The sequence below is a fragment of the Pipistrellus kuhlii genome, unplaced genomic scaffold (assembly GCF_014108245.1).
Source record: "Pipistrellus kuhlii isolate mPipKuh1 unplaced genomic scaffold, mPipKuh1.p scaffold_m20_p_29, whole genome shotgun sequence".
In the NCBI taxonomy this organism is placed as follows: domain Eukaryota; kingdom Metazoa; phylum Chordata; class Mammalia; order Chiroptera; family Vespertilionidae; genus Pipistrellus; species Pipistrellus kuhlii.
In genome coordinates, this window is record NW_023425528.1 from 11,986 (window position 1) to 300,343 (window position 288,358).

The window sequence follows — 288,358 nt, forward strand, 5'->3', positions numbered from 1 at the left end:
CACCAACCCCCCCCCCCCCCCCCCCCCCCCCCCCGCATTCAACTGGCGAGCCCATGCTAGGAATGACCTCCTGAAATACCGGGTGGCAGGGAGGGGCCTGGGAGAGTGAGCCCTGGAACCTGACCCAGGGGGGCCTGAGGAGAGCAGAAGAGAAGCCAGGTTCCAGGAGAAGAGGGGAAGTGTAGGTCTCGTGTGCAGGGCCAGCTGGGAACACATGTCCTGTGTGTCCGGAGTACTCATACCAGGTCTGGCCTGTCAGTAGAAGACGACGACTCCATGGAGATATGGGAGGGGAGTGGACTCACTGTTCTCAGGGGAAAGGGAGGGAGCAAGAGACTGAACATAAACTGTGCACCTATGGATGAGGACAATGGGGGGTGGGGAGGGGGCAGAGGGTGGGGTGGGAACCTGGTGGAGGGGGGAAGAAATGAGGAACCTTTGAAATAATATGAACAATAAAGATTGATTTAAAAAAAAAAAAAGACGACGACTCCATAGGATAGCCTTGTGCCAGTGGGCATAGAGGACAGGTCCCACGCACTGGGGGGTGGGGGGGGTGGTGGTGCAGGGGCAGACACGGATGCCCAGGGAGATGTGGAGAGGGATCCCAGATGCCAGAACTGCTTTGGTGGCCTTTCCAGGCCCCTTCCTCCTGACAACAAGTACCCCAAAGACAGAAATATGGGTCCCCCAACACCCCAGGACAGGCAATGGGGCCGGTTGGCTTTGTAAGGGTGGTGGAGCCTCCCTGGGCCTTTTTTGATCCACAAAGGGCGGAGGGAGAAGCCAAGATCCCGGACAGTGAGGGATCTGTGGAGCCACAGTGCCACCCAGCGGAATCCTTTTAGACCAGGGCCTGCAGCACAGGGCGCCTGCGCCTGGGGATCCGCTGGGAAAGACCTGCTGGCATTGAGGCTGGCAGGCAGGCTGGGGACCACAGAGCATTGTGGAGCGGGTCTGGGTGGCCCGCACACCTTTACAGTGGCTAAGGAAGAGACAGGGGGGCCCTGGAAGCAGCAGAGCTTCCTCAGCTGGGCGCTCTGGTTCTCCAGGGCTGAGGGGCGTGGCCTCGGCGGCAGCCATGTTCTCAGCTCTGCAGCCGCAGCTCCTACAGGGGCCTGTGTCCTAGAGGCTGGTGCTGCTGGGGGAGCCAGGTCCACCCGTGGGCTCCCTGCTGGGGGCGCCCTGTGGAAGCCTGGGACCTGACCACCAAGAAGATTGGGAAAGGGGAGCAGGCTGCAGCCATGTGAGGGACAGCTTCTTCCTGGCCCCCTGGAGCATTTCCCCCTGGCCCTTGTGCAGGCACTGGCGCTCCTGCCTTCAGGGTTGCTGGTCCCAGACCAGGCAGAGGGCAGCAGGGGCATGGCAGCTTAGAGTGAAGTTATGTCTGTGGCATTTTTGGGCTTGTGCCTAAAAGAGATCCTGTGTCTCTGGACACACAGCGTCCCACATGGGCCCTTCCTGTTCCCAGGGACAGAGAGTGCCCCTGTCTCCTGGGCACTGCGAGTCCCCTGGGATCTGGTCACAGCGGGCTAGAATCCCTATGGACAGGGAACTCATTCTGTGGATAGAGGTTTTAGAAGTCCGTTTCCCTCACTTCTCCTCCAGAAGGCCCAGTGCCTAGGGGCGCACCAACACACACATATATATAGGCATGCGCACACACGCACACACACACAACCACACACACAGACTTGGGAGGAACGGGTGCTTTCCTTTCTGCCAACCCAACTGCTTTGAGCTGGAGGCAGCACCTTCACTCTTGGTCTTGCTTCGGTGGAGACCTGGAGAGTCAGGGGTGAGTGCAAGCCAGGGCCGATCCTTTTCCTCGTTCAAGTGCTGCTCAGGGGCTCTTGATGGCAGGTGGCCAAGAATGCCTAAGTCTGCCAAGTAAGGCCGGCCATCTTTCCACTAAGCTCGGTTCTGTTCCCTGGTTTACCAAAGGTCCACTCCCTTCAGGGATGTGCATCCGGTATCCTTGGGGGCGAGCCTGGGTTGGAATCCTGGAGAACCCTAGAGATGGCCCAATGCCTGCCACACTTGGATTCACGGTTAAGGATTCCCTCTGCCGTGCCTCCTTCATCTGGGTGAGGGCCTCCATGGGTCTCATGGCTCCAGTAAGGCGGGGTTCCATGTGTGCTTCCTGAGAATGGCACTGTCCCGCCACTAAGGTGGCCAACTTCCAAGGAACTCCTGTGCCCGCTCTGTAGGGGCTGGAGGGTGGGAAAGTGGCCCTGGCCAGGGCCGCTCCTTTGTTCCCTCCTTCCCAATAACAAGGGCCACCTGGCCAAATGCCCATAGGCCTTTAGACAAGGGCTCTGTCCCAACAGCAGTAACAGCTTCCTTTGTCCCGCCCAGTCATGGCGGCCGCCTTGGTCCCTAGGGCGCATTGGCTTCCTGTGAGCAAGGGTCAGGGGCACTGGGATTGGGCACCTTGTCCTCGGGAATCCCACCTCGACAGCTTCCTGGGGAAGCCACAGTGCCTGGTCAAGCTCTCGACCTCCCAGGATCCCGATTGTTGCCCCCCTGTGCCAGGCTTCACTCTCCTTCTAGGGCAGGGACAGCAAGGCGCTTGCGGGAGCAGAAACATTTCCGCTTGATGGCAGTATTGCACCACAAATGCTAATCTGTGCTCTTCCCTCCGCCCTTTGCAAAGGAAAAAACTGTCAACCTGTGTCCCAACTGCACAATAGGCCAGGCTGTCTCAGGCTGCTCTGGCACAACAAGGCAATGACTGACTGACCTCAAGAATGAATTGGGGGGTAAGGAGGGTCAGGTGGGTGTGTGTATGTGATCCAGGTAGTTCAAGGTGACGTCAGGCTCTGTACTGGATCCCCAGAGCCAGACAGGACACCATGGATCCCACCTCCACCTAAGTTGCCAATCGCTTGTGGCTGGCCAGCATGGAATTCAAAAGAGGCTTCCAGAGCCCAAAGCCTGCCTGGTGCCGAGTGTCCTCTTACTCTGAGTACAAGGGACCAAATGCCCACAGCCCCTGGGTGTAGCTTCTGGGCTCCTAACAGTGCTGTCTCTGCCAGTGCAGCCCAGACATGGCGACCAGCAGGTTCCCAAGGCTCAGCTTCTTGTGCTGGGCCTGCCAGTTACCAGACCCTTGCAACTCAGCCACATATTGACCAAGGCTTGCAGAGCTTTGGAGCTTGGGGAGGAGGTGTGGAGTGAAGGAGGGTCAAAAGTCTTATCTGCTCCTCTGAACCAAAATAAGCATTCAAAACTCATGGGATCAGAAACAAGTTCCGCTTGATGGCAGTATTGCACCAGAAACACTAACCTGCCCTCCTCCAATCCTTTCCCTCTACCTTCACTGAAAAAAAAGAATGCCAACCCTTAACCAATCTCTCTCCAATGTGGCAGCTCAACTTGTTGGCCAGTTTGAGGGGCTCCATGGAGCAGAAACTCATTCCTGGTAGGTCCATTTAACCTGCCTTGGTGACCAAAAACCAATAGCTCTTCATGGAGGCACCTAGAAGTGGACCTGATCTTATGGGTGGCTAGATTTTTTTTATTTTTTATTTTTTAACAAACCCTTGTGTGGAGGGCTGACTTTCAATAGATCGCAGCAAGGGAGCTGCTCTATGTAGAAACCCTGACCCAGAAGCAGGTCATCTACTGAATGGCTTAGTACCAGGTTCCTCAGGAAGGAAGGTTGCCTTAAGGGCGAGGGGGCAGCTCCTTTCCAGTCTCAACACACTAGTTTCCAGGAAGAAGGGCTCTCTGCTCCCCATACCCGGAATCAGAACAGTGGGGGACCAACTATCCAAGGCCAATGCAGGCCAACTGAGGTCAATAGGGTCAAGCGAGGCTCCAAGGCGCTGCCTTATCATTCTGCTGGGGTGGGGGTGGGGGTGGGGGTGGGGGAGTATCAGGGATGGATTCTGACTTGGAGGCATTCAGCCATAATCCCACAGGTGGTAGCTTTGTCCCATTGGCTCCTCAGCCAAGGGTGGCTATATCTTTAAAAGAAGAGGTTTATATGAGACTTCAGGAAACACACTGGCTTGGGCAGAGTCCAAGCTACTCCCAGCCAGTGCTGGGGGGCTACATTCTCAAGGAGGCATGCTCAAAAGTCACTGAGAGGCCATAATGAAGGTTTTCCAGATGGCTTAGGTGAAGGAGTTTGGGTTCCCTACGGGAATCACAGAAAGGAACTATAGAATTGGAGAAGGTTCACGATTTCTTCCACTTTTAACACAAGTATAAACAAGTATAAAAAGCCCTACCCTTAATGCAATGTTAGAACAAGCTTTTTTCTTTTAAAAACATTTTACGTTTGTATCATTTTTTATTTTTTATTGCCAGTGAAAGGTTAGTCAGTGTATCATAAGAGCACCAATAATATCAATGGAAGGCTTTCAAGAAGAAAATGATCAATGATCAACCAAAGGACTTGTGCGCATGCATATGGGCCTAGCCAGTGGCCATGGACAACAGGGGGGTGGGGGCATATGTGGGGAAGGGTTTGGGATGGAAATGGGGGGATGAGGACAATTATGTGATATCATAATCAATAAAAAAAAATTTAAAAGAAGAAAATGATCAGCATTTGGCAACCTTTTGTTTCAGCAGAGATGTTTATCAATTTTAGCAGCCCATGAAAAGGAAGGATAATGCAAGTGTATTTTAGTTTCTTCTCTTTTAATCCTCTTTAATATCTGGGTTATAAGTTCCACAGTTGTTTTTTAAATATATTTTTAAAATTAATTTCAGAGAAGAAGTGAGAGGGAGAGAGAGATAGAAACAACAATGATGAGAGAGAATCATTGATCAGCTGCCTTCTGCACACCCCACACTGGGGATCGAGCCTGCAACCTGGACATACGCCCTGATCTGGAATCAAACTGTCACCTCCTGGTACACAGGTTGAAGCTCAACCACTGAGCCACGCCAGCTGGGCCTAATTCTACTTACATATAAATAAGTGTGTCTATACCTTTCATTATGAATTTATTGAGATATCCATTATCTTTTGGAGTCACTGCATCAAAGTATATTGTCAAAATTTCTTGTCCACAATGCTCAATTGATCCCCTACTTCCCTGGCTTCCAGTTGACATCAAGTTTTTCCTGTTTGGAAAGACACGTGGGAACTCAAGCAGGTGGTTTGTATTTTTTATCTTCATTATGGACCAGCGTTAGCTTCAGGCAAAAGAACACATTGAGACCACCTGGCTCACAGCCATGGGTAGGGACCATGTGTTTGTGTGGATCAGGACCTACTTTCTGGCTTAATAAAGTCACAGACAGACTCTTTCCCCTTTAATATTAACTTTTAAAAGTTTACAATCTTATAAGTTTGTTTTTTTAGCCCTGGCTGGTTTGGCTCAATGGATAGAGTATTGGCCTGCGGACTGAAGGGTCCCAGGTTCGATTCTGGTCAAGGGCACGTGCCTGGGTTCCGGGCTCGATCCCCAGTAGGGAATGTGCTGGAGGCAGCCAATCAATGATTCTCTCTCATCATTGATGTTTCTATCTCCTTCTCCCCTCCTCTTTGAAATCAATAACAGGAAAAAAAAGTTTTGTTTTTTTTTTAAAGGGCAATTTAAGGGTTTCACTATCATTCCAACAAGGCATTAAAATAATCAGTGACATTTCAACTATGCTTGCAACAGTGCACATAAGGGGGGAAAACATTTCTGAGATATATAACTTTTTTTATCCACTTAGTTCTCAAAAATCCAACACTTGGAGTGGTATGCTTCAAAATGCTTTAACCTTTCCTAGGGTTGACTATAATATGGAAAATATAACATGGACTGATACTGAGAAATTCTTGACAATCAAGGACTTTAACAATATTTTTACAAGCTAATTCCACAAATAAATATCCTGTTAAAAATAAAAATACACAGGATTTTTTTAATCACTAATCATAGATTATATACTCAGAGGAGTAATGTGGAAAAAAAAAAAACCATGAAAAATGTCATGAGGAAAACTTTTAAATTCCCGAAGGACAGAAAAGTAGATTTAAACAAGAGTAAAGATGTGCCCTTTTTGCAAACTATGGCTAGTTTCCTGTTTAAGCTACAGTAACTTTTTCCGATTATGAATCATTGTTCCTTCTGTGGCAGAGTTTTACAGTTCCTCCAATGCATTTGGGATAACTGCCTCAAAAGTAACCTGCAGCTCTCCTGCTAAGAACTGTAGCTCTTTTCTGCTGAGTTTTTAGAACCTTCTGCTACTATATCTATCACTTCCACCACCAGATCCATAACCACCACCACAGGGGATGCCAGAGCTTCCTCCACCAAAACTGCCCCCTTATGGGTTCATAATTTGATTGCTGTTGTCCACTGTAATTTCCAAAATCATTAGAGCTCCCAACACCACCATAGTTACCACCAAAATTTCCCCCTTTGTTGTAACCATCATATCCTCCACCACCGCCACCATATCCAGCACTTTGATTTCCATATCTTGGTTCACCAACACTTCCATAGCTTTCTCTCCTAGCATAATCAGCAACACTGCCATAGTCTCCACCATCACCTCCAAATCTATTATATCCGCCATCATCTCCTCCATAACTACCTTTGCTGCCACCTCCTCCACCATAGCCTCCTCTTCCACCAAAGTTTCCACCACTGCCAAAGTTATCTCCACCATCTCCAAAGTTTCCTCCACCACCATGAAGTAGCTAGATCCACCTCCACGGCCTGTGCGATCAAGCAGACTGCATTTCTTGTTTAGAAAGGGCCTTTTTGCCTGGCTGGCATGGCTCAGTGGTTGTGCGTCGACCTGTGAACCAGACAGTCATGGTTCAATTCCTGGTCAGGGCACTTGTTCCGGTTGCAGGCTTGATCCTCTGTGGGGGGTGCAGGAGTGAGCCAATCCATGATTCTCTCTCATCATTCATGTTTCTCTCTCTCTCTCCCTCTCCCTTCCTCTCTGTAATTAATATAAACATTTTTTAAAAGGCCCTTTTCACTTCACAATTATGCCCATTAACACTGGGGTTATTCTGAACAACAATTTTATTAACTATATCATGATTGTCAAAAATTACAAAAGCAAATCCTCTCCCCACCACTCTGCCTGTCTTCCATAACTTCAATGGTTTCAATCTTGCCGTACTTTTCAAAGTAGTCTCTCAAATTATATTCTTGTGTATCTTCTTTAATACCACCAACAATTTTCTTCACTGTTAGATGGGCATCAGGCTTTACAGAATCCCCTCTAGAAACAGCTCTCTTTGGTTCCACTACAAGCCCATCAACCTCGTGTGGTCAGGCACACATTGTTGCATCCACCTCTTCAACACAAGAGTAAGTTACAAAACAAAAGTCCAGGTAACATTTTGTTTGTTACCCTGTAGTTAGTGGGTGTGCCCCATTTCTCAAATTGTTCTCTTATACTGTCGTGTGTAGTTTCAAGGCTCAGACCACCAATAAACAGTTTTCTCAACTGCTCTGGTTCCTTAGGCTCCATCATGGCCTTACTTCCCTGCCCACCTCCCCAGAACCCCAGCGGTTGGAGTCAGGCTGGGGGCAACCAGGAAGTGGTTTTACCTCCATTTTGACACTGGACTTGCCTCTTGCAACCTGAGTTCAATATGGGACCCTATTTTCCATTGTTCATAGGGAAAAACAAACAGGCAGGAATATACAGAATTATCACAATGAATAAATAGCTATGTTGTGAGAGAACCAGTCTTACTACATGAAAATACGGTGTGTGGGGGCAAAAGTAGGTTTACATGCCGGTTATGATTATTAATAATAAATTAATAACAGAAGACTAAACTCAAAACTGTAAACCTACTTTTGCTCACCCCAGTATACAGCAAATCACAAAGTCCAAGAATAGATCTGAATATCTACAAAAATTTTCTATACAATGTGGCACACTCCTGTAACAGTGAGAGTAAATATGCCCTTGCGACAAAGGGGTAGCCATCGACATTATGTTCTTAGTTTAAGGTGACCAGATGTCCCGATTTCTAACAATTTGTTCGGCATCCTGCGGCGTTTTAAAAATGTCCCGATTTTTGGAAAGAATGCACGACAAGCTAGGGAAGGGCTGGAGAACGGGAAGGGAATATACAGTTTTTGGCGGCCATGTGGCTATTTAGCCAGGATATGAGTTTTATATTATTTTTGTTAATTTTATATTGTTAAACTTTAATAATAACAAGTAATTGTTGAGAACTGATTATCGAGAACTGCTTATCAAAGTTCACATTGTTGATCAGTTGTTAGAATTCGACCACCATTGTTTGGACTTAATGAACAATGGCATTTTTTAGGATTGGCAACGACAAAAATATTTTGTAACTCTCTCAGATGATACACATCATACTGCGTGCTAGTAAGTTAGTTAAACAAGTGATGTCATTACAAATCAGCTATTCAGATAATTTAGGTAAGTTATTTATTTATTTCATAAATACATAAATTTTCTTGGGTTTAGCAGACAGTACTCGTATTACGTATATTTTATAGTGGCGGCAAAAAGTCTAGCGCCGGCCTTGAAAGTGGCATGACTTACGACGTTACGGCAAATTCAGAGGAAAAATAATACAAGTTAGTATTGTTAATATTTAGAAAGAAATATAGGATTAAAATTTAAATAATTTAAAAAATATAGTTACTTTATAACAATCAAATTAATTTAATTTATAAACTAACAATAAAATATGTTCATGTAATTATGTACCTACTTACTGTGTTTTTAAGCAATATGTATATAATTTATAATATAATTTTACATTATTTTTTTAGATTTTTAACATAAGAGGATGCAAATTCAACGATGATCTAAGAAGTGAATTTTCTTTTATTAAAAAAAACAAAAGCAATTACATGGTAAAATGTGAGAAATATAATGGTGAATTTTCTATTTCACATGGCGGGAAGAATGATATTTTAAAGCACTTGGAGACACAGAAACATGAAAGATATTTAAATACTGCTGCATCTTCCTCCAAAATACAGGAATTTTTTTCAGAAAACAACTTAAGTGGACAAAGAAAAGAAATTAGCATTAGCAGAAGGACTTATGTCTTTTCATGCTATTAACATAAAGACCAAATTTTTAATCAAGAACACTCCCTCCCCACCCTCAGTCAATGGTGTCCCGCTTTACCAATGTTAAAATCTGGTCACCTTACCTTAGTTCTACACCTCTCACAATAAAATAAACGGGGAGAAGTAAGTATAGATAGAAGTAAATGTACAATGAACATCCCCATCAGCACTAGGAACCAACTGCCTGCACTGTTCTTTGCTCTGCTGCCGCCCAGCTCCCACATCAATGGCAGCCATGGGTTTTGGAGACCTGAAAAGACCCATCGGCCTCCAAATGCCCAGCGACTACCAGGTGCTACATGGAGGGGTATGTGCATCACCAAAAGATGTGGCAGATATTTGAAGCACCACTTGCCGAATCGTACCATCCCCCACGTTGGTATAAACATCACATCAAGTCTTATGAAAAGGAAAGGTCAGCCTGCCAGGAGTGAGGAAAGCTTTGGGCAAGTGTGGCCCTTGCTCATGTGGAAGATGCCACAGGAAGTGCAGCTACATATAGTAAAGACGCAGATGACTTTGATCTCTTTGGAGATGAGGAGGAGGAAAGCAGAGGCCTAGAGACGAATGCCTTGCACAGCATGAGTCAAAGAATCCAAAAAAACCTGCACTTGTTACCAAGTCTTCCATCTTATTAGATGTGTAACCTTGGGATAAGACACAGATTTGGCAAAATTAGGGGAGCTCCACGGGACCATTTAAGCAAATAGCTTGGTCTGGGGCTCTTCTAAATAGGATCGGGTGTGATACAGAATTAAATCCAGATACAGTGTGTAATAGAAGACAATAAAATTGGAACAGATATGCTAGAGGTGCAGATCACTGCTTTGGAGGACTTCCTGCAGTCCATGCATGTGGCTGCTTTCAACAAGGTTTAAAATCCATCAGAGATTATTGCAATTAAATAAAAGCTTGAAAGAGTAAAAAAATGTACAGTGATAGAAACCATTTAATTACTAGGATAAATACTAGGCAGATCCATGGTTATAAAGTCTTTTGCATATTTGACTCAAAAAGCCATTAAAAATGGATAGACCCTATATAATAAAAAGCTAATTTGCAAATTGCCTCCTCAGAAGTTCCACAGGAAGGCCAGTTTGATCGCTTATGATGGGCACTGACCACCAGAGGGCAGCGCGGAACATGGCGGGCAACCAGCAATGGAGGTAGGGCCTGAGGGAGCCAGGGAAGGAGGGAAGGAGGCGAGGAGGCGGGGAGGCGGGGAACCTGATCAGCCCTGATGGCCGGCCAGGCCTAGGGACCCTACTAGTATGAACATAAAATTCACCATGTTGAAAAAAACAATCAGACTTAGAAAAAACGATAAATGGAAAAAAAAAATTTTCAATTCACATCACTAGTCTTCCTCATATATAGCAAGGTTCTTGATATCATTTAAAGGAAAGAGTAACGACCAAAAAGAAATTAACAATTCACAGAAAACACACACACACACACACACACACACACACACACACTCTTAAATATAGGAAAAGATTCCCCAGCCAAGGGAAATAAAAACTCACACTCTTGTATAATTTCTTACATATTATGAGTTCCCAACCAAAACCTGCTTATCTGAGGGCCTGAATTACCTGCCTGCCATTTCCTGACCTCTCTTGGATCTGGCTTGTGCCAAGTTGTCCCAGATTGTTTTACCCATGAAATGATTATAATCCCACTGTAAACCAAATGCGGCCCTTTATATGAAAATCCCCGACCCTTAGATCTTGGTTGCCCTCTCACGCCATCAAATCTCTGCAGAAGTTGAGTTTCTAAATTTTGGAAATAAGGCCAAACTTCTGTCTCGCTATTAGTAACTGGAAACAAGAGGGCACGTTTGTGCCCTCCCTCCCCTCACACCTTTAACGCCTTCTGATAAATACCACAATTGTTTTCTTCCGAACTTTTGGGGTTTCCCTTATACATATTTTTTGTATTATTACCACCACATTTTACTGTCTTCGATAACTAGAAATTATTTCTTTAAAAAGCTTCATAATTTCTTTCATTAATAATCAACCTTCTTTCAGATCCCTCCTGTTGCACCGAACTGTAAATAGATGAAAGGTTAATCCACCAGTACTCCAATCACGTGGGGAAGCCCCTGAAGATTTGGGGGCTAGTTCTTCCACGTGGTTAAATGCAAGGAAATGGAGCTATGATGTTTCAGTTAAAAAATTTATTAAAGAAAGGTTCCTTCTCTAGGGATATATTCCAAGGAGCCCAGTCCCTGTGGGTAACGCTTTCCATCGAACATACTAGGGAGACCCTCGGTCAGCCCCTTAAATGGGGCAGGGGGGGGGGATGGGATTCGCAGGCCAACCGGATCCTCCCGCCTGCCGCGCTGCGCCGAGAACTGGGCCCACAGGGAGCTGCTTCCAGGCCCAGGGCGCGGGACGGGACTTCCGAGGGGATCTACTTGGAGGCTCTGGCAACAGCCCCAGAACTCAGCCTGCCTCACCGAACCTACAGACTCCCACTGGGCCCCGAGCCATCACAGGCCCAGATCAATGGCCTGCCCACTCGCTGCAGGACCAGCAAAGTCTCGTCCATCCCCAGCCCCCGCGTCCACTCCACGTCCACCCCGCGTGCAACCCGCATCACAGAAAGGCTGGGAAAGGCAAAAGGGAAGAAGGCGGAGCGGACCCACCTGGCTAAGGCCACGAAGCAAGAAAAGACCTGGCCAGCTCTGCTCCTCGCCCGGGCCGCCGGGCCTCCACTGCGACCCCCACTCAGCACCGCCCTAAAGCGGATGCCGCCACCCCTCCCCCCAAGACCTCCAGTTCCTGGGGGGAGGGACTACAGATACGGGGAGGGGGGTCCGGTTCCCGCGGCGTTGGCCCCGCCCCCGAGAGGGGTGGGAGGTCCTCAGACTGTTCACAGTGCAAGAAGGGGCGGGGAGAGGTGGGCTTGGGAAAGTCGGAGGGGAAACTTCTAGTCCTCTGCCATTTCCTCAGGAGAACCTATTTGTCTCCTTGTAGGTTCCCTGCGGGCAAGAGGGCAAAATGTGAATGTGATAGAAGGAACAATGAGACGGAAAGTTTGTCATTCAACAGTCGCAAAGCTGGAGGGAAAATTGTTTAAACACGTAATGCTTTGTGACGATGTGGATGTTGCAAATTTGCACCTTTCATTGTCCCAGGTCATCAGACTCACTGTTCCCGCCTCAGGTGAGAGGCAGGTAGGTTCTCAAGAGCAGCACTCCCTGCACTCCTGCTCTTTCCCAAGGACCTGTTGGGGAGGCCCCTCCCAGTCCTCGGTTTTCCCGGGCCTGCAGCCTGGTGGGGGGAGGGGAGGTGCTGAGCCCAAAGTCAGGGCCACTGCCAGGTTTCTCCCGCCTGACTGGTGCCTTGATTTACTTCTTCCTTCCTATTGAAAAAAGAGCACGCTCCTCTTGCAAAATCATGTTCACGCGAGGAAGCCGCGTGTAGTACAGAGAGGAAGAGAAAGACAACAGCACCATGGGCCTGCTGACCCCCGACTTTGGAATTTCCTGCTGCTGCTCCACTGGCCACAAAGGACCTGCACGAGCCCAGACTTCCCCAGACCACTGCTGTTGGCTGCTTCCAGCCTTAGGTTCGGGCTCTTTTGCCACTCATTCCCTTGCAATTTGGGCAGCAGTGGGTGGGACTTTTCAGGGTAGGAGGGAGGACCCTGAGGTGCTTTGTCCCGGTCAGGCTCCTGGACAGACTGCTGCCTTTTTGCATTTCAGGTCAACACAAGAAATCGCACAAAACCCAGCTGCCTTCAACTCCCAGGGGGTGAAGGGAAGGAAGGCTTAATGCTCTGCCACAACTTCCCTCCCCTTAAAGTGGAGCCTGAAAGAGCCTCCACCTCCTTCCAGGTGGAATTACCTGACCAGTCCCTGGCCCTGGATCTCAACTGCCCTGCTGGATTCCTCCCAGTGTTTCTTATCCTTCACTTTAGGGTAGGGGTGTCGAACTCAATCAGAGAAAGGGCCAAAATCTAAAATCCAGCCTAAATCTCGGGCCGAATGTTTTACTGAACAGTCATAAACTGTCATTGTGATGGAAACGCAGCGGAGTGCAGTGATGACAGCGCGGTGCAGGCCACATTGCAAGGCCTGGCGGGACGGATTTGGCCCGAGGGCCTTGTGTTTGACACATGTGCTTTAGGGAGTAGTGGCCACTTCCCCATGCAGAGATTCAAGTCAAAGCCCTTTTTCTGTCCCCATTCCCTGGACTGACACAGATGTAATAACTACTCATTGTGCCAGGACACCGAGGTCTAAATGGCTTAGGCATTGTGAAGCAGGGTGGCACAGGATAGAGTGCTCGTGCTACAAATCCATTGCTCTCTCCTTGCAACTAGCCAATAAGCTCGTCAAAAAGATGCTCAAATCCGTAGTCATTGGGAAATCAAAATCACGGGACTGCTAATATTAAAAAATGAAATGCAAAATAAAAGTGTGATAAGAATATGGAGAAATTGGAACCCTGCTGGCAAGGATATTTTATGGTGCGTGGACAATGTGAAAAGCAGTTTGGCATTTTCACAAAAAGTTAAACATAATGTGATCACATGATCAGCAATTCCACTCCTAGGCATGTAGCACAGAGAGCTGAAAATATTCAAACAAAAACTTGTACATGAATGTTTATGGCAACATTATTCAAAAGCCAAAAGGGAAAAACAACCCCAATGCCCATCAACTGATGAATGTGTAAGCAAAATGTGCTATGTCCATACCATGGACTTTTATTTAGGTAAAATATGGAATAAAGTACTAACACATACTAAAACATGGATGAACCTTGAAAACACGATGGTACATGAACATTGATATGAAATGTCTGGAGCAGTGAAATCTACAGGAGTAGATTTCTACAGGAGAGAAAGTCAGTTCGTGTTTGCCAGGGGCTAGTGAGAGGAGAATGCTGGGAGGAAAATGTTACCTCTTTCTCAGGTTCAAGGGGCTAGGGTCCTGCAAATTAATTAAAGTGAATTTGGAGGAGAAAGTTTATTATATGGGAGCTTTCAGATAGAGAGGATTCCTAAATAGCTAGATATAGTGGTTCATATCCCAGCTTCACAAGGGGGTTGGTGGATTAGGACTTCAAAGGATGGAAGGATCCAATGGCCCTGTTTACGCATTCTTTTGGAATGTTGTAATGTCCAAGCTCAAGCCCTCCTAATCATGCCTCCCAGATTTGGGAGGTGGGTTGGCAGCTGTCTCTTATAAAGCTCTGCTTTAGTCAGTTAAGGGGAGCTCAGTAAAGGCTCATTATTGCCCCTGTTGTAGCTCAGAGGTGTTCACTTTGAAGTGTCTTTATACTCTTCAGGTGTGTGAGCAGTCTCATTAGGAGATTGGGGAATGACTAATGACAAGTATGGACTTTCTTTTGGGGTTGAAAATGTCCTACAATTTCCTGTGGTAATGGGCCCACATTTTTGTGGATTTACAAGAATAGTAACTTATACATTTCATTTTAAAATTTTATTTTTTTTCTAATACAGTTTACATTCCATATTATTTTGCACTGTGACTTGTATACTTTAATATGGTGAATTACAGGACAAGTGAGAAGCATATCAATAATAAAAACATAAACCAGCAATGACTTCAATACAATTCAGGTAAAAGACAAGTGGGAAATTTTATAGGGTGGGTGAATCGAGGTAAAAATTTTGTAACCATTTGTTCAATATTTACATCATGAAAAATGTGAGCAACAGATATCATGTGCTTTTGATATGACGCAATAAAAGTACAAACCATCAACTATGACATGTTGTCACTAAAGCAATTGAGCCTATATCTACCCACATCCATAGAGCTCACTATAGGACATTCTGTTTCTAATGGCACATGGTCAGCACAAGGATGCCTATGGGGCCATCCAGTATGTGAATGATTCTACAGAGGAAATAATCCAGTCTTTTCGTCAAAGGAATGGCTCAGAAAAATAGGGTAGGAAGAGTTATAGATTAAAAGAGGATTGAAAGATCAGTCAGGAGCCAAAAAAACAGGTATTACAGGCTTTATTAGGAGAAAGACCTGCCAGGCTGTCTCGCAAGGGGAAAGCAGTGGCCCCAGCAGAGGTGAGCGCTCCTTTTGAAGGGAGGAATGAGAAAAGAACGGGGGCTTAGGGTATTCGGCTGGCGCTGATAGGTGATTCAATGTATAGTCCATATAAGGTACAGAATTGGGCCTCCTGGTATTTCCAGGCTGAAGGCCGAGTCATGATTACCCACCACTTCAGGGAAGGGGTGATCTATCAAGGATGAAGTAATATTTCAGCCAATTCTGTGTATGGTATATGTTTGGATCCTAATAAGAACAAGTCAAATTTAAGCGACATCTGTAGATGAAGCACATTCATTGGACATGGATATTTTCATGGGGCACTAGGGAATAATTGTAATTCCTGTTAGATATAATGATGGTACTTTGGTGATGTTTTTTTCAAAGCCTCATTTGTTAGCATTTCTGGTACAGTAGAGCATGCAGAGGAAATAACTTCTGTGGGTTTATTTATGCATGAAGTTATATGATATCTGGCATATGCTATGAAATATGCCAGCAAAAAATACAAAGATAAATCATTGGGAAAATGTTGACTATTATTGAAGAAGACAATTGATACTTACTTAGATTTATATATTGTTTTATCTGCTTTGTTTAAAATTATCTATTTTAAAGAGCTAAAAAGATGAACAAAAACAACTATGACAACCAAAACTGATAAAGTAAATCTATTTTGATGGATACAGGACTTAAACATCAGACGGGAAACCATAAAAATACTAGAAGCATCCACAGGCAGCAAAATCTCAGACATATGCCAAAAGTACTTCTTCACTGATACTGCCCCTAGGGCAATGGAAGCTAAAGAGAAAATAAACAAATGGGACTACATCAAAATAAAAAGCTTTTTTACAGCAAAAGAAACCATCAACAAAACAACAAGAAAGCCCACGGTGTGGGAGAACATATTTGCAAATAACACCACTGATAAAGGTTTAATCTCCAACATCTACAGACAGCTGATACAACTAAATAAAAGGAAGATGAATGATCCAATTAAGAAATGGGCACTGGACCTGAAAAGAATCATTTCAAAAGAAGACAGAAGGAAGGCCAGGAGAAACATGAAAACATGTTCAAAGTCACTAATTATCTGAGAGATGCAAATCAAAACAATACAGTGCCATCTCACACCTGTCAGAATGGCCAATATCAACAAATCAACAAACAACAAGTGTTGGCTAGGTTGCGGAGAAAAAGGAACCCTCCTGCACTGCTGGTGGGAATGCAGACTGGTGCAACCACTGTGGAGAACAGTGTGGAGTTTCCTCAAAAAACTGAAAATGGAACTCCCATTTGACCCAGTAATCCCACTCCTAGGAATATATCCCAAGAAACTAGAAACACCAATCAGAAAGGATATATGCACCCCTATGTTCATAGTAGCACAATCTACAATAGCCAGAATTTGGAAACAGCCTAGGTGCCCGTCAGCAGATGATTGGATCCCAAAACTATGGTACATCTACACAATGGAATACTATGCTGCCATAAAAAAGAAGGATTTCTCATCATTTGCAGCAACCTGGATGGAATTGGAGAACATCATGCTGAGTGAAATAAGCCAATCAATGAAAGAGAAACACCACATGACCCCACTCATTTTTGGATAATAAAGAACATTATAAACTGATGAACCAAAAGATAGATATAGAGACAGTAAAGCAACAAGCAGACTGTCAAATTACAGCGGGGAGGGGAGGAGGATCTGGGGGAGATAATAGATCAACCGAAGGACTTGTATACATGCATATAAATACAACCAATAGACATAAAACTCTGGGGAGGGAGGGGATGTGTGGGAGGGAGGGAGGGGGGAAAATCAATAAGATATGTAAAAAAAAAAAAGTAAATTTATTTTGAGTATGTTACTGAGATTGTGGGTGAAAATACCACCTAAGAGAGTTGATTAGAATTACATTTATAGAGCTGTATTTGGTTGTGTCTCCATTTACGGCTGGAGTCAGGCGATATTTGTTTGAAGTATTGTAAAAATATTTAACTGCTCAATTAAAGTGCAGAGTATCTATTTTTAGCGACCCCTTTTTAAAAAATGTTAATATGTGGTATAAAATTCTGAAAGATTTAGGGCAGGGGTGCCAGGGTCCTGGAAGCCATGAGGCCTGAGCTTGGATCTGGGAGGGATGGAGCGCTGAGCCCTTAACGTCTGCCAGGCTGCCGGCCTCCCACAACCTGTTCCTGCTGCCACTTCCTCGTTGGACACCTGCCTGGGACAGTGAGTGATGGCCACCCGGGAATCTCTGTTGACTTTGGAAGCAATACCTGGTAACAAACATGACTGAGTTCTGGCTTATTTCAGCTCTTGGGGAGAAAACATGTCAACAAACGTGGGAGAAATTGCATGCGGCAACTACAAAGAACAATAATCTTGCTGTTAGTTCAAAGTTCAACATTCCAAGGATCCAAGATGGCTGCTTGGGTAGACACCTAACCGCAGCAGCACACAACAATTTCAATGGAATACAACTAAAATGTAGAGTGGACATCGCCCAGAGCTACAGGTAGTCGACTGACTGAAAATTCTACAACAAGAAGGAAAGAGAAAACCAGAAGGAAAATCAGAGGAGCTGAAAAAAAGCCTAAGGTACGGAGACATGCTGTGCGCTCGCATGCACACACGCACGCACGCGCGGAGAGGTCACAGCTGGAGAGGAGGAGAGGGCTGGGTGCTGCCTGGCATTCCCTAGCAGGAAGAAAATAAAACCCCTAGCCTGGGCTAAACCCCTGAACTGGCAGCGCTGACCCCCAGTTATGAGCCAGACCCTGGGGACCCAGGCTCTGGCAGGGGGAGATGGGGCTGTGAGGCAGAATCCCGGGGAGCAGCGAAAAGCAGGGCCCCCGGAGTCGGGCGCACATTGCGAGCAGAGGACTGAATGTTGACTCTGTTGCTGGATTACCCTATCCTGAAGAAACAAAGCCTCCGGTGGCGCTGAGCCTCAGTCCGGACTGCTCTGAACCCCAGTCCTGGACCAGACCCTGGGGACCCAGGCTCGGGCAGGGGGAGACGGGGCTGTGAGGCGGAATCCCAGGGGAGTGGCGAAAAGCGGAGCCCCCAGAGTAGCGCGCACTGCGCACAGAGGACAGTCTGTTGACTCTGATCCTAGACTCCCCTAGCGGGAAGGAGAAAAAAAAGCTCCAGACTGGAGAAATGCGACAGGGAGCAGGAGCCCCTGCTGGATACCAGCCAGCCGGGCGCCAGCAGGGAGCCCGGCGATGGGGCCCCCAGGGGGGGGGGATGCCCCTGAGCCATCGACCTCTGAGCGCGGGCAACGGAGCCAAGGCCGGGGGCTGCATCCTGGGCGGCGCTGACCCCGGCAACAGGCTGGAGCAGCACGGGAGCCCGCGGAGAACAAAGGGGTGCCACAGGCCAACCTGCTGAGCTCCCAGGACAAGGAGGAAGAAACCAAAGTTCTCAATGTGAAGGAATCAAGTGAGAGCAAAAGATAGTAAAATTACTTAAGAAAGAATACAAAGAAGATCTTGAAAAAATCAAAGACTAAGTCAGAACTCAACTCAACAGCCAACATTGCAACATAAATGTGTTTAAAAAAAAAAAAAGAACAGAATGTTTTAACAGCGGCGGCCAGGCCTAGAGTGCCCAGGCACAAAGCAATGGCAACCGGGCCCGGAGCAGCAACGGCCAGGCCCCAGAGCAGCAGCAGCCAGAACCAGAGCAACAACAGCCAGCACTGGAGCAGCCAGACCTGGGGCAGTGGCAGCCAGGCCTGAGGCGGAGGCAGCCAAGCCCAGGGTGGCCAGTCCAGGAACACCCAGACCCGGAGTGGCCGGGCCCGGAGAAGCCGGGCCCAGAGCAGCCGGGTTGGGAGCAGCCAGGTCCAGAACAGCAGTAGCCAAGCCCGGAGCATGCAGGCTGGGAGCGGCCAGACTCGGAGTGGCCGGGCCCGGGGCAGCCGGGCCCAGAGCAGCCGGGTCCAGAACAGCAGTAGCCAAGCCCGGAGCATCCAGGCTGGGAGCGGCCAGACTCGGAGTGGCCGGGCCCGGGGCAGCCGGGCCCAGAGCAGCCGAGTCTGGTGCGGCCAGGCCCGGAGCAGCAGCTGCCAGGCTGGGAGCGGCCAGGCCTGGAGCAGCCGGGTCTGGTGCGGCCAGGCCCGGAGCAGCAGCAGCCAGGTCCAGAGCAACTAGGTCAGGAGCGGCGGTGACCAGACCCGGAGCAGCTGGTTGTGGAACGAACCAGAGCAACAGAGGCCAGGCCCGGAGCAGCCAGGCCCAGAACAGCTTGCTCCTCGCCTGCCCCTGCCCCAGGGCTGCCTCTCAGACATGGCTGGAAACTTTTGTGGGAACTTGAGGGTCTGCTGAATCAAGTGATGAAGGCTTAGATCTGGATGTGTTGAGTTAGTATAGGGCTGGGGTGTTGATCTGTGAGTGCCTTGGGTGGGGCCTGGATTAGGCTGGTTGACCTATTTGGAAATGTCTTTTGTGTGAATTGTATCATTGGGCATGTGGTGGTATTATTGATATGAGAAAATGCTAAGTAACTGATTTACTATCTGAAAAGGGATTTACTATCGGGGAAAGGGAGGGAGGAAGAGACTGAACATAAACTGCACCTATGGATGAGGACAATGGGGGATGGGGATGGGGCGGAGGGTGGGGTGGAAACCTGGTGGAGGGGGGAAGAAATGAGGAACCTTTGTAACAATATGAACAATATAGATTGATTAAAAAAAATTAAAAAAAAACATACAAAGTTCAACATTCCAGACTTAAAGGTTGGCACACTGGATGTCTTGGTTGGTTTGTCAGATGAACTGGCTAAACTGGATGCATTTGTAGAAGGGGTGGTTAAGAAAGTGGCCCAACAACAACAACAACAAATCAATAAAATATATTAAAAAAAAAAGAAAAAGAAATGAATCTTGCCAAAAACTGTGAGAGTGAGCTAGGAGCATATCCTTTTGAATCAAGCCTTGAAATGACTAGAGTCTTGTTAGAGAACCCAGCTAAGCATAACCAAATTTCTGACCCAGAGACTCTAATAGATAACAAATGTGTATTGTTTTAGTCTGCTAAATTGGAGCAATTTGTTACATAGCAATAGATAACAAATACAGCTCCCAGCCTTCCTCAAGAATATGCTGGCCAACACCCGGTTTGGCTCAGTGAATAGAGAATTATTCTGGTCAAGGTCACATCCCCAGTGGGGGATGTGCAAGAGGCAGCTGATCAATGATTCTCTCTCCTTGATGTTTTAACTCTCTATCCCTCTCTCTTCCTCTCTTAAAAAAAAATCAATAAAATATATTAAAAAGAAAAAAGAAAAAAAAAAAAAAAAAGAAAGTGGCCCAATATATGGCTGACATATTGGAGGACAGTAAAGATAAAGTTCAGGAGAACCTGCTGGCAAATGGAGTTGATTTGGCTACTTATATAACAAGATTTCAGTGGGACATGGCTAAATATCCAATCAAGCAGTCTCTGAAAAATATTTCTGAAATAATTGCCAAGGGAGTGACTCAGATAGACAATGACCTGAAATCTCGAGCATCTGCATATAATAACCTGAAAGGGAATTTTCAGAATTTGGAACAAAAGAATGCAGGAAGTTTGCTAACTTGAACTCTCTCAGAAATTGTGAAGAAGGATGACTTTGTTCTTGATTCAGAGTATCTTGTCACTTTACTACCGTGTTTCCCCAAAATAAAACATCCTCCAAAAATAAGACCTACTTACAGGTTTCCTTCTGAGTGAAATATAAGGCATCCCCTCGAAAATAAGGCCCCCCCCCCCCCCGGCTCTGTCTCAGAATGAAATTTAATTTACCGTAAACTGGTCGCAACTGACAGCTGCATTGCAAATGCACTGCGAGCTGGCTACCTTGACAAGAAGTACTCATTTAAAGACAGTGCTATTGCTCAACATGAGAGATTTGGTCCACTGATTCTGAAAGAAATGGAGTCACAAGAAATTCACCAGGAAATTCAGGAATTGGATTGTTATGATGATGTTCCAGAAGATGATGACATGATTGTCATTGAGTAAATGAGTAAATTCTTGATACTGTAGGATTCACAGTTTGTCTGGTTTGTGTTAACAACTACCATACTACTGTACCGTATACAGGTAATAAATTTCCTTTATTTTCATTTAACAATAAATGTGTACCGTATTCTTCTTCATGGAAAAATAAGACATCCCCTGAAAATAAGACCTAGTGCATCTTTGGGAGCAAAAATTAATAAGACACTGTCTTATTTTTGGGGAAACAGGGTAGTTGTAGTTCCCAAGTTAAACCACAACGACTGGATGAAGCAGTATGAAACGCTCACGAGATGGTCGTTCCCAGGTCTAGCAACGTGCTCTCAGAGGACCAAGACAGTTACCTTTGTAATGTCACCTTGTTTAGGAAGGCAGTTGATGACTTCAGACACAAAGCCAGAGGAAAACAAATTCATTGTTTGTGATTTCCAGTATAATGAAAAGGAGATGAAAGCAGATAAAGAAGAAATTAACAGGCTTTCTACTGACAAGAAGAAGCAATTTGGACCACTTGTGCGGTGGCTGAAAGTGAATTTCAGTCAAGTATTTATTGCATGGATTCATGTGAAAGCATTGAGGGTTTTTGTAGAGTCTGTTTTAAGGTATGGCTTGCCAGTGAACTTCCAAGCAATGCTACTTCAGCCCAATAAGAAAACAATGAAGAAACTAAGAGAAGTATTATATGAACTGTATAAACATCTAGATAGCACTGCAGCAGCTATCATTGATGCGCCTATGGACATCCCCGGCTTAAACCTGAGCCAGCAGGAATACTACCCCTATGTATATTACAAGATCGACTGCAACTTGCTGGAATTCAAGTGAAAAGTGCTCCCCCCACAGCCCCGTCTTTGTGTGGGCGTCTGCTCACCGAAATAGGCTGAAGTATGGCAGTGTTTTTAACTCTATCACCCTTGCTTGCTTCTGACCCCTCTTCCTAGATGAATTCTCCCATGGTGGTCCATTTTCTTTCTTTCTTTTCTTTTTCTTTAAAAAAAAAAATATTTTATTGATTTTTTACAGAGAGGAAGGGAGAGAGAGATAGAGAGCCAGAAACGTCGATGAGAGAGAAACATCGACCAGCCGCCTCCTGCACATACTGGGGATGTGCCCGCAGCCAATGTACATGCTTTTGACCGGAATCGAACCCGGGACCCTTCAGTCCGCAGACCGACGCTCTACCGCTGAGCCAAACTGGTTTCGGCGGTGGTCCATTTTCAAACATTTTCTTTGAAAAGAAAAAATGTCTTGTTTCTTTTTATTGATCATGTCTGTAATTGTGTACTAAAAAAATCAGAGTCTATTTATAAATAGGATAGTTTATTTAAAGAGGTCCTTCCTCATCCATGTTGTGATATTCGTAATTCCATTTGTTACTGTTGTGCACAAAAGCCTTGTTTACAAGGGAATGGTGTAAACATTTATGCCATTTTGCTCACTATATTTAGTAGACATAACTGTTTAGTATTTACTGAATCGTGATGAAAAGAAATGTGACAATATTCAGGTATGTGCTTTCTCAATGTTTCCAATGAAATCTCTGAGCTTTGTTGACATTCACAGGAGAGAATAAAGTGACCTGTGCAAAGGCAAAAAAAAAAAAAAAAAAGATGTAGGGCAATGAGAACTAAAGAGAAAATAAACAAATGGGACTACATCAAAATAAAAAGCTTTTTCACAGCAAAATAAACCATCAACAATAAAAAATGGGCAACAGACCTAAATAGAATCTTTTCAAAAGAAGACAGAAGGAAGGCCAAGAGACACATGAAAACATGCTCAAAGTCACTAATTATCAGAGAGATGCAAATCAAAACAACAATGCAGTACCATCTCATATCCTGTGCCCTGTTCCGCCCCCCAATTTTTAATTTGCTGCATAGCATGTGTCATTACCTATCATGATGTTTGTATCTTTTTTTTAGATGTTTTAATTTTATTTTTAGGGAGACAGGAAGGGAGAGGGATGGAAACATCTGTGAGAGAGAAACAACTGGCTGTCTCCTGCATGCCCCCACCAGGTATCGAGGCCATAACCTGGGCATGTGCCTCGGAATCAAACTGGTAACCTCTTGGTCCATGGGTTGACGTTCAACCTCTGAAGCTCACCAGCTGGGCAATGTTTGTGTCATATTTGCTTATATTTCAGCCTCCCCCACTGGAATGTGAGCCCATGTGAGCAGGTACTTTTTTTTTTTTGTCTCTTTCATGGCTCTATTTCCAGCATTAAGGACAGTGTCTGACACATATTTGGTAATCAGCAAATTAATGGAATAACCTTTTTCTACCAGCCATAATGTTCATGCCATTTCCAGAGGTCACCAAGTTAAGTGTACAGTGTACATCTTTCAGATTTTTTTTAACATTTTTATTAAGGTATTATATGTGTACATATCTTACCATTGGCCCTCCAGCCCCACTCCCATACATGCCCTCGCCCCCCAGTATTTTGCATCCATTGGTTATGCTTATGTGCATAATAAGTCCGTCAGTTGATCTCTTATCGCCCCCACCACTCCCTAATCTAACCCCTGTAATTTGACAGTCTGTTTGATGCTTTACTGTCTCTGTATCTATCTTTTTGTTCATCAGTTTATAATGTTCTTTATTATCCACAAATGAATGAGATCATGTGGTATTTTTCTTTTATTTACTGGCTTATATGACTTAGCATAATGTTCTCCAGTTCCATCCAAGTTCAGGAGGCACAGAGAACCCCAAACAAGAAGAACCCAAACAGACGCAAGCCCAGACACATCATAATTAAAATGCCAAAAATTAAAGACAAAGAGAATCTTAAAGGCAGCAAGAGAAAAGAAAACTGTTACCTACAAAAGAGTTCCCATAGGGCTGACACCTGATTTCTCATCAGAAACTCTATAGGCCAGAAGGGAATGGCATGAAGTACTCAAGATAATGGAAAGCAAGGATCTGAAACCAAGATTAGTATATCCAGCAAGACTATCTTCAAAATAGACAGTCAAATAAAGAGCTTCCCAGACAAAAAAAAAAAAAAAAAAAAAAAAAAAAAAAAAAAAAAAAAAAAAAAAAAAGGCTAAAGGAGTTTATCACCACCAAGCCAGCATTATAAGAAATGCTAAAGGTATTGTGAAGGGATTGCTGAGAAGAAAAACAGAGAGAAACCTAGCCATACAGAATTAAAATGGCTATAAATAAGTACCTCTCAATAATAACCCTAAATATAAATGGCTTAGATGCTCCAATCAAAAGGTGGAGGGAAGCTGAATAGATACAAAAACTATATGCTGTCTACAAGAGACCCACATCAAAACAAAAGACACACCCAGGATGACAGTGAAGGGATGGAAAAAATTTTTCCAAGCAAATGGAAAAGAAAAAAAAAAAAAAAAAAAAAAGAAGCTGAAGTAGCAATACTCATATCTGATGAAATATACTTTAAAAGCATCATGCTAAATGAAATAACCCAGTCAGAGAAAGATAAATATCATATGATCTCACTCATTTGTGGAATATAATGAACAACATAAACTGATGAACAAAAACAGATCCAGAGTGGAAAAAATATACTAGAATATAATAGAAGTAATCCTGTTACTTGCAGATTTTTAATATTTTCTACAACTTTTGTCGTATCACACTATGTTAGTACAGTTTTGGTAGTATTATTATACTTAAAATCCTTTTATTCTTGAAATATTAATGTTTATTGCATGTTATATTATTATATGTAAGATCATTTTTCTTGAATATTTGGTGTTTATTGCATGTAACATCATATTTAAAGTCATTTTTCTTGAGATAGTAATGTTTATTCATGTAACATTATTATATTTAAGATAATTTTTCTTGAAATATTAAGGTTAATTGCATATAACATTATACTTAAAATCACTTTTCTTGGAATAAAAAAAAGAAAAAAGAAAAAAAGAAATGCTATTTATCTTTACAAAATCTGGTTTCAACAAACTGTATGTAATAGATATTAAATAAATAAGAATTTTACTATATCTAGATTTTCTTTTCTGGAAGCTTAAGTGCAATTACATTAGGTTCTACTAACTGTTTTGTTCCTATGAAACTTTAGTACAATAATTCTCTTCTGGTGGTGGAAGAGGGAAGCACAAGTCTGAAAGCTCTTGTTTTCAGCCTCTGATACCAATTTAAAGTGCTTGCATACTTTGTCTCTTTAGAGTAGGGGTGTCGAACTCAATCAGAGAAGGGGCCAAAATCTAAAATCCAGCCTAAATCTCGGGCCGAATGGTTTACTGAACAGTCATAAACTGTCATTGTGATGGAAACGCAGCGGAGTGCAGTGATGACAGCGTGGTGCGGGCCACATTGCAAGGCCTGGCGGGACGGATTTGGCCCGCGGGCCTTGTGTTTGACACATGTGCTTTAGAGTATGACTTATCTTGGAGGTAATCAAGGTTTCTATCATTCCAGAAATTATAGACTACCATTGAAGTTGCTTCAGGATTTCCTTACTTTTTCCATTGCTAGAATAAATTATTATATTTTGAGTATAAAATGTTTGCATGAAGTTGTTGGTGAAATAAATTACACTCTTTTTGATTAATAGATTTTTATGCATTTAGTATTCTTTTTCTAAGGAGCACATTAAAATTTTCCTTTGAGAATCTTCGAATTCACTTAATCTGGGGCTGTCCCAGTCACCAGATACAAGAATGGAGCAAATGATGACTATCCTTCACATACCTGTAAACATACCTTTTCTGAATAGAAACACTGAAAAATAATCACAAAGAAATTTTTGTGTGTGATGATTTTTTTCCTCATCACAAATTAAAATTAAAACAAAAGGATATATGTTTTCCAGTGGCTCTCTGCCAATATAAAGTAGTTAAAAATAAGTCATAAAAAAGAAGTCTAAGCTTTGTCAGTAATTGGCTGTGGCTTTAAGGAAGTTACTTGCACTTCCTGGATCTCAGTCTCTTCATCTTTAATAGGATAAGATAAGATTAGTGGTCTTCTAAGGGGAGAAACCAAGATGGCGGCATAGGGTAGACACCCAAATGCAGCCTACCACAACAAATTTGAATTTAGAACTGAAAAACAGGGGAAACATTGCCCTGAAGCACCGTAAGGCTGGCTGAGAGGAGGCTCTACCATCCGGGAAGGACAGAGAACCTCAGGAATTGTGAAGGTACAGAGAACTGTGTGTGTAAAAAGGCGGTCGCTTGACTTCGCTGCTGGCTTGCTTGCGGAGTGCTGAGAGGGCGGGCTGAGTTCGCTACTGGCTTACTCCCGGCGGAGAGGGTGGACAGCTAATGCTCGGCTGGCTTTCTTGTTCGGGAAGAAAACAGAACCACCCTATTGCACTGATAGAGGGCCCCAGACAGGGAGAGGCCAGACTGTCAGGCACTGGGCAGAGATCTCTTGGAGGTGTGTGAAGCCAGCCCTCAGAAACCAGAATCTCGTAGGGAGGGGCTGACCAAAGCTTGTTTGCACCACCCCGAGAATCTGCCCCATCCAAGCGGACCACAGAAGCCCTTCCAGTGGCTAGCTTTCTTGTTTGCAGTTAATGGGACTCTTCTAGGGAGTGACAAGAATCTAAAGCTTGTCTACGCCTAGACCAAAGAGGTGCGCACGCCTGCAACCAATTGTGCGGGATTCAACAAAGCTTGTCTGTGCCCCATTCAAGAGGAATACAGAAACCCTTCTAGCTGAGACACTTCTGATTCTCATAGCCAATTGGCTTAGAGAATCAACACTTCTCCGTGATACCAACAACAAGCAAGGCTTAACAACAAGACTGCACACACAGCCCACAAAGGGCTACACCAAGACTGTCCACCTCAGGTAACTGGGAGGCTGACCCACTGAACCATATAGGACATCATAGCACACAAAGCCACCCTACCAATTCAGGGAAGCTGTGAAAATGCCGAGACAAGGAAACAGATCACAAACAAAAGAAATGGAGGAAAAGAAGCGACTGGATATAGAGTTCAAAACCATGCTTATAAGGTTTTTCAAGAATTTCCTAGAAAAGGCCGATAAAATAAATGAGACCTATGAGGATATGAAAAGGGATCAACTAGAAATAAAGAATACATTGTCTAAAATAAAAAATGTTATACAGAGTCCTAAAAACAGAATGGAAGATTGCAAGAATCAAGTCAAAGATTTGGAACACAAAGAGCCAGAGGACACTCCTCCACAGAAGCAAGAAGATAAGAGAATTCAGGAAGTTGAAGATAATGTAAGAAACCTCTGGGACAATTTCAAACGAACCAACATTAGAATTATGGGGGTTCCAAAAGAAGAGAGAGAGCAAGATACTGAAAGAATACTGGAAGAAATAGTGACAGAAAACTTCCCCCACCTGGGGAAAGTAATAGACTTACAAGTCCAGGAAGTGGACAGAACCCCAAACAAAAGGAATCCAAAGAGGACCACACCAAGACACATCATAATTAAAATTCCAAGAGCAAAAGACAAAGAGAGAATATTAAAAGAAGCAAGAGAAAAGCAGGTAGTTATCTATAAAGGAGCACCCATATGATTGTCAGCTGATTTCTCAACAGAAACCATGCAGGCCAGAAGGGAATGGCAAGAAATAGTCAAGGTGATGAATAGTAAGAACCTACAGCCAAAAATACTCTACCCAGCAAAGCTATCACTCAGAATCGAAGGCCACATAAAGAGCTTCACAAATAAAAAAAAAACTAAAGGAGTTCATCACTGCCAAACCAGAATTATATGAAGTGCTGAAAGGGGTTCTTTAGGAAGAGGAAGAAGATATAGATAAAAATTATGATCAACAAATACGTAACTATCAACAAGTGAAACTAAAAGCCAAGGGAATTAAAAAACCTGATGAACAATATTAACTGGTGAATATAAGAGAATCAGAGGTATAGAAGGGGAGTGGACTGACTATTCTCAGGGTAAAGGGGAGTGGGGGGCGTGTGCGGGTAGAGCCTCAACAAAAACTGTGCACCTATGGATGAGAACAATGGGGGGTTGGGAAAAGGCAGAGTCTGGGGTGGGAACCTGGTGGAGGGGAGCAATGGAGGGGAAAAAAATGAGGAACATTTGTAATAATATGAACAATAAAGATTTATTTAAAAAAAAAAGATTAGTGGTCTTCTGAGTTAGCCTCTTCTAGTTCACAGATTTCAGATTTGGGTCATTCTGATTCTATATGTGGTTATAGATTATTTCACTAATTTAAATGACAGGTAGAAAGTTTAAGTGCCTCTCTGCAAATGTACCAATGAACCATTTTCAGAGGGAAACCATGGAGAGTGAGCTTGAATGGTCACTAAGTTAAAAAATTAAAAACAAACACATGGAGATCACTTTAGGAAGTGAGGTAAGAGTATGGAGTAGAGAAATCTTTGTGTAGATAACAATCAGAAGAAGCTCACATTGGAGGATATCTATCTTCTCAGTGAGCTAGTAACTGAAAGCTCTTGGTTGTGTTGGACACTTAAATAGACTAGAAAAGTTTTGGATCAGCGGCTGTAGAATATTTTCCAGGACTCAAGTAGGGATGAATAAACGAATAAGAAAGTAGTATTTCAGGTTTGATCCCAGACACTATCATATCCAGATGGTTCACATGTCTTTTCCTCAAACTTGGATATGAATGACATTTTAAAATTCTAAAGGTTAAATCTACCTTGTGGATTAATATACACTGAGTGGCCAGATTATTTTGATCTCTGAATGCATAATAATCTGTCTACTCAGTGTATATCCTGTATAATAAAAGGCTAATATGCAAATTGTCCCCTCAACCAGGAGTTCGACCAGCAGGCAGGCTGGCCAACCACCCATGTCCCCTCCCCCTGACCAGGCTGGCCAGACTCCATCCATGCAAAAACTCATACACTGGGCCTCTAATACACACACACACACACACACACACACACACACACACACTGAGTGGCCAGATTATTATGCTTTCAGAGATCATAATAATCTGGCCACTAAGTGTATATTGACAGTGAAAGTAGATTTGGTTGTTCTGAAAACTCTAAGACAATTCTAGCCCAGCTGGCTCATGGGTTGAGCATTATCTATGAACCAGGCAGGGCACATGTCCGGGTTGCGTGCTTGATCTCTAGTGTGGGGCATGCAGGAGGCAGACAATCAATGATTCTATCTCATTGATGTTTCTATCTCTCTCTACATCTCCCTTTCTTCTATAAAAATAAAATAAAATAAAATAAAATAAAATAAAATAAAATATAAAATATAAAATAAAATAAAACAAATACAATTCTAGGTAGGAACAGAATTAGCATCATCCAGATGGGTGTATAACGTTCTAAAATGTCTTGAAAAGACTGATAACAAAGGTCAAATAATATATAAATGTCATCTTTCTGTGGCTGGACTGGATAGTGTTCATTCCAAGATGCCTTTTGGACTTGTTTAAAGTCCTGCCTGCTTGAATGAAGTTGAAATTAAGCAGGCCATAACAGAAGAATGTCTACCATCCAAATGTTCCCTTAACATTGCAACTTAACTGCTCACAGTCCCACTTTTAACATTTTATTTGAGTGTTTTGGTTATCCATCTCAAGGACAATGCATTTATGACAAATATGTCATTTTTATTTCTGATTTTGTAGAACACCTATTTTTTTATGGCAGACAATTCATAGTGCAGTAGAAAGACTCTCATTTGTGTTAATGTGCATCACTTTGAGTAGTCTAGAAGTGCAGTCTTTTATCAAGGTTAAGTATAGTGAAGTTGAACTGCTTGACAGCTTTTTAAAAAATTAGTAGACTTTTTGAAATAAGTACAGAAATTTCTGATATACTCCTCACCCCACACCCAGTTTCTCTTACCATTAACATATTGAATTAGTATGATTAATGAGCTCATTTAATATATTATAATGAACTAAAGTTCTAGTTCACATTAGCATTCTTTGCGTTGTAAATTCTGTATTTAGCAAATATATAATGACATGTGCCTACCATTATAGTATCATATACAGTAGTTTTACTTTCCTAAAAATCCTCTGTGCCCTACTGACTTATTTATTTCCCTTACCTCAAATCCATCACAATCACTGACTTTTGAACTATCTGTATAGGTTTGCCTTTTCCAGAATATTATATAGTTTCTTATACTGGGCAATATGCATTTAAGGTTTCCCTAAGTCTTGACATTTCATTTCATTTAATACTGATTTCTTTTAATCCATTGTGTGGATATACTAGTACCAGTTTATTTACATGTGCACTTACTGGAGGACATCTTATTTTAGGTCTAATTTTCTAATTCATTAAACTTTAATATATAGCTTGAAACATTAAAACTTATACAAAATTTTAAGTTCTATATTTCAACAGAAAAACAATAAAGATGTCTATGATAGACCAAGAAAAACTGCTTGGTTCACCTATTTTTTTTTTTCCTTCTTTTTCAGGAGTAAAAAATGGGTTTGTTTGCCTTTGGCTGGGGACATATTTCTTCTTTACAACCATTATCACCACCACCACTAACTTCATTCACACATAAATACTTAATTGTCATGAAAATAATAATGACTGAGGGGCTGAGATTTATATATATATATAATACTGTTTGAAGCTTTTGTAAAACTATATTTTTAGGTATACATTAATGGTGGTGATCATTGCAGGAAAAGGAAAAATTCAGAACTTGATACTATGCTCAAGCCAAAATGCACAAAAAGGAGAAAAGATCAAAGAGCTTGGAACAGAATTCCAGAAATGTTGAGTTCAGGTAATAAACTAGGTATATATTGTCTTATCACAGCCAGTTCTATAATAGAAAATTATTTCATTAGATGGAAGGAAAATGTGAACAGAAATAGACTTCCTGGTAAATTGTCATTTTCATTTAAATGGCTCTGCAGATTTGATTTTCTAAGACAATAAACCATTTTCATGTCTGGAAAAGACTCAGGCATTAGTTTCTTAAACTTTCCTGAAAGTTTTGTGACAAGCAGCCAGGCCCTGAGCAGCCAGGCCTGGAGCATCCAGGCCCAGAGCAGCAGCCGCCAGACCCAGAGTTGCCAGGCCCAGAGATGCCAGGCCCGGAGCAGTAGCCAGGCCCAGAGCAGCAGCAGCCAGACCCAGAGTAGCTGGGCCTGAAACAGCAAGGCTCAGAGCAGCCAGGCCCAGAGCAGCAGCAGCCAGGCCCGGAGCATCCAGGCCCGGAGCAGCCAGGCCTGGAGCAGCCAGGCCTGGAGCAGCAGCAGCCAGACCCAGAGTAGCTGGGCCTGAAGCAGGAAGGCCCAGAGCAGCCAGGCCCAGAGCAGCAGCAGCCAGGCACGAAGCATCCAGGCCCGGAGCAGCCCGGCCTGGAGTATCCAGGCCCAGAGAGCCAGGCCCAGAGCAGCCAGGCTTTGAGCAGCCAGGCCTGGAGCAGCCAGGCCCGGAGTAGCAGCAGCCAGGCTCAGAGCAGCCAGGCCTGGAGCAGCATCCAGGCCCGGAGCATCCAGGCCCGGAGCAGCAGCATCCAGGCCCGGAGTGTTGTGGGGTCGAACCCTGGGTTCAGAATGAAAGGAAAGAAGGAGCAATGCAGCCAACTTGGGTACCAGAGTGTTATGTCTCATCACAATGGACTCAGAGAAGCTCCTGTGTCCCTTCACCCAAAAGGACTGAGAGTTTCCCAGATGACAGCAAAGTGGGAGAAGAAAACTGAAGGCTATGCAAGGGACTGAGGTGCCAACATGGAGTCATCTGAAGAAATTAAAGACTAAAGTGGAAGCTACTTCTTTAATCATGTTCCTGCTCATTATAGCATCTGTTAGCTTACAGTCTTCTGCAAAGTCTTGTGCAGCAAGTCCAAGGACTCTGAGTAAATCTACACCAGCAACAAAAGAGACTCATTTAGTAGCTAAATATATTAATATGTCCATAATTCTGATTTCTCATTTTGTTGTTTTGCATTGGCATTGTTGTTGTTATTTAATAGCCAGAGTTTTGCTCTTGACATTCAAGTTTTGAAAATAACATGTATGTGGTTTAGTTTTTGCATTGGCATTGTTTGCAATTGTTTTTAATTTTAGAGCCCTATTATTGATGTTTAAATTTTATTTTAATTAGTAAAAAAGGGTGAGATGTAGAGAGCCTCCTGAGAAGGCACATGGACATTCTTTTAATTCTTATCAGCTGAGCCTGAGTGCACTGGCAGAATCCTCTTATCAGTACTGATTTCTTAATGCATTTGCTTGGAATGAGAAACAAATAGGACCTTGACTCACCCAGGTCTCGATATGCTAAATCTTGTACCAAAAAATAAGGAGCTTATCCAGATTTTGATGAATAGGATCTGGGCACACCCAAAACTCCTTTTGACCTTAAACTCCCCTTTGGAGGCCAAAACAAACAAACAAACAAACAAAAAAACACCAAGGGAATTAAAAAACCTAATGAACAATATTAACTGTTGAATATAATAGAATCAGAGGTATGGAAGGGGAGTGGACTGATGATTCTCAGGGAAAAGAGGAGTGGGGGGTGCGGGAAGAGACTGAACATAAACTGTGCACCTATGGATGAGGACAATGGGGGGTGGGGAAAGGGTAGAGAGTCGGGTAGGAACCTGGTGGAGGGGGGAAAAATGAGAAACTTTTGTAATAATATGAACAATAAAGGTTTATTAATTAATTAAAAAAAAGAAGAGGAGGAAAAAGAAAAAAGTAAAGATAAAAATTATGAGCAACAAATACATATATATCAACAAGTGAATCTAAAAATCAAGTGAATTAGAAATCTGAGGAACAGAATAAACTGGTGAATATAATAGAATCAGGGGCATAGAATAGGAGGGAATTGATAATTCTCAGGGGGAAAGGAGTGTGGGGGATAGGAGAGGAGACTGTATGAGGACAGTGAGGGGGGGAGGTAAGGGCAGAGGGTGGGGTGGGATCCGGGTGAAGGGGAGCTATGGGGGGAAAAAGGAGAAACAATTGTAATAATAATAATAAAGATTTATTGAATTAAAAATGTTTTAATAAAAATTTCGTAGAAAACATTTTGTAACTTAATTTTTACAAAATCCTGATATATATAATTATTAATAACGAACTACAACTTTTGGTAATGACTGATTACTATAATTGTGTTGCATTCATTTCCCTTATGTGCATTATACACAGGTGCACCATTTCTCTCCACTAATACTAGCAGCGAATATTTTAGCAGTTGATTGCCACGTCATTAGTACTGGACTGACTTGTTTGGTGTGAGCAACAGGAAATATTTCGCTTTCAGAGAACAAGGAAAATAGGTTTATTTGTGTTATGTTTTTTAATTTGTGCAGTTATTCAATGTCTGGTAAGTTAATTTTCAAGAAAAATATTAATTTGTATTAAAATGTTCTATTATTTTATGTTAATGATGACTCATTTATTTCAGCCCTTTGTATTCAGCATGTATCTATAGAAATAAACCTCAGTTTCTATTAAAAATGGGAGCTTTTGTTTTTTTGTGGCCCACATAAATGTAAACCTTTATTTGGCCCATGTTAGCCTTTGAGTTTGACATGCTTGGTTTAAGGCCTTCTGATAAAATGGATCTTTAGTAGTTGTGGGAGAAAGTGATGGCATCTTTTAAGTAAAAAACTTTATAAGTATTAATAAATCTAAGTATCAATATCTTGGAGTTTTACTGATATGTCACTTTTTAAAGGCATCAAGTAACAAGATATTTATCAAGTCTCTAGGGAAGGTTTACTTCTGTTGCCTGTTCCAGAAGACCAGAGGTGGCAGGTCCTGGACTGGATCTTTAAAAATGTACTTCGTTTCTGATTGTCATGTAAGTGGAGATATTTTATGAGTCTTTTGGAATATTCAGTCACATTAGCTTGTAATTGAGTAGAATCTTGGATTGGAAGTGAAATTTCCAAATGCATGAAGCTACCTTTTATTAACATTTGTGTCCTTGAAAGGTTTAATGTTATTGTCATCAGGGCTAATGTCAGTACTTTGGGCCTAGGAAGTTTGAGGGTTTTTGAGAGCTTTGATAATCATAATTTTAGAATTCTATTATTTTTTTCTGATAATATGACATAATTAAAAGTTAGAAAAAATTATTCTTATTGTCCTTTCTTTTGTAGGATTGAAGAGCAAATATTTGTATTCCCTAATGGCCATTTTAGGAAACCTAAAGATAGTTTAGGCATGAAAGACATTTTAATAGTTTTATTATTCTGGATTTGGGATAGGCAATATGGAGAATAGTTATTAGAGGAGACAAGGTATAAGTCATAGGTATCTAAGACAAGTTATATTTACAATCAACATTGCAAAACTGTACTAGATTATAACCTGGCTAAAGCTGTACTGGGGGTGGAGCAGCAGCCATACCTCATATTAGCCAGGAGAGGGGGATATTTGTTCATTTCTGAGACTTGGACAACATTCACATTTTGTCTTTCATACAAGATAACGCAATGGGCTTATTTTTGTCTCCCTTTATCACTATCAGAGGAGCCTTGTTGGATGTCGTTCTGTGAATTTGTTTATGATCACAGGAGAACTGCGATAGGACTAGCTGTGTGGGCAAGGCCAGCTCCCATGTCAGGGACTATTTTCTTTTTCCTTAAAAAAAATTTTTTTTTATTGATTAAAGGTGTTACATATGTGTCCTTATTACTCCCCCACTCCCCTCTCACTCATGCAGGGGCTATTTTTTTTTCACCAGTAATATTGGACAGCGAGAGGGGAAATTGGGGATGCTGTTTAGATGTCTTACACATATTTTAAGTCTAAGCTGTTAAGCATTACAAAGAGCCCCTCCCATGAAATCCAATGAGTGTAGCACAGTTTTGAAATAGGATTTTGAAATCAGAGAGCAAGTATAGATCAAATCTGTACCTCAGGAAAGATATCAGCAGGATTAAAAAAAAATCTACCTGGGCCCTTTTATCTCCACTCAAACTCAAAACTAATCACCAGCTAAAGCATCACCTCATGTTGGGGGATTTATTGACCACCGCCCTCCTTCCCCAAACCAAATATATCCTGTCTACTATTGCTCAATTTATCCTTTCTGACTTGGTGCCACTACCTGATATAAATTCCATTGTTACACATGATTTTATGAGTGTTTGTGTCCCAGATGCACAACCACAGAATTCAAGGAAAAGGATTTCTCATTCATCTTATTCAGACCTTTGACAAAAGCCTGGGACAAAGCAGGTACTTAATTTGGTTTAATTGATTAATTAATAATTAATGAACAGAAAACATACTTTGAAAATTTCTCCACAGGGAGTATGCTGAATAAAAAGTGACAAAGGAGGAAGACTAAAGCCTTAAGTTCTTCAGGAGGGACATTTCACAGTAAATAAATCTGATACATTCCTCATCATGAGTTGCTGTAAGTCCCTATACCTGCTATTCAATGATTTTATATAAAAAGTAATGACCTGGTGCGTGAAATTTGTGCACAGGGGGCGAGGGAGGTGGCTCGTTTAGCCCAGCCTGCACCCTCTCCAATTGGGGTGGGCAGGGCCTCCCTTGGGCTGGGATTAATGGCAGAGCCAGGCTCGGTGGGCAGGGCCTCCCTGTGGGTGGGATGAATGGTGGAACAGAGGTAGGCCCTCCACACCCAGCCTGGGTTCCACCATTAACCCCCACTCACAGGGAGGCCTTGCCTATCTGGCCTGAGCTCCGCCATTAATCATCTTCTGGGGCTCTGGGATCAATGATAGAGCAGAGAGAAGCCCTGCTCACCTGGCTGGGGCTCTGGATGTGCCCCATCACCATCCATAGGAAGGCCCTGTCTACCCTGCCCACCCTGCCAGGGCTTTGTGGTCAATGCTGCACAGAGGGAGGCCCTACAAACCTGGCCAGGGCTCTGCGATGAGCCCTCCCAGTCTTGGTGGCTTGCCTTGGCTCTTGCAGCCATGGCTTTGTCCAAAAGGATGTCTAGAGGGTCATCCAGAATACTACTGGTCAATTAGCATATTGCCCTTTTATTAGTATAGACTAGAGGCTGGCGCACGAAATTCATGCACTGAGGGGTGGGGGCAGGTGTCCATCAGCTCAAACTGCACCCTCTCCAATCTGGGACCCATCGGGGGGATGTCTGACTGCCTGCTTAGGTCCTAGAGATCAGGCCTAAACAGGTAGTTGGACAACCCTTTCACAGTCTGGGACTGCTGGCTTTCAACTGCTTGCTTGCCTGCCTGATTGCCACTAACCACTTCTGCCTGCCAGCCTGATCACTCCCTAACCACTCCCCTGCCAGCCTGATAGATGCCTAACTGTTCCCTTGTTGGCCCAATAGTCCCCAACTGCCCTCCCCTGAATATTCATTAGATAGGGGTTTTTCTTTAACATATTGAACAGTGTACCTTCCGTGGTCTTGACAAACCAGTAAAAATGTAAACCCAAACTAAAAGTGTTATAAAATAAACTCCTTAAACAGGAATTTCATGAGACATTGGAAAGGTGATATGTGGTTGTTCCTTCCTTTTTTCCTTCTCTTTCTTTTTCTTTATTTTTCATCTTTTGTCCTTTCTTTCTTTTCTCCTTTTATTCCTTTTCTGTCTCTAATCACTCTGCTGGGAGCAAGGGAAATTCCAAGGCTATAGGTGTGTGTGTGTGTGTGTGTGTGTGTGTGTGTGTGTGTGTGTGTGTATCACTCCATGGGGGCGCAGGCCCTTTGGAGGCTGACACCCTAGGCTGCCCCAGAGAAGGGATAGCTCTTGGGGGCACAGCTGCATCCCAGGCCTACACCCCCCGGCTGTGGATGGGAGCTGATCACTAGGGGGGCGGGAAGGGAGGAGATAGGCGGTTGAGGGCTTCCTAGGCCCACAGCCCAGGCGGATGCTAGGAGCAGATTGCACGTAGGGGTGGGGGATAGAGTGTGAGGGTGATGGGGGGAGGGCGTGGCCTATGGCCCAGGTTGCAGCTGGGAGCTGATCATGTCAGGGGTGCACAGCCGCCTCCCAGGCCATTGCCCAGGTAGCCACTGGGACCTGATCTTGCCAGGGTGTGTGCCACCTCCCAGGCCTATGGCTCAGATTGGGGCTGAGAGCAGATCTCACGGGGGGGGGGGGGGGGGGGGGAAGAGAATGCACTGCCTTCCAGGCCACTGCCTGGGTTGTTGCTGAGAGCCGATGGGGGGTGGGTGCATGCTGCCTCCCAGGCCTATGGCCCAGGTTACAGCTCACTGATTGCACTGGGGGTGCGTGGCTGCCTCCCAGGCCACTGTCCAGGTCTCAGCTGGGAGCTGATCAAGCAGGGGGTGTGAAGGCGCCTCCCAGGCCAACAGCCGGGTCCTCATGCTGTCTGCTCTCAGCGGCAGCCCTCCCTGGGCCTGAGAAACTGGGTGCTGCCATCTTGTGTCTATGGGCTCTGCCATTTTTGTGGCAGAGTGATGGTTAATTTGCATATTACTCTTTTATTAGATAGGATGTTTCCCAGTAAGTGGTTGTCATGTCCATTTTGTTGGTCTTTTAAGTATTGTGTCCCATGCAGTGTTCCTAGGAAGGTATATATACAGATACATAAACACACACACACACACACACACACACACACACACACACACAAAACACACCAACTTGTGAAAAATGAATAAGCATTGTGGCTTGTATCAATGTCAATTTCCTGGGGTTTTTTTCAAAGTAATTTTTTTTAAACAGATCATTTTAAAATTTTCTTTTTCATTTTTTGTTAATCCTCACCTGAGAATATTTTTTCCATTACTCTTCAGAGAAGAGTGAAAGGGAGGTAGAGGGAAACATTGATGTGTGAGAGACACATCTACTGGTTGCCTCTCGCATGCAACCTGACTGAAAGCAACCCCACAACCCAGGTACTTCCCTTTGACTGGGAATCAAAACCAGGACTCTTTGGTGCATGGATCAACACTCTAATCTAGGGGTGTCGAACTCAATCAGAGAAGGGGCCAAAATCTAAAATCCAGCCTAAATCGAGGGCCGAATGGTTTACTGAACAGTCATAAACTGTCATTGTGATGGAAACGCAGTGGAGTGCAGTGATGACAGCGCGGTGCGGGCCACATTGCAAGGCCTGGCGGAACGGATTTGGCCCGCGGGCCTTGTGTTTGATACATGTGCTCTAATCTCTGAGCAACCAGCCAGTGAAAAAATTTTTTTTTCAATTACAGTTTACATTCAATATTATTTTGTGTTACAATATATTTGTTAGACAATCACATACTTTATAATGTGTTTCCCACAATATTTCTAGTACCCTCCTGGTACTATACATAGTTATTATAGTATTAGAGGCCTGGTGCACAGATTCAGCCTGGCCTGTGGGTATAGGGCCAAAATTGGCTGATATCCCTTGAGGTGTCCTGGATTGCCAGAGGGTGCAGGCTAGGCTGAGGGACCCCACCGGTGCACGATTGGGGCTGGGGAGGGACCCCAGGAGGGCTCCAGGGCATGTCTGGCCCATCTTGCTTAATCCTGATAAGTCAGACCCCAGCAGCAAGCTAAGCTACGGGTTGAAGCATCTGACCCCTGTTGGTCAGTGTACATCATAACAACTGGTCAAATGGTCCAATGAATGGTCAGACACTTAGCATATTAGGCTTTTATTATATAGGGTTATTGACTATATTCCCTATGTTGTACTTTACATACTCACGACTATTTTATAACTACCAATGTGTACTTCTCCCATCCAAGTACTAACCAGGCCCAACCCTGCTTAGCTTCTGAGATCAGACGAGATCAGGCGCGTTCAGGGTGGTATGGCCGTAGACCAATGTGTACTTCTCAATCCCTTCATCTTTTTACTCAGTCCCTCAACTCTCCTCTCCTCTGGCAACCGTCAGTCTATTCTATGTTTCTATGAGTCTGTTTCTGTTTTGTTTGTTCATTTATAGTGTTCTTTAGATTCCACCTATAAGTGAAATCATATGGTATTTGTCTCTCTCTGACTTACTTATTTCACTTAACATAATACTAGGTGCATCCATGTTGTTTCAAGTGGTGAGATTTCATTCCTTCTTATGGCCGAATAATATTCCATTGATTATGTACCACCGTTCTTTATCCACTTGTTTATTGATGGGCACTTGGGTTGCCTCTATAGCTTGACTATTGCAAATATGGTGCATATGTTCTTTCGAATTAGTGTTTTGGATGTCTTTGGATATATACCCAGAAGTGGAATCACTGGGTCATAAGACTGTTTCATTTTCATTTTTGGAGGCTTCTCCATACTGTTTCCCACCATGGCTGCACCAGTCTGCATTCCCAATAATACATGAGGGTTCCCTTTTCACCACACCCTTGCCAGCACTTGTCGTTTGTAATTTCCTGTTTTTTTTTTTTTTAAGGTTACACGTACTCTTTTCTACCTCCTGTTTTTTTTTAAAATTGAAGTATAATTGACATATAACATTAGTTTCAGCTATTTGATAATCAGTACATTGTGAAATGATCACCACAATAAGTCTAGTTTACATCTGTCACCATAGTTACAAATTTTTTTTTGTGATGAAAATTTTTAAGATTTACTCTCTTAGCAACTTTTAAATATACTATAGAGGATATTATCTGGAAAAGGCAAAACTATGGAGACAGTAGAAAGATCAGTGGTGTCCAGGTGTTAGGAGATAAGAAGGGATTAATAGGCTGAGCACAGAGGATTTTCAGGGCAGTGAAACTATTCTAATGAATACATTTGTCAAAACTCATAGAAAGTACAATACCAAGCATGAACCTTAATATAATTATGGACTTTGGGTAATAATGATGAATCAATATAGGACCATCAATTGTAAAAAATGTACCATTCTGGAGCCAGTGTTGATAGTGAGAGAGGCTATGTATGGGTGGGGGCAGGAAGTATGTGGGAATCTCTATACCTCAATTTTTCTGTGAACCCAAAACTGCTCTAAAAATAAAGTCTACTAAAAAAAGACTTTATTGGTTGGTTTAAATTCATAATCTTCATTACTTTTGATAATCAGCATTCCAATTTTATGTTCATTGGTTAACTTCAGTGTTTTGCACTGAATATTCATCTTCTTTGCCCATTTGGAACTTTCTCTTTTATAGATTTGCTAGACCTCTTAATCTATTAGCAATTTTAGCCCATTATTAGAGGAAGGGGGAAATGGTGTGTTCAGGTGCACTGCTTTATATGAACACTTAACTATCTTTTATACAAACATTTAGGGTACAGTTCTATATATTGTAGGCTTTGTACAGTGAACTACCCAAGAAATCAGCTCCTTTTTTGAAGAAAGGGCAAGATGGAATAAACCTTTTCTATCTTGCTTCCAATCTTTAAGCTGAGAGCAACAAATGAGCAAACAAGGGAAACTTATAGACAGACAATAGTATGATGGCTACCAGAGGAAAAGGGGGGTAGGGAAGAGGTAGTAAAGGGCAAAGAGGGTCAAATATATGGTGATGGAAAAAGAATTGATTTTGGGTGGTATGCACAATGCAATACAGAGATGATATAATATAAAACTACATACTTAAAAACCTATATAATTTTATTAACCGATGTCACCCCAACAAATCTAATTAAAAATTAAAAAAAAGGCATTAGGGTCCTAATTAGTTGTAGAGAGATGGGTAAGCATAGACAATACAAGGTAGAAAACAGGTCATAATATGTGATTGGCCTTACCTCATTAGTTACCCTGGTAAGTGTATGTTTGCAGAAGACTTGTCTTTTATTTATTCACTATAGGCCCGGTGCATGGAAATTCATGCACTGCAGGGGGGAGGGCGTCCCTCAGTCCAGCCTGCGCCCTCTCACAGTCTGGGAGCCTTCAGGGGTGAGAGACGACCTGGTGATCAGGGGAAGGTGACACCCTATCACACCTCTGCTGCTGCCACTGCTGGCAGTGCAAGCCTCAACCGGCCCTGGTTACCTGAGCCTCAGGTGGCCCTGGGTGGCTGGGTAGCCACCATCAGAGGTTTTCCTGCACCTTGGGCTGGCCCTGAGTGCCACCATCTTTGAGGGTGCAGCAGTCAATTAGTATATTGCCTCCTTATTGGCTGTGGGCACCACCATCTTTGCAATAGCATGAGGGCCAATTAGCATACTCCTTCTTTATTAGATAGGATAAACTGTTTTTATATTAAGAAAACCAATCCATTATAGGGGTACCATAGACTAAATGTCACCTTCCCCATTCCTATGTTGAAACCTCATTTCCCATGTGATGGTATTTGGAGGTGGGATCTTTAGAGGTAATTAGGTCACAAGGATGGAGCCCTCATGAATTGGGCTAGTGACCTTATTCAAGAGACTCCAGATGGCTCCCTTGCTTCTTCTGCCATGTTGGGTTACAGCTAAAAGACAGCCATTTATGAACCAGGAAGTAGGCCCTCACCAGACACTGAACCTGCCAGCACCTTAATCTTAGACTTCCTAGACTGCACAACTGTGAGAAATAAATTTATCTTGTTTACAAGTTTAGTTTATGATATTCTGTTACAACAGCCCAAATAGACTAAGACAATGGTTTGTTTATCTCTAGTTTGACTTTTTAAATTGTATTTCTTTAGATATCTTTGCTAAAGCAGAATTGTCAAATGTATCATTCTCTTATTTTATGTCTTTGGGGTTAGTATCATACTTAGAAAGGTTTGTCTTACTCTTAGACTATAAATACAAAATACTTTATAACATCACCATATAGTCCCTCAGAGGACTGCATTTCATAGTACTCATTCACACAAAGCCTTAAAATGGTACCATAAACCACTGGTTGTCAACTAGGGATGCTTTTACCCCACATGGGACATTTGACTATTTCTAGACACTTACTTGGTTTACACTCTGGGGTGTGCTACTGACATCCTAAAATGCACAGAATAAAGCCCCCCCCCCCAATAAAAAGTTATCCAACTAAAAATGTCAATAGTGATGAGGTTGAAAAAATCTCTATAAACCACCTCTCTATTTCCTGGTTGTTCAGGTCCCCATTGTTTTGGTCTTCTGAATATCATAGAATATTGAAAAAATTGAGTGAGATGGGAAAAAAAGAAAAATGGTGGATCTGAATAAGGAAATTTTTGTAAGCTGGAGAAAACCATCTTTTCTCATTGGTTTTTATCCTTAATTCAGTCCCTGCAATTCACCAACAAATCCCCTGGTCATTCCCTCACCCCCCTGGTGCCTGTGTCCATTGGTCATGCCAAAAATTTAAATTTAACAAACATTATTTTATACAGTACAACAGAAAAAGGGTCAAAATATTGGAGGAAAAACTGATGAACATCATTAGCATACTACTAAGGGACAGAAACATGAACAGACTAATTATTATGTAAATGCCTTTATTTGAACTAATACATTGCTATCAGATTACATAATTTTTCAGAGTTAGAGTAACATTATAATCTTGGAAACTATAGCAAACAGCCTGACAAGCAAGAGTACATTAAGTCCTACATATATTTTTATGTTTTAGTGACCACATCTCCTTGTCTTAGGTGTAAAATTAGAAAATCTATTGTACACTTAGCATACCTGGCCTTCTGCATCCTACCTAAGTTCTGAGCATACTCTCTCCTCAAATGTGTCATATTCAACAGCATTTTAAATCTAAAGAGAGAGTTTGATGATACAGGTTTTAAAACAAATAAGCCAAAATTGAACCAAGTGTTTTAAGACAAAATATATGTCAACTGTTTACAGCTTGGGTGTGAAGGAGAAGATGCAAATTTAAGGTACATTTTCCTCTACCTATAGTGTATGTTTTTTACTTACTTGAAGACCCCTTTAAAAAAGTAGCAAAATCAGCAGTCTTATTTAATGTAATCAAAATATTCTTAAATGTACAAAAAAAGGATCGTGTAGAAAGAATACTGTAAAAAGATACTAATTTTAAGAATAAAAGAATATGAAAAGCTTCTATTACATTCTGCACAGCCAGTTACTTCCACAAAGTTTCAGTACTATCAAGATAAGCAAAGGATACTCACAACTAAATACCCTCTGACCACAGTTCTTGATTAAGAACTAGCATACCGGATGGAAAGCAAAATTATTGTCTAATAATAGTCATATCCAATCATCTAAGCAAGTTTCAAGAGGTGGACATTCTAAGAGGGAAAAAGATATACAGAAAGAAATAACATATAACAAGGGGAAATGTCAAAGGCAGCAATCTAGAAGGAGAGTAAATGATTTGGCTATGAGCACATTTCAGGTGTGCCGATCAATCCAACTAGGACTATGGGAAAGAGGACTTGTTTTTATGAAAACTCGTTCCCTTGAGGGCTCTCATGAGGAGCTAGTCTTCTTAATCAAAATGAAAAGTCCTTTAAATGACCAACAGTTCCTTAAGCCATGAGCACTTCACCTGGAAATAGCTGACTTGCTAATCATGCACCTGGGAGCAAGGCTGTTTTTATTCAAATAGGTTATTTTACACTCTCTTCATCCCTCTGCCCATCAAGCATGCAAACACGGTCATGACCATCTTGGGCTTTACTTCCACAAGGTCTTCAGGAAGAGCGTACACCCTGGCTCCAATTCTTCTAGCCATTGACACGGCATACCTATTTTTTGAGGAAACAAAAATTAAGATGAAAATCTTGTTCAAGCACACAATATGAGACATCTGTTTTCTATGATCATTTGGCTGGGGTGTAAAGCTTCCACATTTAAAGTTCAAATCAGAACCATTTCACTTTTTGATGTTTTATTTTGTTTACGAGGTTACTCTTAAGTGACACCAGGTCTGCTATTTAGGACTGATAACATTTATTCACGCATTTTCTCCAATATAAAATTATAATTAATTTTGGAGCACTGACTTGATATGAAAATGAAAATACACACACACACACACACACACACACACACACACAATCACCCAGGTTGGCTGCACAATCAATGCTTTTTTTTTTTTTTAAAGGTCATGTGGTTAAAAACATTTTTTTTTTACACTCTCAGGTGATCTTGGAGATACGGGGTGGAAAATTATACCAGATGTAAAATTCAAGTTACTTTGGTAGATGCAGTGAATACTTCCGAATTTCTACATGGCACATGACCAGTTACTAGAGCAAGGAACAGAAAAGGTAGACAAAGGAAGGAAGGAAAGAACTGACATATCCAGAGAGGGAAACTTGCAGAGTATACCTCAATTAATACATGTGGCATTTCTAGGTGTTTATTAACAGGATTTTTTTTTTTTTGCAGTAATGCTCCTTAGCTATATCCTATGAAGCCCTGTGCTGGGTGATTTTCAATGTACTAGTAAAGCTCCCATGGGTTGCCCATAAATCCAGGTCACAGTCAAGGTCTTTGGTGAAGAAGGGAAGAGATGGGTAGAAAAGATCTCAATGCTATTGAAATGCAAGAAACTTCCAAAGCATATAAGCATCCTGCCCATTTAGGGACCAAGATAATGAGCTTAGCATACATAGCCAGAGTGATCTATGCACAGTAAAAAGGGTATTGGAGGATAAGGCATGATTATCCTTAGCTCATTTTCCCCTTGTAAATTTGTAGCTGAATTGCATTAAAGCATACACTACATTATTTCTATAATTCCATGAAGCAACAACTGATTGAGCACCTGGTAGGTCAGGCACAATGCTAAGCACTTATATACAGTATTTTCAAAATCTCTAAGGTAATTACTATTGTTTCCAGTTTACTAATGAGGACTCTCAGGCTCAAAGAGGTTTCCCCTAGGTGACACAGTTCCTAAGTGGTAGAACTTGACTAAGAATGAAGATCTCTGGCTCTTGCCAGGATATTAGGCAGCATTACTTACTTGGCATTATTGTGCTTGTCATCTTCTGTTAGATTGCCACTCTTAACAAGGTCATAATTTATGCAGCCTGGCTGGATGGCATCAATTAAATCCACAACTGCCAAACTGGAGCTGATTGTCTTGTCCTAGTGTAAAAGGAGAACAAATCTGAGAATTTTAATATGTACAAATTTCAATATGTAAAACATGGGATTACTTATATAAAGTTCCCAAAACAAAAGGCCAGAGAATTCAAAGAGAATCTTGCCATTAGCCCAATGATAATTCTCACTCACAATGAACCAAAGGTTGTCCTTCCAAAATTACGGAGACTTTCTAGCAAACATGTTTAATAGTCACACATGGAAATTCTTACCTTAAAACTCTGAATGGAAGTTGATTTGCCAGCTTCACGCAATGTTTTGTTGACCCAGCTTACAATGATATCGTCATTAGCTTTCTGACCATCTCCAAGATCTTCCAGGACATTGAGGGTATATCTAAAAGAAGAAGCCAAAGAAAAGGTCCTAATCTACTTTATAAGTGAAAATGTAAACATTAGGAAGATGCTTTAGCTTCCATTTCTTTTATTCCTTAGGTTTGAGATACTAAAGATTTCATGGAAAGAGTCATCTTATATGAAAAACATATTTCAAGTAGAAGTGGGTTGCTAGTGATTTACCCTCTGCAGTAGTGAAGGTGACAGTGGGGTTTAAGATTTTCAGTGTTTAATGAGCAAGCTCAACTGTCTACAGCAGGCACATTTGGTACTAGTCCAACTGTGGTAATATCTTAAAATAAGCTCTGCTTTGGCTGGCACCCAGTCATAATAAATGTTTTTTAGCATTATAATTAAAAGATATTTTTCAAATGGATACATGGGATGTTCACAATTTTTGCTGGTTATTTCTTTATTTGCTGACTTTAGGTGAGACTCAAGTGTATGCCTCAGGCTCTTATGAGAAAAGGAAATGTTCACAGTTTTGTTGCGCAACTCTCAAGGAGGCATCATCTCCCATGAAACATCAAATATATACTCATTACTTAAGCTCATTTCAGAGTCTAAATACAAACATTTCAAAGGTGTAGTCACTAGTATGTTTACTTAAAAATAACAACTAGATCACAGACTTGTATTGGAGTGAAGCTTCAACAGCCAAAACTGTGTATCATACCTTCTCATCAGCTGCCAGACCAAAGCTAAAGTCAAGGTTTGGTTTCCATCATTCAGGTCTTGCCCTCCAATGCCAACCAGGGAGAATTTGGCAGGATGCTTCCCTAATTCAACAGCATAGTTACAGTTTTCTAGCTGCAAACACACAAAAGTAAATGGTTAAAGATTTTCATTTGTTTAATCTGTACACATGTGTGATGCCAGATGCTTACTAAATAACAGTAAATAAGCCACAGTTTCTGTCCACAAGAAGTTTTGAGTTAAGAGATTTCCAAACAAAAGAAACAAAGTTAGAAGAAAAATAGTTGGTAGCAAAGATATGTGGCAATGTAATTTTCTACCTTTTTCATGTTGGCTCCGAGTTTCGGGTATGGAGGTTTATTAACCTTACTCCAGTCAACAGGAACTTTAATTCGCTCATACAACTGTAAGATTACCAGGGCATCTTGCAGGTCTCTAACAATTTAAAAATAATTTAATTAGTGTTTTAAAACACTTGGCTTTTGTTCCTTAAAAAGAATAACACGACACTGTCAAACAAGATATATAAAACGAGAGATAATACCCAAGACATATATTCTATCAATCTATGCTGAAAACAGAGCTAAGGCCATCTGATTCACTTAAAAGTATTTGATGAGAGCTTGCTGTTTTCAAGGTACTGCTCTAGAGGCTGGGCACATAGGAGAAAAATCCCTGGCTTTTCATTAGAGTCAGAAAGAGAGAGAGAGAGAGAGAGAGAGAGAGAGAGAGAGAGAGAGAGAGAGAGAGAGAGAGAGAGAGAGAGAGTACAGGGATAAATAGATACGATTTGGGAGTAAGTCTTATGAAGAAAAAGAGAGGTAGGGTTAGGGGTTAGACTCCCGTAGGGGTGTCGAACTCAATCAGAGAAGGGGCCAAAATCTAAAATCCAGCCTAAATCGCGGGCCGAATGGTTTACTGAACAGTCATAAACTGTCATTGTGATGGAAACGCAGCGGAGTGCAGTGATGACAGCGAGGTGCGGGCCACATTGCAAGGCCTGGCGGAACGGATTTGGCCCGAGGGCCTTGTGTTTGACACATGTGGTTAGAGAATGGCCAGTGGTGGTCAACACCTGAATCTGTTGATCTGAACCAATGGTGTGAATATAGTAAGGAAGTGAGGCATTAGATATAGAAAAGAACAGTGAGCACAAAGGCCTCCAAGCATCATGGATGGTCTACTTAAAGGGTTCCTTGATGATCTTTGTCTCAAATTAGGGTATCTTTTCCCCAGAAAGCCATTAATGCATTCTATCATTTATAGTTGATATCACGACTCAACATTTCCCAATATAAATAACCACTATAAATTAATATTCAGAAAATGTGTAGAGCGGTAATTATTTGTGTAGCAGCCATTCATGATGTTCATTACTATTTATAACAGCAGTAGGAAGGCTTACGCGTAGAGATGGTTTACATGGGGATTAACGCCAAGAGAGTTCATCCAGTTACGGAAGGTTCTTTCTTCACGAGTTTCTCCTATTAAGAATATTAACAAAGTTTATATTCATTAAACTACTTGTATATGTGTATATAATGTCAACCAATACATAAGACTATTTCCTCTCCAGATCTAAAGGTTTTCTCCTTATGAATTTCTAAGCATTCTCTCTAAATACATCCTCTAGACACATGCTTAATTTTAAAATTTGCTTATTTACTTTAAAGTGAAAGAATAGAACCTTATTATAACCAGTTAAGCAATTTAGACATCTAGGAACTTTAAAAAAATATATATTTTATTGATTTCTTTACAGAGAGGAAGGGAGAGAGATAGAGAGCTAGAAATGTCGATGAGAGAGAAACATCGACCAGCTGCCTCTTGCACACTCCTTACTGGGGATGTGCCGCAAACATCGTACATGCCCCTGACCGGAATCGAACCCGGGACCTTTCAGTCCACAGACCGACGTTCTACCACTGAGCTAAACCGGTTTTGGCCATCTAGGAACTTTTTATAAACTCCACTCTCCTTTAATTCTTCTCCAATGTCGCTCAAGTCTCCATACTTCAAAGTAACTGATGTTATCAAGTATAGTTTGTATCTTAAAAAATTTGCTCTGGACATATGAATCTATACTCATATTAATTTATACCTTTCCTCTACCCATTTTTATTTTTTAACTTTTAAAAAACTTTAATGAATTTATTAGGGTGATATTGGTTAATACAAATATAAGTTTCAGGTACATAATTCTTTTTTTTAACATATATTTTATTGATTTTTTACAGAGAGGAAGAGAGAGGGATAGAGAGTTAGAAACATTGATGAGAGAGAATCATCAATCAGCTGCCTCTTGCACAACCCCTACTGGGGATGTGCCCGCAACCAAGGAACATGCCCTTGACCAGAATTGAACCCGGGACCCTTCAGTCCACAGGCCAACGCTCTATCCGGTGAGCCAAACCGGTTTGGCAGGTTTCAGGTACATAATTCTATAATACATCATTGGTATATTGTATTTTATGTTCACTAAACTACAGAAGTGCTTCTTTTTACACAGCTATCTATATTAAAGCAACAAATTACTTGAAATGTCAAAAGCATAAAATTCATTTTATAGTAATGCTAATGGAAATTCAACAACTACTATTTATATTTGTTAATTTTTCATATATATATATATAAAACCTGGGAAAGGTAAACTACCTTCTCCAAAGTTAAACAAATAATTATTAGACATTATTACTAATTTTTGAGTAGGTACATGTGAAAGAAATGGGGGCTAGTTCCAGTTAGTCTGATTGTGGAAGAATAAAACATAAATACTCTAAATTTATAGATCAAATTTTATGAAGATGTGCATTTGTCTTGTGAGATATTAAAAAAGTGATCTAATTTTAAAATATTAAAATAAAACACTGGTTTACTAAGGGGACTTAAACTGAGTTGCCCTAGACTACTTTAAAGTTCTCTCATATCGTTCAACAGGTGTGGCTCAGTAGTTGAATGTGGACCCATGAACCAAGAGGTTTGATTCCAGTCAGGGCACATGCCTGGGTTGAGGCCTCAATCCCCAGTGGGGAATGTGCAGGAGGCATCTGATCAATGATTCTCTCTCATCATTGAGGTTTCTTTTCCCCCCTCTTCCTTCCTCTCTCTCTCTAAAAAGAAATAAAAGAAAACATAACAAATAAATAAAAGTTCTTTCATATATCCCTTTCTGTCAACTGCCATTTTTTACTCAGTCTTTGAGTCTACTTCTAGTAGACATTTGCTAAAGGAAAGTAGATAAGGAAATGTATTAAGTTAAGATTATAAAATCATTGTGGCCTGTATATTTCTGCTCTATAGTCCCAGCCATTTGAATTTTACCTTCTAATAGAGTCCAGTCAATATCCTGGTTCTCTGGCTTAGTTAGTGCTGGATACTTATTAAACAGGTTAGCCACAAAGGCTAAGTTCAGTTTGGGATTTCCACTGACAACATCAGCAGGGGTAACAAACTGTCTGCAACCTAATTTGTCTGCTTGTTGAAGCATACTCTCAGCTCTCTTCAAATCATCAGTTTCCTGTTGAAGTAAAAGAAGACATTTTTAAGAGGCCATACTCAAAATACAAAAAATGTTTACTTACAATGATAGGGTGTATATAATATTCTACATTTGAGAAACTAAGATGGCAGCATAGGTAAACACCTGAACTTGCTGCCTGGCACAACCACTTCAAAACTACAACTAAAAGTCAAAATAGTTATCATCCAGAATCATGGGAAGGCTGGCTGAGTGGAAATTCTACAACTAGAAGGAAAGAGAAAAGCACACTGAGACTTGGAGAAGTGGAGGTGCAGAAGTGAAGTGCAGAGGTACGGATGTGCGAGAATGGAAAGGGCTGGCAACTGAGTATGTTGTTGTCTTTTTAAATCGGTAGGGACACATAAGCTCTCAACTGCTCTGAACTCCAATTCCAGGCAGGACTCTGGGGACCCAGACTCATACAGGGAGAAACTTGACTGTCTGGCATCGGGTAGAACTCGAGGGCGGCTTTCTCTCAGAGGTGCTTGCAGTGATCATTGTTCCTGCAGGGTTCCATGGGACAGAGACACAGGACCTCTTCCAGGTACGGCTGATGGTCAGCCATTGTTGTTTGCCCCACCCTGTTGATTCCCTGAGACCCCGCCCCACCAAATTTGTGCACAGATACTTTTGCATATGAGTAGCCTGGGCATTTGCAATCTGAAACCTAACATACTGCAGCTGGGTCAAAGCACTCCAGAGCCTCCAAAAGATGACCCAATGCTCATAGCAGCTTACATTGCTTCACAGCTGGGCCTCACCTGGGCACCTCCAAACCCCAAACAAAGAGAAGGAATCTGCAGGTCTCTCTGTGGCTCCTGCTGGCTTCTCTCCTTGGGAATCCAAGAGCCAATGTACCCAATCGTCAGAGTGAGACCATCCAGATTACAACTTTTCACATCCATAAGAGACACACTCAGGGGGCAGACTTGAGTGCCAAAGCCCCACTGAAGCAACTCCTGTCCCATAAGGGTGTCTCCAGCACAGAAGTTTTCCCTTTGTAGATACAACTGGTCCTCACAGCCAATTGGCCTGGAGGTCAATTCCTCCGAGTGATACCAACACAATCAAGGCTTAACTACAACAAGACTGTGCACACAGCCTACAAAAGGGTGTATCAAGAGTGTCTATCTCAGGTAATTAGGGAAGATGAGCCACTGGGCCCTATAGGACACCTAGCACACAAAACCACTCTATCAACACAGGGAAGCAGCCAAAATGTGGAGACAAAGAAAAAGGTCACAAATGGAGGAAAGGAAATGACTGGATATAGAGTTCAAAACCATGGTTATAAGGTTACTCAAGAATCTTCTAGAAACAGCCGATAAATTTAGCGAGACCCTCAAGGATATGAAAAAGGACCAACTAGAAATTAAGCATACACTGACTGAAATAAAGAATAATATATGAAGATCCAACAGGAGACTAGAGGAATGCAAGAATCAAGTCCAAGATTTGAAATAAGAAGAAGCAAAAAAATGCCCAACCAAAAAAGCAAAAAGAATCCAAAAATATAAAGATAGTGTAAGGAGCCTCTGGGACAACTTCAAGCATACCAACATCAGAATTATGGGGGTGCCAGAAGAAGAGAGAGAGAGCAAGATATTGAAAACCTATTTGAAGAAATAATGACAGAAAACTTCTCCTACCTGGTCCAATAAATAGACTTACAAGTCCAGGAAGCACAGAGAACCTCAAACAAAAGGAATCCAAAGAGGACTACACCAAGTCAAATAATAATTAAAATGCCAAGAGCAAAAGACAAAGAGAGAATATTAAAAGCAGCAAGAGCAAAACAGTTATTGGGCCGGCAACTAAGTAATTGCTGGTTTCACACATATATGGCTTCAGTTGAATTTTTAGGTTTGCAGACGTAGTACAAATGTAAAACACATTTTGTTATTTGATAGTTGGCTATTCAGCTGTTAATCGGTAAAAAAATTTTTTTGATCTGTTTTGTAGTTTTCGTTTGGTGTTCGTTGAAAAATGGAAAATCAAAAGGAACATTTTCGTCATATTTTGCTTTTTTATTTCCGCAAAGGGAAAAACGCATCGCAAGCTCATAAAAAGTTATGTGCTGTTTATGGTGACGAAGCCTTAAAAGAACGGCAGTGTCAAAATTGGTTTGCCAAATTTCGTTCTGGTGATTTTTCACTCAAAGATGAAAAACGCTCTGGTCGTCCAGTTGAAGTTGATGACGCCCTAATCAAAGCAATAATCAATTCGGACTGTCACAGTACAACACGTGAGATTGCAGAGAAGCTTCATGTATCTGATACATGCATTGAAAATCACTTAAAACAACTTGGCTATGTTCAAAAACTCGATACATGGGTTCCTCACAAACTGAAAGAATCACAGTTAATGCAACGCATTAGCAGCTGCGATTTGCTAAAGAAACGTAATGAAAATGATCCATTTTTAAAACGACTGATAACTGGCGATGAAAAATGGGTTGTTTACAACAATATCAAGCGGAAAAGATCGTGGAGCAGGCCAGGTGAACCAACTCAAACAACATCAAAAGCTGATATTCATCAAAAGAAGGTTTTGTTATCAGTTTGGTGGGATTACAAAGGAATTGTCTACTTTGAACTCTTACCACCCAACCGAACGATCAATTCTGATGTCTACATTGAACAACTAATGAAATTAAACAATGCAGTTGAAGAAAAGTGGCCCGAATTGACAAATCGAAAAGGTGTTGTATTCCATCATGACAATGCAAGGCCACACACATCTTTGGTCACTCGGCAAAAATTAATGGAGCTTGGTTGGGATGTTTTGCCACATCCACCATATAGTCCTGACCTTGCACCATCTGATTACTTTTGTTTCGATCTTTACAAAACTCCTTGAATGGTAAAAATTTCAATAATGATGATGATGTCAAATCGTACCTGATTCAGTTTTTTGCTAATAAAAACCAGAAGTTTTTTGAACGTGGGATTATGATGCTGCCTGAAAGATGGCAAAAGGTCATTGATCAAAATGGGCAATACATTACAGAATAAAGTTATTTAGTTCCATGAAAAAATTGTCTTTGATTTTCTTTAAAAAATCCGCAATTACTTCGTTGCCGACCCAATAGATACCTATTAGGAAGCACCCATACGACTGTCAGCTGATTTCTTAACAGAAACCATGCAGGCCAGACGGGAGTTTCAGGAAATAATCAAAGTGATGAATAGCAAGAATCTACAACCACGATTACTGTACCCAGCAAAGCTATCATTCAGTATTGAAGGTCAGATAAAGAGCTTCACAGATAGGAAAAAACTAAAGGAATTAATCACCACCAAACCAGTATTATATGGAATGCTGAAAGGTATTAAAAATATATATATATATTTATTGTTTTTTTACAAAGAGGAAGGGAGAGGGATAGAGAGCTACAAACATCGATGAGAGAGAAACATCGACCAGCTGCCTCCTGCACATTCCCTCCTGGGGATGTGCCTGCAACCAATGTACATGCCCTTGATCAGAATCAAACCTGCGACCCTCTATCCACTGAGCCAAACCCGTTTCGGCCTGAAAGGTATTCTTTAAGAAGAGGAAGAAGAAAAAGTAAAGACAAAAACTATGAACAACAAAGTGACAACAAATACATATCTATCAACAAGTGAATCTAAAAATCAAGTGAATAAAAAGTCTGATGAACAGAATAAACTTGTGAATATAATATGATCAGGGGCATAGAAAGGGAGTAGACTGACAATTGTCAATTCTCGGCTGGACAAAAATCGTACACCTATGCATGAGGACAATGGGGGGCGGGTAAGGGCAGAGGGTGGGGTGGGAACTGAGTGGAGGGGAGTTATGGGGGGAAAAAAAGGAAAAACTGTAATAATCTGAACAATGAAGATCTATTAGTAAAAAAATTTCTACTTTCTCTTACCCAACATATGGTACTTATAAAATTGTTTTGAATGAAAAAAAAAAAAAAAAAAAATTGGCCTTGTTGGATTTGCAGTACCTTGAAAATACTCTAGATGGCACCAGAGCATAGATTGAAGGACGGAATACATTAAACTCAATTAAAATAACATTTCCTGCTAAACCCCATCAAGAAAAAGCTAAAACTTTTCAGATTTTTTAATTAGCTTCTAAAGAATATGTAAGACTAAAAGATGAATGACCTTGCAAAAAAGGGAAAAGCAAAGGCTATGAGAAAAATAAAATGAGTGTTTGGGGAGTACAGATTAGTGGGAAATAACACTGAGTAGGAGAGATGGGGTGGCCTTAAAATGCTATGCAGAACATTACAGACTGAATTATAGAGTCAATGGGAATCCTAGAAGGATTCTGGGGAGGGAAGAGACAAAGAAAGGAGTGTTTTTGGAAGATCACTTAGGGAGGACTGGCTGAGGAGTTTATCAGAATCAGTTTATATACTGGTGTCATTTACCCAGGCACCTGGCTTCCTCAGTGTACAGGATGGTGCCTCATTTATATCAAAAGTGGCCTGAAATGGAGTTTCATATTTAACATACCGACAGAAATATAAGCAAACAAGTCAGATATAAATTCATTTCTAATAAAGATAGTGTAAATGGGTTAGCCAGTGTAATCCACTCAATCCTATTGCATAATAGGCTAGAAATGTGAATTTTTAAGATTAGTACATGCATTCCATATCTAATGGGTATAAAGAATGACAGGATCCTAGAAACTTGACATTAAACAGGCTGGTCTAGCTTCTTACTTTGTGGATGAACAAAATGATATCCAATTTTGGGAAGTAAGTAGTCTCAGATCATTGAACAAATTAATGGTGTAACCAGGTAACAAGGTTCATGTCAGTAATCTCCCAAATTGTATTTCATGGATCAGGAGTTTGTAAACATATTCATATTATTCTCAACACAGGATAACAGATGTATATATAAATATTGTATGTAGTCATTACATCTGTCACTGTGGTTATAATCCAAATATTTGGGAAAGGTCAGTCTCTAGTACTTATTTCCTCATGCTTGCTTTGAATATTTTATGCCATCCATTATAAACCATTACACCATAATTATGGAACTCATTAATGAACTCTCAAAATAAAGTCTTTCTGCCTCTAAATCATAAGTATAGCAATTAAAATTAACTTTAAAATAATACTTAAAACTGTCAATACCACTACACATATAATTATAAATACTCTTGTATTTATAAAAAATTGACAATAATTTTATAAGAAAGATTGTAAAGTTGAAAGAAATACCTATACTTACGTTGAAACCTGACATGTTAATATCTATCCGTGGTTCACCTTCCTTTTGTCCTTTTGGTGCAATTTGATTGAGAAGATGGAAATAGGCTTTGGAATCCTATGGATGAATTGAAAATGTCAGTGATATCACATTCACAAAGAATGAATGCATCCTATTGTCCCATGTTTGGAAGGATTTTTGGACTGAAGTTGTAAAGAATATATGGCACAAACAACTGCCTTCTAATTTAACAGACCTTTTCCCCCGAAAAGTTAATCTATTTGGTCTTATGTCTGCCTTGAAAATAGATGAACTGGATTTTGTCATAATTTTACAATTTTTTGCAGTAATCAACACAATAATGTTAGTAAACACAAACTAGTTCTGTACCTTCACTGAATTACTGAAGTCAATAAGCTTGGTAGATAAAATAAGCAAGAAAAATCAGTGGGAGAGTAGAAATCCAGGAAGCATAGGGAAAGATAAAATAAACAGGTTATATCATTACAAAGCACAATACATACCATACCTTATGGAAAAGAGATTAGCTGGTTAAAGATGTATTTAATTGTAAATTTAAATGAAATTTTAACAAAATGAGCAACACTTCAAGTGAAATAACATTTAACCCTTTATGATCCAATATACTTAACCCCAAAAAGCCTCTCTTTTTGTTCGGCACTTGAACTTTTCCCCTTGAAATCCCAGTTCCTAAAACAAAGTGCATTGCTCATATTGGGGGGATGGGCCCGGTGAATTCAGGCTATGTTGACATTCCACAGAACACAGCTCGAAAACCATTAGATTAGCACAAACACTTACTAGGGGCCTTCAACACACATATCAAGTAAAATTCTGCCTCTCTGGAATACCAGAAGACAGGAACTGGAGTCAAGAAGCCTTAATCCTGCTATATCTGAAGACTACCTTCCCGGGTATGATAGTTTGCTATTACTGGGCCTTGACAGTCCAAATAGGCTCTGAAAGAATGTTTCTTACAGTAAGCTCTGAAGATTATGTGCATCATGATCCCCTGCAATGTTGTTCAAAATACTGATTACTGGATCCAACCCCATTCCCACCAAATATGATGACTCTCTGGGAGCTGCCCAGAAAGCTGCATGGTAAACAAGCTGCCCAAGAGAGTTTGATACCCAGTACCCTAAATTATTCTAAGCATAGGGAAAATTGGATGAGTGAAAGTCATTTCAAAGCAATTTATGAAATGCAAACCCAGATCCTACCATTAGTGGACACAGGACATTCCTCCTTCAAATAGTGCATGGCAGTTGTGTTAGTGCTTTCGTTTACAATTACCCATGAAAGATGCAAAGAGGATATATAATTTAATCCTATGCATTTGAGAGCAACAGGTAAAGAACAGACCCAGCAGAGTGAATTCAGACTATGTGGAATATCTACATAGCCTGTATTCACTATACTGAAAAGTGCTTTGCAGGTGAAAAATTTAACTTGAATAAAGATAAATTGGAAATTCCTTTTCACATTACTGAACAATTCTTTGCTTTTAAAAATATTTTAAAAACAGGCTTCATTTAAAAATATTTCCTTTTGTGCATTTAAAATAAGTCTTAAAACATAAAATGTACTTATGAATGGTTTTTGGGAACACATCGAATACATAAGTAAAATATACTGGGTCAAACATGTGTACGTGAAAAGAAGGGATGGGGTCAAGTGCTCTAATTTGGGGGCTAGCCACAATTTTCACTGATGAAATCAGTAGTGCAATAGCCCATTACTTCCTCTCACCACTGAACAAATTGATATGATCACAGCATATTGATTTCATAGCCCTGTTTGTCAGTGACATCTGGTAAAGATCCTCGAGTTTGTTCCCTGTGTCCCAACATCTGGACTTGAGAGACAGTCCAGGGAGTTAATGAGAACTTCATGATATTTGCTATGATAATTTTGGTTCTCTCTCCTTGAATAGCCTTGGGCACCATGTTGTAAATGAGTGCTACCAGTGTCTTCTTTCCCTTGATAGTTTTCCCTACTGTTCCTGGTGAGCAGTGAGCTCTAGAATTTGATTCAATGCAAGGAATTTTTGCGGGCCTTTTATATGCCAGGTGTTGTGTCAGAGGTGGACTTAGTAGGAGGGCACTGGGGCAGGAGCTGAAGTAGGAGCAAGACATATACAAGAGCTTATCAATACTCTAAATAACTCAATGTCTAAAGGTAAGAGCACATGATAGGAAAGGAGGCACATAAGAAAGGGGAAGGGGAATCTTGAGGTTCTCTCTCTCATCTAGGTCTTTACTAACAGGTACACTGAAGCCTGGGAAAGGCAGTTAGGAATAGAATAGTCATGGCCCATCCTTTTATATTCCATGTTTAACACTAAGCAGAATATAAAATGCTAGAACTATAATTTTACTTTTTTCCACAAAATGAAAACTAAACTTGGTGCTCATGCTCCTCACTCAGCTCCACCTCTCTACAGAAATCTATCATTGGGGTCAAGAGGCAACAAGGCTTGGTGATAAACTGGTAGGATTTCCCCTCTGTTAAGCTGGGGTGAAATCTCTCAAGTCATTATAGCCCCCCAAAGTGTTATGGTTCTTTGCACAGTTACAGTTACCTTGATGTCAGCACTAAAGTTGTTGATTTTCTGCCAGCCTGAGTTTTCCAAATGAAAGTTTGCCCATCTAAGCAGAAGCTCTTCTGGAGACAATTTCATAAGCTCCTCCAAAGTCTCACCATCTCGAAGTAAAGCAGCCAAGGCTACAAGAAAAAATATACAAAGCCATGACCCATATATTATAATAATAATGGTCATTACAAGTTCATTTAGTCTTTTGATACTATTAAAAAATAGAGATGAAAAAACCAGCATGACCTGGTTTCCAGGTACTCTGAGTCTAATAAAAGATAAATATATAAGTAGATAATTATAAGATGAGACAGATAAAGACATTGTCTTATGAGAATACACAAAACTAACCAACTAAATAAATAATAAATAAATAGGCATTTTCACTTTATATCACATATTTACATAAATTGTGCTTGTTTAATAATATTAAAATTACAGATTTGGGGTATGATGTTTAAAACATGGAGCCTTTCACCTAACTTTTTATTTAAAGGGACATAAAAACATTATGGTATATTAATTAACTCTTGAAGGGTTAAACCTATTTTTAATGGAATACAATTCAACTTTCCATTTTTCATAGCACCTAACATGTAAAGGCTACTCAATAGTTTTTGTTGTTAAATTGAATGTGTGGAAGAAGCAGAGGGTTTTGTGTGTATGTGTGTAAATATTTCTACAGAAAATAAGTAGAGGTTGGGTGTTTGTACAGAGCAGCAATTTTCAACCTTTTTCATCTCCTGGCACACATAAACTAATTACTAAAATTCAGCAGCACACCAAAAAATATATTTTTGCTGACCTGACAAAAAAAGGTATAATTTTGATCCATTCTCACCAGATGGGTATTGTTACGTTGGCCATTGTCATTTTATTTGACCATCTAAGGGAAAAGAGGCCAGTGCCCCTGACTAAATAGTCAGGTACTACATGTTTTAAAAATTCTTATGGCACACCTGTGTGCCTCTTGCAGCATACTGGTAGAAAATCGCTGGCATAGTGAACTGTTTAAATTCAAGCATTGTTTTATGAAGAAGTTCTGTAATCCTTATGCAATAACTAATTCCCATAAAATAAAAGAGATTTATATTAAACAAAGCCCAAAGTGCCTGATTACGGAAATAATCTAAGCAATACCTATATAAGGCAAATTTCATTTTTCATGGACTTCGCTTTATGCCATGTCATTTTGGCACTGAGACATTTAAGCAAGGAGGCTGCATGATCATTTGTACGGAACCCTTCCTGTTGCTCCCCATCTCTGCAAAGTCAGAGGCTAGAAAGGATCAAACAGCCTGACATCTATGCACCTTGTCAAAGATAAATCACTTGATTTATTACACAAGCCAATATAATTTATTTTGTTGTCTCCTTTTCCTTTTTCAATGGACCTTGACTCCTTTAACCAGACAAACACCACTGTGAAAATGGCAAGTAGAGAAACTGTATTTGTTCAAATATAGGTACATGTGAGTAGATTGAAAGTACAATAAATTCTTAAAGTGCAAGTCTTATAACGGATAAATGGATAAAAATGTGCAAAATATGATTCTTATAGACATTATGAGACCTTGAAATAATGAGAACCCCAAATATATATTTTTCCCCCAAAGTAACTGAGGATTGAAATGGAGATTTCTGGAATAAAATATGAATATTTGTAGTGGTACTTACTATTTTAAACTTTATAGGGAGAGAATAATGTAGTACTTCCTTAGACCCCATCATAATTGTATTGCACACGCTTATATATTCTACAAATGCATGATGTGATTTAAAAACCTATGCTGTAAGGACAATGCTTCTGCTGGTTCGGGAAATAGGAGACCATCAAGGGCAGGTCAGAATATTTTTAAGAGGTCTAAGCCTATGATACAATATAAAAAGAATTAAAAATAATAGGAGATGGAGCACAGTGGTAGAGCTGAGTGTGGTGAAAGATTGGGGTTTGTCTGGACAAAGCAGAAAAGAACAGATATCAAGTTTGGGGATCCTGGGAAAGTTCCTTAAACTCTTATGTGTTTTTGTGTCTTTATTGCAAAACAAATTCTAAAGTGCCAGGCAAATGTTAATTACTACTAAAGAAGAAAGTTATAAGTAGGCTGTTTTCCTGAATAACTTTATAGCATTACCTTGTTAATCCTATCATCTAATCACCTTAAGAAAGTATGACAGTCTGCATGGCTAGAAAAAAAATAACCAATAAACAAGTTTCAAAATAACAATTGTGTTCCATTACCTTCATTCCTGCTTAATTCAATGTCAGCGAACAAACCAATCTTAATGATTTGCCAAAGCAGTCCCAAAACGAGATGAGGTTTCCCAGCCCGCAAATCCTCTGCACCAATGTTCACAACATGACACCCAATGGCAGAAGCAGAGTTCAGTGCCAAGTTCAAGTTTTCCTGCAAGAAAGCCAATTTACACATTGGATTTTGACCTTAGCATTTTTTAAGAGTCTATTTCTCCACTCACTGAAAACAACACCCAACTAGGATATTAAAACCCTGTATTAGTTTCAGCCACACATGATCCACAGGAAACAAATTCCAGACATTAGTATTAAAAGCATAGCTAAAACAAATCTCAGCCTTATTGCTATTGCCTTCTCCAGAATTCCATGGGAAGTTAACTTGGTATTTTTATTTGATCCCTTTGGAAATACTAAAGGAAAAGGCTGAGTTACTAAAGTAAGTATATCTACGTAGGTTAAGTGTCGTATTTCTAAAAATGTCTAATGAGAGGTCTATTACATATAGCTGAAAGAGTTCTAGAAGTTCTCAATACCCATATCTGAAGAGGTATTCTTGCCTAAGGAAATTTTGCTATCTAACCGTCTACTCAATGGAAGAGAAAAATGCTCCATTCCTTAAATATGCCAATTTTAAGAGCTTAAATACAGGGTGTGGCAAAAGTAAGTTTACAGTTGTGAGTACCTAAATAGAGTTTATTCTTGTATTATTTTTAAACTAGACTTAACTAGAGGCCCAGTGCATAAAATTCATGCAGGGTGGGGGGTGTCCCTCAGCTCAGCCTGCACCCTCTTTAATCTGGATCCCTCGAGGGATGTCCAACTGCCCATTTAGGCCCGATCCTGGTAGGATCCAGGATCGGGCCTAAATGGGCAGTCGAGCATGCCTCTCACAATCCAGGACTGCTGACTCTCAACTACCGTGTTTCCCCAAAAATAAGACATCCTCCGAAAATAAGACCTAGCGCAACATTGGGAAAAAAATTAATATAAGACACCATCTTATTTTCGGGGAAACAGGGTACTTGCCTGCCTGCCTGATTGCCCCTAACCACTTCTGCCTGCCAGCCTGATCACCCCCTAACCACTCCCTTGCCAGCCTGATCAACGCCTAACTGCTCCTCTGCCGGCCCAATTGCCCCTAACTGCCCTCCCCTGCAGGCCTGGTCACTCCTAACTGCCCTCCCTTGCCAGCCTGGTCACCCCAATTGCCCTCCTCTGCCAGCCCTGTCACCACTAACTGTCCTCCCCTACAGGCCTGGTCCCTCCCAACTACCCACCCCTGCTGGACATCTGTGGTGGCCATCTTGTGTCCACATGGGTGCAGCCATATTTGACCGCATGAGGGTGGCCATCTTGTGTGTTGGGGAAATGGTCAATTTGCAAATTACAATTTTATTAAATAGGAAACCTAGAGGCCCAGTGCATGAAATTTGTGCACTGGGGGGGGGGGGGGCGCACACCTCAGCCCAGCCTGTGCCCTCTCTCAGTCTGGGACCCCTTGCTCCTTTCCACTCGCCTGCTCACTGCTCCTTACCACTCAGCTTGGTGCTCCTTAACGCTGCTGCAGAGGTGGGAGAGGCTCCTGCCATTGCCTCTGTGCTCACCAGCCATGAGCCCAGCTTCTGGCTGAGTGGCACTCCTCCTTGTGGGAATGCACTGATCATCAGGGGGCAGCTCCTGCATTGAGCATCTGCCCCCTAGTGGTCAGTGACTGGTTGTTCTGGTCGTTCCATCGTAATGGTCGCTTAGGCTTTTATTATATAGACTGTACTATTTTCCATATGAACAACTGTAAACCTACTTTTGCCCTACCCTGTGTGTTTGCTTATTTCTGCATATTTGTACCACAATATGTAAAGAAAAAAGACATAGGGCTTGGAATTAGAGCTGGGTTGGAACTTCACTTCCAACATTAATCTCGGTAAAGCTCAGAAACCCTTCTTCTGAGTTCCAGGTCTCTTCTCTGTAAAATCTGGATAATAATCCTAAACTCAGAGTTGTAAGAATTAAACGAGAAGATAAAGTACAGAACATATGATCTATAGAACAAATCCTTAAATTGTAGTTTCATAGAAGACAGAGGGGAGAATAATGCATACCTGAATGATAAAGGGTGTAAGTTTCTTCTTGTTGATTGCTCTTTCATCAATTGTATCAGGAACTGAAAGGTTGATCATTTTACTGAAACAAAATTCAAAAATGAATTGACTTATATTTTCTTTCCTTTATTGAATGTATTGGGGTGACACTGGTTAACAAAATAATATAGGTTTCAAGTGTACAATTCTATGATACAGAGTTTATTTATTTTAAAGAGTTTGTAAATATTCAGAAATATTTAAAGGCTTATCTGTAATACTATCAACAATAAAAAATGTATTTATAAAAATAAATATTTTAAGGCTCATTATAGCTCTCATGTATTCTGATATGACTTTTATCATGTTTATCACCAAAAAACTATATATATATATATATATATATATATATATATATGTATGTATGCAAATTTAAAAAAGACCAAAATGTTTATAGTAGTTGAGTACTTCTGAGTTGGGGATTGGGGCCTATTTTCTCATTTTCTTTTCTTTTTGTATTTTCCACATTCTTTTATAAAAATAAATAACTTGGATATTGAAAAAAACTTTATTGAATAAATGTTAAAAACCGATAAAATTCCGCATAGAAACTGAGTCTCTTCTAAATTATATAATTCACAATTAAAAATGCCATTTTTCACAAAGAGGTAAAATTAGTTGAGCGTGCGAGTTTTTCATTCGCCAAATATTAATGAGTGCCTAATTGATGAGCTAGGCATACTATATTTGATGCATATAATACAGTGGTGAGAGAAAGAAAGGCTATGTTAATTAGGCTAGAATCTATAACTTATTAGGAAGACTCTCATTTGGTAAAATTTGGAGTTAGACTCTAAAACTTTAGATATTTATAATAATGCTCTAAAACATGTTTTTCTGCATAGAAAAACTGATGTTGCTTTCCATTTAAAATTTAAATATTGACTAAATAGTACCATATTTATTTCTCTCTATTAAAGCATATGGCGAGCTATTTCTTTAGTATCCATAAGTGACAAAATAGAGGATATCTTACATTTTATTTATTTATTTGTTTATTTTAAAAAATCATTCCCAAGGACATTTTCCCAATGATTTTCAGAGAGAGTGAAAAGGAGGGTGGAAGGGAAAGAGAGAGAGAGAGAGAGAGAGAGAGAGAGAGAGAGAGAGAGAGAAGAGAGAAGAGGAGAGAAGAGATAAGCTTCAATGTGAGAGACACACATTGTAAGAGAGACACATTGATTGGTTGCCTCTGGCTCACAGCCAGATTGGGGGCTGGGGATTGAACCTGCAACCCAGGTACTTTGCCCTTGCCTGGGAATTAACCCCAAGACCTTTCAGTGTGAAGGGCAGATACTCTAACTTCTTGAGCCATGCCGGCCAGGGCAGGGAATATCTTATATTTTTAAAATCAGTTTTTCAAACAAAATGACTTTATTGCAAAAAAGGATTTCATTATTGTATACTATCATAGAAAATATATCCACTGCACTATTCTAAGCACTCTATATGTAAGTAGTCATTTACTTAATGCTCACAACAGCCCTGCGAGGAAAGTATAATATAGAAATCATAACAGATGGAAAGTGAAATGCAAATGGGCTGAAATCTTGATTACAGTCACATAACTACTGAATGGCAGAGACTGAATATGAACATAGGCAGGCTGATTATAGGGTATGCTTTTAACTCTTGTGCTACACTGCCTTTATAAATAGGCCCATCAACGGACAAAGTGTTGATAATCTTATGTCATTTCTGCCAAGATACTGTTGGCTCTGGGGTAGCAGCAGTGAGAAATGAATTTTTCAGAAATAAGTAATTGGAGAGTGAGAATTGAATTGTAGCTTTTTATTTTTTAAATTTTATTGAATTCAGAGAGAAAGAGAGAGGGAAAGAGATATAGAAACATCAATAATGAGAGAGAATCATTGATGGGCTGCTCCTGCACGCCCCCTACTGGGGATTGAGCCCACAACCCAGGCATGTGCCCTTGGCTGGAATCCAATATGGGACCCTTCAGTCTGCAGGCCAGTGCTCTATCCTCTGAGACAAATGGGCTAGGGCTGAAGTGTAGCTTCTTTGTTTCTTTTGGAAGCAATGTTATTTTAGAATTAAAAATTAAGTTCAACAAAGTTATAATGCTCTACTTGCTCAATGATGACAAGAAATCTAAAACTGAGAGCTTCCCTATAAAGAGGATCCCAGGCTAAATGGCTGAGTTTTAGATTCATGTTTTGGTGGTACTTTTATGGAAAGACTTAGAGATGAAATGGAATGGGCAGAACTGAAACAGTTTTCAATTCTAAGTCTTTCCCAAGATGAAGCTGGGACACTATCTTTGGAAACTTGAGTGTAAAATAAGCCAACATCTCACCAAAGCACAATGCCGTCACCAACAGCTTTGAACAGGTCATCGGTGTTTGGGTTCATTGGTATAACATGTCGGCAATCAGGATCATTTTCCAAAGCTTTGTTTATCCAGTTAACAAAAGCATATTTTTCTTCCTCTAAAATTATGTTGAATAACAAGAAGTTAGTTCATACTCTGGGTTAAATATGACTTTAAAGCCTAAAAGAGTTATTCAGTAATGAGGAACTTTAATGTGTCACAAACATGTGGTCATTGTCTTTGTAAACCCAGACATGTGAATACAACCCAGTGGCTATTAGGAATGATAAAATTAACAACAAAAACCAGAGCGGAGTTAACTGATTCTTAGAGAATTTAGTTACAAAAATTTTGTACATTTTTTTATATTACTATAGAACTCTACCATAATGAAGCTTGTCATTATACATATTGTATCATGTCTTGCAAGCGAACAAAGCCATACAATACATGTAATGCCTTTACAGCAAGTATTAGTCACAAGTTCAAATATATGTTGCAAAGGACTCTTGTATTCTTAACTAAGAGGCAATGTTGTTCTAGAGCAGTGGTCGGCAAACTCATTAGTCAACAGAGCCAAATATCAATGTACAACGATTGGAATTTCTTTTGAGAGCCAAAATTTTTAAACTGAAACTTCTTCTAACGCCACTTCTTTAAAATAGACTTGCCCAGGCCATGGTATTTTGTGGAAGAGCCACACTCAAGGGGCCAAAGAGCCACATGTGGCTCATGAGCTGCAGTTTCTCGACCAGGGACATAAGATATCAGTGGTGTCTGTGGTAATACAATAGGATTTGAGTGGTATCCCTCCTTGACCTTGTAGCATGCACCCTACTGAGCTCACTGTGTTAACTTGATGCACGTGATACCGTTACCTGAGTAGGAATGCTGTGTTCCTTCGCTAGAGAGCTCTGATGTTCCTCCCAGAGCGCAAATCCCTTCTTTCCGGTTGATGGCTTTGCGGAAGGTTTTAGCAATATCACTGCTTTTCACCTCTTGGAAAATCTATTAATTGAAATATGTTGTCAATTCACAACTAATTTTATATCAGGCAGAATAATAAGCATATTTAACTTCTATATGCTGATCACTTAGATTTTTCCCCGTAGGTGATGAGCGTTAAAAAATATGGAGAACTGGGCTTGAATAATAATAAAAAAAGGTTTTAGAGAGAGGAAGGGAGGCAGAGATAGAAAGTGAGAGAGAGAGATACAGAGAGAAAGAGAGATACAGAAAGAGAGAGATACAGAGAGAGAGAGAGATACAGAGAGACAGAGAAACATTGATTGGTTGCCTCCCATATGTGCCCCAAATCAGGATTGAACCAGAAACCCAGGTATGTGCACAATTCTGCCACCTTTCAGTGTACAGGCCCGGAACAATGCTTGAACCAACTTAGCCACACTGGCCAGGGCTAGGCTTGGTTTTTTTTTTTTAAATGGTAAACGAGTACTACAACACTGCTACTGAAAATGAAGCGCCAGAAAGGAAACAGCATACACTTGTCAAAAACACTAAGTGCCACATGCAGTGAATCCACTTTAAGCCGAAAACTAGTGTGCAACAAAGGCATAGGGAAACCTGTTCATTTTCTATGAACGAGGGAGGCTTTGCCTTTTTCCTGGGGAGAAGTTGAAGGATCCCCGCTTCTTTAACCACAATTCTTAGTGTGAGGAAAGATAAAGATTCATGACTCAACCAAAAAATAAACAACAAACAAACAAACAAACAAACAATAATTATTGATGTAAACAAGGTAGCTCAGTAGGAGTGTATTCAATCAAAATGTATAGAATAATAAGGTGAAAAATGTGTTTAGTTGGCAGCATATATGACTATTGTGAATAAACACAGAAAAGATGCTTTTCAGTGATTGTCTTGTTTGTACATTTAGGAAGTCCAGAGTCTCTGCACAACAAGAGACAGGCTAACTAAATTAACTTGCAAATTCTAATTGCCCAAGAGCAGGCTGTAGCAAAGCAAAAGTCACAGCCTACTTGGTTGAATGAATGGACAATTTAAAGTACTGACTATATAATTCTTAAATACTGGAATTTACCTAACTCTAAATTTGTTCCCGATCTACCAATGTGCATGGCTAAATTAGTCACTGCCAGTAAAACAAGAGCAAGATGTGGCATCTCCATAAAAATTTCTTTAAAATGTGTTTAGAACACATAAGTGCACTTATCAAAAGAAACATGCGGTCCTAATGAAAAGGTTGCTGAACAAATAGAAAATAACTCAAAGGCCTTTAGCATTATGGACAAGTACATCCTCTCTCTCTCTCTCTCTCTCTCTCTCTCTCTCTCTCTCTCTCTCTCTCTCATCTCATCTCACGAAGTGCAGCCTATGTTTGAAATTCATAGAACAGGGTCAATCCAGGTTGTATCTGGGAGAGCGAGCATGAGTAGTAGCTGAAATCCAGCCCATGCTCCACTAGCCAGGCTTACCTTACATCCTGCACTAGACTGCAAATGGCAGAAAAGCAGGAGTACCTTTTCACATTTAGTCTTTTGGTGGGGTGGCACCTTTTTGTAATTAATCCACCTAGAGAGTGACTTTTTATAACTGGTAGAAAAGTTGCTGCTGCTGTTGTCAGCAGCTCTCTCACAAAGTCATCTTTTCCTATTACCTTTCTTTTTCTTTATTTGTTTTTAAAGAGTTTTAGATGTTTTTTTTTTTAATGACTTCTTATTGATTTTTAGAGAGAGAGGGAGGAGAAACATCAATGTGAGAATAGAACATCAATCAATTGCCTCCTATTGGGGATTGAGCCTGCAACCTGGACATGTGTTCTTTCAGTGCCTGGGATGATGCCCAACCAACTGAGCTGCCCAGCCAGGGACTGTTACCTTTTTTAAATCCTGACTTTCCTTGGATTTATAAGCCCAATTTTATACAGGAAAATAGTAAGCAGTAAATTTTATAATATCAAGCTTACTCAATTTCTATAGCTGGGATTTTGTGCTATACCTGTAATTTCAGAGGTAGAATTTTAGAATAGAAGCATGTGTGTGTGTATGTATGGGTGTCTATACACACACACACACACACACACACACACACACACACACACATACACTAACTACTCTAAATACTGCACATAGCCAGCAAAATCACTCTCCTTTCTCTCTGGATTCCTTAACTCTTTAATTCCTGTAGTGTGAACCTAACTCATGCATTCTGGGTAATTTTCAAATTATTAAAATTGTTTTTACTTATACTCTGATTTTTTACATCTAACTTTAATTTGATCCAATTTACCTTTAACTTCTAAGTCTAGATTATACAACAAAATGGTTACTTGGGAATGTAGCAGTCTTAACTGTGATGCATTTTGTTCCCATAACTCCTGCTTAAATAATTATATATCAGCTTAGTGAAAAAACAATAATCACTATTCTACCTCATTCTGAACTCTACTTCATTTAGAAAAACATTGTCCAGTAAATTAAAATCTAAAATGTGTAAGTTTCCTCATGACTGACATAATATCAATCACTGGAATGACAAAAAAATGTCTAAAATGTTACTGCTGCAGAATGATTTATGAAAAATTATTTTTCTTATTACAAATCTTTTTGTTTCAAGGATCATTTTCTTCTAAAAATTTGGTTGTTGCCATGATCACAATTTCAGCTGAAAAAAATCTAAATTTATATATATCATGGAAAAGAGAAATGATACAAATAGTAATAATAATAAAAAGGGTGTACAATATTGTGATGCAATTACTGAATAGTTCTAAACTCCTGATGCTCAGGAATGAAATTCAAACTTACAATTAAATTAGTTAATTTTTAATTGTCTTAGAAAAGTTACATGACCTTTATTTTCTAAATATGTTTTTTAAAAATTATTACAGCCAAGTTCAAATTTTCAGTTTTATATTATTTTTCTCTGTTCTTTACATTTAAAAAAAATTAAAGATAAAAGATAATTAAGATTTATGCATCTGTTAAACTGATTCACTACTTGAGAATTTGCATTTTGTTTGTGACTTTAGAAAAGAAATTGCTCCAGTGGATGACAAAACTATTTGAGTATAAGCCTTGGTTTAACAAGAATCTCTGAAATCAGAGATAACACAAGGCCAACTACTGTGCTGGAGACTTCTCAATGAATATTTTCAAAGCTGCCCATTGTGATACTAATGAGCTCACTGTTTTCCCTCAAAGAGGAAAGACTTGCTTTAAGGGGTGTGAACAAACCCCTGGTGTGCACAGCTCACTCTTGATCTATACATCTTTTCCAGTCTCTTTTATGGAATATATATGTTTCTTATTCCTTTCAAAAGTTCCACCTCCTTTTTAGTTAAACACAGAATTAGTGGCCACCCTCCCCCCCCAAAAAAAATTCAGAAGCATAGAATATAAAAAGGAAATATTTCAGAAAGAATTATCATACATACACACACACACACACACACACACACACACACACACACACAGACTGGCTTCCAGTGTTAGAGGTTTGTTTTCAAAGTAGCAAAGTAGCAGGTTTACATTTTTGGGATGGAATCTGTTGTAGGCCTAAACCTAGTAACAGCAGCAATTTAAATAAAAAACAAAATGCTAACATGCATCAACAAGTTTATTTCTATTTCCTTGTTAATACCTGATGGGTATAACTTCCTCTTTCTCAGACAACTAAGATCTACCCATAAGACAGTTTGTAAGCTATTTCATTGATGACAAAGCACATGGGAGTGAACAGACATCTGGTTAGACACCCATCACTTTCCAGTAGTCATGGTGTTGTCATTCTGAAACTTCAGGGAGGTTATTTTTACTGTCCTTCATATTTCAAATTTCTTGAATAGGGAGGAAGATAACTTAAAAGAGTTACTAATCCCCTTTGTAAAGTTGGGTAAGTCACTTCCTTTTTTTCAGGAACCCAGGTTTGTTTGTTTTTTACTTTGTAATTTCAGTATAAACATATAGATTCTTTTCTATTCTAAAATGTACATTTTAAACAAATATGTCCTTCTTAATATTTTACTTTAAAAATTCCCTAGTGATGCCAAAATTATTAGGCATGTAACTTCTAAAGAATACACTAGGCCAAAAACAGCTGTGCAAAATCTGGACCATTTCAAAATGTACAAAATTGTTTCCCTAAGACAATTTTTCTCAAAGACACAGTCACAATTTTATCTTTAACAACATCGGCACACTGCAAATCTTAATGATTTAAGTCTGTTCTTTCTAGATTCAAAAATTCTGAAGAGCAAGTTATATTTAAAAAACCCTAATCACAGTTAACTACTGCTCTAAGATGCTTTAAATTCACAATAAAACATGCAGTTACAAGGTGAGCAAGTTATTCAGCAGAGGACATGCAAGTGCTCATATTGCAAGTCAACTGCAACTTACTATTGGACACAGAATTCAAAACAAAAGGCTTTGGCAATAACTGGAGACAAAAACTGTGGGGAGGAAATCAGTATTTAAAAAAAGTGGCAAGAACTATATCACTTTAATTATGAAACATGTTTGCACTTTTAAAACAGTAACAGCCCTCCTCCCCAAAATGCCATCAGCTGAGTAGACATCATTCCTTAGTCAACTTGCTTCTTAAACTCTTTCAGTGCTTTTAAAGGGGGTTAATTCTATTTGGAACGAACTTATCAGAATTTTAGTTGCTGTAGTTACTGATGGGATAGATCTTGTCATTTCAGGTGTCTTGAGGCAAAAAAAGAGGCTAAGAGTGCTATGAAGTTTGTGATAAATATTAGGCACTGCTTAGCTATTTGCCAATACTGCAAGGAATGCCTATTTAGATCTAGTCAAACTTGGTCTTAAATTAATAATAAATAAAAACAAAATATTAAGGGTGTTCTTTTTTTAGTCATTCAATATTATTTTATATTATAGTTTCAGATGTACAGTATAGTGGTCAGACAATTATACAATTTACAAAGTGATCCCCTGATAATTCATGTACCCATCTGGCACCAGACATAATTATTACAATATTATTGACTATATTCTTAAGGGTGTTCTTAATTGAGGGAAGAGGTAACATTTATTCTTTAATATATATCTCAAATACTTTGTCAATGAATACGGACTGAAAAATGGCCCATGTCCAGAAAATCTAGACCTCACTCACTAGCAGCTAAAATCAACAGTGAGTGCTACACACACACACTCTCCAAGCACTGAGTACAGAACAATAAACCAGTTGCTTGGGGATCAAAAAAATTAAGAAACCAGGTCTTAACACTGAAGAATATTATTTTTTGAAACTAGAAAAAAACACAAGAATCTTAAATGCCTCTTCCAATGAACTGAAAAGACATGCTTCTAACTTTTAATTGTCAAAATTATCATCCTAGAGAAAATGGTACAGCTAAATACTACCGCAAGAGTAGCAAACATCTTTTTAATCAGAATGTTCAACTCAGGAAACTTCCAAGACTGTGAGTCAGGGTGTATTATTAAAATTTGGGAGTTTACTGTTCACTGAGGGAGAGAGAAAGAGGACTTCAAGGATGTCAGTTAGCACCTTCGAAAATGCCTTTTAATGAAGCCCTAAAAGAGACTGTTCACCTCCAAAGTGAGCAGTAAGTTACATCTTTGTCAGTGCCCATTTTCTCAATTCTTTTGTTAAGATATTTAATGGCTAAAAGAGCTAACTAAATTTAGTGGCTAGGATGAGAGAAATTTCATTAGTTACACCAGCACTAATACAATATATTTAGGAACTTAACAAGATGGTACTTGCAACTCCATAATCCCACTAGACAAAGGAACAATCAGTTGTAAAAAATGGTGGATTTTCATTTCATACTTACATAAACAAATTCGTCAAAACTTATCTTCCCATCTTTATTTCTGTCACCATCCAGCATGAGTTTTTGAATAATTTCTCTCACTTTATATCCCGGTAATGGCATATTAGCTTCCTTGAAAAGCTCATGAAGTTCATAGTCACAAATAAATCCATTGCTGTTGAGATCTTTATGAAAAGGAAGAGCAAACAAAATAGGAAAAAAGTTTTAGAAGAAAGAAGTTAATCTATTATTTTTCTCCATTTAAGGCTCAGTTTATGAGCTTGCCTAAATACAGTTTTCTTTCTTAATGTTTAGTACCTAAGGTTGTTTGAAAGGGAAAAGCAAATTTTAACAAAAAGTGTAGGGTTTTACATCATTCATCCTGTATATTAAAGAGTGTATAAGTAGCTTTGCTTAAAACAGCAACCCAAATATTAAGAAAGCACAGTTGCTTAATAAAATCAGAATTAAATCCTGAAGCTAATAGAACTTTTTAAAAGAATACATTATACACCAATAAAATACTGACATGGTATAAAATAATTTCTACTGTAGCTCTTTGGGTATTTTCCGTCTTCTTCCATTAATCTAATAGAATAGTTTTATGAGTTAATGCTGATTATATTACAAAGCACACCTAAAATTAAGTTACCATTTTCAGTGCCAATTTCTTAAATTAATGTAAATAAACATAAGTCCAGCTCAAAGTTCATAAAAATAATTGCAGCTCTGAGTGATGCAGGTGTCTAACATGATTCTATAAGTAACCTTTTTTATGTGTGCTACTAAAGTTTTAGCAGAGTATGTAGCTCAGTACTGAGGATACTGAAACTGTTAAATGAAAAAAAAAAACACAAAAACCCACAAAAACTGATCAATGACCAAAATTTTATTTAAAAGGAGAGTGCTAATGTACTGAGGTTTGTGATCACTTGAGCATATTTTTTTTTTTTTAGTAAAGAAAGTTGGACTTTCACCAGCAATTTCAAATACCTACTGTTCAACAATGCTTTTTATTCCTTATGTCCCCAGTCATTTTCATGTATGTTGAATTACTATAATAAAAGAAAGCAATCTGAATAGAGAAATGACCCTAGATGATCATGGCACCTTTCAAGACAATGTTTTCTGAATAGTTAATCTAGTGATCCATTACTTAAAAACTCTGTACCGGATACTGTTCTTGGGATTGCAGATACTGCAACCAATGAAAGAAATTCTTGCTGTCAAAGAGCTCACATTCCAATGACAACTTATAAGCAAATATAACATGAGATATGACTATAAAATATAATGTTATATAAGTGCTTCGAAGAAAAATAAAGCAAGGGGTTAGACTGGGTGCTAATTTACTCCCTCCTCCCAGGGGACATTCAGAAACTTCTAGAGACATTTTTGTTTGACATCGTGAGGAAGTTGTATTTGAATGATGACATAGGTGAAGTAAGGGAGAAAATCATGTGGGAATCTGAGGAAAAAGACTGCAGGTAGAAGAAACAGCAAATGTGAAGTCTGATATGGAAGAGTGTCTAGTGTATTTAGGGAACAGAAAAGATCCAGTATGACTTGAGCAGAGTAAGCAAAGAAGAAAGTGAGAGATAAAATTAGGTAGCTGATCATAAATCTTAAAGGCCATGAAACATACTTTGGACTTTATCCTAAGTACTGGAGGCCCAGTGCATGAAATTCATGCACAGGGTCCCTTTGCCCCGCCTGCACCTTTTCCAAACTGACAACCCTCACACAATCTGGGACTGCTGGCTCCCAACCGATCACCTGCCTGCCTGCCTGATTGTCCCTAACCGCTTCTGCCTGCCAGCCTGATCACCCCCTGACCACTCCCCTGCCAGCCTGATCGATGCCTAACTGTTCCCCTGCTGGTCAAATTGCCCCTAACTGCCCTCCCCTGACAGCCTGTCACCTGTAACTGACCTCCCCAGCAGGCCTGGTTGTCCCTAACTGCCCTTCCCTGCTGTCCATCTTGTGTCCACATGGGAGTGGCCATCTTGTGTGTTGGAGTGGTGGTTAATTTGCATATTACTTCTTTATTATATAGGATTATCTAAGTGTAAGTCATATTGGCCATTTTTGGCCAATTAAAATATTAAATATCCTATATGAAACCATTTCCCCTGAAATTCTATGTTTAGTTTATATATATATATATATATATATATATATATATATATATATATATATATTGATTTCAGAGATGGAGAGGGAGAGAGAGAAAGAAACATCAATAATGAGAGAGAAGCATTGATTGGCTGCTTCTTGCATGCCTACTCTGGGGTTTGAGCCCACAACCCAAGACATGTGCCACAACCAGGAATCGAACGGTGTCCTCCTGGTTCATAGTCAACACTCAACCACTGAACCATGCTAGCCAGGACTATGTTTAGTTTTTATGAAGTATACTCCAGAGTCAAACAAATGTTCATAAAAATAGATGTTAAAAATTTAAGTTTATCAGTTAAAATCTCTATGCTTGTAAAACATCATTCCTGGGCAGGGGGCAGGGGGCGGGCTGGAGAGGGGGGGTCAATGGGGGAAAAAAGGGACATATATAATATTTTCAACAATAAAGATTTTTTAAAAAACCAAATAAACAACAACAACAACAAAAAAACAACACCATCATTCCCAAGCCACTCAACACTTCTGAAAATCATTTATTTCCTTCAAGGTAATGCTAGGGCACATCTTCACTCTCTTTGATTTGAATTTATAAAGGTCATATATAAAACACTTTATTAGTAAAGTGTTTATATATAGAAATCAATCCAGCAACATCTGCAGTCACTAAAAAGAACAAAGTAATCCACAGGGCACTGTGACAGGATTTTAGCAACTTTGCAGACCCCCTGTTTCTCCTGGTGTTCGCCTGTCTCTTGGCTTGCTAATAATCACTCCCAGCGCGGCCCTCAGCTGCTCTCTCTTTCTGCTTCCTGACAAGGCTCAGAACCCGCCCATCTAATCTTCCGCCATTTTCTCTATATCATAGCAACTTTGGATGAATGAAATTCTTGGGTTTCAATACACCTTTCTCCTATGCATATTCTGATGTGTTTCCTCCCATTTAAAAAGTTAGAACTGAGCTCACTGCTATTGAGGCCCAGTGAAAGATACATTGGATAGCTGAAAGGACACAGCAGAGGGAGTAATGTGATACAGGATCAAATTTCACCTTGGCTACTAATTTACACAATTTCTCTCTCCAGGTCTTAGTTTTCTCATCTGTAAAAGGAATGCATTGGATAAAATGAGTTCTCTCTAAGGTTCCTTTTAGATCTAACATACCCTGACTCTAAATTCAATATATACAGGGCTTCACAAATTACACTCACACCATGCCAAATACCCTTTTTAATGAGATACAATCATAATACATATTAAAAACAAACATAGAGCAATAGTCTGACCATTGCTATACCTCATTATATAAATAAATTTCCTTCATTTTTCTGATACCTTTATTAAGGAAGTAGCTTATTCTGTGCAACTATCAAAAGTTGGTCCACTTTAGCAATTTCTGATAGAAAATATTTTAAAATGTATTCTATTTTCCTCTGAATTTTGAAATGACATAATCGGAGTCCACTTTAATCTCCAGTTTATACCTAGTATATAATAGGTACTTAATTGTACTTGTATTCTCAGAGATATGATAAAAGTAGAAGGTAGCGATGCTTTAAAATAAATATTGGAGAACTATAATGAATTCAAAGTTACCTAAGAGTCTAGTCTATCTGGCATTTTATTCGCAATAGAGTTGTAGGCAAAGGGGAGAACTATCATTTGCGTGAGCCCCCTCTGAAATAACCTTTCATGAGCATTAATTAGAAGATCACTGATGTGATTAAAAGATGCCAGGAAGTAGCCACCTTAAAATATAACTAACATAAAATAACCACATGTGGAAACTCCATTTCAAAATAAGAGTGGTAATAACAGATGCTTTAGTAACTGACAGGAACTTTTTAAATGGGGAGGGTTGGAGGAACAAGAATTGTCATTTCAGGACAATCCTATTAGGTTGCAAATCCCTTGATATTCTTCTTATCTTTTTTTTTACCTCCCACCCAGATATGTAGCACAGTACTTTGCCTATAATAAGCAATGGGGAAAAATTATTTCTGTAGAATCATTGATTCCTTAGTAATTAATCAGGAAAAGAATGTTCTAATCTAATGAGCATTTTAAAATAAAAATTAAACAACAATGGCAAAAAACAAAGAAAGAGCACTACAAGACTGAATGGCAATTCTATCAGGAAACCATAACGACAGAAATATCCCTTAAGTAACATTCAATCTCATTTACTTTGTTCTAATCCTGTCCCCACCCAGAAGCCTTTAGATCTGTAATTTGGTTTTCTAAGTGAACACACCCACTGAGGAGTACCCAAGTAGACAACCAGTGATGGTTGTCAGGTTCAGGACCTCTCTCATTCTAAATGTAGAAACCTGCTTTACTGTATTAAGAAAGACAATGTACACTTGTTTAGGATGAGTGAACCTCCAGAGCAAATTGAGTACCTACTCTGTGGCAGGCACTGGGCTACATACCAGATTCAGAAACTAATCAGACAGAACATCCTGGATTGTACTTGGAAACCGTGGCTTTAAAATCCTTATAAAACCTTTGATTCACTTGGAATATCTACCCTATATCTTTGCTGAGCTGGGAAAAGAATCATTGAACATGTGCCATTTAGTTTTACATATTTTAAATGTTTCACCTATTTTATCAGTATATCTAGCTTTTACTATTTCCTGTGATCAAATGCATTTTTTATGTTTATATTTTATTCTTTTTAAGATTGAATTTATTTCTGTAACATTGGTTAATAAAATCATATAGGTTTCAAGTGTGCATTTCTATTATCTATATATTGCACTGTGTGCCTAGAATTCTTAAATCACATCTTTTGAAGAAAACAACTTCAATTTCACTAAGAAGGCAGAGGAAGCCTAAAAAGGCAGCTTGCAATTAATTTTACAACATATCACAGCTGCTAAAGTACTTGAAAGACAAAATTGGGTGCAATTATTTTAAAAGAGTTTTATGCTAATTTATGCTAATCCCAAGCTAACACACACGCGCGCACACACACACACATACACACACACACACACACACACACACACACACACACACACCCTTAAACAATATCAGAGATGTAACATGCTGTACTTTGAAAGGGCAGGAAATGAGATAGAGCAATGGCATTTTAGAAAGCTCCCATCATCAGTGACATTATTAAGCAGGAGCTTAGAACTAAGTTTGATGGTGAACTTTTCCTTTTCTGGGTTTGACATAGACTAAGATTTAATAACACAGACCTAGACTGAAAACAGTTTTAAAACTAAAGCTAAAATCACAACCTCCTGGCATAATGGCATCCTTGATGTTCTCATTAAAGGTGCTAGTACTCTGGCCCTGACCGGTTTGGCTCAATGGATAGAACATCAGCCTGTGGACTGAAGAGTCCCAGGTTTGATTCCAGTCAAGAGCATGTACCTTGGTTACGGGCACATTCCCAGTAAGGGCTGTGCAGGAGGCAGCTGATCAATGTTTCTCTATCATAGATGTTTCTAACTCTGTATCCCTCTCTCTTCCTCTCTGTAAAAAATCAATGAAATGTATTTATAAAAAAATTAAATAAAATATATTTTAAAGGTGCCAGTACGCTGGAACCCTTTTCTGACACATTTGCCACTTCTTCACTAACTATACATTGGCATGGGGTCGGACAGGTTCTGCATTTTGAAGACTTCTGTTTCAGGAACATATAGTCAACCAGCAGACAAAGTAGATACTATCATATGACCTATATTGCCTAGAGCATTCTCAATGTTTCTGTAGTTGGTCCAGAAAATTTGGACAGTATGGGTACACGTTAATGGGAGACAGGAAAGAAGAAACTCCACCTATCCACTGACCAAAGTTCCCACAGAGAGTAGAGCTAAATTTCAATAAATTGACCAAGTGTTCTGATTTTTAAAGAAAAAAATCACTAAACTTACAAAATAATCCCTAAGAGGCTCCCATGCGGCACCAGAAAGGCTCATCTTTCAGGCAGGCTACTGAATTATCAGGAAGGAACCAACTGTCTATAACAACAGATTCTCTCTGTGTGCCTCCTCTCTCTCTCTTGTGACACAAGTAGGTTCACATCTGCATTTTGTATGAAAAGAAACCTCATTATGCTCTTCTACCAAGTATTATTTTCAATGCCAGCTAACTCTTCCAACACCCTCCCCCAAGTAGCCTTAAAGTAAATAAACTTATTATGAAGCCATGTTCCTGCAGAAGTTTGAATCACACAAGAATGCATATCCTTAAAAGGAAATGTTTTCCCTCCCCTTGCATCCTGTTATTTAAGCTATTTTAAGTACTTGTCTGGAGAAAGCTGAGCCAGAATTCAAGTGGTTTTGATTTTAGCTGCTGTTTTACACTGCCCATGTTCAGGTGCTATGTGGAGTAATTTATCACTTCAGACGCATCTTTTGGGGTGCTACGTGGTCTTATAAACCTGACAGTAAGGAAGACTGGGATTTCCTTTGACCCCAGGTTATGAGTGTGTGTGTGTGTGTGTGTGTGTGTGTGTGTGTGTGTGTGTGTGTTGCTTTAACCATTCTTGACTCTGTCTAAATCTAGCATCTTTCTTTGTAAAGAGGATGCATATGTGGGTCCTCATCTGCAACACAGATGCAACCTCTTTACTAACCCACTCTGGACAGTACTCATTAGGACGTAAAGAAGAAAACCAATCAAGTGCAGATGCACTTCCTTTCAGAAAAGCTGGGTTTAAAAGTTCCATTTAGTTTAACCAATATATTCCACAAAATTTTTGCACTGAAAAAAGAGAAAAGGAATCTAACAATAATGGATTTACTCACATACACACGTGACCTTGAATGTCCATGAAAGCACACAATATATTAATTTAAAAATACTCAGCTAAAAGACTTGTGCAGAAAAATTTAGATTATATTCCACCCTAAAATCTAAGCCGTAAAGTCAAGCTTTCATTGGCATTAAAACTTTAGAAAAGGCAGCTGCTAAACATCTCCAGATGCTTAGTTGAACATGAGTTTTGCCTCTCCCAGCTTACACCTTTTGAGGTAGCTTGGTTTAGCAAATATATGAGGCACTTTAATGTGTCCCAGCTAAAGGTAGAATGAAGGTTGCTACCTAAGAGTTCATACTACCTAATAGTGGATGCCCTAAGGTGGGGGTCAAGTACAGCTGAAGGCTGAACAAGGTTAGAGAGCTGAGACCAGGCAATCAAAAGTGTTGCATAGCAATTATTTTCCAACTAAGAATTTCCAGCAGGACCATCATTTTCCACTTGCTGCCATTCTCCAACCTTAAAAACACATATACAGCTACACACATGCTCTCATGAGCACATTCTCACACACATGTGCTCCTGCCCCCCCATGATCACACTTTTTTTTTTAGCATTTGCAAAATTTTTGTCTTTGCTGACTTTTTTTTTTTACACACTTTAATTCCATCTTCCATACCATCAAAACATGGTTTTTCAAACTATTCCAAGACCTCCATTTCTAATATTGCATCAGTAATAAACCAGATGGCACAGTGCAAGAATACTGGTCAGTTTGTTTATTTTTTTGGTTAGGCTATATTTCTATTTTTAAGTCATAATTAAACAAATATGCACTGATGTAGTTTTATTGAATACTAAAAGTAAATCAAACTAAACAACTATGTTTTTTGTGGCATCACCCTGATGTGGTTTTTATATACTAAAGAATATCAAGTAATTTGAAACAACCCAACTTCCTGAGATGAGAAAATCTGCTATAGCTACAATCACCATAACCAACATTTTTGGGCTTAGTTTGGTGGGCAACCTCAAAGGAATATACCCATCCCATTCCTAGTCATTTAAGAAACCCCATTATTCGTTTATTTCAAAACTGCTGAATTCATGCGTGTGTTTTTTTTTTGTGTGTGTGTTTTTTTTAAAGCACAGTAGTTACTGATTGCTTAGGAGAGAAAAAAGTCAGATGTAAGTGTTTGCAGTATTAAAGGCCAATCCGAAAAGATTTACATTCCATAAATTGATCTTTATTACAAGTAATCACCAAAATGATCTAGCGAGATCAGAATGTAAAAGACATTCTAGTTGGTAAATATTAACTTCTTAAGTGTTCTGCAAGTTTAAATTATTCTTTTTTGGGAAGAACTTGTGCAGCATTGCAACATTTCAATTCAAACAGAAACATTATGAAGTAGGAACAAAGTGAGAGCCAAGGCTTCTGCCATCCCAGTGGGAAATACTGTAAACAAATGTTGAGAAAATTAAAATAATGAAATGAAAATATACTGCTCGGAGCTTAACTCTAAGCAGGTGCAGAAAGTGAGTGAAAGGAGAACTTTAAACCCTAATATTCTATTTATTGCTAGTAAAGAATTTCAAAGCACTGTTAGTTGATTGAACGAAACATATGACTAGTGGTAATAATTACAGAGATTTTCCCCACACACTACAATTTTGCTGAATTTCTAAAGAGGAAAATCAAAGCTATTTTTGTTAATAGATGGGAAAAATTGTATAATGATTTCCATATTTTGTCACAAGTGAACTGAGATCAAGTAGTCCTCACTACTCCCAAAATAATAATGGTCCTAGACAGAAATATAAGTTATGGAGCTTGTTTTTCACATCAGGTTTCCCTGGCCAGAATGGCTCAGCTGGTTGAGCACTGTCCTGGGCTCCAAGCAAACCAGGTCGGAGCACACACCCAGCTGCTTGCAGGTGGCGACCAAAGGATGTTTCTCTCTCACACTGTTATTTCTCTCTCTCCCTCTCCCTTCCTCTAAAGGGGAGAAAATAGGGGACATCTGTAATACTCTTAACAATAAAATAAATGAAAAAATAAAGTGCTTAAAAGTAAATATAAAAAAAAGAGAACTCAAAGTGTGAGATGAAATAGAGCAAACATCCTCTCAACTATGCAACAGAACTCACAAAAAATAATAGAAATCCGCAGTTCCAAAGCCCACAGAGGCTGAAAACAGAGGGTGAAGCAGCTGCTGAAGGTCTGGCCTCGAAGTATCTGCCCATATGAGATGGAGTTGTTAATGACCTTGAGATTGTGGTACTGAGACATGCACCTAAACCTGCCTTAAGTGTGATTTATGAAAACATTTGCTTTCTAGAAAGCAAGATGACAGGAAAACTTGTCAAACTTGACCTGGGATCTTGATTAAAAATCAAACAACAACAGCCTAACTGGTTTGGCTCAGTGGATGGAGGGTCGGCATGCGGACTGGAGGGTCCTGGGTTCAATACCGGTCAAGGGCATGTACCTTGGTTTCGGGCACATTCCTAATGGCAGGTGTGCAGGAGGCAGCTGATCAATGTTTCTCTCTCATCGATGTTTTTAACTCTATCTCTCTCCCTTCCTCTCCGTAAAAAAAAAGAAAAAAAATCAATAAAATACATTAAAAAAAAGTCAAACAACAACAAAAAAACTCCTAGAAAATTTTGACTAGCTCTGTTCACAGAGATTGGGATTTGAATTCACACTATCTGCCCAGGGCAGCAAATTCCAAAAAAGAAATTAGTAAAAATGATCCTAGTCCACACCAACCCAGGATGCTGGAATGGGACAAAGAAAATCGCATCTGGGCCCTGGCTGGGCAGCTCAGTTGCCAAAGTTGTGAGTTTGATCCCTGGTCAGGACACATATAAGAATCAAACAATGAATGCATAAATAACTGGAGCAACAACAACAACAAAAGAGAATAAAAACATATTTTAAAAAATCAAGTTTCCCTGAATGAAGAATAAAATAAAAGGATTTCCATAACACTTTGACAATTGCCGAGAGCTCTGTAACTAACAACAACTAAAAACTACAAAGATTTTAAAAGAAAATTAAAAGATTCAGCTGGGTCTTTAAACAATTTTCTCAAAGACTACACATAAGCCTTTATTACGCTGAAAAAATATGTAAATTTTATGTGCTATAATGTAGTGGCCAAAACCTTTAGTAATAAACTCCACCATGATGAAAATCTTCATAATAAAGGGCCCCTTTGGGTTTATAGTTAGTTGATAATGACAAAGTCCCAGTACATGAGAAGACGATATACAATTCCTTGGGATTCAGTCAATTAAATATTTACTGAGAACCTAATACGTGTGTAACAATGAGCTAGATACTGAGGGGTGGAATACAAAATAATAAAATGCAAAACAGGAAGAAATTTTGGACTCCAGAATTCCTAAATACAGCATATAAGAGTAATAAGAGTCTGCATACATTAAGAATATGTACATGCCTGGTTAGGGACTCCAATAAGCCATAGGTACAGTCTCTTGCCTTTGGGAAGCTGTTTGCCAATTCTAAATCCTCCAAAATGTATCATTAAGACAGCAGTTTCAACAATGAGCCTTTTCTGTAGTCCAAACACTAATCGATCCCTCACTTAATACAATTAACCCTGTTTTTTCCATGGAGGTAATTGGTCAACCCTTTTTATATCATTAAACTTTAAAGGAACAATTAAGCTCTTTTACTGATAAAAAGTGTTCCAGTTATATCAGGTAAACATATTTGATTTATCTTTAAGTTTTAAAAATATTGTTCACAGAAATATTTCTGTACATGAGAACAAGGCCTGTATTCAACAGAAAACATTTATTTGAGGCAGCAAGGCCTTGAAGAATAAAAAATTGCAATAATAAGTCATGGTCTCTATCCCAAAATTCTATTCATAAAGAAACAAATTAGGCTGTCCCCAACACTGAAAGATGAATTTGAATAAGATAAAATTCAAAGGAAATATAATCCTAAAATAATTATAAGGTGATTTCTATAGAATAATGAGATTTAAAAAATATTGCAGCCAATAATTACCTGTTGGTTTTTCATAACCAGTCTAATATCAGATTGGGTAGTAATCTTACACTAAATGGTACCTATGGCTGATTTTGTTTTCACACACACATCATGTTAGATTTTGGACAATTTAATATTTTCTAGTTAGAATTCCAATGGGATTATGAATAGCCACTCTGGCTGGTGCTCATTATTCTTACCAAGGCAAGCCATCCTATATAATAAAATACTAATATGCACGTTGTCTCCTCGGGAGTTCGACAGACCAGGAATTTGACTACTTGTTATGAGGGGCACCAACCACCAGGAGGGCAGCATGGAACAAAGGAAGGCCCCGGCTCACAGCCAGAAGGCCTGGATAGGCCCCAATTGCCGGTCAGGCCTAGGGATCCTATCCGTGCCTGAATTTTGTGCACTGGTCCTCTAGTTCTAATAAATGCCTTCGTAGAAAATGATCAAAAATATACTTTTCACTAATGGGATTTTCAGGATAGGTCAAAGACTAGATTATGATTTTAAATAACAAATCACTATAAACTAACTTTATAGCCTTTAATCAAGGAGATACCAAATAGTAATAGTTTACTTCTCTAAGCACATGTTCACTCATCAATAATCAGCTCTTACCTTTTTTTCTCATTATCTCTACTGACTTGACCTGAGAACTGAAATTTGGATGTAAATACTATAAACTGCTTCCATAGCTGCAAAATTCTAAGACTTGCTATATGATGTTAAAGTATAATAAACCAAATGGCATGCTATGCCTTCCCATCCTATACTGATGCTATAATTTAATGTGAAGGTCTGCATTATGCAAAGGCACTGAAGATACATGAAAAAAGCAAGAAAGCCAAGCTAATTAGGGAAAAAGGAAGCAGCATCTGATGATTCTATAACATTTTCTGGGGTCACACATCCCTTTGAGAATATGGTGAAATTTATAAATCTTCTCCTCAGAAAAATGATTCACCAATATGATAATACCACAGAATCTGTTTAAAAATTTCAGGAACCATGGCAGCCCTAATTAAGGACTGGGACCCTGAACCAAAAACCTTTGGCCATCCTATCTAATAAAAGAGTAATATGCAAATTGACTGTACCTCTGCTATATCCACAAGCCATGCTCACCAGCCAATCAGGAGCAAATATGCAAATAAACCCAACCAAGAGGGCTGCAGCCACGGAGAGCAAGAGGAAGGCTTGCATTGCCTCAGGAGATGGAGGGAGCCAAGCTTTCCACCTGACCTGGCCAGCCCAGGCCTCCACTCCAGGCTACAAAGTTTCAATTATAGAAGATAAATATTGATAAATCCCAGATACCAGGGCCTCCATTTGGGTCACCGGAGGGAATGGCTGGCCTGCAAACCACCACAGGCCCCTCACCCAGATGACCCCATGCTCCAAGGGAACCCCCACCCTTAACCAGGACACCCTTCAGGGAAAACCAGCTGGCTCCCACCCATGCACTAGGCCTCTATCGTATCTAATCAAAGAATATGCAAATTGACTGTCACTCCAACACACAATAGCTGCCCCCATGTGGTCAAAGATGATTGCCTCCATGTGGACACAAGATGCCCACCACAAGATGGCCAGCGGGGGAGGGCAGTTGGGAGGGACCAGGCCTGCAGGGGAGGGTAGTTAGGGGCAAACATACTGGGTGGGAACAGTTAGGCATCAATCAGGCTGGCAGGGGAGTGGTTAGGACATGATCAGGCTGGAAGGCAGAAGCGGTTACAGGCAATCAGGAAGTTAGGCAGGTGAGCCGTTGGGAGCCAGCAGTCCTGAATTGTGAGATGGATGTTCCAGATTGGAAAAGGTGCAAGCTGGGCTGAGGGACCCCTCCTCCCCCATCCCCTGTGCACAAATTTCATGCACTGGGCCTCTAGTATTAGATATAATTAGAAATAACAAAATTTAAGTGTGGCTTTTAAAACTTTATCCCATTGATTTTAACTATCTTGCCCTATGGTTCATACTAGTAATTAACCACTCATATAATTTTTTAGAGACATAACTTTAATTAAGGCCAATAAAGACTGCTTTACTATAGTTGTACTATAAAAAATACTTACCAACTTTTGCAAAGGCTTCTTTGAGTTCGTCAAGCTCATCTTTGGAAATCTGAGTGGTAGCCATCTCATCTACTTAAAGATATCCTAAATAGAAACACAAAAGTTTCAGACTTTAAAAATTTGTGATAAATATATTATAAGTACTCTTGTGAAATTCTCATCTTTGGAATAATTTAAACAGAAAACCAATACCATCTGAATAGATTTCCACATTAGTAGCTATAGCTAAGCTGAAGAAAACAAACAAATGAGAAGTCATCATTTATCAAAAGTTACTAAAAAATATTTCCAAGTCTCATTTTCAAGGAAAAAAAAATCTTACATTACATTCAGAGTATAAGGAAGAGTGTAGGTGCCTGGCAATGGCAGGAAAGTGATACATAATAAAAATTCTTAGTTATATGTGCCAAAACTAACAGTCAAAATTACATGATCAAAGATTCATGGAAAATATAACTTTTCCAATAATCCATTTATTTTTAAATTTATCTTACTGTTTATTTCCATTTTTCAGCTTTATTGATATATAATTGGCATATAGTGAAATTCAAGGTATAGAACTTGGTAATTTGATATATGTATACATTGTGCAATGATTAGCACAGTAGGATTAGTTATTATGTCCTTCACCTTATATTACCATTTTTCCATCAATCTACTTTAACACTGATGTTTAAATAGCACAAAATTACATTTGGTCTTGATATAGAAATACACAAGTATGTGCTAATAAACATATCTTTATGCACATATCATTTGAGTTTATACCCTTTCCAATTTGGCTTTATTTTGCATATTTCACCAATAGAGCAGGGGTTGGCAAACAGTGGACTTTGGGCAAAATCTGGGCTGAGTATAGATAAACAAATATTTGCAGTCAATTTTGATGATAAGGCCCACTAACTTTGAACCCCAGTTAAGTGAAATGTTATCTCTCACAAATTCCATTCTTTTAATCAGAAAAAAAAAATTAAAAATGTATTTTATTGATTTTAGAGAGGACAGGAGAGGGGGCGAGAGATAGAAACATCAATGATGAGAAAGAATCATTGATTGGCTGCCTCCTACTGGGGGGTAGAGCCAGAAACCCAGGTATGTGCCCTTAGCCAGAATGGAACCTGGAACCTTTCAGTCCACAGGCCAACACTCTATCCATTGAGCTAAACCAGCTAGGGCCTGAATTACTTTAAAAAAGTACTCAATTATTAATATTATTATTATTATTATTATTTTAAAAAATATATTTTATTGATTTTGTAAAGAGAGGAAGGGAGAGAGATAGAGAGTTAGAAACATTGATGAGAGACAGTCATCGATCAGCTGCCTCTTGCACAGCCCCTACTGGGGATATGCCCGCAACCAAGGTACATGCCCTTGACCGGAATCGAACCTGGGACCCTTCAGTCCCCAAGCCGACGCTCTATCCATTGGGCCAAACCGGTTTCGGTTATACTCAATTATTATTATATTTTAGATTTCACCAGTAAAATTTTGTGTAAACAATGTTATATCCTTGATATCAAATAATATAATATTCTTGATTTTGCCTCTTGGCTCACAATATGTATGATCTGAACTTTTGCAGAAAAATTACAATACATAAAAGAGGTGTGTACCACAAGGTTAATCCCCAAATACAAACATATTAATAATTTTTAGAGACAAGGCAATGAAAAAAATTGTGTGTTGCTTTTTTGCCTGTTTTTCCCCCTCTTTAATCTTTTTAAGAACTTTACTTTTCAGAATAGCTTTAAGTTCACCGCAAAATTGAACAGTAACTAGAGTTTGATTCTTATGTAGCCCTTTGCCCTCACAAACAAGTCTCTCCCATTATCAACAACCTGTACCAGACTGGTACATTTGTTACAATCTACATTAACGCATCATAATCACCCAAAGTCCATAGTTTATATTAGGCTCACTCTTGATGTTGTACAGTCTATGGGTTTTGACAAACACGACCTAATGATATACAGTATATCCACCAGTAAAATATCAAGTTTCATTGCCCTTTTCAAAAAAGTTATTCTATGTGTTATATTTTACAAACTCTATAGTACAAAATACAAATTTGAGAACTTATATTTATCCATGTTAGTCATTTTTATTGAAAGTTTAAAAACTGAAACACAAAGTGGAGAAACCAAGATGGTGGCATAAACTAAACTGCTGCCTTGCACAACAATTTCAAAACTACAACTAAAAGACAAAATGGACATCATTCAGAACCACAGGAAGGGTAGCTGAGTGGAAATTCTATATTAGAAGGAAAGAGAAAAGCACACTGAGACTCAGAGGAGCTGTAGGAGGCAGAGGTACTGAAATGTGTATGTGGAAAGGCAACTGAATGCATGGCTGGCTTTCTCAAGAGGAAGGGAGACAAAAGCTCCCAACTGCGCTGAACTCCAGTTCCAGGTGAGACTCTGGGGACCCAGACTCACTCAGGGAGAAACTGGACTGTCTGGCAGCAAGTGGAACTCAAGGGTGGCTTTCTGTCAGAGGTGCTTGCAGCGATTACCAAAGAACACTGAGACACAGGAGCCTATTAGGGCAGGGCTGATGGGAAACCAATGCTGTCTGCTCCACTCTGAGACTCCGCTCCATCCAAGCTCAGCACAGAGGTCTTTGCAAGTCTTGTCTCATAAGGGTGTCCCCAGCACAGAAGTTGTCTAGCGTAGGCACAGCTGATCCTCACAGCCAATTGGCCTGGAGGTCAACTCCTCCCAGTGATACCAACAACAATCAAGGTTTAACTACAACAAGTCTGTGCACACAGCACACAAAGAGGTGTATCAAGAGTGTCTACCTCAGGTAACTGGGGAGGCTGAGCCACTAGGCCCTATAAGACACCTAGCACACAAAGCCACTCTATCATCCCAGGGAAGCAGCCAAAATGTGGAGACAAAGAAACAGATCACAAATGAAAGAAATGGAGGAAAGCAAACAACTGGATATAGAGTTCACAACCATGGTTATAAGGTTTTTCAAGAATTTTCTAGAAAAAGCCAATAGATTTAGCAAAACCCTTCAGGATATGAGAAAGGACCAACTAGAAATTAAGCATACACTGACTGAAATAAAAAATAATATACAGAAATGTAACAGCAGACTAGAGGACTGCAAGAATCAAGTCAAAGATTTGAAATGCAAAGAAGCAAAAAACACCCAAGAGGAAAAGCAAAAAGCAAAAAGAATCCAAAATATGAAGATAGTGTAAGGAGACTCTGGAATAACTTCAAGCATACCAACATCAGAATTATGAGGGTGCCAGAAGAAGAGAGAGAACAAGATACTGAAAACCTATTTGAAGAAATAATGACAGAAAACTTCCCCCACCTGATGAAAGAAACAGACTTACAAGTCCAGAAAGTGCACAGAACCCCAAACTAAAGGAATCAAAAGAGGACCACACCAAGACACATCATAATTAAGATGCCAAGGGCAAAAGACAAAGAGAATATTAAAAGCAGCAAGAGCAAAACAGTTAGTTACCTACTAGGGAGAACCCATATGACTTCCAGCTGATTTCTCAACAGAAACTATGAAGGCCAGAAGGAAGTGGCAATAAATATTCAAAGTGATGAATACCAAGAACCTACAACCAAGATTACTCTACCCAGCATAGTTATCATTCAGAATTGAAGATCAGATAAAGAGCTTCACAGATAAGAAAAAGCTAAAGGAGTTTGTCACTGCCAAACCAGTATTATATGAAATGCTGAAAGGTATTCTTTAAGAAGAGGAGGAAGAAGAAAAAAGTAAAAGTAAAGATAAAAATTATGAACAACAAATGCATATCTATCAACAAGTGAATCTAAAAATCAAGTGAAAAAAAAATCTGAGGAACAGAATAAACTGGTGAATATAATATATAGAATCAGGGGCATAGAAAGGGAGTGGACTGACAATTCTCAGGGGGAAAAGGGTGTGGGGGGTGTTGAGAGACTGGACAAAAATCGTACACCTATGGATGAGGACAGTGGGGAGTAAAGGCAGAGGGTGGGGTGGGAATAGGGTGGAGGGGAGCTATGGGGGGAAAAACGAACAGTCATAATAATCTGAACAATAAAGATTTATTAAATTAAAAAAATAAACACAAAGTGTGAGCATCGTCCAAGCCACAGAATATCAAAAGGCACTAATAATAAGAAGGACTACTGCTGCCTTCCCCACTGCAGTGGGAGCTTTGCTGCCCTCCCTGTGGATAAGACTCGCTGAGCTATTTGATCACAGAGTTGTCATTGACTTCAGATAGCACCCAATCCAGAATAAACCCTGCTGCCTTTGGTTCTCCCCAAATCACCCAACCAAACTCAAGTCCTATAAGTCATTTCTAACACTCTCTTATGGAAGCATGCTCTGGGCCCTGTGGTTCTTCTTCACTGGCTGAGCAATAAACATACTTGTTTAAAAAAAAGTTTAAAATCTACTCACAATTAATCTTTTTTACATTAAGCCTGATACTCAGTAGAGAGAAGCTCTCAAGAGAGAGCTGGGCCGGATCTGTCTTTTTCACAGCCACAGTTGTCATTTCTGGAATTCATCACAGTCTCAGGCACATGGTAAGGTACCAATAAAATAATACAGTAATAAATTCACCCGTTAAACAACTATGTACCAAGAACTACATTAGATAACTTCATATTCATTCCCTGAACCCTCACAACAGCATTATGAGGTGAATATATTTACTCCCTTTTCCCCTTATTACATAACTTTGGCTCGGAGGGACCACAGAACTGGAATTCAAAGACAGGTTCTCAAGTTCCTGGGAAATTTTAAAATGACCATATTATACAGTTTCCACCATAATGCAATACACCCTTATAGTGACTGATTAAAATAATTAAATAAAAACAGAATTTTAGAGAACCTAAAACAGAACTTGCCTGTTCACAAACTTTCCTTACCTGTGATGTTAAGATGTCACAACTTCTCAGTAGATAAGTTGGATAAAAACACTTTTCTGAGTGGTCTCAGGATCTACAAGATAAAGATCTTCACTTAGCTATGAAGTCAAGTATTTTACAGATTAAGCATTAAAAGTATCTTTTCATAAGTTAAGCTGCAACCCAATGATAGCACTTTTATTTTTTTAATGATAGCACTTTTAAAAAGTATTATATACTTTATTAATATGAGGTTCAACACTTGTGATTACAAAAATACTATGAAGGATTTATTCCAATTTTCTTTATGCATATTTAAGCAATCATGCTTTCCATACAGAATTATTACCCATCTCCATGGATTATAACATAGAGAACAAGGGCAGAGAAAGTCTGAAAGAGAGACTGCCTCTGAAAATCCAAAACATGTGTCCTCTTCTTTATCTCTAAAAGTCCTTTCTAGTTTGGGTTGTTTGAGAGTCAGGAATAATCTAAAGTATGTGAATTTAAAAAAAAAAAAGACTTTTGATTTTATTTTCATACTACCACATCACTTCCACGCAGAAGAAAATTAAACAAAGACGTTTCTGGACAAAACCCCGCCTGCCCCACCCTTCATTCCTGCTGACCAGTGGCTTCTGACTAAATCCTTCCACTTCTCCCCTTTGCAGACAGCAGGGTTGAACAACAGGCCAGAAGTCTCTTTCCCTCTTCATGTGCTCTAGCACACTTAGACCTCTATCTTCAAACAATTTTTACCAATATTTTAGGCATCTGTTAGCTGCCTAGTTCCTACCCTCAAGGTATTTACAATCTAGGGAAGTCAAACATATAAACAACTACATTTCAACACAAAATAAATTAGTGGCGGCAATAAAAGATCCAGAAAGTGCCCTGGCAGGGTAGCTCCGTAGATTTGACAGGCAAGGTTGCGGTTTAATCTGTGGCCAGTTATGGCACATGTAGGAATCAATCAATGAGTGTCTGATGGGTAAAACATCAAATTGATGTCGATGTCTATCTGTCTGTCTCTTCCTCCCTCTCCATCCCCTCCCCTCTCAAAATAAAATAAATTAAAAAAACCCTATTCTGTCAAAAAACAAAAGATACAGAAGAAGAAGGCTCTGGAAACTGTAAAGGTTAATTCCTTTTCACATAGGCCCTAGAAAATAGTACTTTTGTTCCTCTTTACACAAGTAGGAAATACTTATATTTCATGCAAGTGATTTGAAGGCACGCATATGCTTAAAAATGTATTAATACAACACAGTGTTAAAAACCCCAAACTATACTTGCAAGTTTCCTAATTTCTTAGTCCTGTCTAATTGCCTCAATGAAAGCTTAAAGTGACTTCTTTACACCTATAACTCAGACTTTTCATCCACTGGAGACATTAAGAGGCATACTGAAGTAAGAATAAAAAGGAGAACTGGAACTGTATATACGCACATTTCCAGGCAAGTTTGGTCCAGAATAACATAATAGTTTACGTTAGGAGACTTTCATTTAAATATATTCAATTGCCTTTATAATTATTTGAAAGTAAAGAACTAAATGCTATTCTGAAGAACGTGAGCTAAAACTAGAAAATACAAATGAAAGAAAATGGGGAGTAAATGGATGGCTAAGTAATTGTGAGCGGTTACATATACACAGTACAGAGCAGGTCAAAAGTAGGTTTACAATTGTATGTGAAACCGAGTTTATTCTTGCATTACTATTTATTAATTATTGTGTTATTTTCCATATGAGCAATGGTAAGCTTATCTTTGCCCCACCCTGTATAAGGCATAAGTTCTACTAAGAACCCTTTAAATGGTATTTATGAAAAGTTATTTCATTTGCCCTATAATTATTGACTAGAGTATAATAGATCTCCTTCATATATAAAAATTAGAAGCCTTTATTCAAAATAATTTAAGGAAGATGGGTCTAAAGAAAACCTGTCAGCTACTTTTTACTCATGAATCATTTGGCTCCTTCATTAGGCATTTCTAAATACAACTTAAAGAGAGGCCAGGAGATAATAAAAAGTAAACAAAAACAAATTTTACTCTAAATATTTCAGGACCACTTGTAAAAATAGCTAACAGCTTGTCAATGCCGTCCCATTCCTCACAATTTGCACATTTTTTCATAAGTAATGAAACATATGTAATACCTTAATCAATAAAGAAATTAATAAAAAATAAGATAAATAAGAAAAATTAAAGTTGAAGAGATAAACAGTAAATATTACTTGCTGAATAAAAAAGTTCAGCCTGAAATTCACAGTATGTGATTTACACGCAAAAAGAAAGTCACTTTCTCACAAAAGTCAACTTTATTTACATGGAGAGAGAGACGCACACAGAGATAGAGCTAATATATTTTTTAAATAAATAGAAATATATTTTCCTTCCATTTAAACTTACCAAATGAAATACTAATCAACAGTAAAATCTCCCAGGTTCTCTACATGTTTCTCAATTCTCTCGTCTGCAAAGTACTTTGATGGGTCTCTAGTTCCTAAGCCTGCCTCCTCTATAAAGGGAAAAAGCAAACCCTCTCTCTCCCTAAACATCTGAGGCACAGGAAAAGAGATTTTCAAATAAGGCAATAAAACAAAAGCAAACAAAACCTTGTTTGTTTGTTTTTTTCATAAAAGGATATGGTGTAGAACAGAGTCTGAATTTAGGGCGTCACCCATAGAGGAATCTTATGCCTATGAAGTCATCCCTAATTACAGAGTTTGACTAACAATACGGCAATTATGAAACCACTCCACTGGCTCATTTAACTATACTTAACCCTGAACACAAATCTTTGTTGAGAGAGGTGTACCTGCAAATAACTACCAGAAATGATTACTCAAATTCTGAAAGGTATTTGCTGGGGATGAGGAGGGGGTGCCTGTTTTCCCCTAAGGTGTCTCACTTTAGGAATGCAGCTGACTGAGTAATCTATTTACTAATCTGTGTCATTCAGTATCACATGGGCCAGGAGGCTGGGCACACATGTTGGGAAACTCATCCCTGGATAATCAAGAGTTGATCATGAAGTTTATTTTTTTGTCTTGAAATTGAAAGGCACCTAAAAGAAAATAGCAGGGCATGGATTCACCATGGACTATCCCAGCCACTAGTATGCCAGGTAAATAGAATTGGGAAAGCAAGACTGATTCCTTAAATCAGAGATCTGGCAACACATACTTAAGCTAGTATCATGAAGAGAGCAACAGAGTAAATAAAACATGGAAGAATACAATATTTTACTATAAACGAAAAGAAAAACCACCACAGTCACTGCTATGTGTGAATATTCAACAAAAAAGGTGTGTATGTATCCCCTTCCTCCATCCAAAAAAAACAGAGCTTTAGAACACCCACACTTCACATACCTACCTATACCAACAGAAACTGCCACCCTGCCTCCTCCCTAGTTAGGCAAGTCAACAGCACTAGTCTCCATGTCAGATGGGCGTGTAACACTCTGAGCTACAGCTCACCTACTCCAGACCCGTGTTTCCAAATGACTTTAGATTTCAACTTGAGTGTCTACCATATTCACCCACTTATTTATTTACTAGAGGCCAGGTGTCTGAGATTCGTGTTCTGCGGGGCGGGGTCCCCTCAGCCTGGCTGCTCCCTCTTGCAGTCCCAGACCCCTTGGGGAATGTCTGCCTGCTGGCTCAGGCCCGCTCCCCCTAGGGATTGGGCCTAGGCCCACAGGCAGACATCCCTCTTGCAGTCTGGGGCTCTTCCAGTCCAGAACCTCTTGCTCCTTACCACCTGCCTGTGGCAGAGGAAGAAGAGGCTCCCATCACCACTGCTATGCTCGCCAGCTGTGAGCCTGGCTTCTGGCTGAGCAGTACTCCCCCTGTGGGAGTGCACTGACCACCCTGGGGCAGCTCCTGAATTGAGTGTCTGCCCCCTGGTGGTCAGTGTATGTCATAGCAATCAGTAGTTGTGCTGTTCAGTTGATTTGCATATTATGCTTTTATTATATAGAATAGTCAAGTGGTAATTGAAGGCTTGGTAGGTACCAGGCAGTGTTGGGTGCTGCAGATATAGAGAACTAGGATCCAAAGCCATTCTCTTGGGGAGCTGTCTAGTGGGGAAAACAAATAGAAAAACAAAGGCATAATATTAGTGCTATCATGCTATTACAGTCATATTTACTAAGTGGTGGGCCTCAGGAAAGGTTTTCCAGAGCAAGTAACTTTTGGACTTTATCTTAGAACATAAGTAGGCATACCTGAGACAGATATCACTGGTAAAGACATTCTAGGCATAGAGACAGAGAGGAGAAGCCATTTTGGAGCTGGAGAAAGACAGTATGGTTGGAGCTCTGTGCCTAGGGTTTGTGACAGACAACTGGAGCAGAAAGTCAGGTCCAACTTGGGCTACAGCAAAAACTGGACTTGACCCTCTGACCAAGGGAGAAGCAAACTCAGTGAGGAGGATTCCAGTCAGAAAGATACAGTTGAACTTATTGCTACATTATTTCCCCACTTTCAATAATCTCTCTTGCTAAATCAGGTCTCCTTTTCAAATTGCCTACTTTCCTCAGTCTCCAGGTCTACAAATTTGGGACTGAAATTTGGCCACAAGAAACAGAGGAGGGGTGAAATAAATCGCTAAGCATTCTGGATTCTTCCATCATACAATTTTATCATTTCATGTCTGGCCTACTCCAAAAGCCTTTTTAGCTAATCTATATAGTCTTGTCTCCCTCCAATGTAATCTTTACACGGCTAACTTTCTTAAGAGCAGATCTATGATATATTCCATATAAAAAAAGCCACAACTTTAAAGCACAACATTCAAGGCCCTACACTTTTCTATATTGATACCTGCCTATCTTCCCAATGTTATTTCCCATTACATGCACTGCACTCTTGATTCACACTCTATAAAGATACGCCATTCCCCAAGCAGACCATGTATTTCCTCATCTTCAGTCCTTTTCTGTGGAATGCTATACACCATTTTCTATCTATTCTTCAAGAGCATCTTTAAGGAAGTCTCATCAGACTGTCCCATCTGAGACAAAAATTCTCTCTTCCCAGTACTCTCACAGAATTGTGTTTTCTTCTATTATAGCTAGTGCTGGATTCTTTTAGAGAGTTCTAATTTTAAATATCGTCTTACTCTCAGACCATATGTATCAATTTTTGAATGGGAAAATATAGTTACCACAATGATAGCATTTAATTCTACTACACGAAGTTCTTTGATGGATGGTACTATAACCCATTCATCCTCATATTCCCAGCCTCTATCACAGTGTCTCCAGAGTAGGTAGTAATAATAATTTAGACAATATAATAACATATCATTGTAAGTTTATATTATATAAGCTAACATTTATGGAGTACTTATTATTTACATGGACTGTAATAAATGCTTTATATACATTATCCAAATTACTTCTCAGAAAACCTCTATGAACCAGGTGATATTGTTATTCCTGTTTTACAGAAGAGCAAACTGGATTAGAGAATTTGAATAACTTGCATAAAGAAAGTCACATAGAGGCAGAACCAGATTTCAAATCCAGGTCTGCCTGATACCAGAGTCAGTATTCTCAACCATTAATGCTATTTAGCCTCCTCAACAAAGACTGAATGAACATGTTTCGCCAACAAGAGTATAAACTTTATTAGAGATACAAGTGTATTCATCTCTGTATTCACCAGAGCACTTGATGTAATGTATGGACACAATGCATTCTCAATAACATCATTTGAATAAAAAATAACCCACAACTAGTGCTTACAACCATTTTGATCATGTCAGCCCCCCATTTTAGGAAGCTTTAACTGCTTCTGTCTAAACAGATCATCTAATCTCTGCCTGATGATATTCCAAGGTCCTCTAGAATGGTCCTACTAGTAACATCTAACCCATTTTACCTTTCAACAACACTCAGTACCTTTTATTTTTATCCTGCCCCTCCTTTCCCTCTCTCCTAGTAAGAATCCCTCTCTGTGTATCTGCCTCTCACATTTATCATGCTCTCCCGTTCCTTTTCTCTCCTGATCCAAATTCTGCTCAAACTTCAAGGTTCAGCAGAAGCCTCACCCTCTCCCAAATCATGTTTCCCAATGACTCCAGCTCTGCTTTTTTTCTTCAACTCCCACAGCATTTAAAAATCTCACCACAAAATTTAGCAATTTAATTATAGACTCCTACCTATAGTTATATAAGTAGATGTGAGGACAGTGGGGCTGAGACATCCACCATCCTATCTGATTCAGTTCACCTGCCTCCTCCACACAGATCCTCAGCCTTGGTCGAAGAAAAGAATCTTCCCCAGGAAAACAGAGATTATTCTTTTATGAACAGCTTACAAATATTTGTCTAACCACTTGATCTGCAAGTCTTATTTCAAGGTTTTCAACAACAGAGTCTAAACTTCATCTTCCTCTCTTGTACACCCACAATAATCCATTGCTGGATGCTGAGTACAGAGGCATGGCTCAAAAAATATTCCAACTGCCTGCCAAGCTTCGAGGGTCAAATAATTTCCAGCAAGCCCAATATCCAATGATTATTAAAATTGTAATTGGGCCGAAACCGGTTTGGCTCAGTGGATAGAGCATTGGCCTGTGGACTGAAGGGTCCTGGGTTCTATTCCAGTCGGGGGCGTGTGCCTTGGTTGCGGGCACATCCCCGGTGGGGGGTGTGCAGGAGGCAGCTGATTGATGATTCTCTCTCATCGATGTTTCTAGCTCTCTATCCCTCTCCCTTCCTCTCTGTAAAATCAATAAAATATATGAAAATAAAATAAAATTGTAATTGGGTTGAAACATGAGCATAGGGTAGTTAAGGGACTTTGCCCAGGATGGGGTTGTGCAGCAAATGTAAAATTAAAGAGTATGTGTGAGATAAGGTAATTTAACTACCCTTACCATAAAAACATTAACAAAGAGGTTACATACCCACTGCTTTGTGGAAAGAAGGCCCATGCCTATTACAGCCTATGGAAGATAATTTGAAAGTTCCTAACAAACATGACCATGATATTTAGAAGTATGAATGGTTACCAGGAAATGTAGATAGTGACACCTCCCTAGCTAATACTAAATTGTTTTCATTAAAGGATAAGGGATTCACTTAATACTTGAACTGAAATCACCAAAACTGTAATTGTGCAAAGCATATAAGATATAGGCAATGGGTTCAGTAAAGAGTATATACAGGGTGGGGCAAAAGTAGGTTTTACAGTAGTATCTATTATACAACAATTAATAAATAAAAACACAAAAATAATTGTTTTGTGTACTCACAATTGTAAACCTACTTTTGCCCCACCCTGTATACAGTCTAAAAGTTCTTTCTTCAAAAACAGTGGTGTTAAATGGCTACTAACAATAAAACAGTACCATAAAAATTAAAAAAAAGGGCACAGATGTTTAATTTCTTTTATGGCACATTTATTCCTACATATGACGTGCTCGTGCTGCACTCTCCTTAATATTGCTTAATTTCAGCCTCTTAAATGTTAAGTGCCGTGAATAGCCACTCCCATTGTATCAGTGCTAATAACTTAGTGTTACTGTAAACATAACCAAACACTCAAGTATCTATGTGATTTACCTTTTATTTTAAGATTTTTTTTTTCATGTATAAGCCATCACTAAGGTACCCAAAACTTTTCAATTGTAACCAACTGATTTTTCCCAAGGAGCTTGTGGTTTGAAGTTTTATTTGTTTCCATCTAGAAAACTTTAACAGACTTTTGAAAAGGAGTAACTGCAACAGTTTAAGAGGTTATATGTCTCTTTCTCAATTGAATGATTTGTTACTCTTCAAGTCAAAACAAATGAGTCAGACTCTAAATGTCCTCACACGTGTGTGATGGGTTTCTAGTTCTGAAAGTTTAGAAAAGGTTAAAGTAGAAGGAAGAAGTGGTAAAGAATTTCACTGTTCATTATTCCAGCACCTCAGCATTATTAGAAATTGCTTATTGTTATCAACACGATAAGCAAACTTCTACTAAAGTAATATTCAACATGTACAGCACACTTTCCTCTGCAAGGTTGCTTTTCAAGCCTAGATCTGATAGTTCTACGGTACTTGACACTTCAACTGAAAATTGGTAAAACTATACAGGGAACACTGCTACATAATCTTATATAAAACTAGCTGTATTTTCCCACGAGGCATTGTTATATATGCTGTTAGGCTATATAGTATTCGTGACTAAAGATTAAAGCATCTGGCTGATGGAACATAAGTCTGGAAATATAGTAACTATGCTTCTACAACTCATTTAGATGAAAATAATAAACACACAAAAACCTAACATTTTAGGTTAACATAGAATACAATTTGGGAGACATTTGTGAAGTGATCTAAAATACTTTAGCTACTATTTCCATGATAAAATATGTTTCAAATTCTAAATCAATTGAGAAACAAACTTGGGAAGGCTCCATCAGGGACTAAAGGCTAACTCTACCCGTTATCCAATCATAAATAGCAGCCTACTCATAACTGCAATTTTTGCCCTGGGTTCATCCAAGAACTTTAAGGAGAATTAAACATTAGCTTATTATTTAATGTGAAGGAGAGATTGCTATCTCCTGCATGTATGCTGCTCCAACAACCCCCGAGGATGCATGAAAAGTATGAAGGGTTATTAAGAATGGTAGGGGAGCCTGGCTGGCTCAGTGGTTGAGCATCAACTATGAACAGAAGGTCACAGTTCGATTCCTGGTCAGGGCACATGCCTGGGTCGTGGGCTCGATTCCCAGTGTGGGATGTGCAGGAAGCAGCCTATCGATTCTCTCTCATCATTGATGTGTCTATCTCTCCCCCTTCCTCTCTCTGAAAAAAAAAAAAAAAAATATATATATATATATATATATATATATATATATATATATATATATATATATATATATTTTAAGGGCAGGGAGCAGAGATGAGTGTTATTTGCAAAGTCATGCGTGGGGGAGTGTATAGAGTTAAACCCAAACTGTCTTAGCCCCCTTCCTAACTCTCTAATATCTACAACTAAGCCACTAAAGAAAAAAAAGGTGTGAGCTCCTTGACTTTGCTTCTTGGCTCACAATAAGCACCTACGAAATGTTTGTTGAATAAACTGTGATAGAGACAATAGGAAAAGTGAGCGTAACTTAAACATTACGCAGGTGAAATAATTATCCATGTGGTTTTAAAAATTCATACTCTATTAGAGAAAGCTGTGAACAAGATAGTCAAGGCATAATAATGTTCCCCCATTCTTCCCACGCAATTGGCCTGTTAGTATGTGTTAACTATATACTCTTGATTAATATTTCAAGCTACTGCAAAACTCTTCAAGATGACTGCAACCTGTCCTTAAAATTTAGCTGTAAGTCAAACAGAAAGAATTTTTTCAGAAATAGTTTTTATTTGCAACAATTCTGGCAATCCAGAAGCACATTTCACCATTACAATACACATCATGGCCAAATTATATTTTGACAAGCTTGCAAGTTATAGACAAAAGTAACATTTAGGAATACATATAAATTATCCTAAACTAAAGCTATATTTAAAATCTTAATTATGAAAATTTTCAATATATACAAAGGCAAGAGAAAATAATTAAATACCCATAAACCCATCATCCAAAGTCTACATTTATCAGGAATTTCCCACAACTGCTTAAACTATACTTCCCTTCCTGTCCCTTGTCTTCTTTTACCCCCTTCCCTTCCTCCCTTTTCCCTATCCTGAATTATTTTAAAGCAAATCCCAGACATCCCAGTATTTAATTTTCTAGAAATACTGATACCTCTATTTTATTCTAAAATCTATCATATTCTGGATTCTGATTTTTTTTTCCAAGCACAGATACCTATGAGTCACTTAAATCCCAAAGGGCACCCAAGCCTGTGTCATTTCCTGGAGGAATATCCAATACCCATTTTAAGGAAAGTTTCCTTTCCTTTATTTTGTATTTTTTTTAAATATAAAAGGATACAATCTTAAAGCAATAGCTATCTAAAAATAAGTTAGTAACTTTTCCAATAAAAGAAACATTCAACTCAATTTAGTCAGGTTGAAAACATTCTTTAAATTCTTGCCAGACAAGAATTTTGTAGATATTTAATGTACATTTTAATGACATCCTAAAAGCCCCTTTGCTTGTGATGAAGAAAACCATGTCAAACTCAAAGATAACAAATACTACTACTCCTTATCCCAACTTTACAAATCTAAGGTATATTAATTGCTTGGCTTGAAATAGTGCACTCTCCTTTTAAAAAGGTCCAATCCTTTCCATATTTCCTAAATAAATCTTGACACTTTCCAAAAATATCCAAACGTATCTGCTGCTGCTGCTGAAATTAATTAATCTTCACACCTGAGGGGTATTTCCATTCTCCTTTCCTTAGAAAATTAACATTGAAGCGAAGGGCACCACACACACACACACACACACACACCACAAAGCAGGATCAGACTAGTTAACATGCTCAAGTCAAATATTATGATATACAACTCAGAAATAGCTAGAGATACAATTTCAGCTTAGACTTTGAGCTAAGTTGAGAACTTATCTATTAGTCACAGAAAGTACCTTCTGCAGTGTTACGTATGCTGCTTATATGGTTCTCAAATACAGCACTTGGTAATTGAAAACTAGATTATTTTACTTCATATTCCACTTTTTACTTCATACAGGTATACTAAGTACAACCACTCTGAAACATTATGCGTAACTCAGACTCAGGATTTATATAACTAGCTATATTGAAATTAAAAGAAATAAAACTTATAGGATCACCATGTAATGGAAAACCCTGGTGATTCTGTGAACATGAAAATCACTTATCACTACTATGTTATAAAATAATACTACCAAATGTCATCATCAATGGTTTTCATTTTTTTGGTAAAGTATAAATAAAGATTAGGACAACTGTTTATCAGAAGTCATTTTGTAAAAGTAGATAGAATACCAGTCTAATCAGGACATGTTGTCATGATAGCCACCTCATCTTCTATTGCATAGAATACAGAAAAACCATTTAACAGGTACCAGCAGCATTTAAACCCCCTCCCCCCCGCCAGCCCCTAATATAGAGTAATAGGTTCTGTCACTTAAACCTTTTGGTCATTTAACTTGATAGATATGGTTATAAGATTAGGATATCAAAACCAATTTTTAAAAATTATTAAGTTGCTAAAATGGTTCCCCAAATAAAGCAAAGACAACATATATAGAGAACAGGTTAGATTCTAAACTTCAAAATTTTTCTTATATTTGATTCAACTTTAATAAATAAGATTCAGAAAGTGTCTCCAAATGTTTAACTACCAAAACACATAAGAATTTTTCAAAGTTTGTGAAGTAAATTTCTGCTTAAATATTCAGTAATCTAAAAGTTAGAGCCCAACGAAGTGATTTTAAAATAGTTACCCTTCTGGGAAGACGAGAGCAAACCTGTTTCTTTCTCGCAGCACTAAGAGAAGGAACCTCCCACGCTCAGAACGCCAATCTGGAAACCCAACATTCTTCTTACAATTGCAAGTCATAACACTTCCTGCTTGGAAAAGAGAACACCCTGACAAAAGAATGATATAATACTTACGAATCCCCTTCCTGTTAGCCTCACAAGTATTTTTTTTTTTTTTTTGCCAAGTATTAATGAAGTCTAACTTCACAGCATTTGCAGAAAGGCTAATTTTTTCACTCTAGCACCACTGAAATCATGCAAGATCACCAGGGAATTTAAAGTTGGTTCAGGTCAAATAGCTACAACCCACATACCTATTTAGAGTCTGAACGTTAGCCAAGTGACCTGCTTATTTTAGAAGACATGGAAGGAACCAGCTTCTCCCCAGTGCCCAAGTCACTACACCTTAGTAAAGTACATGACTTAGAAAGGCAAACTAACTCTCTCAGACCACTTATGTTCTCTATTATTAATTTTGATCCAAACTTATTCCTATCTTCATGCAACATTTACCTTCCATGAGCTAGGTGTGGTAGCATTTATTGTGAGAATCTATTAGACCTCTTTTCTGTTGAAATGTAAGCTGTTAAGTTTAGGAACCCTATTTTCTTTTTTAAAAATATATTTTTATTGACCAGAGAGGAAGGGAGAGGGAGAGAGAAACATAGATGAAAGAGTATCATTGATTGACTGCCTCCTGCACACCCCACCACTGGGGACTGAGCCAGCAACCTAGGCATGGGTCCTGATAGGGAATCAACCATGACCTCCTGCTTCAGAGGTCCACGCTCAGCCACTGAGCCACTCTGGCCAGGCAGGAACTCTATTTTCTACCAGCATTGCATATAGGAACTAAGCTCTAGAGCTAGATTGGGTTCAAGTCCTGGCTCCACAATTTTGTAGTTGGGCATGAAAAAATTAGCTGAGTTGCTAAAGCTCTTGTGCCTGTTTTCTCATCCAAAAACAACAGTAACTACTACACAAATAGTAACTACTTTGTACATTATTGCAATGCTTAAGTGATTTAACATGTGTTAACATTTAGATCACTAGAAGCCCGGTACATGACATTCATGCACGGGGGAGGAGGGGTGCCCCTCAGCCAGGCCTGCACCCTCTCCAATCTGGGACCCCTTAAGGGATATCTCACTGTCCGTTTAGGCCCGATCCCACCAGGCAGTTGGACATCCCTCTTACAATCCAGGACTGCTGGCTCCTAACTGCTCACCTGCCTGCCTGCCTGATTGCCCCTAACTGTTTCTGCCTGCCAGCCTGATCACCTCCTAACTACTCCCCTGCCAGCCTGACTGCCCCTAACTGTCTGGTCTGGTCACCCCCAACTGCCCTCCCCCACTTGCCTAGCTCCCCCCCCCAACTGCCCTCCCCTGAAGGCTTGGTCCCTTCCAACTGCCCTCCCCTGCTGGCCTGTCCACATGGGGTTGGCCATCGTGGGTGTTGGAGTGATGGTCAATTTGCATATTACCTCTTTATTATATAGGCTAGCCTGCCAAGTGATAAGCATTTGATATATGAACACTGCTATTCTTATTGAAATTAGCTTTTTTAACTTATCTACTCAGTTAATTGCAAAATTAAGCAACTGGTTTGTGGGGAGTGCCCTTTATTGGAGAGAACAGAAAAATCAACAGAAGTGATGCACAAGGCTCAGGAGATGATGTCTAATACTGAAAATCATTCAAAAAGAAATGTAGCTAAATGGGAGTGTCGGGATCTTAGCAGTCTGACAAATTTGAAATCTCTGTGATTCTGAACAAATTATTTAGCATCTCTGAGTCCTATGTTCATATCCATAAGCATTGAGCAAATTTACAGGTTTGCTCTGATGATTATATGAGACGATAAAAGTATATAAGAGCATCTGGCTCCAGAAAGATGCTCAATAAGTGGCAGCCATGATTATAATCTACTTGTATATAACACGTGTAATAACATCTGCTCTGTCTTCCTAATAGGAATGAAAGTGGGATAATAGCTACTCCAGTCCTTTATAAATAATATAAAATAAACATAGGGAAGCATTTTATGATAATATATTGAATTTCCAGAATAAGGACTCACACTGCATTCCCTTGTAAAAAGGCTCAAGACAGTTCAGGTCAGGTGGCACTCATAACTAACTGCCATTAGCAGACACCGGGCTACATTTTATCCCCTTAATAGGAGCACTTTAATTTATTTCATCCATCACACAAACCCCATAAAATATTAAAAGGCAGCACAATTCAGAACGGAAGGAATATAGTGGCAAGAACCAGAGGACGTGTTTTTCCATGTTGTTGTTGCTGACTCACTCACTATGTGAAGCCCCCACTTTCTCAAGCCTCACTTTCACCATTTGTAAAACAAGCCTAGCACTGATTGTGGCCTGTTAGGGGATATAGCAGACAGTAAGTGACTCCCAAGCACTTTGAGCTACCTGGAAGGATGTATATGTATGCACCATCATATATTTTCCAGAGATATCTGGGGCACAGGCAATTGATATCACCGTTAGAAGAGAGATGTTGGTTTTTCCCCTAGCCTTACTTTTTCTTTAGCCACATTTCTCATTTCAAACCACTTAGATGGGTCAGTCCCAAGTGCTACTAACTTCTTCAATGATAAGGCTACCTATAAACGGCTTCCTTGACTTACTCTTTCCTGATCATCTGGAATGTACAGGCTTTCTAGCTTTTGAACTTGAAGGCTAATCTTTGATCACAGTGAAATCTGTCAACAAGTGGCTAATTTTAAAAGCTGTTTACCATAACATAAGAGATTTCATTTAAACTACAAAATATTGTGGTCAGAGTTCTAGGAATGGCTACTCCCTTCACAAATGCATAGCTTCTAATTATAATATTAACCACTACAACATTTCCTAAAATACTGTTCTATCCATCAGTAGTTCAACCAGTTTTTGTCTGTGGCCCATTTTGCAACCTTCTAAATGTTTCACTCATCATCTAAGGTACGTGTAGTGTGGGGGGTGAGGGTAGTATTTGTGTATGTGCATGCGTGTGACTCTCTGTATTGAACAGAATTGCTATTTTTACTATGAGTAATTAAAATTGGTTTGGGAAGAAAAGATGGTGGCAAGGGTTGTGTGATACATTTCAATTTTTAAAAAAATATATTTTATTGATTTCTTACAGAGAGGAAGAGAGAGGGACAGAGAGTTAGAAACATCGATGAGAGAGAATCATTGACCAGCTGCCTCCTGCACACCCCCTACTGGTGATGTGCCCGCAACCAATGTACATGCCCTTGTCCGGAATCGAACCTGGGACCCCTCAGTCCGCAGACCGACGCTCCACCACTGAGCCAAACCGGTTTCGGCACATTTCAATTTTTATACCCAGGCCACAAAATGAAAATAACTTTTACATTGCACTTCAAATTCCTCATGATGAATGCTAAGGAATGCCAATGGAAGCAAACCCATGTTTTATCTGTACACTTCTCTCTCTCTCTCTCTCTCTCTCTCTCTCTCTCTCTCTCTCTCTCTCTCTCTCCCCTCACACACACAAGCACCTGTGGACACACACACCCCTTAGGGTGGGGAGAGAGAGGCACACCCTGTGCTTCATGAGTTTCATAGACACATAAGTGTAATATACATTTAGAACACAAGATCTAGATATAGTATTTTTAATGACTCTTCCAACTTTCATTCAACGTCATGCTCCCCACCACACCCAGTACCGGGTACAGTCTTCCCATGTGTGATATGTACAGGGGAGGCCTCGCCCACGTGCTTAATGACACACCTCAACAACACTGATCTATTGTCCTTTAATGAAACAGGATTTTACCCATCTTCATGATTTATACAGCAAACAAATGAGTAACACCCTCAGTGAGTAAAGCACTGAAGCAAGGGGTTCTAACTTGTAAGTGAATTAACATGTGGGAAATTACTACTGTAATTCTGGACTATCCTGAAAAGTTTAGGAAATTTATAGCAGGAATGGTATTGGAAACACAAGACTCTCTGTTGCATGGATGTGGCAGTTTTAACAATCAAGCAGATTTGGTTTATGTGATTTTCCCCCCATTTTTTTTTGGGGGGGGGGATACAAGCCACATACTATACTAATTTCAATATTCCAAGGGATGTCTCCCCAGTAAGTCTCTATTAGCTCTGTATTTGTGTAATAAATAATCAAATCTGTCAAATTTTTAGAATAAGATGCCTTATTATATATTAAGTTATACATTGTCCTAATCACTAAAATAAAAGACTGAAATAGATGGTAGGTTGAAGTAAGAGTTCTTCAAAAATTATCAAGTAAACTATACATGCGGCAAGGAGCTTAGCTTAAGACATCTGCAGTGATTATAGCTGACAATACTAAATTGTGTATTTGAAAGTTGCTCAGAGAGTAGATCTTAAAGTTCTCATCACAAGGAAAAAAATTCTAACTACGTGAGGTGGTGGATGTTAACTATATTTGTGCTGATCACTTAACAATATATAAAAATATCAAATAATGTTGTATACTTTAAACTAATACACGGTTGGTTATATGTCAATTATATCTCAGTGAGGCATCTGTGTTCTGTTCATAGCTAATAAAATAATACAAAGGAATAACTTATATGCTCTATATCATTTTTAGAAAAGGAAAGAAAATAGGAAAGGACAAAATGCAAAAATAAAACATCCAACTAACTTAGCACTTCCTAAACTTTTTGACCTCAGGACCTGAACACTCCAGAGTTTTCTGATATGTGTATTAGATATATCAATGTAATATCATAACAGAAATGACAACTAGGAAATTGTAAATATATTTATTTTAAAACAAAAATAAACCCATTACACGCTAATATAAATAACATTTACATATAAAACATATAACGATATTTTTAAAAATTTAGTGACAAGAGTATAATGTAGTATATTTTTTATTTTTGCAGTTGCTTTATTGTTTAGCTTAATACAATAACAGCTGGACTTTAATATATATTTCTGCATTCAATCTGCTACAATATGTTGCTTGGTTCAATTTTATGAAGAAATTATGGTCCCCCACTGGTATGTTGTTGAAAAGGAAACTATTTTAAAAGTCTTTTCAGATAATTATGGGTATTCTTTTTAATACTATGCCAAAGCCTGATAAGTGGAAGTTTATTTAATGTTAGTTACAATGTGGAACTGGGTACCAAATAATAAAATTTTCAGTCTCTGTTACATAAACCTCCATTAGTCTACCTTGCACTCTAAAGGGACCTTTTCCTCCTGCTTGATTTTGTAACATCACCCATTGGGCATTTGGAACAATACTGCCTGATTAATGCAGATCTTCCAAATGTCGTCACACTTTTTAAAAAGTATGTATTTTATTGAGTTTTTTACAGAGAGGAAGGGAGAAGGATAGAGAGTAAGAAGCATCAATGAGAGAGAAACATCGATCAGCTGCCTCCTGCACACCTCCTACTGGGGATGTGCCTGCATCCAAGGTACATGCCCTTGACTGGAATCGAACCTGGGACCTTTCATTCCGCAGGCCGACGCTCTATCCACTAAGCCAAACTGGTTAGGGCGTCACACTTCTTTTTACAGTATCAAATAAGTTGCTTTAATTAAAAAACACCATGGATCTCATTAGAAAAGCATAAATATTGACACCTGGTGGCTGACGCAAGTTGCAAAAATTTGAAATTTTCCTTGAAAGCTCTAACTTTACACTGGCAACAAATACTGTTATTTATTTTAATTTTTATTTTTTTGCAGTGACAGGCACTTGGTTCATTTTTGATAAAATATCTGTCACATATTCAGGTCTGAATAATCAGTTAATGTGTCATTTAATCTGTTAAGTAAAAAAGGCTTTCTATTTTTTTTAAATGAAGCTAGTTGTGGAAGTGCTTTTCCTCAAGTCAGCCATTGTACATCCATATGTAGCAGAAATGTTTTAATGTACTTCCCATTTCATCACACAGAACCCTCAAAAGATGTATATCCAAGAGTTGAGATTTAATAAAATTAAATTTTCCTGCTTCATCAAGAACATTCGTAAATGAAACCCATTTTGTAAGTTCTTTTTCTAAAAGGGAGGGTAAGGTGTTGAATACAATAACTACTAATACAGTGTGGTGCCACTCCCTTGCATGGTAAGGCACCAGCAGTTTTAATCACCAGTGCAAATGCCAACACAGTGAAAAATCAAGTAACATTTGAGTAATATTATGCAAGTAATTTTGACTGCCAAGGGCCCATATGCCACACTCTTTTTGAGACATGATGGTGCTTAGAATAGTTATATATAAGATGGAGTCATTCGCTTTTAGAGAGACAAAAAACATTAAGGCTGTAGGGTTTAACAAATTTCAAAATTGAGAATACAATTACCAGAATAAGTTTTCAAGGGGCTGAGTGTGTCTGTGTCCGTATATGTAACCGATTCCTTAAAATGGGTATAATGCCTCCACTATGAACATCCTAAGGGGTCTTATAGTATTGCAAAGTACAGCTTGAGCCAACTGAATTCCAAATCATTGCAATGCAATTTTAAGAAAAAAGAAAGGAGATTGGTATGAAAAGAAAATACAAAAAAAAAAAAACAAACAAAACACCCTTAAAAATAAGAATTGAGACTGGTCTTCCTCTATAAAAGGAAACGAATAAGAGATGTGAGCAAATATGGGCATGACCACATCATTTTTCCACCACAGCCCATCGTCTCATTTCACTAGAGGACAGGAACCATCATGTCATCTCCTTTGAGTCAGCTCTTATACTACTCACACAGGCAAAAATAACTGAGCAGAACATTCATTTTCCACAGTGAACATTAAATACATTAAGTATTCTATAATTCTTTAAATGACAGCAGATTTACAAATGCCATACTTTAACATTATTTCCAGAGCTAGTACACCCTTTCACCATCATCCCCACCCCAAATTAAGCCCGGCTAAAGACTAAACCCACAAGTTAAACTTGTAACTTTCCTCGGTTACTTAAGGACTCTAATGATAACAATGATCACTGATAAAAAAATAAAAGTGAGAATCAACATCAAACTTTAAGATAAAAAAATCAAATGTTTACATTAATTATCAGCTTCTAGCTTATTGCCATTTATTTCAAAGAAATTGTCAAATTTTCTCTATTCAAACTTCAGGTAAAATGTGCAACAGTTCTCAAAACTCATTTAACTATCACTCGTTAAAAGCTGAGTGATAACATTAAATGATTTTAAATTGCTCTGTCTTATTATTTATATTTTTTAAGCTCTACAAAGGCAGTGATTTGTGTGCTTTGTTCACCAATCTATCTGAAGCATCTAGAACAGTGCCTGGCACAGAGCAGACAGTATCTGTTAAATGAATACATAGTTAATGACATTGCATCCTAAAGGAATTAAACTCACTGTTGTTTGCTATAGTAGTTACATAATCAAGAGCAAACTTTTAGCACTTTTAATGCAAATAAAATAAACAGAAAAGGCATATACTCTAGTCCCACCGAATAACTTACAAAATAGGATGATTTCTGAGAGCTAACCTGACCAAATGATAGGTTACATCTTTCTAGAGGCACCAAATTCATAATATTTGGCAGTGAAAATGATTTTTAAAACATCTTCACTTTTAGAAAACAAAAGAAGTGGGGTGGAAAGCATAAAGAACTTTGAAATTTATTGAGTTTTCTCTCAAACTTGCCACACACAAAAAGAAAGTCTCACTTAGTTGTCAAGATATCACTGCTTTACCTTTCTAAACTTTAAAAGGACTGCTTTTTGACCTCATAAGGAATAACCAAATCTTCAAAAGAAAGAGCCGCTGTAGCATTTCCTGCCTGCCTGCCCTAGTCCAAAATTAACCTTGTCAGTTCCTAAGAAGACATATAAAACCACTTAAATGACTAATTCAGATGAAGTAGTAACATGAAGCCATAGTTTATAAGACGCTGGTTTCTACTTGTTACCAGATGTTGCCATCACTTCAAAGTGTTAAATGCATTCATGAAGAGGTTCAGATATGTTTGCATGTGAAATATATATTTTTTTACTTTCGCTATTACTGTGGTGACGTGACATGTTTCCAGAAAAAAAAAATTGTTGCCTCATTGTCTAATAAGTTGCCAATATTGACTTTTAAAACCACCAAGTACTCTGTTAGTCTAATTCTTCCATGTAACTCTTATACACACATATATACACTTTCAAAACACAACACAAATTAATTCCATTTCTTTTCATGGGGAGTTTGTCAAGAACAGTCCACTTGAAGTTCTAGCTGAAAAATTCAAATTTGTGTGTGAATGCTTTTTGAATTTTTTTTTTAAGACAAGTAAACAGTAACTACCTTTACATGTTTTAGGGTTCCTTTGCCAGTATAATTCAACAATTGCAATGTTTTCTACTTCTCCCATTCTTCTCTGGTGTTTGGTTATGTTGCTATTAGGGTTTTATTAGTTTGATTTAAATGTCTTAATCTCGGGAGAGTTTAACTCAACAATGGTTGCTATTTTCTACACATAATGGTCATTGTTAAGTTTGGCCCAACACAGAATCCTGAATACAATGTAGATTTATCCTTAAGACTTGCAGCAAGAAAAAAAAAAAAAGTAGCCTCATAAAGTGTTGTATCCCCTTTCTATTCAAACAACAATGTCCACGTGGTGAGATATGATGCCTATGTGATCAGATGAAGTGAGGTGAATGACATAGGCTTTGTGACACAGTGTTTGGCTACCTACTATAAAGGTTACTTGAACACAAGCACTGTGATACTGTGACAGTTGATCTGATAACTGAGATGGCTAAGTGACTGGCAGGTGGGGAGCATATACGGCATGGATATGTTGGACAAAGGGATGATTCACGTCCCCCAGTGGGATGGAGTGGGATAGTGTGAGATTTTATCATGCTACTCAGAATGGTGCACAATTTAAAACTTGTGAATTCTTTCTTTATGAAAATTTCCACTTAATATTTCCACAATGCAATTGAGCATGGGTAACTGAAACCATGGAAAGTGAAACCACAGATGGAGGGGGGTACTGTGCAGCTAATAGGGGGTACTGTGTAGCTAATAAAGTCTCATTATAATTAATCCTCCCACAAGTCAAATGGCTTTTGTGGCCTTCACTTACTAAGAATCATACTATTAGCAAAAAGTCATTCGTGCAAGAGTAACTTCTTACCTTTCCCAGTTTATCCCTCTCTCTGGTACTATGATATCTCAGAAATTGGCTAAAGCCACTAGCAGGGTTCTTTTGGTGAGGTAGGCTATCCTAGACACACCGGCTCTAAGACTTCACTGCTTTAAAGAATGAGCTTTCAAAAGTTTCTCAGAGAGCAAATAGAAATATAAAATACAGATAATTTGCACGTGAAGAAAGAAATGGAGATGTTTAGTCCAGGTTGATAGTTGTGAGGACAAGAGATAGAGTTTATTCTTGTATTATTTTCCATGTGAGACAGAGTCTATTCTTGTACTATTATTTATTATTGTTTTATTTTCCATATGAACAACTGTAAACCTACTTTTGCCCACACCTGTACTGCTTTCCTTCTTAAATTACTCTTTTTTCCAGTCACAGAATACATACCTGTACACTTGCTGCAGCTGTTATTATTACCTAAACAAAGTTAGGAGTAGATGGAGATGAAACACATTGCTGTTATTAGTGGTAGTGAATTTCACTGTAATGATTATACTAAAACTATGAACCATATGCTACAACTTTAGGAAGTTTTCATTATTGAGAAGTAATTCTACTAATTGTATTTAATGTAGTACAACTGCACTGTGATTTTCAAATCCCTGTTTCCTAAGTCTAACCAGTTAATATCATATTCCCAATGTTATAGAGCACCAGTGATATACAAGGTGGGGCAAAAGTAGGCTGACAGTTGTGAGTACTTGAAAGACTATTCTTATGTTATTATTTATTATATTATTTTCCATACAAACAAGTGTAAACATACTTTTGCCTTACCCTATACTTTATTAAATAAGTAAAAGCCAATGTATAATATAAACAGGATAGAAAAAAGGGCTAAAACATATTTCTTGGTCTCTTTACCCTGAATCATTAAACAGTTCCTTTTGCCTGTTTTTTTTTTATTATTACAGTTAAATATTTTCCAAGAGTACTTTTGAAATTAAGAACTTCATCAGATTATTTTTTTAAAATATCTTTATATTAATTTCAGAAAGGAAGCGAGAGGGGCAGATAGAAACATCAATGATAAGAAAAAAATCATTGATTGGTTGCTTCCTGCACATGCCCCACACTGGGGATTGAGCCTGTAACCTTGTCACGTGCACTGATCAGGAATCAAACCGTCACTGGACCAGATTCTTTTTGTATAATCAAAGCATGAGAATATACAAAAGTTTTAATTTAAAAACTTTGATCTACTGTTTACTAATAACAAATACATCCCAAACACCGGTGTCCTAAATCCCAATGCTAGTGGCATATTGTATTTTGCTATTTGGGAAAATGTATGTGTTTGAGACAACAGAAGAGGTAAACCATACTTTCCTTAAGACAGGACAATAGGTTTAGGATTCTTGTAAATAGAAATCTAATGGGTGGTCTTAGAAACATTCTGGAAGACTTCCAGAAATATCAAAATTTTAAAGACAAATGAATAATTTAGAACTTGAAAGTTATATACTTAAGTCAAGAATGTGTCATTCTTTTTTTGGGGAAGAGCTTCAAGTTTGGCAATTGAAAAAGACATCCAAGTTGTATCTGAAGAGAAACAGCCTGTTAATATTTGTTCAATTTAAAAATCATAAAAAATAGGCATGACTTTAGAGAATATGACCTACCATGAAGCAATAGAAGAAATGAAATTGTCTTCCTTAATGGAATTACCATATTAACGTAATAAATATTATATATGCAATCTAAAAATTCTTATTATTACAATTCCTATCAACATCTTGGCACAATTTTTAGTACTCATAGATTATTTTATGTGGGGAAAAAAACAGATCCTAGGACAGGTAAAATATATTGAAAAATAAATTGGGTGGAATTACTTGTCGCTACAGCAATCAAGAAAGCATGGGCCCAGCTGGTTTGGCTCAATGGTTGAGCTTCCACCCATGGACCAAGTGGTTACCAATTTGATTCCCAGTCAGGGCACATGCGGGGTTGTGAATTCCATTCCCATTAGGGGGTGGGCTCATCAATGTTTTTATCTATCCCTCTCTATTTTTCTCTCTCTAAAAATCAATAAAAACATATTCTATATTAAAAAAGACAGTGTGGTATTGGCAGAGCAATAGACACAGAACAATGGAACAAATCAAAGAAGCCAGAAATAGACCTACACGTTTATGCTCAATTGCTTTTTGACAAAGATGTAAAAGCACAGTAGTGGAGCAATGGTGCTGAAACAATTGGACAACTGTAAGGAAAAAAATAACATTGACCTAAACCTCATACATTTACACAAAAATAAACTCAAAAATAGGTCACAATGTGAAACGTTAACACCATAAAACTTGAGAAGAATTTTTTGAGAAATTCTTTAGGAACCAGGTTTGGTAAAAAAGTGTTAGACACATCACCAAAAAGACAATCCATAAAAGGAAACATTAATAAATTTAGCCTCATCAAAATAAATGATTTTGTTCTCTGAAAGAGCTTGTTCAGAGGATCAAAAGACAAGCTACAGAGTAGAAGAAAATAACTGTATACCACATATCTAACAAAAAGATTATCTAGAATAAAGGATGTTCAACATCATTAGGCATTGGAAATGCAAAATGAAATCAAAATGACATATCACTACACATCTACCAGAATAGTGAAAAAGACAAAAGAATAACAATATAAAATGCTGACAAGGATGGGGAAAAGACTATTACTCCTACATTGCTGGTGGGAGATGAAACGGTACAGTCGGTGTGGAAGAACAGCTTGACAATTTCTTATAAAATTAAATATGAAACTTGCATGCACCAAGCAACTGCACTCTTCTGGCATTAATCCCAGAGAAACAAAAGCTAACATTCACACAAAAACTTGTACACAAATGTTTATAGCAGCTTTATTTTTAATAGCTTAAACTGGAAATGGCCCAGATATCCTTCAATGGGTGAATGGTTAAATAAATTGTGGTACAATATGGAATACTGCTCAGCATTAAAGTGGAAAAATGTATTGATATAAACCAAGCATGTCAAACTCAAAGGTTAACAATGGCCAAATATATGATTTAAGATTATGTGGGCTGCAAAAAAACAAAAGCTTCAATTTTCATAGAAATGTAGGTTTATTTTGATAGAGACTGCTGAAGACAAAAGGCTGAAATAAATGAGTCATCGCTAGCGTAAAATAATAGAACATTTTAATGAAAATTAATATTTTTTCTTGAACATTAACTTACCAGACACTGAATAACTATGCAATTTAATAAGCATAACACAAATAAACCTATTTTTCTTGTTCTCTGCAGCAATATATTTCCCATTGCATACACCAAACAAGTCAGTCCAAAACTAATGAGGTGGTAATTGGCTGCTAAAATATTCGCTGCTAGTATTAGTGGAGAGAAATGGTGCACCTGCATGTAAGGTGCATAAGGGAAATGAATGTAACATGATTATAGCAATCAGTCATTAGCAAATGTTGTAGTTTGTTGTTAATTATAACAGGATATTGTAAAAATTAAGTTATAAAGTTTTTATTAAAACGTTTCTTACATAATGTTATATTGGCTGGGCCACAAAAATATTCTTATTCCTTGTGGTGAGCCTTGAGTTTGACATGCTTGACATACACAATTTAGATGAATCTCCAGAAAATTATGCTGAGTAAAAAAAAGCCAATCCCCAAAAGTTACATATTCAAAAATATACAAATGGTGAACAGTGGTTTCCAGGAGGAAGAGAAAGCAGGTGTTTGCTGTCATAAAAGGGTAACAAAAGGGATTCTAGTGGTGATGGAACCTTTCTGAATTTTGACTGTATCAATCTCTTGACTTTGATATTGTTTTATAATTTTGCAAAAGGTTACCATTACAAGAAACTGGGTAAAAGGTACACAAGATCTCTCTTTGTCATTTCTGATAAGTAATGTGTTTATGATTATAGCAAAGTAAAAAGTTTTAACTAAAAATATAATTTGGAATTACAAAATATACTACAATTAAATTCATAGGTAAAAGGGAAGAAAATCTACTTGCATTAACTCCATATTCTGTTTTAAACATGATTCCAATTAATCTTTCCAAAACATTATTTTTTAAACTTTTATTTTTATTCCATTATTGACATAACTATTGACCTGACTCTACTAGAGTATTTGATCTGGCTAAAACATATTTCTTTCTGTTCAATCTATATATACAGTATAAAAGGCTAATATGCTAAGTGTCCCTCCAATAGGTCGCTATGACACGTACTGACCACCAGGGGGCAGACACTCAACACCGGAGCTGCCATGACATTTACAAAGAAATGGCACTGTGGACCTGGCGCCAAGAAAGCAACACTGAGCTTCCCCCAAGTGGGACACAGGCCCTGCCACCACCCTGGAGTGACACCCCACCAAATTGCAGCCAACATTGCCAAGACACCATGGTGCAAAATGCAGCCCACAGCCCAGCCCAACCCAGCCCAGGTGGGTGCTGGGTAATGACATCATGTAGCAACGCCTGGCTTCCTCTCCCTAGCAACTAGCCTCCCTGCAATTTCTTTAGCCTAGGAACACGACTTGCTTTATAGCCAGGTGCAAACATTTTACAAGTTAACCAAATGTCTGTGAAGCATTTTCCCATGCTTCATCTCATTTGATCCTCATAGAAGTCCTGGAGTAGGTAGATTGGAGACTTGGTAGAATCCTATTTTCTGTTCATTAGCCAGAAAACAGAGATTTAGAAAGTTTAGAAACTTGACCCAACTGAAAAGAAGTAAGAAATGGTGGACCTTGAAAATGACTTCAGGTTTTCTCACTGCACAGAATATAGTAAAATACTGCTGCAGTTAAATATTTTACCCTTTGTTCTCCCTGCATGATCTACAATAATAATCTTCTCCATGTTGATATTTACTGCTATGTTGCTGACAATTACCAGAAGGAGAAGTTGGGGTGCTTCACTGGGCTGGAAAAAGTTTAGCTAAATCAGAAAGCAGGTCTAATTAAGCAAGTTTATTCTATACTAGAGGCCAGATGCACGAAATTCGTGCATGGGGGTGCGTGTCTCTCTCAGCCCAGCTTGTACCCTCTCCAATTTTTGAATCCCTCAAGGGATATATGACTGCCTGTTTAGGCTAAGGTGACCAGACATCCAGCTTTTGGCAGGACAGTCCTGATTTTTAACAATTTGTCCCCCGTCCTGCAGCATTTTAAAAAAAGTCCCAATTTTTGGAAAGAATCTTTTAAATCTTTTGGACTTTTTAAAAACGCTGCAGGATTTGGGACAAATTGTTAAATATCGGGACTGTCCTGCCAAAAGTGGGACATCTGGTCACCTTAGTTTAGGCCCAATCCAAGTAGGATCAGGCTTAAATGGGCAGTCAGACACCCCTTTCACAATACAGGACTGCTTGCTTCCAACTGCTTGCCTGCCTGCCTTCCTGATTGCCCCTAACTGTTTCTGCCTGCCAGCCTGATCACCCCCTAACCACTCCCCTGCCAACCTGATCGCCCACAACTGCCCTTCCCCACTGGCTATCTTGTGTCCACATGGGGGCTGCCAGATTTGACCACATGGGGACAGCCATCTTATGTGTTGGAGTAATGGTTAATTTGCATATTACTTTTATTAGGTAGGATATATAAAAGGCTAAGTTGACTTGCCCAAGCATGATTCATATAAAGCTCTCATTGGCACCAATTGCACGCATGTGCTTCTATCTGTCATTGTTGATTGTGAATTTGGTTGACGCTTCTATTATAGAGAAAGGGTGAATAGCGATATTAAAATATTTCTTCTAATTCATTTCCTTTTAGTGTGCATGAATCTGTGCACTGGGCCACTAGTATCAAAATAAAAAAGCTGATATAATGGAGCACTTCAGGTCTAAAACCCATCAGTACATGACAATTTAGATATCTGGTTTTAGAAACATATTTTGCTTGTTTAAGTGATACTTCTCCCTAGTTATTCCCATGGCTCACTCCTTGATCTCCTTCATGTCGTGCCTCATATACTTCCCTCTCAGTGAAATCTTCTGTGACATGATTTGAAATGACATGCCCTCCTTCCCATTCCCTATTCATTCAATCCTGTTTTAATATTCTCCATAATACATTACCATAGAACATATTATATCATTGTTTACTTCTTATCTCCCTTTAATAGGATGTAAATTTCATGAGGGTGATTATTTTTGTTTGTTTCAGTCACAGGTATAATCCCCAGGGCCTGACCTATAGTAGGCACTCAGTATATATCTGAGTAAGTGAATGAAATGAAAATTTTTTTCTTCGTAATAAGTAATACAAAACTTACTCTATGAGAGTGATATAAAATCCAGTTTATAAGAATTCAGAAGTGGTAAATCCTAAAATGTATACCCAATATACTGTATTGGAATTCGAGTTTTATATATCTTTTGGATGCATTACAATATACAAAACTTTAAGATGAATAATTAAGGCTGCAGTTTTGTCAGCATAAGGAATACTTTGGATTAAAGATATGACCTGCCAAAAGAATCTGCCACTTCAAAACTATTACTAATGAATTTCCATTAGCTAAGGAAGAACTGGAAGCTGCTTAAGTACAGATGAAATGAATTTCAGAGAGTTCATGTCAACTTTAATAACATGGCATCTGCCATTTTTGTTAACATCTGAAAGAAAACACTAATCAGTATCAGTTGATTCAGGGAAGAAGAGGCATTCCTATTAAACAAAATTGAAACCTTGATGTGGTTTTTAAGTTTATGCGAGAAGATTGATGAATCAGGTATCAGGAGACCCCATCCTCTATCACTCACTGTCTTAGGCATTGTGTGCTGAGGCAAATCAAAATCAATTAGAACTCAGTTGCCTGATCTGTAAAACATTAGTGGATAGAATAGACTCCGAGCTCTTCAGATGTTGACATTGTCTCATTTATCTTAGTGATACCAGTGCCTAGCATACTGTTGATAACTAATATAGGCCTATTAAATGAATTAAGGAAGTTCTATTTGGGTCTCTCAGAAATTGTATCTTTTCTTTCTTTCTTTTTTTTTTTTCACTAGGCTTTGAGAAATGGTGATATTCCGAAACTATCATTTCTTATTTTTTATTTATTTGTTTGTTTTATTCTCTAAAGTTCTACATATGTCTCCTTTTCCCCCAATTGACCCCCCCCCCTCAGCCATTTCCACCCCAGGCAAGCCCCCACTGTATCTTTTATTGACTGAACTACAGCCCTCCTCTCTCAGAGAAGCTTATTCTTTCCTAATGGGCCTGCAAGGTACCGACTGCCCATAAGAGCAAGAAGGCTGAGGCCAGGAATTTCTCTGTACATGAATTCAGAAAATAGTGGCAGAGTTGGGTTCTAGGTGTCTTTAGCTATTTTGGTCTATGCTATGCAGGTGAATCTGGGGTCAGGGGTACTTGAAAGAAAAGCCATGATCTAAAACTAACAAACTGACATATACATCGAGTGGCCAGATTATTATATTCTTTGAATGCATAATAATTTGGTCACTCAGTGTATATCCTATATAATAAAAGGCTAATATGCAAATTTCCCCCTCTACCTGCAGGCAGGCTGGACCCCACCCATGCACAAATTCATACACTGGGATATATATATATATCCTCACACACACGCGCGCGCACACACACACACACACACACACACACACACACGCACACGCACACTGAGTGGCCTGATTATTATGCATTCAGATATCATAATAATCTGGTCACTCAGTGTATACTATTTTTTATCACTTGATGGTATGTTTTTATTGATTTTAAAGAGAGAGGAAAGGGAGGGAGAGGCGAGAGAGAGAAACATCAGTCAGTTTCCTCCTGACTCGGATCAAACTGCAACCTGGGTATGTGCCCAGACCAGAAATTGAACCTGAGACACTTTAGTGCACAGGATAATACTCCAACCAAGTGAGCCACATAGGCCAGAGCTGAAGTTGCTTTTTACTATCCTTTGATAATCCCTAAAAAGTAAAAAGGTAAAGAGTCTTTCAAATTTAATGCCACACTTTCTAAATGTAAAACACCAACCTCTTCTGAAAATGTAAAGTGTTGAATGAATTCAATATCATTTTTGAATGGGTACATAAGAAACTAGTACTAATGGTCACCGCTTGAGAAGGGAAGTGGAGGATTGGGGTCAGGAGGCTTATTTTTATTTTAAAATGTTTTTTATTGATTTCAGAGAGAAAGGGAGAGGGGGACAGAACCATCAATGAGAGAGAATTATTGACCAGCTGCCTCCTTCCCCCTTCTGGAGATCAAGCCCACAAACTGGGCATATGCCCTGACTAGGAATCAAACTATGACCTCCTGATTCATAGGTCGATGCTGAACCACTGAGCCACACCAGCCAGCCTTATTTTCTTTATGTCTTTATACTGTTTTAATTTTGTTCTGTGCATATATTTTATATTTCTAAAGTAAAATTTAAAAATAAATATATTAGATGTTTTCAATAATGCTTTAGATGGACCAAAACCATTGTGTTTAAAAAACATTTGTCATTTACTTCTGCACTTAATCCTGCTTACCTTTGCTTCTTCTTAGAGTAGGTGTTCAGTAGATGTGTTTAAGCAAGAAGTTTGCAAATATCTATATACAATAAATTTTACAAAAGGTGATTATAAAATGTTTATAGGCTTTCCACTATTCATATAAAAAGACTAGTAGGGACAACAGTACTGGGAACAAGTTGAAGATAATAAGCTAGTAAGCATGAAGAAACAATAAAAAACAGCTACATTAAATGTAGAAATCAATATTGCTCAGTCAAGCAAAAACAATGATTTATATCAATAGCAGAGTAGTGATAAATAAACCGTTGTCTTGTTAGTACCACCTTTAACTCATTAGCTGACCTACAGTTAGACATTTAATATTAACATCTCCCATTAATCATAATAACCAAAAAGTGGAACAACCCAAATGTCTATCAATGGTTAAATGGATAAACAAACATGTTATATCCAGACCATGAAATATTATTCAGCTACAAAAATAAAGTATTGATACATGCCATAATGTGAATATGCACCTTGAAATCGTTATGTGCTAAGTGAAAGAAGCCAGACACAAAAGACCACATACTATATGGTACATTCATATGAAAGCCCAGAATCATGAAACCTATAGAAATAAAAAGTAAATTAGTAGTTATTTAGAGCTGAGGAGGTAGAGGGCTGGAAAGAGTGATAAGTCAGGAGTATAGGGATTCTTTTTGAGGTGATGAAAATGTTTGAAAATTGACTATGGGGATAGTTGACCATATTTGTAAATATGCTAAAATCCACTGAACTGTACGTTTTACATGAGTGGTATGGAATGTATTGTAGATTACATCTTAATAAAAATGCTTGAAAAAGGGCTTCTGGTCAAGATGGCAAAGTAGGTGTAAACACTGTCTTCCTGCTCACCTCCTCCCACCACTACAGCAAAATTACAGCTAAATTATAGAACAACTACCCTGGAGAATCACCTGAAGAATAGAACTATAACTAAAGATACAAAGAAAAAGCCATGTCAAGACTAGTAGGAGGAATGGGAAGGTGAACTAGGCTGGTCTCATACCCATGTGTGGTAATTAAAAATCAGGAGGGATATCTCAGCTGCAGAGGTTCCCCTCTGAAGAGTGAGGGGTCCCAGCCCCACACTGGGCACCCAAGCCCAGACCACCATTGGGGAAAAAGGAGTCTCCACAACAGCTGGCTGTGAAAATACACAAGGACACAATCTGGATGAGTTGGAGAGCTGCTGCAAACACAGGCATCTTCTAAAAGGTTCCATGCACAGACTCTTTTGCTCACAAACACTCATTCTGAGCTCCAGTGAAGGGACAGTAGTTTGAAAGGCTTCAGGAACATAGAGGGAAGAACTGAATCATCTGGATTCAAGTCCGGCATCAAGGCGAAGGCTGGAGGAGCAGCTCTCCTGTGCTCTGAATGCCATTTGTTCTTTTGTTGAATTCCCCCATCCCACCCAAGCTACTATCACACCCTTCAGGCCCAGGCAGGCACTAAATCTGAGTCTCCACTAACCCAGTTAACATAGCTCTCACCCCATCCTAGTGATCTCTGAGACCCAGACCCACCCTATTACACACATGAGATCAAAACCCTTTTTTGATGGTTAACCCACAAAAGGGGCCAGCCTGGGCCCATGCTGTGGACATTCCTAAAATCTCTTAAACCCCAAACAAGCAGCTGCTGGCTGCAGCATACCCCGTACCTCTTGCTAAGAGATCCCAAGACTGGCATTAGTGGCAGCTGGCCTTGGTTCATAGCATAACCACTCTCAAGTGCCCCCAAACCCTGCACAAGGAGCTACCAACCAAAGCCACATTCAAGCTCCTACCAGGTGGCCTCAGGCTGGACACAGGCAGGGGCTGATCTTGGCCTGCAAGGCAGCCCCATCCCAAGAGGCCACAGAACCAATACACCAGGTGGCTGGCTTCAGACCACAACAGGGCACCATCAGATTAGCACCATAAATGTCATACCCAAAGGGTCAACTGAGCAAGCACCTGAGCCTCACTAAAGCAAATCTCCCTTTGTGGGGCCAACCCCCATGAAACAGCTTTTCTGCCAAAGGTGAACTATTCAGTTCTCACAGACAGTCAGCCTTAGGGTCAATACCACCCATCGACATGCCAACAGCAATCAAAGCTCAACTACAACAGGAGAGCACACACAATGCACAAGGTAGCAAAAACACCCAATTGGAACAGCAAAAACAAACAAAAAAAGATTTAAAAATATAAGGATAGTTTAAGGGACCTCTGGGACAATATCAAACATAATACCATTTGCATTATGGGGTGTCCAAAAAAGAAGATGCAAGAAATTGAAAACTTATTTGAAGAAATAATGACTGAAAAACTTCCCTAACCTGGGGAAGGAAAAACACATCAAGACCAGGAAGTGCAGAGTCCCAAAAAACAAGAACCTGAAGAGGCCCACACCAAAACATATAATTAACATGCCAAAGGTTAAAGACAAAGGGAGATTCTTAAAAGCAGCAAGAGAAAACCAGTTGGTTATCTATAAGGGAGCTTCCATTAGACTGTCAGCTGATTTCTCAACAGAAACTTCCTATGCCAGAAATACTCAAAGTGAAAAAAAAAACCCCAAGGACTTATAACCAAGACAACTCTACCCAGCAGCAAGGCTATGGTTTCGAATCAAAGGAGAGATAAAGAGCTTCCCTGATAAGAAAAAGCTGATGTAGTTCTTTACCACTAAACCAGTATTACAAGAAATGCTAAGGGACTTCTATAAGAAAAAATATGAATAAAAATATTACAGAAAAAATATTCTCACTGACAGGCAAATACATAATGAAAGCAGTGGATCAACCAACATTAAAACTAGTACAAAGGTTAAAATGCAAAAGTAGGAAGATCATGTATAATTACAACAGGAAATTAAAGCAGCGTTTTTCAACCGCTGTTCTGCGGCACACTAGATGTTGCCTGGTGTGCCGTAGGTGCAGACAAGACAAGAATTTTATAATTTTTCACTATTTTGTTTACTTAATATTTCATAATAAAATAATTATAAAATACTTTCTTTGTGTTTATTTGATTCCTATTCAAGAGAATTACTTTATATATAGTCAATATAGGCACAGAGTTAAATTTTTTAACATTTTCTAATGGTGGTGTGCCTCGTGATTTTTTTCATGAAACAAGTGTGCCTTTGCCCAAAAAAGGTTGAAAAACACTGAATTAAGGGATACACACAAACACACACGCACACACAAAAGAAGTAAAAAGTAATGACAAAAATATAGGGGGTGTGAGTAAAAACAGTGGTGATTATAGAATGTGTTAGGACTTAAGCAACCATGAACTTACCAGTAAAATAGTTGCTATAACCATAGCTTGGTATATAGGAAGCACATGGTAATCACAAACTAAAAATATACAAGAGATATATGAGAAATAAAGAAAAAGGAATTGAAGCACAACGCTATAGAAAGTCAACAACATGCAAGAGAATAAGGAACAGAGAAGAACTGCAAAAACAATCAGAAAACAATAAAATGTCAATAACTATATATCTATCAATAATTACTTTAAATGTAAATAGATTAAATGCTCCACTTGAAAAAAGAATGAATAAAGTGTTATCCTAATATATAAAAACCCTGGGTCCACTGAAACTGGTTTGGCTCAGTGGATAGAACGTCGGCCTGTGGACTCAAGGGTCCCAGGTTTGATTCCAGCCAGGAGCATGTACCTTAGTTGCGGGCAGATCCCCAGTGGTCAGAGGCAGCTGATTGATGTTTCTAACTCTCTGTCCCTCTTCCTTCCTCTCTGTAAAAAGTCAATAACAAAAGCAAGAAAAAAACAACAACAACCCTGGGTCCCTCAGGACCAGAGGCTGGAGAAACTGGAAGTCAGTCCTGCAGTCAGTGCTGGGTTGCCACACAGCACTTAGACTGCTGTGGCTGCAGGCCTGGTGACCCAGCACTGACTGCTGAGGGGGCTGCAAATCAGGCCCAGAGAGAAGCCTGAAGAGAGAAGCAGGGTCTGATCCATAGCCACACCTTCATTTCTCTCCAGGCCTCCACTGGGGCTGCTTATCAGCCCTGCTTTTCCAGTTAGGCCCCATTGATAGGCCCAGAGACACTGATTGGCATAGAAATCAACGAATCAGAACCAAATCTGGGTGAAGTGTGAGGAGCCAACGGCTGCCTAGGAGGCAGAGCTTTTGGTGCTGACTGGCATAGAAACCAACCAATAAGAACCAAATTGGCCTGCAGAGGCGGGCAGTTGGGAGTGAGATCAGGCCTGCAGGGGAGGGCAGTTGGGGGTGATCAAGAAGGCAGAGGTAGCTGTGGGTGAGATCAGGCTGGCAGGGAAGGGCAGTTAGTGGCGATCAAGCAGGCAGGCAGAGGCAGTTAGGGGCGATCAGGCAGGCAGGCGAATGGATAGGAGCCAGTAGCCCCAGATTGTGAAGGGGATATCTGACTGCCGGTTTAGGCCCAATCCCAAGAGGTCACCAATTGGAAAGGGTTCAAGCTGGACTGAGGGAACACCCCAACCCCCACTTCATGCACGAATTTTGTGCACCAGGCCACTAGTGTGTGTGTGTGTGTGTGTGTGTGTGTGTGTGTGTGTGTAATACGGTACTTGAAAGTATGATACAGAAATATTACTTGGCCATAAAAAAAGAATGTAATCTTACCATTTGTGACAGCATGGATGGACCTAGCAGATATTATGCTAAGTGGAATTAGTCAGACAGACAAAGACCAATACCATCACTTAATATCTGTAATTTAAAAAACAAAATAAATGAATAAGCAAGACTAAAACAACTTCATAGATGCAGAGAACAAAATGATGGTTGCCAGATGGGAGGAGGCTTAGGTGGCTGGATGAAAATGGTGAAAGTATTATAAGAAGTACAAATTAGTTATGGGGATGTAAAATACAGTTTAAGGATTTTAATCAATAATATTGTACCAGTTATACATGGTGTCAGGTGGGTGAAAGATGTACGGAATAATTTTGTAAGTTATATAATTGTCTAACTACTATGTTGTACAGTTGAAACTAATACAATATTAAATGTCAACTGTAATTGAGAATAATTTTTTTAAATTAAAAGTTAAAAAATTTTAAGTGAAAAAATACTAATATGTCCCAATTTCTTCTTTAATTCTAAAGTCAAACAGTTATTACAATAAGGTGCAATCCATGACCATCCATTTAAAATAATTAAAAGAGAAAGAAAACCAAGGAAGGCATTTGCTTTGCTTTGTCTTCTTATAGGTTTGCATCATTATGTATTGTGTTCAAGGTGACTCACAGGTTACTGATTTGCTGATTAGTATTTCACAATATAATCTTTATACAGTGAAATATTATTCATCCATAAAAGAGAATTAAACTTATTATCCAGCAAAAAATTATTCGTGACCATTTATTTTTCACTCTTTCAAATGCATGTAGGGAGACCTGGTGTGTGTCAGGTGCACTGTGAGAAAAATAGGAGAATGGGGCCTCCCTGCAGGGTTTATTTTCCTTTCCCCCCAGAAATACAGTTGTCTCTATGGTACATGGCAGGAATATGGTACTATTGTCTTTGAAGAAAACCATACAGCACAGCAGACATAGTACATCCGAGCACAGTACATTCATTCAGTTCTCTCCTACTAAAATGAAACAATGACCAGATTTGGAATCCTGGGTTTTCCTGCCCATTTTAAATTCAAGAAGTTCAAGGCAGGAAATTAAAGTATAGCTAGACCTGTAGTTACTATTATCCGTGAGTCAGATATAACAACAGAATACTGTATTACAGAAAATATGAGAGCTACATGTACAAGTCAATGGTGAATCAATGTTTTAAAGAGCTTCTGCATACATGGATATTTCCACAGCTGCAGAACCAACTACTGCAGAAGTACATGCTGAGCACACATTTACAATTTAGTAAAGCTGGAAAGAATTTTATTTTTGTAAAAACGAAATGGGGTGTGGCTCATTTTCTTGCCAAAGGGCTATTTTATTCCAAGACACTGGTGTCTGCTGACCTTCATTTATAGGCTGAGCAATGTTCTATTTAAGTAAATTTAACTCATTGTGGGCACTTTTTTTTAGGATGCGATAATTATTGCAAAGAAATAACAATGTTTAAATTTGATTTGTTCTTAGTTTAGTTTTGATTATATTGGGTTATAAATGAATGTCTTTGTTGGCACAAGGTTTAAATTTAGAAATTATTTTATGTTTAGAAAAGAGGCGGTGAGAGTGTGTGCGTGGTGTGAGCGTGGGTGTTAGTGCGAAGGGGAAAAAAAAGAAAAGAGGCCATATTTAAGTTCATTTTCTGCATATGAGGATATTTTTAGATTTCATGAAATCAAACATTATTTTTGTGTGTTTTTTCTCTTTTACTAGACTGCAGAAGTATCATCGATCCTTGTAGCTCTAGCACCTAACCAACTTCATTAAACTTTTATTTAGTTGAATGGATGAAATCATTCCACAGACTAAGGTATTGTCTGTATTTCTATCCTTGGCTAATTATTACTCCATTTGCAGTTTGTACTTTCTCAATATATACTTGAGAATTTGGGTAATATTTTTAAGTTTTCCTGAGTTTTACATTTATTTATAAATGGCTTACAAGCTTTCTTTTACATAATACATATTTTAAGGTACTTGACTTGACATATCAGCCTTCTGCTTGGTTTTACAGAAATTTTCTGTGGTTAGGAAAGTTCTCTCCCTTCTGCTAGCCCTTATGAATACATTCTAGCTTGTTTTTTAATTCCCCCATATGTTTTTAATTTTCTAGAGAGAGAGGAAGAGAGAGGAAGAGAGAAAATGGGTGTGAGAGAGAAATGTCGATTGGTTGCTTCATGCACACGTCTCAACCGGGGATTGAACCCACAACCCAGATATGTGCCCTGACTGGGAATCGAACCCAGGACTGTTTGGTACACAGGGTGACAGTCATGACCAGTGAGAAAACAGAGGCTAGGGCTTTAGTTGTCCCCCTCCTCCAGAAGTCCAACTAATGCTAGAATATTTGGATTTAGCGCATGACACTAAATGCATGGGTTAGTTTATATATTTAAACATGTAAACCTATCAATATTACTATTTTGCTATCTACATTTAGTGATAACTTGGCTATATTTGTTTTTAAATTACCATAATACAAAAAATAAATTTTTAATTATTCATAAACACTTACAAAAAAAGAAAAAATGATTTCACTGTAGCTGTAAACTGGAGAACCACAAACTACTAAAAATATTTTTTTATTTATTGTCTAAAGTTTTACATATCTCTCCTTTTCCCCCCGATTGGCCCAAAATATTTATTGAATGTGCCAATATTCTTTATCATTTCCTGGTTTTTCTCTCTGAAAACTTCCACTGGAAGAAATAATGGGCATCATAAATTTATGATTAATATGTTTTGGACTCGTCCATTTCTAAAGGCTACATGTCATCTTTGAAAACTATTAATTTAATTTATAACCTTCTGCCATCTCCAGCATTTTTATGTTTTTGCTAATTTCTTTTATCTTTTCTCTCATTTTTTTAAAGGTAAACTTTCTAACATTCACATTTTTCATGATTTCTACTATTGTAGAAACACTGAAGAACTTAAAGCATTTTTCCTCTGCCCAAAAGTATTACTTTTCATCCTGATCTAATGTTAATGGCCATGAACTTATAATGGTATCTGCAATGTATTAGAGTCATATTTCCAATTTTCTTTTGAGGGCCAGTTGTTTAGACTCTTGGATAGCATGTTCTCCCTCACAAAAGAATAAATTAAATAGTAAGCAGCTTTCTGAGGTAAGCTAACCTGGAACTTTGTTAAAAATCCTTCACATTCACAATGAAAAGCAATGGAAAGCAGTATTTTCACAAAGCCATTATAAAACAGAAAAAAATAAACGAACTTATTTATCTTATGTGGTGACACTTAAGGAAAAGGGGTTTGAATTAAGAGAACAATGAAGAAGTAGGTAGATAGATGCATACCTAACAAAGATCATATCTAAGGCAACATTAACTCTTTGGTAAATGGGAACATTTATTAAGTACATACGAATATGCTAGTTTCCTTAATGTTCTCATTTGATTCTAAGGCCAACAATGTGACAAGAGGTATCCTCATTTTATAAATGGAGAAATTGAGATTTGGAGGACTTAAAAGAACTTCCACAATGTCACAGAGATATAAAATAACAAAGCCAGTTTATGCTAAAGTCCATTCTGACTATGAAATACAGTATGTATATGACACCACAGAAAAGGCAACAGGAGGTGGTGGTTAGAGAGAATTGTCAGGTCAAACAAACCTTCCAACTTCCTTAGTGAGACTGCTGAAGTGTGGGGAGGAGAAAAATGTCAGGGCAGGTCTGTGAAGCAGCATGTTTAGAGATGCATATGCAATGTACAAGGAGCCATTGGAATAAACAAAATATTTAATACAAGAATTTGTAATCTGGAGAGTCACCATATACTGAAACTAGGTGCAAAGTAAGTGGCAGCATCAGAATTTTCACAATTGAATTTTTTTAATTAATAATATTATTTAAGCAACCTGAATGAAATAAAAAAGTTTTAGTTTATTGAGTGATAGCAAGAGACCAATAGCTTAAGATTAAAGAAGCCTATCAACAAACAGTCATTTAACTAACTCCAGGATGAAAAGTTTCTGTAGAATACTGAAGGTTTATGATCACAAATAAGTTCTGTATGCATTTTAAAAATGAATATTTTTTATTGAATTCAGACAGGGAGAGGGAGAGGGAGAGATAGAAACATCAATGATGAGATAGAATCATTGATTGGCTGCCTTTTGCATGTTCCCCACTGGGGGATGAAGCCCTGGGGAATCAAACTGATGACCTCCTGGTTCATAGGTCCACACTCAACCACTGAGCCATGCTGGCTGGGCTGAGCTCCATATACTTGCACCAAGTTTTATAGCAACCTGAAATCTACAGGCGACTGAAAAACAAACCTGTCTCCCTTCCTCCACTAAGAGTTACGTTTCAAAAAATAGAACTTCCTATGATTGTATACCGCACAGGATTCTACTTCATCCTGCTCTGCACCTGTTAACTAGATCAGAGGAAACCAAAATATTTCCAAGACATATACTTTACCTAAACCAGGTCCATTTTGGTCAGTATGACATGCTATATAAAGAGTGGCTTTTTTTTTTTTAAGTGCCACTGTTTGTGATCAAGGCTCTTTTTTGCTTAAGCCAATGTTTAACTTCCAGAGATTGTCAAAGGAATTCATGTTTAAAAACAAAACTTCTTGCAATTTCTATGTATTTATCTCAAAGAATTAATCAGTCGCAAAATGGTTCTTGCCCAAGAAAGTTCCCTGAAGCCCTTGCTATAAGATTGAAAATAACATAAATGTCCAACAACCTGGAATTAGTAAAAAAAAAAAAAAAAAAAGATTATGAAATATACATTATATAGACTGCTATCCAATGATTTTAAACTTTTAAAAAATATTTGATTACATGAAAACATGTTCAGAATACAGTAAGTGAGAGAATGGGATAAAACTGTATGTGCCATATGATCCCAATTGTAAAAATATCTAACTTTCTCTAGACACAGGGAATAGATAAAATATATAAAGAAGTGGTAGGTGGTACAATTTTGAGTAATTTAAATTTTCTTATTTATAAACCTTGTTACATTTTTCTTTAAGATTTTTATAGTGGCCTTGTATTTTTTTAATCCAAAGTAAAGTGATCAAAAACATCTTAAGTATGCACCACTTAGGACACTTTTCCAGTGTCTTAGTTTACTTTAGTAACCTTTAGATGACTAAATCATACATACTGACTTATATAGCAACAGAATATACCCCAAGAACCATTTCCTGTCATTTTCACCTCTGAGAAAACAACTGTTCAGTCTATAATGGTAATTCTCTCTGACCTGAAATATAAGTTCCAAAATACCAAAAAGGACTTTAAGAAATGGCAAAGGAAAATGTGCAAACAAATTAAGAAATATGGGGGGGGGGAGCTTAAAAATTATACTCATCTCTGAAAGACAAGGTATCATTCAGTGTGAATAAGAAAACAAAAACAGATCCAGAGACAGAGAAACATGGATCAGACCATCAAACCTCAGAAGGAAGGTTGGGGAGGGGGGAGGTAAGTGGGAGAGATCAAACAAAGGACTTGTATGCATGTATATAAGCCTAACCAATGGATACAGACAACAGGAGGGTGAGGGCAGGAATTGAGGACATGGGGGTGGGTAATGGGAGAATAAGGACACATATGTAACACCTTAATCAATAAAGAAATTTAAAAAAAAAGAAAATGTCAACCTGGCCCAGCTGGTGTGGCTTAGTGGTTGAGCTTCAAACTAAGAACCAGCCGGGACCGGTTTGGCTCAAGTGGATAGAGCATCGGCCTGGGAACTGAAAGGTCCCGGGTTCGATTCTGGTCAAGGGCATGTACCTTGGTTGCGGGCGCATCCCCAGTACGGGGTGTGCAAGAGGCAGCTGATCCATGATTCTCTCTCATCGATGTTTCTAACTCTCTATCCCTCTCTCTTCCTCTCTGTGAAAAATCAATAAAATATATTTAAAAAAAAACCCAAAAAACAAACAAACAGGAGTTTGATGCCTAGATTCCTGGTAGGGGCAGATGCATGGGCTGTGGGCTCAATCCCCAGCAGGGGACTTGCAGGAGGCAGAATCGATGATTCTCATCATTTATGTTTCTATCTCTCTCTGCCTCCCTCTCTGAAATCAATAAAATATATTCTTTAAATGTCTACCTGAGTGCAAACTATGTAATCAGAGCATATACTATAGAACACAATAATATCAATATTCAAAGCTATGATACTACCCCACACATTTTATTTTATAGAAAGTAAATAAAAACTTTAGCTTAGCCAGTGTGGATCAATGGTTGAGAGTTGGCCCATGAATCAGGAGGTCAGGGTTCGATTTCTGGTCAGGGCACATGCCCAGGTTGCTCGTTCAATCCAGAGTACAGGGTGTGCAGGAGGCAGCCTATCAATGATTCTATCTCACCACTGATGTTTCTATCTCTGTCCCTCTCCCTTCCTCTCTCTGAAATGAATAACAAACATATTTAAAAAATGAAAAAACTTTAAAAGAAAGTAAAAATTTTCTAAATAAATATGTATAACAGTTTAAGAGAATCAGTTATATTTTCAGTGAAGATAACAAAAAATTTGCTATCAATATTTTAGCCAGAGATGGTTGAAATCAGAGTTTTTACTTAAAAAAAAAAAAGATTTCTGTTAGCAAAAAAAAAAGCTATTTTTCAGAACTAGTCCTATCATACCAGATTATTTTAAAAGTCCTTTAACCCAGGGCTTCTTACTTATTTTATTTTTTTAATTTTTTTATTTTTTTTGCTAACTTATTTTCATTTTAATTAACTACTATCACTTTAAAAGTGGTATTTTAACAAATGTCATCAAACATAATTTTAATTAAAAGAAAAAATGGATAACTCAAAAGAACAACAGTTAAAGAACCATCATATAATTGGCAAAATTATAATAAGCATTAAAAATTAATTCCAAATTAACAGATTTGAAGGTAATAGGTGAAAATGGCCCATCTATAAAAAGAAAGACAATGACCCATTTAGCACAACACGTTTGTTTTTCAAGTGAAGATTTATACTAACTTTTCACCTTTTCTGTGTTAATGATGGCACAGAGCCTTAAGTACACAGATGATCTTCATTATGTGCATTTGCATACTTGCATGTTGTCCTCCCAATTATAAGGAGAAACACTTGATTTTTCATGAGCAATTTTACACAAAACCTCCTATTACAGACAATCACAAAACTAAGAAGGAAGCATGATTAGCCAATACATTCTGTAATGATTAATAATGAACATCAAAACACTGCTCAGTAGTCCTTGAGGAAGGTCTATCACCTGTGGTAGCCTGTGAAAGCCACCACCACGTTAATGGCTTTCACAGGCTACTTGGCACAGTAGAGGGGATAAAAATATAAGAAAGTATTACGTATAGGTTTTTCTTCTCTTGTTATCAACCATTTCTCTTATTTTTCATTATAATATGTCTGGCTTCATTTCTCCTTTGCTCATGAAATTGGATGGCTGCAGAACTTTTACAGACAAGTACAAATGTGGCAAGACTTAAGTGATGAGAACTCTACCATTTCTATAAACTCTTATTAAAGCTCTAGTGTTTCTATGATATACTACTACAGTACTTTGAATTTATATAGCACCTGTCTGCTGAAGAGCCAAGGCTTACATAGCTCACTTATCCTATCAGCATGCCTGTGAAATACATAGATTGGAAACAGATGGCTAACAAATAAAGTAAAATCCAGATATGAACAGAGAACTTCCAAGATTTACTTAAGATGGTCTATCTGTCCAAACTGTAGAGGTCTAAAAGGCCCGGGATTCCACACTCAATGCCTTTTTCAAGTAATAACACTATCATCTCCTTTCTATCAAACAAATTTCTACACTGGTAAGAAAAATTAAGTTTTCTCATAATATAAAATCAGTTGGTTTAATGTGCCAAAAATCCTTGTTAAGAAATGATATAAAAGGTACCTCTATATTTTAAAGAACTAACATTAATCCTGGAATAAGCCAGCGGTGATCATCAACTTGCCAGCAAGTTATTTAACTTGGTTCAATAAAGTTGCATTGAAAGTTGAAAATTCAAGTGATAAATATAACTAAAATAAGCCCAGCTATAATTATTTGGGAAAAAAAATTCCAGGAAACAAAAATCCTTGAGCTATGCCCTCATTTCATAAATGAGAAAATCTATGGTGCCTGGCACATGTGTATACTCAATGTTAGTTATCAATATAATAATTTTAAGTGGTTTTGTCAAGGTCAAACTATGAGTCAGTGGCAGAGCCATGTCTAGAATCCAGTTCTTCTGAAGCCAATTCCCACATACTTCCCCACGAGTATTTTCATTTTCATTTAACCAGCAATGCTTTTCATCCCTAAAGCAGTTTATACTCAGTAATATTTGTCCTTCAAGTGCTAAAAATAAGGCAAATTCAATATTAAACATATTGAATGTTTTAAAACTGCCTCACCTCCATAACTACCTACAAGATGGCTCAAGTATTATCCCATCTTTTCCTGAGGCTGACATTTCATGATTAGCCAAACCATAACTTTAACCAAAGTTCTCTCATAGCTAAAAAGAGCTAGTCGTGACCACTGTGTCTAAAATAGCTTCCAACAGTGTAATGTATCCAAAGAGCTTTTGAAACTTCCAACACATTGAACATACGTTACATGTTACATCACTCCTTAGAATAATTTATACAGACTCAGAACATGATCTAGCTGTTTTCTTCTAAATGGAGTTTTATTATTTTCACAGATCAAATTTTCCACCCCCTGGATTACTTTTCACCAAAAAAGAAATTACCATATGAGCCAGTACAAAATGATTCTAAAAACAGATATCCAGGTTGTCATGTATAGATAGATGTTCACTTGTAATTTTATACCAGCTACTTTTGGAATCTGTACTAAATAGCAAAAACAAACAGTTTAACACACATTCCACCTAGATTATGCTATATCAAACACAATAGCAAATTCATGAATTCATCATATGTGCTAAGAATATTATGTCAGTAAATTCCTTGGAAAAACAAGTAGAAATAATGCCTAAAACAGAATATGGAATAATGAATGGCAAGTGGACTTTCTTCCTTTTCCCTGTCAGTTTCACCAAAAATAATCACTTCAGTGCTCAAGCCCCATGGCCAAATTATCTTCCCTCTTAGTTCCTGGTTTGGCACTCAACCGCTGAGCCACACCAGCCAGGCTGTGCTGTCCTTTTTGAGGTTAAATATTTATTAGAAGCTCAATCTAGAGCCCTGGCCAGGTAGCTCAGTTGGTTAGAGCGTTATCCCTATCTGCCAAAGTTGCGGGTTTGATAGGGAAACAACCAATGAATGCATAAAGAAGTGAACATCAAATCGATGTCTTCCTCTAAAATCAATCAATTAAATTTTCTTTAAAAAAAATTCAATTTAAAATTATATTGTCATCTCACTGGTGGGAAAGGGTTGTTACCTACTAGTATAGTTAACTCGAGTAACTGCAGGTGCATTTTAAACCCATTTCCAGCTAATGTGTGCCCCAAGGCTAGCCTTTGGGGTGAGAACTATGTGCTTAAAGAAGTTCTAGTTTTTAGGCTCAGGAACCCAAGCACAGCAGAAAAATGAAGTGCTGGAGTCACTCAGAGGTTGCTGTAGTAGACAAAGGGTTTTTGGCTAATGCATACAAAGCCGAAATTTCTTAATGTTCCCAGTTTCATTTTTAGCTGCCCTAGATGTTTTCAACGCTGCATCCATTTTTGTGAATAAGTAAAGCTTTTAAACTCATGACCTCAGAGATTCCTCTGCCTATTTCTATACTCTGCAATATATAATCTGAACACCAAAACTGCCACGTATTTCCTACAGCAACCATAATTTTGGCCACAAGGGCGGGTATTGGTCAAGATGGGAGTTGTTTCAGCACCCTCTCATTATTCTACAAAACTTTTGACAGGCAAAGACCCAACCAAATCATCTCGTCAAATTTTGTGTTCACTGTTTTTGTTCCTGATTTCTTTTTTTTTTTTGAAAGTGAAATCCCTTTCAGAGAGGAAAAGAGAGGGAGAGAGAGAGAAACATCAATGATGAAAAAGAATTATTGTTGGCTGGCTTCCACACCACACCCCTCCACCCCCCACACTGGGTATTGAGCCCGAAACCCGGGCATGTGCCCTTGACTGGAATGGAACCCGGGACCCTTCAGTCGACAGGGGCAGGCCAACACTCTATCATCTGAGCCAAAACAGCCGGGGCTATTCCTGATTTCTGATCCAATTAATTCCAAACCAGAAAGAACTGGTTAATTTAATTTTTTCATTGATTAGTTTTTATTTTTCAGTTACAGTTTACATTCAATATTATTCTGTATTAGTTTCAAGTATTCAGCATAGTGGTTAGACAACCATATACTTTACAAAGTGCTCTCCCCCAATATTTCCAGTACCCACCTGACACCATACATAGTTATCAAAATATTTCTGATTATATCCCCTTTGCTGTACTTTATATCCTCCTGACTATTTTGTGATTACCAATCTGTATTTCCCAATTCCCTTCCCCTTTTCCTCCCAGCTCCCCAAATCCCTCCTTCCTGGCAACCAACTGATTGTTAATTGTAGTCAAGAGATAATCAATATACACCACCTTCAAATATAATAGAACACTACAATTAGAATATAGGCCAGACCCAGGAATATGGACAAAGCCTTATTTTTTAACATTATCTAAGAAGATATAGCTTCAAATCCATCAGTTAGAGATGAAATAGGGTATGAATAAAATAACAATTTTCCTAGAAAATAATTAGAAAATTTTTAAAATTTAGAAAAGCCATCACTAGATTGAAGGCTCATGGAGGGTTATATATACCAGCACAAACATATCTCAAACCCTTATTTTAAAAACCATTCCTGTTTTTATTTTGGATAAAATCTGACCACTAAATTCCTTCTCTGTGCCCCTCATTCAAATTCAAGAAGAATTCCCTTGAGTAGAGGCTAGTTCATACTCCCCTCCCCTTTTTTAAGGCTGTAGTTTTTGGAATTCTGGCTTCAGCCATTACATTCCAATCTTAAAGTCAAAAGAAATCATGTGACCATTACCCTAGGGGTATCAGAGTTTGGGCACGTGATGGCTACTGGCATGTGTGGGACTCCTACCACTTCTTTGGAATTCTCTGTGAATTGCATCTCCAGGATCAAACTTAGGCTTCCAATCACATTATAACATACAGCTAAGTGGAGTAGTGTTTACCTGTACTAGTTTTTAACTTCACCTACGTTTTCTACCTACTGTGTGGCCAGTCAGGCTCTCTTCCCCATCCCCCATCCGTCAGCAGGCCAGGCACCCAGAGCATCCTGTCTATCTGATCCTAAAAGGCAAGGCTCACCAACCAAGTTAGTTCTAAGTTCAACCTTCTGCAGCAGTAGGGATGTAATATACAGCAGGTGAGGAGCAAGAAGCGCCGTGTGCGGCATTAACCCCACTCCATTTTCCAGGCTGGGATCATCTCCGGCCCTGGAGTGAGGCCAAAGGAGCCGCCCGCAAAGGAGAGCCAGAGCAGCAGTGGCGGCGGCAACTTTGGAATTGGCAAGAAGCCGGGGAGGGGGGTGATCGGCGTCCCCCAGCCTCTCATTAGAGCGCTTCAGGATAGCGGGTGGAGAAAAGTAAATGCCGGCAACTGCAGCTGATGGGGGAGTGGGGTAGTACCCCCCTCCCATAGTCTCTAGGGCTGTGCCTTCCAGAACACCCGGAGAGGTCCCCGGCTACCTCTGTCCCAACCGCTCGGGCTACAGAGCCAGGGGAGCTGTGGGAGGGAGCCGACGGGCAGCGGGGGTTGGGGGAGAGAACAGAAAGGTACTGCCCCGAAGGCTTGGGAGATGTTCGGCTACTGAAAGGGAAAAAGTGCTTACTCATAGGGAGACGCGGTGCGATCACAATGCGTTCGCTAAGGGCAGGGGAAGCAGGCAGAAAAGGGCGCCGGGCCATAGGAGCCTAGTCCCCTCCAGGGGGCCGCGGTACCCCTTAAGCGCCCAGGGGCGGCGCGAGCCCGCGAGGTCACCCGAGGCGGGTGAGGGGGGGCGGAGGCGTCGCGGGCTGTGGGCTCCAGGATTTCCTGAATCCGGAGCGGGGCGGGGGTGAGGGGGGGGGGTGCTGGTTGGTGGCAATAGCTGGAGAAGGACGACAGAGGGAAGTTAGGAGCTCGATTTCCACTTCGGGGCCATGGCCACGCTAGGGAAGAAGGGCAAGTGTTGGCGTCAGGGACTCCAGCTCAAGGTTGGCAACAAGTCGAGCAACTACTGGGAAAGAACCTTCTCTACAGTGAAGAGCATAAAACGTGGAGAACACTGTCACTCCCACCCTTCCCTGACGGTATTGAACGCCTTGGCACCATAGGAATAGAAAAGAGATTTTTGCTGCCCCCCCCCCCTTGCCCTCTGTTCCCCGCCCCCCCCCCCCCTCCCGGGCGAGGCACGTTCCTACTGAGGTTCTGGGAGATGCTCTACCCGGACCCACTCCAGCCAACGCCCCGGCACACCCCCTGTCCTGGTGCCCTCCCGTGCCCACGATGCACTTACCTAAAGTCGCAAAGTACTGGATCTGGCCCGACCGCCTCTGACCGAAGCGCTCAGACAACTTCTGCCTCTCGGAATCTTTGCGGCTGTGGTTCTAAAGCCAGCACTCCTCCAGCCAGCCCCTCCGCCCCTGGGCCGTCGCTATTGGTTCGGGTGGTGCTTGCAGGCGGCCTGGGAACCAGGAAGCCGATTGGGCCAGGAGCCTGTCACATCAGCTGGGTGGAGAGTTGGGAGAATAATCACCGGACCGGCGCCGGGAGCGATGGGGACGGAACCGTGCGGCTGGGATCTGAGATTGGTCCCCCGCGCCTGCTTCTCCTTCTCCCTGATTATGAGATTACAAAAGTCCACAGTGGTAAAAAAAAATTCTTGAGGAATAAAGGAATAGATGGGAATGTCGGGAACAAGAGTTTGAATGCCACCAAAACCCTATTTAAGTCTATGGAGGGTACAGTTTCTCCCCGAAATCTTGAAGAGAATGTCAGTATGGGAAGGAACTTTTCTAGTAGTTTTATTGGCTTCAGTCAGTCCAGGTGCGGAGCAGCTCAGAGGGAAACCTCAGCAATTCTCCCTTTCCTTAAGAGGTCTGGGGAGCAAATTATGGACAGGACGGGGTTCTCAAGTGTTTAGCTTCGTGCTCAGTAAACTGTTCACCAAAATCACCTGTCTGGTATATATGTCCATGCAGAAAGAGGTGGGTGGGAAGGGATGGTGGAACTAATGTGCTTCCACTTCTTTGACTAGAAATGGACATCAATTCTCATCTGTCTCCTTTCACCAGAGAAAATTTGGACACAGGTTCCTGTTCCCAGAATACCTTTCCTTCTTTTAGCCCAGGAGATTGCCTCCAAGCCATAGCTGACCTCTTTTATTAACACGTATAGAGGTGTCCCCTCCTTATCTGCATTTTGATCCTTTGACTCACTGCAAGTCCAGAGGGCCAGAGTTTGACGGATTCTCCAGTAAGGTCTAGAGATTGACTTGTGAGACAGCTGTAGAAGACAAAGTCTAAATAAAATCTTTCCTGTTCCAGTAGGAACCATTTTGTTCAGGAAAAGTGTGCTTGGAAATTTTCAAAATGAATTTCAAATTGGTTCAATTACATCCAATTTTACATGCATTTCAGGAAAAATGCCTGAAAAAATGAATTCTCTTATTTGCTGTTATTAATTTCTTTAGAGACATTAACTGGTAGTCAGGCTCAGGACTTCTTAAAAGGGAAAGAGTGGAGCAGTTCATATAAGGCCTAAAGGCTAGACAAGCAGACAAGGGCTTGGCACTGGGAAAAAGTCTTGTTAAATATTAATTAATGATTAACCAACTGGAAAACCTCATGAAAGGCACAGGAAGGTGAAAAAGAAATGAGAGGGCAATCATGCTTTCAGAAACATTACATTTCTGTTGTGACAGATTTTGTACTGGGTCAGGTTTGGTCAGCACAAAAATACTACTTTCAACAATACAGATTTCTACATGATGGTATGAGATTAACTACAATGCCATGCACATTTACAATGGACTCCAAAAAACGAGATTACAGGTTTTCAATAATGGGCCCACGATATAGTTTCTGTAATTCTTTACACAAAATTTCTAGGTACACTAAATATATTATTTCAGTTTTCTATCCTTTATGGTGCCTGTAAGTCACCAGTAAGGAGCTTCCACCTACTTCTTTAAAAAAAAAAAAAAAGGTTTTTAGCCGAAACCGGTTTGGCTCAGTAGATAGAGCATCAGCCTGTGGACTGAAAAGGTCCCAGGTTTGATTCCGGTCAAGGGCATGTACCTTGGCTGCGGGCATATCCCCAGTAGGGGGTGTGCAAGAGGCAGCTGGTCGATGATTCTCTCTCATCGATGTTTCTAACTCTCTATCCCTCTCTCTTCCTCTCTGTAAAAATCAATAAAATATATATATATTTTTTAAAAAAAGGTTTTTACTGATTGATTTGAGAGAGAAACATTAATTTGTTGCTCCTCTTATCTATTCATCCATTGATTGAATGGAGTATGTGCCCTGATTGGGTTTGGGTATCAAACCCACAATCTTGGGGTATCAGAACAGGCTCTAAGCAACTGAACTACCTGGCCAGCACTGCTTTTAAATTTAAATTTACAGACTTAGCATGAAGGGAATCTGCAAGCTAAGTTTTCAAGATTGGATACATGTATCATATTTTATTTTAGTTTACTTTTCAAGTAGAATTTAGAATAAGTCAAAACATTAAGAATCCTATACATATGCTATTAATACTTTCTTGTTTATTGTTCAAAAAAGCGTATATAAAAGCTTGAATAAAAGTCTTCATTCATCACTAACAATTAGGATGCCATAATTCAGCCAGAATTTTTTGTCAAGAAATGTCATTTTAATGGAAGGGCACTGGTCCATAGTTTCAAAGCTGCAGGGTGCCCAAGTGGTAGCATTACCATCTCTCTTTTTGGCCCTGGCTCTAAAATGGAACCTTATTTAAATATTCATATGATTGCTTATTGAGTGTCATTTGAATATCATTTATTATTTATTAATTAAAAATTACAGTTAATATTAAATATTATTTTGTATTAATTTCAGGTGTACAGCACAATGGTAAGACATTCAAAGTTCTCCTTCTGATACTTCCAGTGTCCATCTGGCATCATACATACTTTGAACAATATTATTGATTATATTCTCTATACTGTACTTTACATCCTCATGACTAATTTGTAACTACAAATCTGTACTTCTCAATTCCTTCAACTTTTTTACACAGTTCCCTACCTCTCTACCCCTCCAGCAATCATCAGTTTATTTTCTATGAAACTCTGTTTTGTTTGTTCAATTATATTATTCATTAGATTCCACATACCAGTATAAATGAAATCATATGGTATTTATCTTTTTGTGACTGACTTATTCAGCATAATACTTTCTAGGTATATCCATGCTTAAGCCAATGTTTAACTTCCAGAGATTGTCAAAGGAATTCATGTTTAAAAACAAAACTTCTTGATAAGACTTCATTCTTTTCTGTGACAAAGTAATATTTCATTGTATACATATACCACACTTTTAAAAAATATATGTTTTTTATTGATTTCAGAGAGGAAGGAAGAGGGAGAGAGAGAAAGAAACATCAATTATGAGAGAGAATCATTTGGATTGGCTGCCTCCTGCACATCCCCTCCCCCTACTGGGGATGGAGCTCACAACCCGGGCATGTGCCCTTGACCAGAATTGAACCTGGGACCTTCAGTCTGCAGGCCGATGCTCTATCCACTGAGCCAGATAAGCTAGGCTGTACCACACTTTGTTATTTAATTCTCTATTGATGGGCACTTGGATTATTTCCATAACTTGGCTGTTATAAATAACCCTACAATGAACATAGGAGTGCATATATTTTTTTGAATTAGGGTTTTAGGTTTCTTCAGATATACACACAGAAGTGGAATAGCTGGGTCATGAGGCATTTCCATTTTTAATTTTTTTGAGGACCTTCCATACACTTTTCCAATCTGTATTTCCACCAACAGTACACGAGAGTTCCTTTTTGTCCACATTCTCACCAAAGCTTGTTGTTTGTTGTTTTATTGATGATTAGTGTCTGGTGCACAGATTCATGCACATTGAAAGGAAATTAATTAGAAGAAATATTTTAATATTGCCATTGTCCTTTCTCTATAATAGAAGTGTCAACCAAATTCACTATTGATTTTTATTATTTTTTAAAAATAAATCTTTATTGTTCATATTATTACAAAAGTTCCTCATTTTTTACCCCTTCACCAGGTTCCCATCCCACCCTCTGCCCTTTCCCCACCCCCCATTGTCCTCATCCATAGGTGCACAGTTTATGTTCAGTCTCTTCCCACCCCTCCCTCTCCTCTTTTACCTGAGAATTGTCAATCCACTCCCTTTCCGTACCTCTGATTCTATTATATTCAACAGTTAATATTGTTCATCAGGTTTTTTAATTCCCTTGGTTTTTAGATTCACTTGTTGATAGTTACACATTTGTTGTTCATAATTTTTATCTTTATTTTCTTCCTCTTCCTAAAGAACCCCCTTCAGCAATTCATGTAATTCTGGTTTGGCAGTGATGAACTCCTTTTAGCTTTTTTTTTTTTTATTATTATTTTTTATTTTTTATTTGTGAAGCTCTTTATCTGGCCTTTGATTCTGAAGTGATAGCTTTGCTGGGTAGAGTATTTTTGGCTGTAGGTTCTTGCTATTCATCACCTTGACTATTTCTTGCCATTCTCGTCTGGCCTGCATGGTTTCTGTTGAGAAATCAGCTGACAATCGTATGGGTACTCCTTTATAGGTAACTATTATACCTGCTTTTCTCTTGCTGCTTTTAATATTCTCTCTGTCTTTTGCTCTTAGAATTTTAATTATGATGTGTCTTGGTGTGGTCCTCTTTGGATTCCTTTTGTTTGGGGTTCTGTGTGCTTCCTGGACTTGTAAGTCTATTTCTTTCACCACGTGGGAGAAGTTTTCTGTCACTATTTCTTTCAGTACGTTTTCAGAATCTTGCTCTCTGTCATCTTCTGGGATGCCCATAATTCTGATGTTGGTTCGCTTGAAGTTGTCCCAGAGGTTTCTTACATTATCTTTAACTTTCTGGATTCTCTTGTCTTCTTGCTTCTGCGGAGGAGTGTCCTCTGACACTTTGTGTTCCAAATCTTTGACTTGATTCTTGCAATCTTCCATTCTGTTTTTAGAACTCTGGGTAATATTTTTTATTTCAGACAATGTATTCTTTATTTCTTGTTGATCCCTTATTATTTCTTGTTGATCCCTTATTATTTCTAGTTGATCCTTTATTATTTCTAGTTGATCCCTTTTCATATCTTCATAGGTCTTTTTTATTTTATCAGCCTTTTTCTAGGAGATTCTTGAAAAATCTTATAAGTGTGGTTTTGAATTCTATATCCAGTCGCTTTTTGTCCTCCATTTCTTTCGTTTGTGATCTGTTTCCTTGTCTCGGCATTTTCGCTGCTTCCCTGAGTTGGTAGGGTGGGAGGATCAGCTGTATCTATGCCTGGAGACAGCCTTATTCGACTAGACTTGGAAAACTGCAAGAGCCTCTGTGCTCAGCTTGGATGGGGTGGAGTTTCAGGGTGGAGCCTGCAGCCTTGGCTTTCAGTTAGCCCCGCCCTATGAGGTTCCTGAGTCTCAGTGCTCCTCAGTGTCCTTTGGTACTTGCTGCAAGCACCTCTGAAAGAAAGGTGCCCTAGAGTTTCGCCCGCTACCAGACAGTCTAGTCTCTCCCCCAATGAGCCCACAACTGGGGTTCAGTGCAATTGGAAGTGGGGTTAAGAGCAGTCCGGAGCTTATGTCTCCTTCTGGCTAGGGCAATCAGGCGGCTCAATCAACAGTCAGTCCTCTGCGTGCAATGTGTGCAACTCCAGGGCTCTGCCTTTCGCCACTCCCCTGAGTTTCTGCCTTACAGCCCAGATTCCCTCTGTATGTGTCTGGGTCCCCAGGGTCTCATTCAGAACTGGGGTTCAGTGCTGTCAGAACTGGGGTTCAGCACTGTCCAGAGCTTTCATCTCCTTCCTACTAGGGAACGCCAGCCAGGCACTCAGCCGCCCCTCCTCTCTGGCTCCGTCCTCTCCGCACAGGCAATGTGTCTCCGTACCTTAGACTTCTATAGCTCCTCTGATTTTCCTTCTGGTTTTCTCTTTCCTTCTCATTGTAGAATTTCCAGTCAGTCAACTTTCCTGTAGTTCTGGATAATGTCCACTTTATATTTTAGTTGTATTTTTTGAAATTGTTGTGTGAGGCTGCAGTTAGGTGGTTACCTATGCCACCATCTTAGTTTCTCCTCTGGGCTCCTTCATGTTCTCATAATTGAATTAAGTATTATAAGCAACATAGAAAAAGTATGATCTTAACACCAATTGAATTAATAGTGTAATAATAATAATTCAATAACAAAACCAATATATATGAAATAATGAGAGAATAATTCAAAATAGAATATATAAAGGATACTATATGAATTCTGAAAAAATGAGTTTTTAGACTAAAGCAGGCAGAGAAGTAATGATGGTTGCTTTGATCTCATCTATTTAATATATTTTAAAAATAAAATATTTGTTGTACTTTAGAGATTAAAGAGACTTCTGAATATTGTTTTATAATCATTAAACTGCAAGTTACATAAGGTCTTATTTTTGGTTGCAGCAATTTTGACAGTTACTTTAGATATAGCCATATTAATCCCTCCTCCCATGATGTTTATATAACTATTGACAAAGGCTAAGTCAATGGATCCATGTAATAGCAATTTATGCCAGAATTATATATAAAACTGTCTCACGTCACATTTTGTTTCCAGAGGAAAAATGAACATGCCTATAAATTACAGGGCAAGGCAGATGAATGCACTGGCCTACATACATATCTTGACTTCACCTTTTTGTGTGTCTGGTTTTAAAGTTATTCTTTTGGAGGAAATACTCAACCTAAACTTTCATCAGAATGCAATTTTAAATATTGGAGATTTCCTATGAGGAGGGTCTGTTAAAGGTATACTGAAGACCTTTAGGAATAAAGTATAGAGCATATTTCAAACTTCATAAAGATTATCCATAATTTTCACACTACTAATCAAGCTCCTAAAGAAACAATGATGTCAAGCCTATTATGTTTGCTTGATTCCCAAAGATGATAGGCCAGATTTTGGTTAATTTGGGAGTACTGTGTGTGTGTGTGTGTGTGTGTGTGTGTGTGTGTGTGAGAGAGAGAGAGAGAGAGAGAGAGAGAGAGAGAGAGAGAGAGAGAGAATATAGTTAAATTTTAAAATGTTATAAATATTTGAGTTTGTTCTACTAAATATACAAAATGCGACTTTAAAAAGAATTTGACAGTGTTATAATATGAATGAACCTTTAAAAACATTGTTAAGTGAAAGAAGCCAGTTATAAAAGACTACATATTGTATGATTCCATTGACATGAATGTACAAAAAGGTAAAATCCATAGATTCAGAAAGTAGATTAATTGTTGACTAGGCCTGGGGGAAGAGGAGGATGCAAATTTGGAGGAAAAAAGTGAATTACTGCCTATGGGGCTCTCTTATCAGTCATAAAAATGTTTTAAAATAGATTGTGTTAATGGTTGCATTGCTATGCAAATACATGAAAAAACACTGAATGGTATAGTGAATTATATTCCAAAAAAGCTGGTATTAAAGAAAGAAGGATGGCCGGACCGGTTTGGCTCAATGGATAGAGCATCGGCTTGGGGACTGAAGGGTCCTGGGTTCGATTCCAGTCAAGGGCATGTACTTTGTTGCGGGCACATCCCCAATAGGGGGTGTGCAAGAGGCAGCTGATCGATGACTCTCTCTCATCGATGTTTCTAACTCTCTATCTCTCTCCCTTCCTCTCTGTATAAAATCAATAAAAATATATTTTAAAAAAATAAAAAAAATAAAGAAAGGAGGATATAATTGGCAATTTAGCACAGGCAAACCATATTTATGAGGATATGACATGTGATGGCAGAAACAAGCATAAGAAGGATCTGTACTGCAAGAAACAAACTAAACTCAGAAGTCAAAGGGCCTGCATGATTCCTTGTTTTTCTCTCTCATTGAAAGGACAAAGTGCTTCAATTGACAGCAAAAAAGATTTAAACACGGCAAAAGATTTTAAACAAATCAGATAATTTAGAAATAGAACCTAATAGTAATATATATATATATATATATATATATATTTCTTCTTGGGTACTTTTAGAAAGTAATTGTGATGATATTTGTTTAAGGATTAAATCATTCCATGTTTGAATAATTCATTGCAATCAGAAAGATAACTGTCTTATAAATGGAAGCATTATTCTCCCCATTTTCAAAAAGGAAAACTAAGGCTTAAAGAATAAGTAATTTTTACCCAAGGTCATTTGGCTTGTAATATGGGAGCTGTGGAGGCCAGAATTCCATCTCATGTCTGACTCCATGGCCTGATAGTAGAACCATAGTATCTTACAGGAAGGTTCACTATAATTTTATCCCAAGAAATAAAGCCTGGGAAAACTGCTGATGATTTCACCTTTATTCTTACTTTCATGGAAAATTTTTTAGACCCATTGGTGGTAAATCTCACTAATAGTCACGCATGTTTATATTTATACCTAACTTAATGTTAGCTGTGTATAATAGCACATATTTATGTTCATAAGTCTACACATAGTGTTTTTTTCCCATCAAAGAGCACTGTCAACTTTGAAGGCTAAGTTAATGGGTCCATGTAATAGCAATTTATGCCAATGGCAGCAGGAAGAATATAATTCTATCTTTTTCATTAATAATATTTTAGGTGATATTTAAGATTAATAATACAGTTGTTTTATTACTATGAAGATTGGAAGCAAGGGGTGTTTTATTTCCAGGCTATATTCCACAGGGTATTAAATTATAGAATGATTTCAGTGAAAAGTTTAGTGAAACCAGTTGTTTGTTACAAATACAAAACAACAGATTTTCAAGTTTATTCTCTAGGCCAGTGGTCAGCAACCCACGGCTCGCGAGCCACATGCAGCTCTTTGCCCCCTTGAGTGTTCTAACTCTACTTCAATATAGACTCGCCCAAGCCGAAAACCGACTTCTGCGCATGGACCAGGAAGTTTCAGTCGCACTGTACGTGCGCACCCGCACGTGGTATTTTATGGAAGAGCCACACTCAAGGAGACAAAGAGCCGCATGTGGCTTGCGAGCCGAGGTTTGCTGACCACTGCTCTAGGCAGAATATAGACAGAGACATAATTTATAAAAATTTCCAGAAAATACAGCACAAGTTGCTCTTCTACCTGATGAACTCTGAATTATGGGTCACAGAAATCATTAAGGGAGAGAAATAGTTTTAAGCAGGTTAAATATATTCTAAAATAAATGTGTTGATAGCAAAATACCCATAGCATATGGCTGACATTTTCTTTAATTTAATTTTATAATAAGGTCTCCTGAAGCATCAAATTTAAAACTACTTTGATAATGCAAATTCTAGAATCCTCTTTCTTCAAGTGTGAGAAAGAACATTATATAACATCTCCCTCACATTATAGATAAGTAAAACAGACCCACGGAAGTGAAATGACTTGCCCTAATCTTTTGTATGTTTTTTTTTTTTCAATGTCCTTCTATAAAGTTACTTTACCATGTGGCATTTGGGGATTATAATTCTCTTTCTATTTAATCCAATTTTAAGTGTGGATTTGCAAATATGTTAGAAAATGATGCATTCCAGTGACATTACCATAACTGCTGCTATGTACCAGGGTGGAGTCCCTTCCAGCTGTCAGTTTCCTGGAGAAGGGAAGTCAACAAAAGGGTACTGGCTGAGGTCAAATAGCAGGTCGGGTTTAAGTGAGTTTTCAAAGCATCACACTTAGATAGCAAAAGTAGGGCCAGGACTGACCAAGGTCAGGAACTCTGCTAACCAAATGAAATGCAAAATCTAAGCTTTCAGGACTTGATCCAAAATGAGAGCTTGACAGGAAGACAAAGAAAGGTAAGGGAAACCTGAGACTGGGCTGTGGTGATTTGCTAGTTTTGAGAAAATGCCTCCGAACAGATCACACCAGACAAAGATCCCTTATTCAGACTTCTCTTTGAGTCTCCTCTCTAATCATTTACTCTGATTCTAAGAAGCATAAAAGTCACTAAATTACTCCTTTGGAAGCTGGAGTAAATTATTCACATCATTAGGAACAATTCAGTGTCTGCAGAGAGGTCACTTGTCAGGTCATTCGGCCAAACAATAGAAAGAATTTATCTGGTTTGCTTCCTTAATTCTCCTTTCTTCTTTACCTTATTGTTGAGCCTACAAAAATTCTTTCTCTTCTGTTAAAGGCTAATGAAATCCTCTTTCTTCAAGTTTGAGAAATAGATTCTAGCTTTATTTATCCTTTCCAATTTTTTTAACCTTAATTGAAGCAGGGACTGTTCATTAAAATGGCATAATAATTCTGGATCAGTGTAAAGTATAATGTTAGTAGAGCAGAAAACCACCAAGGAGAGAGGCATAGATAACAGATTTGAAAGTATTGGCAGTACTTCCTTTAAACCTATATATGAAAACCAGCCTATCCTACCTCCCAGCAACATGTGATTATGTGTTAGAGCTCCTCAGGTGCACAGAATGTATGTGCAAAACCAAAACCGATTCCAGAATCTTCCTTCTTTAAAATTGGTCTAAGAGCCCTGGTCAGTTTTTCTCAGTGGTTAGAGCGTTAACTTGCAGACCAAAGTGTCAGGTTCCATTCCTAGTCAAGGTTATGTACCTCAGTTATGGATTTGCTTTCCACCCCCAGTTGAGTCACGAGCAGGAGGCCACCAGTTAATGTGTCTCTCTCATATTAATGTTTCTCTCTCCCTCTCCCCTTCCCTCCTCCTCTCCTCCTCTCCCTCCCCCACATCCTCCCCTCCCCGCTCCCCTTCCTCTCCTGTTTCTGTATTTCCTCCTCCTCTTCCTCCTCCTCCTCCTCCTCCTCCTCCTCCTCCTCCTCCTCCTCCTCCTCCTCCTCCTCCTCCTCCTTCTCTTCCTTTCTCTCTTCGCTCCCAATGGGAAAAATATTGTTAGGTGAGGATTAAAAAGAATTGGTCTGGGAACATTTAAAATACTAATATATACCATTTTTTAAAATCAGAAATGATTCAGAACATTAAGGTGTTTTCCACACCTTATTTTCCATTTTAAATTCAATATAACGTCTCCAAAAACAAATTAATACTTGTATTATAGAATTGTACACTTGAAACCTATATAATTTTATTAAACAATATCACTCCATAAATTCAGTGAAAAAATTAAAGATAATATACTAATAATAGTGGAGTTAGTAGGTACTTTTTCCACACTAGGCATGCTACTTACTTTTGAACTGAGATTAATCTACTTTAGGAAGTTAGGGAATCCTTTCATTTCTGTTTTATGAAAATATTTTTTAAAAATTAAAAATGAACCAATACGTTCATTAATATTTATATCAATCCACTTTTTGGTGGAGGAAAGGAAATCCTCTGAGGTTTGGAACAGCTCAGCCTCCAAAGGGCTAACTGAATGATTATCAGTAGTACTATAATTTTGTCCAAATGTCTCAGTGTTTTATAAAGAATTAGAAGTACAAACTCAATTTCTAAAAGGAAAATTGATACATAATTTACAAAGTGTATGATGTGTATGAAAGGATAAAGTATTATATAAATTCAAGAAATGCATAAGTATTAGTAATTTTTGTCAATTATGTTAAATTATAAAAAATGAAAGTACCATGCTTACAGTTCATTTCTGTTTTTAGTTATTTTTATTAAAAGCCATTAAATTAATTATAATGCTTTGTGCTCCATGGAAACTAAATATTTGTTTAAATATTAACATCTACTGGTATAAACTTAAAGCCAATAGCTTAAATCTCAGTACAGGTTACAGTTCTTTTCCAGGATCATTAAGATAAGCCATTTAATTACTGCCTTGAAGGCATAATAGAAATCTCATAAAATGACTATTGGTGTGCACTACTCATCAACTCAGTCTTTATTGCAAAACACTTTTTTAAAATTTTGTAACACTATTAACTTATTTTCAGATCATTTAATGAGATTTAATTTGATAAGTACATTTTCAAGATACATGGTGACTTGGGCAATTTGGTTTTTGGACTATGAACATATGAAAGTAATATAAATATTATATGGTTATGGTGTACTACTAACATGAAGGCTGTCAGTTTTGTCTGGTCCTCTTCTCCATATTTGCTTCAGACAGCTGTTCCCTTATCATTGCTTGGGTTCTGGCTATTGTCTGGAAAGTTAGATAATAAATATTTATGATGTTTTACAGTAATTGCAAGTAAAAAATGGTTTCGTTGAGAATCAATTTTAATTCCTTGTGTTTTTCCCCCTGCCTCAATGTTGTGGGGTCATAAGTTTCTAAAAACTTAGGAAATTATCATTGTACCTGCTTCAGCATCTTCTAGGAAAGGCACAAAAAAAGAAATTGTTTCTCCTTTTCTAAAATTGAATGCAAATGATCAGATATGTAAACTTCAACATGCAAATTAGTGAAACATGCCACAGATTTTCTGCTGCCACTTCCCACCCCCTCCCACATTCCCTTTTATTATAGCCAAACCAGATACTTCATCATTTCTCAAAGATGATTGTATACCTATATAATCCAGTTTTTTTCAGGAAAGGGGGTGGAATGGAAAATGCACGTTTAGTAGAGTCAGAATTTGGTTTGAATTTGTCTCTTACTATCTGTGTGGCTCTGGGAAAGTCTCTCTGTGTGTTGGTATCCTTATTAGTAAATTCAGAGAATTGGCACTTTAACATAATGCTAGGTATAAAGCATGTGCTCAATTATTTGTCATTGAATGAAGGATCAAATACAGCACATATGATAGTATTGATAAATAATACCTCATTATTTGTCCTCTCTTTCTCTCTGTGGTTTTCTTTTTTGTTTGTTTTTAACCTAACAAATTCCTAACCATCCTTTAAGTTCCACATCAATGACAGGTCTTTGGAGGAGACTTCTCCAGCCCCTCCAGGCAGAGATAATGGTTCTATCTTTGCACTCTGATAATATCTTTACCTAGGTTCAGAGCATTGTATGTATAATAGTTCAGAATCACTGCCTTTAAGGAGCATATTATCCAATTTCTCTATTTCCCCAACTAGATGGCACACATTATTTTTTCATTTATTTTTTTCCCATCACCTTTTATCCCGTCTATGCCTTCTTCCTCCTCTCAATCAACACACTGGACAACACATTATTGATTTGTCTATTTCCCCAACTATCATAGATATAGGAAGCTCCTTAAGGGCAGTGATTCCACCTTACTGGATTTTGTGTCCCTATTTTCTAACTAGGTCCCACGTACTTAGTTAGAATAATAGAGTAAATAAATGTTTGATGAAAGACAAAGAAGAGACTATGTCTGCCAAAGTTTTTATTAAAATGTAAGATTTGACTATATTTTTGAAATCTTGTATGTATCTTCCCGACTAAACTGTGAAATCTTTAAGGGAAGTCCCCTTTCCTTGTATTTGCAGTACCAACACAGGGCTGGCTTAGTAAATGTCTGTTGAATTAATGTAGGCAAAATCTGCCTTTAGCGCTTTCACTCATTATTTTCCTTTATTTGAATAACTCTCTTCCCCCACTTTACAGAACCTTACAACATCTGCCTTGCCAAGTTTGCGTTCAGTCTCTGCTTTCTTTTGCCAAGTGCCAAAGTATAGGTTTGAATTAGATAGACTCATTTCTGCTAATGGGTTATTAGTTAACTCCTTGCTCTCCCTCTCAATATTGTAAATATCCTGGCAAATGATGATCTATCAGGCCTCATGACAACCTGTTTAAGAGGAGTGAGAGGGAGATTTAGATATATAATCCTTAAATAGCTTTCGAATTACAATATAATGTGTACAATGACCACTCAGTGTGTTAGTTGGTGTGACAACTTAGATACAGCTAATCAACTTGTGAAATCCTTTCCTTTTAAATAAAAAGAATTAAGCTCTCCAAGCCCAATTCCCTGCTTTGAGTTTGGGAATGCTCAAGTAATGACCTCCTATGGAGCTGGGGAAAAGTCTTGGCTCTCACTCCCTCCCAGATTACCTGGAGTGACTCCCACTTTGACTCCCACTTTGCTCAACAACCAAGAAGTAACCATTTTCCAAGCTGATTTTAATATGAAGAAATTTGGGTTCTAGGTATATATTTAGCTAGTAGATAGTGTACTAGAATTATCTCTATCTCATCAGCCTATCGAACATGATTAATGCAGAATGAATATGGATGCCTAAGATTCTTTGGTATTTTCTCAAGCCAAATTGGTTTTGAGGGGGTGGATTAAGTAGCCCAGCATGTGTCTCCTTCCTTTTGAGTCTTTGAAGTAACCAAATTAACCCCTTCCCAACCTTCTAACAAGGGGAATAAGACATTTCTCTTATGATTACAATGTAAATTCTTTTTTAAAAAAAATAATTCTTTATTGTTAAAAGTATTACACATGTCCTCCTCTCCCCCCTGTAACCCTCCAACCTACCGTTACCACCCCTCAGCCCAGGCCATTACCTCCCGCCCTCCCCTGCCTTCCCACTGAGATTTAACCTTCTGTTCCATGCTTCCAGTCTCTCGATCCACTCTGTTCATCAGTTTACTTTATTAGATTCCACGTATGAGTGAGATCATATGATACTTGTCTTTCTCTGACTGACTTATTTCATTTAGCATGATACTTTCCACACCCCTCCATATTGTCTCAAAGGGTAAGATATTCTTCTTTTTTACTGATGCATAGTATTCCATGGTATACCTAAATGTACCACAGTTTTTTTTAATCCACTCATCTACTGATGGACACTTGGGCTGTTTCCAGATCTTAGCTATCCTATCTAATAAAAATTGACCATCACTCCAACACACAAGATGGCCACCCCATATGGTCAAAGATGGCCACCCCCATGTGGACACAAATTGGCTGCCACAAGATTGCCGGCAGGGAAGGGCAGTTAGGGATGACCAGGCCAGCAGAAAAGGGCAGTTGAGGGCTACCAGGCCTACAAGGAAGGGCAGTTGGGGGGAACCAGGCCAGCAGGAGAGAGCAGTTAGGGGCAACCAGGCCTGTAGGGGAGGACAGTTATGGAGTTAGGGGCAACCAGACTGGCAGGGGAGGGCAGTTAGGTGTGACCAGGCCAGCAGGAGAGGGCAGTTAGGGGCAATCGGTCTGGCAGGGGAGCAGTTAGGTGTTGATCAGGCTGGCAGGGGAGTGGTTGATGGGTGATCAGGCTGGCAGGCAGAAGTGGTTAGGGGCAATCAGGCAGGCAGGCAAGCAGTTGGGAGCCAGCAGTCCTGGATTCTGAGAGTGATGTCCAACTGCCCTTTTAGGCCCAATCCCAGTGGGTCCCAGAATTGGAGTGGTTGCAGGCTGGGCTGAGCACACACACACCCTCCTCATGCACAAATTTCATGCACCAGGTCTCTAATTGTAAATAATGCTGTTATGAACATAGGGGCACATACATTCTTTCTGATTGGTGCTTCTGGTTTCTTAGGATATATTCTTAGAAGTGGGATCACTGCATCAAATGGCAGATCCATATTTAATTTTTCGAGGAAAAGCCATACAATGTAAAATTCTTAAAGGAAACCCTTTTCTGTTAAGAAAATATTAAAAAAATATTAATGGTGTTATTTTGATCAATTGGTGTATTGGATTTTTAGTAGAAGGAGAAATATTATAGTCTAAGAATCCTAAATTAAAATATAGACTAAGGAAAGCTAATAAAATGTTCCCTTTACTTTATCTTGATAATTGTTTTATCTCCCTTCAGACATCTGTTCTCAGACTGTTGTCTTTACTTCATATCCCCCTCTTTCATTTAGGGAGACAGATAAGCAGTTGTCTTGAGAATATAAGGTCACTGGCATTCCATAAATGGATTCCAGTGGCTACTACAGAAACAAGTGGTGAGTGTTCTCTGTCACTTGCAAACTATAAATTAATTAAGTTGACAACATTTTCTTCTTTATGTTATACTTTCAGAGGGACTTTTGAAATACCATTTGTTGCATTTTCTGATTATGAAAGTAACATATGGTCATTGTAGAGAACTGATAGTACAGAAAAGTATTACCAGAATAAAAATTTCAACACCTAGAAATAATAGCTGGTTTCATTTGATGTGTGCAGTTACAGTCTTTAATGTGCATATAAAATATTTTTAAATTGGGATAATATTATATATAAAATACTATATCTTGGCTTTTCAAAGTGTCCTTAGCTCTGAAACATTTTCAAAAACCATTAAGTATTTGAAAAGACCATTTTAAAGTATTATATAACATTTTGTCATACGACTATACCATGGATTATTTATTTAAAATAACATGTTTTTATTGTTGGAAATTCAGTTTGATTCCAATTTTTCCATGTTAAATATAAATCTCTACTTAAACTTTGTTTGGATTTCTGATTGTTTCATTACACTAGAATCCTACAAAGGAACTTACTATGTCTATGTGGTATTTTTTATAAAAAACATTTATAATAACAATATTTAAATTATTTTAAAGAAAGTTTGAACCAACTTATCCAGTCCACATTAGTGTGTGAGTGATCCTGTCCATTTCACTCAATTGTCTCCCAAGTAATCATTTAAATGTGTTTAATTTGATTGTCAAAAATGGTGTATTTCCTACTATTTTAAATCATTGAACATTTAAAAAATATATCCATTATGTTCTTAAAATTATCTCATATTTATTTACTTCTATTCTTGTTCTTTGTTTATTTCCCTTTTGGATTTTTAGAGCTTTTTAATATTTCAAGTCTATCATCACTTTTTAATGTCTGTTGCAAATATTTCTTCCCAGTTTGTGGCTTTTTAAAAGTTTTCTTATTTAATAATGGATTTTAAGCTTAAAAAAATTTTTTTGTACAGTACAAATCTATTGATTTTTCTATTTGTGTTTTCTTCCATTGCTTATATGCTTAAAAATACACTCTTATTCAATAGATTTTTTTTTAGTTTTAACTAGTCAGGCTTATAAGTTTGAAGGCAATGGATTTATTTTACATAACTGCAAATATAGTTATAGCTGCATTTTTTTAATTTTTAGTATTTATAAACAGACTTCAAAGTGTGAATTACAAAAATAAGAGCAGCTGTAATTCCTTTTAAACAGTGTGTGGAGAAATGATTCCTAAGAAGTCTTTTGAAAAAAGACTTAAAATGTTGACATTTAATTGCAATGAACAACTGTGTTGATTTGAATGTTTCACTTTACTCAATTCACATTGTGTAAGAGCTCTATAACTCAAGGCAACACAACACTCACACTGCAGAATCCCCAGCAATTTTCACTTTGAGGGTTATCTGAATGTAGCTTTATTTCAGAGTAGCTTAAATAGCATTTCTCAAAGGGTGGTCTTTGGATTCGCTGCATCATAATGACTTAGATTACTTGTTAAAATGGAGATTCCTGCATCCTCCCATCCAAACAAAATAAATAAAAATGCTTAGAGTTGAGTTCTCAAAATCCACATTGAACAAGCATCTCAGGTGATTTTGGTGCACTCTAAAGTTTGAGAATCTTGGTCTAGGGAGGAAGATTAGTTTAAGAAGTGAACCCTTGAAGGCAAAGAATAGACACAACCATGTGAGAACTTGCAGACAATGAAAGATCTGAAACTAATATATCAGGCAATAGGCAGAAGAAACAGTCAGAATGCAACAGGGTATAGGTAGAAGAGCACTGGCCTATTAATTAGGAAAAAGGAGCTCAGCTACCTAAAATCCTGTGTCCTAAGGCATGTGAAAACTCCTCAGGCTTCTGATCCTTAAAATGAGGGCAACAAGTACATGTATTCCATATCCAAGATGGCAGTGGAGTAGGTGGAAGTTACACATACCTCTTCCTAGGACTAAATCATAATTACAACCAATATAGAATAACCCACAGGAATAACCAATGGAAGACTAGTGAAACAAAACTCTTATAACCAATGATTTCCAGAAGAAGCCACATGGAGACTGGTGGGAAGGTTGGAGATTCCAAAAGGGCTGGCCCTGCATATCCATGTGCAGCAGTTGAGAATCCAGAGGGATATCCCAGCTGCAAAGGATCCCCTAAGGAGCACAAAGGTCCTAACTCCATGCTGTGCTCTCCAAAGAGGAGCCCACATAACATCTGGTTGTGAAAATCGGGGGGAATTCTGTCTGCCAGAGTGAGACAGGAGACTGCTAGAAATCCAGGTGATCTCTTAAAGGTCCAATACATAAAATCTCTTGTGGCCACTCATGCTGTGTCAGGAAAGTGGCTTAGAGTGGATTGGAGGCATACAGGGAGATACTGGATTGTGTGGCTTTGCGGAGAGGATAAGAGGGACAGCCATCAAGGTCCCAGTGCTGATTCTCTCTCCCACACCATCAAGAGGTGCCATTTTTTCCTGGGTGGAGCACTCCATCTATATGGCATCAGCCTCAGGAGATGCACTAGACCTTCCTTTCTGATAACCTCTGGCACAGCCCCAGCAAGCTTGTGTTTTGTGGAAAAATCAAACAGTGGCCATCCTGGGCCCTTGGTACACTCTTCTTTAGAAGGTTTTGAGGAGATCTGGGCAGATTCAAGGGCTATTGGTGACACACACACACACACACACACACACACACACACACACACACAGATTGAGTTGTGTTGTTTCAAGGTGAGAATGATTTTCCCAAAGTGCACCCCAACCAGGGCCATACACCATGGCATCAGCTTGAAGAGATGCACTAACCTCTTTCCTGACAACCTGTGGCCCAGTCCTTCCAAGTTTGTGTCCCTAGAGCAGTCTTTCTTGGAAGGCTTTCGAAAAATCTGGGCAGACTCAGAGGATGTCAGACATACACACAGAAAGCCTGAATTTTGTGGCTGTAGGGCATGGGCCATTTTTCCTATGAGCTCCAACTGGTGCCAATATTCTTGTGCAAAGCTCTCCCTCCACACTGCCAAATCTTAATCTGTTTTAGCCTGATTAACTCTACTGTCCTCACTCTATTGACTTCCTGAGACCCTGGCCCACCATAATGGTTTGCAGGTATTAGCTGGCCTTGGTGTAACCTGAGATTTTTGCTGGAGTGGCCTCAGACCCAATCTTGGCACCAAATTTGAATTTGTATCCTGGTGCACACCACTTGCCCCTACCTGGTGACTCACTGAGAACATCACTCACACAACTCACATACCAAAGAGGCTTTTGCAGTGATTGAGACTAACAAGAAGCTTACAGACAGAGGTGGACCTCAGGTGCCTTGGTCCTTTTGCTGACCTGGCCCTGGCTTGTTACTGGAGGAAGCCAGTTTCAGTATAACTTGGCCATTCTTATGTGAACACAGACCCAGAAGCAGCAGCCACCAACCACAAATCACTCTGTAGCTCCTAACAGGCAGTCTAGAGCCAGGCACAAAAAGCATTGACTTGCACCAGAGTCCCTTCCAAGAGGCTCCAGAACAAATAGACACAGTGGCAGGTTTCGATTAGCTCCACAATTAGCACACCAAAAGGGAGACTTGGCACGCAAAAGAACCGACTGGAGCAAATAAAGCACCATGGGGTTAGTCCCTGCCTAATAACTCATACTCTGTGGTTGAGGTCAATCCTCATAGTCAGTAAGACTGAGGGTCAACACAACCCATGGATAGCCTAACAGCAATCAAAACTCAACTACATCAGTAAAGCTCACATAACACAAAGGACTTTCCTGGAGCACTTAGTTCAGGTGATCAGGGAGAATGCATCACTGAGCTCCATAGGACAACTACTACATAAGGCCACTCTACCAAGATTGAGAGACATTACAGATCCACTTAATACACAGAAACAACCTCAGAGAAAAGGAAGAGACATACATGTCCCAAATGAAAGAATAGGAGAAATTCACAGGAAAAAAAATAATGAAAAGAGGCAAGCAATCTACCAGATACAGAGTTCAAAACAATGGTTATAAGGATGCTCAAGGAATGCAGGGGGAGAATAGATAAACTCAATGAGAACTTAAAGAGATAGTAGAATAAAAAAGGACATACAAACTATAAAAAAGAATCAGAAATTAAAAATACAATATGTAAAATAAAGAATAACTAGAAAAAATTAGCAGCAATTTAGATAAAACAGAGGATCTAATTTGTGACTTGGAAGACAAGGTACCAGAAAACATCCAATGAAAGCAGCAAAAAGAAAATAGAATTACAAAAATGAGGATAGTTTAGAGAACACTGGAACAACATAAAGCATAACAATTTCTACATTATATGGGTTCCAGAAGAAGAGAGAGGAAGAAATTGAGAACCTACTTGAAGAAATAATGACTGAAAACCTCCCAACTTAGGGAAGGAAAAGGACACAAAAAGAGTTCTTACAGGATGAAGCCAGAGGTCCAGACCAAGACACATCACAATTAAAATGCCTAAGTTTAAAAACAAAGAGATAATCTTAAAAGCAGCATTTAAAAAAAGCATTTAGTTATATACAAGGGAGCTCCCATAAGACTTCCAGCTGATTTCTCAACAAACTTTGTAAGCCAAAAGGAATTTGCACGAAATATCCAAAGATAAATCGCAAGGACCTACAATCAAGATTATTCTATTCAGCAAAGATATCATTAAGAATCCGAGGACAGATTTGCCCAGATAATAAAAAGTAAAGGAGTTCATCTCCACAGACAAACATTACAAGAAATTTTAAAGGGACTTATTTAAGAAGAAAAAGAAAAAAGACAAAAAATATGAACAACAAAATGGCAATGAATACATATGTATCAATAATTACTTTTAATGCAAATGGATTAAATTCTCTAATCAAAAGACATTTAGAGGCAAATTAAATAACAAAAGGAGACCTTTATATATACTATCTACAAGAGATTTACTTCAGTTCAAAAGACATGTAGTGAATGAAAGTAAAGGATAAAAAAAGGATATTTCTTGAAAATAGAAATAAAGAATAAAAAGCTAGGGTAGCAATACTTATACCAGACAAAATAGACTTTGAAACAAAGGCTATATAACTAGAGACAAAGAAGGACCCAGCTGGGAATGCAGACTGGTATAGCCATTATGAAAAACAATATGGAGTTTTCTAAAAAAAAAAAAACTTTAGTATGAAACTGCCATTTGATCCAGCCATCCCACTTCTGGGAATACATGTACTAATTCCAAAACACCAATCAAGAAAGAATATATGCACTCCTATGTTCATAGCAGCACAGAATGGTAGCTAATATCTGGAAACAGCCCAAGTGCCAGTCAGTAGATGAGTGGATAAAAAAACTGTGGTACATTTATACCATGGAATAAATGGTATATGCAGCAGTAAAAAAGAAGAATCTCTTACCCTTTGAGACAGAATGGAGGGACCTGGAAAGCATCATACTAAGTGAAATAACTCAATCAGAGAAAAACAAGTATCACATGATCTCACTCATATGTGTAATCCAGTTAACAAAATAAACTAATGAATGGATTCAGAGACATGGAAGAATGGAACAGAGTGGGGAATCTCATAGGGAAGGCAGGGGAGGGTGGATGGGTGGGAGACAATCAACCAAATACCTTGTATGCTTATAAGCATAACCCATGGATGCAGACAGTGGGGTGGTGAGAGCCTGGGGTGGGGTTCGGGGGTGGTCTGGAAGGGTTTGATGTGGGAAAAGTGGGGACAAATGTAACACTTTTAATAATAAAGATTAAAAAAAGAAGAAAATGGAGCCAGCTATTCCACTCTCAGTATTTACTTGAAGAAACCCAAAACACTAACTGGAAAAGATATATGCATCCATTGTTTATTGCAGCAGTATTTACAATAGCCAAGATAATGGAAGCACCCAAGTGTCCATAAATAAACAAGTGGATTAAAAAGCTGTGGGATTTCTTTCTCTATCTAATGATAATAATAGTAATAAAGACATGCAAATTGACTATAGCTTCACAATGTCCACCAGCCAATCAGGAGTGTGTATGCAAATTAACCCAAGAAAGATAGCAGGTTAATTTGCATACACAGGTGTCTGGGGGCTGCACTGGATGCTTGCATCATCGCTGTGGCAACTATGCAGGCATTCTGCACTGTCCCAGCCACTGTTCCTGGCCTCTGGGCAACATGGGAAGGTGGAAAGATGGCTCTAGCCAGAGCAAAAGCTGTGCCAGCAGCCAGGGGAAGAAAGGCCCATTCTTGCATGAATCTTCATGCATTGCGCCTCTAATATATAATGGAATATTACTTGGTCACAAAAAAGAATGAAATGTTACCATTTGTAACTGCATGAATGGACCTGAAGATTATTGTGCTGAATGAAATAAGTCAGACAGAAAAAGAAAGACAATTATCATAATGTCACTTATATGTAAAATCTAAATAACAAAATAGAAATCAACTCAGAGATACAGAGAACAGACTGATGGTTGCCAGAGGGATGGGGGTTGGGGAGTTGGGTGAAAATGGTAAAGGGATTAAGAAGCACAAATTAACAGTTACAGAGTAGACATGAGAATGAAAGTATAGCATAGGGAATATAGTGAAACATATTGTAATAACTGTGTATGGTGCCATGTAGGTACTGGAAGTATTGGGGCAAACTCTTTGTGAAATATATGCTTGTTTAACCACTATGCTGTACACCTGAAACTAATACTAGTACAAAATTTTCAACGTGAACTATAATTGAGAAACAAAATTTAAATTAAAAAAAGAAGTACCAAGTATAGTCATGTGTCACTTAGGGAGAGGGATACTTTCTGTGAAATGTGTCATTATGCAATTTAATTGTTTAATGAAGACTATAGAATGCACTTACACAAACCAAGATGATATAGTCTACTACACCTAGGCTATATGATATAGCCTATTGTTTTTTGGCTACAAATCTGTACAGCATATTACTATAATGAATACTTTTGGTAATAATAACACAATGGTATTTGTATATCTTAATATAACTAAACATAGAAAAGGTACATTAAAAATATGGTATAATAGATACAAAAAGAAATGGTACACCTGTATAGGGAACTTACCGTGAGTGCAGCTTGAAGGACTTGAATTTGCTATGGGTTAGTGAGTGAGTGAGTGAGTGGTAAGTGAATGTGAAAGCCTAGAACTATACTGTACATCACTGTAGACTTTATAAACACTGTCCCACAAACGTTTCCCCTACTTCTTTCCAACAGTGAGACATAGGGTATAGAAGCTTTAAATACTCTTCAATGAACAGGTCACTACAATAGTAACTGCAGGAGGGAGTGAAAGATGGCCCAAGGATTAGTAGGAATAGAAAACCAAGATGGAGAGATAAAGGAACACAGAGATTATCGAGGCAATGTGGTTTGGGCTATTGCATGTTGGAGTAATGGTAAGATTAAGGAACTTTGTGATATTCATTTTAAAAAGTGGGTATTTAACATAGAGAGGGTGTAGAATTGAGAACTTTGGAAAAAAAAATTTTTTTGTTTTGTTTCCATTGACCCTATCTGGCACAGTGGCTCTCTCTGTCATTGCATTGATGGAAGAAATAAAACTTTTCTATGTTTTACCTATGACAACCTGAACATCTTCCCAAAGTACAGGGACTGTCTGGCTCCATACTATCACAGAAAGCTTTTACTGAAGGGTTAATGGCACTTAATATCTGTTAAAGTAGCTCCTGTGCACTTGTGTCCTTGTGAAATGGGAAAATTGAACTAGAATGCCTGGTGTTCCTCAGGACAGGATAGTTCCCAGATTTTTAAAAAAAATTTTTAAAATAAATTTTTATTGTTGATATTATTATAATACAAATGTTCCTTCCCCCCCCCCCTCCATTGCTCTCCTCCACCAGGTTCCAACCCCACCCTCTGCCCTTTCCCCACCCCCATTGTCCTCATCCATAGGTGCACAGTTTATTTTCAGTCTCTTCCCACCTCCCCCTCTCCCCTTTTCCCCAAGAATCGTCAGTTCACTCCCCTTCCATACCTCTGATTCTATTATATTCAACAGTTAATATTGTTCATCAGATTTTTTTTTTAAATTTCCTTGGTTTTTAGATTCACTTGTTGATAGTTAAGTATTTGTTGTTCATAATTTTTATCTTTATTTAATTTCTCTTCTGAAAGAACCCTCTTCAGCAATTTATATAATTCTGGTTTGGTGGTGATGAACTCCTTTAGCTTTTTTTTTTTTTATTACTGAAGCTCTTTATCTGGCCTTCGATTCTGAGTGATAGCTATGCTGGATAGATTATCTTTGGCTGTAGGTTCTTACTATTCATCACCTTGAATATTTCTTGCCATTCCCGTCTGGCCTGCATGGTTTCTGTTGAGAAATCAGCTGACAATCGTATGGGTGCTCCTTTATAGGTAACTACCTTCTTTGCTCTTGCTGCTTTTAATATTCTCTCTGTCTTTTGCTCTTAGAATTTTAATTATGATTTGTCTTGGTGTGGTCCTCTTTGGATTCCTTTTGTTTGGAGTTCTATGCGCTTCCTGGACTTGTAAGTCTAATTCTTTCACCAGGTGGGGGAAGTTTTCTGTCACTATTTCTTTCAGTATGTTTTCAATATCTTGCTCTCTCTCATCTTCTGGGACCCCCATAATTCTGACGTTGGTTCGCTTGAAGTTGTCCCAGAGGTTCTTACATTATCTTCAATTTTCTGGATTCTCTTGTCTTCTTGCTTCTGTGGAGGAGTGTCTTCTGTCTCTTTATGTTCCAAATCTTTGACTTGATTCTTGTGATCTTCCATTCTGTTTTCAGGACTCTGTATAATATTTTTTATTTCAGACAATGTATTCTTTATTTCTTGTTGATCCCTTATCATTTCTTGTTGATTCCTTATTAATTCTAGTTGATCTCTTTTCATATCTTCATAGGTCTTATCGGTCTTTTCTAGGAAATTCTTGAAAAACCTTATAAGCGTAGATTTGAACTCTATATCCAGTCGCCTTTTGTCCTCCATTTCTTTCGTTTGTGATCTATTTCGTTGTTGCATTTTGCAGCTACAGATGGGGCGGGGTTTCAGGGTGGAGCCTACAGCTTTGGCTTCCGTCAGCCCCGCCCTATGCAGCTCCTGGGTCTCAGGGTCCTTCAGTACTCCTTGCAAGTGCCTCTGAGAGAAAGGTGCCCTCGATTTTCACCCGCTACCAAACAGTCTATGCTCTCCCCCAATGAGCCCGGAACTGGGGTTCAGTTCAGTTGGTAGTGGGATTGGAGGTGGCATTCAGAACAGTCTGGAGCCCCTGTCTCCTTCCTGTCAGGGCAATCCCGTGGCACAGCCAACCGTCCCTTCTCTGCGCAATGTGCGCGCCACCGGGACCTCCTTTTGCCGCTCCCCTGGGGTTCTGCCTTACAGCCCAGCTCCCTCTGGATGAGCCTGGGTCCCCGGGGTCTGGCCTACAACTGGGGTTCAGAGCAGTAGGAACTGGGGCCCAACACAGTAGGAGCTTTTATCTCCTTCCTGCTAGGGAATGCCCGCCAGGCATTCAGCAGCCCTCTTCTCCGGCTCCTTCCTCTCCGCCCACGCAGCGGCTTTTACAGCTCCTCCACGCTTCCTTCTGGTTTTCTCCTTGCTTGTCAACTTTCCTGAAGTTCTGGGTAATGTCCATTTTATATTTTAGCTGTATTTTATTGAAATTGTTGTGTGTGGTTGCGGCTAGGTGTTTACCTGGGCAGCCATCTTGGAATCTCCTAATTTATTTCCTTTTTTAAAAATTAAATTTTGTAATATATATATATCAATGATTAGAATCATTGATTGGCTGCCTCCTTCGCACCCCCTACTGGGGATCAAGTGTGCAACCCAGGCATGTGCCCTTGACCAGAATCGAACCCAGGACCCTATTCATTGAGCCAAACCAGCTAGGGTGGTTCCCGGATTCTTGTCTGGTGGAGTCGAAGAATAAAACCACAGATGAAATGTGATATAGTAAAAGGTGAAAAATTAATGAGAAACAAGCACAGACTCCCATATGGGGAGGGAGAAATAATCCCATTAAGTCCCTTTTCTCTACTGTTTATAAAGGCTGCAGTTCTTTGTGCCCTGACATACCCTCTGATTGGTCACTGTCTCCTCTGATTTGGCCACTATAGGAACTTCAGAGCTCAAACCCATGTGAGGTACTTGAGGTTCCTTTCTTCTCCCTTATTATTCTTCTATTTCCTTTGAGCTTTCCTCTTCCCTCTCTGAATGAGGGTAGGCCTTCTCTCTATTCTGTAAATTTATACCTTCTGCTGCTCCCAACTCCCTTATGCTATGGAAATTTACCTTCTGCAGCTCTTTAGCCCTGTGCTTTTTCCATGGACCCCTTAATTCCTAAAATTTCCTAAACCTGCCTATTTTACCCCTAAAAACTCCTTTCACTTGTGCAGAATCTTATGCGCTGAACCAAGAATTTACAGCAATGAACTCTGAAGACCATGGGCTACATCTGGGAGGACTAACTGCAGCACTGTCTGTAGTGCTGGGGACACAGGCTGCTCTGTGGCTGACTGATGAAGATGTGATTTGTGCACTCACAACTGAGGTGCTGTGAGTGAGAGGGAATCTGTTGCCACTTTCCACAGATATTGCTCCTGTCAGAGAAAAGAAAATTCCCCTGAAACTACATATTCTTTCTTTTTTACAGGAAATTCAACTTCATTATAATCTTAAGGGACCACCATCATATATGTTGTCTGCTGTTGACTGAAATGTCATTATGTGATGCATGACTGTATAAAGCATCCAAGGACCAGGTTAAATAACAAATGTAAGAGTGCTTTGTAAAGTTCATATGTTTTGATCATTAATAATAGAATCAAAGGAATTGCTGGTGCTGGTCTGCCTCTGGACGATGTTGCACTGGGTACCAGTGACTCACTGTTGACAATGTTAGAGTTCAGGGTTAAGAAATCCAGGTCTTGGAAGGACTTGAAGTGGGGGTGGAGGGTTAGGGGAGGGAGAAGGCAGAACATTGATTAAAGGACTATAGTAGAAGGCACACAACTGATTGTCAGACCTACAGTAGGGCCAAAGTTGGAAGGCTCTTTCTTTCAGTGGTCTCAGTCTTACTGAGATATGTAAATAATAACCACCAAGTTTTTTTTTGTTTTGTTTTTGTTTTTGTTTTACCTCCCTTCCCTCTTAGAATCAGGATTTGTCTGGTAAAAAGTACGGACATACCAGTAAGAGGTTCATACCTTTAAATTGGTTCATAGAATTAGAGGATTGAAACCAATGGGAGTTGAGGGAAGGTGGAAGGAGTCCAAGTTGATAATTTTTCTGTTGTCACAACCTTAGGAAATGGAAATATGTCCTCTGAACCATCCAGTTTCCCTTTGGCTTCTCTCCTCTGTAGAATTTTAGTTGCCTTTATTTATTGCAAAATTAATATATTCCAGTATTATTAAATAGTAGGGGGTAATAAGACTTCATAGCAGTGAATATAGATATACATAGTTATTTAAATCAGCCTGACGCCAGTTCTAGTTATTAAGTATAGTGAAAAAAGCATGGATTCAGTCTAACAAGAACCACCTGAATCATTCCTGAGTTGGAATTCCCTCTCAATGTCTTACCATCTATGTGATGTGCATGACCCACCATTTTTATTTATTTATTTATTTATTTATTTATAAAAATATATTTTATTGATTTCACAGAGGGAATTGAGAGGGATAGAGAATTAGAAAAGTCAATGAGAGAGAAACATCAACCAGCTGCCTCTTGCACACACCCCACTGGGGATCTGCCTGCAACCAAGGTACATGCCCTTGACCGGAATTGAACCTGGGACCTTTCAGTCCACAAGCCTGCGCTCTATCCACTGAGCCAGACCGGTTTCAGCTGACCCACCATTTTTAATTTTAGAATAACTTTTCTTGTTCTTCAGTGTTTGTCATCCTCTTCTGGTCACATTCAGGTCTTCCCACACACTGAGCTAGCATCCTATCTAATAAGAGTATTATGCAGGGGGGAAGGTAAGATGGCCGAAGAATAGATGGGCGGATTCTGAGCCCTCTCCCGAAGCAGAAAGAGAGAGCAACTGAGGGTCTTGTGCTGTGAGTGTTTATGGGCAAGCTGGGAGACAGCGAACACCAGAAGAAACTGCTGGGGGGCCACTGACAGAGGTACCCCTCACAGGGAAGCACCCATGCGGGCTACGTCCCTGCCTGGTGCTACCTACCCGCTTGGACAGGGAAACCTCGCCATCTTGAGAGGAAGATAGGATTGTGTCAGAGGCCTGAATATCCACAGCTGCAGCGACAGAAAACAAGACCCATATATCTGTTGTCAACAAGAAACCCACCTCAGAAAAAAAGATGCACACAGACTGAGGGTGAAGGGATGGAAAAAGGTTTTCCAGGTGAATGGAAATGAAAAAGAAGCTGGGGTAGCAATACTTATATTTGACAAATTAGATCTCAGAGTGAAGGACATAACAAAAGATATTGAAGGCCACTTCATAATACTAAAGGGAGCAATCCAACCAGAAGAAATAACCCTGGTAAATATATATGCACCCAATACGGGAGCACCCCAATATATATAAAAAAAACCTGCTGGAGGACATTAAGGGAGAGATTAATAGCAATACAATCATAGTAGGAGATTTTAATACCCCATTGTCACCCTTTGACAAATCATCTACGATAGTACTCGAAGTACTAGCCATTGCAATTAGACAAGAGGAGGAAATAAAAGGCATCCAAATTGGAAAAGAAGAAGTAAAGTTATCCTTATTTGCAGACGACATGATATTGTATATAAAAAACCCAAAAGACTCCATTAAAAAAACTAATTGGCTTAATAAATGAATTTGGCAATGTAGCAGGATACAAAATTAATGCCAAGAAATCTATGGCATTTCTATACACCAACAGCGAATTTGTAGAAACAGAGACTAAAAAAGGAATTCCATTTACCATCGCACCAAAAAAATTAAGATACTTAGGAATAAACTTGACTAAGGAAGTAAAGGACCTATTTGTGGAAAACTACATGACACTGAAAAAAGAGATAGAGGAAGATGTAAACAGATGGAAGAACATACCATGTTCATGGATTGGTAGAATCAACATCATCAAAATGTCCATACTTCCTAAAGCAATCTATAGGTTCAATGCACTCCCCATTAAAATACCAACGGCATATTTCACTGACCTAGAAAGAACTCTCCAAAAGTTCATTTGGAACAATAAAAGACCCCGAATAGCCACAGCAATCCTGAGAAAGAAGAGTAAAGTAGGAGGGATCTCAATACCAGACTTCAAACTGTAATACAAAGCCACTGTTCTCAAAACAGCCTGGTACTGGCACAAGAACAGACATATAGATCAATGGAATCGAATCGAGAACCCAGATATCAACCCAAATCACTATGCTCAACTAATATTTGACAAAGGAGGCAGGAATATACAATGGAGTCAAGACAGTTTCTTCAATAAATGGTGTTGGGAAAATTGGACAGATACATGCAAAAGAATGAAACTAGATCACCAACTTACACCATACACAAAAATAAACTCAAAATGGATACAGGACTTAAACATCAGACGGGAAAACATAAAAATACTAGAGGAATCCACAGGCAACAAAATCTCAGACATATGCCAAAAGAACTTCTTCACTGATACTGCCCCTTGGGCAATGGAAGCTAAAGAGAAAATTAACAAATGGGACTACATCAAAATAAAAAGCTTTTTTACAGCAAAAGAAACCATCAACAAAACAACAAGAAAGCCCACTGTGTGGGAGAACATATTTGCAAATGTTACCACTGATAAAGGTTTAATCTCCAACATCTACAGACAGCTTATACAACTAAATAAATGGAAGATGAATGATCCAATTAAAAAATGGGTAATGGACCTAAATATAATATTTTCAAAAGAAGACAGAAGGAAGGCCAAAAGGCACATGAAAACATGCTCAAAGTCACTAATTGTCCAAGAGATGCAAATCAAAACAACAATGCGTTACCATCTCACACCTGTCAGAATGGCCAACATCAACAAATCAACAAACGACAAGTGTTGGCGAGGTTGTGGAGAAAAAGGAACCCTCGTGCACTGCTGATGGGAATGCAGACTGGTGCAACCACTGTGGAGAACAGTGTGGAGTTTCCTCAAAAAACTGAAAATGGAACTCCCATTTGACCCAGTAATCCCATTCCTAGGCATATATCCCAAGAAACTAGAAACACCAATCAGAAAGGATATATGCACCCTTATGTTCATATATGCACAATCTACAACAGCTAGAATCTGGAAACAGCCTAGGTGCCCATCAGCAGATGATTGGATCAAAAAACCATGGTACATCTACACAATGGAATACTATGCTGCTATACTATAAAAAAGAAGGAATTCTCATTTGCAGCAACCTGGATAGAACTAGAGAACATCATGCTGAGTGAAATAAGCCAGTCAATGAAAGAGAAATACCACATGGCCTCACTCATTTATGGATATTAAAAAACATTATAAACTGACAAACCAAAAGATAGATATAAAGACAGCAGAGCAACAAGCAGACTGTAAAATTACAGCAGGGAGAGTAGGGAGATCTGGGGGAGATAAGAGATCAACCGAAGGACTTGTATACATGCATATAAGTACAACCAATGAACACAAAACTCTGGGGAGGGAGGGTATGTATGGGAGGGGGGGAAATGTTAAAATAAAAATAATAAATAAAAAAAAGAATATTATGAAAATTAACCATCACTCTGCAACAAAATGTGGCCCTCATAGCCACAAGATGGCAGCTCCCAGTCCCCTCAGCCCCCGCTGCTGGAATGTCTTGGCCTGTCAGTATTAGCAGCGAGGCTGGATCTGCAGGTGGAGGGGGTAGATCTAGCCTCCCCGCTTCACTGCTGCTGCAGTATGTAGGCCTGTCTGTCCTGCTGGGGTTTGTAGGGACTAAGCAGCGAGGCTGAATCCACCCCCAGATACGGCAGACAGAGCCTGGACAGCAGGGCTTGGGGGCTTCCTTAGAGCAGAGGTGGTGGGAACACCCCCAGGCCCAGCAGACAGAGCCCAGACAGCAGGGCTTGGGGGCTTCCTTAGTGTGTTGGTCTTGGCAAAGCCCCTAGGCCTGGCACACAGAGCACACTGCAGGGCATTGGGGCTTCCTTTGCCTGGTGCATGGCAGTGGCAGGCAGAGAGTAGAGAGCAGGGTATGAGGGCTTCATCCCCATGGCTGCAGTGAAACCCCACAGAGAGCAGAGAACCAAGGGGAATGGGCCTGATCCATCAGCAGGACATACCCTGAGAGCTCTTGGATTGTAGAGGGAGTAGGGTGGTTGAGGGACCCCGTGCATGAATATCATGCACCTGGCCTCTAGTCTAACTAATACTATCCAAACCAGGCTATAGTCCACCACCTGGATCATATATATATATATATATATATATATATATATATATATATATATATATATATATATATAGTTGCTAAAATTACAGATGTCTTCCATTCCTACCCCCCCACCCTTATTCCCTTACACCACCTGGCTTTGAGAATACAAAAAATTACCTGTTTTAAATCTCTAAAATACACTGCAGTTGTAGTCAATAGTTAATACTCACTTCAGCTGAACCTCTCTTTTTACATAAAGGGCTCAGTAAGTTATTCTAGTTGCTGCATTACTTACTCTTTGAACTTTGACAGTAGGGAAATGCCAATACCTTTCTCCACATCCAAGTAGTTCTGGAAAACTGAATTGCAAAGTCATTTATTTTGAGTTAACACAAGGAACAAATTCCTTTCTGAGATATTTGGAAGCTCCACATGTCTGGGTATGATGGTGCTATAGCTAGTACAGAAGGAAAAGAGTTCAAATATTTTTTTATTTGACAGCCACCAAGAAGTATGTAAACTATGTAAAGTTCTGGATGAGGGGATTAAAATGAGTAAACATAGACCCTGTTGAGATCTCACAGTTTTATCATCTAATGTAGGAACTAAGCCACAAATAGAATACACAGCATAAAGGGATAAATGTCATGTGAGTGGTACAAATGAAAGAATATATCTTCAGAGAAGGGAGAGATTCCTCAGGCCATAAACCTCATGTGATTAGTTTCCCTCAGTAACTGACCAAATTATATATCATTCTTATGAAGCAAGCTTTAGCAACAATATGTCTTTCAATATTTCAACTCAATATAAGGAAAAAATGAAGTTCAATTGCCTCAACAATGAGCATAGTGTCATTGGGTGAGGACAGCCTGTGGGTTCCAAAAGACCCTGACAATTGCAGCACTGCATGCGCAGAGCTTGTTTTCTAGTTCACAGGTTGTGGAAATGAAACAGTCCTCAAAAAGAGCAAAGTGGAGAATTTCCAACATTGTCTTTTAACAAACCGTTGGTTGGCATTAAATAGAATGAAAATAATGATAGGCCTGTTGCCACCAAAGTATAATGACCCCTGTGGCCTTTCTCCTTGCTCTGTACCCTGTACTTTAGATGGTAAACAGCAATTTGAGTGGAAACATTTAAAAGATATTAACCCTCAATAGCTCAGCAAGTGTGAGGCAGACACAGAGCCTACATTGTGCTCACTGAGCCAGGACTACTAGCAAAGGGGTGTTTCTGAATTTACCCCTTTCCCCCAAGCTCACTGAAACACAAAGCCTGGTAGTGATAGCTATAGGACTTTGATTGAGAAGGCAAAGAATCCAAATTTATCAACCCATAACATACTCTTACACTGATATTGATACTGCCTAGGAACTTCGACTCTACTTTCTGCTGAAGAAATTATTAGCACCATAAACCTTTAGAAAAATAATGAAACAGATTTCAATTTTTGTTACAGTCAAGGTGCAAAAGTTATTTTTTTCCTCCACAGAGCAGTGTAAAAACTCTGTTCATTTTAGAATGTTAAATTATAAAACCTGACTGTAAATTTTAAGTGACCCAGATGTGATGGAGTAACACCTTAATAAGCTTGCCAGATTTAGCAAATAAAATTACAGGATGCCTAGTTGAATTCAAGATAAATAACTAATAATCTTTTAGTATATAGATGACCCAAGCAATATTTTGCAACCCTAACCTTAAAGAGCATTGATTGATTATATAATATCCCACTTGGCTGGTAAAATTTTAGGAGGCAGGTTTGCTTTTAATGCCTGGGTTTTTGTCTCTCCCCATTTCTGCATATCACGTCAGTATACAAGATTTCTTTGAATGAATGCAAAGATCTGTGAAGAAGACCATTCATTTGATAAATGAATTATTTTAAAGACCAGCACCCTTCTGCAAAAAAAGTGAACAAAAAGTCTTTTTTTGGGGGGGGTCCTTTTTGTCCTGTTCCAATTGCTATTCACTTGTTGATCTGGGTTGAATCATTCAGACAAGTGTCTCAACTCTAAGTGACTCAACTCTAATGTTCTTGCTATGAAGACTCAGCCAGAATGAGGTGGGGCAGGATGGAGAGTGAGGGGAGTCTAGGAACTGAGTCCAAAGAGTAGAAATATTTTTTAGAGTAGAATTATTTACTAGAGGCCCGGTGCATAAAATTTGTGCACTGGGGATTGTGTGTGTACCTCAGCCCAGCCTGCACCCTCTCCAATATATGGGACCCCTTGAGGGATGTCTGACAGTTGGACATCCCTCTCACAATCCGATCTGCTGGCTCCTAACCACTCACCTGCCCCTTTGCCTCATCACCCCCTAACCACTCCCCTGCCAGTCTGATTGATGCCTAACTGCTCCCCTGCTGGCCTGATTGACCCAACCTGCCCTTCCCTGCTGGCCCTGTAACCCCCAACTGCCCACCCCTTCTGGCTGGGTCACCCCTAACTGCCCTCCCCTGCTGGCCTGGTCACCCCCAACTGCCTTCCCCTGCTGGCCTGGTCACCCCCAACTGCCCTTCCCTGCCAGCCTGATAGCCCAAAACTACCCTCTCCTGCTGGCCATCTTATGGCGGCCATCTTTGAACACATGTGGCTGCCATCTTGTGTGATGGCATGAGGGTCAATTTGCATATTATGTCTTTTATATAGGATTTGTTAAAATGTTTTTATTGATTTCAGAGAGGAAGGTATAGGTAGAGAGAATCATCAATGATGAAAGAGAATCATTGATCGCTGCCTCCTGTACACCCCATACTGAGGATTGAGCCCACAACCCAGGCATATGCCTTGACTGGGAATTGAACCCTGACCTCCTGGTTCATAGGTTGATGCTCAACCACTGAGCCACATCAGCTGGGTAGTAGAAATATTTTTAATGAGAATTTGGAGAGCACCAAAAATGAATATGTAGTGAGCCAAAATGTAGTCCTCACATGGGATTTTCCTTTAATTAAAGAACTCATCTCCCCAAATATAATTCAGTGTTTAACCTTTTCTAATCATTTTATTTAATTTTAAATTTTTTAAAAAAAAATTCTTTATTGATTAAGATATCACATATTAGTCATCAACCCCCCATTCCAATCCTCCACTGCTCCCCACTCATGCCCCCACCCCCTTATTGTCCTTGATCACTGGTTAGGCTCATATGTATGCACATAAGTCCTTTGGTGGATTCCTCCCTTTTATCCCCACCCTCCATTTGAGGTCCAACAGTCTGACCCATGGCTCCTTATCTCTGAGTCTGTTCTTGTTCATCAGTCTATGTTGTTCACCATTTTCCCCCAGATGAGTTAGATCATGTCCTACTAGAAATATACTTATAAGAATAAAAAATGAGACAAGCAATAATCATTATGCTGAAAGGCAAATGAATCAGTCTGTAGGGAGTTTCTTTCTGGGCCAACAGTTATTTTGAGACCCAATTTCAATGTTAACTGTTCCTTCTGTGTACATGTCAGCAATGATATTTCAGTTCTGGATGGTGGACAAATGGTGGTAATGCAGGTCCAACCCTCTCTGGTTTGGTCCTGGGCAACCTGCAGTGATACACAGTTCTGACTGCTATTTAGGCAAGGCGTCGTCAGCATCTTCCATCTCTGGACTGCTTCTCTTCTGTCTTCATGGTTGGAGTAGTCCTGTCAATTTCTCTCTGTTGGAATCCACATGGTCTCAGAGTTGTTTTCTGAAAATATACAAACATATTCTTTTAAAAAAAATATATATTTTATTGATTTTTTACAGAGAGGAAGAGAGAGGGACAGAGAGTTAGAAACATTGATGAGAGAGAATCATCGATCAGTTGCCTCTTGCACGCCTCCCACTGGGATGTGCCCGCAACCAAGGTAAATGCCCTTGACTGGAATCGAACCCCGGACTTTTCAGTCCGCAGGCCGATGCTCTATCCATTGAGCCAAACCGGTTTCGGCTACAAACATATTCTTGACCAAAAATTAATAAAGGAATATTTTCTATAAATTTGACTTGGGATCCTTTTTCATTTTTTTGTCCAAACAATTTTCCTTTGGCTTGTTTTGACACGTGTGTTTTTCATGGGTGTCTTTCTGTTAGCATTACAGTTAATTTTCTAAAGTACAATTTTTCTAGATGTAATTTACTTATAGTATATTTTTCCTTATATGATATTCTTCTACTTTCCCACCTTTTTGATTTAAATATTAGGAAGCTTTTGAAAATTTTATAATATAGTTTTCATAACTTTTAAATTTTATTTTATTTTTCACTATAATATGACTGATTTAGTTTCATTCCCTGTTGTGAGATTTTATCCTGAGATGAACTACCAATAAAAATTTTAGTTAACACTTTAGGAACAGCTTTTTGTCCAGTGCAATTAGTTTTTCTAGAATATTTGCTTATTTCAACTAGCCAATTTAAATTAGCCTGAAAACTTGTCTACTATTTTACTGTCAAATTTATTATTCTAAAACAATCTTATTTTACCGTGTAGATCACATGTGTCAAACACAAGGCCCGCGGGCCAAATCCGTCCCACCAGGCCTTGCAATGTGGCCCGCACCGCGCTGTCATCACTGCACTCCGCTGCGTTTCCATCACAATGACAGTTTATGACTGTTCAGTAAACCATTCGGCCGGCGATTTAGGCTGGATTTTAGATTTTGGCCCCTTCTCTGATTGAGTTTGACACCCCTAGTGTAGATATTAGGGGAAAGGATTATTTGCCTTCTTGAGTAGGCCCTGAGCATTCCTGGTGGTAGGCTGGATTTAGATATCAAAAACTCATTTCCCCACACCATGGGTACAAGACATCTCAAACAAGTCTTGTATTGTGAGGGCAGTTGCTGTCAGCCAAGTCTCTGTCTTTTACCCGGGTCCTAATTTGAGCTGGGCAGGGGAAGTTAAGCAGTCATGGGGGCAGGAGACTCCCTCAGCAGGGGTGAGGTTTCAAGTCCGGGCAAAGTTGAGGTGGTGCGCGTTTGTGCCCCACCTCAGTTGACCCTAAGTTCTCTCCTGATGGCCCCTCTTTGACTGTGCCTGTCTTTGGTTGTTCCTTCCCTGAGGAATCTTACCCATCTCTGGCTAACCAGTCATCCTCTGGGGCCAAGCAGGGTGATGTGAGGTTCAGTTCTGTCTCCCTGGTATCCTATGCCCCCATGGCCTTCATGTCCAGATCCTGCCTTAGGATCCCCTCGCCTACTGGTGGGGCCCCAGCACTGATCACATATCTTGGGGAACCCAGGTTTTTTCTCCAGGGAGGGCCCAGCTCACCCCACTGGGTGAGAGACAGATCCATAGTACCCGTCATCACGAGGCTTCAACCTCAACATGAACATAAAGCTCAGGCAGCAACTGTGGGAAATTGTATTGTGAGAAGAGGGTCCCTCTTGGACAAAAGGGGCCAATATAGAATGCTCAGGTGCCTTCCCAGGAGGCCCTCTACACAATGGAACTGATTAAATCCTTTCATGTTCTTTTTAAATTGCTGCCAGACATTCAAAGAGTTAATTTGTAAGTTTGCTTGGGATAATTGTATATTATGCTGTTGTAATTTTAGAATATCAAGAGATGTGTTATTCTTTTCCATTTATCTGTATGTCTGTTCTTGTGCCAATACCAGGCAGTTTTGAGAACAGTGGCTTTGTAATATAGCTTGATATCTGGTATTCAGATCCCTCCTACTTTGTTTTTCTTTTTCAGGATTGCTGTAGCTATTCGGGGTCTTTTTTATTCCAGATGAATTTTTGGACATCCTTCAGGGCAAACCAGCTGGCCCCCTCCCATGCACCAGGCCTCTATCCTATCTAATAAAAGAGTAATATGAAGATTGACCATCACTCCAACACACAAAATGGCTACCCCCTGTGGTCAAAGATCCTTCCCCCATGTGGACACAAGATGGCCACCACAAGGTAGCCAGCATTGGGAGGGACCATGCCTGCAAGGGAGGGCAGTTGTGGATGATCAGGCCAGCAGGGGAGGACAGTTAGGGGTTATCAGGCTGGCAGAGGAGGGAAGTTGGGGTGACCAGGCCTGCAGGGAAGGGCAGTTGGGGGGGACCCAGGCCTGCAGGGAAGGGCAGTTAGGGGCAAACAGGCTGGCAGGGGAGCAGTTAGGCATCAATCAGGCTGGCAGGGGAGTGGTTAGGGGGTGGTCAGGCTGGCAGGCAGAGCAGTTAGGGGCAATCAGGAAGGCAGGGAGGTGAGAAGTTGGGAGCCAGCATTCCTGAACTGTGAGAGGGATCTGGCCTAAATGGGCAGTCTGATATCCCCAGATTGGAGAGGGTGCAGGCTGGGCTGAGGGATATAACATCCCCCCCTGCTTCCCCCCCCCCCCCCAATGCACAAATTTAATGCACCGGGCCTTTAGTGCTGCTATAATAAAGAAGTAATTCTTACCTTTTGCTGCAGCATGGATGGAACTGGAGAGCATTATGCTAAGTGAAATAAGCCAGTCAATGAAAGAAAAATACCACATGATCTCACTCATTTATGGATAATAAAGAGCATTATAACCTGATGAACAACAAGATAAATACAGAGGCAGAGAAGCATTGAACAGACTGTCAAATTATAGCGGGAAGACTGGGGAAGGGGGAAGTAAGAGATCAACTGAAGGACTTTTATGCATACATATAAACAAAACCAAGGGATGCAAGACACTGGGTGGGGGTGAGACCATGTACTGTGGGGTAGGGGAGGCCAGGAGAAGGTCAATGGGGGGAAAAAAAGAGACATATGTACTACTATTTTTAATACTTTAAACAATAAAATAAAATTTTAAAACATTTAAAAATTAAACAATACAAAAACATTAAAAAAAAAGATTAGTTCCATTTACTTTAGGCCATCCCTGAAAACAGATTCTAAGTATGACAAAATGAAGAAATAAATGTGAATAATATAGGCTGTTCCCCTAAACTTATAACAATTGTTAATGTAAAGACATTCAAACCTGTGATGTGTTTTTGTGAGTTTATTTGAGCCAGACTGTCGACAATTTCCAGGAAGCAAAATCTCATGGATTGGGATAATGCTCCAGAATATGGTGTTTTTTTTTTCTTCATCTATTTTAATACATTGTAATCAAAAGAGGGAATGTAGGTGGGTTACATGAAATCCATTGGTGATAGACAAGAGAGGTGGGAGAAAGCAAAGTGGGGAAACCTCTGGGATTGGATAAAAAGAAAAATGATAAGACACATACTTAGGTGGGTGCAGGATAGTGAACAGTCAACAATTAATATGATAACAGTGAAGGAATTTATGGTATCTGTCTTGGCGCCCAGGAACATTATGTTGTGCCCCAAGGGGCTGGAACAAAGGTAAGTTACAAGTTACCCAGACGTTTCATGCAGATGCAAAAAGACAGACAGGCTCAGTTAAGGTAAAGGTTGACCTTGTCAGTGAAAATACCAACCTAGAGCATAACTACCCACCATAATTGCTTTCAGTTAGTTTAATTTCAAACCATCCTTTGTGGTTACTTTAGTTCTCTGAGTTTACAAGACTGCCATGCAGGCCTTCCCTGAGCTAGTCAGGTTAGCATGTGGCCCCTTTCATCCACACAATTTTGGGAGGGATTTCAAGTTATGGAAACAAAAACTCTAATAAAAATGAATTTTCAGGAGTTACTTTATTGTGTCTTAAGAAAACCTTTTTATGAAACCCTGAAACAGCTTATCAAGCCTTTATTTAACTATTATGACAAATATCTTGGATGATGAAATAACATTAAACATCATATTCAATTTTTAAAGTTATTGCTTTTTAAGCATTTTATACATTCTTTAATGTCCTCATTTAAAAATATTATTTGCACACTCCTTTTTTTTGTTTATATGCTTTGTTAAAACACAAGCAGTGCATTTGTATATTGTACTTACGCAAAACTCCATGAGTTTTGAGTTATCTAGGTAATATTATTTTACTGTTGACAAATATAGCAGTTCAGAGAGGTTAGGTGATTTGCAGGACACAGAAATGAGTGCCTGAGCAGCCTGTATAAATGAGTAACTATTCTCTTTAGGCACTTTCACATGGAATAGCTATCCTCTCAGGATATAAAATAATAATGGAAAAATATTGGTGTGCTTCTGTTTAATGATTATTATATATATTTTGTTCAGTCACCAAACACTACAAATACTCAAATAGATATGCCCCCAAGATGCTGACATAAGCAAAAGCATAAAGTGACAAAAAATTCAGATCAAGCTTCAGTGTTGATTGAAAAAGTATTTTTCTGCATGTGACTTTATACCATACACATTATACATTATGTCTTTTGTTCAAGGAAGCTTCAATTGCAGGAACTAAATTGAAATAAATGCCCACATGCAGATAAAAGAATGTTTTAAAGCAATTAAATATTTTCACATTATGAAATACATATATTTGACAACAGTATTTACAAATACTGTTATGTTCAGTAAAAGTGCATAACTGAGATTCTAATAATATAAAACATATAATAAGGAAATTATAGGTTACTGTAAGTATATGTTTTCACTATCATCCTATATAATAGAAGGCTAATATGCAAATTATCCCTTCGGGAGTTTGACCAACCGGGAGTTCAATCACTTGCTATGATGTGCGCTGACCACAAGGGGGCAGCATGTAATGAAGGAAGGCCCTGGTTAGCAGCTGGCAGCCTGGTGAAGGAAGGACCTGATTGACCCTGATTGTCTGTCAGGACTAGGGACCCTACCCATGCATGAATTTTATGTACTGGGCCTCTAGTTTAAAAATAATAGCCAAGTAAATGAATGAGGTCTGTCATTCTTTTTTTCTTAATCTAAATTTTTATTGTTGAAAGTATTACATATGTTTTCTTTTCTCCCCATTGACCTCTCCCTGATTGCCCCCACCCCCCCAGCACATGCTGTCTGTGTCTATGGGTTATGTTTATTATATGCATGCATATAAGTCCTTTGGTTGATCTCTTGACCACTCCCCTGCCTTCCCTCAAAGGTTGGACAGTCTTCTAAATACTTCTATGTCTCTGTATCTATTTTTGTTAATCAGTTTATGTTGTTCAGTAGAGGGCCAATGCCCAAATTCATGTACAGGTAAGGTCCGGCTGGCTTGCCCCCATTGGGGCTGATCAGGCTGGACTGGCTAGGGGTTGGGTGGTTGTTCGGCCAGCCCCACCCCCTGGTTGAATTCCCAGTCAAGGAGACAATTTGCATATTAGGCTTTTATTATATAGGATTATTATCCACAAATGAATGAGATCATGTGGTATTTATCTTTCTCTGATTAGCTTATTTTGCCTAGCACAATGCTCTCCATGTTCTTTCATGCTTTTGCAAATGGTAAGAGTCCTTTCTTTTTTACAACAGCATAGTATGCCATTGTGTAGGCATACCACTGTTTTTTTAAATTCACTCACCTACTGGTGGGCCCTTAGGCTGATTCCAAATCTTAGGTATTGTAAATTGTGCTGCTATGGAGGCACATTTATTCTTTCTGATTGGTGTTTCTGATTTCTTGGGATATACTCCTAGAAGTAGGATTACTGGGTCAAATGGGAGTTCCATTTTTAATTTTTTGAGAAAATGCCATACTGTTTTCCATAGTGGCAGCACCAGTCTGCATTCCCACCAGCAGTGCATGAGGGGTCCTTTTCCTCCACATTCTCTCCAGCACTTGTTGATGACAGCCTTCTGACAGGTGTGGAATGGCACCTCATTGTCATTTTGGTATGCATCTCTCAGATGATCAGTGACTTTGAGCATTTTTAATCCTCACCTGAGGACATCCTTAGAGAAAAAGGGAGAGAGAATTAGAGAGAGAGAAAGGGAGAGCAAGAGAGAGAGAGGGAGAGGAATCGAACCTGGGACCTTTCAGTCCACAGGCCGACGCTCTATCCACTGAGCTAAACCGGTCCCGGCTGTCTCATCGATGTTTCTATTGTAGCTCTCTATCCCTCTCCCTTCCTCTCTGTATAAAATCAATAAAATATATTTTAAAAAAAAGAAGTTGTGACTTGGGTGAAGAATTCATGGGAGAAAATCACTGACAGTTGCATTGCAAATGCACTGGGAGCAGGCTACCTTGACAAGAAGTACTCATTTAAAGACAGTGCTATTGCTAAATGTGAGAGATTTGGTCCACTGATTCTGAAAGAAATGGAGTCACAAGAAATTCACCAGGAAATTCAGGAATTGGATTGTTATGATGATGTTCCAGAAGATGATGACATGATTGTCATTGAATAAATGAGTAAATTCTTGATACTGTAGGATTCAGTTTGTCTGGTTTGTGTTGACAACTACCGTACTACTGTACTGTATACAGGTAATAAATTTCCTTTATTTTCATTTAACAATAAATGTGTATCATAAGACATCCCCTGAAAATAAGACCTAGCCCATCTTTGGGAGCAAAAATTAATTTAAGACACTGTCTTATTTTTGGGGAAACAGGTTATATATAATTTTTTATTGATTTCGAGAGAAAAGGAGAAGGAGAGAGAGATAGAAACATCAGTGATTAGAGAGAAGCATTGATCATCTGCCTCCTGTATGCTCAACACTGGGAATTGTGCCCACAAGCCTGGCATGAAATCCAACTGTGACCTTTTGGTTTATAGTTGACACTCAACCACTGAGCCATGCCAGCTGGGCCTGCAAAGACCTTTATAGTAGCTATTTTTATAAAGTCCCTGTTGTTTTATTCTAATGCTAAATATTTGGGTCCTATTTGAGAATATTTGAGAATACATACAGCTTTATACTCAATCAAGTAGAAAGCTGAGTTGTTAGTTTACATGCCTTATCAATGGTTATTTTTATTTCCCTACAATGGTTTCTTTAGAACATTCAGGTGTTATAATCTAAAATCACTAATATTTTACTTTTTCTTTGAATACATTTACATTTTTCAACAGAACAAAATGTGATGTAGTATGCACTATTCTACAATAAATAGAACACAAACCTTAGAATTGTCCTTCCTTTTCTTCTTTCAAATGAGCCTCTTTTCCCATTCACTCATATCAGTTCCTTTGTTCTATTCACATACTCACATCCAGTAATAAAGTTTTGCTTATATGTACTTTAAGTAATTTCATATTCATAGATATTGGTATAAATACTGTTGTTCTATGTATATTCTTGAATTCAAAACCATTTGGTTAGCTGAAATGTGGAGAACTATCCTATCTAATAAAGAGGGAATATGCTAATTGACCCTTACACCATCTCAAAGATGGCAGTGCCCACAGCCAATAAGGAGGGAATATGCTATTTGATTGCCCTGCCCTCAAAGATGGCAGCACCCACAGCCTCTGGAGTCCCCCAGTCCTTTCAGTTCCCCAGCTTCCCAGGCCCTGCTCAAGGTGCAGGCAAGCCTTGGATGGCGGCTGCCCAGCCGATGCCCAAAGCACAGGCAAGCGTAATATGTCAGCTGCCCAGCTGCTTAGGGCCGCCACAGGCTCAGGTAACCAGGGTTGACTGAGGCTTGTGCTTCTGGCAGTGGCAGCAGCAGAGGTGTGATGGGGCATTACCTTCCCCTGATCACCAGGTCACCTCTTGCTCCTGAAGGCTCCCGATTGAGGGAGGAAGGCCAGGCTGAGGGACCCCGCCCCCTGTGCATGAATTTTCATGCACCAGGCCTCTAGTGAAATATAAAATGCTTTCCTTCATTTGCACGTTTTAGTGACTTTGAATATTTCATTAAAGTTGATAGTCTTAAATACTGTATATCAAGGTCTTTTCAGTGGATAATAGGCTTCATTATATATTTATATTTTTCTGCTTTATAATTTCTACAGTGGCAAATTTAAACTATGGGCTAATATTTCTGCATTCCTGTTTTATAATGAACCTTAACTTTGTAACATTTCATCCCATTAAAAGAGAAAAAAATATACCTGCTTGCAAAGCAAATGGCTCATAAAGTAACCTGACTGATAAAGAACAGCTCCCAGCATGAAATGAAATATCTTTTACCACAGACCAAGTAGAATTATAAAAGTCCTCCATTTGTAGCTGCTTCTGACAATTGCAGCTCTTACTTATTTTTTATTTTATAATTTATCTTTACTGTTCAAAGTTATACAGATGTACCTTTTATTCCCCCATGAACCCTGCAGCTCGTACTTAAATAACATTTCCTTTTAGGTCCCTTGTAGTATTTTTAAAATATGTATATTTTTATTTATTTCAGAGAGGAAGGGAGAAGAGGGAGAGATACTAGCAGAAACATTGACAATAAGAGAGTATCAGTGCACACACACCACTGGAGATCAAGCCCGTAACTGGGGCATGTGCCCTTGACCAGAATCGAACTGGAACCCTTCAGTCCACAGGCTGACATTCTATCCACTGAGCCAAAACAGCTAGGACCCTTGTGTTTTTTTTATTTTTTTATTTTTATTTTTATTTTTATTTTTTTACCACTAAGGTCTTAGAACCTGAAATGATTAAATTTACAATATGGACAGTCACAAAAAGAGCCCTATATTTTATTCAGATTTGAGTGGGATGGGCATTCTATCATGCCTACTCCATTGGTTACCTTGTCTCATAATTTAAAAAAAAATAAATTTGCAATTCAAACTTTTATATATTTTTCTTTCAAATAAAACCTTTTCTAAAATATACAATTTGTTTTGGGATGTCAAGATTGCCTAGGGAATCCTAACAAATAATAAAGCGGGATAGCATGAAATAAGGAGCCAGACTTCTGTTATACTATTAATATCCCATTCATTACATAATTACTGTGTAGTATTAGAAAAATGCACTCACCTTTCTCATCAGAGTTATGGTGAGGATTACGTGTAAATATATGTGAAAGATGGAATCTAATGAACAAAATGAATTGACCAACAAAATAAGACCCGAAGCATGGAGGCATGTAACAGACTGATGGACCCCAATGTAGGGGTGTGGGGGGGAATGAGGAGAGATTAACCAAAGAACTTATATACTTATATGTATAGCTCATGGACATGGACAATAGGGTGATAAAGACTTGGGCGGGGGTGGATAGGGGCAGTGTGAAGAAGGGTAAAGGGGTGGGAGGGATAGAATATAATTTTTAATACTGCCAATAATGAAAAAAATTATCTATACTAATAAAAGTCCAAATGACCATGCAACCAAAAGGATGATCAAACAGGCTGTGTGGGGAGGTCAGTTCGGAAGGGGAGTGAGTGAGGGACAACCAAACGACTGAGCAGCAGGCTGCGTGGGACAACCAGGCTAGCAGGGGGGCAGTTGGGAGAACCAGGCCAGCAGGGGGGCAGTTAGGGGGTGATCAGGCAGGCAGGCAGGTGAGCAGTTAGGAGCCAGTGGTCCTGGATTGTGAGAGGGATGTCTGACTGCCAGTTTTGGCCCAATCCCCCGCATTGGGCCAAAAACTGGCAGTTGGACATTCCCCGAGGGGTCCCAGATGGGAGACAGTGCAGGTTGGGCTGCGAGTACCCCCCTCCCTTGTGCACGAATTTTGTGCACTAGATCTCTAGTATATATGAAAGACCCTTTTAAATCATAAAGGATTATGCACATATGAGATCTTTTTTCTCCAAATAGTCTCCGAAATGAATGTTCTCAACAACTTATCTCTATTCAAGTTGATTTTTCAAATCACATCTTTATTTCCACCTCTCCAATTTCCTCACTTCTCTACCTCTTCAAGCATGTTTTAAAATGATGAATTCTGAGATGTTACATACTAGGAAGGGGAGCCAAAAGTCCTTATAGACTGTTTCCTAAAGACATCTGGCCAAGTGTTGTTTTGGCTGAAATAATCAGAAATCTTGAATACCATTAAGAAAAGTAGGAGAAAAATAATAAGTGGTCACCCTATTTATCCATAAATCCTTGAGGTATCTGCACCTGGACTGTTTTATTGTTGTTTTGGTCCCAGTATAAGACAGGAATATTAGAGTTAGAGAAGAAGTGGAGAAAAGCAAATCAGATGATGAATGGGATTATAGAAAGCAAGGCAGGTGGGGAAATAAGCATATCCATCAAATTACAATTCTTAAGGAAGCCTGCTAAGAGTAAGCCTCACCAGAGAGCTCTATATCTGGCAGCCTTTGTTACTGGTATCTTGACAGAGCACGAGTGCTAAACAGTTTCTCCTCAGAATGGCCTCAGCTTTGGGACTGAAGTTTAAAAAAATATATATTTTACTGATGTTTTACCAAGGGGAAGGGAGAGGGATAAAGAGTTAGAAACATTGATGAGATAGAAACATCTATCAGCTGCCTTCTGCACACTCCCTACCGGGAATGTGCCTGCAACCAAGGTACATGACCTCGACAGGAATGGAACCTGGGACCCTTGATTCCACAGGATGACGCTTCATCCACTGAACAAAACCGGTTATGGCTGGGACTGAAGTTCTGCTCTTCCATTTTTTTCTGCATTCATTCAATTGAAACTTCTGTAGTCCAATACATCCTCATTTAGCTGGAGCTTCTCATTACAGTATAGGGAATGTCAGGATGTCCTTACATATCAGTAAAGGGCAGTTGAGTAGTCTGTATTTTTTTTTTTGTTGTTGTTGTTCTTGGTCAGTTTTATTTATTTATTTATTTATTTAAATTTTTAATTAAATTATTATCTTTGTACATATACCATTGCCCCCCTCCCATACATGCCCTCCTTCCCCATGATTTCGTGTCCATTGGTTGTACTTATATGCATATACATAGCAATCCTGAGAAAGAAGAGTAAAGTAGGAGGGCTCTCAATACCAGATTTCAAGCTGTATTACAAAGCCACTGTTCTCAAAACAGCCTGGTCCTGGCACAAGAACAGACATATAGATCAATGGAATAGAATTGAGAACCCAGATATCAACCCAAATCACTACGCTCAATTAATATTTGACAAAGAAGGCACGAATATACACTGGAGTCAAGACGGTCTCTTCAATAAATGGTGTTGGGAAAATTGGACAGATACATGCAAAAGAATGAAACTAGATCACCAACTTACACCATACACAAAAATAAACTCAAAATGCATACAGGACTTAAACATAAGACGAGAAACCATAAAAATACTAGAGGAATCCACAGGCAGCAAAATCTCAGACATATGCCAAAAGAACTTCTTCACTGATACTGCCCCTAGGGCAATGGAAGCTAAAGAGAAAATTAACAAATGGGACTAAATCAAAATAAAAAGCTTTTTCACAGCAAAAGAAACCATCAACAAAACAACAAGAAAGCTCACTGTATGGGAGAACATATTTGCAAATGTTATCACTGATAAGGGTTTAATCTCCAACATCTACAGACAGCTTATACAACTTAATAAAAGGAAGATAAATGACCCAATTAAAAAATGGGCAATGGATCTAAATAGAATCTTCTCAAAAGAAGACAGAAGGAAGGCCAAGAAGCATATGAAAACGTGCTCAAAGTCACTAATTATCTGAGAGATGCAAATCAAAACAACAATGTGGTACCATCTCACACCTGTCAGAATGGCCAACATCAACAAATCAACAAACGGCAAGTGTTGGTGAGGTTGCGGAGAAAAAGGAACCCTCGTGCACTGCTGGTGAGAATGTAGACTGGTGTAGCCACTGTGGAGAACAGTATGGAGCTTCCTCAAAAAACTGAAAATGGAACTCCCATTTGACCCAGTAATCCCACTCCTAGGAATATATCCCAAGAAGCTTGAAACACCAATCAGAAAGGATATATGCACCCCTATGTTCATAGCAGCACAATTTTACAATAGCCTGGATTTGGAAACAGCCTAGATGCCCATCAGGAGATGATTGGATCAAAAAACTGTGGTACATCTACACAATGGAATATTAGGCTGCCATAAAAAAGGATTTCTCATCATTTGCAGCAACCTGGATGGAATTGAAGAACATCATGCTGAGTGAAATAAGCCAATCAATGAAAGAGAAACACCACATGACCTTACTCATTTATGGATGATAAAGAACATTATAAACTGAAGAACCAAAAGATAGATATAGAGACAGTAAAGCAACAAGCAGAGTGTGAAATTACAGCGGGGAGGGTAAGGAGATCTGGGGTAGATAAGAGATCAACCGAAGGACTTGTATATATGCATATAAGTACAACCAATGAGTAGTCCTTTTTATAATATATTTTTATTGATTTCAGAGGGAAAGAGAGGAAGAGAGACAGAAACATCAATGATAAGAGAGAATCATTAATCAGCTGCCTCTTGCTTGCCCCTCACTGGGGATTGAGCACGCAACCCTGGAATTGAACTGTGACCTACTGGTCCATAGGTGGACACTCAACAACTCAGCCATGCCAGCTGAGTAGTGAATAGTCTTATTTATTGAACTTGCAAGCTAGTTCATAACCATTCTTTTTTGATTCCCCCTTTTAGGCCAGTTGACTTACACTTTAGACTCCATGTGTCTCAACCAAGTTATGTCAATCAGAATCACCTGGGGAACTGTGGCACTATGAATCATTTAGCACTTAATTATCTAGTACACATGTGTCAAACACAAGGCCCGCGGGCCAAATCCGTCCCGCCAGGCCTTGCAATGTGGCCCGCACCGCGCTGTCATCACTGCACTCTGCTGCGTTTCCATCACAATGACAGTTTATGACTGTTCAGTAAACCATTCGGCCCGCGATTTAGGCTGGATTTTAGATTTTGGCCCCTTCTCTGATTGAGTTCGACACCCCTAATCTAGTATGTAGTACCAGAATATCATATGGGGTTTTCTCTAATACAGAATATAAGTAAACAATGAGTAAAAATGCATCAGTAAGTTGAAAACTGCTCTTGATTTTATGTTATATTTCAATTTATCAAACAGAAAGGCATCCAATGTTCAACCTGCTGAGAAGCCAATGTTGGCTTTAGTTAGTTGGCAAGAGGCAGAGGCAAATAACCACTTATATAAACATCTGAGCTAGGCAGGGCCAAACCTCATCTTTGTAATCCTGCTCTTTACTTACATTTAGTGTAGTTAAACCCAGTTTACACTAATCTTATCCTCATACAAGTCATTGTCTATTTAAAATAGAAAGAAAAAATTAAATCTTAGCCATTCTTCAAATATGAATGCTTCCAGTCATCTCTCTCTCTCTCTCTCTCTCTCTCTCTCTCTCTCTCTCTCTCTCTCTCTCTCTCTCTCTCTCTTTCTTCCCCTCTCCTCCCCCCCCCCTTATACTAATTATACTAAGTGACCCCTGCTTATTCCTCTAGGACAGGGCTGCTACCAGCCCATACAGTACCTTCATCTGATTTATAAGAAGACACAAATCTAGCCTATGAAGAGCAGAGCATAGTTGGATATCAGCCACATTTTGTTTTGCCACGCAGATGCCCTGGTAGCAGTGAGTAATGTGGCAGCTGTGAGACTAGTGATGCTAAACACATGCACCAGGCTTGTGTCAGTGTCCATTCTAATGAATCAACATGGCTGTCTAAAATAACATGGTTAAGAAACATTCTGAAGCTGTTTCCAGGCTCAATAGTGTATTGTAAGTAGCAATAATTTGTCTTTGTTGGGAGAATGGTATTAGGTGTGACAGGAATTTGCGATCTAAGGACTAGAGACTTCTAGCCTGTCCTAAAAAGATTGGAGGCTTGGGATGACTGGTAGAGGTTAATGTAAAATGTGGACTCAGACAAGTAGAATCTGTAGAATCAGGGGTCTTCAAACTACGGCCCGCGGGCCACATGCGGCCCGCAGAGGAGTCTGATCCGGCCCGCCAGGTTTTTTGGGCAGTGAGCGCAGCCGAGGTGTTACAGTAGGAATTAGTAGTTCATATAGTCCGGCCCTCCAGCTCTCTGAGGGACCGTGATCTGGCCCCCACTTTAAAAAGTTTGAGGATGCCTGCCAGTGTAGATTATTAGCTTGCAATATCCTGGTGATGCAATGCAACAACCCTATTTCTTTAGGTCTCTAACAGAGTACCTAGCTGAACTGGACTGTTTCATGAGATTCTGCCACACAGAACTATTTTTTACTTAAATAAAAGAAAAGAATAGAACCCCAGTGTCATTTTACTGTTTAATAAAAACTAAATTTTCATTTCTCTGAGCCATAATTCAAAGAAGGAAACTAATCTTTTTCTTAGTTGGTCTTAAAACTGGACATGTTATTTCTGTCCTTGTTCCCTTACATTTTATTATGTACTTGGCAGCTCTAGTGACCCTCTTAAAGTCATTCTCTTATTAAAAAAATCTCTAGTGACCAGCACTCTCAGTAAAAGACAAAATCTTTTAGGGTAATGTAAGAGAGTAACTACCCAGTACTCTCTCCTACTAGTCCCACTGAGCTTCAGCCACATTGAACTCCTTGCTTTTCCTAGACAAGGCAAGGCTTTTGCATAGATGTTTGTTTGTTTGCTTGTTTTTGCTGGAGTACTTTCATACTAGATATAAGCATGGTTTTCTTGCTCACCTATAAAGGTCTCTGCTCAAATGCCACTTTCTCAGCGAGGCATTCCTTGACTACTCTATTTTAAGTTTTTTTCAATCCACATTTCCTATATTCCTTCCTTGCTTTATTTTTCTCCACAGTACTAATCATCAAGTGACATGACAATCATTTTGCAATCAGTGTATCAAATCATCACATTGTATGCCTTCAACTTACATGATGTTATATGTCAATTTTATCTCAATTAAGCTGGAAAAAATAAAATGTCATAAAAATGACAGAGTCTTTCCTCTCTCCAAAAGAGTGCCTTCGTGCTCTTTTGTATTAGTTTTGTATTTTTGCCAAAACAAATGACCACAGACTTAGTGGTGTAAAACAACGCCCATTTATTACCTCACACTTCTGTATGTCAGAAGTCTAGGATGGTGTGGCTGGGCTCTTTGTTTAAGGTCTCACAAGGCTGGAATCAAAATGTTTCCTAGGTTGAATTACTTTTTGGAGTTCTGAATAAAAACCTACTTTCAAGCTCACTCAGAGGGTTGGTATATTCAGTTCTGTGTGGCTCTAGGACTGAGGTCTCCATTTATTTGACACTTGACCTTACATCTTCAAGCCAACAACAGCAGGCCAAATCCTCCCTGTGCTTCCAATCTCTCTGCCTTCCTCTTCTGATTTTAAGAGCTCATGTGATCACATTGGGCCTACCTACATAATTCAGGTTTATCTAGCTATTTTAAGGTTAACTGATTAATAACATTTGCAGTTACAACTGCAAACTCACTTTTACCATCTAATATAACATATTCTTTGGCATAAAACCAGAGTTGAGATCATAGGGGTAAAAATTCTGCTTCCCACAACTTTTGTATCAATCCCTTCACTCCATTTCAGCTTCTGGAAACCTCTGATCTGATTTCTGTCCCTATAGTTTTATTCCCCCCCAGAATTTCATGTAAATAGAATCATGCAATATGTCGCCTTTTGAGTCTGTCTTTTTTTCCCTTTCTCAGCGGAAGGCTTTTGAGATAAATCCACAATGTTACACAGATAAGTAGTTCCTTTTTATTGCTGAGTAGTATTTCATTGTATGGATGTGTCACAGATTGTTTCACCTACTGATGAGAGGGTCCAGGCACAAGTACAGCCTAAAAATATTAGTAGTGCTCACATTCAGTTTAACAGAATAGCACCATGGTGTTATTATTTCTGACCTAGTGCTCTAAAGCTACTTTTGGTTAATGATTATAGAAACACAGGACTAGATCTTCTTCAGACTTCTTATGGTTCTAGAAGGAATGGGGGTGGGGAATATAATATGGCAACGAAGACATCTCTGAACCCAATGGAACATTTTCATGGGTTAGCAGGGGTTGCCAAACTTTTCTTTAAAGGGACAGAATGCAAATGATTTAAGCTTTCAGGTATATGGTCTCTGTGACAACTGCTCATACCTATAGTTGTAGACCATATGTAAGTGAAGGAATGATCTGTGTTTCAATAATACTTTATTTACAAAACCAGATTGTAGGCCATCAGGCCATAGTTTGCTGACCTCCAAATTAGAGAGTGGCCACAGTCTGTTGTAAAGATATAATGCTATAGAATCTAATGTGTGTGCTTATGTCCTCATACATCTCTCCTTAATCCCCTAGGGCCAAATATAATCACTCCCAGTGACAAAAGCACAGAATATTAGAGCAGGTAGGGACAATTGGAGGAGATGACTTGGTTCCAAATTTTAATTCTGTCATTTATTGTCTGTGTGACCTTGATCCTGTTGATTGGGAATTAGAAAAATGAATTATAACACCAGTAAAATGAGTATAATAATGGCAGCCTTCAAGATTGTTGTGAAACACATAGTGGGTATTCACTAATGCCCAAAAAGCTGAATTACTCAATGAACTTCATTCCCTCTCCCTATTCCTTTATTCTGACCATCCCACCACAATAAAGACCACCATCATCAACTTAAATGGTGTTTACTCTAAAAGTCAGGCATGATTGGCTGGGAACATCAGGAGGTTTGATAAGGTATAAGCATCAAGAAAGCTCCCGGGGAATAAATCATTCAAATTTAAAAGGGTGGCACCTAATTTGATTGAAGGGTAGTAGGGCCAGTGTAAAGGCTTTGGCTAGATTATGAGCCCAGCAGTGTCTGCCACAGATATCATCTAGCCCAGCCCCTGAATGAAACCATGTCTGAATCTTACAACAGGGGAGATTTAATAAAGGAGCAAGTGGAAGTGAAAACAACTTTATTGTAATATGCCAGCAACCTCAGTGCCAACAGCTTTGGCAGCACCCTGGCTTCTGCAGCATTGGAAGATAGCACCTTTCTTATTGGCTGACAGCCTGTGCATGGATCCTTCGGGCCACCAGTCATACCTTTGGTAGTGCCAATAGGAGTCTTGGCTTTTGATGGCATTTCACCATGACAGTACATATACGTAGGGCCAGCTCTACACAAAAAGAAGAGAAATGGGAGACATGTAGTGGCCATGAGTACCAGATCCCAGCGAACTTTTGAGATAACTTCTTGGTTTTCCAGAGTCTCCATCCCCCTCTTTATAGCAGGGGAGTAGGTGGTGGTGACAGGGGAGAGGACATATGGGAATGTGGGTATGGGATGGGGAGTGAAGTTCCTAGAAAGTGTGTGGGAATGAAGCCAGAAAAACACTGACTTGTGTTTCTTCCCATTCACATGAAGCTAGCGTGATCATGGAAATGCAGGTGTAATGCAGCAGTAATATTTACTCTTCCTGGCTATACTGAATTTCACAATCCTCTGACCTTTGGGTGTAGATTTTGTTTATCCAAAGGTTTACTTTTAGTCTAATTTATATCTAAGGTGTAATTTCTTGGATTCAGGCACAGTTATGTCATGCTAGGGGAACCTTTCTCAAACTTGCTTAAGTGTCAAAAATATTCTTAGAAGTCATGATCACTTTAACAAATGATATTCTTTCATTTGAGTCCATCACTAAATAATGAGAAGAATGAAATGATAGAAGTATCACAGCACCTGCCAGTTGTAGAACTCTTACTATATACCAAGCACTCTGCTAATCCATTTACATGCATGACCTTATTCCCCTCTCACTATAACCCAGTGCAGTGTGTGCTATGTGAAGATGGAGGCTCAGAGATTCTCAGAGACCTGCCCAGGATCATACAACCAGAAAGTGGCAGAAACTAGATTTGCGACCTGAACTTCAAAGTTTACAGTCTTAAATACTGTATCTACTACCTTCTCTTATGAACAATCGCTAATAAAAACATGACTATATGACAAGTGAGCAGTATAAATACATCCTCTAGAATATGGATTTGAGCACACACACAAAATAACCTGATGAATACATATGTTCATCTGAGTATTAGACTAATATTCATTTGCACACCATAGGAACAATCCTTTTGTCCTCTTGAGCTTGTTAACAGTACAGTGGTGCCTCACACAATGAACTTAATTCGTTCCAGGAGCAAGTTTGTTATGCAAAAAGTTCGTTATGTGAAACGCGTTTTCCCATAACAATACATGTTAAAAAAAATAATTCGTTCTGTAGCATAAAATATGCTAAGATGACATAAAAAAAGATAATTTTTTTGTTATTATTTTTATTTAGATACATCTAAAAACATAATTTTTTAAAAAAAAACACACACATTTTTTTAATTTTAAGACAGACTAAGTAGAGTCTACCGAATCTTGCACATCTTCATCCATTTTCTGCTTTTTGGCCGATGGTTTCATGAAAAACCTGTCCAAAGTCGTTTGTTTTTCTCTTTTCTCCAACATCTGCCGGAAATAACGGACAAGAGTATCGGAGTAAAGATCGTTGATCCTGTTTGCTTCAGCTGAATCCAGATAGTGGGCATTGGTAAACTCCTGAACTGCTTTCCATTTGACCAGGATGTTCTTGATGTCAGCAGTTGGGATTGGTTGATTGTTTGATTGTTGCTCCTCGTTATCAGATGACGCTTCCCTTTGAGCATTGTCCTGTTGCTGGGCCAGAAGTGCTTGGAGCTCTTCAGTTGTCAGCTCTTCTTCGTGTTCCTCAATAAGCTCCTCTACATCCTCTTCCTCTACCTCTAATTCCAACCTTTGGGCCACTGTGATGATGTCCTTCACCACTTCTGTGTCATCAACTACTGCTTCTTCCTGGGTCCACGAAGGCACAAGCATCTTCCAAGCAGAAATGAGGGTCCTTTGTGACACTTCTTCCCAGGCCTTCTGTATAAGTCATATTGCCATAAGGACATCAAATTTCTCCTTCCAAAACTTTCGGACAGTCATATTGTCTCCACCAAACTCGCATTCTTCAAACACCTTATTAAAGAGGGCTCTAGTGTAGAGTGTTTTAAAGTTCGAAATAACTTGCTGATCCATTGGCTGAAGAATGGATGTGGTGTTTGGTGGCAAATACTGCACCTTGATAAAAGGATAATTTTCCTGCAATATTTCCTCTAGGTCTTTTGGGTGAGAAGGGGCATTGTCAAGTATCAGAAGGGCTTTGAGCGGCAGTTCTTTTTCCAGCAAGAATTTCTTCACGGCAGGAGCAAAGGTTTCCAGAATCCATTCGTTGAAGATAACTTGGGTCACCCAGGCTTTTTGATTGGACTTCCAATGGACGGGCAGTTTGGACTTAATAATGTTATTTTTCTTGAAAATTCTTGGATTTTCAGAGTGATAAACCAATAGAGGTTTGATCTTGAGGTCTCCGCTGGCATTAGACGAAAACATAAGGGTAAGTCTGTCCTTCATGGCTTTGTGTCCTGGCAATTTCTTCTCCTCTTTTGTAATGAAGGTTCTGCTCGGCATTCTTTTCTAGAAAAGACCCGTTTCATCGGCATTGAACACTTGTTGTGGGCAGTATCCTTCATCCTTAATACATTTTTGAAAGTTAATAGAGAACTTTTCTGCTTCTTTCTTGTCAGCACTGCCAGCCTCACCATGCATAGTAACGCTGTGGATTCCACACCTTTTTTTAAATCTAAAAAACCACCCCCTGCTGGCTTTGAATTCTTCTTCATTATCTTGATTGCTGCTACTTCCAGGGACGTTTTTCTTTAGATCGTCATAAATTCTCTTGGCTTTGTGACAGATGATATCTTGGGTTGTTACGTCACTTTTCACCTGCCTGTCCTTAATCCAAATCGCTAATAGCCTCTCCATTTCCTCGTGGATTGAAGACCTATGTTTTTCATGAAATAGTTTTGATACTCCTTTGGCTACTTTGGCTGATTTGATTGCATCCTTATTTGTCAAAATGGTGAAAATGGTGGTCTTGCTGAGGCCAAACTCTTTGACGAGGTCACACTGTTTTACCCCACATTCACTCCTTCTAATTATTTCCTGTTTCATTTCAACAGAAATCACCTTCCTGCTTTTTTTAGAAGCCATGATATAAAAAAATATTGAGTTTAACTTAAAAGGACGACTGCCGTGATACGTGCGTGATTTAATTCGTAATGAAGAATGATTGCCGCGATACGTGCTTAAGTTAAGCGCAGTGACTAACGACTGCCTGCAGTGCCTGCGCGGAAGGATGCAATACATTGGCAGCGATCGTGGAAGCTCAGGTGAAGCAGTCGTGGAAGCTCGGGCAAAGCGGTCGTGGAAGCTCGGGCGACTTCGTTGTGTGAAACGAAGTTTGTTGTATGAATCATGAAAGGAAGTTCGTTGTGTGCAGCGTTCGCTGTGCGAGGCGTTCTTTATGCGAGGCACCACTGTAATCAGTTGTACTTCCTGATCTCTCTTAGGTTCATTTAAATGCACCAGTTGATACCAAATGTTGTATTGCTGGCTATTAGCAGCTAACACAAGAAAGGAAAGAAAATTGTTAAGAGTGAACTTTTATTACTTTTATTATACCTCAAAGAGTACATTTATTTTAATCCTTTTTCTATTCCCTTAACACAACTTGTGAAGAGCAAAGTGTTAGAAGATGTTCACTAGAAGGGTGTCAAAGACTTTTCTGTTAATGCCAATTTCTTTGGCTAAAAATGCCAGGAATGCTCAAGTGACAGAATATTCCCCATTTTTGTCACCAGTTTCTCATCACCATTCCTCAGAGGATAAAGAATTTTTCTTTCTGGATGTCCATAACTTGTCAGAACGGATCTTTATGCTTCATCATGAAAGATGCATGGACAACCACACTGAAAAATCTCAGGTTCTAAACCAAACCAAGGAAAATGATAATTGCCTAAATTGGTGGTTAGCAAACTGCTGCTCTTTGGCCCCTTGAGTGTGGCTCTTCCACAAAATACCACGTGTGGGCGCGCACTTACAGTGCGATTGAGACTTTGTGGCCCATGCGCAGAAGTCGGTTTTCGGCTCTCAAGAGAAATTTTAATTGTTGTACTGTTGATATTTGGCTCTGTTGAGTTTGCCAACCACTGGCCTAGATAAGCCTGGGGCCAGGCCTAAGTTGGTCTTCTTACTTTTATTTATTTTATTTATTTATGACCAAATCTCCTTTTAGAAGGTTTATTTTTCTTTTTCTTTCTTTTTTTTAAATAAGTTTTTATTGTTCATATTATTACAAATGTTGCTTTCCCCCCCCCCCACCATTGCTCTCCTCCACCAGGTTCCCACCCCACCCTCTGCCCTTTCCCCACTCCCCATTGTCCTCATCCATAGGCGCACAGTTTATGTTCAGTCTCTTCCCACATCCCCCTCTCCCCTTTTCCTCAAGAATCATCAGTTCACTCCCCTTCCATACCTCTGATTCTATTATATTCAACAGTTAATATTGTTCATCAGATTTTTTTTAATTTCCTTGGTTTTTAGATTCACTTGTTGATAGTTACACATTTGTTGTTCATAATTTTTATCTTTATTTACTTTCTCTTCCGAAAGAACCCCCTTCAGCAATTCATATAATTCTGGTTTGGTGGTGATGAACTCCTTTAGCTTTTTTTTTATTTTTTATTAGTGAAGCTCTTTATCTGGCCTTCAATTCTGAGTGATAGCTTTGCTGGATAGATTATCTTTGGCTGTAGGTTCTTACTATTCATCACCTTGAATATTTCTTGCCATTCCCATCTGGCCTGCATGGTTTCTGTTGAGAAATCAGCTAACAATCGAATGGATGCTCCTTTATAGGTAACTATTAATACCTTCTTTGCTCTTGCTGCTTTTAATATTCTCTCTGTTTTTTGCTCTTGGAATTTTAATTATGATTTGTCTTGGTGTGGTCCTTTTTGGATTCCTTTTGTTTGGAGTTCTGTGTGCTTCCTGGACTTGTAAGTCTAATTCTTTCACCAGGTGGGGGAAGTTTTCTGTCACTATTTCTTTCAGTATGTTTTCAATATCTTGCTCTCTCTCATCTTCTGGGACCCCCATAATTCTGATGTTGGTTCGCTTGAAGTTGTCCCAGAGGTTCTTACATTATCTTCAATTTTCTGGATTCTCTTGTCTTCTTGCTTCTGTGGAGGAGTGTCTCCTGTCTCTTTATGTTCCAAATCTTTGACTTGATTCTTGTGATCTTCCATTCTATTTTTAGGACTCTGTGTAATATTTTTTATTTCAGACAATGTATTCTTTATTTCTTGTTGATCCCTTATCATTTCTTATTGATTCCTTATTAATTCTAGTTGATCTCTTTTCATATCTTCATAGGTCTTATCGGTCTTTTCTAGGAAATTCTTGAAAAACCTTATAAGCGTAGATTTGAACTCTATATCCAGTCGCCTTTTGTCCTCCATTTCTTTCATTTGTGATCTATTTCGTTGTCGCATTTCGCAGCTACAGATGAGGCGGGGTTTCAGGGTGGAGCCTACAGCTTTGGCTTCCATCAGCTCCGCCCTATGCAACTCCTGGGTCTCAGGGTCCTTCAGTACTCCTTGCAAGGGCCTCTGAGAGAAAGGTGCCCTCGATTTTCACCTGCTACCAAACAGTCTATGTTCTCCCCCAATGAGCCCGGAACTGGGGTTCAGTTCAGTTGGTAGTGGGATTGGAGGTGGCGTTCAGAACAGTCTGGAGCCCCTGTCTCCTTCCTGTCAGGGCAATCCTGTGGCACAGCCAACCGTCCCTTCTCTGCGCAATGTGCGCGCCACCGGGACCTCCTTTTGCTGCTCCCCTGGGGTTCCGCCTTAGAGCCCAGCTCCCTCTGGATGAGCCTGGTTCCCTGGGGTCTGGCCTACAACTGGGGTTCAGAGCAGTCGGAACTGGGGCCCAACACAGTAGGAGCTTTTATCTCCTTCCTGCTAGGGAATGCCAGCCAGGCTCTCAGACGCCCTCCTCTCTGGCTCCTTCCTCTCCGCCCTCGCAGCGGCTTTTACAGCTCCTCCGCGCTTCCTTCTGGTTTTCTCCTTGCTTGTCGACTTTCCTGAAGTTCTGGGTAATGTCCATTTTATATTTTAGCTGTATTTTATTGAAATTGTTGTGTGTGGCTGCGGCTAGGTGTTTACCTGGGCAGCCATCTTGGATTCCTCTAAAAGGTTTATTTTTCAATTAGATTACATTCAATATTATTTTGTATTAGTTTTAGGTGTATAGCATAGTGGATAATTGTACATTTTACCAAGTGTTCCCTCTGATATTTCCAGTATCCCACTCGCACCATACACAGTTATTACACTATTATTGATTATATTCTCTATGCTGTACTTTACACTCCCATGACTATTTTGTAACTACCAATCTGCACTTTTCAATCCCTTCATCCTTTTTACCCAGTCCCACAATCCTCCTTCCCTATGCAAACCATCAGTCTGTTCTCTGCATCTATTAAGTCTGTTTCTGTTATTTATTTATTGACTTATTTATATATTGTTCTTTAGATTCCACATATAACTGAAATCAAATGGTATTCCTCTTACTCTGACTGACTTATTTCACTTAACAGAATACCCTCTATGTCTATCCATGTTGTTGCAAATGATAATTCAGTCTTTTTATAGCTAAATAATATTCCATTTGTACCACCACTTCTTTATCCACTCATCTACTGATGGGCACTAGGATTGTTTCCATATTATGGCTATTGTAAATAATGCATCCATGCTCTATTGGTGTGGTTTGCTGGTTAGCATTGACCTATAAACCAGGAGGTAACAGTTCAATTCCTAGTCAGGGCACATGCCCAGGTTGTGGGCTCAATCCCCAATAATGGTTGTGCAGGGGGCAGCTGATCAATGATTCTCTCTCATTGTTGATGTTTCTATCTCTCTCTCCCTTATTTTCTGAAATCAATAAAATATACTTTAAAAATTAAATAATGCTTCCATGTGGTACATATATTCTTTTAGATTAATGTTTTGGTTTTTAAAAATATATATACCCAGAAATGGACTGTGGGTCATAATGTTATTGGTCAGGAGAGTTCCTCTTCCCCACTTGTTTCTAGTGGGAGTGGGGTTCTTGCAAGAAAAAGAATTTTCTGAGACTTGCATGGGAAAATGAGTGATTTTTATTTGGCATGAAATTAAATCCCTGAGTTTCTAAGGTCCCATTTCCCTTAGTCCCACCAAAGAAGAAGTATAGTTTTGGTTTCAGTTGCACTAGAATCAGAGCCAGTGTCCAGAGTTTCTGTTCCATGTTAGTGCATAATCCAGATGAGCATCAGGCTAGCTATGGTCCATCAGTCCATTGTATATGGGATCCACATGGATGTGGATCAAATGGGTGAATGCAAGAGAGGCAAAATCCAAGAGCTAAGAACCAAGAACAACAAGATAGTGAACTCCTTTATTTAGGGGATTATGTATTCCCCAATTTTGAGGAGCTTGCAATGGCTCCACCTTCTTTAGCCACTGAATTTTGTTCCCAGATTTGACTGACAGCAGACACCTTCCCTAGGTCACCTTGATTCATTGCCCATATACCCAACTCTCGCTTTGCTTAGTTACTTCTCCCAGTGATCTGTAGATAATGGGCCGGTGGTTCCCTGGGAGTGCAAAAATATTTTTCTTGGTGAAGCTGCCCAAATGAAATGCCTATAATGTCTGGCCTTCCATTTGTTACTTTTCTATTATTAATAACTAGCTAATTAATATAGTATTAAAAAAAGCAGTTACATTTTTAATTTTTGGAAGTGCCTCCATGTTGTTTTCCGTAGTGGGTGCACCAATCTGCACTCCCATTAATAGTACATGAGGGTTCCCTTTTCTCCAAATTCTCAATGCTTGATGTTTGTGGATTTATTGATAATATTATAACTATTCTGACACGTGTGAGTTGCTATCTCATTATGGTTTTAATGTGCATTTCTCTGGAGATTAGTGATGTTGAGCATCTTTTCATATATCTATTGGCCATTGTATGTCCTCTTTGGAGAAGTGTCTATTCAGGTCCTTTACCCATTTTTTTTTTCAAATATATTTTATTGATTTTTTACAGAGAGGAAGGGAGAGGGATAGAGTTAGAAACATCAATGAGAGAGAAACATCAATCAGCTGCCTCCTGCACACCACCTCTGGTGATGTGCCTGTAACCAAAGTACATGCCCTTGATAGGAATCGAACCTGGGACCCTTGAATTCATAGGCCTATGCTCTATCCACTGAGCCAAGCCAGTTAGGGCCCTTTATCCATTTTTTAATTGGATTGTTTATCCTCTTGGTATTGAGTTGTATAAGTTCTTTATAAATTTTGTATATTAACCAATTATCAGATGTATCATTGGAGCATATGTTCCTCAATTCAGTGGGTTTGTCTTTTCATTTTGTTGATGGTTTCATTTGTTTTGCAAAAACGTTTTAGTTTGATATAGTCCCATTTGTTTATTTTTTTTCTTTTTTCCCCCTTGCCTGAGGAACTATGTCAGGAAAAAAAAAATATTGCTAAGAGAAATGTCAGAGAGTTTACTGCCTATATTTTTTTCTAGGAGTTTTATGGTTTTGTGTTTTAATTTAAGTCTTTAATCCACTGTGAGTTCATTTCTGTTTATGATGTAAACAGGTGGTAGGTTTCCCTTCTTCTTCTTCTTCTTCTTCTTCTTCTTCTTCTTCTTCTTCTTCTTTAGCCACTGAATTTTCTTCTTCTTCTTCTTCTTCTTCTTCTTCTTCTTCTTCTTCTTCTTCTTCTTCTTCTTCTTCTTTTCTTCTTCTTCTTCCTCTACCTGTCCAGTTTTTCTGTTTTCTTAGTGTCAACCTCCTTTACTCTCAAGTCAACCAGGACAACTATGGAAACTATAGAAAAATAGATTTTTGTGACTGGATCTCATGCACAAACCTAAGATTCTAGACCGATTATAATGCAGCAATTGCTTTGACAGCCAAGTTGGACTGCTCTTCTTCAAATCCCCTGAATAAAACCTTAGCCTGGACACTTGATCTATGTCAGGCTACATGAATTGCTCTTGAGACAATTGCTCAGTTTTTCCATCTTACTTTTTCTCCAGTCTGTTTTTCTTATCACTCCAGCCCTTTCTCTTCTTGTGTTCTTATGGTTTCCATTTGACTTAGAGTTATCTTAAATTCTAGGTTGCCTGCACATTTGATTTTTATCATTCATGAGCCAGCATTCGTATTTCCTGCATTTCTTTCAACATACATAAAATTGCTTTTTTTTTTTTTTTTTTTTTTTTTTTTTTTTTTTAGAGTAAAATGGAGCTACGTCGACAATACAGAAGGTTCTTGGGAAACGTGAGTCATCACATCTTCAACAGGATCATTGGTGCATAATACAAAGAACCAAGGACTTGTAAGGAAGACATATTTTTAAAAATATATATATTTATTGATTTCATAGAGGAAAAGAGAAGGAGAGAGAGATAGAAACATCAATGATGAGAGAGAATCATTGATCGGCTGCCTCCTGCACACCCCTCATTGGGGATTAAGCTGCAACCTAGGCATGTGCCCTTGGCTGGAATCAAACCTGGGACCCTTCAGTGCACAGGCTGATGCTTTATCCACTGAGTCAAGCTGGCTAGGATGAAAAGTCTGTTTTTGTTTGTTTGTTTGTTTGTTTTTTTAAACTTAGTCTTAAAAGCAGTACTTTTCAAAATCTCAAGCATTGAACTAAAAACCTTATTTTTCAGTGAAATGATTCAGATGTGGCTGGTTTAGAGAGTATCAGTTCAAATCTCTTTTGGGGAACTTAAATTGCCAGAAAATATGTGAAAACCCACAGGCTAATTGAAACACAAAATTCTCCCAAGGAAAATGTTAAATACCAATGGCATTTTATCTTGATAGTTCCAATCTTTTCAAAGTTGCCTCCTGATAAGAATAACTTTCTCCTACAATTGCTTGCTACACCGAAACATCTTTTATTAAGTTAAAAGTGCTTTACCAGAAACTTTCCTTTAAATAAAATTTCTAAAAGACCATTAAGAAATAAGAACAGGTAGACATTTGTGTTTAGCAATTTTCTTTTTAGATTTTTAAAATTGTGATCAGATGCTTAGACTTCATGCCAAGTTATAAATACTGAGCTTATATGTATAATATTGTTATAATGGGAAACCACTCTATAATATCCATGTTTGGTTGTGATCTTTCACCTTTTCTGACATGCCTTTTCATCAATCTAGAAATATCTTCATTTGAGTTTCTTAAATTTTGGCCATCTCATACCCTTTATTTAAAAATAAACTCATCTTCTTCCCAGCTTTATGTTTATATTGAGGGTATTAACCTTTGCTTTCAACCTAGAAAGCTTGATGTCCACCTTGGACACAAAGTGTTCTTCCATCAACAGACATTTGTTGAGTATCTACTGTGAGTCAAGGTCCAAGCAAAGTGCTCGGGATATGGTGCCATATCTCAAAGTTCTCACTATTCAAATTGTAACTGAAATTGTATTGTTACCTGATTTGTATGAATATGTGTATAAAACAATAAATGTTAGCATATAATTTTAATTTAAAAAATATATTTTATTGATTTTACACAGAGAGGAATTGAGAGGGACAGAGAGTTAGAAACGTCGATGAGAGAGAAACATCGACCAGCTGCCTCCTGCACCCCCCCCCCCCCCCACTGGGGATGTGCCTGCAACCAAGAAACATGCTCTTGACCGGAATCGAACCCGGGACCCTTCAGTCTGTAGGCCGACGCTCTATCCACTGAGTCAAACTGGTTCCGGCTTATAATTTTAATCTTGCTAGTGTTTTTTATTGTGTTAGATTCATCATCCTCTTCTCTCCTTTTCACTAGCTAAATCATGGTGCTTAGAATCTGATGCCTAAAATATTGCAACGGTTTTTCCTTGTCTTCAAAGAAAATCAGTGGTTATATGTTCCATGTTTGTCTTGTTATGCAGTAGGCTTAATGAATTTTCTGTGTTTAGAATGTTTTATGAACATTATTAGTTCCATCCATCTGTGTCAGTGTCTGCAGAAGCAGGGATTGATTGCAAAAATATGTAAGGGAATGCTCTTTAGGAAACACCTGTAAGTGAGTGAGAGAAAACGGCCAGGCAAAGAAAAAGAACCTGGAAAAGATGTATCAGATAAAGTCTATTCTTAGTCTGATGCATGAAGCTGATCCTTGAGGTTAGGGTTCTAGAGCATAAACTTCACTACAGAGCTCTCCCTATTTTTGTAATGAAGTCAGCAGTTTATCCCTCTACCAGTGGCTCACAATTATTAAGCTACCCCCAACCTGGGACTCAACTGCCTGAGAGAGGCAGCTTTGACAGCTGAAGGCAATTCCCAGAGAAAGGGTGACAACTGTGAGGCTTCTGTAGCCAATTCTTTAGCAGCTGTGCAATGGGTGTACTGGTGATATCTGGGCCAGACACTAACAGAGCTGTCTGTATCAGTCGTTTTCAAACTTTAGAATGCATGGTGGTTTTGTTAAAACAGATTGCTCAGCCCCAAGTCCAGAGTTTATTTTATTTTATTATTAAATTGGTTTGTCTAAGGTGAACCTGAAAATTTGCATTTGTAACAAGGTCTCTACTGGGCTTAGGGTCACACATTGAGAGCTACTCATGATGGACATTCCATCAACTTTGATATATTTAAGTGAATTGTGAATAAAACTGCCAGACAAAAATATAAGATAGCTAGTTCAATTTGAATTTTATATCAACAACAAATCATTTAAACTATAAATTCAGCATAACTATTCTGTATGTAATATATATTTATATGCAACATAAATACAATGTAAACATAAATGTCCCAAATATTCCATGGGATATATTTATTTAAAAAAACACACGTTTCTGTGAAATTCCTACTTAAATTTAAATGCATTTAAGTTTGGCAACTCTAATCCTATACCATCATAAAGTGCAAATGTACAGAAAGTGTTACAGTGTCACAAGATTGGTATATTCATGATGGAGATAAAAGTAGAGAATACAAAAATTGAAATTGATGAGAAATGACCAGTATTTGTTGGGATTTTTTTTTCTGTGAAAAAGCAATTGTGAATGATAAAGAGCAAATGATGGCAGATATAAAAGTTCTGTACCTTTGCAATCAACAATAATTAGAGAGGAGATGTAAATCAATTGAAGAAGTAGAAAACCCTTGAATGTATGAATGAGGGTCACAGTGTCATATGCCTATGGTGTAATATTAATTTAAGTCTGGTAAAAATGCTCTTTTGCATCAATTTAATCTGATGACGTTACTTTAATACTGTGGCCCCTTGCTTCAACATCCCACCCTTGAGACTCCCCTACTAGAATCCACGAAGGGGGAAAGCCTCAAGAGGGCAAGGATCTTTATTTTGTTAACTGGTGTATGTATCCCAAGAGCCCAGAAAGTCTGTGAGGCATATTAAATACTCAATGTATATTTTTGGATGAATGAACAGATGAATGATTGTTTCACAAGCAATGGTCTATCCCCTATGAACTAGGTTCCCCAAATTCAAGGCTGTTGGAATCTACACATGAAAGCGACATCAGGTGGTGAAGAGTTAACAGTCACTCCAGAATTCTATAAAATACCAACTACTATTTGAGATCATAGGGGCTGATAATGGGAGAAGGAATTTACCTCAATAAATTTTCAATGTACTAAAAACTGGTCTGTTTTGGGGGAAAGATGCTTGAGCAAACATCAACAAGGAGGAGATGCCTGTGCTTGGTTTCAGAGCTGGGAAAGAGTGCCACAGCGACTTGATCTACACCAGAAAGTTCTTGATCATATACCACACAGCAGTGTTGCTCCCTATTGAGGCAAGGGATCTGCCTTTTTAAAAAGCATACATTAAAAAAATCTTTTAAAAAAGGATTTGAAAGAGCAATTGGGAATGGAACCATAACTGGGTATGTGCCCTGACTGGGAAATGCGCCAACTAACTGAGCAACACGGGCCGGGGCAAGGGACCAGCCCTTTAAAGCTCTTTTCAGTCAATCTGTGGTTAGAGGCTGCTTCCAGATTGAGGTGTTACCTTCGTGGTGGACAGCTCCGATCAGCCCAGGACCGTTCTCCAGAGAAGAGGGGCAGCTGCGAGTCCTCAGCAGATGACACAACAGCTGCTGGTATTAAACCTCTCACTTTTGTCTTCTGAACAAATTGACTTAGAGCTCTTTTGAATTTATCCTCTCCTTAATTATAGGCGTATTTGTATTCAAGCAATGGAAGGTCCTAATGAAAGTTTGAGTTAGTGGAGGGGAGACAGGAGTATCTAAAAGAAGGCTAAATGGGAGCAAACGTAAAACTGGGGAAGAGGACGTTAAAGAAAGAGACACTGAAAGTGATTGGGAAAGATGGTCCCTTCTCTGGCCTAGGAAGAGTCCCTGTTTCTGGCTTGCAAAAGGAATAAATTAGTATTGGCTTTAATTTGCTTTATCCTGGGCAACTTGTGGGAATAAGAACTTCCAAGCTGCAGGTGGGTTTAAACTAAGGTGACCAGACATCCCACTACTGAAGGGACAGTCCCGATTAAAAAAAAAATTTTTTTTTAAAGAATCGGGACTTAAAAATATATATATATATTTTATTGATTTTTTAAAAAATTGACTATGGTCTCACATAATTGTCCTTATTCCTCCATTTCCATCCCAATCCCCTCCCTAGATATGCCCCCGCCAACCTCCCTTGTCCATGGCCACTGGCTAGGCCCATATGTATGCACACAAGTCCTTTGGTTGATCTCTTCCCCTTACCCCCATCCTCTCTTACTTTCCCTCTGAGGTTTGAGAGTCTGATCGCTGGTTCTCTTTCTCTAGATCTGTTTATGTTGTTCATTATTTGCTCTAGATGTCTGAGATCATGTAAAGACAGAAGAGACACAATTCAGAGATAGAAGATGCTGACGACGCCTCAGCATACCAGCAGACAGCAGCTGCGGGTTGCCGAAGGATGCCCAGGACCAAACCAGAGATGGGCGGACCTGCATTACCACCATTTGTCGACCAACCAGATCTGAAATATCATGGCTGGCATGTACACATAAGGAACTATCTGGCATTGAAATTGGGACACAAAAGAACTGTTGGCCCAGAAAGGCACTCACTACAGACTGATTCATTTGCCTCTCAGCATAACCATTATGGCTTGTTGCAGTTTAGGTTCTTACAAGGGTATTTCTTAGAATCGGACTTTTTTAAAACGCCGCAGGACATGGGACAAATTGTTAAAAATTGGGACTGTCCCGCCAAAAGTGAGACGTCTGGTCATCTTAGTTTAAACAGCCCTACTTAATTCTCCACCTATGATAGTAGTATTTAAATGTTTTTTACTTGCATAGCCTCTAAAACTACATGCCCTGTAGTATATCTTAAAATCAGCACCTAACAAACTTTTTGTGGAAGGATCTATGAAAGTTTAAAGATAGCAAATAATGTAATTTCTAGCATATTTCAAATATTTAAATATAAAATTGTTGCATCCCTCTTTTAAATGTATTAACTGGAGCCAAATATGATACAATAGCAGTTTGAGATCCACTATGTCCATTTAAGAGATACACAAACTCCTTTTGAATAGTTAGAAATTTTGTATCACATGTTTTTCTCCTGAACTCTTATTTTCATTTTAGTCACTCCACAGATTTGTATCCTATTGTATCGATAATATATTTTTATTCTTGAAAGTCTTTAATCATCACACCCTAATCTCTCTCATAAAAACATGTATAAACTTACATTATAAAAATGCTTATTTCCTAACTAATGGACACAAGACCCTGGGGGGGGGGGGTGAGGCCATGTGCTGGGGAAGGAGGTGGAGGGGGGTAAGAGAGGCTGGGGGAAGATGAATGGGGGGAAAAAGAGACATATTTACTATTTGTAATACTTTAAACAATAAAATAAACTAAAAAAAGAGAAAAAAAATGCTTATTTTCTGTGGTCCTAAGATTCTGAGCCTTTGGGACTATTTTCATTATAATCATTAGTACACAATTGATTAAAATAATACAAATACATTACAATATTTTAAAATTAAACATAAATACAGTATATTGGGAACATATCTTAATGTGATGAAAGGGGATATTAAAAAAAACTAATTAATTTATCTGTGGATGAATGTTAGTTACTGTTAGAATGAGGCCCACTTTGGCATTTTAAATAGATTAACTATTGAAAAATGTTGTTTTCATAAGTGGAGTGGAATGAATGGAGTGTTGTTAAAACAATATCAATTGAGCACTTTATAAATAATATCTCAAAAGTTTACATAATAATCTATCATCAAAATTATATGTAATGATTGATCAAATGACAACTTTGTTAAGCTGTGCTCTGATTTTGTTGAAAGCAAGGCATTAAAAACTACTTCCCTTTACAAAAGAATTTGTTATCAGTAAAGTAATGCACTTTCACAATATCAGCATCAATATTCCCAATGGTCTTTTTGTTTTATATCTGCGGGCCAGGCAACAAGGTTAGCCTTGAGATGAGCTAGAAACTTGCCTTTTGTTATAAAGTGGGAGAAGAGAAGGTGGGAAAATAGAACCATCAGGTATGTTCTCAGGCAGATCAAATTTAAGAGAGAATATGCATGGAAGTTAAAAATCTGGAAGCCGGTTAAAAACAAACAGCCACACAAACAAAATCTGCCTACATATTTCTTTAAAGTCTTCATGAGTCCTAGGAATAACCATTTTAAACAACATTGACAGATAGAATAGAATAATATGAAAAGCAGAGGACTGGAGTAGGGAAGATGGTATTATGTCTACTGACCCTATCCAGACACTATAGTGTGATTTTTAAAAGAGTCAGTGTTGAGTCATTGTGATATGGAACTTCAGAACCCACATACTGTATTCAGTGTACTTATTTACTTATGCTCAGACTGAAGTGTAGAAGGTTGATCGGGTGGGCTGGGGGTGGGGGTGGTATTGCAGAAATACAATACAATTGGCCTCTGGACAAGAGAACTCCGTACTGAAAAGCAGAATGAGAACCATAAATAAAGTCGCCCATTTACCTGGTTTTTCAGATTCCCCTTGACTGCTGGGAGTAAAGAAATCTTTCTGAAATGCTTTAGGTAGTATATAGCACTCAACTTAGACTCAGAGAACAATGAAACAACCGATAAGAGGCAGCTCATGCCATTTCTTGGAGTAGTTTCAAGATCCACTTCCAGTCCAGCTCAGTGATTTGGACTTCAGTAGTTGAAGTTCTACCTCAGCAAGTTTTCAACTGGACTCCATAGGGACTTACAGGGCAGGGTACCCTAGAATTTTGCAATGACACACTTTGCCAAAATACTTTGCCTGAGGAATTGGTTCATCACTTCTATTTTAAACATTAAGGTTTAGAGAAAGATTTAGATGGAAAAAGAGTTCTGTTGCTGAAGACACACACACACACACACACACACACACACACATTCCATTCAAACCATTCAGTGAACACACAATTACTTTCTCATCTGTGCCCTTGCATATGTTTTTTTCTGCCTGGGTTAACCACAGCTCTTCTTGGTAGAGTCTCGGCCAATGCTCCCGAACAAAAAATGTTTGCTTTTTTTTTCTAGATAGTATTTTATTTTTACTGTTATTATAATGCTTCTCATATTGTATCATAACTATATAATCACATGTACTGGCAATGTAACTTTCTAAATATCTCTTGAGTATGTCTTCTCTTCTCCATTCATTCTATCACGGCTTTAGTTCAGTTTACCATCATCTCTCACCTCAATTATTGCATCCCTTTGTGACCTTTTCCTGTATATTTTCCATACTGCCACCAAGGTGACTCATCTAAGATGCTATTCTGATTATATCAGGCCCCTACTTATAACACATTTTGATTCCCTGTTGTCCTAAGTGATAAAGCTTATGATTCTCTGTTCTCCTCAGTCTTCTTTTTACTAGATCCCTCCATTGGGTCACAACCTTTCCTGGGAGCTTCTCAGGTATACTCTGAAATCAGTCCCCAAAACTGAATGCTGAAGGAAGGAAAAGATAGACCACTCCAGATTGATAGGTGGCAGGTTTAATAAACAAGGGACTACTGCAAGATGAGTAGTTCTTTTGAGCTCACCGGCCAAATCTCGAAAGTTTATATGGAGGCCTTAGGTTGATCATGTACACAGCCCAGATAATCTCATCATGGAATTTCTGTCTCAAGGTTGGTCAGCTTCTAGCACAGGAAAGACAAGCTGAGCACACATTCCAAACCCAGGGGAGGGGGTAGGGAGCCTGCAATTGCTTGGGTCCAGTTGGACGGTCAAACCAGTGATCATGTTTTCTTTCTTTCTTTCTTTCTTTCTTTCTTTCTTTCTTTCTTTCTTTCTTTCTTTCTTTCTTTCTTTCTTTCTTTCATTTTTTTTTAAACAAATTTTATTGATTTTACACAGAGAGGAATTGAGAGGGATAGAGAGTTAGAAACGTTGATGAGAGAGAAACATCGACCAGCTGCCCCCTGCACATCCCCCACTGGGGATGTGCCAGAAACCAATATACATGCCCTTGACTGGAATTGAACCCGGGACCCTTCAGTCCCCAGGCTCTTCCACTGAGCCAAACCAGCTTCGGCAGTGGTCATGTTTTCTTGATGATCCTCCCCCAACCCTCACCTTACCCTTGAATTCTATATTCCAGTCATGAGGAATTACTGATAATTCACTTAAAAAACCATGTTATATCAAGATTTTGTGCCTCAAAAATGCTGCTCCATCTACCTGAGGTAGCTGTTCTCTAGTATTCAGTGAGGTTAATTCCTGCAGCTCAGAGCCTCACTTAGGTGTCACTTCCTCCAGGAACCTTTCCTGACACAAAAGTACTTTCTTTTGTTTAGTTTACCATCTACAGTCTTCCTCCATTCTTATTTACCATATTTCTTAATAAGTGTCTGTGTTTGTATCTTCTCTACCATAAGACTTTTAAGTCTTAAGGGCAAGGACTGTATCTTAATTATCTCTATATCTTAATTTCCAAGTACAATGACTTGCACAAAATTGTTCTTCAATAAATATATTTTGAATGAGCGAGGGATGAATATTTGGGAGTAGAACGTATGTCTAGGTTCGGGCAGGCCTAGCGTATGCACTTTACTTTGGGGTCTTAAGTCATTCCCAAATAAGAGGCCATGATGTGCAGAGCATGTCATAGGGAGGCAGGGTGTTTCTAAGCTACGCTCAGAAAGAGTTAACTTGGTATCATCTACACAAACTTATAGAGTTATTTGTAATAGAATTAGATTAAATAGAGCTTCAGAGTTTAATAGCTACCACAATATATATACATTGCAGCATAATCAGCAGCAGTAAAATAAAGACATTAGGAAAATGAGATTGCTGAAAGGCTAAGGAAAAAAGGACTCTGAGTGCTATAGAGACCAAACAGTAGTCACAGCTGTTGACTCTAGGAGACATCAGAACAAGAAGGGGATAAAAAGAGCAATAAAAGGCCATTGAAAGCACACCTGTTACAGTAGGAGACAGGCCTTGCACAGTATCCGGTTACATGCTTAGGACAATTTGCCACATTTATTTTAAACTCTGAGCAATCTAGGGATAAAATTGGACTAAGATGGGTCATTGTTCTAACATTTCCTATTCGCAATATCCTTTCAGTATTGCTGGACAAAGAAATACATATATAGTTAAAACACAAAGCAAAGACAATTTATCTTCTAAAATACATGTATAAAATATAAATAATATAAGAAAAATAAAATTATTGAGCCACTAATTATCTGACTCAAATGTAATCTCATTGTTAACTTTTTCTGATATCCTATCTTGCTACTAATTATAATTTTGAGAAATTTTATCATACACATGTTATTATTAAATAATTCATTTATTTTTAGCTTACCAGGTAGCTTAGATCCACAGGAATCTAGTTAGATAACATCAGTCTCATATTTTAAAGATTCATGAAAATAAGTGGATAGCTTAAAGAAGAAAATGTGTATAGGTAGCCACAAATCCTATATAATAAAAGCCTAATATGCTAAATGTTCAGTTGACCAGTCGACCATTCAACCAATCAAAGCCTAATATGCTAATGATATGCTAAGACTGCTCAACCACTCACTATGATGTGTACTGACCACCAGGGGGCAGTCTACTAGTTGAACAGTCGATATGACATGCACTGACCATCAGGGGGCTGATGCTTCTACTGGTAGGTTAGCTTGCTGCTGGGATCCAGCAGATCACAACTGAGAGAGATGGGTCAGACAGGCCCTGGAGCCCTCCCATATTCCCTCCTTGGCTGGCCAATCTCCCAAGTCCCTCCCTAGCCCTGTGGAGTTCCTGGGCCTGGCCTGTGCCCTCTCACAATCCAGGATTGCTCAAAGGATGTCAAAGAGCCAGTTGCATCCCAATCCCACAGGCCAGGCCAAGGGACCCCACTGGTACACGAATTCGTGCACAGGGCTTCTAATATTTAGATAAGAATGGAAACATTCAATAAAAAAAAATCTAGATTTATTTCTATATAATGACAAAATAAAACTTTAATTTTTCATTCAAACTTTTGGACATAATCATATGGACACTGCAGAAACATCTTTTTTTTGTTACTCATTTTTCTGTATAGATAAGATTATTGCTATACCAACAAGAATAACAAAGTTTTATTTATGTGAATTCATACTAAGGTAGGCAGGTCTGATGGGAATATGTTCCTATAAGACTTTTATATTTTTCTGTTTGGTTTGTTTGCTATTACGTAAACCAAATAATTTCCCAACTGTCACCATCTATAGTTTCCATAGTGTAGGTTCTAGTGGCATTCATTACTTTATTCATTCATTTGAAAATTAAACTGGGAGTGGAGGGGGATGGCGTTGAAGGATATTCCAAATAGAACAGCATTTGCAGAGGATTTGAGATGGTAAGGAACTTGCATGTCAGAGTTTATAAAATAAGGGCAGAATAGTTCAAGGACAGTGAGTAAGATAAGCATTTGGGTTTTACCCTGAGAGCCACAGGAAATCACAAAGTGATTTTCATCTTCAAGAGTGACACAATCTTTTTTATGTGTTTAAAAGGTCACTCTCTAGAAGTACAGTGTGCAAAATGGATTGGTGGGCTGGGTGAGGCTAGAGATAGAGGCAGTGATATCTGTCGGCTTGTCTTAGAGTCCTGTCAATGGAGATGGATAGAAGTGGACACATTTGAGGAAGATACTAGAGGTAGAATCAACAGGATTTAGTGAGTAATTGATGGCAGAAGAGAGACCATAATGTTGAAGTTGACTCCTAGTTCTCTGACTTGAGTAACTGGGTGGCTGTGGTGCCTTTAACTGAAATGCAAAATACTGAAGCAGGAACAGGAATTTGGAGAATGTGGTATAAACGTTGAATATACTTTTGTCCTGTTGATTTTTTCATGTGGAACAGATACCTATGGTAAGCACATTTTTCTTCAGAAAATCTAGCATGGTGTCACTGGCACATAACTGAAACACTGGGAATGAATAAAATCATCCAAGAAGAAAAGACCAGCCTGGCTGGTATGGCTCAGTGGTTGAGCATAGACCTATGAACCAGGAGATCATGTTTCAATTCCCAGTCAGAGCACATGCCTGGGTTTTGGGCTTGATCCCCAGTAGGGGACTTGCAAGAGGCAGCCAGTCAATGATTCTTTGTCATCATTGATGTTTCTATCTCTCTCTCTCCCTCTCCCTTCCTCTCTGCAATCAATCAATCAATCAAACAAAAAAACCACACCCTAAGGGACTCAAACAAGTTTGGTAAAAAATGGAGGAACCAACAAAGATACCAGAGAAGTAACTAGATAAAAGGTACAAAATTGGAAGAGGGATGATGTCACAGAAATCAAGGGAACACTATTTCAAGAAGGAGGGTGTGACCTTAATGAAGACTGAAAGAGTGCCACATGGAAGATTCACTATATACTAGGTCCCATCATGTCCCCACACTTCCACATGAATTATATATATGGTATAAATACTCTGGCAAGGTGGCTCCATTCAATCTATAGGACTAGGGCATATGGCAACAAATTATTCTCCTCTTGAAACTAATAAAGCTGATGGAGAAATGCCTGGGGTATTTTTCCACAGACATATGATAAACTATCTTCCTTTCTTAGAATCAGGCTTCCTATTTATGATTTATTAGCATACACATGTGCCAAACACTCTGGAAGTTAACAAAAAGAACTAAATTTTTTTCTAAGGGAAAAGAAATATAATTTCAGGGGAAAATGTCCACAGGGACACAGCTATTATGTCTATGTTTGTCAAGCAAGCACAGGAGAAAGATCAAAGAGTAGAAAACACTGAAAAATGATTAGTGAACTAAAACTCCCTAAACTTTGTGGATTTCTGGCAATATGAAGCCCTTTGAATGAAGAATATAAGCTGTACACAAAGTTTGAGTTCAATTAAGATCAGATATCAAAGATGATCTTGCTTACTTCAAATGATTTAATTGGATATTGGCTGAAAAGAGAGTAAGCTAAAAAAAAAACAAAAAAACAACAACTAGAAATGTTGTGATTAAGATTCTGACAGATGAATAACAGGAAAAAGAACTCTGTGGCAATCCAGAAAAAAAAAGAAATTAAAAAGAGACCAAATAGATATAAGCTGTTGATTACTTTAACTGAATTTCATTCCAACTGTTAATTCAAATAGTGCCAGTATCATTTCAGAAAAACAAGTCTCCTTTAATAAAGAAAAATTATATGCTGTTCATTTTCTAAGTCCATGCTATTAAGAAAAGCTTTCTGAGAGAGAAGGAGGGGGGTGGGTGAGGGAGGGGAAGAGGAAATGAGGGGAGAGAGAGAGAGAGAGAGAGAGAGAGAGAGAGAGAGAGAGAGAGAGAGAGAGAGAGAGAGAGAGAGAGAGAAGAAGAAGAAGAAGAAGAAGAAGAAGAAGAAGAAGAAGAAGAAGAAGAAGAAGAAGAAGAAGAAGACGAAGACAGAGAGACAGAAATTGTTTCTGAGAAGTTGACTCTGTGTCTGCCTTGTAGTCATTGGATGGAAGAATCATAAAGAAGACGTTGGCAAGAGATCAGGCCTCCTGGAATCCATTAAATACAAAGAAGGGGAAAAATATCTAAATATTGGTTGCAGATCAGCACGCCATATCCAAAGATTTGAGCACAACTGTTTAAGGGCAAGCAGATACAGCAATAAAATTCCATAATCAGCACTCATAAAAATGAACAAGAACATAAGTTCACTAGGTTAGAGAGCAACAGCTACTACTACTACATATGTTGGATCTCATACGTCGGTCTTAACCAGAAACAAAGATCTTGGTTGGCCATTCATTACTTATTTCTGAATTTTGCCTCTCAGCATATGCCTCCACTAATCACTAGTCACAATGGCACAGTAATAAAGGCTAATATTCTGTCCAATTTAACCACAGACTTAGAATAAAAATAAGGACTAATCTAGGCAGGAAGATGATCACTGTGAAGTCATGTCCCGCCCACAACCACCTCCTTTGATGAATAAATTCAATAAACAAGAGTTGTGTGGTAGAATGATTTGACTTGAAAGTATAGACTGCTTTAATGAGAAGTATCAGAGAGAAATTAGAGATCAGATAGGCAAGATGCCAAGACAGAGAAGTCAGCTAACGCAGGATAGAACAGGTTGGTACTAGAGGCTTAAACAGACTAAAAGAATAATTTCTGACCTTTTAGAAAATGAAGACTAGTCATTACTAATAAGAAAATAACGCTTTGAAAAAAATTAAAAACAATAGTTGTTTATTCTATAAAAATTTTAGAAAATAAATGTAAACAAAAAGAAGAAAAAAATACACACACCACCACCACTGGAGATAGCCACAATTAGCTCCTTGCCATACATCCCATAAAGTATTTTTCTATGCACACAGTTATATATATGCAGTTACTATACTTTAATTAGTTTTAATTCTCACATAGTGATATTTTTATCAACATCTTTACATTGCAATAAATATTACCCACAATACTATTTTCATCTCTACATAATAGTACATTATAAGGGTGTATCATAATTTATTTTACTAATTAATTATTGAACATGTATATTGTTTCTAGTTTTTTGCTATGAAGAATACTGCTTAGTTATTAAGAAAGAAGGCTTCGGGCCCGGGCCCTGTTAGCTAGATACCCCTTGTCCCATTGTTTCTGAGTCACAAAATTTGCCTTTCATGTGTGTTCCACTCTTCCTCAACTCCCTGTGTATTGCCCATTCTCACTTCTAACACCTTATTTCTTCCTTCCTTTCTCCTTTGTCCAAAAATGTCTTATATACCCAATGTTGGAGTTCTCATGCCTTTGTGAATTCTCCATGCACATGTATTAAATCTGATTTTCTCCTGTTAAAAAAAAGAAAGAAAAGAATACTGCTTAGAAAGAAGTGCTCCAGCCATGAAAACAGAACAGAAACAATTCAGAGATGGAAGATGCTGACGACACCACACCATACCAGCAGTCAGCAGCTGCGTGTTGCTGAAGGATGCCTAGGACCAAACCAGAGATGGTAGGACCTGTATCACCACCGTTTGGCCACCAACCAGATCTTAAATATCATGGCTGACATGTATACATAAGGAACTATTTGACATTGAATCTGGGACTCAAAAGAACTGTTGGTCCAGAAAGGAACTCACTACAGACTGATTCATTTGCCTCTCAGCATAACCATTATGGCTTTTCTCAGTTTAGGTTCTTACAAGGGTATTTCTTAGATCACAAGATCTCACACATCTAGAGGAAATGATGAACAACATAGACTGATGAACAAAAACAGACTCAGAGAAAGAGAAGCACCGAACAGACTTTCAAACCTCAGAGGGAAAGTAGGGGAGGGTGGGGGTAAAGGGGAAGAGATCAACCAAAGGACTTGTGTGCATGAATATGGGCCTGGCCAGTGGCCATGGAAAATGGGGGCTGTGGAGGGGGGTGAGGGCATATGTAGGGAGGGGCTTGGGATGAGATTGGGAGGATGAGGACAATTATGTGATACCATAATCAATAAAAATTGGGGGGAAAACAAAATAAAAGAATACTGCAGTGAATATCACTGAACACACTATTTCAAATATGTAAAACTGAAACAACTGGATATCCCCATGCAGAATGATGTAACCTTACTTAACCCTAGATACTAAAATTAACCCTAAATGGATCAAAGACCTAAATATAAAACCTGAAGCTATACAACTTTTTTGGTTTGTTTTCATTGATTTCAAGAGAGAGAGAAACATTGATGGGAGAGAAACATTGATTGGTTGCCTCCTGCAAGCATCCCAACGGGGATCTAATCCAGAACCTGGGTATGTATTCTGACCAGGAATTGAACCTGCCATCTTTTGGTATAGGGGATAATGCTCCAACCAATATAGCTTTTAGAAGAAAATATAGGAATAAAACTTCATGAACTTGGATTTGGTAATGGTTTCTTATGTATGACACCAAGAAACCAATCAAAAACAACAAAAATAAATAAGTTGGACTTCATAAAAATGAAAACCTTTTCTGTATCAAAGAACAGTATCAATATGTTGAAAATTCAATCCATAAATGGAAGAAAGTGTTTGTAAATCATATATTTGATTAGAGTCTAGCATCCTGAATATATGAAGACCTCCTTTAATACAATAAAAAAGAAAAAAATGATTAAAATATGGGCAAAGAAATTGAATAAGGCATATCTCCAAAGGAAATATACAAAAGTCCAATAAGCCATAAAAAGATGCTCAACATAACTAACTATTAAGGAAATGAAAGTCAAAACACACTGAGATACTACTTCATACCATTAGGTTGGCACTATAAAACAAAACAGAAAATAATAAGTGTTGGTGAGGATGTAGTGAAATTGAGACTTTGGTTCATTGTTAGTGGGAATCCCAAATGACACAGCCACTATGGAAAGCAGTTTAGCAGTTTCTCAACAAGTTAAACATAGAATTACCACATAACCTCGAAACCATCCTCCTAGATAAATACCCCAAGTAATTGAGAGCAAGTATTGAGACAAAATCATGTACACCCATGTTTATAGTGGCCTTATTCACAATAGCCAAAATGTGGATGCAACCCAACCATCAGTGGGTGAATGGGTAAACAATAGGTGATATATACATACAATGGAATATCATCCAGCTATGAAAAAGAGTAAATATTGATGCATGCTGCAACATGTATGAACATTAAAAACCTTATGACAAGTGGAAAAAAAAAACAGATAAGAGGACACATCTATAATAATAGAAAGGTAATATGCTAATTAGACCATATGTCCTTCAGGGTGTCATTCCGACCTTCTTCCAGATGAAGTCAGGGCTGGAGGAAGTAGCCTGGGTCCCAGGTGCCAGAGGGAAACCGGTGCCAGCAGCTGGGGGAAGGAAGGCCAACTCTTGTTTGTTTTGTTTTGCTATTATTTTTGTTGAAAGTGACAATAAATGGGACTGAAACCCTCCTGCCAGGTACACAGAAATCAAGGCTGGAATTCTACTCTTCTGTTTATATTTCTTTTGTTGTCTGAGAATAGGCGGGGTAAGGCCCACTTGATGAAAGAAGAGAAGTACAAAATAGGGGGGAGTGTGGGGTCAAAAGACCTGGATTTTAGTCCTAGGTCTGTCCTACTCACTGCTGGCTTGGTGCAGTCCTCTATCCTCTCTGAATTGACAGTGGTCCTATGGGAAGGAGGAGGCAGGCCCACATGACTCTGGAGCCCTGTCTCCTAAGATACACTGGCTTCAGAGGATGGTGCATGTTGAGCTATCTTCACTCTTTCCTTGGAGCACTATGTCCCAGGAGTCCACTGGAGACCCATCCCAATTCAAGCATGGGTAACTCAACCAGGCTGTAGCCTCTTGTGCCAGCCACTGCCAACCGCCTCCACCTACAAAGTATCCTGTAGGGTCAGCTGGGTCCAGAATCAAAGGCCTGGTTTGCTCAGGCCTACTCTTGCACAAATTTTCATGCATCGGGCCTCTAATATTATATATATTTCATTTACATGAGTTATCAAAATAAGAAAATCCAAAGAGACAGAACACAGATTGATGATTGCTAGGAGCTGGAGGAAGGGGTATTGTGGAGTGACAGCTATATGGGTAAGGAGTTTCCCTTTGGGATGATGAAAAATTCCTGCAATTAGTTAGTTGTGATGGTTGTACTACATTGTGAATGTACGTAATGCCACTGAATTGTATATTTAAAAATGGTTTGTTTAAATGGTAATTTTTAAAATTATATTTTTTGCTAATTCTCACCCAAGGATATTTATTTTCATTGATTTTTAGAGAGTGTAAGGGAACGGTGGGGGGGGGGGGGGGGAGAGACAGAGAGAAACATCTATTGGCTGCCTCCTGAACATACCCTGACTGGGCTGGGGATTGAGGCCACAACCACAGTATGTGCCCTTGGCCAGAATGGAACCTGGGATCCTTCAGTCCACAGGATGACACTCTATTCACTGTGCCAAACTGGCTAGGGCTAAATGGTAAATTTTATATTATGTTTATTTTATCACAATAAAAACTTAAAAAATGTAATTGTAAACTTACATAACAGTATTACTTTTAATATCTATTATTAAAGGCATCCTATATATATAATAAAGAGGTAATATGTAAATTGACCATGCCATCACACAAGATGGCCACCCCCATGTGGTCACAAGATGGCTGCCACAGGATGGCTAGCAGGGGAGGGCAGTTGTGAGTGACCAGGCCAGCAGGGGAGGGCAATTGGGGGTGACTGGGCCAGCAAGGGAGGGCAGTTGGGGGCGATCGGGTCAGCAGGGGAGCAGTTAGGGTCAATCAGGCTGTCAGGGGAGTGGTTAGGGGGTGATTGGGCTGGCAGGCAGAAGATGTTAGGGGCAATTAGGCAGGCAGGCAGGTGAGTGGTTGGGAGCCAGCAGTCCCAGATTGTGAGAAGGATCCCAGATTGGAGAGGGTGCAGGTCGGGCTGAGGGACACCCCCAGTGCACGAATTTCATGCACCAGGCCTCTAGTTGTATGATAAAAGAGCTACATGACTTACAAATACTTTGAGTCAATATCCTATTAAACACCATATATAGGTTCATTTGAAAAAAAATAATAGATGTATATGCAAGATAAATGTATATGATCTAACACCAGGCTTGTTTCATAAAGGATCTTAGGACTCCTTGCAATAATTTTACTAGCTTCAAGAAAATTAAAGGCTCACAGTCTATAACTTACTGAGCAAAGGAATGAGGTCATAGAAATCAGAAAGGCAGTATATTCTTTTTTTGCGTGGCAGTTGTAATAAATTACCACACAATGAAAGAAGCAAGAAATAAATCCTCCCTTAGAACCTGTAGAAGGAGTTACCCTATTAACACCTTGATTTTGCACTTCTGCCATCCAGAACAGAAAGATGATAAAATTTTATTGTTTCAAGACATCCATTGTTCTGGATGGCAGAAGTGAAAAATCAAGGTTGCTTCTTTTAGCTTCTGGTGGCTCTAGAAGTTCTGTGCCTTGTGATGACTTCTGTCTCTATGGACTTATCTATTCTGGACATTTCATATAAATGAAATCATACAATATGTGGTCTTTTGTGAGTAGTGGCTTTTTTTCATTTAGCATATTTTCAAAGTCAATCCACATTATAGCATGCATTAGTAATTCATTCCTTTTCCTGGCCGAATCTCTGCCTTTGTGGTCACACTGCCTCCTCATCTGTCTCAAAACTCCCTTGCATTTTATATTATCAAGATAAATGTGATTGCTTTAAGGCTCACCCAGATAATCCAGGCTAAATTCCTTCTCTCAAGATCCTCAATTTAATAATATTTTATGCCATATAATATTAATATTAATATCCACTCTTTTCTACATGAGATAATATTCACAGATTCTTGGGATTAGGACATATTTTTGGGGAGACCATTATTCAGCACAATATAGTCTTCCTTTTGCTCCTCCCCCCAAAAATTCACATCCATCATGGAGGGTAATGACTGAACCCTGGAAGAATATCTATAGTCAGGAGTGAAAGAAGAAAGAAGAGCTACCAAGGGAGGAGAGGCAGAGCAGTGGGAAAAGGAGAGGGTATTTCAAGGTGAGTACTTTCATTTAACTGACTGTCAATAATGGTCAGAATTTGGATGATGTGTCACTGCTGCTTTATATGAACACAGTTAGCATTAGACATTTATGTTTTCAATAAAATAGAATGCCATGTAGTACACTGTCACAGTATCAATTATTTAATAAAGAAACCTCTGATCATTAAATTGTTCACTATATCTCCCAGATTTTCCAATTAAGATCCAGGTTACATCATAATTTACCAAACATGCATTCTGGTTGCTGTACAGTTATTTCCATATGGTTTGTAAAATGTTTTCATCAAAACATATTGACTTGGGTTGGCAAACACATGATACAATATAGAGAAGATGTATTATAGAAGTGTGCACTTGAAACCTATATAATTTTATTAACCAATGTCTCCCCAATAAATTAAAAAAAATATATAAGGGAACTAAAGAGGGAAAAAATTTACTTGAGGAAGTGGAATAATCAAGTTTCAGACAGCAACAGAGCATCCTATTTAATAAAAGGCTAATATGCAAATTGTTTCCTTAACCAGGAGTTCAACCTGGAGTTTGATTGGGAGTTTGACCATGGGGTGGGGCTGGCTGACCAACCTCCAGTGTCCCCTCCCCCAAGTCAGCCTGCCCTGATAAGCTTGATCAGAGCAGGCTGGCCTGACCCCACCCATGCATGAATTCGTGCACTGGGCCTCTAGTCCTATATAATCCTATATAATAAAAGGATAATATGCAAATTAATTCTAACTGCTGAACAACTGGTTACCATGACATGCACTGACCACCAGGGGGCATATGCTTAATGTAGGAGCTTCCCCCTGGTGGTCAGTGCGATTCCACAAGGGTGGTTCTGCTCAACCAGAAGCTGGCTCATGGCAGGCCAGTGCAGGAGCAGTGGCAGGAGCCTCTCCTACCTCAGCAGCAGTGCTAAGGATGTCTGACTAAGGGCTTAGGCCTGCTCCCCGCAGGCTCCCAGGTTGCCAGAGGGATCTCTGGCTGCCAGATTAGGCTCAATCCCCCAGAGAGAGGGCCTAAACTGGCAGGTGGACATCTTGGACTTTGAGAGGGCACAGGCCGGTCTGAGGGACCCTCCCCTCCCCAGCAAAAAACACACACAAAAATTTGCATGCACTGGGCCTCTAGTTAAGCAATACAAACATTTCATATGGTTTCACTTTTAAAAATTCAAAACAGGGGGGCGGAGCTTGAAGATGGCGACCGAACAGTCAGACTTGTTCTGACTCTGGTCCCAGAATAGATAGAAACAGCGTCTGAGTCGCTCAGGGAATGTTGATTGGCAGCTAAGGGGCTTCGGAATTCTCTAGGAAGGTAAGGAAAGGTCCGTTGGACAAGATTTCCTGACCAAGAGGCCAGCACTGCTGCGGCTGCGGCGGCTCTCCCAGCGAGCTCTCGCGGAGAGAAGGCAGCGCCATCTTACCAGGAAAGGAGGAGCATCCCTGAGGCCTGGAAAAACACACAGCGGGGAGGTCCATCAAGCAGCTGAGAAGCCCGAATCGGCACGGGCGCGTGGAATCCGGGGAGTTCTTCGGTCACCCACGGAAAGGTCAGAGTTTGCGGGGACAGCCTAGGGGACCGGGGTCCCGCAGCCCAGGTGGCTACGGTAGCCGGGGAGCTCCAACCCCTCCCTCAGGGTAGCCGGGAGCGCGCACTACCGGCCGCCGAGTAGCACCCAAAGAAGGCTGCAGCGACACCTAGTGCTGGGTTTGACGTAATCCTCCCCAGAAGCGGGACTTGTTTAAAACGCCACAGGTCACTGGACAGAGCGTTAAGAATCTCGGCTGTTTCGCCAAGGGCGGAACATCTGGACACCTTGGTGCCTGATCCCCTTCACCCCCTTGCTTCTGAATACTAGGGAAGGACTGCCCAGTTGGACATATCCGGGGAAATTGCAGGGGGAAATTGCCTTCCTGGAAACAAGGGATCTGTACCAGAAGAGATAGTCTGGGAGCCAGCTGGCACCCTGCCAGCTAGAGCCATAGAGAAAGAAGACCAGAGCAACCAAAAAGACTGGGAGGTCAAACCAGTAACACTGACACCTAAGAGCTGAATTACAAACTGCCCCCCCCCCTTTTTTTTTTTTTCCTTCTCTTTTCTTTTCTTTTATCTTTTAATTAATCAAAATAAATGGACACAAATAACTAAGATATAGTCTACTTAAAATTAAGGATTACCTTACAAATCTGAGGTGCAGTGGAATGCTGGGAACTGCAAGACTTTTTGGGCCGAGAATCAGGAGTGCCAAATACATTAACAGAGGAAGTGAATGACCACTACTGGACATTTTTATGCTAATTTTACTATTATTTTATTTTCATTTTTTACCTCTTTTATTTAATCTTCATTTTTTATATCTTTTACTTAAGAAACGATTTTTTTTCCTTACTTGATTTTACCTTTTTAATTATTACATTTTTCAATCTCTATCATCACTATTACTACTGCTATTTTGCAATTTTTTTTTTTTTTCCCTCTTCAGTACCATTTTATTTTTTTTTCTTTATTTTACCTTGGGAGTAACCTTCATTCTATTTTAATCTCTACTATAGCATCATTCAACCCTATCTCAACTCGACCTTTACACCATCACTCTCTTGCTAAACTTTACCCTTTTAGTCTACGGTTTATCCTATCCCTTTCCGGCTTTAGTTTTTCCTCCATTCTTTCTGTATACCCCCTGCTAAAACTCTCACTATACTTATAGACCTATGTTCCAACCCCTGATCCAAGTGTATAAATACCAATCTCTGCACTATATTAACTAGTTAAAAAAAAAAAAAAAAAAAAAGAAAGAAAGAAAAACTGTTCTCCCCTCTATCCTTTTCGCATTGTTTGTGTGAAGGTTGATTATTGTGAATTTTTAGGCTTGTTAGTGAAATTGTTATGATTATTACTGTGTTGTTATTGTTGCTTTGTATTTTTTTAAAAAAAAATACTCTGTTTTTGTTTGTATCTTTTACTTCTGTATATCATAGCCTTACTTAATAATAGGGGATATTGTAGTTTGTATTAATCTCCAAGTATTGTTACTGGCATTAGCTGGGTTCAGTGGTTGTTCTATGGCAGTTTTCTCCACATATATATAGTTTGTTTCCCATTTCTCTTTTAGTTTGCTTCTTCTCTCTCTTTCTCTCTCCTCTCCTTTCTTTTTTTCCCTGTTTTCCAACTTTATTTTGTCATTACTTTTTTTCCTCCTTTTCTATCTCTTTATCCCTCTTTTTTTATTTTATTTACTTAATTTTTTTTTAATTTTAATTTTTACTTTTTAAAATTTTTCTTTATTTTATTTTTACCTTTCTTCCTTCTCTCCTATCCCCTAAGTTGCCTTTCTCTAGTGGTCACCTTTACTAAAGGTTATTAATATTGTAAGTACATTCCTGTTAAGTGCCTCTTGTGTTGTACCAGGTAGTGTTTGTATTTTCAAATTTTAAATCAACGCAGGAGAAGGAACACCACATAACCAGACATCCTGAGAAGAGAGGCCATGGGGAGACAAAAACATAGTCCGCACATGAAAGAAAAGCAGGCATCACCAGAAAAGGAAGTAAACGAGCCCGAGGTAAGCAGCCTACCAGAGCAAGAATTCAGAATAATGATCATAGGCTGGCTAAAAAGAATGGAAGAGAAATTTGACAATAACCAAGAAGAAATGAGGAAGAACCATGAGGAATTGAAGAAGAACCAAGAAGAAATGAAAAATGACATCGCTACCATGAAGAACTCAATAGAAAGCATCAAGAGTAGACTAGAGGAAGCAGAGGACCGCATCAGTGAGCTAGAAGATAAGATGGAAAAAAATACCCAAGTAGAGCAGCTTCTAGAAAAAAAGATTAAAAAGCAGGAGGAGAGCCTACGGGAGCTTTGGGACATTACAAAACAAAATAATATTCGAATAATAGGGGTTCCAGAAGGAAAGGAAACTGAGGTAGACATGGAAAAAGTATTTCAAGAAATAATGACAGAAAACTTTCCTGAAATAGAGAAGAAAAAACCCACACAAATCCAAGATGCTCGCAGAGTCCCAAGCAAAATGAATCCCAGAAGACAGACTCCAAGGCACATTATAATCAAATTGGCAAACAACAATGACAAAGTAAGAATCTTAAAAGCAGCCAGAGAGAGACAGAAAGTTACATACAAAGGAACCCCCATCAGACTAGCAACTGATTTCTCAACAGAAACTTACCAGGCCAGAAGGGAATGGGATGAAATATACAAAGTCATGCAAAGGAAGGGTCTGAATCCAAGAATACTGTACCCAGCAAGGCTATCAATCAAAATTGAAGGGGAAATCAGGAGCTTCACAGACAAAAAAAGACTGAAGGAATTTATCTCCACCAAACCAGTAATGCAAGAAATGCTAAAGGGTCTACTGTAAAAATAAAGAAATAGGAAGTGAAGAAGGAACACGGGTATAGAATAAAAATGGCGTCAAATGTGTACCTATCAATAATAACCTTAAATGTAAATGGATTAAATGCTCCAATCAAAAGACATAGGGTAACAGATTGGATAAGAAAACAAGACCCATACATCTGTTGTCTACAAGAAACCCACCTCAGAAAAAAAGATGCACACAGACTGAGGGTGAAGGGATGGAAAAAAGTTTTCCAGGCAAACGGAAATGAAAAAAAAGCTGGGGTAGCAATACTTATATCTGACAAATTAGATCTCAGAGTGAAGGACATAATAAGAGATAATGAAGGCCATTTCATAATACTAAAGGGAACAATCCAACAAGAAGAAATAACCCTGGTAAATATATATGCACCCAATACAGGAGCAACCAAATACATAAAAAAACTGCTGGAGGACATTAAGAGAGAGATTAATAGCAATACAATCATAGTAGGAGATTTTAATACCCCACCGTCACCCTTCGACAAATCATCTAAACAAAAAAACAGCAAAGAAATATCGATCCTAAGTGACTCACTAGACCAGATGGAATTAATTGACATCTTCAGAACACTCCACCCCAAAGCCACAGAATATACATTCTTCTCAAGTGCACATGGGACATTCTCAAAGATAGACCACATTTTGGGTCATAGGCAAAGTCTCTTCAAATTCAAGAAGATAGAAATCATATCAAGTATCTTCTCAGACCATAATGGCATAAAACTGGAAATTAACCACAATAAAAATAATCCAAAGAAATCAAACACATGGAGATTAAACAGCACGCTATTAAACAAGGACTGGGTTACCAGAGAAATCAAGGAAGAAATTAAAAACATCCTGGAAACAAATGACAATGAAAACACAACAATCCAAAATCTATGGGACACAGCAAAAGCAGTCGTGAGAGGGAAGTTCATATCCTTACAAGCCTATTGCAAAAAACTAGAAAAAGGGGTAACAGATGATCTAACTCTACAACTCAAAGAGTTAGAAAAGGAGCAACAAGAAAAGCCCAGTGTAAGCAGAAGGAAGGAAATAACAAAAATCAGAGCACAGATAAACGACATAGAGACCAAAAAAACAATACATAAGATCAACAAAACCAAGAGCTGGTTCTTTGAAAGAATAAACAAGATAGATGAACCTCTAGCCAGGCTAACTAAGAAACAAAGAGAGAGGACCCAAATAAACAAAATCAGAAATGAAAGAGGTGAAATAACAACAGACCCCAACGAAATACAACGGATTGTTACAAAATACTACGAACAACTCTATTCCAACAAACTGAACAACCTGGAGGAAATGGACATATTCCTAGAAAAATACAAACTTCCAAAATTCGATCAGGAAGAATCTAAAAATCTCAATAGACCAGTGACTTGGGAAGAAATTGAAACAGTCATCAGAAAGCTTCCAGCAAACAAAAGCCCAGGGCCAGATGGCTTCACAGGAGAGTTTTACCAAACATTCAAGGAAGAACTAAAACCTATCCTCCTCAGACTTTTCCAAAAAATTCAAGAGGAAGGAACACTTCCAAACTCCTTCTATGAAGCCAGCATCACCCTAATACCAAAACCAGATAAAGACAACTCAATGAAAGAGAATTACAGGCCAATATCCCTCATGAACATAGATGCCAAAATCCTCAACAAAATCCTAGCAAATCGGCTCCAGCAGAGCATCACAAAGATCATACACCATGACCAAGTAGGATTTATTCCAGGAATGCAAGGATGGTACAATATCCGCAAATCAATAAACGTGATACATCACATAAACAAATTGAAAGATAAAAATCATATAGTCATATCAATTGATGCAGAAAAAGCATTCGATAAAATCCAACACCCTTTCCTGATAAAAACTCTTAACAAAGTGGGAGTACAAGGATCATACCTCAACATAATAAAAGCTATATATGATAAACCCACAGCCAACATTATACTCAATGGGCAAAAACTAAAACCATTCCCTCTAAGAACAGGAACAAGACAGGGATGCCCACTTTCGCCACTCCTGTTTGACATAGTACTGGAAGTACTAGCCATTGCAATTAGACAAGAGGACGAAATAAAAGGCATCCAAATTGGAAAAGAAGAAGTAAAGTTATCCTTATTTGCAGATGACATGATATTGTACATAAAGAACCCAAAAGACTCCATTAAGAAACTAATTGACTTAATAAATGAATTTGGCAATGTAGCAGGATACAAAATTAACGCCAAGAAATCCATGGCATTTCTATACACCAACAGTGAAACTACAGAAACAGAGACTAAAAAAGCAATTCCATTTACCATCGCACCAAAAAAATTAAGATACCTAGGAATAAATTTAACTAAGGAAGTAAAGGATCTATATGCAGAAAATTACACGACACTGAAAAAAGAGATAGAGGATGATGTAAGGAGATGGAAGAACATACCATGTTCATGGATGGGTAGAATCAACATCATCAAAATGTCCATACTTCCTAAAGCAATCTATAGGTTCAATGCACTCCCCATTAAAATACCAAGGGCATATTTCACTGACCTAGAAAGAACTCTCCAACAGTTCATTTGGAACAATAAAAGACCCCGAATAGCCACAGCAATCCTGAGAAAGAAGGGTAAAGTAGGAGGGATCTCAATGCCGGACTTCAAACTGTATTACAAAGCCACTGTTCTCAAAACAGCCTGGTACTGGCACAAGAACAGACATATAGATCAATGGAATAGAATCGAGAACCCAGATATCAACCCAAATCAATATGCTCAATTAATATTTGACAAAGGAGGAAAGAATATACAATGGAGTCAAGACAGTTTCTTCAATAAATGGTGTTGGGAAAATTGGGTAGACACATGCAAAAGAATGAAACTAGATCACCAACTTACACCATACACAAAAATAAACTCAAAATGGATACAGGACTTAAACATCAGACGGGAAACCATAAAAATACTAGAAGCATCTTCAGGCAGCAAAATCTCAGACGTATGCCAAAAGAACTTCTTCACTGATACTGCCCCTAGGGCAATGGAAGCTAAAGAGAAAATAAACAAATGGGACTACATCAAAATAAAAAGCTTTTTTACAGCAAAAGAAACCATCAACAAAACAACAAGAAAGCCCACGGTGTGGGAGAACATATTTGCAAATAACACCACTGATAAAGGTTTAATCTCTAACATCTACAGACAGCTGATACAACTAAATAAAAGGAAGATGAATGATCCAATTAAGAAATGGGCAAGGGACCTAAATAGAATATTTTCAAAAGAAGACAGAAGGAAGGCCAAAAGGCACATGAAAACATGCTCAAAGTCACTAATTATACGAGAGATGCAAATCAAAACAACAATGCGGTACCATCTCACACCTGTCAGAATGGCCAACATCAACAAATCGACAAACGACAAGTGTTGGCGAGGTTGCGGAGAAAAAGGAACCCTCGTGCACTGCTGGTGGGAATGCAGACTGGTGCAACCACTGTGGAGAACAGTGTGGAGTTTCCTCAAAAAACTGAAAATGGAACTCCCATTTGACCCAGTAATCCCACTCCTAGGAATATATCCCAAGAAACTAGAAACACCAATCAGAAGGGATATATGCACCCCTATGTTCATAGCAGCACAATCTACAATAGCCAGAATTTGGAAACAGCCTAGGTGCCCGTCAGCAGATGATTGGATCAAAAAACTATGGTACATCTACACAATGGAATACTATGCTGCCATAAAGAAGAAGGAATTCTCATCATTTGCAGCAACCTGGATGGAATTGGAGAACATCATGCTGAGTGAAATAAGCCAATCAATGAAAGAGAAACACCACATGACCTCACTCATTTGTGGATAATAAAGAGCATTATAAACTGATGAACCAAAAGATAGATATAGAGACAGTAAAGCAACAAGCAGATTGTCAAATTACAGCGGGGAGGGGAGGAGGATCTGGGGGAGATAATAGATCAACCGAAGGACTTGTATACATGCATATAAGTACAACCAATGGACATAAAACTATGGGGAGGGAGGGGCTATGGGGGAGGGAGGGAGGGGGGCAAAAAAAATCATTAAAATATGTAAAAAAAATAAATAAATAAATTAAAAAAAAAATTCAAAACAGATAGTTATCAACATGTTGTCTATATATTATGCAACAAAGTACTGAGAAACAACTTGAACTTACAACAGAAGTAGTTAGCACTGCATTTTTAATATTATTTTTGAGGTATAATTTGCATACAACAAAATTTACCCTCCAAAATATTATTTCAATAGTTTTTAGAGTATTAATGGAATTGTATACTACTACCATTATCTAAATTTAGAACATTTTCATAACCCCCAAATAAATCATGTTCTACTAGCAGTCACTTCATATTCCCCCCTTCCCCTCAGCTTCTTAAAACCTTTAATGTACCTTTTCTATTTGCCCATTCTGGACATTTCATATAAATGGAATCATATGATATGTGGCCTTTTCCGATCCCTTCTTTCATTTAGCATATTTTCACAGTCAATCCATGTTATACCATGTATTAGCAATTCATGGCCAAATAATATTCCATTTCATGGATATACATTCATTAGTAGTTGAACATTTGGGCTGTTTTCACCATCGGCTATCTTATATAATAAAGAGTTAATATACAAATAGTCATTATGCCTGTCATGCTGTAATGGCTCAGACACTCAACACTGGGGTGAGAGGAATGGGGACCAGCCAGGCACAAATGAGCTTGAAAGAGAGGAATGGGGACCAGCCAGGCTGCAGACTGGGAGAGGAACAAGCCACCCATCCTGCAGTACCAGGCACCAGTGGCTGCGCCTGGGCCTGTGGCCCAGGAGAGGGACAAGCCGCCTGCCCTGTGGTCCCAAGTGGCAGTGCCTGTGCCTGCAGCCTGGGAGAGGTACAAGCCGCCTACCCTGTGAACCCAGGCACCAGCACCTGTGTCTGTGGCCTGGGCTGAGCTTCCTGCTCATGGTCCCTTGTGGCTGCAGCTGGCCTAGGTGAAGCCAATCTGGGTTCTGGGTGCCTGCAGTTGGCCACAGGAGGGAATCCTTGGTCCAGGGTTCGGGGTGAGGCAGAGGCAGTTAGGGGCAATCAGGCAGGCAGAGGTAGTTAGGGGCGATCAGGCAGGCAGGTAGGTGAGCAGTTAGGAGCCAGCAGTCCTGGATTGTGAAAGATAGTTGGACATCCTGTGAGGTGTCCCAGATTGGAAAGGATGCAGGCCAGGCTGAGGAACCCCCCCCCCCCCCCCCCCCGGCCCAGCCCTGCACGAATTTCGTGCATCGGGCCTCTAGTTATAAGTACAGGCAGTCCTCGGGTTATATCAGACTCGACGTGTGTTATTTCGTGGTTACATCACCATCTCCCATTTATTTATATAAAAAAAAAGTTCTGTCATTTTGTCGTATGTACATATGTGCTTTAATATTTATTTACCACAAGTAAAGGTCAGGAATTATCTTTCTTTAAAAAAAAGGTGGTGTTTTTGTGTGTGTGTGTGTGTGTGTGTGTGTGTGTGTGTGTGTGTGGTTTTTTTTTTTTTTTTTTTTTTTTTACTGTTTTACTTCATTACTGCTGTATATGTGTTCCATGTGAGTGACATAGATGCTTATGTAGGTGGGTTCTGACTTATGGCGAAAATTGTGTTATATCACGTTCCATAGGAACAGATCTCTGTAACCTGAGGACATACTGTATTTGTGAACAAGTTTTTTAGTGGACATGTTTCCAGTTCTCTTAGATATATCCATAGAGGTTGAATTGTTGGGTCATATTGTATCTATGTTTACAATTATGAGAACTTGTCAAACTTTTCCAGAGTAGCTGCACCGTCTTATATTCCCATCATCAATATATAAAGGATCCAATTTTTTTCACATCCCCACCATCCTCTATTATGTCTTTTTAATTATTACCATCCTTGTGGGTATGAAACAGAAATATTGAGCAGATAGTACAGACAGTTCCCATAATACATCCCTCACACAAATATACAATTACCTCTCATTAAGATCTTTTATCAGTCCTAACTGGTTTGGCTCAATTGATAGAGCATAGGTCTGAGGGCTGAAGGGCCCCGGGTTCAATTCTGGCCAAGGGCACATGCCTGGTTTGTGGGCTTGATCCCCAGTAAGGGGTGTGAAGAAGGCAGCCAATCATGTTTCTCTCTCATCATTGATGTTTCTCTCTCCCTCTCTCTCCTTCTCCCTTCCTCTCTAAAATCAATAAAATACATATTAAAAAAAGGACCAGCTTTTTTTTTTTAAAAAAGATCTTTTATCAGTGTGCTATATTTGTTACAATTAATTAGTCTATATTGAATATAATTATTAATTAAAGTTCATAGTTTACACGAAGATTCATTCTTTGTGTTGTACAGTCCTATGTGTTTTGACAAATGTATAAAGTCATGTATCCATAATTACAATATATAACATGATAGTTTCATTATCCTAAAACTCCTGAGCTTTTCCCATTTATCGCCCCCTCCCCCGAACACCTGGCAACCATGAATCTTTTTACTCTCTCTGTAGTTTAGACTTTTATAGGATGTCATACAAACGAAAACATAGAATATGTAGCTTTTCTACACTGGCTTCTTTCCCTTAGTGATATGCATTTAAGGCTCATCCTTGCCTTTTTATGGTTTGAAAGCTCTTTTTTAGTGTGTGTGGATTTTTTTTAAAGTATTTCCCCTCACCCAATATGTACTGAGCCTTTCTATTAGTGCTACTGTTGTTTTGATTTGTACTTATTTCCCTAATGACTAACAAATGTTGAGCATTATACCACATGGTTATTGGCCATTTACATATCTTATTTGGAGAAATTTCTTTTTAGATCCATTGTCCTTGTTAAAATTGGGTCATTTGTCTTTTTTTTTTTTTTTTTTTTTTTTTTAAGTATTGAGTTGTAATAGCTCTTTATGCATTATAGATGCAAGTTTCTTGTCAGATAATGGTTGGCAAATACTTTCCCCCACTCTGTGGGGGATGTATTTGCACTTTTCATGATGGTTTGAGCACTGCATTTTTGTGGTGCCTTTCCCTGCAGCACTGAGCTACTTTGATATATGAGGTTCATGAATAAGGTTAAGATCACTCTTCTTTTAAAACAACTTTGCCAGTATTTACATATCAAAAAATGTTTTTCCCCCACCTCCAATTTATTGTCTCATAGATGGATGATTGTTTTAAAATATAATACTACCATTGTTTACATAGCCAGTTTATTAAAAACACAAGAGATCAGTCACATAATTCTAGAAAAGTGTCTCTAAAATTTTAGTGAACTATAGAATCACATGGAGCACTTGTTAAAACACAGATCGCAGTCTGCAATAATGTCAACATTTAAAAAATTTCAAAAGAACCCATAGATTGGTGGGTTCCATTCTCAGAGTTTCTGATTCAGTAGGTCTGAAGCAGGGTCAGGTAATTTGCATCTCTAACAAGTCTCCAGGTGAGACTGCTGTGGCTGGTGTGTGAGCTACACTTTGAGAACCACTGTTATAGAGCAGCATTTCCCAAGTATCTATAAGAGATTAATAGCTGTTACAGGGTGGAAGGGTTGATTTTATTGTCATACAAGTTTGTGAAAATTTAAGTTAAGCACATTTCTTTTTTTCTTTTAAATATTTTTTCTCTTTTTTTCTCTCCCCACCCCCTTTTTTTAATTGATTATGGTATCACATAATTGTCCTCATCCCCCCAATCCCATTCCAAACCCCTCCCTACATATGCCCCCCCACCCCGTTTAAGCACATTTCTTTACTGCAAGACTTCTTTGAGATTTTAATCTGTGAATGTGCATTTCCAAATTCCTGAATTCATCTGCTCTCACAGTTTCTTAAGAAGCAATCCCCGCCTCACCCAACTAATCCTAAACGTGGGAAACATTGAATATTACTTTTAATCTTTTTGACCATGCAATGCTTTCTGAAAACCACTTTGTTGGAAATATTTATATATTTTGTATAATTGCACATGTTTAAAAGTATGCAATTAAATATGTTATAACATATGTATACATTCATGAAACCATCTCCACCACCAAGGTACTTAACATATCCATCATTACCCCAAATTTCCTCCTACCTCTTCTCAATCCTACCCACATCTCTTTCCTTATTATTCACATCTCCTTCTTTCCTTCCCAGTCAACCACTGATCTGATTTATGCCATTAGTTGGTACTTCCTAGTATTTTTTATGAATAGAATTATAGAGTATGTTATGTTTTTCTGTTTTGCTTCTTTCACTCAGAAAAAAATATTTTGAGATTTTTCCATGTCATATGTATCAGCTCATTCCTTTCCATTTCTGAGTAATGGTCCATTATATATATATATATATATATAATATATATATATATATATATATATATATATATATATATATATCAGAGTATGTTTATCCACACTCTAGTTGATAGAGCTTTGGGTTATTAATAATAAAATTGCTATTAACATTAATGTATAAGTCTTTGTAAGGACATAACCTTTCATTTTTTGGGTGGGGGGAAATAAATAGTAGTGGAATGGCTCAATCGTATGGTTGGTATAACTTAAGCTTTTTAGAACCTTTAACTTTTTATGAAACTGACAAACTGTTCTGTAAAGTGGTTACAGCATTTTGCATTCTCACCAGTGGCTATGAGAATTCTAGTTACATTCTCACTAACACTTGTCATGGTCACTTTTTTATTTTATTTTAGCCATTCGAATGGTGTTGATATATTGTTGTGCATTTCTCTAATGACTAATGATGTTTAGCATATTTCCATGGGGTTATTTGCCATCTATATATCTTCTTTGGTGAAATGTTTGTTCAAATATCTCACCTACCTTTCATTGGGCTTTATTTCACTTGTTGAATTTAAGAATTTTTAATACATCTGGATAAAAATTCTTTATTAAACATGAGGCACTTTAAAAAATACCATTCGGTGGGACTAATATTGCTTAGATCAAATTTAAATGCATATGAATCCCTTTTTTCATCTGTACCACTCTAAAAAGGCAAATCCTAATTCAGTAGGTCTGCAGTGGAATATGATAGTCTTTTCTAGCAAGCCCTCTGGTGTTGCCAATTACACTGGTGCGTGGACCACACTCTAAGGAGCAGGGCTTTATCTATCTATCTATCTATCTATCTATCTATCTATCTATCTATCTATCTATTTATTTAAAATATATATTTTATTTATTTTTTCAGAAAGGAAGGGAGAGGGATAGAGAGTTAGAAACATTGATGAGAGAGAAACATAGATCAGCTGCCTCCTGCACACTCCCCACTGAGGACATGCCCACAACCAAGGTACATGCCTTTGACCAGAATCGAACCTGGGACCTTTCAGTCCTCAGGCTGATGCTCTATCCACTGAGCCAAACCAATTAGGGCAAGGAGCAAGGCTTTAGCATCACTTAAGAGACGCTGATCTAGAAACATTTTACCTAGTTTGATCACCCATCTTCCTTATTCATGTGAAGGCGTTAGAATCACTTGCTCATTAAAAAACAAAAACAAAAACAAAACCCCAAAAAACAAAAAACAAAACAAAAAAACCTAAACCTGCTGTCAAAGAACAAAGGTTTTTCACTGTTGAGGAGTATGCTGGATATTGTTGGATACCTACTCAATACATACTACCCCTCCTTTCTTGTTAACAGAAGGCTATTTTACTCCATCATCTGCACTTTAGTGAGAGTGACTATGTCACTTGCCAAGGTAGTGAATCCTGATTAAACTAAGCCAATCATAATAAATTCTTTCCCTTGCCAATGTGTTTGAAATATGAACACATAACTCAATTTTTATTAATGAGATGTGAAAGATTTTTGTGGCTGGGGCCTTCTGGAAATAGTATCCTGACTTTTTAAAAGATTTGTACAGGCAGATATGGTCTCTTCTTCCACTGGTTGTGGTTATGTCTAGATGTTATGGCTGGAACTACAGCAATTATCTTGTGATAATTGAGAAAAATAAGCCTCAGGACAAAACTGACACTTTGAGGATAGAAGAGAAGAAAGAGAATGAAGCTGTCCTAGATTTCTTCTATGAGATACTGAAAATGAGACAAAACCCTGGAGCCGCTGACCTTGGGACTCCTTTTTTTGTGTGAGTTAAGATATTGTTTTTATAGTTTAAACCATTTGGAGAAGGGTTTTCTGTTTCATACAGTAGAAAGCATGTTACAAAAAGATTTCAAAACACATATCACGGACTATAACTTTTTAAGACTCAGGGAACTTAGCTTGGTGCCAAGTGCGTTGCTGAGTGCAATTTTATGTATCTCTCCTCTTTTATGTGCCACCTACTAGGTTCACATATCTGTCCTCTGATGGATAGAACTGTAGTTCATCTTTAGATACTTAGTTTTTGCTCCCCTTTGACTTTTGCAATCAACTTCACATTCAATTTTTAGCTTCCTTTGACCGCCTGAACTCATCTGCACTGACAGTTTCTTAAGAAGCAATCACCTCCTCACCCAACTAATCCCAAGCCAGTAATTCTCAGCACTTTCTCTGATAACTTGCTAGTCTTTCTTTATTTCCTGTTTCAAAATATTATACCCCCACCCAGACGGCCTGGCTCAGTGGCTGAACACCGACCTATGATTTTAGGTCAGGGCACATGCCCTGGTTGCAGGTTGGCTCCCCAGTGGGGGGCATGCAGGAGGCAGCCAATCAATGATTCTCTCTCATCAATGATGTTTCTATTTCTCTCTCCCTCTCTCTCCCTTCCTCTCTTAAATCAATAAAAATATATTTAAAATATGATATCCCATTTTACACAGATACCAAAGATATAAATTATCCTAGCTTCTTCATTCCCCCCCCCCTCATCCTAACATCCAGTCAGTCATCAAAGATTTACTTGCTTTAATTCTGAAGTATTTTTAAAATTCTTCTCTCTATCCTCACTGTCATCATCTTGGTTCAAATAACCATCGTCTCTCCTGAGTTACAGTAACTCCTTCTTGCATAGTTCCTGTCCCAAGTCTTAACATTTTCAATGCAGCCTACATTTTGAAATGAGAGGAAATTTTATGAAATGCTGACCATGTTACTTCCATGCTCAAAACCTCTGTCCTCCTCTCCCATTATCAACAGAAGAAAATCTTTAACTTGGAACACAGGGCCTCCATGACCTCGATTCTTTGTACTTCTCCAGCCTATTGCATCACTCCCTGACTTAAACTTCATTATCCAGCTACCATGAATGTTTTATTGTTTTTTAGGACACATCATGCGATTATTAATTTCCAACAAACTTGCTAGAGCACAATATATTTATTGCTTGAGACCCATGCTATTAATAAAAGTTATATCATTGCAGACAAATGGATAAATTCCCACAGTGACTGTTTTGGCTATAACAACACTTATTTGAAAATATACTTTCTGACATGAGTGTTTAAAAAATCCAGTCACATCACTAAAGAAATGTATTAGTCTCACCTCATTTATATATTAGTTTTCCTCTGAAGGGCTTTAGCTGCTGAACAAGAATCTATCAAATAGTAAACATGCCTCAGAGGCTATAACTCCTTAAAGAATCAAGGTTTGAGTAAAAGCAGATGAAAGAGTAGAGATAATGGGAAGATGAAGAGAAAGGTGGAATAGAAAGGAAACAGCAGCCATCAGGATAAAAATGCCATTGGTAAATCAAACAAGAGGGCATGAGTGGCAGGGGAGGAGCGGTAATGGGTAGATAAGGACACATACGTAATACCTTACTCAATAAAGAAAAAAATTTAAAAAAGAATTAAGAAGATGAAAAATAGTCATAAAAGGAACAGTATAGAAACATAAAAGATACTCCAAGTATAATAAAAATAATATATCAATGTTATTGAAGTTCTTCAGTGAAGCTTCTGATAAAATAAAGTTGAATTTACTTATAAATGAGGCATTTGGAAAAATATTTATTCAGTGCTTAGTATGTGCCAAGTACTTTACATACATTCATTTATATTATACTTTCGAGGTCTAAAATGTAGATAATATTATTGCCCCCATTTTACAGATGAAGAAGCAGAGGAATAGAAGTCAAATCACTCCCCTGAGCCCACAACTTTTCCCCCTGATTTCAAAGCCAGGGCCCCTTCCATCTTATTAACCCCCCTCTCAGCTGATTGAGATACTTTATATAAAAGTATGCTTTTAAAAAAGTTATTTAAATCGAAAGTTACTTAAACATTTTTAATAATAATTTAGAATTATAAAATATAACAGTATAGTCCTAACCGGTTTGGATCAGTGGATAGAGCATCTGCCTGCAGACTGAAAGGTCCCAAGTTCTATTCCGGTCAAGGCCATGTACCTTGGTTGCGGGCATATCCCCAGTTGGAGGTGTGCAAGAGACAGCTGATCTATATTTCTCTCTCCTTGATGTTTCTAACTCTTTTTCCCTCTCCCTTCCTCTCTGTAAAAAAATCAATAAAATATATTAAAAATATAATAGTGTATTTACAATTGTGTCCATAAAGATAAGGATGCTAACTGAAAGAGCACAACAATTTGAAAGGTTGATGGGAAACTCAAATACAAGTGATAATGGTTCTCTGAACTCACACTGACCATCAAAACGCACTAATGTTTTACTTTTTTGTGTGTACATCATTCTTTACTACATTAATTTCATCTGGATGGAGACTTTAATTTAATTTAATTTTCCATGTGGTCTTTTCCACAGATAATAATATATTGCTCTGGGATTGGGTATCTACTACACAGCATGGAGAATGCTCACTCTCCTCTCTCAGATCAGCACACCACTCATTACCCCCAATTGTAAGCTTATTTGTTTCCCCCAATTGTAAGCTTATTGAAATGATCAGAAAGCCAGCCATTTGATTTTATTTGTTACTTCATTATGCCACATGAATTATATTTTAAAATAAAAAATGGTTGGTATGTAAAACATTGCTAGAAAAGTAAGTGGTTGATTTTTAAAGCACTTTAGATGAAAGCTAATTTAAAAAATCTATACAAGAGAAACATTGCTTTAAATGTAGCAAGTCTACCTTCCACATATTTTTGCTAAAACTTTGCTCTCTTCTTGTAGAAAGGGAAATGGGTCTTAAAGATATAGGAGACAAATCAAGTGTAAAAATTTACCATTCTTTTGTTTTTCATTGCAAACTATTTTAAGCTGTATAGATTAAATGGAATTGATATTTCTCTGTTCAGACTGCTACAAATCATGTCATTTTAATACAAGTCTTAACCATAGAAATCATAGCATATATGTATTTTGTCTGAGACAAGTACAAGAACACAAGAAAAGATGATAAAAATGCATCCAGATCTATCACTTCACCCCTATGTGGCATGCCCACATGTTTCAATTCCAAACAAAAGTATGCAGATGGCCTTTCTTGGCATTTCTTAGCTGCATTTTACAACAGAATGTGGAGCATGACATACAGATTAATGATGTTCTCTATTACAGACTGTGCAAGGAAAAGCACTAGGTCATTAATGCATTTAATCCAAGCAATAAACTATTAGCTAATAAGTTAGAGGGGTCAAAAGAAGCATCTTTAAAGCAATTTGCTGAAAAAAAAATAAAGACTTTTATGTTCCTAACTAACTTTAGGAATGAAAAAATTAAACCCCTATATTATTTACAACTCTGTAATATACATGTAAATAAGAATTCAAAAACATGGAAGGAGAAGATCACTTTTACTTTATTATTTCATTGTTCTTTGAGTTAATACTAAATGATTTGGTGTCCTTTTACCATATTAGAGTAGTCAGTACTCATAGTAATCAGGAAAGAAGTGTAGAAAAAAGGCCCTTACACAGAAAAGTGATCTGGATAGGGATATAAATTCGTTAACCTCCTCAAACACAAGGAATATAAAGACTTACCTCATATAGGTGTGAAAAGTTGAAAAATTGGAACACTTATGCCCTAGTCAGTTCAGGCTGCCATAACAAAATACCATCCACACACCTGGTGGTTTAAACATAAGAAATTTATTGATCACAGTTATGGAGGCTGGGGAGTCCAACATCAAAGTACTGGCAAGATGGGTTTTGTTCTTTTTTAAAAAATATATTTTTATTGATTTCAGAGAAGGGAGAGGAAGAGAGATAGAAACATCAATGATGAGAAAGAATCATTGATCTGAGGATCAAGACCGCAACTCAGTCATGTGCCCTTGACTGGAATAGAACCTGGGACACTTCAGTCTCAGATCAACGCTCTATCCACTGAGCAAAACTGGCTAGGGCATGGGCTTTGTTCTGAGGCCTCTTCCCTAGGTCTTTAGGTGGTTATCATCTCAACTGTGTGTTCACAAGACTTCTTTGTGTCAAAGTTGGGTGGGGGAAGGAAGAGCAAGCTCTCTGTGGTCTGCTCATCAAGATGCCAATCCTATCAGACCAAGGCTCTCCCCTCATGACTTCAGCTAACCCTAATTATCCCCCAAAGATCACATCTCCAAATACTATTACAGTGGTGGTTTAGGATTTCAACATATGAATTTTGATGTAACACAAATATTCAGTTCATAACACTTTACAAACACATATGACATGGCTTTCCATACCAGATTTCATGAAGTTACTTATTTTCTCCTGGATACTAAGTATGCAGATTGAAGGCATTGCCAGAGGGGAGGTGGTGGGGCCTTGGTTATATCTTCATTGTTTGCTCAGCTAAGTTTCCCATTAGTTGGGTATATTAGAGTTCTCCAGAGAAACTGAGCCAATAATTTATATATATGGATATTTATTATGAGGAATTGGCTCAAGTGATTATGGAGGCTATTCAGAAAAGCCAGTGGTGTAATTCAGTCTGAGTCTGATTGCCTGAGGACCAGAGGAGCCAATGGTGTATTTCCTACCGTGAGGGCAGAAATTAATATCTCAGTTCCTACAGTCAGGCAAAGAAGGGGTAAATTCTCCTTTCTTTTGCCTTTTGTTCTATTCAGGTCTTCAACAGGTAGGATGATGTCTACCCACATCATGTAAGACAGTCCGCTTTACTCAAATGATAACTATCTGACACATTAAAAACAATTTTTCTGATCTAGACCAATCCCTAAAATAGTTTGGTATTATAATATTCAGCTATACCTAAGCATAACTTTAAAAAACAGTTAAACAGATTAAATATGAATCATGTTCTAGCTTTTGCCTCCTCTCATTCCCATCCCTATTCCATCACTGTTGACCAGTCTTATGTTTAGCTTTTGGCTTGGTGGCAAAAGAGTACAATTTATTTATGTAAGCCAATTTCTACAGTTGTTATTTCTTTGACATAACAAAATACTTCAATCCAGGGGAATTATTCATTTTTCATTAAGAAGAGCCAGCAGGATTGAGTACATCGTGAGCAATACAAGTCTGTAGAAGCAGATGGCCCCAAGGTGCTCCTCAAATGATACTACATATGTCAGCAGCTGGCTACTGTGGATATCAAAGGGCCTATATTGTTGGCCAGTATACAAGCTATGTCCTTCATATTTCTACTAAAGGCAAATCTATTTTTGGATGTTCATCAGCCGTGGAATCCACCAAAGAAATATGGTTGTTAAGGTTCTCAAAATAGAGGAGGCAATGTAGGTTGTCTCCTTTCACAGTGTTATTTTTCCTAATATGTGCACTGAGCATGTGCTTGCAAAACTGGGTACAAACTGTTTTTGGGTGGGAAAACTCAGGCTTTATTATTTCATGCAAAACATCAAGGTAAGTCATTATGGTAAAAATAGAATATGTCTTAGAGTGCTGTATACTTAGTTGATATTACATCATTATTTTATTTTTAGTTATAGAGTAAAATTGATTTTTTTCTGTCTATAGACCTATGAATTGTAGTATATCTTTTAAATTATAAATTATGTGCAAAGTGGAGGCACTGAATCTTTTCAGGGGTTAGTGTTTCTAAAGGACTTATTCCAGCCCTGTACATCAGAAACTTACAGGTTAAATATAAATATGGAAGGTGAAGAAAACTCAATATCTATCTCTACCATCCTTAATATTACATTAAAAAAAAACAGTTACAAATCAAGTACTTAACTGTGAGCCTCTTTTTTTCCTTCTTATGTTGCATGGTAACTTATGGTAATGAGCCCATTACATGATCAACCAAAAAAAGAAATAATTTCCATAATTTTCATGAATAACTGTCTCTGAAATGTGAAAGATTTATTTGCCTTCAATATGAAAAAACTTGTAAACAGTTTTTGAAAACGTTGGAAGTGAAAAAACATAAAATGTTGGTGATGTGATGATATCTTAATCAAAGGTGCATCTTACTTGATACATTGTATCTATTCTAAGCACATATCACTATATTTTTCAATTTCTATTTTAGAATAGTGGTTTGCACAAAGAGCTATATTGATCTTATTTTTAAATGTCTTTTTGACCTTAGCCCTTGAATTTATTGTTTACCAGCCTCCAATATTCCATGTACCCTATAGCAAGTCTGTATCGAAAAAGGGTATTTATTCCAAGGTGGATTTTGAATCTGTGCCTTCTACTTTGGAAACTTGAATTCCATTCAATTTCATAGATATTTATTAATTATTTATTATGTAAAAGACATTGTTATGCACTGTCATGGAGGTAAAGGGGAACAAGCTGATATGTTCCTAACCATGAACATGTTAAACATCATGTATCCAATTTATCGTATTTGTTGGTTTATCAGTGTTTTTTTTTTTTTTTTCACCCCTGTGTCAGGAAATGTGCCTTTTTGATTTGGTATGAAAGCATTAAAATTATTTGTTAAACAATGTTTTGGCTAACCCAGATTTAGATCAATCTAGTCACCTTGATCTTTAATACTGGAGATAATCCCTCTTGGAACTTGACTGCGAGTCTAAGACTCTCAGCAACTCAATCTGGCATCAAAAATCCCCACTGCCATATTTCTACTGTAAGTTTTAGCAATTATCAGACTTTTAAATTAGTTTACTTATTTTCTTTTCCTCTTTGATGTGAGTTTGTACTTGAGTGAATGAATGGATTTATGTATAGTTTACTAGGTGAATTATAGGGTTTTGCATGTTAGGTACATGCAAAAACCCTATAATACAAGGTAGGGGAACAGTAGGAGCAAAGATATTAAGACAGAGAAACACAGGACATTATCAGTGAAGGGCTGTACCCAATTTGACCAAAGTAGAATATGGGATGCCAGAAGGGAGTAATGTAAGATAATGAAGAAAACATTTGTTCACTTTGGCACACAGTGGAGCTAATAATGGTGACTTTGTCAATACTTGGCTGAGCTGTTGAGTTTTATTGATGCACATAAAATCTTTGCCCATGACCACAGATAGATGCAGAACCTGCCAACTTTCTCTCCAAGGTGCCCCAGAGTCAGTCCATCACAACCATTCCATTAAAAGTATGAGAGTGTCCTATTGATTGAGTGGCATAAGCTGCTTCAGATGCAAAAGTATGCAGTTATATAGTTCTTCCTAAGGGATGACAATAAGTTGTGTCTTGAGTTTGTTTAAATAGATCAACAATCTCTGTAGGTCTAATTTTTCATTGGAGTGATTATGTCTTCTTTTTCTGGGATTAATTTGAACAGAAGATATTTAAATCTTCTCCCATACTTGTTTTGAGGGTGTTTTTAATATTTTTTGTCTAGGCTAAAATTTTTTTTTTTTTCAGTTACAGTTGAGATTCAATGTGATTTTATACTAGTTTCAGGTATATAGTATAGTGGTCAGATAATCATATAATTTAGGTGTTTAGATACTCTGACACCAAATAATAGGCATTATACCAGTCTTATGTCTTGCTACTAAATGGCTGCTTGTAGGAAGAAGTTGAAATGTGAGAGAGTTAAATTGTGGAATGGCAAAGATCACTTAGGGCTGTGGTCAGCAAACTGTGGCTCACGAGCCACATGCGGCTCTTTGGCCCCTTGAGTGTGGCTCTTCCACAAAATACCATGGCCTGGGCAAATCTATTTTAAAGACTTGGCATTAGAAGAAGTTTAAGTTTAAAAAATTTGCCTCTCAAAAGAAATTTCAATTGTTGTACTCTTGATATTTGGCTCTGTTGACTAATGAGTTTGCCAACCACTGACTTAGGGAATTAACTTTTTCAGAAGTCTTTAAACATTTTATTTAAATTTTATTTTTTATGGTTGACAGTATTATCCATTCCTATTCTCCCCTTTGCCCCACCTCCACCCAACTCCTGCCCCACCCCAGGCCCTCACCAAACTATTGTCTGTATCCATGGGCTGTGCATATGTGCATATAAATTCTTTGGTTAACCTCCACCCCACCTCCCCAACCCACACAAACACTCTTAGGTCTGTCAGTCTGTTCTATGCCTCTGGACCTATTTTATTGATTTTTATATGTTTAATTGTGAGATATTTTAAGTCTAGCATAGTTTAGAAGGACAATTTGTACAAAAGCTGGTTTTATTTAAATATCTATTTTAATTAATTTATTCATTCCACAAATATTTGCTGCATACCCATTGTACGCCTATTTCAAATCTCATGGCTAAGAAGTGAACAAACCCAACCAAATCCCTGCCCTCATGGAGCTTGCACCCGGGTGCGGGATAGATAATAAATCAATAAATAGGTACTATATCATCACATGATAATAATTATTAGGAGGAAAATTAGATCAAGGTAAGGCAATATAGAGAGAATGGGGGGATTTAAATCAGGAATTCAGGGGCAGCCACTCTTAGGTGGTGATGTTTGGCTAAAGACAGGAATGTTGTGAGGGAGTAAACTGTACAAAGGTCCAGGGGAAGAGCATTCCAGGCTCTGGGAACAGCAAATTCAAAGGTTCTGAGGTGAGCATGAGTTTGGCATGTTCTAGAAATGACAAGGAGAAGTATGTGGCTGGAACATGCTGTTCAAAGCAGTGACACATGAAGACAGAGAGGTGGATAGAATACAGAACAGGTAGGACCATATTGATTCATGATAAATCAATATCATGAGCCAACATGATTTCAGATTTGATTCTAAAAATGATTGGAACCCACTGAGAAGATTGAACGGGGGGTTATCATTATCTGATTTACAATGGAAAAGTCCTTTGCCTGCTCTTTCTGTGTATAGGTTAAATTTATCCCCTTAACCTGATGTGTTAACTTGGCATCCAGAAAAGACCAAAGTCTTTTGATTTGGGGCAAAGTGAAATTTACCTTAAATACAGAACCTAGGAGAACTCAATGGTGTTCCAGTTCTCTGCCTTTAGTGTTTGTTTTCATGCTTTCCTGTCTGGTGGACATGGTCCAAAGTCCCCCATCAGTGACTGGTTGAAAGTAGCTTACTCAGCTTTAAGTGCACATGCCCATTCTACGACTCTAGTTCTCCTTGTCCCTAAGCTTATGAATAGGATAGATGCGTCACTACAAAAATGTTAACCTGGTGGCGTTTCATTTATTTGGGCTCTCCAAAGTAAATGATGAAGTTCCTGGTACCCTGAGACTTGTCCTATTGCCTTGCTCTGACACCTCTATGTAAAGGCACATTTGTAAGTAACCTCTCAGGGACTGTGGTAAAGACCTCCTTTTTTTTTTTTTTTTAACCATTCAATACAGATATTTATTTTATTGTTTACAGCTGCATGTTGAATAGAACATAGAGTTATCTAATAATACTTCACAGAGAGGTTAACAATAAGAAATAACAACCACAACAAAACTAATGTAGGGACAAATTGACGTATTCTTTGAAAGAGCATCCTACTTAAAAAGAACGCACACAGAAAATACTAAATAGTCTTGATTATATTTAACAAGCCTCCTTTTCTTTAAAAATTGTTTTTATTGATTTCAGAGAGAGGAAGGGAGAGGTAGAGAGAGATAGAAACATCAATGATAAGAGAGAATCAGAGATCAGCTGCTTCTTACATTCCTCTCTCGACCACTCCACTGAGGATTGAGCCTGCAACCCTTCATGTACCCTGACTGGGAATCAAACTGTGACTCCTGGTTCAAAAAGTAAGCACAGAGTTGAATATACTTATAACAAGTTAGAACATAGAGACCTCAAATAACCATATTATTTTAGAAATAGCTTTCATTCTGGTTTTTCCTCTCAAAGAACAACTGAGAAGTGAAATGCATGAAACTATTGATATGTCATTGTATGTTGCTTGTTGCAAAAGATGTACTTTTAAAATTTCCCTTTCTCAGTGCCGAAACCATACATTTTGCTAACATTTATTTAGATTCCATTGTTAAAAAGAAGCTTCCCCCTACTTCTTTTATTTGAAAATATAGGTAAGACCTGCAGCTTAATGGAAAAAATAAGGAGAATGCTTTATTTTTGTGGTAGACATAATAAAAATAAATAACCAAGACTAACATTAGTTTGAACTTTACCTTGGAATATGTCCATGAAGAACAAAGAAAGTCAGACTAATCTTTTTTTGCTTTCTTTTCTCCAGCTTCTTTTATCAAAGACCCTTTGACACAAGTAAGTTATAGCTTTAGAATTACTTATGTAGCATGGCTCCATCTGGAAGCTTTGCATACTCAGAATGGAGATTTTGCCTTGATTCCTGTCTTCTATCTGTTTTTCCAGTTATTACAGCCACTATTTTACATCATTTGTGTTCCTTATCTTTTTAACCACATTATTTGGGAGGATGAGCTATGGGTTGTATCAGACTGATTGTCAATTCCGATTTGAGAGGAATGTTTATGAAGCTCAACAGTGCTGCAGCACATTGCTCAGTATTCCAAGAAATATCATTGCTATGATTCTCAAAGTTTTCAAAACCTTATGAAGAATGTTGGACAGCTAATGTGTTTCAGCTATATTATTTCAGAGCAAATCTTCTAAGAGATTAGTAGACCCTGCAAAGCTGACTTTGGCTATACGGAGGTTTGCTTAAGTAAAAGAATGGTATAAAGGCAGTTAACTGCAGATTAGGCTCCACATGCCTTTGTTATAATGCAGTCTACAGTCACCCCAAATTCAAAATTAGGCCAACTTCTCAATGTAGGATATCACATGCTGACTTATATCACTTTGAAAGAGTAATAAGCATGGACAGGGTGTATAAAACAGACTCTCTCTGCCCCCAATTTTTCTCCCAGGCAATCTCCAGATGGAGTAATGTGGCTATCTTTTAAAGTAAAATCTCCCATGGATAGGTTAAATACATTGTCCTTGATTTTAGTCAGCAAGTGGGTTGCAGGGGTTGGCACACTTTTTCTCTAAAGGTACAGACAGTAAATATTTTAGTCTTTGTGGGTCATATAATCTCTATCACAACTATTCAACTGCTTTCTGTATTGCAAAAGCAGCCATAACAACACATAGCTGAATGGGCATGGCTTTGTTCCAGTAAAACTTTCTTTATAAAAACACAGAAACCTGAATTGGGCCTAGGTGCTGTAGATTACAACACTTAGAGTAGAGCATAGATTTCTTTTTTTTTTTTAATTGAATGAATGAAGAAACATTTATTACACTGGCAGCAATGAGAACTGGGAGTTTTAAAACTAGACGGGATCTTTTCTGTAGAACATGGGTTTCTTAGCAGAATTATTTCAACACAGTCAAAGGACATCATGGAATTTATTGGACAACTGAAAGAATGCCTTGAGGTAGGGTGACTACTTTATAATTTTGCTATCAACCCCGATTGCTGCTTTTGAACTTGTGCTAAAATTTATTTTGGCTAAATGTGTAGAAACTGCTGATATTTATTTTTCATTGACCTCTTTCTCAAAATTCCCTTCAAAATAGCAAGACCTGCATTTTCATACAATATTAGAATTTCTAGATGTCTTGTTTATAGCAAATTTCATAAAGCAACTAGTGAATATAAAAATTTCTAGAGGAACAATTTATTTATTTTTATTTAAAATGTTTATTTTTCAATTACAGTTGACATTCAATTTTATTTTATACTAGTTTTATATGTACATCATAGTGGTTAGATAATTCTATACTTTACAGTGATTCCCCGTAATATTTCCAGGACCCACCTGGCACCATACATAGTTAATACTAGAGGCCCAATGCACAACATTTGTGCAAGAGTAGGCCTTCCTTTCCTCTGGCCTCTAGAACCTGGGACCTGGTCTTCCCTTGTATCACTGGCTTCGTCTGGAAGGTCATCCAGAAGGACGTCTGGTCTAAACAGCATGTTTTGCTGTTATTATTATAAAATATTGATTATGCTGTACTTTACATCTTCATGACTGTTTTGTAACTACCATGTTGTACTTCTTTTTTGATTAGGAAACATTGTTTATTTTATATCAAGTATTTGAAAGATAGCAAAAATATTAAAAGTAAAAATAAATACATTTATAAAAAATTAATTTTATACTTATTATTGATGAAAATAAACATATATTGACATTATTAAAATGCCTCTGTCTTCCTAAATAGTTTAGAAATTGGAAATAATCCTGCTAAATATTCTCATTGTAAAGCTCTAGTATTTGTTCACATGTATGTATATTTTGAGGTCTTATCATTTTACTTTTATTTATCAGTTATAGTTGATATTCAATATCATTTTGTATTAGTTTCAGGTGTACAATATAGTGGTTATATAATAACATACTTTACAAAGTGTTCCTCTTATATTTCTAGTAACCACCTGGCACACAGTGGCACAATCTCCCTAATCAGAACTGGGTGCTCTTACTGGACTGAGAGCTATGTTGGATCCTTGTTGATGGGCCTGAGAAATATAGTCAGGCCTTTAGCTCCCATTTCCCTTTTCTTGGGCAACGCTCAGCTTGTTCTTTGTTTCTATGAGACTGTTTCTGTTTTGTTTGTTCATTTTTTATGCTCTTTAGATTCCAAATATAAGAAAAATCATATGGTATTTTTCTTTTACTGTCTGACTTACTTTAATTAGTGTAATAACTTGTAGGTTCATTCAGGTTGTTGCAAATCATAAGATTTCATTCTTTTTTATAGTTAAGTAATATTCCAGTATACACTGATTGGTCAGATTATTATGATCTCTGGACGCATAATAATCTGGCCATTCAGTGTGTGTGTGTGTGTGTGTGTGTGTGTGAACTTGTGCATGGGTGGGGTCTGGCCAGCCTGGTCAGAGGGAAGGGACCTGAGTGGTTGGCCAACCTGCCTGCTGGTCGAACTCCTGGTTGAGGGGACAATTTACATATTAGCCTTTTATTATATAGGATATGCACTGAGTGGCCAGATTAATATGTGTTCAGAGATCATAATAATCTGGCCACTCAGTGTAGAGTGCTTTGGGTTGTATGGACATTTAATGATGTTAATTCTTCCTATCTATGAACACAGTATGTGTTTCCACTTATTTGTATCTTCTTCAATGTCTTATAATTTTTCTAAGTACAAGTCTTTTACATTCTTGGTTAAATTTATTCCTAGGTATTTTAATTCTTATGTTGTGATTATAAATAACATTTATAATAACCTTCCTAAGTTTCCCTTTCTGATAGTTCATTATCTATATATATAAAAAGACAGTGACTGTAATGACCGAAGGCTCAACCAAACACCAGAAGTCAGTCCTGTAGACAGTGCTGGGTTGCTGTGGCGACCTAGCACTGGCTACCGAGGAGGCTGCAGATCAGGCTAGAGATAGGCCTGGGGAGAGAATCAGGGTTTGATCCATAGCATCCATGGCAGCTGTTGACCAGATCTTGCCTTTCTCTTTCTGTCTCCAGGCCTGGCCAGCAGCTTGCCTCTTTTTCTCTTTGGGCCTCTGTGGGGGCTGCTGATCAGCCCTGCCTCTCTGATCAGGACCAGAGACACTGACTGGCATAGAAACCAACCAATCAGAACCAAACCTGGTTGAACTATGATGAGCCAATGGCTACCTAGGAGGTGGAGCTTTTGATGCTGACTGGCATAGAAACTGACTAATTAAAACCTAATTTGGGTGAATAGCAAAGGCAGAGCTTAAGGTGGGAGCTGAGGAGGAGTTTTAAGGCAGTTGTGGGTGAGATCAGGCCACAGGGGAGGGCAGTTAGGGGCAATCAGGCAGGCAGGCAGAGGCAGTTAGGGGTGATCAGGCAGGTGAGTGGTTAGGAGCCAGCAGTTCCAGATTGCAAGAGAGATGTCCGACATCTCCCGATTGGAGATGGTGCAACTGATTTCTGAATATTTATTTTGTACACTGCTATTTTACTGAATTTATCAGTTCTGGTAGCTTTTGGTGACATCTTTAAGGTTCTTTATATACAGTATCATATCATCTGCAAATAATTACAGTTTTACTTTTTGCTTTCTTATCTAGATGTCTTTATTCCTTCTTTTTATCTAATTTCTATGGCTAGGAATTGCAATACTATGTGTGTGTGTATATATGTCAGTAGCTCTGATGCACACTGACCACCAGAAGCATTCAATGCAGGAGTTGCTGAGCTTTGGTCACTTGGCAGCAACAGTTCTCTGGTGACACACCTGGAACCAGACAGGAGGGAGCCCATTCTGGGGTGTGTCACCTGAGAACTGCCCTCTCACAATTCAGGACACCTTGGAAGTCAGAGAGCCAGTTTCAGCCTGATCCCCGCTGGTCAGGCTGAGGGACCCCACTGGGGCATGAATCCATCCATTGGGCCTCTAGTTTTAAATAAAATTGGTTAAAATGGACAAACGTGTTTCATTCTGTATCTTAAGGAAGAAGCTTTTAGTTTTTCCCATTGAGTATGATGTTACCTATGAATTTGTTGCATGTGGACTTTATTATTTTGAGGTATGTTCCCTCATTTCCCTCTTTGCTGAGAGTTTTTATGATAATGGATGCTGGTTTTTTTCAAATGCTTTTTATGCATTATTATGTAATCATATGATTATTATCCTTTACTTTGCTTATGTGGTATATCATATTAACCAATTTTTTAATATTGAACCATCTTGAATTCTTATAAGAATTCTCACTTAAGCCAGGCCAGTGTGGCTCAGTGGTTGAGCATCAGCCTATGAAGCAGGAAGTCACAGTTCGATTGAGAGTCAGGGCATATTCTTGGGTTGTGAGCTCAATCCAACATCGGGGGTATGCAGAAAGTAGCAGATCAATGATTCTCTCTCATCATTGCTGTTTCTATCCCTCTCTCCCTCTCCTTCCTCTCTTAAAGCAATAAAAAAATATTTTTAAAAAAGAACTTTCAACTTTAAAGAAAAAAGAAATCCCACCTGATCATGATGTATGATATTTTTAATGTATTTCTAAATTTGGTTTGCTAAATTTCTGCATCTATGTTCATTAGGAATATTGCTGTATAATTTTCATTCTTTATAGTGTTTTTAATTGATTTTGGAATTAGGATATGCTGGACTTATAAAATGAGCTTGGGAGTCTTCCCTCCTCTTGAATTTTTTGGAATAGCATGAGATAGAAAGATGTTAGTTCTCATTTAAATGTTTGGTAAAATTCACCTGTAAAGTTATCCAGTCCAGGACTTTTGTTTGTTGATATGTTTTTAATTACTATTTTGCATTTCATTTGGTTGTAATCAGTCTTTTTAGATTTTGTTTTTTGTTCTTTTTATTTTTTATTCAAGCTTAGAAGATTGTTTCTAGGAATTTATCCATTTCTTACAGATTGCCTCTTTTGTTGGCATATAGTGTTTTTTAGTATTTTCTTACAATACTTTTTTTTTCTATGGTGTTAGCTGTCACTTCTTTCATTTCTGATTTTATTTATTTGCGCTCTCTCTCTCTCTCTCTCTCTCTCTCTCTCTCTCTCTCTCTCTCTCTTTCTTTCATTCTTATGATGAGTCTGGTTAAAGTATTATCAATCTTGTTTACATTTTCAAAAAACCAGGTCTTGGTTTCTTTTATCTTTTGTGATGATTTTTAGACTCTGTTTTATTTATTCCCACTCTGATCTCTATTATTTTCTTCCGCTCACTTTTGGCTTTGTTTGTGTTCTTTGTTTTGTTTTTAGTTCGTGTAGGTGTAAGGTTAGGTTGTTTACATTAGATTTTTCTTATTTTCTGATATAGGCCTGCATCTCTATGAATTTCTCCTTTAGGACTGCTTTTGCTGTGTTTCATAAATTTTGGGTCATTTTGTTTTCATTTTCATTTGCTTGAGGTGTCTTTTGATCTCTTCTTTTATCTCATGGTTAACCCAGTTATTGTTTAATAACATGTTATTTAGCTTCTATGCATTTGTGGGTTTTCAGTATTTTTTCTTGTAATTTCTAATTGCATACCATTGTGGTCAGAGAAGATGTGTGACATGATTTTAATCTTCTTAAATTTATTTTTGTCATTTTATGTCACAAAATGTGGGCTATCCTAGAAAATGTTTCATGTGCATTTGATAAGAATGTATATTCTTCTGGGTGAAATGCTCTGAAAAATATCAATTAAATCCATCTGGTTTAATGTGTCTCTTAAGATAGCTGTTTCCTTATTGATTTTCTGTCTGGAAGATTTATCCATTGATGTCAAGAGGGTGTTGAAATTACTTACTATCACTCTGTTATTGTTGATTCCTCTCCTTATGTCCATCAATTTTGCTTAATATGTTTTGGTGCTCCTATGTTGTATTCAAACATGTTTACAAGAGTTATAGTCTCATCCTTGCTGGTTTGCAAGTGGACATAGTGTTGGCCTGTGGACTGAAGGGTCCCAGGTTCAATTCCAGTCAAGAGTACATGCCCAGGTTGTGAGCTTGATCCCCAGTAGGGTGCATGCAGGAGGCAACCAATCAATGATTCTCATCATTGATGTTTCTATCTCTCCCTCTCTAAAATCAATAAAAATATATATAAAAAAGAGTTATAGTCTCTTGTAAGATTGACCTCTTTGTCATTATGCAGTGTTATTCTTTGTGTCTTATTATATATAGCATTCACTTTAAAATCTATTTTGTCTGATATAAGTATTGCTTCCAGCTTTTTTTTGCATTTCCATTAGTATGAAATATCTTTTCCATCCTTTTACTTTTTGTCTGTGTGTGTGTTTCATTCTGAGGTGGCTCTCTTGTTGACAACATATTTATGGGTTTATTTTATTATTCATTCAACCACCCTACATTTTATTGATTGAAGTATTTTAGCCATTTACATTTAAAGTTATTATTTATAGGTACATATTTATTGCAATTTTATTTATTATAGCTATGTCCCTCTTTTTTTCATCTTAAATAATATCCTTTAAATTTTCTTATAATATTGGTTTAGTGCTAATAAACTTTTTAGCTTTTCTTGTCTGAGAATCTTTATTTCTCTTTTAATTTTAAATAATAGCCTTACTGTGTAGAGTAGTCTTGGCTGTAAATTCTTGCTTTTCAGCACTTTACATATTTTGTGCCAATTCCTTTTGTCTTAAAATGTTTCTGTTGAGAAATCTACTGACAGTCTTAAGGGATCATCCTTGTAGATAATTTTCTTTCTCTTACTGCTTTTAAGATTCTCTTTGTCTTTAAGCTTTGGCATTCTAATTATAATGTGTCTTGGTACAGACCTCTTTGGTTGATGTTGTTTTGTACTCTCTGTGATTTCTGGGCTTGTGTGTCCTTTTTCTACATCAGGCTAAGGAAGTTTTCAGTTATTATTTATTCAAATACATTTTCAATACCTTGCTCTCTCTTTTCCCTCTGGTAAGCATATGATGTGAATATTGTTATGTTTCATGTTTTCCCAAAGGTCCCTTAAATTGTCATCATTTTTAAAAATTGTTTTTTCTTTTTGTTCCTCTCATTGGGTGTTTTTGCTACCTTTTCTCCCATATTACTGATTCAATCCTGTGCTTCATCTAACCTACTATTGTATTCTTCATTTCAGATATTGTATTCTTCATTTCTGACTGGTTCTTTTTTTGTTTTCTATGTCCTCTTTTATGCTTACTGTTTATTTTATTTCTTGCTGAGTTCATCCATTTCTCCCCCCCCCCCCCCATGTTCATTGAGCATCCTTATAACCATTGTTTTGAACTCTGTATCTGGTAGCTTGCTTCATTCATTTCATTTATTCCCCCCCCCCCCCCGAAGATTTCTTGTATTCTTTGATTTGAGGTATGTTTCTTTGTCTTCCTATTTTTGCTCCCTCACTGTGGTTGTTTCTATGTATTAGGTAGATCTGTTATGTCCCTCAGTCCTGATAGGTTGGCCTTATGTTGTAGGTATTGTCTGGTACCCAGTGGTGCAGTCTGGTTAGTCATGTGAGCCAGTTTCTTCAGGAACGTCAATTGTGTGTTGTCTGTTCCCTCCTTTTGTAGTTGAGTCTTGATTACTGTTGGCATATCAGTGGGTGAAATTGACCCCCAGGCTGGCTGGTTATCAGGATTGTACACAACTACAGTGTATGAGCTTATGTACTTTGACCCCACAGAGCAGGATTCAACAGGATCTGGTATCTTCTAAGCCTCCCTTTGGGTGTGCTGCATTTAGAGCTAATTGAGTGGTGCTCTGTTGTCTGAGACCAGCCACTGGGTGTGTTGGTTCTGGGGTCTCCTGGGAAATACTCTGGAGAAAATCCATATCAGACACTGCCTTTGACTGGCCCAGGATCACTTGTTAGGAGCTCCAACATGATTTATCAATGGTAGCTGCCTGTGTTCGGCTTAGATGCTCATAGAAATAGTCCTCCGTCCCCCCCATGAACTGAGAACAATTTTCACTAGTATTGGGCCTGGGGAAAGACAGTTAAATGCCCAAGTTACCCTGAGACCTGCCACTCCTTCCAGCTACCAATATATTTAGCTGCTAAAAGAACATAAGGCAGAATGTGAGTTGGCTGAACCAGAGTCTTAGGGTACCACCAGTGTGGGGCAAATGGTGTTCACCAGGTTAATACAGATTCATATTTGTTGCCAGTGCTGGGCCTGTGGCCACTCAGCAAATGTCTCAGGGCATACCACAGCCACCCACCACCCACCAGGTGCCTGTGGACATGTGTGGTAAGACAGGGTTCTCAGAGAGTTTTCAAAATGGAGGTTCTTGGGTTCAATAGGCTAATGCAGATTCAGATTTGGTTGTGTGGTGAGAGGGCTCAGCACAGGAACAATGGTGGCTGTTTCTCTAGCCCTCTCCCTGAATCCATACAACTCAGTTTCTCCCTGTATGTATCTGGCACCCACCAAACTTGATGGAATTCCTCACAAGTTTTGTTTTCTTTAAAAAACTATTTTTTTTTAATTGATTTCAGAGATGAAGGGAGAGGAAGAGAGAGAGAAACATCAATGATGAGAGAGAATCATTGATTAGCTGCTGGCGATCAAGCCCACAACCCAGGCCGGAATCAAACTGTGATCTCCCTGTTCATTGGTCAATGCCCAACCACTGAGCCATGCCAGTCCTCACAAGTTTTTAAAGAAAGACTTCCATGCTGGCCTAGGCTGGTTGTTGCAGAAAGAGCCCTGTTCAAATGTTGGGTATTATGCTGTTTCAGGGAATTGTTATAGTAGAACTAGTGGAGTTCACCAGGCTCATACCGAATCATGTTAGACTGTATGAGGGGAGTGCTTCACACAGTGACAATGGTGAATATCCCTCTAGGCCTCCCCTTGGAGTCACACAACTCAATTTCTCCCTATATTTTCTGGCAAACCCTGAGCTTGACAGGAATGCCTTAAGAGTTAAAAAAAATCTTTAAATTTATTTTTATTTTTAAATTTTTTTTTATTGATTACAGTGTGTGTCCTTATTCCCCCATTATCTCCCATACCCCTCCCTCTTGCCCTCACCCCAACCCCCTGTTGTGTATGTTCATTGGTTAGGCTTATATGCATGCATTCGAGTCCTTTGGTTAATCTCTCCTCCTTACCCCACTCTCCCCTACCTTCCCTCTGAGGTTTAATGGTGTGATCAATGATTCCCTGTCTCTGGATCTATTATTGTTCATCAGTTTATGTTGTTCATTATATTCCATAAATGAGTGAGTTCATGCGATATTTATCTTTCTCTGCCTGGCTTATTTCACTTAGCATAACGCGTTCCAGTTCCATCCATACTGTTCCAAATGGTAAGAACTCCTTCTTTACCTCAGCATAGTATTCCATTGTGTAGATGTACCACAGTTTTTTAATCCACTCACCTGCTGATGGGCACTTAAGCTTTTTCCAAATTAAATTTATTTTTCAATTGCAGTTGACATATAAGCATCTTTGAGAGGTTTTAAAAAATAATTTTTACAAAAAATACCAACTTGGTTTGTTGGTTAAAAACAGTGGTAAAATTTAGGACATTTTCACATTATCTCCCAACTCAAAAATGTATTTTCCATTATCTAAGGTTAATGTGTTAAGCTCTGGTTCCCTAAAACCCCTCACTGTTCATCTACACTGGAAAAAAGTCTTGCTAGAACTCATGAGAGGAGGATGCCAGAGGCAACCTAAGTCTTGATTACTCCTTTATCCTTCAAATTCTCTGAGCTGAAGGGAAGCAGAGAATGAATAAGGAGGCCAGAAGGGTTGGAACTGGAATCTAGGGCCCACTGCCAAAGATGTTCTAGAAATAGTTATTCTTGTCTCCTCTAATCCCAAATAAGTACCATTGCCAGGACTTAAGAGGGAGAAGAAAGGAGATAGTTGGTTTGAGAACCAGTTGTGGCTTCCAAACAGTCCCCTTGCAATGGTAAAACCAGTGAATGCAACAGTCCAGGACTGGGGGACCCCCACTTTTTTTCTCCCACCCAATCAAGAGGTAAAAAGGAATTCCTTGGGGGTACAGCAAGCCCAGCTGCTCTTAAATCTCCACATCATTTTCATTGTTGTTTTCATGGTCTCTGTCATAGAACTCACTGGGTGCCTCTAGCCTGCTGTAGTTCTCCTCAGGACCACTTTCCTCTTCATCAGCCTCATCAGTCCTGTCACTGGTCAGGAGGCCTGTGGGCACACCATGAATCTGGATACTAGGCCCATGTTTCAGCATCTTTAGATTTTCAAAGATTGTTTAGCGGATCTGGTCCAGATACTGACATGAGTTCTGATTCTTGATGCAGATGCTGACATCTGGATGGAATGTGAAATTTGGGGCAAAGTACTCAAAGTATTCACTCTAGGGAAGCTCCTCACTAATAGCCTCTTCTACCAGCAGTGAGGTCTCCAGCACCAGGCAACATTACAGACAGTATAACTATCACCACCTAGCACCAGTAGAGGAATACTGATGCTATTAACATGTTCAACGCATTCCCTATATATCCTCAAATGCTGAGGTTAAAGTAGTCCAATTCATCACAGCCCAGAGAGTCAGCTCCACACTGGAAAACATTGCACATGTGTTGGTAGAAGTCCACCACCTAGTTGATAACCAGCTGGAAAAGGAGCTTATAACTCTGGTCATTAGTGCCATCCCACAGGGGCACATTGAGACAGTAGTAGTGGCCTCCTTCTGCTCCAACTTCATACATGTCACCTGTGCTCAGGAAGAAGTAGTTTCCATACTTGTGGAAGGACACTGTCATGACCTGGTCAGTGGCATAGAAGGCTTTCTGAACCCCATCATCATGGTGGATATCAATATCAATGTAGAGCACCTGAGGGTGGTACTTGAACAGTTCCAGGATGCCAATCACAATGTCATTGACATAGCAGAAGCCAGAGACCTCTAACTTCTTGGCATGGTGCAGACCTGCATCCCAGTTAATGGCAATATCACAAATTTTGTTCTTCAGCTGGGTTGCTCCTTGAAGAGATATTCCTGTGTAATTGGAACAAAACTCAAAAAGCCTGGGAAACACTGGGCAGTCACCATCCACACTGAAGGCCTTAAGGCTCTTAGTAAAGCTTTGCATATTGATGGGGCTGACTCTAGGAAGTCAATGCAGTCCTCAGAGTGGAAGCAGCACATGTCATGTTGGGAGGCCTAGTATGGCTTGAAGATGATTATCTTCTTACAGAGCCTGTAGTGCAGGACCCGACTATGGATCAGTGCCAAACAGTGAGGCTTCATAGGGTGCTCAGCCCCATAGTGGAAGTTGACCACATTGGGGTCATAGAATTAGGCTGCAGTTTTTGCTATGGTGCCTGGGGGACCAGGCCCTGAACCTCAGCTGTCCACCCAGCTGCCAGCCCCCCCACTCCTCTTGGAATGTTTAAAGACTGCAACTCAGGCCCAGGATGGTTGGTGCCAAGAGAGCCTTGGGCCATGTGCAAGTTGGATAAGGTGGGGTCCTAGGGAGTCATCAGGGTGGAGCTAGTGGAATTCATTAAGCTAATGCAGAATCAGATTTGGCTTTGTGGGAGGACAATTTAACAAAAGGACAATGGGAGCTAAGAGCAATTTAAAGTAGAATGAGTAGAATTAATTTCAAATATATATCACTCCAGTTCATAATTTTGCACTTGGATATATATCACTTTACATTGTTTTGCTCTGTTCAAGGCCTTTTAGAAATTAAATAGCTTTGTGCACATATTAGGACATATACTTGTTTATAACTTTATATCATAAAAATAATGTACAACTATTCTTTTCTATTGAGGTCTGAAGGGAGAATATCCTTCAATGTGTACTTTTACATAAGTTTTCTCATTTTATTTTATATATTATTTATAATATGTTTTTTTAAAATATATATTTTATTGATTTTTTACAGAGAGGAGGAGAGAGGGATAGAGAGCTAGAAACGTCTATGAGAGATGAACATCGACCAGCTGCCTCTTGCACACCCCCCACCGGGGATGTGCCCGCAACCAATGTACATGCCCTTGACCGGAATCGAACCTGGGACCTTTCAGTCCGCAGACCGACGCTCTACCACTGAGCCAAACCGGTTTCGGCTATAATATGTTTTTATTGATTTCAGAGAGAGCTAGGAAGGGTAATGGAGAGAGAGATAGAAACATCAATGAGAAATATGGAATGGCTGCCTCTTGCATGTCTCCTTCTGGGGATCAAGCCAACAACCTGGGCATGTGCCTCTACCTGGGATCAAACTGGTGACCTCTCAGTGCATGGATAATGCTCAGTCCACCTAGCCACACCAGCTGGGCCCATTTTATATACTTTATTGTTTTTACAAATGAATCATAGAGAAGTCAAAGTTAATTGCCCAAGGTTACCCAACTAGTTAAGGGTGCAGCCAACATTAAAAAACAAGTCTGTGTAACTCCAGAGGCTATACTTTTCCCGCTACCTCACAATGCCTACAGGAAACTACTTTAAGTTCTTGGAGGGCTTTGTCTTTTTTTTTTTTTTTTAACCTAAGCTGTTTCCAAATAAATTATAGAAGAACTGAATAGCATAGTATTCAATTCTTTCTATATATTTTGGAAGTAGTATTTTCAAAAGGAATTATGTTTTTGTTTAAACAACCAGGGTTCTATGACTAGAGTATTTCCAAATAAGGGTGTCTTTCCAAAAATTATTTGCTTTCTTGGCAGTCTCCATACATTCTTTGTGAATTCAGCTACATTTCCCATCTTCCTTGTTTAGCAAAGAATCATATGTTAGTAACATTTTTTGAAAGGTGTGGCCTGGTAATATTTTTTTCAGATTTGAAATGGCTAAGTTTCCTGTCCTCATAAGGTCAAATTGTGGTGAAGCCAGCTGATAAGTTAGGCATTTTTAAATTGACTTTTGTTTGGATATAGCTTTGTGTAGCCATGAATGTGGATATGATTTAGGAGTGAAAGCTTATGCCTAAAATTTAAGGCACAGATATTTCAGGCTTTTCATAAGTATGAGACAAATTCCTTTGTGTCAGAATATGTTGTCTTTTTTTTCTTGATCAGAGAAAAATGTATTTTATCATTGTAAGTGCACTTAGGAGAACTGACCCTTAAGTTGAATTCATTGGGGTGACACTGGTTAACAAAATTATAAAATTATATAGTTTTCAGGTGTACAATTTTATAACACATCATCTGTATATTGTATTATGTCTTCACCACCTCAAATAAAGTTTCCTTTCATCACCATTTATCTCCCCTATATCCTCCACTACTTCCCACCAATGCCCCTTTCCTCTGGCATGGTGAAGGGATTAAGGGACCCTTAAAATATATACAGCATGTATCACTCTCAGACTTCAATCACTGTTATTAAAAAATATAACTATTTTCTATAACATCTATATTTCAGACTTTGAACCCCAAGTGCTCTATGATGGGAGACTGGTAGGGAAAAACACTAAACTCTTTCATTTTTAGAGTCTTCACCTCAAGGCTGTAACATCATACTGATATCTTATGTTGTACCAAGCCATTGGGAGGTACTGGGGTGAGTAGCAGTGATGAGATGACAGACAGATAGTTATGAATTGGAGGTCTATATAGATGACCACTGATAGGTCTACTCTACAGGTGAGCAATTGGGGCCAGGGAGGGATTCAGGAGGTTGGCCAGTGAGGGAAGAACCATGGGAGGGCTCCAGAGCATGTCCGACCTGTGTAGCTTAGTCCTGATAGGCTGGACCCCAGCAGCAAGCTAAACCTCTGGTCAGAGTATCTGTCAGATGTTTTATTCTGCTGTGGTTAAAACAGCAAATATTGGAAAAACAACTTATATGTTCATCAGTAGAGAACTGAGTAAATAAATTATGATACATTCATACAATGTAACATAAATAGTTTTAAAGATTAAATACATCTAAATGCATTGCCATAGATAATGATTAAGTTATATAAAGTGCAAAAAATTAGAACACTATGATCCTATTTATTCTTTTAAAATATAGACAAGTTTGGCTCTGACAGTGTTGCTCAGTGGTTGAGCATCACTCTATGAACTAGGATGTCACGGTTCGATTCCTGGTCAGGGCACATGCCTGAATTGTGGAAATGCCAGCCATGGTTGATGCTTCTCTTTCCTTCTTGCAGGGTGCCAGAAGACCTGCTGATCTCTCTCCTTCACCCCCTCAGAAAGGTCAGTGGGGTTGTCTAAGCAGAGCTTCTTTGTCTACCATCATTAGCACGTGGCCACTCACTCTGTCCTCCAGGTCACCATCTAGACCCACCAGGTCCAGTTTCTGGAAGAAATGGCCCTCACATACTGGGGTAGCTTCACCATCTGGAATTCAGGGAAGCAAGGGCCCAAGGCTATATGACTGGTGGCCTAACAGCCATCAACAGTGCAAGGTTGTTGCATTTTGCAGCATCAATGAGTACAAGATTTAGAAGGGCTTCTATTGCTGGGGACTCTCAGAAAAGACCCCAGTCTGGAGTTCTGATCTTGCACTTCTGAGCTGCCCGGTTGCCCTTTATCATCTGTGCGAAGCTGGATCTTTGGGGGTTGGGAGTAGCCATGGAGGAGAACCAGTGGCTCCTGCATCTCCCAGTGGAAGTGAAGGAAGCCCAAGGGGTTGGGCTTCCTTCACTTCCACTGGGAGACACCTACAGCAGTTACTGACAGTCGAGGACCGAGACACAGCTCTGCTTTGTATCACCTCACCTCCCTGCTGTTCTGGTAGGGACTTTCTTTGTACTTACTTTTTGAATTAAGTGCTCACTGGACCTGGAGGATAATACAGCTGAATTCTCCCATGTGCAGCACTGCAGGAGAGGCTGTGGACGTTACAGGCCTCACTGGAGGCCAAGGCTGACCCTGGACACAGGCCAATGGTTATCTTGGACCCCAGATCTTGGCTGTATGACTTGGGCTAGTTTTCACCTACAATGAGAAACTGCTCATTTAGTTCAGGTGGGAGGGCACATTTTAAGGCTAGATACTAATATAGTTTAGTAAAATTTGCTCTCAAACTTTAAAAAAACAAAAACAAAAATGTATTTTGTGAAACTTTTCCTCATTGAAAACTAGCAATCTCCTTTTATGCCTCCTGAAAACACCCCAGCTCTATGAAGGTTTGTGTGGATTGTCTAACAAACATACTTAGAAGACCCATCTATGGCAGCAGCATTCAGGGACCAGAGAAAGCCAAGTCATGAAATCACATCCTGATTCTTTTGGGATGCTGGTGTGCCTGACTTGTTAAACCAAGCTGCACAAGTGTTTTGCTAAGCTCTCTACTGTACTGGCTTTTAAAAAATATGTTTTTATTAATTTCAGAGAGAGGAAAGGAGAGGGAAAGACAGAAACATCAGTGATGAGAGAGAATAATCTATTGGCTGCCTCCTGTCAGCCCCCCTACTGAAGATCTAGCCCGAAATCTGGACATGTACCCTGACCAGCAATCAAACCATGACCTCCTGGTTCATGGGTTGATGCTCAATCACTGAGCCACACCGGCTGGGTTGTACTGGCTTTTGAGTAACCATCTCTCTTCATGTTCCACATTCATTTCTGATATCTTTAAACAATTATCATTTTCAGAGTTTTGGACAAAGGGAAACAATGCCTTGGCTCCAATATCAGCTCCCTTCATAACACTAAACATGTGGTCACAACTAGAGTCTTAGTTCACCTTTTCTCCCTGAGGACATAGGTACTGAACAGAGAATTGGCTGTCTCACTGGTCTCACCCAGGGGATATATAGTTGTTAATAGGATCTATATAATAAAGAGGTAATATGCAAATTGATCCCCATACCCTCACATCATAAGATGGCCTCCCCCATGTTGTTACAAGATGGCTGGCAGGGGAGAGAAGTTGGCGGGGGGACCAGGCCTGCAGGGGAGGGCAGTTGGGGGTGATCGGGCCAGCAAGGAAGGGCAGTTGGGGACATTCATGCCGGCAGGGGAGTGGTTAGGTGTCAATCAGGCTGGCAGGGGAGCAGTTAGGAGATTATCAGGCCAGAAGGCAGAATGGTTAGGGACAATTAGGCAGCCAGGAAGGTGAGTGGTTAGGAGCCAACAGTTTTGGATTGTGAGAGGGATGTCCGACAGTCGGGGTCCCAGATTGGAGAGGGTGCAGGCTGGGTTGAGGGACACCCCCCCCCCCATGCACAAATTTTGTGCACCAGGCCTCTAGTATGATTAATAAGACCACTTGGTTATATGATGTGGCAGTGTGGCCACAGAATTTTGATTTATTCCACAGGCCATTTTGCTATTTTATTACTTTCTCTACTCAAGTCCATTTTTAAAAAGGTTATAGCTATATGATGGCACAAAATTAACAATTTTTATTCAATTTTAATTTTTGACTGTCATAAAAATCCAAGCTTTAATGCACTGATATGAATCATTCCAAGTTGTTTTGCTCCATGGGACAACATAATAGCCAGATCTACAAGTTTCTGGTCTGGTTATTAACATAATTCAGCCAGCCAGGCAGAAATCTAGTCCATCACTCAGCCATTGAATCCCAACAAAATACTAATTTTGTCAGTTATAGTAATTTTGTCTAAAGGTTTATAATTTGAGTAATGCTTTTTAACAGACTATTTTTCCAGCATGCCCTTGGAAAGTGTGTCTGGAAAATGGAGATATTATGGAAAATAGAGAAATAAAAGTAGGGGAAAGGGGGATCATCTTTAGATGAGTTCACCATATTTGCCTCCAGTTCTGTTTTTAGCATTTGACTGCACAATATGTTCAAGCCCAGATAAATGATTGCTTCCCACAGGTCACCATCATTATTTCCGCTCATCTCAAAAGCCATTCATCATCATCTCCAAAGTGTGTTTTGACTTATGAGGTACTTTGAAAGGATACACGCAAGGTGGGAGGTGAAGTATTATCAGAGACTAGAAACAAAACTTAAATATTTGGCTTTGTTCATGGATGTTCCCCAAATTCAGTTATGTACATTCATGCTTCTGCCATATGCCATTACATTCTTTTTGTATAAAACACCCTTGATTTCCATGAACAATTGGTTAATTCTCCAAAGTCCTTTGAGATTCAAATTGTCACTTTTTCTAAAATGTCTTCCTTGACTTCTCCCCATAGATAATAATCCAAACAATTCCCATTTTGTAGCACTTCCAGTTAGACAGAAAATGTACTTTGTTGAAATCATTATCTTTCATGACTATCCCCAAGCCATTATTTAAACCTGACAACTACTTTATGAGGTAGACATTAATCCAATCAACCACAAAGGGAACTGTCCCTTTTAAGAGTTTAAGTAACTTCTTAAGGCTACACAATTAGTACATGGTAGAGGAAAGATTTGAACCCAACTTCTGTAGTCTATTTACTAAGTCCCTATAGCATTGTTTTCTAAAAAGTGGCACATAAACCACTGCTCCTATGAAAGATGAATTGAGATGATGCATGAACATCTTGATACAAATGATTTTTTGATCTATTCATTTTTGTGAAATATACAGAGAATAAGAAAACAAATACATTGTCAACATTTTGCCAAATTTGCTTCATATTTATATAGAAGGAATACAACCTCTTTGTTCACCTCCCAGATCTCATTCCTCTCCAACCCTCCTCAGAAATAACCACTTTCTAAATGTAACAATGATCATTCCTTTATAAGAGTTTAAACTACTGCTGTGTACATATTTATCAATATGTAATATGCAATGTTGTTTTGCATGCCTTTAAACTTTATATAAATAGGACATAATCTATGTTTTTTTCCCACCCTGTTTTGTTCATGAAATATTTTGTTATTGATACACATGGCCTTTGCACTTGCATTTTTAAAATAAATCTTTATTTTTCAGCTTATTACAGTTGTTCCTCCCCCCCCATAGTTCTCCTCCACCCGATTCCCACCCCACCCCTGCCCTTACCCCCCCAACTGTCCTTGTCCATAGGTGTATGATTTTTGTCTAATCTCTTCCTGTACCCCCACATTCCCTTTTCCACGAGAATTGTCAGTCCACTTCCTTTCTGTGCCCTTTATTCTATTATATTCACCAGTTTATTCTGTTAATCAATTTTTTTATTCATTTGATTTTTAAGATTCACTTGTTGATAGATATGTATTTGTTGTCACTTTATTGTTCATCATTTTTATCTTTACCTTTTCTTCTTCCTTTTCTTCTTAAAGAATACCCTTCAGCATTTCATATAATACTGGTTTGATGGTGATGAACTCCTTTAGCTTTTTCTTATCTGTGAAGCTCTTTATCTGACCTTCAATTCTAAATGATAGCTTTGTGGGGTAGAGTAATCCTAGTTGTAGGTTCTTGCTACTCATCACTTTGGATATTTCTTGCCACTCCCTTCTGGCCTGCATAGTTTCTGTTGAGAAATCAGCTGACAGTCGTATGGGCACTCCATTATAGGTAACTGTTTTTCTCTTGCTGCTTTTAAGATTCTTTCTTTGTCTTTTGCACTTGGCAATTTAATTATGATGTGTCTTGATGTGGTCCTCTTTGGATTCCTTTTGTTTGGGGTTCTCTGTGTTTCCTGGACTTATAAGTGTATTTCTTTCACCAGGTAGGGGAAGTTTTCAATGATTATTTCTTCAAATAGGTTTTCAATATCTTGGTCTCTCTGTCTCTTTTTCTGGCACCCCTATAATTTGGATGTTGGTAGACTTGAAGTTGTCCTTGAGGCTCCTTACACTGTCTTCATATTTTTGGGTTCTTTTTTCTTTTTTGGTTGGGTGTTTTTTGATTCTTCATATTTCATATCTTTGACTTGATTCTTGGGTTCCTCTAGTCTGCTGTTGGATCTTTGTATATTTTCTTTCTTTCAGTCAGTGTATGCTTAATTTCTAATTGGTCCTTTTTCATATCCTTGAGGGCCTCACTATATTTCTCAGAGATTTCTATAAGATTCTTGTGTAACCTTATAACCATGGTCTTGAACTCTATATCCAGTAGTTTTCTTTCCTCCATTTCTTTCATTTGTAACATGTGTCTTTGTTTCTGCATTTTGGCTGCTTCCCTGTGTTGATAGAGTGGATTTGTGTGTTAGGTGTCTTATAGTGTCCAGTGGCTCAGTCTCCCTAATTACCTGAGGAAGACACTCTTGGTGCACCCCTATGTGGGTTGTGTGCACAGTCTTGTTGTAGTTAAGCCTTGATTGCTGTTGGTATCACTGGGAGGAATTGACCTCCAGGCCAATTGGCTGTGAGGACCAGTTGTGTCTATAATGGGAGAACTGCTGTGCTGCAGACACCCTTTGGGGGCAGGACTTGCTTCAGTGGGGCTTTGGCACTTACTGAGTTTATCTCCTGAGTGTGTCTCTTATGGATATGAAGAGTTGTAATCTGGATGTTCTCACTCTGACCCCTGAGTACACTGGCTTCTGAATCTCCAAGGAGATGCAAAATCAGCCACTGCCTGAGGCCCAGCAGGGAGTTACAGAGTGATCTGAAGATTCTACTCTTTGTTTGGGGTTTGGAGGTGCCTAGATGAGGCCCAGCTGTGAAGCAATGCAAGCTACTGTAGAGACTTGGGTCTTCTTTTGGAAGCTCTGGGGCTCTCTGACCGAGTTGCAGTTTGTTAGATTGCAAAAGGCCAGACCATTCATGTGCAAAAGCCTCTGAGCACAGCTTGGGTGGGGTGGGTTATCAGGGAATCACCAGGGTGGAACAAAGAGCAATGGCTACTCAGCAGCCCTGCCCTGAAGAAACCCCTGGGTCTCTGAGTCCCATGGCTCCATGCAGGAACAATGATTGCTGCAAGCACCTCTAGAGAAAGCTGCCCTCTCATTCCAGCCTGATGCCAGACAATCCAGTTTCTCTCCATGTGAGGTATGATTCTGGGTCCCCAGAGTCTAGCCTGGAACTGGATTTCAGAGTAGTTGGGAGCTTATATCTCCCTCCTGAATGAAAAAGAGAACAGAGTACCCAGTTGCCAGCCCCTTTCGCAAGCACCTCTGTACCTCCACACTTCCCCACCTCTGCACCTCCTACCAGACTCAATGCGCTTCTTTCTTTCCTTCTAGTTGTAGAATTTCCACTCATCCAGCCTTCCTGTGGTTCTGGATGATATTCATTTTGTCTTTTAGTTGTAGTATTGATATGGTTGTGTGCAGCAACAAGTTCAGGTGTTTACCTATGCTGCCATCTTGGTTGTCTCTGCTCCTGCATTTTTAATGCTGTAACTATTCCATTGTATCAATATCAGATTTATTTATACATTCTCCTCTTTACTGATGTATAAATTACTTACAATGTTTTATATTACAAATAATTCCCCACTTAGCATTCCTGTGCATGTCTTTTTGTATACATTTGCTAGATTTTTCTCTAGGATACAAACCACAAAGCAGAATTGCCAGGACATAGGTAATATGAATCTTCAACTTTATAAAAGATTACAAAGTTGTTCTCTAATATGAGTCAATTTACATATCCACCAGCAGTTTATAAGAATTTTCTTTTCTCAAAATCCTCAACTAACTTCTTAGTTTTAGCTAGCCTTACGAGTGTGAACCATTATTTCACAGGTTATTTTTAATTTGTATTTTCTGATATTAGTAAGGTTTAAGATTGTTTCATAAGTTTATAAGCCATTGGATATCTTCCTTTGTGAATTGCCCATTTTTTATTGTAGAAATTATTTATTTTAAAACTTACATTCAGCAAAATTCATTTTTTTAATGTACAGTTTTATTAATCTTAATAAATGCATAGAGTTGTATAATCACTACCACAAATAAGAGATAGGTCTTGATGCTCCATTGTAGTAAATCGTCCTCAGGTTCATAATCCCTGGAAAAAATTTTTATTTTATTCAATAGTTTTGTCTTATCCTAAATTTCACATAAAGGAACTATACAGTATGTAGGTTTATTATGTCTGGCTTCTTTCGTTTAGTATAATGTGCTTGAAATTCAGCAATGTTATGTTTTTTCAATAATTTGTTCTTTTTTGTTGCTTAGTAGCATTCCTTTCTATGGATGTACTACAGTGTGTTTACCCATTTACCTTGAAGCATTGCTTTCCAAATGTTGGGAATTATAAATAAAGATGCTATAGCCTGGCTAAGGTGGTTCAATGGATTGAGCATTGTCCCAGGGACCAAAAAGTTCCAGGTTTGATTCCTGTTTAGAGCACATGGCCAGATTTTGGGCTCAATCCCCAGTAGAAAGAGTGCAGGAGGAAGCTGATTGATGTATTTCTCTCTCCCACTCCCTTCTGCTCTATCCAAAAATCAATAAAAACATATTTTTTTAAAAAAATATGCTGTAAAAATTGCATATAGGTTTTTGTGAGGTATATGTTTTCATTTCTCATTGGTAAGTTTCTAGATTTGGAGTTGTTGGGTATTATGGTGGGTATATATTTGACTTCATAGGAAATTGCCAAACTGTTTTCCAGAATGGCTATGCCATTTTGCACTCCCACCAATAATGTCTGAGAGTTTAAGCTGTTCAACATCCTCACCAGCACTTGATATTAGAAAGTATTAAGTTTTTCCCTATTAAGTATCATGAAAACTATAGTTTTAAAATACATAAATTTATTTTATTTGATTAATGAAATTCACTTTGAAGTTTGCTTTGTTATTTTTATTATAAATGTTAGTTGGTTTTTGTCAAGTGGAATTTCTCCATTTATTGAGATGATCATATAGCTTTGTTTTTATAGCTTGTTGATTTGGTAAGTTACTTTGATTTTTCCCCCAAATGTTGAGCCAGCCTTTCATGTGTGAAGTAAATCACTTTCCCCACCTCTGTATTAATCATTTGATATGTGGCTGAATTCAATCTGAGAATATTTTGTTGAGGATTTAGGTGCCTATGTTTATCAAGGAATTTGCTCTGCAATTTTCTTGTAATGTGTTTGGTTTTGTTATTAGGGAAATTCTGGTCTCAAAAAATGAGTTAGGAAGTGCTCACTTCAATTCTACTTTTTATAAGGGATTTTATGAAATTGACATTATTTTTATTTAGACATTTGTTAGAATTTCTCATTGACACCATCTGGGCCTGGAGTTTTCATGTCATATTCTTGCTGGTGGTTTTTTTTTTTTTTTTTTTTTAATTCTTTATTGATTAAGGTATCACATATTTGCCCTCATTCCCCCATTCCCATCCCAAACTCCTCCCCACACATGCCCCCGCCCCATATTGTCCATAACCACTGGTTAGGCTTATATGCATGCACAAAAGTCCTTTGGTTGATCTCTCCCCCTAACCCCTACCCACCCCTACCTTCCCTCTGAGACTCGATAGTCTGATCGATGCTTCGCCTTGCTGGCTTTTTTCTTTTACTTTATGAATTGCTTGTTCATATTATTTATTAATTTTCTATTAAGTTCACAGCCTTTATTTATTTATTTATTTACTTATGGTTGTTCTTGTATTTTTACATATTAATTTCTTGTTTGATATTGAAATTTACAAAATATTTTCACCTTCCATAATTTCTTTATCTAATAAATTTTCCAGTGATGTCTCAAATTAAAAGAAGTTCTTAATTTTAATATTATCAGATTTATCAGTGTTTTCCTTTATGGTTCATGCTTTTCCAATTTTTTGTTTGAGAATTCCTTTTCTATCTTGAGGTCAGAGATATTTTTGTATATTTTCTCTTATTAACATTGTTGTTTTGCTGTTATTATTTAGGTATTTAGTCCAACTAGTATGTCTTTGTATGTGAAGTTAAGTAGGGTCCCAATTATATTTTTCTTCTGATAGTGAGGTGATTTTTCTAACACCAGGTATTAAATAATTTGTTTCCCTCCATTGATCTGTCTTGCTCTTCTACTCTATTAGTCTATTATTCTCTTTTTAAAAAAGTAAGTTTTATTAATTTTAGAGAGAGGTGAAGGGAAAAGTAGAGAGAGAGAGAAATATTGATCAATTGCCTCCTGTACACACCCTGACTAGGGACTGAACCTGCAACCTGAGCATGTGCCCCGACCAGAACCGAACTGGTGTCCTTTCTGTGCATTATATGGTGCTCAACCAACTAAGCCACACCAGCCAGGGATAGTTTATTATTCTTGATGCAACCATTATCGTTTCCTTTATAAAGTTGACTTAGCTATTCATAGACATTTATTTGTCAATATAAACTGTAGATCAAATTTATTATTTCTCAAAAAATTCAACTGAAATTTTGATTTGTATTGTGTAGAACAAAAAGTTGTCCCATCCAACAGCACCGGCTATTTTTACATGTATTAAAATACTATTTTATTCTTCTACATCTTTTATTGGAGATTTTCTCCATAAAGGTGTAAGTAACTTTTATTTTTATTTATAATTTTTTTGCTATTGTGACTAGTCTCACATTTGATTGTCTTTTCTAGCTGGTTATTACTGGTATAAATAAATATACTTTTTGTAGATTGATATTTTATCTGGCAACATTGCTGAATTGTCTTAATTCTAATATTTCAGTTTGTCTATTGAATCTGTTGCCTTTTAAAGAGAAATTATTATACTCTCTATAAATAATGACAGTTTTATCTTTTTCTATCTAATTCTTTTTTTTAAATAATACTTTATTGTTTCTTTGTTTTTTTAATATATTTTTTATTGATTTTTTTACAGAGAGGAGGAGAGAGGGATAGAGAGCTAGATACGTCGATGAGAGAAAAACATCGACCAGCTGCCTTTGCACACCCCCTACCGGGGATGTGCCTGCAATCAATGTACATGCCCTTGACTGGAATCGAACCTGGGACCTTTCAGTCTGCAGACCGACGCTCTACCACTGAGCCAAACCGGTTTCGGCTCTAATTCTTACATTTTAAATTATTTTTATATCAATTTGTCAATGTTGACAATAATATATCAATAATAGCAGTGATAGGTGAGAGTTATGATCATTTTTCTAATCTTAAAGAAAATTAATCTAAAGTTTTTCTTTTAGTAATAATATTTAGTGTATGTTTTAAAAAATACATAACCTTTAACATGTTAAAAAATGTTTCTTCTATTTCTAGTTTTCTAAAGAGTTTAATTCTTTTTCCCCTTCTTTCTTTCTTGCCTTACTTTCTTTTATGGAAGAGAGAAAAGTTAATAATATCTATCTTTTATTGTGAGCTTATGTTCCAGGAACTATGCTATATATTTTACATGCATTATTTGTTTTTATTCTCACAACCCTATTATTAATCTTTATTTTACCCATAAGGAAATAGAGCCTCAGAGAAGTTAAATTGAATACACATCAAAAGAATGATGTAAAGCCAGTACTCAAACCTTGGTCAGGCTGACTTCAAAGGCAGAATTTTAATGAAATGCCAACATGAGGCATTATTAAGTACTTGTTTTTATTAAACCTTAATTATTTGCAGTTACCTCTTTAGGTCCTTATTTATTTATTTCTATTTACACTGATTATGTTAAAACTTGATTAAGTATCCTCTCAGGGATGACCATGACTTCTGGTTTACTTGTTCAGCTTTATTTCTATTTTCGCTGAGCTCTCCTTTCAATCTCAGATTTTTTTCATTATTAAGAAATCCTTAACTACCTGCACATTAATTGGCAAGATGGGGTTAAATCACTTTCTGAGGAACATTTGAGATCTTGTTCCCAGGCATTGCTGTCAGTTTCAATTACATAAACTCATAAAAATTCTCCAAAACAATCAATTTCTAAGTTAAACATCCCTTATACTGGCAGGACCCAACTTTTTACAATTAAAACCAAAGATGTCCACAAGTCAGAAAATTGCTTTGCTTAATAATCTATTTTAATATTTTTAAACATTTCATTTTAGAATAATTATACTTTGACAGAAAGTTGTAAAAACAATATGCAGGGAGGTCCTGTGCACTCTTTACAGACACAGTTTATCCCAGTGGTATCATCCTGTATAACTAAAGTGCAATATCAAATCAGGAAATTTATAACGGTATAATCCACAGGGTTTATTCACATTTCACCAGTTTTCATGCACTCATTTGTGCATGTGTGTGCATGTATGCAAGTGTGTAATCCTATGCAGCTTTATCGCATGTGTAGTTTTTCATGACTGCTACCATAATCAAGATACAGAATTTTCCCAGAGAACTCTCATGGTACACTTTTATAGCCACATCCCTCAACTTTACCCCTACCTTAACCCCTAGCAATCACTTCTCTGTTATCTATTTCTAGTCTTGTTGCCTCAATAATAATATTTAAATGGGAACATAGTACCTGACCTTTGAGATTGACCTCTTCATTCAACATAGTTCACTGGAGATTCATCCACGTGTTTTTTTTTTAAATTCTTTTAAAATTTTTTATTGATTATGGTATCACATAATTGTCCTCATCCTCCCATTCCTATCCCAAACTCCTCCCCACATATGTCCCCACCCCCCCTGTTGTCCATGGCCACTGGCTAGGCCCATATGCATGCACACAAGTCCTTTGGTTGATCTTTCCCCGTTACCCCCACCCTCCCCTACTTTCCCTCTGAGGTTTGAGAGTCTGATCGCTGCTTCTCTTTCTCTGGGTCTGTTTTTGTTCACCAGTGTATGTTGTTCATTATTTCCTCTAGATGTGTGAGATCATGTGATCCAAGAAATACCTTTGTAAGAACCGAAACTGAGACAAGCCATAATGGTTATGCTGAGAGGCAAATGAATCAGTCTGTGTCAATAGTTCATTATGTTTTATTGCTAAGAGTCTTCTTATTATATAGATGTTCCACAATTTGTTTAACCATTCACCTGTTGAAAGAGATCTTGTTTCCAGTTTTTAGCAGTTATGAAGAAAGGTGCTATGAATATTAGTGCACAGGTTTTGTGCAAACATAAGTTTTCATTTCTCTGGGGAAAATTATTTGAGTTCAATTGGGTATCTTTATTTTCCTTTTAATTGAATTTATTGGGGTGACACTTGTTAGCAAACTTATAGATGTTTCAGTTGTACTATTCTGTAACACATCATCTGTACATTGCATTGTGTATTTGCCACTCCAAGGCAAGTTTTCATCCATTACCATTTATTCCACTTCTACCCTTCTCCACCTCCTTCTATCCCTACTCCCCCTGGAAATCACCACATCATTGTCTGTGTTGTTGAGTTTTTCTCTCTTTTTTTTTTCCTTTCTGCTCAGTCCCTCCACACATACATCCAGGCCACCCCTAACAGCTATCTCTATCTATGAGTTTGTCACTATTTTGCTCGTTAGTTTAATTTTGTTCATTAGATTCCACATTTGAGTGAAATCATATGGTACTTGTGCTTATGTTCTCCAGGTCCATCCATGTTGTTGAAAAAGTTAAGATTTCCTTCTTTTTTATGGCTGAATAGTATTCCATGGTGTACCACTGATTTTTTATCCATTCACCTACTGATGGCCTCTTGGGCTGCTTCAAATTCTTAGCTATTGTAAAAAACCTGCAATAAACATAAGGTTGCATATACTCTTTCAAACAAATGTTTTGGGTTTCTTTGAATAAATTTCCAGAAATGGAATGACTAGGTATGAGGCTATTCCAATTTTAATTTTTTTTAATGAAACTCCATATTGCTTTTATCAGTGGCTACAACAGTCTGCATTCCCACCAACAGTGCACAAGGGTTGTCTTTTCTCCACATCCTCACCAACACTTGTTTGTTGATGCAAGGGGAGCAAAAGAAAAAATAAACAAATGGGATACAGCAAATTAAAAGGTTTTGCACACCAAAGTAAACCATGAACATAATGAAAGGGAGAACATATCCATTGATACATCTGATTAGGGGTTAATATCTAAAATTTATACAGAACTTATAAAACCCAAATCAACAACAACAAAAAACCCCAAATCCAATTTAAAAATGGGCAAAGGATCTGAATAACCACTCTCCAAAGAGGACATACAGACAGCCAATAGCAATATGAAAAGATGTTCAATGTTACTAATCATCAGAGAAATACAATTAAAACCACAATGAGATACCACCAGACAGCTGTCAGAATGGCTATCATCAATTGGGTATTGTTTTTTTATACATTAATATTGAAACTCAGCAAATATTTTCCTGAAATACTTCAAACATAGTTTTTCTCCTTTAGTCTATTAATGTAGACAATTACATTCTGTTTCTAAGATATGCTAGAAAGGTAGGTTGTATTCATAGTGTGTCATTGAGTAAAGAATTTGTGTTTACTTCACAAAACAAGGTGGAATAATAAAAGATTTATGAGAAAAGCAATATTTGATACGGATTAATATGGTCAAAGTGTGTAGGGTGCATGGAAGTGGTGAGACCCAGAAGATAGATAACGGGGCCAGGTGAAAAGGGGATAATTTTTATAGCGAAAATATTGGGTGCATGAGAATAGGAGATTCATATTCTAATTGCATTTTCTTCACCAAGCTAGTTATAGATTCAATATTCAGTACGTTATTTAATTTTCTTGACTTCAGTAACCTCATCTGTAAAATGAATGGTTTGACCTGGATCTGTACAACCATTAATGCTTTAAAATGTACAGTTCTATAATTCTAAATGAGGAAATTGTCAGGTTTTTATTCCAGTGGGAAAGAAATGTTTTTGGACCTGATAGGTACCTTGAAGGTAAGAATCTATTTGGCTCAGCCACTGATAGAATGTAGAACACCGAAGGAGTTGTCAAGAAGAATTCCAAACTTTAAGCTTAAAGCCAGAAAGGCAATGAATGCTATTAGTTCAGTGGAAGTGGAACTCATCAAGATAAGCTAATTTTTTAAAATAAGATAAGCTTATTTTGGTGGAAAGACTTGGTAATTTTAATTTTGAATGTTTTGTTTATGGACAAGGTAGTTTATGTCAATGGCCCCCTTCACTTCTGGAGTTATATTGTACAATTAAAAAAATACATGATTTTATTGATTTTGAGAGAGAAGGGAAGGAAGAGGGATAGAGAGATGGAAACATCAATAATGAGAGAATCATTGATCAGCTGGCTGCTGCATGCCCCCTACTGGGGATCAGGACTGAAACCTGGGCATGTGATCTGACTGGGAATTTAACTGGTGACCTCTTGGTTCATGGATTGACGTTCAAACACAGAGCCACACTGGCTGGCCATTTCATACAGTATATATATATATATATATATATATATATATATATATATATATATAATTGATTTCAGAGAGGAAGGGAGAGGGAGATATATAAATACCAATTATGAGAGAGAATCATTGATCGGCTGCCTCTTGCACACCCCCTAATGGAGATTGAGCTGACATCCCATGTATCCATGCACCTTCACTAGAATTGAACCCAGGACCCTTCAGTCTACAGGCTGACGCTCTATACACTGAGCCAAACCAGCTAGTGCTATCATACAGTCTTAATAGCTATACACAATGTTCTCAATTCTGGACATCTAGATGGGCATGTCCAAAAGACAAGTAAATATGAGTATGGTATTTGGGAAGGAGGATACCTGAGAAATGTTAGCTTGGAGTTACTGTGATTAAAAGTAGAAAATACAAAGAACCATATATTGAGAAAGAAATGCACGCTGTGAATAGAAGCACTCAGCTGTAATCAAATGTATGATTTAGTTGTATTCTTCAATATACCTATATTCAAATGTTACAAATGTCTCCCTTGTAACATAGAATATAGCCTAACTGGGAGTGACCTGAGTGCCAGGAGGTTCCCTGGACCCACGTATGTATGCAAATTAACTGTTATCTTTCTTGGGTTAATTTGTATACGCACTCTGATTGGCTGTGGGCATAGCAAAGGTATGGTAAATTTACATGTTTCTCTATTATTAGGTAAGATGAAATATTTAGGTATTGAGCCAGTACATGAACCAGGCAGGAAAATAAACTTGTTACATTGTAAATACTGCTTATTTCTGATCAACTTATATTATCCAACTTAGTCACATTTAAATCTATAAACTGACTTGTTTTCAGTTTCCAAAAAGGAATCCACCCTCAACAAATTAAAATTTACCACCACTGAGAAGGACCAAAACAATGATCCACAGACTGTGAAGGCATTATTTTCTTTCTTAATGTTCAATGTTGCTATTTTATTTTTTTTAATTTTTCTTTATTGATTAAGGTATTACATATGTGTCCTTTATTGATTAAGGTATTACATATATATCCAACCCCCACTCATGCCCCCATCCCGCTGTTGTCTGTGTCCATTGGTTAGACTTACATGCAACCAAACAAGTCTTTTGGTTGCTCTCTCCCCTTTACACTCATACTCCCCTACCTTCCCTCTGAGCTTTAATTGTCTGATCGATGTTTTTCTGTCTCTGGATCTGTTTTAGTTCATCAGTTTATGTTGATCATTATATTCCATAAATGAGAGAGATAATGTGATATATATGTTTCTCTGACTGGCTTATTTCACTTAGCATAATGCTCTCCAGTTCCATCTATGCTGTTGCACATGGTAAGAATTCTTTCTTTTTTACCGAAGCATACTATTCCATTGTGTAGATGTACCACATTTTTTTTTAATCCACTCATCTGCTGATAAGCACTTAGGCTGTTTCCAAATCTTAGCTATGGTGAATTGTGCTGCTATGAACATAGGGGTGCATATATCCTTTCTGACTAGTGTTTCTACTTTCTTGAGGTATATTCCTAGAAGTGGGATCACTGGGTCAAATGAGAGTTCCATTTTTAATTTTTGAGGAAACTCCATACTGTTTTCCACAGTGGCTGCACCAGTCTGCATTCCCACCAGCAGTAAATGAGGTTTCCTTTTTCTCAGCATCCTCGCTAGCACTTGTCCTCTGTTGATTTGTTGATGATAATCATTCTGACAGGTGTGAGATGGTACCGCATTGTCATTTAGTTTTGCATCTCTCGAATGATTAATGACTTTGAGCATGTTTTCTTATGTCTCTTGTCCTTCCTCTGTCTTCTTTTGAAAAGTATCTATTTAGGTCCATTGCACATTTTTTTTTATTGGATTGTTTGTTTATTTATTTATTTATTTCCCCCCATTTATTTATTTATTTATTTATTTATTTATTTTTACATATTTTATTGATTTTTTTTGCCCCCCACCCTCCCTCCCACACATCCCCTCCCTCCCCAGAGTTTTATGTCCATTGGTTGTACTTATATGCATGTACACAAGTCCTCCGGTTGATCTATTATCTCCCCCAGATCCTCCTCCCCTCCCCGCTGTAATTTGACAATCTGCTTGTTGTTTTACCGTCTCTATATCTATCTTTTGGTTCATCAGTTTTGGACATTGAAAATGGGACTCAAAATTTTTTTGTTATTATATGTTTATTTCTAGTTAAAATTTTTTTATTATATGTTTATTCTCATCATTTGTTTATTTATTTTGTATTTTTTTCTTCTTTTTTTCTTTACCTCTATATCTATTTTTTCTTTAAAAAATCTTGCAACTGTAGACTAGAAATAAACATATAATAACAAAAAAATTTTGAGTCCCATTTTCAATGTCCAACACCTCTGAGATCCAGTTTCAATGTCAAATAGTTACTTATCTGTACATCTCAGCAATGATATCTGGATGATGGACAGTTGGTGGGAATGCAGGCCTGACCCTCTCTGGTTGGGTCCTGGGTAACCTGCAGTGACGCACAGCTGCTGACCGCTAGTATGGCAAGGCGTCATCAGCATCTTCCATCTCTGGACTGTTTCTCCTCTTGTCTTCATGGTTGGAGCAGACCTGACCACTCCTCTCCGTTTCAGGGATCCACATGGTCTTGGAGTAGTTTTTCTGAAAATATACAAACATATTCTCTACCAAAAATTAATAAAGAAATATATTTTTTATAAAATTGACTTGGGATCCTTTTTATTTATTTTATTTTTTATTAAATTATTATCAGTGTACATAGCTTACTATTCCCCCCCCCCACTCCCACACATACCCTCCCTCCCCAGAGTTTTGAGGATCCTTTTTATTTTTGCCCAAACGATTTTTCCTTTGGCTTATTTTGATACCATGTGTAATCTTCATGGGTGTCTAGCTGTTAGCATTACAAATGAAAATTAATTTTCTACAGTAAAAATTTTCTAGATGTAATTTAGTTACAGGATATTTTTCCTTACATGATATTACCCTACTACCCCTCCTTTTTTTAAAATTAATGGATGCTTTTGTAAATTTTGTAATGCAGTCTTAATAATTTTAAAGTTTATTTTTTTGCACAAAAATAAGACTGCTTTAGATTCACTTCATGTTAAGCAATTTTAACGTGAGATGCACTACCAATAGAAATTTTAGTTAATACTTTAGGAATAGCTTTTTATCCAGTACACTTAAACTTCCTTGGATGTTCGCTTATTTCTATTAGCGAATTTGAATTAACCTGAAAACTTGATTACTATTTTACTGTCAAATTTAACACTCTAACAACAATCTTAGTTTACCTTGTAAATATTAGTGGAAAAGATTATTTGTATTCTTGAGTAGGCTCTGATTGGGTTAAGTTCTATGAGTTCCCTGTACATGTTGGAGATTAAACCCTTATCGGTGATAACATTAGCAAATATGCTCTCCCGTGCAGTGGGCTTTCTTGTTGTTTTGTTGATGGTTTCTTTTGCTGTGCAAAAGCTTTTTATTTTGATGTAGTCTCATTTGTTTATTTTCTCTTTAGTTTCTATTGCCCTAGAAGCAGTTCGAGTGAAGAAATTGTTTTGGCATATGTCTGAGATTTTGCTGCCTGTGGATTCCTCTAGTATTTTTATGGTTTCCCATCTTATGTTTAAGTCCTGTATCCACTTTGAGTTTATTTTTGTGTATGGTGTAAGTTGGTAGTCTAACTTCATTTTTTTTTGCATGTATCTGTCCAGTTTTCCCAACACCATTTATTGAAGAGACTGTTTTGACTCAAATGTATTTTCTTCTTCTTAAAATTTTTTTTATTAAGGTATTATATGTGTACATATCTTACCATTGCCCCCCATCCCACTCCCATACATGCCTTAACCCCCAATGTTATGTATCCGTTGGTTATTCTTATATGCATACATATAAGTCCTTTGGTTGATCTCTTATCTCCCCCACCTCTCCTAAACTTCCAGATGTAATTTTTCACTCTGTTCGATGCTTTACTGCATCTGTATCTATCTTTTTGTTCATCAGTTTATAATGTACTTTATTATACACAAATGAGTGACATAATGTGGTATTTTTCTTGCCTTGACTGGCTTATTTCACTTAACATAATGTACTCCAATTCTATCCTGGTTGCTGCAAATGGTAAGAATTTCTTCTTTTTTTTTATAGCAGCGTAGTATTCCATTGTGTAGATGTACCATAGTTTTTTGATCCAATCATCTGTTGATGGGCACCTAGGCTGTTTTCAAATCTTAGCTATTGTAAATTGTGCTGCTATGAACATAGGAGTGCATATATCCTTTCTGATTGGTGTTTCTAGTTTCTTAGGATATATTCCTAGGAGTGGGATTACTGGGTCAAATGGTATACCCATTTTCAGTTGTTTGAGGAAACTCTATACCGTTCTGCACAGTGGCTGCACCAGTCTGCATTACCACCAGCAGTGCAGGAGGATTCCTTTTTCTCAGCATCCTCGCCAAACACTTGTCATTTGTTGATTTGTTGATGATAGCCATTCTGACAGGTGTAAGATGGTAGTGCATTGTTGTTTTGATTTGCATCTCTCTGTTGATTAGTGACTTTGAGCAGGTTTTCATGTCTCCTGGCCTTCCTTCTGTCTTTTTTTTTTAAAAGATTTTATTTAGGTCCTTTGCCCATTTTTTTAATTGGATCTTTTATCTTCCTATTATTAAGTTGTATAAGCTGCCTGTAGATGTTGGAGATTAAGCCTTTATTAGTGATATCGTTTGCAAATATGTTCTCCCATATAGTGGGCTTTCTTGTTTTGTTGATGGCTTCTTTTGCTGTGCAAAAGCTTTTTATTTTGATGGGTCTCTTGTAGACAGCATATATATGGGTCATGTGTTTTTTTTTATTCATTCAGCTACTCGATGACTTGAGCAGTTAGTTCGTTTACATTTAAAGTTATTATTGATAGGTACTTGTTTGTAGCCATTTGTGTATGTGTGACTGTGTTCCTTCTTACCTTTTCATTTCTTCTTTTTACACCAATCCATTTAGAATTTCTTGCATTGCTGGCTTGGTAGTGATAAACTCTCTTAGCCTTTTTTTTTTTTTTTTTTGTCTGCGAAGTTCCTGATATCCCCTTCAATTTTGATTGATAGCCTTGATGGATAGAGTAAATCTAGATTCACTCCCTTGCTTTACATCACTTTATAAAATTTTTTCCCATTCTTTTATGGTCTTATGTGTTTCTATTGAGAATTCATTTGATAATCTAATGGGAGATCCCATATACATAACTTTCTGTTTCTCTCTTACAGCCTTTAAGATTCCTTCTTTGTCCTGAACATTTGTCATCATAATTATGATGTGTCCTGGTGTGGGTTTTTTCAGGTTCATCTTGTTTGCGATTCTCTGTGTTTGTTTGTCTTTTTTCTTCCCCACATCAGGGAAGTTTTCTGACATTATTTCTTTAAATGTGTTTTCTAATCATTGTTCCTCTTCCTGTTGTTCTGGCACCCCTATTATTCATATGTTGCTTTGTTTCATGGTGTCCCTTAGGCTCTCCTCCTGCCTTTTAATTTTTCTCTCCAGTTACAGTTCATTTTGGGTGTGTTTTGTTTTCCTGTCTTCTAATTCTCTAATTCGGTTCTCCACTTCTCCTAGTCTGTTGAATCTTCCCATTTTTTTTTATTGCAGCTATATCATTCTTCATTTCTTCTTGATTCTTACAAAAGTTGTTGATTTTTTTCATACATCTGGTTTATGAACTGTATGACACTTATTCTAAATTCTTTTCCTGACATATTGGATGCCTCTGTTTCACCTTCTGCTTTTCTGGTGATTCCTCCTTTTCTTTCCTTTAGGGGTTTCTTTGTCTACCCATTTTTTTATCTCATAAATGGATCTAGATGTCAATTCATGCAGGGGCAGCTCCTCGGTTGCAGTTGTTCCTCAGGCAGTCATGGCAGTGGCTGCTCCTCAGTTGGCAGCAGCTCCTCTGGTGGGTGCTGTTCACAGCAGTGGTGGTGGTTCTTGCTAGTGGGGGGAAGCTGCTCACATAGCTTCTGCTCCTTGGGTGGGAATGGGCTGATCATGAGGCTGCTGCTCCTCAGATTGGTGCAAGCTGTGCACGGCTGCTGCTTGTGGGATGGGGACGGGCTGCATGTAGCTGCTGCTCCTCAGACTGGTGCAGGTTATGCAGGACTGCCACTACTTGGACATAGGTGGTCTACTCAGATGGCTGCTGCTCATCAGACTGGGGCAGGCTTCTTGGGTGTCTGCTGCTCCTTGAATGGAGATGGGCTTCTTGTGAAACTGCTGCTTCTTAGATGGGGCAGGCTGCTTGCAGAGATGCTGCTCTTCAGACTGGCATGGGCTACTCACGTGTCTGCTGCTTGCATGGCCACAGTGCTCTGGGTTAAAGCATTTGGCCAGTCAGAGTGGAGTGCACTTCAGAACTCACAAGAGTCTGTGTTTGTGGAGGCTGGAGACTTGGTGACCATGGGACTATAGCCGAGGTAGCAGGTTCTTGGCAGGGATAGCTGTAGAGTCCCAGGTGTTTTCTCAGGGCACCCTGAGTGGAGGTGAGGCTTGGTTCCCAGGTACAGCAGCTCTCCCCTTCAAAAATCTAGGCCTATGAGGAATATCTGGCCTCCCAGAACTGTTTGCCATGGTAGCAGAGGCTGCCTAGTTAAGTGAGCCTGGTTAGCCTGTCCCTGAAAGTCATGTGGTGATGTAACTCTGCCTCATTCACACACACACACACACACACACACACACTCCACAGGACCACACATTCCTCTTTTGCTCCCTCCCTCCCTCATGCTCCTTTTCTCACTGCTCCCTTCTTCTTGCCTCTGTAGTTTCATCTGGGGTGTTATTGACTCGTTTGTGGATGGAGTTTTCTTTCCAGATGTCTGGTTATTTGGCTCACTCTCTAGAACACTGGCCAGACAGGATAAAACTCACCTTGACAAGACACAACACAAAGGGAACAAAACATGAATGTACTAACAGCCCCAATAACTTCAATATAAATGACCACCTGAGAAGAGAGAATTAGATGAGAGAACAGAGAGTTCAAATGATATTGAAGAGTAAAGAAGATAAGAGAGAAAAGAAGAGGAAGGAAAAGGAGAAAAAATATATGGAGAGAGAGAGAGAGAGAGAGAGAGAGAGAGAGAGAGAGAGAGAGAGAGAGAGAGAGAACACAAAAGAACAAAGTGATAAACAAAAAAATCCAAACACCAAACACCCAGTAAAGAGGGTGGGGGCAGAATCTATAGAGGCTGAGGTTATATACAGAAAATGTGGTTAAGAATTGGATGACTATGGGGAGGGCCTCAGTTCAGTATAGAGGAATTAGAAAGAGGATGACTGGATAAGAAGAAAGAATGAGAAGGAAATAATAATAATAATGAAATTTACAAAAATTGATTTTTAAAATGGTATAAAAATAGCAAATAGAATAGAATAATTGAAAAATAATATGAAAACAGCCGAAACCGGTTTGGCTCAGTGGATAGAGCGTCAGCCTGCGGACTCAAGGGTCCCGGGTTCAATTCTGGTCAAGGGCATGTACCTTGGTTGCGGGCATATCCCCAGTGGGGGTGTGCAAGAGGCAGCTGATCGATGATAATCTCTCATCGATGTTTCTAGCTCTCTATCTCTCTCCCTTCTTCTCTGTAAAAAATCAATAAGATATATTTAAAAAAAAGAAAAAAAGAAAAGAAAAATAATGTGAAAAGAAATAGAGAATAAAGCAACAAATAGGAGAACCAAGATGGTCACATAGGTAAACACCTATACCTGCTGCCTCTCACAACCACATCAAAACTACAGCAAAAAGACAATACAATTATTATTCAGAACCATGGGAAAGCTGACTGAGTGGAAGTTCTACAACTAGAAGGAAAGAAAAAAAATGCATTGAAACTGGTAGGAGGTGCGGAGGTGCGGAGATGTACACGAAATAGGCTAGCAACTATGAGCTCTGTTGTTTTTTCTATTGGTAGGGAGATACAAGATCCTTATTGCTCTGAACTCCAGTTCCAGGAGAGACTCTGGGGACACAGACTCATACGGGGGGGGGGGGGGGGGGGGGGGAACTGGACTGTCTGGCATTGGGCACAACACAAGGGCAGCTTTCTCTCAGAAGTGCTTGTAGCTGTCATTGTTCCTGCACAGGGTCACGTGACACAGAGACCTGGGGAACTCTCTGGAGCAGGCTGACTAGCATCCATAGGTCTTTGCTGCACCATGGTGATTCCTTGATACGCTGCCCCATCCAATTTACAACCCCACCCAAGCTGTGCACAGCAGCTTTTGCATGTGAATGGTGTTGCCTTTTGAAAACTAAAACCTAACAAACTACAGTTGGGTCAGAGAGCTCCAAAGCTTCCAAAAGAAGGCCTAATGCCCAGGAGCAGTAGCCTGCATTGCTGCACAGCTAGGCCTCCTCTGGGCACTTCCAAACCCCAAACAAAATGGAGGAATCTGTGGATTTCTATAGCTCCTGCTGGGTAGCCTCAAGCAGTGGCTGACTTTGCACTTTCTTGGAGATCCAAGAGCCAGTATACCCAGTGGTCAGTGTGAGACCATACCAGATTACAACTCTTCACATCCATAAATGATACATTCAAGGGGCAGACTCAGTGAGCACCAAGTCCACACTGAAGCAAGACCTGCTCCATAAGGGTGTCTCCAGCACAAAAGTTCTCCCATTGTAGACACAACTGGTCCTCACAGCCAATTGGTCTGGAGGTCAATTCCTCCCAGTAATACCAACAGTAATCAAGGCTTAACTACAAGAAGACTGTGCACACAGCACACATAGGGGTGTACCAAGAGTGTCTACCTCAGGTAATTGGGGAGGGTGAGCCTCTGGACCCTATAGGACACCTAGCACATAAGGCCACTCTGTCAACACAGGGAAGCAGCCAAAATGCAGAAACAAAGAAACATGCCACAAATGAAAGAAATGGAGGTAAAAAAAACTACTGGGTATAGAGCTCAAAACCATGGTTATAAGGTTACTCAAGAATCTTCTAGAAACCTCTGAGAAACATAGTGAGACCCTCAAGGATATGAAGAAGGACCAATTAGAAATTAAGCATACACTGACTGAAAGAAAGAAAATATACAAAGATCCAACAGAAGACTAGAGGAACCCAAAAATTAAGTCAAAGATTTGAAATATGAAGAAGCAAAAAACACCTAACCAGAAAAAAAAGAACCCAAAAATATGAAGACAGTATAAGGAGCCTCAAGGACAACTTCAAGTCTACTAACATCCGAATTATAGGGGTGCCAGAAAAATAGAGAGAGCAAAATATTGAAAACCTATTTGAAGAAATAATGACAAAAACTTCTCTTACCTGGTGAAAGAAATAGACTTACAAGTCCAGGAAGCACAGAGAACCCAAAAAAAGGAATCCAAAGAGGACCACACCAAGATACATCATAATTGAAATGCCAAGAGCAAAAGACAGAGAATCTTAAAAGCAACAAGAGAAAAATAGTTAGTCACATACAAGGGAGTGCCAATATGATTGTCAGCTGATTTCTCAACAGAAACTATGCAGACCAGTAGGGTGTGGCAAAAAATATTCAAAGTGATGATTAGCAAGATTCTATAACCAAGGTTACTCTACCCAGCAAAGCTATCTTTTAGAATTGAAGGTCAGATAAAGAGCTTCACAGATTAAAAAAGAGCTAAAGGAATTCATCACAGCCAAACCAGTAGTATATAAAATACTGAAGGGTATTCTTTAAGAAGAGGAGGAAGAAGAAAAGGGTAAAGATAAAAATGATGAACAATAAAATGACAACAAATACATATCTATCAACAAGTGAATCTAAAAATCTGATGAACACTAGTAAGTGGTGTACATAATAGAATTATGAGCATAGACAGGGACTGTACTGACAATTCCCAGGTATAGGGGGTGTGGGGTGTGCAGGAAGAGATTGGACAAAAATCTTACACCTATGAATGAGGGCAGTGTGGGGAGGGGTAAGGGCAGAGGTTGGGGTGGGAACCGGGTGGAGAGGACCTATGGGAGTAAAACAGAGGAACAACTGTAATAATTTGAACAATAAAAATTTATTTTTAAAAAACAACCAAAAGAAAAAAATGAAATAAAGAAGAAAGACAAGATAACAAAACAATAATAAAATAAAAATGAAAAAGTGAGGTGTTCCTTTGTCTGGCTTAAGATCTTAGTCTTCTGTACTGTTTGTGGTTTCTCAGTTTCCTATTGCTGGAACTAAAGCCTCTTAGGGACTATTCAGATTTTTTTTTAATCCTTTGTGCCATTCAGGGTATATTCTGGGTGTGGCTGAATTGGTTGACTGGAGACTGGAGGGAGGGGCTATCTCTTCAGGAGAAAATGGCTGCCCAGGTCCCAGGATCAGATATGATTCAGCTCCAGACTCGCTGCCACTTCTCCTGGACCTTCTTCTCTCCTCAGATTCTGCCAGTCTGCATCTTCTCCCACACCTAGCCATGGGTAAGTGTCTCTATCCAAAAGGTCCTATGAATTAGGTTCAGTTAAGAAAGCCACAGGGCACAGAGAGGGGAAAGGCTGCACCTCTTTTGCCAGCAATGAGCGGTCTGGTCAGCCCTTCAGGCTGCCCCCTCTGGGTTCAGTCTTTCGTGACTGTGGATCCAGATGTAGAATCTCCTGCCACCAGCAGTCCTGCGGACCTCCTTTCTACAGTCAGACACTGTGCCTGTCCCAAGGGATGCGGCTCTGTGCCCTGCAGTTTCCCTGTGACCCTCTGGGCTCAGAGGTCTGTCAGATCTGTCCTGCCCAGATCCTTGATTTTACCTTTCTCCAGGGGTCCTCTGCCCTTCCTAGCTGCAAATTGTCTAACCAGCTGAGTCTCCTTCATCAATTCAGGGCGGATGTTAGTCGTTTCAGCTGCTCATTCTATCTGCTCATTACACCTCCATCTATTCCGCCGCCATTTTGTCCTCTGGCATTCTTGAAGTCAAGGCTCATACAATGTTGAAATAATAAGAGCATAGGGTGGAGCAAAATTAATCTTTTGAAGGATTGTTATGTTTATAAATAATGTAACACTATTTGGTTATAATAGTTGCATAGTTTTGTGGCAAAAACATGAAATTTGTATCAGGCAAACATGATTTCAATTATTGATTGTACCTCTTAAACAGATGTATGACCACGGGCCACTTGTTTATTTTATTTCATTTTTTCCTCAAAATTTTTAGCATGGTAAAATACACATAACATAAAATTTCCTATCTTAGTCATCTTAACATAGTATTGAGGACATTCATATTATTATTTAACCACCACCATCTTCTATCCTTAGAACTCTTTTCATCTTGCAAAACTGAAACTCTGTACCAAATACCGCACCATGACTTCCTCCCCTAAGTCTGTGGCAACAACCATTTTACTTTCTTTCTTTTTTTTCCTGTATTCTGTTTTTATTGTTTGCAGCACGATGCCCAACATAGAACATAATCACAAATATTTGGCTGTGCAAAAGAGGATACTTCTTAGTACATATAAAAGACATGATTTCATTTGTTTTTCTATTATTTATTTATTTATTTATTTATTTTTTATTTTCTTTATTGATTAAGGTATTACATATGTGTCCTTATCCCCACTTTGCACCACCCGCCCACTCATGCCCTCACCCCCTAGTGTCTGTGTCCATTGGTTATGCTTATATGCATGCATACAAGTCCTATGGTTTTTCACCCCCTACCCCCACCTTTCCTACCTTTCATTTAAATAAATACACACTGCTCAGTCTTGCAAGTACCTGGGCTCTAGGTCTGTGTAACGGAGCAGCCCTGTTGGTGGAACCACAAAGATATCAGGATTCCCTTCCCCACTATAACCAGTGTAGGGAATCCGGGTGCCAATGGTCATGATCACATAAACCCCCTTTTAGAGTCCTCCCCAGCCCTCTATATATTATAATAATTTAATGAGATCATTGCTTAGAATTATGATTAACCTACAAAGTCAGTCAATTTCTTCTGCCTGTTTTCTAATGATAAATAGTCCATGAAGTGTTTTTTCTGGTAATGGCTTTCCTCATTTATAATGTCTTATACAACCAAAGAGGAAATACTTCATCTTGTATATTATTTTGAAACTAATTATATGGTCAACCCAAGCTTTCTGGTCCACAGCTTTTTTCCCCAAGCACTTTTCTTTCTGAATGCAGTTCAGGAGTCAAGTGCTGAGCAGAACTTCTACATGTCACTTCAGAAGAGTTATTAAACTTGAAACCATTCCTTGAGCTTTCTCCTCGCTCACATTCAGGTTGTACTGCATTATTCTTCACTGCTTTTTCAGAGAGAGAGAGAGAGACAGACAGACAGAGTCAGAGAGAGAGAGAGAGACAGAGAAAGAGAAAGAAAAGAAGAAGAAGAAAAAGGAGGAGGAACAGAAGGTGGAGTGGAGAAGTAAATGAAAGTTTACATGGGAAAAAAACCTGAGTCACTGTCATTACCAGAGATTTACGTGTTTAAATGAATGGTTTATAACCTTTTAGGCATCAGGGTCAGGAGCATCTCTGAAATTCTGTATAAGCTATAGCCTCTCTCCCAGGTTTGTAGTCTATAAGAATGATCTTCCCATCATGAAGTTCAATCACATCATTAGCATTTCATATGATTCTTATTGGAGAATTATGTTGTTAAAATATCTGACTTATCTTACAATTGGTTGATTTCCTAGTTTTCCACTTGGGACTTCCCTCTGTCCTCACTTCCCTGGGTGAGCTCACTAATTCCTCAAGCATTAACTGCCCTCTCTATGGGTAGCTACCTTCTTTTCTCCCTATTTGGGAAACTCATGAAAGTTACAAAATCTCTATCAAGAAACTCATATATATATACTGTCAAATTTACACCCTATCTTCAAGGCACTCTTGTGCTACTGACAGTCAATCCATAGACCAAAGATTAGTAAACCCTGGTTTAGAGGCAACTAGATCTTCATGTATGAAATACTTAGGCATTTGGCATGTCCTCATCCCCCTGCTGTCTCTGTCCATTGGTTATGCTTATATGCATGTATACAAGTCTTTTGGTTGATCTCTCCCCCTTATTCCCACCATCCCCTACCTTCCCTCAGAGGTTTGAACATCTGATCGATGCTTCTCTGTCTCTGGATATGTTTTTGTTCATCAGTTTATATTGTTTATTATAATCATCAAATGAATGAGTCAGTATTAGTTCTTTATACACTTTGGATAGTAACCTCTTATCAGATATACCATTGGTGAATATATTCTTTAGTACAGTGGGTTGTCTTTTCATTTTGTTGATGGTTTACTTTTCTGTGCAAAACCTTTTTTAAAATCCTCACCCAAGGATATGTTTTTATTGATTTTGTTTTTTAGAGAAAAGATTGAGAAACATTAATGTGAGAGAGAAACCATGATTCGTTGCCTCCCCTAGGTACCCCTACCAAGGGTCAAACTAAGTCTAGCTGCCACTAGCTTGGTGCTCACACACCTTTGTGATGGGCCAGGGTCTCAGGGAGTCAGCAGGGTGAGGCCATCAGAGTTTATCAGGCCCAAAGAGTCCAAAATTTGGCCATGTAAAAAAAATAGTTCTGTACTGGTTGTGTGTGCAAGAGAAAAGTGTCCCTCATCCTAGACACACAACTCAGTCTATCCCAGACTTTGCCAGGAGCCTGAACTTGGCAGGAAGGGGCTTCTGAGAGTTAGGAGGGTGGGGATAGTGGATTTCCTGTTAGGGGGAAGTGCCAGTCAGGCATGGGGAAAGGTGGGTGGAGTGGCTCTTACCCAAAGCCACAGAACTCAGTCACTGATACTCACTGAGTCTTCCCAGACCTCTACATGCTGGCCCAGGCAGCAGAGTCTTCAGTAGGGCACAAGCTCGGCAGGTAAGGTTGAGAGGGAGTCGAGAGGGTGGGGCTATGTGCATTCCCTCGGGCTGATGCTATTATGGAGGGGAGTGTTCCACCCAATAAAGATTGCATCTGCTGTATGGGAGAATGACTCAGCACAGGGATTCTGGCAGCTGTCTCCCCAGAGCCACAAAACCCAGTCTCTCTTCTTTGGACTCTAGTCTTCTCTGCTCTCCCTCCGCCATAGCACAGGGTGAGTGGCTAAGAATGAGATTTTATTTGCTGGCCCTTTAAGAGCACACCTGTGTCTCCAACAGACTCTCATTACTCCTTGGTAGATAGCATCCTGCTGACTTTCACAACCAGATACTATGTGGGTCCTTCTTCCCAGTTCTGGTGCTTTGGTGGGGCTGGGAAGCCATGCTTGGGGTTGAGGCCACAAGCTTCTCAGGGCAAACCCTGAAACTGAGATATTCCTTTGGAACTTCAGCTACCACCTGTGAGAGTCCTTATCAGATTTGATTTTGTTTCTTCTGTAAATCCTTGATTATAATACTTCTCTTCAGCTTGTCTTCAGTTGGTTATTTAGGTTGCTTGCTTTATATTTTAGTTTAATTCCAGTTTGTTCCTGGAAGAAGGTGAATGTAAGTAACCTCCATGTACTCTACGGTAATTTTGGTTCCCATAATTAAGTCTTGATTGCTGTTAGCCGGGGAGGGGTCAATTTTCAGATTAGTTGACTGGGAAAAGCTATCCTGACTACAATGTATGAGCTTCTGTGCAAATATTTACCACATGAAGCTGAATTCTCCACAAAAGGGTCTGGCGTCTGCCAAGATATCCCTTTGGTGCCACTGGTAGAGCTAATTAGATCCTGCTCTGATGTCTGAAACTGGCTACTGGGGATGTTGCTTCTGGGGCCTTTTGGGAGAAATTCCGTATAGGTCAATGTCAGACATATCCTGTGAGTCACAACCAGCATATGCCCAAGGGCAGGTCAGCAAAAACCCCCAAGAAACCTGAGATTCGCCTCTGCTTGCCTGCTGTCTGTACAGCTCAGTCACTGAAAGAGCCTCCAGCAGGGTGCGAGTTGCATGAGGTAGGTTCTCAGTGAGTTACCAGGTAGGGGTAAGTGGTATTCACCAGATTGGTGCAGATTCAAACTCGGTGCCACTGTTGGGTCTTAGCAAAAGTCCCAGGGTATACCCAGGCCAGCTGCCATCAATCTGTGGCTCTATCACTCCTGTGGGTGGCCGCAGATCTTTGTAATGTGGCACAGTCTCAGGGAGTTTTCAGGGGAAAGCCAACAGAGTTTATAAGGCCAAAACAGAGAAAGATTTGGCTTTTTGAAGAAAGGGTTCGGCACCATTTGTGTATTTGAGGGAAAAATAACACACACACACACACACACACACACACACACACACACACACACACCATCCTAGAGCCACACAACTCAGTCCTTACTGAATCTTGCAAGGATCTCCTAGAGAGTCTGAGCTCAGCAGGGCAGGGCTACTGGGAGTCTGAGGCCAAGGATAGAATGTCTCCCATGAGGCAACAGCACAAGTCAAGCTTTAACAAAGGGGAGTGGGATGGCCTCCACACCATACCCACACATTTCTTGTCTCTAACACCCCTCAAGTCTGCCCAGAACTCTATATCCTGGGCCCAGGAGTGATAGAGCCACAGATTTGGCTGACAGGGAGTTTGGATGGTGGGGCTATTGCATTCCCCCAGGATGAACCTGTAAGGGATACATAAGTCTCTTTCTCTGCCTTGATATGTCTTGCATCCATTTCTGTTATGATAATCCCTTGTTAGTGAGGAACCACTCAGAAAGGTGGTGTCTCAGAGTTCCAAAGACTCAACTGAATATAATGTCATCTTGTTTTCAATTTGCTTCCTAAACTTGATTATAAAATGTTTGTCAAACCTTTTCACTCTCTCCCAATGGTTCCACCCTTATGATAGTGGGAGAACACTAGTATCTGGATCCTCCTCCTCCTCCTCCTCTTCCTTCTCCCCCTCCTTCTTCTCTCTTCTACCCCAGAATGCTCCATTTATGTTCCTGGATAGTACTAGATCCTAATTTCTCCCAATCTAGTAAAGCTCTAGTCAGCCAGGCCTACTGGTACTTAAAAAAAAACAAAAAGCAAAACCCCAGCTTCATTGAGGTATAATTTGCATACCATAAAATGTATCTATTTTATTTAAATGTACAGTTTGATGACTTTTATTAGATTTAACAAATTGTATATCATTTTATTTTCAGGTTTAGAATATTTTCACAATCTCAACAAAACCATCCATGCCCATTTACAGCTAATCTGCTTTCTCACTTCTAGCTCCAGGTAACTTCTCTGCTTTCTGATCCTATAAACTCATCTATTCTGTACAATATGTGGCACTTTGTGCCTGATTGCTTTTACTTAGCATATTGTTTTAGAAGTTCGTCCATATTGTATGATTTATCAGTACTTCATTTCTTTCTAAGTCTGAATAATTCCATGGTTTAGAAATAGCACATTTATCCATTCGTCTGTTGAAGGGAAATTGGATTCTTTCTAAGCCTGCTGCAACCTCAGGGAGTGCTCATCTGTTGTTCTCTCCACCTGAAACTGTCTTTCCTGGGATATTATGTGTCTTGTGCCCTCACTTCCTTCAGGTCTTTCCTTAAACATCACTTTTCAGTGATCTTTTCCCCATTCACCCTATTTAAAGTGGTCTCAAGTATTCCTTATTTTGCTTTCTTGCTGGTGTTATTTTTTCCACATTACTTTTTACCATCTGACATACTGTCAAATATCAGCTCCAGTTGAAGGGTTTTTACTTTCATTGTTCAGTTCTATATCCTTAGTGCTCAAAACAGTACCTAGCATATTGTAGGTATCCAAAAATATTTCTTGAAATAATGACTAATTTTATTCAATGTCAGTGCAGTTGCATGCTCAGGTCAAGGGTCAGAGAAATTATAATAAAGGGGATGGGGAAGAGAAATGAATGTGAAGGGAGGAGTCTCCCACAGAGCACCTTCCTCTTTGTATTATCCTAGAGACCTGCTGATAAGGTCTACAGATCAGTGAAAGGATGAAAAGGAAAATTGATTTCCAGTTACATGAGGCAGAATCACAGAATCTGGTTCAGATTAAAGGTCACTTTTACTTAGGCTTACTCTCAAAGTAGATCAGCAGATCAAAGGATACAAATGAAATAAACACACACACACACACACACACACACACACACACACACACACACAGCAGGGTTAACCAGGCTGCCTGTGGCCTCCCTTGGATCTCTCACAGACATGCCCTAATTTCTGTAGACTAGACATTCTTCAGAAAAGGAAATACCTACCAGGTTTGGGAAAGCATGACTTTGGGCTTGCTATATTTCACACACTCTTCCTGAACTCACATTTGGCACCCAGAGATACCTTATACTTTTATAAAAGGCAAAATTTCCTGATTTATGTGCTAAGGCCTTGAAGTTCTAGATGTGCCAGCAAAGGGGCAAATTCTGATTTTTGGGCCCATACTACACATTCTAAAAATTTACCAAGTTGGTCCTCATTGGGGCCTCCTTTGGTCATGTCCTGCCATGGCCAATAACACTAGTCACAGCTGATGTGTGATATCATATTGGTAAGAGCAGCAGCAGAATGGCCTCATGGACTCAAAATATATGAAGAATAGGTTTAAGAGACTGCAGCCAACATTGTTGAAACAAAGCATAAAGCTGTAAACTTGGTGGTTCAATTGTGTGTCCTTGTGTGAAATGAAAAGATGGAAGAAGAGTTAGTTAGAGTTCTTGACTATTGTTTGTGGGGGAATATGATGCTAAAAGACATAGGTTCATGGAAATAGAAATATAAGAAAAAGAAAGGACCATCTGCAGTTTGGGGAGTTTTTCACTAAGAAATTATAGGACTGAACAAGAAAGTTCTGTTGCCAGTTCCCTGTCCATTGCTCCCTTCACAGTGTTAATCCTGCCAGTAAGGACCTTTGGCATGACCCTCAGAAATTACAGTCAGAAGGCAAGTTGCTGCCAGAGAAAGAAAGGTTGGACATGATAAATCCAGAATTATTTGACACTTTTGAGTTTTAGTGTTTTAAATTTAAGAAAATATAAGACAGTCTATGTAGCAACACAGGCTCAGAAAGTATCAAACAAGAACCTTTCAGCCAATATTATGAGCAAAATAAATAAAAAGCAAGTTAATAGCTATAAAAAGTTTATAGGGTCCTATTAAAACAGAATAAAGTTATTATATGAGTCAAGAACAATAAAAAACACAATTTGGGGGTGAAAAGAGATTAACACACAAATGGGTAACTCATATCATAGAAAATTGGTAGATGAAGTAGTCAAAAGATAACAATGAGTCCTTCAGACTACTGAATTATTAAAGAACAAAGAATTTTAAATATCCCCTGTGGGTTTATCATTGAGTTTGCTCACAGTGAATTTATAAATATAAATGTGTATAATGAAGAAAAAGACTGTGTTTTTCAGTCAGAGTTCCAAGCAGTGAGCAGGAGCCAGAGAAATGATTTTAAGCCACCGGTCCAATAAAAGAGCTATCGAAGTTGGGAGGTGAAGCTGGTTATGTTAACATTATCCTTGGTTTCTTTCATATTTACCTATGAGTTAGTGGTGCCAAAAGGGACTTGAGGGGGTACTGGATGCAGCAAGGCTGCTCCAAACACTTGAACAAGGAATATCTTGTCCCTTAGATTAATTTCATATGCAGAACCACTTCCAAATCAAACAGTTAGAGTGTACTGAAGTGCAGAGAAAACCCTTAATCGGCAATCAAAAAATAATGAGAGCATTTTTAAAACAACACTGTTTTCAAGAACAACAGTATGGTGTATAAAAAGAATATTGGCCTAGGAATCCAAGCTAGATCTATTCCTAAGTCTTTTACTGCCTTGCACAGCAGATAATCAACATACAATTCTCCCTCCTGAGCCTTTCATAACAATGACAGATTCAAATTAAGGAAAAATATATTCTTACAGAATCGAGGAAAAAGAGCAATCCAAACAACAAAAGTATGATTCCTACACCCCCATCCTACTTTTTGCTTAGTAATATTATAGATTAAGTGTTCCTATTACCACTTTATTGGGAATCTTACACTATTATCTGTTTTTCTTCTTTATCTTTAATTTCCTGTGATCCCCTGGATCACTCCCATTGCCATTTAAAGAGACTCCAGTTTCTATCATCTTAATAAGTGCTTCAGGGACTCTATATGCCACTTCCACATCAATGAAATGTTTATTATGGGAGAAAGAAGATACAGTTGTAAGATACATGAAGTTAAGCAAAGATCTTGTAGCCTAAATTTGAATGTTAGAGAAAAAAAATTCTTTATATCCCAACTGAAGAACTGAAGAAAAGAAACACTTTCTATGTTTTCTTTTTCAAATAATTTTATTGATTTCAGAGAAGAAGGAAGAGGGAGAGAGAAATAGAAACATCAATAAGAGATTGGCTGCCTCCTCCATGCCCCGCACTGGAGATCTAGCCTGTAACCGGGCATATGCCCTGACTGGGAATCAAACCATGACCTCCTGGTTCATAGGTCAATACTCAACTACTGAGCCTGTCAGCCAGGCAGACTTTCTATTTTTTCATTAGTGTTCCAAGCTCTAAGGAACAAAGGGCCATGCAGATGGTTTGAAACTAATGAAAGTGGTATCAAAGTTGGAAGGTGAAACTAGTTAGATTAGCAGTATCCTTATTTTCCTCTGTATTTCCCACTTTTTTGAGGCTGAAGGTATCTTTTCTTTGCCCTGAAACTGGAGTGATCCCCAAAAAATCAATCTGTTAGTCTGTGCCAAATAAGATAGCTGAATAAACATAACCAAAGTAATCAAACAAAGCCAATTTGGAACCCTCTCCAGGAGCACTTTGGGTTGGAAGTTATGGTAAGACTCTAGTTCTAGAGGAACTGGTGCCAAACAGAAACTCAGACATAGAAGAAAATATAATTGTGGGAATTAGAATGCAATTCAAGAAGCTTAATCAATAATCACATGAGAGTTTTATTACCAGAACAAAATGTAGAAATACAGCAGGACTACCAAACAGATTGACTTTATGAGTAGATTGACTTTATGAGATAATGAGTAGATTTTCTTATAGTCTCCCTTGTCTGTGGCCTGATTTTCACCAGTTCTTGGAGCAATGTTAACCATATAAGTAGGATTTTGTGGCTTTGACTATGATGTTGAAGTCTTGTTAGGCAGAATTAGGTAGATCATTGCTCACTGAATAAGTCATTTCTTTTAATACAAGAGTTGCAAACTGTGGCCTGCTGCCTGTTTTTGTATGACCCACAAGCTGAGCATTATTTGTACATTTTTTAGTTGTAAAAAAAAATCAAAAGAACAATAGTTCAATGATGTATAAAATTTATAAAATTCAAATTCCAAAGTCCATACATAAAGATTTATTGGAATCTTTTTTTTAAATTTAATTAATTAATTAATTAATTTTTACATATTTTATTGATTTTTCCCCCTCCCTCCCTCCCACACATCCCCTCCCTCCCCAGAACTTTATGTCCATTGGTTGTACTTATATGCATGTATACAAGTCCTTCAGTTGATCTATTATCTCCCCCAGATCCTCCTCCCCTCCCCGCTGAAATTTGACAATCTGCTTGTTGCTTTACTGTCTCTGTATCTATCTTTTGGTTCATCAGTTTATAATGATCTTTATTATCCACAAATGAGTGAGGTCATGTGGTGTTTCTCTTTCATTGATTGGCTTATTTCACTCAGCATGATGTTCTCCAATTGATTTATTGGAATCTTTTGGCTACATATTATTTATGGCTGCTTTCATGCCACAATGACAGATCTGAGTACTCATGACAGGTACTCTATGTCCTGCAAAGCCTCAAACATTTACTATCTGGACCTTTAAAGAAAAAGTTTGCCAGAGTTTAGT

The 288,358-nt window shown here is 38.8% G+C and overlaps 2 protein-coding genes and 3 pseudogenes across 8 annotated transcripts; 2 read left to right on the forward strand and 3 right to left on the reverse strand.

Annotated features, from left to right (window-relative positions):
• Window positions 1–6,150: 6,150 nt before the first annotated feature.
• LOC118728197 lies at window positions 6,151–7,446 on the reverse strand (annotated as a pseudogene).
• A 1,471-nt stretch (window positions 7,447–8,917) lies between these two features.
• LOC118728198 lies at window positions 8,918–9,922 on the forward strand (annotated as a pseudogene).
• A 7,429-nt stretch (window positions 9,923–17,351) lies between these two features.
• On the forward strand, window positions 17,352–22,079 carry LOC118728199 (V-type proton ATPase subunit C 1-like). Its single transcript, XM_036454476.2, is given in 6 exon segments — window positions 17,352–17,508; window positions 19,833–19,928; window positions 20,416–20,762; window positions 21,345–21,400; window positions 21,403–21,515; window positions 21,517–22,079. Coding segments are annotated over 6 exon segments (1,152 nt in total). The 5' UTR covers window positions 17,352–17,391; the 3' UTR covers window positions 21,940–22,079.
• Window positions 22,080–42,331: 20,252 nt separating this feature from the next.
• Window positions 42,332–135,076, reverse strand: PLS3 (plastin 3). 7 transcript variants are annotated; one of them, XM_036454426.2, is made up of 18 exons: window positions 134,976–135,076; window positions 88,708–88,780; window positions 88,232–88,330; window positions 83,798–83,881; window positions 70,852–71,015; window positions 64,925–65,054; window positions 64,032–64,164; window positions 61,676–61,757; window positions 59,562–59,727; window positions 57,308–57,450; window positions 54,724–54,819; window positions 49,297–49,492; window positions 47,381–47,459; window positions 46,296–46,410; window positions 45,956–46,089; window positions 45,157–45,280; window positions 44,802–44,926; window positions 42,332–43,575 (listed from the first exon to the last, which is right to left on the reverse strand). In XM_036454426.2, the coding sequence occupies exons 4-18, from the start codon at window positions 83,859–83,861 to the stop codon at window positions 43,443–43,445; spliced, it is 1,884 nt and encodes a 627-aa protein (XP_036310319.1). In that variant the 5' UTR covers window positions 83,862–83,881; window positions 88,232–88,330; window positions 88,708–88,780; window positions 134,976–135,076; the 3' UTR covers window positions 42,332–43,442. The 7 variants fall into 7 exon arrangements, with proteins under 7 accessions (XP_036310319.1, XP_036310318.1, XP_036310316.1 ...); XM_036454425.2 differs by lacking the exon at window positions 134,976–135,076 and adding an exon at window positions 100,090–100,198; XM_036454423.2 differs by lacking the exon at window positions 88,232–88,330.
• Window positions 135,077–249,244: 114,168 nt separating this feature from the next.
• On the reverse strand, window positions 249,245–250,824 carry LOC118728173 (annotated as a pseudogene).
• Between the last annotated feature and the right edge of the window lie 37,534 nt (window positions 250,825–288,358).

Excerpts from the sequence above, each read along its gene's own strand:
- PLS3 (XM_036454423.2), bottom strand. The coding sequence starts at position 83,861 with ATGGCTACCACTCAGATTTCCAAAGATGAGCTTGACGAACTCAAAGAA. Across the intron at positions 65,055-70,851 it reads GTTTTGACGAATTTGTTTAT|ATTTTCCAAGAGGTGAAAAG; the intron begins GTAAGTATGAAA and ends TTCAATTAATAG. Across the intron at positions 54,820-57,307 it reads ACTTTAGTGCTGACATCAAG|GATTCCAAAGCCTATTTCCA; the intron begins GTAACTGTAACT and ends ATTCATCCATAG.